Here is a 288,358-nt window from a genome sequence, read left to right on the forward strand (position 1 = left end):
CGAACGTCTTTGATAAACCAAGAAGAACTACAATTGGTCCAATCCCAGCTGAGGGAGACTAATTGGAAAAGGAGAAGGATCTGAGCCTGGCTGAGGGGGATCTGTGGTGAACCGTGAGTCACTTGAGAAAACAAAACGTTCTTTGTAAAAAGTAGGATCTGAGCCTGAAAGACGGGGATCCACAGTCACAATCATAAAATAATAGGGATCTGAGCCTGGCTGAGGGAGATCCAGGGTGAAGAACAGAGTTGAATATATGTGAGAAGAAAATAACTGTGTTTCTTAATTTTTGTACATCAGACCCTCTGAATCAAGAGACTTTGATAAGACAAGACACAGGGGCACAGAAGACACTGATGCTGGAAATAGAACTGTATCCTAGTGTCGAAGAATGCCAGAGTGTGTGCTTGGCTCGAGTGTCACGCTTCACTCACCTGCTGCATATGGTAGCTGGAGCCCAAATGCCTTTAGAACGACAACAAGACCGTTCTACAACAAGTGGAGTCTGTTTTCCAAACTACCCACGAAACACCACTGTATTCCGGCTCCTAAGGTCACATGACCGCTTTAAGCATCACAGTCACGTGCTTCGGTGCCTATTTGGGTCTTTTCCTCTAAGCACCAAGCGCTTCTGATTGTTGCTGTTACCTTGTTACTCGTTGGTGGTCTGATTACGTTTGGACCGTGTCTAGCCTGATTTCCTTGGGCATTCTGGTTCCAATCCATTTCCGGACCATCGTTCATGAGACGGAACTCCAAAGACAATTCCACCTCGCGGAATTCGCCTGCAGTTCTCCGCGTTTCCTTGCGGAGTTGCCTCGCGGAATTTGCCTGCAGTTCTCCGCGTTTGCATGTGGAGTTGCCTCGCGGAAGACGCCTGCAGTTGTCCACGCCCCCTCGCTGAGTTGTGCTACCTATCGGTGGACCGCGAACCCTCGCGGAGGTGTTGTATGTCCGCTCCAATCCAGGGTTGCTTCTATTCAGGACTGGATGGTTAATACAGTAAGCTAAGTACCTAACATAGGTCTGTTCCTGTGTGCTGACGTTACTTTCAAAGCGGAGGAAGTGACTCTATAACTTCCATTATTACTAAACTCTCCAGTTCTATCCCGGTTGGGAATGATTCTTTTCAAGGCACATTAAGGGTGAATGTTATTGACTGTGTGAAGATTGAGAGGCCAGAATCTTTATTTCTAAAAGTTACAAAGGATGTTAACAAACTTTCAATCCAGAAGATTTGCCGACTACCCTTGCTGGAGATGCCAGGATTGTTTTGGGTTTTGTTTTGTGCACAGAACTAAGGACGCTAACCGGAGTGCACCAACCTGGCTCTAGATCGACCCTCGTTCCGTCCGGGATTAGTTTCCTACTAACCTTCCTTTCCTTGTCGCTGTTTTTTATTTTGGAATCATTTTGACCTTCTGTTCGCCTCAACTTTACAAACTACTCCTACAGGTTAGTGTAGCGATAGTGGGATCTTATAGAGGAATTATATCATATAGGTACTTACCTCATTTATTTTTTGTATACAGATTGAAGAGTGTGCCTTGTTACTCACCCTTCCAATTGATTCCTCCCTCTGACTGCGTTTAATTATCAGGCAGTGGGTGAAATCAAGGGAAAGGTTTTTGCCTTGAGGATACTACAGTGAAGGTCAAGAAGAAGAAATCAGAGTCATACTGTATCCTTTCATGCTATTCCACCTGTATCCTTTTTGGTGTATTACTTGGTCAAGTTGATTCAAGGGTAGCATGTCATCGAGTGAGCCACCTTACCCATGCTCAAAACGTGCGGGAGGGAGGCCAACGGCCAGAATGTCCTGACGTATAATTTTGTGAACACTTCTTTCTTCTTCATGAACATTACACCACACTATTTGTAAATTAGCGGCAAGGATTGGCAATAGATTTTTTGATAGAATAGCCCCTTTTATTTTGACAAGACTTCACTAGGACTGCATTATTATTATTGATGGTCGTAGCTTGCTCCCATCTGTAGATTTAGGTTTAGATAGGCGTTTATCACACCTCTGTGAAAGTGCAATAACCACCCTTGAACTGCGGTCACATGTGTCTGTCTTACTGTTGATACCATGCCTTCCTTCCTTGTGGTGTCAGAAGTGGGATATGCCTCAATTGAAACAAATAAGGGAACCCTACAATTTCAGAAGCTTAGTCATAGAGCATCCAACCCTGCTGTTGCCATGAAAGAATCGATAGGTTTTGATATCTGTAGCAGTAGAGAGACTACTATCACGCCTGGGAAAAGAGGAAGGATTCCCACAGACTTCGTTTTGATATCCACTGCGGAGTGTTACATACGATTGGCCCAAAATCTGGCCTGGCTTGGATGTTCAGTATAGACCTTCAAGCAGGTCTCATCAATCCCATCTTCCGGGGAGACAACGTTTCTCTTACAGAACCATGGTGAAATCCCATTTCAAGTACATTTTGGAGACAAAATTGCCCAAGGAATTCCTCATTTTAAATAATGTGAACCAGATGAAATGGAGAGGTACCTTAGGCTTTGGGGAAGCTGATAAGCCATCTAACACCAAAAAGAGAAAGGGAGAAGAGCCTACCATCTATCCCGACCTGCCTTCACCTAGCGAAATGACCCAGTCATTGCGGAAAGCTTTTTACAAGCTATTCCCGAACGAGAAGGTCTAGAGAAGGGAAGTCCTTTTTCTTCTTCTTAAAGCAAGGAACGCTACATAGAAAGGAAAGATCCATAGAAGGCTTAAGTCAAACACAGTTAGTAATCCCCAAAACCCACCAAAAGATCATACTAGAGATTGCACATTGCCATCAGACAGGGGGGCACTTAGGACAATCCAAAACCCACAGACATATCAGAGGGATGTTTTACTGGCCAGTTATCCATGCTGATATAAAAGCCTGTATTGAGATGTGTGAAGTATGTCAGAACACCAGCACTCACATCCCATTGCCTGCCCCTCTGAATCCTTTACCAATCATAGAAGTCCCTTTTTCAAGAATTGGGATGGACATCATTGGACCTACTTAAAATGATCCTAAGAAGGTTGGTAGATAAAGACGGAAAGGGCTGGTACCGTATCATCCCCATGGCACTATTTGCAGTCAGAAAAACCTGTCAGGCACCTACTGGATTCTCTCCTTTTGAACTAAGGAGACCTTTGGACTTTGCGTGTGTCTCCTCAATTTACAGTCTGTTGAAGGCCATCCATGACCACTATCCACCCTCCTACAGATCTTAATCTGTAGGAGGGTGGATTGTGGTCATGGATGGCCATCAACACACGACTGCGAATTTGAACTCTCTAATAGCCACAGGCAAGTGAAAAGAGAAACTGGCTCCCTGTCACAGATCACAAAGCCCATCACACCATTTCATGACATCAGGAATGGACTAGCCTATAGCGAACTCTGGAGATTTTCTGGTAGGCCTCTGCACCCCGGGCATCTTTTGTGAGGTAACCGATTTTATTTCCAGATTTTCTCATAGGAAAAAGGTTGGTCTTGCTGAAAATGTTTAATATGGGGCCACTTTGAAAATTATTTCCATGGCCTCTTTTGGTTCTCAGTCCACCCCTGCTGGACATCTTGGGAAACCCAGGGCTCCACTGCAAGCAGCAGCACTATCACCCCCACAGGAACTCAGCATGTGCGCTAGCCCACAACAAAAGCGGAAATTGTGCAGGACTTCACAGAGGAACAACAGCCACCAAATCTGGTCACTTGCACACTCTTCTGGAAAGTGATGTGCCGAGGGAAGGCAGGTGTCAAATTGGGTCCCACATCTATGAAGTCCCATTTGCGGCAGCACCATGCACAGAAATGGGAAGAAGTCAAATGTTTATTTGTAGCAACCTCCACATATCATCATACCAAGCAGCATACCTCTGCCAGTCGACACTAGGCCAATGTTAGGACTTAAGTTGGGAGTGGGACTCAAAGCTCTACACACTCTACCCCAGGAGCGCATCATAGAGATCCCCGTTGCATCAGCCAGTGTTGCGGAAGCATTTGAGCATGCCCGAAAATATCAACTAGCGTCTGGTGCTCCCCTAACAATTCGATTTCTGCTCGTTTTTGGTTTCACAAATGCATGTACATATTGGTTTAACGCATGCTCACAAAAGTGACATTACTTTTGTGGAATTTGTTGTACAGCAACTGACTTTGTTTGTTTTTTCAATAATTAGCTCCCTACTGGTGCCTTTCACAAGAGTGGGTGTTTTCATCAATTTATCTTTCAGTTGTTGTTTTTTTATTCTGTATATGTAAAACTATATTGTTTGTTTATTGCAATATTAACAAGTGTGTTAACTTTTTGTGATAATTTCCCTTTTGAAACAAAAAAAAATGTTTTTTTCATTATGAAGACATTGAATATTCCTCTTCTTGTGTCACCATTTTGCTTTTCATGAAAATATTGTCAAGTCAATAATTATAGGTACCATGTTCTTACAAATGTGATTCAATCACTGCCAGATGTACTAAGTCAATGTTAAGTTTACTAATTACCTAAATCTTTATATTACACGGGAACACCTTTTGTTATATCAAAAATATCAAAAGCTCATTTACGGACATGCTAGCCTATGCATTAGAATGTTCATAATAGACCCACTGCCCTGCTCTTTTGTGGAAAATCCCGGATTCCGATGGCTTACCGAAAAAGCGACGCGCCTGTGGGAAGTTGCCCGCCAATCGGCTTCCTTTCACAAAGCAATACTGGAATGCTACAATGAGGTCTGATTACAGTGGGGCTGGTCCTACACCAGTTAGTGGGACAAAACCCTCATTTCACCATGGGCATGTAGATCAGTGCACAAAGCATTCACTATATGGTTTCCACAGCATACTGAGTGGGCTTTCGTTCGTCTGCCAGCCAAGAGGGCTACTGGAGCGATTAGGGGGAAGCAGGTGCATGCAATTTGGCCTCAAGCAAGGCCTTAAGGGTAAACGTCACAGGGTAGATGAGATCTGGAAGAGAGTGGAGTAGGTGGAGGCACAGCAGCTAAGGCCTCATAGTTTGCATGTGGGCTTTGTTGCAGCAAACAATGGCTCAAATGTCCTTAGTGTCTTAGGAATATCACAATGCACCTACCCTACTTTGTGCATGTCTTTCTCTTCAAGGTCACATGATTTATCAGACATGGTTGGCCTGTGAAGAAAATGGTCGGTGTGACCTAGAAAATACGTTTCCACTTCAGCCAAGTTCTCCACTCCAGAAATGCACTGCACCAGCTGCAGGAGCACCACAGGTTCCCACAGCACGACCTAATGACCTCAGTGGCTGAACGGTAGAACTATAGTTGGCACATGCTGAGGGTACGTGACCAGTGCAATGACATCGCAGATCACTGCAAGACTCACAGATGGCTCTAGGTGGGACAAATTGAAAGCAGTCAGTGCAAGTTTAGGACTAATCTCTGCTCGGCGCTACAACCTTTTGAGGAAGTCAGAAAGTGGGTTTGACATCGTAATACATCCTTGAGTGATATACCTGCTTGAGCTCATCAACCAGACAAACATGACGATGGCCCGTGCCTTGGCAGGATGATGCTGTGGCACAGCTAGTGAGTGAACCGAATATAACTGCGTGGCGATCCAAGGGTAGTTGGATTGAAAGGTAACCTTAAGCACTTGCTGTTGTCCTGTATGGACCCACATTTCAAAATAAATTGGCTGCTTTTCAGATGTATCTCTCGAGGGAGGAGGACTTGCAGCCTGCCTCATAAAGAGGAGACACACTGCAAATGTGCAAAGATGCCATTCTGCAGAGCTTGCAACATCAATTGGAGAAAGAACACATGTATCAGATAGAACACCAACTAGCCCAAATATTAGCAGCAAGAACACCAACTAGTCCAGCTATTGACGAGTACTAGGCAATGTCAAGCTCAAGACTGATGGCATCGACAGCCAGTACATCACTGACCCGTTTTAAAATCTTTGGAAGCAATGTGGTAAATTGAGGAAACCCATCTCTGGTTCCAGAAGCACCTCAAGACCTTCCTCTTTGCCTCCGCCTTTGCCCCGCTTCTCCTCTGTTGATCTACTTCTTCTCTTGGCATCGTGCACCTGGCCACCCTCTGTCTTGCAGGCCCAGGTACCTGTTCACCCTGCCACCCTCCTGCACTGCCTTAAGGCCACCCTCTGCACTGGTGTTCTGTATCTGTACCTTTACAGTCCCCCTCCCACTTTTCTTCTGCACAGATGTACTTTATCTGACTAAACTTTCACCTGCCACTTGCTGGCTGCACTACCATGGCGTATCGCCTTCATTTATTTATTTTATTTACTATTTATTCTGTTTCTCTCCTCTATTCCGCACTTTCCACCTCCCCCCCTTCCATGCACTGTCCCTTTTCCATGCATTTGTGATTGCTTAAAGTCACTGGGCCTAGTAAGATCGCGGTCTTCTCTTTTGCTCTCCCTTGTTCCCCTCCCTTTTGCCTGGTTGCACTCTGAAACACTTGTGTAGGAGCGCAATATAAATAAAATATAATTTCAATTCAAAAACAGAAAGGCGATGACAAACACAGACAGGGGACCCTCAGCTGCACAGATGCAACTGTACCGGACACTTCACCCTTGGGCAGGGATGACTACCCATTACTGTTCTAGTACTGCACGCAGTCCATCTGGCGGCAGCACTTGTGCGAGTTGCGGTTGATTTGGTAAGCCTTCTCGTGCCCGGTGTTCAGCCCAAGAGTTATTATAGTATGTTAAGACGGATTTCTGAACTCTGTCCTGGTGGCGCAGAAGGCCAACCTAATTACTTGGAACAGGGTAACCTCTGGACGAGCCAGACCAATCAAGGTAGCGATCGCGGCGGTCAAGACTAGGTCTCAAGAGGGGTGAGGGTGACTGAAAGCCCGCAATGAGCACACAAAGCAAGATCACTTACAAACTACTCCAAACAGTTGTTATATCAAAAATATATACACATTTATTTTAAGGCCTTTAAAACAATGACCGTAGCGAGAAAATCATAGTATCACAATATTAAACCAACACATACCATACCAATACAATATATATACAAATACGACAGTCGCAAGCGTTATATGCACGAAATGTGTAGTCCACCTGCAAGGGAAGGAAAACAGGCAGTGCGATACAATGCTTTAGACTCAGTTCGTCTTCAGAGGCACCTAACTAGATGGAAGTCCGAGCCCTGCGAAGAGTGGACCCTTGTGCTCAAAAGTACCTGCACATGCTGGTGCCAACGGGCAAAAGGAGAAGCTCTTCGAAGGAAGTCAGGCAGTTCAGTGTAGTGCTTACAGAAGAAGAACAAGTTCCGCGACTCAAGCGCAGCCTCCACTGTGGGCAGAAGCAGAGCGCGAGTACGGCAAAAGGGTGCTGTTTTACACAGCGGGGAAAAGCAATGGGCTCCTGCAGGAGGGCGACCAGCTCCTAGCTAAACTACTCACCGGTCCCCGATGCAAGCAGACCCAGGCTTCTCCGCGTCAGTTTCAGCAGCTGGCAGGTTCAGAAGAGCAGGGAACGCCTCGTCATCGTGTTGAGTAAAAAGACGTCCCAATCGAAGAAACCTGCACAGTTTTGTCACCACAGCAGGGCAACGGAGCGGCCGTGTGTATCTGAGCCAAATGTACACTACTCACTTCCGACCTGGGAACGCCAAGTGTACGAAGCGTGTGAGAGTGACAAGGACTCGAAATACAACACAACCTGGCGGCGGTTACAGAGCAAGACTCCCTTGTAAGCTGGTCAGTCAACTGGATGGCCCAGAGACGCTTCCGAAGGCTTACTGGCAGGAGATGATGAAGATGCCGAGAATAGCTGTTCCCGCTATTCCAAGGGACGAAGCACCAGTACAGGCCTTCTGGTTCGATCAAAGGTGAAAAGGGTTTCACAAGGCGACAGCAGTGCAGAGGAGGAGTCCTTCAGCGGGTCACCAGCGATTCCTCGGTCCAGCCTCTTGGTTGCAGGATACTTGGCTCCTGTATTCCTTCGTTCGTGAGAACTCAGGAGATCAACATGGTAGTGGTGTTTCCAGCCCCCTCTTATCCACGGTTCCCTTCGCGCCAAAACGGAGGGGAGCCAATGGGAGATCCGCTCATCAACACTCACACCATTCGTGGACCAATCACGGACCACGGTGGTCCCAGGCATTCACACCACCCTAGACTCTCTGGCACCCAGGATGTGTATTGGGACCAGACATCCCAGCCCACACCCTGGAGGCACACAAAAGACATGTAGAAGCCTGCGAAAGCATCCGTGTTTCACGGGAAAGTACATGCCCAAATAAGGAAGGCCCCGGGTCGGCTCGACCTGGGGAAGGTGAAGGGAGCAAGACGGTCAGCGGACAGGACAAAGGAGCCTCGTGGTCTGGCCATTTTGGGAGCCAGGCCACCATTTTGGGTTAAGCGCAGAAAACGTGCTTAGAACGCCAAAAGGAGCTCAAAACACAAAAAAACGATCGCTGCCACCATTCCCGTCCCTGAATCACTTGCACCGACCAAATACAATCCTAAACGAGTATCTAGGGCCTGTAGAAGGCTAGAGACCCAAGAGAGCTGTAACTTAGCTTACAGTGCCCTCTTGTGTCATGTTGCACTAAAGCCGCAACATGATAAAAGAAACTACGGGAAACAGCGTTCCCCGGTACTGACTGTCTTAAGGGCATGTCAGTTTCCCCATAAGAAAAGGAGCGAAAGCCCAGAGGAGTGCAGCAGAAGGCTGCACTTCTCTGGCAAAGTCAAGAACAAGGTGAAAAACAACAGCAAAAAGTTTAGGGGTTGCCACATGGAAGGAAAATTACCTACAATTACGAAATCTTTCCTAACACTCGCCCCTCCCAGACTATGGACAGGGGGAACTAATCCACCCCTGGATGAGTCTCTTGTTCAGGTCGGTTAAACATTCTGGACAACCCATCAGCATTGCTATGTTGGACACCTGGCCTATGCTCAATAGTGAAGTCGAAGCCTTGTAGACTTATGGACCACCTAAGCAACTTTGGATTCTCCCCCTTCATGTTCATTAGCCACTTTAACGGCTTATGGTCAGTTTTCACAGTGAAGTGGGTCCCATAGAGGTAGGGCCTCAGCTTCCTTAGGGCCCACACAACAGAGAAACACTCTTTCTCTACCGTGGACCATCTGAGCTCTCTGTCCTTAAGCTGGCGACTAATAAAACCGATAGGGTGTTCCTTACCCTTCTCATCTACTTGTGATAGTACAGCTCCTATCCCAGTGTCAGAGGCGTCCATCTGCACGATAAAAGGTCTTTGATAATCAGGGGCCCTGAGGACAGGGGCCTGGCACAAGGAGTCTTTTAAGCCATTGAAGGCCTTCTCACACTCGTCGGTCCAAGTTACCTTATTGGGTTTCTTCGGAGTTGTGAGGGCAGTCAGAGGGGAAGCTATGGTGCCATAGTCTGCCACAAAATTGCGGTAATATCCCGTGAGTCCTAAGAAGGCTCTCACTTGGGTTTGCGTAGTGGGGGTAGGCCAGTCTTGTACTGCTTGTACTTTACTGGGTAGAGGCTGTATCCTCCCTCCACCTACTTCATGTCCAAGGGTAAACCACTGAGCCTTGTCCAATCTGGCATTTACTAGCCTTTATGGTCAAGTGGGCTTTCTGAAGAGCCTGGAGCACAATCCCGAGGTGTTTCACATGGTCTTCCCAGGTGGCACTGAAAACTGCTATATCGTCCAGATATGCAAGACAGAATTCGTCCAACCCATTCAACACATGATTCACAAGCCTCTGGAAAGTGGCAGGTGCATTCTTCAACCCGAACAGCATTACCCGGAATTGGTAAAGGCCGTCTGGAGTAGAAAATGCTGTCTTCTCCTTGGCATGTTCTGCTAAAGCTATTTGCCAATAGCCAGCAGTGAGGTCAAACGTGCTGAAGTACTTGGAGGCACCCAAAGTATCCACCAGCTCATCTGTTCGAGGCAAGGGGTGTGCATCTGTCTTGGTGACAGCATTCAGAGCCCTGTAATCCACGCAGAACCTCAATTCAGAAGTGCCTGCTTTTGGGACCAAAACCACAGGGCTGGACCAAGGACTACTAGAGGGTTCAATCACCCCAAGGTCTAACATCTTGTTGACCTCGGTCTTAATATAAGACCGTACTTTGTCTGACATCCTGTATCCCCTACTTTTGGTAGGTACACTGTCTCCTGTGTCAATGTTATGTTTGCACCAAGGTGTCAAACCAGGCGACTGTGAAAACAGGGGGGAAAACTGCCTAAGCAAACTTTTCACCTCAGCCTGCTGATCAGAAGTCAGGTGAGGGGCCACTCGGACACCCTCAAAGGAGCTATCTGAAGGACCGCTTTGGAACAGGTCGGGGAGAGGTTCAGACTCCTCTTCCTCAACGTCTGAAGCCAGTAGCAGTGCTGCGATTTCGACTCTTGGGACGAAAGCCTTCAGCCTATTCACGTGAAACACTTTTGGAGCCTGTCCAGGCCTTCCAAGGTCCACTAAATAGTTAACCTCACCCAGGGGCTCCACCACTGCATAAGGGCCTGACCATTTGTCCTGTAAAGCTCGAGGCCTTATGGGATTCATGATCAGGACTTGCTGACCAGGTGTAAAGTTGATGAGGGAAGCTTTCTGGTCGTACCAATGTTTCACCAGCGCTTGTCCTGCCTTCAATTTATCACTAGCCAAGCCCATCAGAAGTACCATCCGTTTTCTGAGCCCTAGCACATAATCAACTACGTTGGTAGTAACAGGGGGAGTGGGCATCTCCCATCCCTCTTTGACGATTGCTAAGGGTCCCCGTACGGGATGACCGAACAGAAGTTCGAAGGGGCTGAAGCCAACACCCTCCTGTGGTACCTCTCGGTAGGCAAACAGTAAGCATGGTAACAGAAGATCCCATTTTCTTCTCTGAGGCTCCTCCAGAGCCCCAATCATGCTCTTTAACGTTCTGTTGAAACGTTCCACCAGACCATTGGTCTGGGGGTGGTATGCAGAAGAGAACTTGTAGGTGACCCCACATTCTTTCCACATAGCCTGCATATACTTCGACATAAAGTTGCTGCCACGATCTGACACAACTTCTTTAGGGAAGCCAACCCTAGTAAATATGCCAAGTAAAGCTTTTGCAACTGACTTGGCAGATACAGTTTTCAATGGATGGCCTCAGGATATCTGGTTGCATGGTCGACCAGCACCAGGATAAACCTATTGCCTGAGGATGTTTGCGGGTCAAGGGGACCAACGATGTCGATCCCTACCCTTTCAAATGGTACCCCCACAACTGGGAGCGGTACCAACGGAGCTTGGATTGTCGCGCCAACCTTACCAGACAACTGGCAGGAGGCACAACTCCTGCAGTGACTTTCTACTTGCACCCCCATCTTGGGCCAGTAGAAGTGCATGGATAACCTTTGCTTGGTCCTCTTCATACCAAGGTGACCAGCAAGGGGACCTTCATGCGCCAACTGCAGGAGGAAGGGCCTAACAGTAAGGGGAACCACCAACCTCCTATGGTCTCCTTCTGTAGACTCTGTGGGCTCACTATACAGGAGTCCACCTTCCCAATAAATCCTATGCGTCCCAGGAGGTTCACCCTCAAGCTGGGAGCAGGCCTGTCTCCTTAGGCCTTCCAGAGATGGGCACTCACGTTGGCCTTTACTGAATTCGTCCCTATCAGGACCTCCTTCAACTAACAAGTCTTTTAGTTCAGGATGATCGTTGGGGTCGAATACTTCAGGCATCGCCACCTCCTCGTCAGGCCCGGGCGATTGACCAACTTCCTCCACCGCAGTGGTAGGCGAGCTCGGGGGAATATTCTCTTTCCCTCGTCGTGACTTGTCGACTCCTTTCGCCTTGGGTTTCCCCTTCGGCTGGGGCGGCGTATTGGACTTGGCCAATGCTGCCCGTGCTTGAGACCGTGTGTAGGGTCTTTCGGCAGTGTCTCCTACGAGCCCTAAAGCTCTGAGATCATTACCTAACAAGACCTTTCCCGGGACGTTTCTCTGAATGCTCACTGGAATCCTGACTGCTGTACCATTTAAAGTAAGATTTACAGGTATTACTGGAAACATACGGAGGGGGCCGTCAGCCAACTTAGTGGGCATCAGAGTAGCTCTGGCAACTTCCTCTGAGTCTACCAAGGTAGAATCCACTGCAGTGCGACTGCACCCACTATCCCTAAGAGCTGGAGTATCTACTCCATTGATCAGCACACTGTCTTTAAAGTAGTGCTTGGTATTATCCGGAATCCTAGCATAAGCCTCTGCGACTTTAGGCTCCCAGGAACCCAGGGACACTAAAACTACCTCAGCCTCTATCCCGCTGGGAAATGAGTCTGAGGAGAAGGATGCTCCTGTAATCTCTTCTTCCTCGTAGGAGGAGAAGGCCAGATTAGCGGAGTGGACCCCCAAAGGTCTAACCTTACAACGGGGATCCCCCTTCACGTGGTCAGTTGCTCCACAAGTGAAACAAGATCCATTGGGTCTGTTTACATAGGGAGGCTTATTGTAACCAAAGTTCTGTTTCGGAGGCTGTCCTCCACTACCCTGTGAGTTCTCTTGTGTCTTACCCTTATTTTTCTTTTTGTGGCCCTTATGAGAAGATGATTTAGCAGATTCTCCACCCTCCATATCTTTGGACTTTTTCCCCTCCTCCTGCTTACCAGGATGAGTTTTGTCCTTATGGGACACTCGATGTGACACCCATAAATCTGCTGCAATGGCCAGCTTCTTAGGATCTATCTCCTTCGAATCGGCCAAATGCTGCTTAAGCTCCGGGGAAGAAGAAGCAAAAATGTGTTCCAGCATGACAAGATTTAACATGCCTTCGAAGGTAGAAACCTTATAACCTTCGACCCAGCCAGTTAAGTTTTTCAAGGATTCAGTGACATAAGATACCCAAGTACCACCTTCCTTTTTCTTATACTCTCTGAAACGTTTCAAATATTGGGCCGGAGTCTTCCCAAACTTTAAAATGAGAGTTTGCTTTAACATTGCGAAATCAGCTCGCTCAGCCTTCGACATTTCCATAATGGCACTACAGCCAGAATGGGGCAGTCTACTGAGTAACCATGCAATCTTATCAGCATTTTCAACTTGTTGAACTTCGCATGCATACTCAAACGCATTCAGCCAGTCCATAATGTCATTCCTTTCTTCATACACACTGAGCAGATCTTTCGGAAACCGTGGATGAGAGGAGGCCCCAGACCCATGTCCAGGACCCTTGGACCCATTTGCAACCTGAAGCTTGGCCAGTTCCAACTGGTGATCCCTGTCTTTTTGTTTTTCTGCCTGTTCGATTTTTAGTTTGGCTATGCTGAATTCAGGCTCCTGCTGCCTAAACCGCAGCTCTTGCTTCTTGAATTCAAGCATAGCCTCCCCATCAGCACTGGCAGAGGAAACATTAGACATCTCGTCCTCCCTGTCCTCGTGGTCGCGATGGATCAGTGCGGCAGCAGAACCGTCGGTTCTACCAGTGAGAGCAGCCCCACCACCTTCCGCACTGTCCTCAGAAGTTATAGCGTCAAGCTGCGCTTCTTGCCACGCCACGATTCTTTGGATCATTTCCAATTTCGTGCCTTGAGAGGAAACACCTCTCTCTGCACACATCTTCTTCAATGTTTCTGATTTGGAAGCATTTAAAGTTAACAAGGTATTTGTTTCCATACTGTTAGATAGGACTATGGCCTTTTTAAAGTTATACTACAACAATTCACTACGTGTCCTGGTTGGAATAACCTGAAATGCCTTAGTTCGTGCGCAACACTGGATACCTTCAGTCGTATCCCACCGCTGTACACCAATTTGTTAAGACGGATTTCTGAACTCTGTCCTGGTGGCGCAGAAGTTAAGAAGGCCAACCTAATTACTTGGAACAGGGTAACCTCTGGACGAGCCAGACCAATCATGGTAGCGATCGCGGCGGTCAAGACTAGGTCTCAAGAGGGGTGAGGGTGACTGAAAGCCCGCAATGAGCACACAAAGCAAGATCACTTACAAACTACTCCAAACAGTTGTTATATCAAAAATATATACACATTTATTTTAAGGCCTTTAAAACAATGACCGTAGCGAGAAAATCACAGTATCACAATATTAAACCAACACATACCATACCAATACAATATATATACAAATACGACAGTCGCAAGCGTTATATGCACGAAATGTGTAGTCCACCTGCAAGGGAAGGAAAACAGGCAGTGCGATACAATGCTTTAGACTCAGTTCGTCTTCAGAGGCACCTAACTAGATGGAAGTCCGAGCCCTGCGAAGAGTGGAGCCTTGTGCTCAAAAGTACCTGCACATGCTGGTGCCAACAGGCAAAAGGAGAAGCTCTTCGAAGGAAGTCAGGCAGTTCAGTGTAGTGCTTACAGAAGAAGAACAAGTTCCGCGACTCAAGCGCAGCCTCCACTGTGGGCAGAAGCAGAGCGCGAGTACGGCAAAAGGGTGCTGTTTTACACAGCGGGGAAAAGCAATGGGCTCCTGCAGGAGGGCGACCAGATCCTAGCTAAACTACTCACCGGTCCCCGATGCAAGCAGACCCAGGCTTCTCCGCGTCAGTTTCAGCAGCTGGCAGGTTCAGAAGAGCAGGGAACGCCTCGTCGTCGTGTTGAGTAAAAAGACGTCCCAATCGAAGAAACCTGCACAGTTTTGTCACCACAGCAGGGCAACGGAGCGGCCGTGTGTATCTGAGCCAAATGTACACTACTCACTTCTGACCTGGGAACGCCAAGTGTACGAAGCGTGTGAGAGTGACAAGGACTCGAAATACAACACAACCTGGCGGCGGTTACAGAGCAAGACTCCCTTGTAAGCTGGTCAGTCAACTGGATGGCCCAGAGACGCTTCCGAAGGCTTACTGGCAGGAGATGATGAAGATGCCGAGAATAGCTGTTCCCGCTATTCCAAGGGACGAAGCACCAGTACAGGCCTTCTGGTTCGATCAAAGGTGAAAAGGGTTTCACAAGGCGACAGCAGTGCAGAGGAGGAGTCCTTCAGCGGGTCACCAGCGATTCCTCGGTCCAGCCTCTTGGTTGCAGGATACTTGGCTCCTGTATTCCTTCGTTCGTGAGAACTCAGGAGATCGACATGGTAGTGGTGTTTCCAGCCCCCTCTTATCCACAGTTCCCTTCGCGCCAAAACGGAGGGGACCCAATGGGAGATCCGCTCATCAACACTCACACCATTCGTGGACCAATCACGGACCACGGTGGTCCCAGGCATTCACACCACCCTAGACTCTCTGGCACCCAGGATGTGTATTGGGACCAGACATCCCAGCCCACACCCTGGAGGCACACAAAAGACATGTAGAAGCCCGCGAAAGCATCCGTGTTTCGCGGGAAAGTACATGCCCAAATAAGGAAGGCCCCGGGTCGGCTCGACCTGGGGAAGGTGAAGGGAGCAAGACGGTCAGCGGACAGGACAAAGGAGCCTCGTGGTCTGGCCATTTTGGGAGCCAGGCCACCATTTTGGGTTAAGCGCAGAAAACGTGCTTAGAACGCCAAAAGGAGCTCAAAACACAAAAAAACGATCGCTGCCACCATTCCCGTCCCTGAATCACTTGCACCGATCAAATACAATCCTAAACGAGTATCTAGGGCCTGTAGAAGGCTAGAGACCCAAGAGAGCTGTAACTTAGATTACAGTGCCCTCTTGTGTCATGTTGCACTAAAGCCGCAACATGATAAAAGAAACTACGGGAAACAGCGTTCCCCGGTACTGACTGTTTTAAGGGCATGTCAGTTTCCCCGTAAGAAAAGGAGCGAAGGCCCAGAGGAGTGCAGCAGAAGGCTGCACTTCTCTTGCAAAGTCAAGAACAAGGTGAAAAACAACAGCAAAAAGTTTAGGGGTTGCCACATGGAAGGAAAATTACCTACAATTACGAAATCTTTCCTAACACTGTACAGCCGGGAACACTGTCTTACAGCAGAAGAAGCCTTGCAATCCTGCATGTTGAACAAGTGACATTTATAAAAATCAACAACACTCCCTTCCTGGTGGAAGACTATAGCGCAATACCTACCCACAGGCGATCGATCAATTCAGATAAGGACAATGGGCCTCATTACGAGGTTGGAGGTAGCCTTGCCGTTTTACCGTCAAGGCTACCTCCAAACTCGCACCTGGTCCGGCAACCTCGAATGTGCAATTACCGGGCTATTCTGGCCCAGCTGGACCCAGTAATTGCCCTTTTGTGGGTGCCGGGCCCCGTACATCCCCATTCCCATTTGAGCTCCATAGGGCTCAATGATAATGCGGGGGGTGGTAGCACCGGTACCGTTAATAATGGTACTGGTGCTACCATCATGTTCTGCTCGCGGGTGCCGTTACAGCCACCAGGTCAGACTTGGTGGTTGCAAGGGCACCCGCGAGCAGAACTTCAAGTATGGAGGTACGGTAGCAACGGTGCACCGGCGCCGTTGTTGCCTTACCGCCATACTTGTAATGAGGCCCAATGATTTGCTACCTGTTTAATGTCAGATCTGGAAAATGATGCATGTGGTTGGGAAACCGATTGCTTTAGCAGCCAATCAGAGGCCCGGACCACTGGCTGCCTTCCGCAATACCATTGTTTATTGCCTGAGTAACATTGTTAAATCCTTGCATTGTCTCATGATGAGAACACAAATTGCCAAAAGTCATGTTCTCCTAACTGGCACAGCCACCCACAAGGTTGTCGCGTTCTGCCAGAGGGCACATCCAGGTTCTCAGGTTTATTTCCTTCTCACAAGGCACAGAAACCCACTAAAGTTCTTGGGTTAACTGGGGTGGTCCATGCACCCCTCAAGACTCTCAGATTTTTAATAGGGCTCAACTTCGCAATAAGGGTCTCAGGCTGTTTCAAGGTTCACAGCTAGGCACTATGGTTCTCAGAGGGAGCAGCCACCCCATAAGGGTATGGCGTTCTCACAAGGGTCCAGCCACCCACTAAGGTTCTATGGCCCTCCCACGAGTTGCAGCCACCCCTTAAATTGCGGGTTCCTTCACACGGCACAGCACCCACTAGAGCTCTCAGGGTTTTTCTCATGATGCAGAAACCCACTAAGATTATTGCCATTTTTAGTTTTTTACTTTGCTGTTCCCAGGCTCTCTCAGAGGGTGAAGCCACACCGTAAGGCCCTCGGGTTCTCCCGCTTGTTCAGCCATCACGTACTGTTCTCCCACAGTATGAAGCCCTCCACTGGGTTTGTAGTTTTTACCTAGAGGACGCATCCGTTCCTTAGGATTTCAGGCTGTTTTCCACACAGTGCAGCCACACCCTTAAAGTTCCCAGGCTCTTTTACAAGGTGATTCCCTGTACTAACGTGCTCAACTACCCCACAGACTGATTTTCTAACATTCTCCAGTTCTCCCAGAGACCGCCGCCACACTTGCGGTTGGCAATTCTCCTTGCAAGGACAGTCCATCTGCCTCATTGCTTCTCCCCTGCGTAACTACCTACAGGAGGGACGTGTGGTGAAGCGCCATGCGCCTCTTGAAGTTGCCCAAAACTACTATGCGGTCCTGCCTCCCACAGGTAACGGACTGCCTGCAATCAAGGCAGTCCAGCTTGCCTCATAATGCAGCGGAAGGGCTCATGCCCTAACACAGGCGCTGCAAGGGGCGCATTGCCTGCAACAGCTTGTTGGGCAGTGCAGGTGACGGGGGCCTTCTGCTGCACACAGTTGCTGGTGCCACTAGCAAAGATTGGTCAACCTGGACAGGGCAGGGGTTATGGCATATTATGACCTATGTTGCTGCCATGATGCACTATAGCCCTGGGATGGGATAGGACCCTCTCCCTCTCCCTCTTCCTCACCATCACCAGAAGGGAGGATGTTGGCAACTAAGATGCAGATGTACAGGTCTCGTTCATCAGGCACTTTCTTATGCCACCAGCAAACATAGTACCTTGTGGCCCTCGTCCCTATGGGGAGGCTCTTGCCCCTTCCATTCTGCCCCTGCATGACCCTCTACCCACAGCCCTCTGCCACTCAGCAGACCTCAGGCTCTTCCCACAACAAGGTTACCTGCTTACAGGACAAAATCCCATCCCCAGGAGCACATGAGTGGCTTAAGGGAGGGCAGAGGACTCTACTCACTGGGGCTCCTCCTGTGCCTGGTTGCCCCCTCCACCATGGGAGGCACAGGAAGCGTCTCCTCCACCACCTTAATCTCTTCTCCTACCTGCTGCTGCACCACCAGCTAAGGATGGTCCTCCTCCCCGATGGACCTCCACTTCTTCCTCAGTGGCTGGATGGTGGAAGTGGTCTCCCTTCTGGGTGCAGCCAACTTCCTACCTACTCAATAACCTTCATTCAGTCAAGAGCCGCCGCCCCATAATGCCCCTCCAAGATTCTTGCTGTGGCTGATCCCTCCTCTAATATGATGAACCTGCCCTTCTGCTCCACCAGCAGCCATGCCTCTCTGGGGGGCATGCACTAGAGGCCTTGCTACCACAACGGCCTCCACAAGAGGCACGGTCACCCCAGACTCCGTGCTACAAGTCGGGGCCTCCTCCAGTGGCCCTGCCTCCAACCCACTTAGTGATCAATAATGCTGCATTGTCCTTGCCTGTGAACCGGTGCCCAAAAGAGCCTAAGGCTCCCCACTCCTCATCCATCATGGGGAGCGGGGGAACCCCCCCCCCTCCTGCTCGGGGATACAGAGCTCTGCCTCCTCAGTCTCCCCCTAGCAGCGTAGCATGTGCTGCCCTAGAAGAGCCTCAATTGTGAATTTGCAAAGCTGAGTGCAAACCACATGTGACCACTCCCCAAAGAACAAAGGTTTTCAACACCAACCAAATCAGCCCCAAGAATCATAGGCCATACTAGAACAGCCAGCCAAGCATACTTTTATTCGGTTTTGACCTTCAAGTTCCAAATACAGTTAATACATAAAAAAACAGGTACACACATATACTATTTCAGATACAAATCAACAGAGGGTTCCTGTGCAAACATTTTTACATCATGAGAGTGGACAAATACTACACTTAATACATAAAAAGCTCAAATACACGTATACAAACCTCTAATACAAATCGGCGGAATGTTCCTGTGTAAAGCTTACAATTGTTACATCATTGGGGTGGGCAGATATACAAAATAATAAGTCAGCAGGTGCAAATCAACAACATGATTCATACAAGACTCCCAAATTTGGCAGCCCGTAGGCAGAGAGAAGCACAAAATTGCTTAGTATCTGAAAAATACTGAAATTAGAAATAAAACTTAGAGTTCCATGGGGCAGCTCGCGTTTGGTGCCCTTCTGTTAAGTGGTTATAGTATTAAAACAGCAGTGACCAATGAGAGCAATTGCCCGCAGCCTCGGATGCTTATTCACTCTTGGCCACTACCACAGGCAATCTTCAAGGTCTTATTTCTCAGCAGCCGTGGCCTGTGAATAAAGCACCCAGTTCCAAAAACCACATGAGGGAGCAGGCATTCTCATAATTACCTTAAAGCAGGCGTTACATGGCCAATACCAGCATTATTCAAAATAGGTCACAGGTACATACAGCTTAGGGAATGGGTTTTATTGCAAATTAATAAAAAGTGCAAAATATTCTCTATATAGGATCCGCACATTGGGTAGAGGTCAGATTGTGCTCCCTGCCATCTCTAGGTTATACAGGCTACTGGCAAAAACCCGAGCCTGAATCGCACATAATAAGAGGTCTCCCATGACGAAAGAATGGTATCCATGTAAACCTTGAACCCTATTTCCACTGTAGTTTCAAGGTAATCCACACCGGATTTTAACTGTGGCATCAACTATCAGATCTTCTTACAATAGCATTTTGCCCTAGTTTTTGGGGTGTTCAAATCCCATATCTGAGGTACATGGGGCTTCTTCCACAGATCTGGCAGGCCCAGCTGGGAAGACGTGCCTTCACATGCACAAGCCACTTTAAACGTCTCCCCCCTTCAAGGCTCAGATCGTGGGACGGTAGCCCCTCTCCGTTCCATACCCTGGCCCAGGACAGTCTCGGTTTGAGTGAAATCCGAGCCGATACCCTAGTGTTGTCAAGTTTTAAATGGACCAGAGCCAATGTGGCTGATACAGGCAAGAGTAATAGTTTCTTCAAGAATTTGATTTCACATATAGACAGCTCTGAGGTGTCTATATGTCTATAACCCTGCATGACAACCTAGCAGACCAGCAATTATGAAGACAAGACAACACCAACAATCATACAAGTGGAAATGAGAAAGGGCAAACTATTTATTTTTTGGGAGGATGGGGTTAAGGATTGGACACAAAGGGAAAAGAGAGCGAGGAGGAAAGGGCAAGATAGGCTTCTATGTGTGCATGGGGAACTAGCAACATACAATGGATACACTCAACAAACACTAAACGAAAGGGTTACATGCAATTCCTACAAAAAACGAAACACCAAGAAATTAGACAAAAAGCAACACTAAGCAGCTACAATCTCCCCCTAACGTCTGGGAGCCCTGCTCCAAAAACCCTCCAAACAGCAGTGTGAGCCTGCCCTTGGTACTTCTTCCCCAACAGCCATCAAAGCCCACAAATGAACAGGGTCTAAACTGGGCCTTATGTAGGGGTTTAACTTCCGGTAAGAGAGTCTAAGCTCCTGGATGGCTGAAAAAACTCGACAAATTATCCATAGACGGGTCTGATTGGCTGGACGAACTCAACAACTAAACCCGTCATTCGACCGAAGATCCCTAGGTTGTGATTGGACAATGAATTATTCCCAGAGCCTGCTGCAAATTTGCCTGACTGGCCTAGCTTACTGTAGTCCAATGTTGGGCAGTTTGAAGACTTATTGCACTGGGCAGTAAGTAGAGCTCACCAATGTGCTTTAAATGTAAAGGGCACCACGTGTCACAATATTTCACAAAGATGTGCCACGAAGTACATCTTAGTTGATCATTGTGGCTTGCCAATCTGGGCCTCTTTTTAGTTTGGGCTACTAAGTGTCGCACCTATAAGCCAAAACTATTGCATTGGCGCACGGATCGGCAGGAATGACTTATGAGGAGGAACACACAGTCTGTAGGTGTTGCTTGGTTATGTGAGCACCCATTGCCTGCCCATGACCAGGTTAACCCATATGGCCATTCCTACCCATTCCTGCCTCTGCCCGCCCAAAACACCTCATTGTGGGAACTCTTTGTGCTTGCTTTAATCAAGCCTTACCATCAGGCCTTGCTTTCAAATTGCCTGCCAGTGGTTTTTGAAAGCAGTCTTCTGAGAGTTAATGACTTAATTGGAGTTGTAAACACGCTACTGGTGTAATAAAAATGTTTTACCAGGTTTGACTTCTGCCACTCGATCTATAAGCGCTGCATGTCCTCACTGAAATCCTGTTAAAATCAAGCATTGGCAAAGCCACAGAAGCCTTGCCTAAAACAAGCATTAGCAAAGCCAACATTTTGGGATTGTGAAAAGGTGTGCAGCTTTCGCTAGGCACAGCTATTATACGTCCAGATACTTGCACCATTTTTCACCTGCTACCAACAATGGGTAGGTAGTTCATACCACTACGGCTGTGCCTGGCAAGTGCCTTTCCCACGCAAGCACAAAAACCCAATCTGTTGCCATTGCCAGTGCTTGTTTTGTTGGGGTTCTAATTTTCCTTCCAGGCTGATCTTGTTTCAGGAACACCCGGTCAAGGGGTACTCTAAGGTCAGGATTGAAATATGGTTGGCGGGGCTGGCAAGGTCATGTGAACCCACTTGCCAAGAGTCTTCCCTGGCGATGGGTAAACAGGGCAACCACTTCGTTTCCAAGATTTTTTCCATCCGATGGGCGTCACCGAGGCTAATTCCATCGTGACAATCATTGCATAAAAGCACAAGATAACACATGAAAAGGAGGCATCGCGATAACAAACGAGCAAGGCTGTTCCCGGTACCACCTGAGAGTGGTCGGTGCAGTCGCCCCCTCTTATCTCCCCGAAGCTCGCTGCTGCTGCTGCCGCCCCCATCCCCCCCGACTTTGAGCCATAATTAGCCCGGGCCAGTTGCTGTCGAGACTCCAGCTCAGACGTCCCTTTGCCACCCTGCTGCAGATCACCAGAGAAGCCCCTCTCTCTCGGTCCCTTTCCCCCCCAAGCTCTCCCGAGGACGCATGATGGCTGAACAGCAAGGCAACCCCGAACCCCCCAAGAATGGGCAGGACCCCGAAACCGAAAATGCCGAGAAGCCCGAGAAACAGCCGGAAGAGGAGTTGCCCCCCTTCGAAATTGTGACGGGGTAAGTAAGACTCCAACACTGAAAACAAATGCTCATTCTTCAGAATCGCCCCCCTGAAGCCCCTCCTAATTAGTGAGGGGCGTATTTTTCTGCTTGAAAAATAATCTTTTGAGACACTTCTCGTTTCCCCAGTAGTGCAACAGTTTTATTTTAAGTTTTACTTTTGGGGGACTGGTTTATGTGAGGCCATTTTGTCAAACAAGGGTGCCTTGCTACACACGACCAGTTCCACCAAAGAACCCGATGGAACTCAATTCGCTTTTGCACCCCGAAATAAGAAATCATTTTTAAGAACTCGGATTCCATTCGAAATTCACCAAAAGCAACTTATCAGGCGAACACGAGTTTGATTGGTTCTTTGCTGGGAGCTGAATTTACCCACAGAAGCTGTGTGTTGCAATTGGGCATTCACCATTCCCGTAGCGCTAAACTCCTGGCAGGTCGTCAGATTCGATTTTGAAGTGGATGTGTTTTACTATCGATTGTTTAATGTTAGGATTAAAATGATTTCTTAAGGAGTAGCAAAAAAAAGAAAAGTCATTCTCAGCCACAATCGTGGTATTTCTTTGCAGGGTAAACACTAAATTTGAAATCCAAAACAGGAATCTTTGTGCGCAATCCACAGGGACGTCATTTGGGGGTCGCACCTGCGACCCCTGATGTGTCACTTTCTACCCACAAAAAAAAAAAATTCTTTTAAAAAACGTGTCTTTTAAATGTAAGCTTCTGGACTGGCGATGGCCAGTGCCATGTGGCTTTTTGTTTCTGGAGTGGCTGACTTTCCTGTTCAGGCCTCTTAAAAGTAAAATAAATTAAAAAAAACAGGGGGTTGCACTAGTGGAACAGTTTCAGCAGTGGCCCTAAATAAGAAAGAACAGGAATAACAAATAATGTGTCTTTCTGGAATTCTATACAATAATTGCTAGACTCATTAAAGGTTTATTTCAGTCACACTTCAGGGGGTGAGCCCCTGATTTAGTCTGTTCTTAAAACACCTTAACTCAGCCTTTCATCCTTCTGAGGTCTATAAATCAGTACCAACACAGGATGGGTGATATTGGGTGTATATTTTTTCTTTATAAAGCGCTTAAGAGTAAGTGCTATATAATAACACATCATTATCATTTGTTCACGGACGTCGGCTTGCATTCACAGTAATTTGGAAATATGGGCCTATACACACTGATATTAACGATATGCACAGTGATCCATTCTTGTATGAAATGTACATCACATTATAGTGATATCGTAACCATATTTTTCGTTGTGTAATTAGGAACAATGCTATGTGATGCCCCTTCCTGTTTTGTCAAGGGGCGGAAGGTCATGTTCCTTCGCTTCCCGTGATGTCACTTCGGGGTTCGATCAAATGGCATCACTTCCTGTGATGTCATCCAGGGGTCAAGGGTCATGTGATGTCACTTCCACTGCCCCTGGCATTTTGGTGTGGAAAGTTGAGGTTGGGTTAACAGGCCGGGTTGGAGAGGATGCTCGGCAGGGTTCTATGTCTAAACCCTGCCTCCATTGAAGACTGGTTTTTGTAGGCCTTTTAGGAGCGGAGTTCCAAACCTACTTGGATCCGCTGCGGGCCGCACTGGTAACAATCCAGTGTCACATCATCCTGCATCATCTCGCAGGTGCTGGGTTGCTCTTGTTGATTTGTATAGTCTACCTGCGACATAACGCTCATTGCCGAGCAGTCACAAGACCCTGCTAATAACCCATACCTGCCTAGTCTCTGGGTTTATCCCAGAGAATCCACGTTTTTATGCACTTCTCCGGGTCTCTGGGGAAGAGCGTGGAGTCTCCGGGATTACCGGCAATCCAAGGAAGTGCGCCGACGCCTCGATGTGATTGGCTACAAACAAACCGTTTGGACATTCCCATTGAGGTGTGGGCAGAAAGTAAGGATCTGCAGCAGATCGGAAGGCCGGGTTCCCCCGTTAGCAGCACCTCATGCACTGAATAGTGAGCGACACGGCGCAAACACGAACGCGACTCACTTCAGAGAAAAAGGCGGCTTGGAGACCGGCTGCTCCAGTCTGTTCAAAATGGGGAGGAGGGCTCATGTGACAGCATCTGTAACCTTGCTTTTACCATTGGAGTTTTAGTATTTATGAATAGGAATTCAAAGAAAAGAGCATTTTAAATTAACAGCAAATTCTTTGGCAAACAGCACGTGATCTGGGTTTTATCCAAAATTTACCTTGAACTAGTTTTGGAAAAGAGGCTCTCTGCTGTTTAAAAAAAAAAAAAAAGTGGTGGAGTCGGATGGGCGGGGTCTTGGAGAAGGGGGCGGGGCATATGTGATATCATTCTCCGGGTTTTGCATTTGGGGACGTAGGTAGGTATAAATAAATCATGGATTGCTGCAGACACATTGTCTGTACCGATGATGGGCAGGTGGGAAGGGGGGCAGGGGGTCAGGGGATGGCGGACAGGGGTAGGGTGACCAGGTGTCCTGGTTTTCTCGGGACTGTCCCGGAATTGGACCTTTGGTCCCCCCGTCCCGAGAGTTTTTTTTAAGTTAAGAACCCTGTCCTGGTTTTGGAGGGATGGACGATGTTAATCATTGTTTTGGGGAAAGGTATGGTGACAACTTAACTTAATAGGCAATAATAAACATTATTATGCTTTCACAATGTATTACACTTTTACAACTGCCCATCTCGAGAACGGGGTATAATTTTATGGGGTCGGAATTTTTGCACTGCAGAATGGACTGGAAGCCGCAACATTACAGATGCCAGCCACATGCATTACCCGACTGTGCCACATAGACCAGTTTGGAAACGCTAAACGGCAAGTCCTGTAACATCCATCAGAGCAAAAGCTCGATTTTTATTGGCTTTATTCATAGTCAAAACTGCACCAGTAATAGGCAGGCGCAATGCTGGAAATACTGTGGGCTTGAGGGGGAGGGCGGGCTCGGGAGGATATTATGTGGGGGCGCCGTTAGGGGGTAGTGTTTCTTCTAGGTTGTTGGTTGTCCCGGTTTTTCATCTTGAAAATCTGGTCACCCTTGTCAGGGGGTGTGGCTATAGCCCCAGGAGTGTCACTTAAGAGATGAGAAGAGTGGATTATGGGAAGGGGAGGCTGCATGAAGCTGCCTGCTGTGGGGGTCAATGACCAACTAATGGTGTTTATTTCAATGCTTTTTAGCGGAGAAAGGGAAGGCACGGTGTTTGAATTGTGGAGGGTTGAGAATGAAGTGGGAGGGGAGCGCAGAGGGCGGGTTCTGGGGTGGTGAGGTAGTAAAAGGGGGCAGGGCAGGGGGAACATAGTTCCATTACTTTGGCCACTGAGTAGCCGAACAGAAAAAAAATCTCACAACTGGAATGGGAAACCGGGGCGTGCAGGGCAATAGTTAAGGTGGGAAGTTCCAAGAATAAATTCCCTGGTAAGCATTGAGGTGTGCTCACAGACCCATGAAGACGTCATTTAGGGGTTGCCAGGGGTCGCAGTTGCTACCCCTAAAAAAAGTTATTTTTTTTTAAATTGAGGCTCATGGGGTGTGGCCAGCAGCATGTGGCTCTTTGTTTCTGGAGTGGCTGGTTTTCTGATGGCTATAGCCAGTAAGATAGCTCAGCGGGTTGAGTGCTGGCTGCTGCAATGCATGTGTGATTTGCAGGTTCGACTACCGGTAAGGTCAACTCAGCCTTTCATCCTGGAGAGGTTGATAAATGAGTACTAACACAGGTTGTTGGGTGATATTGTATGAATATTTGCTCTATATGAAGCGCTTAAGCGCAAGTGCTATATAATAACACATCAATATCGTTTGTCCTTGGACGTCTGCTTGCATACACAGTCATTTGGTAATATGGGCCTATACGCACTGATCTTAACGATACACATGGTGATCCATTCTTGTATAAATGTATATCACTTTACAGTGATATCTTAAACATATTTTTCGTAGTGTACTTCGAAACAATGCTATGTGATGCCACTTCCTGTTTTGTCAAGGGGTGAAAGGTTGTGTTCCATCGCTTCCCGTGATGTCACTTCGGGATGGGGTCAATTGACATCACTTCCTGTGATGTCATCAGAGCTCAAAGGTCACGTGATGTCACGTCCACTACCCCTGGCATTCTGGTGAAATTACGTCCCTGCCCTGAATGCCACACCAGATCAGAACTGAAATGTCTTGGCAAAACAGAGTTGGGAGAACCAATGCTTCCACTACAGGGTTGCAGAACTGTCATGGAAAAACAAGATTTCCCTTGCACTTAAGCAACTTTACATGCTTCGCTCTCGCCCATTTGAAACAAAAGCATGCGCTCTTCTAATGAGCCAATTGGAATTCTCAAAACGAGGGCACGAACTGGTGGTCTGCATTCCACAAATCTGGGGCATGTGATGTGGCTCCACTAGCCAATCAAATCTGACAGCGTCAGGCGCGGCCATCATAGCACAGGCACTCATTATGACGCCGCATAACGTGTGCATACAAATTGCCGACATTGTAAGGTTGTCCTTTAGGGAACAAACCACCCAGGATGCGACTTTCTAAGTCTGCATAGAGTGCACGGGACTGTCATGCGTGACGCTTCCGTTCAGCACCTCATAGCGCAAATTGTACAACCGAGTCTTCCACGCAAGCCAAGCAGGCGGCGTTTTCAATGGATTCCCATCGAGCCCTCGTGCTTTTAGCAGGTGAATAAAGCAAGCAGATCCCAGTTCAATCAAATCCCTTACTGCCAGCATGAACATATCATGCTGGCAGATTTGCATGGCACAGTGCTCCGGGGTGGCAGAAACAGTAATTGCGCTTGGTGCTCTGTGCCCCCGTTCTGTGGAGTAACTTTGCTGAAAATGTTGGGGGGGGACATGACATCTGAAGAAAAGGTGCCCCAGCCAAATGAATAGGGACAACATGGTGTGCCATGAAAGTTGGGGGGACACACACCCATGTGCCCCCTAAAATTACGCCCATGCTTTCACCACACACATCAATACAAATCTGGATTAGAGCAAAAATGCATGCAGAAAAGTTTTACGTATGCTTTTTACGCACGTTTTTACTCTACTGCATAATGAACACGATGCCTTATTCCATCACATGTTAAACTGAAGCCATGGCAGAGAAGCTGGCACTATAAGGGAGCACGTGCCTACAGCCTTAATGGACATTTTACACGACAATTCCTTTCTCCCTGCCACTGGAGATGCTTAGCTTGGCTGGCGGGCAGTTATCACATAAGGCCCGATACCTTGCAGATCAGTGACAGGGCAAGGTGCTCACTTGATGCCCGGAAGAAGCGGTGACAATGATGGCACAGTACATAGGAGTAACATCACAGGCTACTGACCAATCCCTGGCTGCCTCTAAGGTTCAAACCGGGACCCTGGGACCCCTCCCCCCCACCTCCTCCCACCCCCGCAGGCTTGGTTTTCAGAGAAACAGACGCTCTGAACAAACATACACAGAAGTCCATCACAGAAGACAGGGGACAGGAGAGGTGCCATGGCTTAGAGCAATGGCGCCCAACCCCCTCCATGGCGGTGGCCCCTGCCCTCATCTCTTGCCCAGCTGTCAGGGCAGGCAGGGCGGACATTCTTTCGAGGGTTATTTTTAACGATGTACCGAAGCTTGAATTTACTTTATGTTTATTTAACATTTGAGAGCGGGCAGTGCAGGGGAGGGGTGTGGGGATTCGAGGGGGCCAAAATCAGAGAGGCATACAGGGTCGGCTGGGACATAACATCGGTCCAGACACCAATAAAGAAGTGGCCCAGGATCACACATTACAATTAGTTACTCTCCAGAACAGACTGTCTGGACTACCCAAGGGAGTGCTTCTAGTTAAAATATGTTGCATATTTTCTTAGTAAAATTGGTTAAAACTAGTGTTCTAATTTAAGAAACTGGGCCGCTCTGGCCAAAAAACGTAGTCCATTCTGGCCAAAAAAAAACAGAGCGGTACTAGAGTCCGGGGTTGGCGCTTCGGCGACTACCTCCTTGCCCTATAGACCAGTCCGAATCCAGAGGTAATGTCTGGCCACTTCGATTCAACGAAATGTTGTATTGGGCAATGGGGGTTGGGCGGGGGGGGGGGGTGTTAATTTTTTATTAACTAATAAACATATTCCCAATAAACGCACTTAAACTCTCTACATTTCTTTGCTCCATTCTTTGAAAAGCTTTAGATTGAGAGTAAACATATACTTGCGGTTTTTTGATAAGGGGCAGATTCCCGTATTAATGCAATTTGCTAGTTTAGCTCAACACCCAAATTATCCCACACGAAGCAAATCAATTCAGGTGCTATTTATCTACTGAAAGCTTTAGACTGTGCACCTAAACCTCATAAATGTAATATAGATTCATCAATTCAAATGTTTTTAACTAGATTTAACTTAAGACATTTATCTTCTAAAGCCCTAACCTCAAGAAAGCTCAACGAGTGACTTTTGAATCAAAGCAGAGCCCCAGAAGTTATTTTAATTAGCATAAATGCATGTGAAAAAGGGACTGGCTGTCATGCAACCCCCATGTTGATGGGCCATCCTTGCCCTCCTGTGACAGGTTGGGCCAATTCCTGTTCTGAAAAGAAGCTCAAATGATTGTGAAAAGATCTGCTACCTACAAATGAAAACCAACCCCAAACTGACAATGTTTGACTGCATTATGAAATAGCAAGCCGATAGAATTCAGAATCTGTTCTAACTTATACTTATAGCCTCTTTTCCCCACTATTTTAATCACTTTTTTCCCCTAATTGCACTTATATTTTATTTCCTGCATTTATTGAGAGAGAGAACAAGTCCAATTGGAGAACAGGTGCCCTACATTAGAAGGAATAGTAATGTGGCGTTATGTACCCATTCCACAGGCATCACCGGGGGTAACGTGAAGTTAATGTGAAGTTAACGTGGTTACCGGGCCGTTACCACCTGGTGATGCCCGTGGAATGGGTAGATAAGGCCATTCGCACCCGTCCCATGCACTGGGACGGAGCTAATGTACAGTATTTTCGCTCCCTGAACGGGGCGCCTCTTGGCATGCTGTTCATATAACGAAAAGACTGTTCCAAGATGGCCACCATGGAAAGGGAATGCAGGGCTCTGCATGCAGCTCCGCTTCCAGTTCTATAACGGCCGTCGGGAGCAGACTGGCAGATGCAGCTGTGAGTGTTGATGCAGCCGAAATAAGGTTACTTGGGGGAAGGGGGGGCGAGAGGCCAGCAGCCAGGCGGCATGGAATGCAGGCTTTCACTGCCGGTTCAAGCCCGCGTTCCTAGCCACCTGCTTGGCTGGCTCCCCCGCCAGGTTGCTAATAAGCAATTGACGGCTTGATGTTAATGAATAAAAGATGCACAGACCACGGATGGGTCAAGACACACAAAAGAGAGGCCACATGGACTGGAAATGTACAAAGTCTTAAACACAGTAATGCTCGGGACAATGTGGACCGGGATGGGAGTACACACCCCACAAGCCCAACACCCCATCCCTATTCAAATCTCACATAGCACAGTCATAACACCTTCTGCACTAACTTCAGCACAGACCAAACATGCTGGAATCCAGTCCCAGAGCTAGAGTCTGCATCCAAGAAATTCCCCACACGCTGCATCCACTGCGCTCCAGATGCATCCTCCACCTAAGGGCACATTTTCTTTTCTTCGTCAGAGTTTACCAAATATGCACATGAAGTTCCAGTGGAGGTTCCCTTCCTTTATGTCCCAGTGGTATTCATGGTTGGGGAGGATAAGACTTTTCCTACCGCACACTAATCTCATTAGCAGCAACCGATGAAAAGTGCATGGCTGATGTGGCAGGTGAGGCCGCACCAACAGAGTTTACTTGTGCCTGTCCTAAACATGGCCACCACCACTTTACAGGAGTCTTTGCTAGCGCAGGCGCAATAAGGCAGAACGTGATCAATTTGTGGGGGGTGTTTGCCAGGGCTCAGTCCAGGCACTTATCTTTGAGCACCAGCACTTATTGTCTCAGACTCACTTTAATTATGCAGCGATGTTAGTCAGTGCATCCATTAACCACAATGAGCAGGTGCGCGCTGTAGTGTAATCCCAAATATGACGGCACTGTGGGGAGGAGGTATGGGTGGGGGCAGCAGTGGTGCCCACCAGCAGAGTCAGAGGAGTGTTAGAAAATATTTGGGGCCTGGCCTGGCATTTAAATAAAAATACAAATGAAGTACTGAACCGCTTCCCACAGCAGATTTCAATCCTCCAAGAGTGCCCTTGTGTACTACGTATCGTTGACACCTCCGCAAACAGTCTTGGAGCCACTTTGGGAAGGTGTGCTGGCATGTTCCAGGCCCTCAAGCCATCAGTCCTAGATCGAATAGTTTGAGAATGCCAGACAACTGGCCATATGCATCCATTTATCGTGGCATTGCAGTCACAGTTCCATTGAACCGCTCTGGGCCACCACAAACAACGCTGGCTACCCACTTCCAATTGACAAGGGCAGGTGTACTTGAAAAGCCTATTGGCTGGAAGCTCGCAAGTGCTCGGTGATGTGCTTCCTTGCAGGACAAGACTTGCATCGCTGAGTGATGCTACTTTAAAGCTTTAATCGTGTTGCCCCAGACAGTGGGAGCCTGTGTCAAACTGCACCACCTGGCGGCCATGTACCCACTCTCTCCCGATAGGTGGACTAGATATGGACCAACCAGATGTCCCTGTCAGATGTTTGTAACTGTGGCAGGCTTATGCTTGGTCTCTTCGGCTGGTAAAGCGTGAATCTTGGAGCAAGTCATCCTATCAAGCAGGAGGACATCTACACCTCTCTAGTACAGGGGTCTGCAACCTTTGGCTCTCCAGATGTTTTGGACTACAATTCCCGTGATATCTGGATATAGACTATGCTGGTTAGGGATGATGGGAGGTGTAGTTCAACACATCTGGACCACCAACGGTTGCTGACCCCTGCCTAGGCCTTCAGCGAGTTGTGGTCTGGTTTGCTCTCAGGTTTGGAGTGGTAGCTGCCTTTGAGAGAGCAACATGATCGAGCACCCGATCACTTGCATGCAGGCGGCTTGGTGGGCCAAATGGACATTACTGGAAGATAAGCGAGTGCCGGCCAAAGGAGCATCCACATGACGTCATGTCCGAGGATTGGACTCTGTACAGAGGGCCATTACAACAGAAAAGTATGGGTAGCAGCAACTGCTTTGTCATCAAAGTAGTAGTGCCAAGGAAAACAACAAATGCTGATCCCAATGTAACAATCTGGAGCTCTCTTAAAATGGCAGCTCCGTCTTCAGTTTCGACTATGTGTACCAGCATGTTACATCGCTTCAGACACATTTTGTGGTATGGCTTGGAGTGGCTCGGGGGTGCCTTTCATTAAGGAAGCGGGGGGGGGGGGACTATAGCCCCGGGTCTTTTGGTTGTAGCCCCGGATAGAAGCTCAGGGGTTACAACCAAAAAAGCTAGCTAGCCCCGAGCCCTGACTGTCCCAAAATTAGCGTAGCCCCGGATCTTTTCCAGACCTAGCAACTCCCCTGGCTTTGGGTAACGACAAATAGCAGCCGAGGAGGTGGGAAAGAATTGCTACTTAAGGAACCTGCACACAGAAAGAGGATGAGGATGGAGAGAGGAGATTATGTTCTGGGTGCTTTGCTTGCCATGAGGCTAATTCAGCCATGCTTACTTGTTATACAATAACATTTCTAATGGCACCAACATGCCTCAGAAGCAGCTGCAGGTCCTCCAGTCTATTCCATGCACTTAAAATCAGACTTCTAGCAGAGACGATATACATCTTTTCACCATTTGCAGATGTTCGTAATTGCATTCCTTAGCAACGATTACAGATGTTTAATGCACCCCGCAGAAGATAATGAATGGGTGTCATCGGACACCTAAAGAAGAATGCCTGTAATGAGTCCCTATGGCATGGGTAACAGATCTGCAGTCAACCACCCGTAAAGAGAGGCAATGGGAGAAGGGAAGCAGGAGGGTCTGGGGAACCTTAGCAGCAGAAGGGAAAGAATAGAAGGACATGACCTGGTATACTTAGTGGTCAAGGTGTGATATGGAATCAGCAGAACAAGGAGAACTGGGGGATAGTGGCCTTGATGAACCGATGATGCACAACAGTTTCATAGCTCATTCTGGAAGTCTGGAGACCAACCTTTTCCCTACCACTGAGGCAAGCCATGAGCGCCAACCATAAGGAGTGCCAGAACTAAAGGAATATAGTAATACACATAGGGCTGTTGTGGTTTTCCAAAGGTTCACCAAGGATTCCCTAACCAGACCTACCCCTCTAGCAAAGAAACTATGATCCTGGGCCGGGAGGATAGCTCATGGGAAACATGTTTGTCTTGGAAGCAAGACCAAGCAGAGCAACACTGGTTGATGATCAGTCCCGCTCTTGGAGACTGGTCTCCGGTATTAAGCATGCAACGAAAGATTAATTCATGAAACCTGTTGGGTTTTTTTTTGTAACACTACATACCAAAAACACTGAGCTTTCTGGTTGCCTGCATAGACCCAGGTTTTGGGTCCAATGGAGGTGGCCATTCAAACGGTACCATGGACTGGGAGTGCAGGGGCATGATTAACAATTCTGGCTATGCTAGCGTTAAGAGAGACCGGTTTTGCGGCTCTTTAGGATGTGGCATGTTGCAGCAAGTCTCCTAAATAAATAGCAGTTGCCATTTTCCTCTTTAACTGTGATGTTCCGCCAATCAAATGTTTTTCAAAGATGGGGCCCACGAGAGTCAAATCATATTTCACTGCACAACTTTGATTCCCAATATATATCATATTTCTGCTTCCCCCTTTGTAACACACTTCCCTTTGCTCGGTGTACAATAACAACTCCACACCACATTGCACAATGCCTTCTACACCATGACTTCCATATCCCATTCTACATATTGGCTTTCATTCCAATTTCTACACGGTTACTTCGATCCCTCTTTCTAGACCACCCCTTATCTTCTAGAACTCCATGTAAATCACCTACTTTACTCTACACGCTGCCATCCGTTCTACCACTCAGGCGATCAAAGTTTTGAATCTCAATGTCCAGTGAACAGGCATGTGGGCTTTACTCCAATACATTAGAGTGATATCATACACCAGAACCTTAATCAATTCTACAGATGCAGACGCCCATCCATCTTACAAGAAACAGAGTTTGGGCTGAATTAAGAGATTTTGTATTAAAAAGGATGCAATGGTGAGGTTGTGGTCCTAGTTTCGGGCAAAATAACCAAATATAAATGACCTACACCACCAAAAGTTCGAAAATAGATACTACTACATGACCTACTGACTAAATGTTCGTAGGACATTTTGTAGTATCTATGTGGTGGTGTAGGTAAAAAAAAAAATAAAAAAAGGCTGCGGGGTGTCCCCCGCAACACCCCGCTCACTATACTATAGAGTATAGTGAGCAGGGGACAACCCCACAGCTCGCCCTACCAAAAGTTAAATAAAAAATAAATAATAATAATTTTTAAAAAAGGACCCTGTGGCGTTGGTTCCCGCTCACGGAACTGAAAGGGAACCAGCGTCGCTGGACACAGCGCGTTGGAATGAAAGGTAAGTAGGGGGATGGGGGTGTGTTGGGGGTGTGGGCGGGGGTTAGTGTTTGTATGGATTTGGGGTTGTTTTACAATGGATGTCCGCATGGGAAATGTACAAACAATTTCGTATAACGTATATTTCTCATGCAGTCATTTCCGTTGCAACCTTTTCAGTCACGGTAAAACAAACCCAAATCGTGGTCTTGGACTAAGATGTCCTGGCGAAGTATGTTACTCCGACTGATTCCTCACTCTGGTTACTCCTGATGGACACAAAGTATAGCTTCATGTCACTGGATCAGAATGATTACAGACCTGAGCTTTCCTTGACATATTCTCTGCTAGTTGAGGTCAATTAGGGGTGGGGGGTCTCTAAAGAGTCCCCAGAGTCAGCATGAGATTGAGATACATAGCTCTAGCTGGTTAGATCCATTAACAATGACATTGAAACTACATCATGAGAAAAAGGCATCCTAATTGCACCAAATGGAAGTCACTGGAACAGTTTCTAGTCAAAACTGAAAAGGTCAAAGGGATCACAAGGAATCTGTGTTGTAAAGCATGCATTAAAGAATTCTGTCAAAAGCACCCAAAAATATCTTCACTGATGGCAGACTTGGACTTGCATTACCATGTTCCCCCTAATGTCTTCTTTGTTTTCCCCCAAACATTTAGGAGCCGGTTTCCGTCCTTCTTCTTCAAGTTTCAATTTCGGAATGTGGAATACAGCTCTGGCAGGAACAAGACTTTCTTGTGCTTTGTGATGGACCTCCAAGGCAAGGAGACGGGCACCTTCCGTGGCTACCTTGAAGATGAGCACATCGCAGCCCATGCCGAAGAGGCCTTCTTCAACAACATCCTGCCCGAGTGCAAGGCTGGCGTCAAGTACCAGGTGACCTGGTACGTCTCCTCCAGCCCCTGCGTGGGCTGTGCCGAGCGCATCACTGCAGTGCTGAAAAAGAACAAGAACCTGCGGTTGATGCTGTTAGTGGGACGTCTCTTCATGTGGGAGGAGCCTGAGATCCAGGACAGCCTCCGCAAGATGAAGGCCGCCGGCTGCAAGCTGAAGATCATGGGACCACAGGACTTCGACTTTGTCTGGCAGAATTTCGTCGAGCAGGAGGAAGGGCAGGAGGGGGCTTTCATGCCCTGGGAGGACATTCAGGAGAACTTTCTGTATTATGAGGAGAAGTTGAACGAAATCCTACAATGAAAGCTGCGCCAGGTCAGACTGGAGCTGCATTTTCTCCAAGGTTGGTTGTGCTAGTTTGATTCTGGGTGTGTTGAGGGTTGGGTTTTGTGCCAGACAGAGAAAGCTATGTCCCTAGTCCTTTTGGTCTGAAATTAATTAGATTTTTTATTTCAAATATGATTCCAAAAACAAAGTTATTTATTTTTAAAAAAACACTTTGGTCTGTCGTTCGAACACAAATCCATTGATAGATTGACAAATCCAGTGTGTGTCATACATTCAATGTTACATTCTCAGTGTAGGACAGTCAATTCTCCACTAAAGTACTAATGTGTTTCTTTGTGCAAACAAAAGTTTTTTCTGTCCTATATTGGACACTCGCCGATTTCGCCACACAGTGAAATTGTTATTTAGCCTTGATGCATTGTGATTTTAGGTTTCTCTTTATATTAATTGGCCCTCTACAGCACTAGTTTCCAAATGTTTCCCTTCTCGTTCACCGACAGCTGGGAAAATGAGCATGAACACAGAGTGCATCGATTCCATTAATAGGGCACACAGCTACATATTTGATGGGGAAACTGACGAACAAAAACAATATCAAATGATTAAAGTTAGTTTGACATTTTCCACACAAATGTTGCTTAGTTCAACAGAAGGAATGTGGAAAATAGAAAGGTGAGTGGGTGGATATAGGGGTCCCCCTCTCTCATCTTACGGAAACAAAAAATTAGATGAGGTAGAAGTACATTTTCAGCACACAGGTTGCATTGATAAATGAAATAAGCTCAAGTAGAATATTTTGAGTCCGCAACATCCTACATTGTTGGTACTTAAGGGGATAGCTATCGGACTGCCGGTCCGACAGCACAGCGAGTAGAGCGCTCGCTTTGACATCTGTGCTGAGCCTGCGGACGCAGGTTCGAATCCCGGCAGGGCCAAACTCAGCCTTTCATCCTTCCGAGGTCGATAAATGAGAATCACACACCGTGGGTAATAATAAGCAGCGCTCAGATACCTGAGTGTTCGTTGCGCTATATAAATGCCAAATTATTATTATTATTATTATAGCTATGAAGTAGAAGTTGAGGGTCATGTTCGGCAAGAACACACGTGTGGGCGCGCTGCCGAAGAGGTTGATGGGCAAAGTTTGCTGTATCACCAAGTCCAAAGCTGCAGGGAGATTCTGCCAACACAGCCTCGGTGCTTAGAGCTCACAGAAGATAAGGTTACCGTGCCAGCTGTGTCCGTCTGTCATCTCGGCTTTACTCAAGCATTCAGCATGTACAGTAGATATGAGATTGGCTCTGGGGCGCCAACGTCTCCCTTAAAACACGCATTTGCAATGCCAACAGTTTGGGCTTTTGTGTAGGCATGGAAAAGAAAAGGCATTTGCCAAGCACAGCCATAGTGGTATTAACTGACCATTGATGGTACAAGGGGCAAAGTGGTGCAAGTACCTGGGCATCTGATGCTAGTGCCTTGCAAAAGCGTAATACTTATACACAAGGCAAACCTGTTGGCTTTGCCAATGCTTGTTTTGAACAGGACTTCAGTGAAGGACAGACAGAGTGCTTATAAATTGAATGGATGAAGGAAGGCCTGGTAAGACATTTTTATTACACCAGTAGTGAGTTTACAATTCCAATTAAGTAATTAGCTCTTAGAAGACTGATTTGAAAAAAACAGCGGCAGGCACGTTGAGTGCAAAGTTTGACGGTAAGGCTTCATTAAAGTGAGCTCAAAGAGTTCCCATGAGGTGGTGTTTGGGGCGTGGAGGGGCAGGAATGGGTGGGAAAGGCCAAAGGGATTAACATGGCCATGGACAGTCCATGGGTGAGCAAATAACCAAACAATACCTACAAGCTGTCTCCCTCCTCATATGCCATTTCTCCCCATCTGTACTCTAATGCAATAGTTTCGGCTTATAGGTGTTGCAAGCAACATCTAATAGCCCAAACTAAAAAAGTTTCCAACTCAATTGCATGGGTGGGAAATGGTCTTAGGTGGCAAAAATATCCCCACTTAATTCAATGCTAGAATCACATTTGAATTTATGTATACATTAAGTACATCTTTGCAGCAAACAGTTTTGAAAATGCTGAACCCCGGGACAGCATATATAGTGTTTATTCTTGTCCCACGATTGATTTGAAGAAAGAGGAATATCATAGCTTGCACGAGATACTCTTTCCTTTGAAATACTTTTCCAAGGTGGTTGATCCTCCATTTTGGTCTACCTGTTGAAGTACATCAATTGTGCACACAAAACTTCAAACTTGGTCTTTCACCATCCTTAGGATAGCCAACGTCTTCTACATAGGGTAGCACTCGACCTCAAGGTGGACAGGCTGTGACTTGCCTACTGCAGAGGTGGCATCCACACTGGGCTTCTAGCCAACATTCTCAGGTGTCCACAGCAAAGACAAAACCATGCACTCACCTCATCTTTGCTTAAAGCTTTCGGGATATATCGCCACAGTCAATACCTCGCATTGGCTACCCATCAGTTTCTAGATGATTTGCTCGATGCAATAGGTTTTCTTCCGTCGAGTCTATTAAAACCTTGCAGGGTTTTTCTTATCTGCTAGCCAACTAGAGTGCTAGTAGGGACAGCCTCCTGGAACCTGAACCAGCCGTAATACAAGTATTTTTCCACTGGTAATATCACCAACTGCAGTAGATTGAATGAAATTCAGAAGAGCTCTAAAGACACATTGCTTCCATTCTGCCAGCAGACCCTAGACACTAGAACTTCTTCTAGTATCCAAAGCTTTTTTTTTTTTTTTACCCACCACCCTTAGCTTAGCATACTTCACTTTCTAATATTTTCTATATGCACCCGGGGCGGGGGAGCAGCCAATCATGTTCCTTGTATAGCAGACTCGAACTACTGATCTAAGCCTGCGTTCCATGGAACCTGTTGGCTGCTTCCCCTGCCGTGCCATCTTCGAGGCACCGTGCTTTCACTTCATGTTCAAATGAACCCCAGCCCCACTTACCCGAGAGTGGTGGCAGTGGCGCCACCGCAGCTTTGCTCCCGTCTCCCTTTGCCAGCCACCATGGAAATAGGGAGCCCCACCTTCCAGCTCTATGCCGGCCATCTTATTCAAGTAATTTCTTTACGTGGCATCCCATTCATCAGAAGAAAATACACCGCTCTCAGCACCTCGGGTTACCGGATTGGAAACCCGGGATACTAATACCGTTAACCACCTGTTCCAAGGGCTGGAATGGATGGTAACGTCACGGGTCCTTCATCAAACGCCCTCGTTATGCTTGGGTTTTTAACTCGATGTGTTACCACCCGTTCCAGCCCTTGGTTAATGCTATATTACAAGGTTGCCCTCTAGTAACGTCTTACATGTCTACAGACATTGTTGAACTATTAACAAACATTACCCCTCTCAATTTCACCCTCCCACTAGATCATGTATATGCCTGTCCATCTTCTATTTGGCTCCTCCTTTCTCTTCCTCCGCTCTCTCCCCTTTTCCCTTTCTTTGTAGAATACAGTCTGGAACAGTCTGAAATCCTTTGGAAGAGAATGATATGCCATAATCCAGAGCAGCCTAGGGCTCTGACAATATTATGGCACTGATTTAGCATAGTAAAAAACTTCAAAACATAACCATGTAGCGGTTTTAGTGTACAACAACTTACCATGCCAAAGAAATACGGGGACCCGGATAGGTTACTCCCTCCACTGGGAATCCAAACAGGACGCACAATGCTCCTAACGGGAGTACCCCTTTTGTTTTGTCGTTCTGCTCCCACATTTTACAAACACCACTCTTACCACTGCACCAGTACCTAAGAATATATCATCTTCATTCAACACACATAGAAAAATAGAATTGCAGGTGAAAACAAAACAGAAATTATAAAAACAATTAAAAACACTGTTACTCATATGATGGGGGGTGTATTAAAGTGACTTGATGGGTTCAAACAGTTTACAATCACTGTCAGTTTGTTTTCTTGGGAGATATATCCTGCAATTAAACTATCCAATAGACTGTTACTAAATATTTCCAATGTTCACAGATTGACAAACACATTGGTCTAAGCAGACAAACAGGTGCTTCAAGTATTACTGTCAGGCACAGCTGAGATGGTCTTAAACTCCTAATTCATAAAACAACTAGACTCTCTTTTATAACATAAATATGTCAACACAACCGTGTTTCGGCCATAATGTTGTGGGAGCTGAACACCTATTTGCGTCCCTTTATTGCATCTTCGGCCTTCATCAGGACAAAAATAATTAACATCGGGAACCAATTCGCCCCTGTCATACCATCATTCGCCTACAAATTGAATTTTTTTAAAATGTTCCACTGCCAACCTCTTAGTGGACTGTATCTGATAGAATTTCAAGATACATGTTTGACTGAACCACTTCTTTCAGCTCTTATTCTGTATAGTCATTTGTAATCCGTGAATTCTCATGTTTTCACTCTTAATTAGTAGGTTAGACTTTTGCCACTTCCTTCCGCCAGTCCATTTGATTTCCCATACTGGCTTAGATAAATGACTCATTCTACCAGTGCCTGCACCAGCCTGCTTTGTGCGGTCCGGTGTTCGCTTGTTTCACTAGACCTAGTGAGGCAATTTCACGGAAATAATTAATCTCTTGAATTAAAGCCTCAATTTATATGGAGTTATATTTTAAGGTAGAGGTAATATCTTGGCTCGTTGGGCATGGGTTGTTGTAAGGAAACATTTGTAGCAAACATAATAGCTTGAATTTCAGATAAATACTTTTCCATCTCCAAGAGCAGGTGAACAAACTTTAAATGATAACTATTTGCGAGAATATTTAATTGCAAGTTTTACCCAAAACTTCGCACTACTGTTATCTCGGAGGCACTGCTAACATTCACTGGTCTATGCACCAGCTATACACTGTAGGATTTGCAACCTATCATGCTTCAGAGCCTGACTGAATTGCTTGTGTATATGAACCCATTACAGAGCAGACTTCTCTTCCATGATCAGAACACAGATTGGGGTTGATGGGTTAGCATATAGAGCAGGTAGCAGGCACAAAAGGTCCACCAAAGCCAGAGTGTATTAATGTCTCTAACATTTAATACCCTCCATCAGTGAGTGGTAGGCTTTATCAAGCCCTCCCCACTGAGAAGCCTATTGCGTGAAATAACCCTAATAGATGGTCTACAAGGTGATTGCCCCACATAAGGACATTATATTATACTGGCCTTTCGAAATAAGATTGAAACCGCTCTTTTATATGCCTACCTGCGAAGAGCATTAGTTGCCCATGGGTTGTAGTGCCGCATCAGCATAAATACACAAAGTATTCTCCCCTTTTAGAACAAAACAATGTCTCCAAAGGACATCCACTTACTGAAGTGGACAATTTCCCTTTGCTCAAAATACATTAGGCTGAGGCTCCAGAATAGGAGCCAAAAGCAGATTCCTGAAATGAGGTCTAGTTCAGTGGACTCGGGCCCAGTTTCCATCCTAGCGGCATCGTCTGCTTTTGAAGATGTCTTAGGTAAAACATTTATTCTGAAACCATCGTGAAATCGGTAGGTTTAAATACATCCTTAACTGTATTAATATAGGCTATTCCATTCTTAAAATAAAGTGATCAATTGCTAAAAGTGAGTTAAAGGATCAAGCTTTCTTATTTGGTTTACAATCAATTGCCTCGTGAATGAAGTAAACCAGATTGCAGGAGGGGTGGGGGGGGCTCTTCAAGCTTCTTTCCTTACAGACATTTTGCACCTCCTCTTATTCATAAACACGATTTGTATCCTTCATGGACACTATTTGTCAGTCTTGGCGGATGTGCCTGGCTGGATTCAGAGATGGCAGTACTTGACAGTCATGTGGGTTTTATGCCAACATCCTAAACGCATAATCTGAGAACAACCATCTCTGGTCTATACTCTTATCATGGCACGCTGTGGCCAAGCCTAGGCACTCTGAAACTACTAGAGTGGTGATTTGGCAGAGCATAAAAGCATATTCACATGACATAACCCCATGGTGCATGCTTTGTGATGTTTCAGTCTCTTGTACGCATAGTCAGATGCGTGCACAGTTATGTCTTATCCGGCTGAAACTAGGCAGTTACCAAGCACCACTTCCAGGAGCCCTATTGAAGATGTCAGTGGAAAGCTATCATTGGGCAATAGAAAAAGGACTGGTGCATTATCTGCAAAAATAGTTCTCATTGAAGCCACATGTTCCTGCAGCCAGGGGAGGGTGTGTGCGATGATGTCCAATAGCGACAGAGAATAGGATTAGCACAGAAAATAAAGGCCAGAAAGCATATTCATTCTTCAGATGTTTTATTAACACTGCACTTCTGGGCACTCATTTCTTCCAGATGTGCATGGCGGGTTTCAATACTGCAATAAGGTCTCCAACAATGAGCACACAGTTGAAGGCTACATCCAAGTTAAATAAAGAGTGTGGCATCTTCAATAGACTCTCATAGCACAGGTCCTCAAGATACTCAGGCTTCAAATCCAATCATCCTTAGCCAGCATAGTCAAAGGTGAGGGATCATGGGAGTCATAGTTCAACACATCTGGAGAAACACTATCAAGAATGAGATCCAATGTGCAGCAACACAAGGAATGTATGGGATTCAAGAAAACCCCATCAGTTTCATAAATGGTGCATTGGATAGGGGAAGCACCACTATCAGACCCTACCCCTTATTTCCCCGGGGTGTCCTTCTATGCTTTGGGCTGCTAGAATGCACCCGGTCCATGTGTTAAGCAGCCATGGTTGGCACCGGTACTGGAAGGAGGAGCTGTCGCTCAGATGACAAACTAGGGGCTTTTGTGACCCAGCCCAGCCAGAACACGGATTAACATCGGCAGACAAGACCCCCCGCCTCTTCATTTACATTCCACACATCAGACACTCTAGAGCAGGAACCAAGAAGCAAGGTGAGGGGTGCACACCTTACCACTCCTGTGGCCGCCTCTCCTCCCCACCTCTTCAGCCGGTGCACATGCAGAAGCTGAGGAGCATGGATTCTGGGTAGCATGCTTGGAATTTATTTCCTAGATTCAATGCCTGATCGCTAGGTAAACTGAAGGTTCTCCTCCTGGACATTCACTCTATATTCAGTCAGCATTCGAAACAAAATGCATCAGGCTAGGACAGCTCATGATCACAAAAATGGCCATCGGCAGGCAGTCATGTATGGGTCTATGAGGTTATCCCGAATTTCTTTCACTGAAATACACTCATGGCCACGATGGGGGCAAAGAAGCGACCCGTCAACTGTACACTCTTTGTCCGAATGCCCACCCCTATTCATCGAGAGGAGACCCTTGATTTCCAATCAGATCATGTCCCGAATCACTCCAACCTGGAGATCGCAATCAGTGAATGGGAAGCTGGCAAGAGTTAACAGTCATCGATTAGTGTCTTTTTAGGAAGGGGACAAACAGTTATGTAGCACGAGCGCCCCTTATGTCATTAAGGGTGACCAGCAGTTCACCCACTATGCCAGGAATTCACTGTAAAAGGCCAGCTGCTGTTGCTCAGACGGCGTAGTATCAAATAGCGTCTAGGGAGAGACAGACTGCCCGTCATGGCTGGCATCTCACCAGAAAATCTGAAGGAGGCAGCAGATGTCATCAGGTGTGCAAATCTTCTGCACCAGCAGTTCAAGCTCCTCCTAGACTCAGTTTTTGCAATTCTTTAGTGGTAGTCCACTTCTGACGCAGAGCCTTCCTTAAGGAACTCGACGACCTCCAGCCAGTTTGCCCAGTTCTCAAAGGTACCTTGACTCACTCATACAATAGAAGAGCGGATAACCTACTTTAGATCCGTAAATGGTTTCTAATCAGGAAGATATTTTGATGGAGGCCCCATGGAAACCACTAAACTCAAAATCTCAAATCTACAAACCATGTGCCCGATTGTCAAGCCAATAGTTTTCCCTTGCAGCATTCACACACATTTGGGTATGTTTTTCTTTTCTATTTTTCTATGGCATATGTGAGCAGGCAGCTGTGAGAAGGAATAATCAGGCTTTCGCGAGAACACGCTTGCAATATAACAGGGGGGATGACTTTTAGGAACAACAGTCATGCTTGTGAGATTTTAGAAGAGGCGTATAGGCAAGACTGAAAATGGATATGTAACTTCTAATCAGGGTTAGGATTTCAAAGTTATTAATTAACTCGAACCAAAGAGCCCTATGTGGTCATTAGACATGGCTCAAATACCACTATCACACGGGTAAACAAAAGAATATAAGTTTGTGGCCCATTATTAAGAAAATGAAGCTTAATAAGTGGAGCAAAATAGGATTAGCAAAACAAGTAACAAGGCTAAGTGATGGAAGCCGTTGTGATCAGGAACTATGTGTATGGAATTGAACGAGTAACAGGATTACAATTTCCCACTTTTCATGAAAATGTGTAATGTAATGCAGTCGCCTTATATAGCATGATTGACGTCATTCTGATGGCATCTTGGAGCCTGGCGAGGTGAGGCAGGAGGGTTAGCGGGAGAGGGAGAGGAAAGGTGCAAATCCTCAAGGTGCTGAGGAGTGCAGATCAGGAGAACACTTCCTGGATGCCAGGATGCATCATTGTGGCCCCTGGAGCACTTGGGGTGTTTTTACCCAGACGGACACCCAGATGTCAATATCATGCCCGAGTCCCTGCCAACAATGTTAGCCTAGAATGCGGGAGGGACTTGGGGAGTTTTCTTTGGTGGTCTATAGTGGTGCAGCTATGTAGAGTTTAGGTCTTCTCGGTGGGTGTGCTTGAGAGGTGCTATCCGGCATTACGCTGGCCATCTGTGCACTCGGAAGGTGGAAAGAAATATGGAAAGTAGGTTTGTGGGGAATTGACATTGTTGGTATCCCGACGGGACAGTGGATAATTAAATGATTATAGAGTCCAAGCTGTCCTTGGTTTATTCTAGTGAAAGTAGAGGGGGGTCCTTCAAGTGCATTCTAGTTTTCGTTGGCCGATCCAAGTCTTCTACTCAAGGAAGAGTCTTAGGCCCGAATTCACAGAACGTTTTCCAATGGGGTTTTGCCATTATAAATCACTTCTGTGAATTAATCACTTAGTGTCCTAAGCTACCGTGTTGGGCATGTGGCAGAGACCAACCAGATTGGGTCCAGCTTCCGGAACGAGAGTACCAGCGCTCCTTCCTTTATTGGAACCTGGTAAACAGGCAGGTTTTTTGGCATTTCCTGAAAGGCATTTAGCCTTCCAGTGTGCCGAGCCACCTGGTATAGAGTTCCTTAGGTCGGTTGCTAGGACGGAAGACCTTCCTTGTTGATTGCTAGAGAACCCATGGACTTTATCCAAAACTGCATTGCAGGTTTGAAACTTCCCGTGAGACACATGTAGGAGGAACTATCTATTGTGGTATTGGTTCAAACACTATGGAAGGCTAGTGGGTGAGGCAAAGAGTTTTGAAGTGGATCATGAAATTTCACTGGAAAACAGTAAAGTTTCTGGAGTGCAGTGGGTGGTGTGGCCTCATCTTTTCAGTCTCACCACTGCAGTGGGGACAGGAGGATAGCTAAGGGGCAAGGAGTTTATCTGGGGACGCAAGACAATGCAGAGCAACACAGGTTTGGACCCTGGTCCCGCGATTAGAGACTGGTCGCAGGTATTAAGCGCGTTATAAAAGATTAATGAACTGTGCTCAATTTCATGGACATCCCAGCAGGTAAGGTGGGTGGGCTAGGTAAACATAGCTGATTATGCAGTCTATCTTGTGAGAAATAGAGCAAGGACTGCCAGGTCTGACCAAGAGAACACTGGAGACATATAATAAGGTTCAACACCTTTCTAGACGTCTGTAGATACAGTTTGGGGAAGGGATAATGCAGAGGGTGTTTGCTCAATATAAATGGAGACTTGCCTGACTTGCTAACATAGCAGTGTAGGGGCAGTACCAAAATAAAGGGTCAGTTACACGTTTCTCAGTCGTTAATGAAGCCTTATAGACTGAGGGAGAGTTCATTATTGTGGGATAATAACCCACCACCAAACTACAGCTGAGGCCAAGCCAAGGGTCAAACGTTGGGGAAGGGTCATTATCCCAAGCAACAATTACACCTCACAAGGTCTATAAGCGTATTAGCACATGGTGGTAGTAACAATACACGTTTAAGTTTGGTTGTAAAGTAAAACGTACATTTAAGAGTAAGTAAAGTAAATTGACAAATTCAGTTAGTAAATTAAATGTGGTTTTATATATTATTATTTAAATACTTTGTTTTCATAAGTTGGTTGTCTTCGTAAGTTAAGCATTCTAGTTGCTACTTCATTGAACTGTAACAGGTTTAATATGAGCCTGCATTAGATGTCATGTAAAAGTAAATGTTTTCTCTATAAGAATGGGAAAGCATTTTCAAATGTGTTGGCTTTCTCTTTTGTGTGTTAAACGACATTCTGCAGCCACCCTTCCCCACACCCACCCTAAAAAAAAAAAGGTTCTGCCAGTGTCTTGTTGAAAAGAATTGTGCCTGGAAATTGCATTGTTGTGTCCCCGTCAGCTTCTCAGGACAGCATGCTCACAATGCGGTCAATGCCAGTAGTTATTGACTGCACTGTAAGCATTCTGATTGGCTAAGAGGTCAATAATAATCTCATGTGCTAATAAGACTTAACTCAGCCTTGTGCACCTCCTCTCCACCCCCAACCTCTTCTGAAACACACAACTAATGCCTCACGGCCTAGGGAATGCAGCCAGGACAAAATGGATTGCATGAAAAAAGTGTCCAGTACTATATTTCACATGGCGCAACTCCATGCTAGGATACATATCTTCACTGCCAACAGCCCAGGTATATACCACCTAGCTTGCTCCTTTTTTTGCAGGTTCAGACCCAGAAAGATAGGGGGATAAGCAAGGAGCATGCTCCTTAGTGTAGTTACAGTGTCGGGGTTCTAACATGCAGCTCTCTTGAACACATTGATCATCCCAGGGATAGATCACAGAGAGCACTCGGCTGCTCCATTGCTTCCACTTGCTCCAGAAATCATCCCTACCTGGGACACAGGCAGGGGCGTTGCTAGGGGGGGGCTAAGGGGGCTATAGCCCCTGATCTTTTGGTTGTAGCCCCGGATAGAATCTCAGGACCTACAGCCAAAAGACTAGCTAGCCCCCAGTCCCAACAGTTCAGACATCAGCTTAGCCCCGGGTCTTTTCCAGACCTAGCAACTCCCCTGGACACAGGTCACCTTCCTTGCCAGTAACGCAATCACCTACCGCCCCCCTACACCCCCCTCCCCCCCCAGCCTGAGCACAATACATTCTGCCAGCAATATTGTTATCCCGCTTGCCCGGACCATTGTCTGGATGAAGTGATCACTCACCATCCAAGGGTCCTCCGCCTGTCCTGGAGCATTAGAAGGTTCCCGGCCATTGCCCGGAACACTCCCAGCATAGCTGTGGCAAAGAGATCCTACTGCCTTACGTTGCCCGAGGTCTATGGTATAGCTCTCAGTAGGCTAATCATTTTCCTCTCCCCAGCAGCCGAGTAGTAGCAGGAGGCGCTGCAGTCTTGTTCTTTCTGGTCTCCAAATCGTAGCTCCTCTGCATGGGACAGCTGCTCGGAGCATGCTAAATGCTGTTTTTCCTAGTCCGTCCATTACCTGCTCCTGCACGCAGGGCATCTCCCTGGGCTAGACAGTGGGAATCGGAGCCAAACAGCAGATGAACAGGGAATACCATCTATGTACCAACTCCATAGCTCGAGAGGTTGTTTGGCAGAGAAGATGAGGAAAGGAGACACATCCTTCGGTTAGCGCCACATTGCACATAGTTCTGTGAGGTACAGGATGATCTTATGAAAGAAGCAGTTTCTAACTATTGCTTTAACTTGTAGTTCAGGGTTAGGGACTTACTTACCAATGTGAAATTGGGACAGCCAAGGGCACAGCTTGTCCGGTCAAACTGTCATGCCCCAAGAGTCGTCCGCACCCTGGACTGGAGTAATTGACTCTCTATAGGCCTGCCGGCTTAACTGATCGGTCGCATCCAGACACTGAATAATGTTGCAGCAAGACTGATGACTGGCACGAGAGAAGGGATCACATATGGCCAGTCCTTAGACACCTCTTTTAGCTTCCAGTGAGTAAGATATTTTGTTAACCACAGGGATCTTTGAGACAGTCCCTTGATCTCCTTGGAGAGGCTAAAGCAGGTGTTCCCTCCACATGCTCTAGTTTAGCTCAGCCCGTATGCTCCAGAGTCCTGATATGCCCGGAAGAGAATGTGTGGAAGGCCAATTTCTTTGGCATCTCTTTCCATGTGGAATTCTCTCCAGTTTGCCATTAGAAGTATCGAGTGCCATCTGCAGTTTTACAAGACCCTGGAACATGGCTGTTCTGCTGTTAATTAGCTCCCCCGACAGTCCATTCCTCAGTCTCCAGCAATGTGAGACCTACAAGTATTAGAGCACTTGACAAAACCTCCTTTCAGTTCAAATATTAGTAAGCAAGACGCTGTGTTGGCAGTGTGCAGAAAACGCACACGCGACCATGAGAGACACAATGATGTGGCTGGAAAGATGACCCAAAATCCATGCAAGGCCCAGCTAGATTTGGAGAAGTATTGAGAACCTGGGCCAAGGCTGGCAGGGGCACATCAGATGAAGCCAGGTGGGACTCTAGTCCAGACTGTAAAGGCAGCTGCAAGGTCACCATCCAAAGTTGAAGAATCATGCAAATCTTTACAAACCTGGGGGGCGGGGGGACAAGAACATCCTGCCCATAATTACCATGGGGGTAGTGTGCCTATTTGCAGCAGTCAAGGGAAATTCCTAGGGCAGAAGGGGTACTATACAGGTATTGGCCAAGGAACAGAAGAGACAAGGCCAAGGCAAGAGGGAAAATCATGGTCTTGAACCAGGTAGCATATTCAAGGACATCCCATTATCCAGGGAGTGAGGCAAGTCCAACCCAAAGAAACAGATGACGACCAAGACCTCAAGAGAGGTGCCGAGAAAGGCAAGGGCCTAGACAAAGAAGCAAGCTGGAGCACTATAAACCACTGCGAGACTGACTGGAACGAGATTCTCCTGGGTCCTGAAGCCCAGGTACTTTGGATTTAGATTAGAAATGGACCCTGGTATTTTTGAGCATTTAAAATAGATGTGCACTTTAATTATCCCCTCGCCCTGATGTTTAATATGGAATCTCTCCATTCTGATGTTGGGAATATACCCATTGGGCCCAGTATATGCCCCCCCCATCCTACTCTTAGAGGCAATCCTGTGGAGAAGGGATACACATTTTTGCACTCTTCTGCACTTTTGCGTTCAACTACTATGAGCAACGGGGGTGAGCAAGTGGTTGTACTGAACCTTAAGCCTGGTGCTTTAGAAGTGAAGACCTCCATGGTTAAGAAAAGTTATATAGTCTTCCTTCAGTCAATCATTTAAAGGACGTCATTTTTGTTTGTTAACTTCTGTTGCCTAAACCTCTTCCTTTGGTTACATTCCGAGAAACCCAGCCTCCCCGGCTATCTTCCTGTTTCTTCTTGATAGGGCGGAATTACAAGATGTGTAAGCGCTGGTAAGTTATGTAGGAGGTTTACAGTAGCAACACTTGGGTATATGTATATTCAGAAGGGGAAACTCAGTTTGAATAGCTACAAGGAGAGACGTTGGTCTAGAAGAAAGGTAGGTTATGTGTTAAGAAGTAGATGTTTTGTAGTCATAGATAGTGCACTCATTGGGCTCTACTGTGGTGGTGTGGTTGATAGCGGGCATTAGGCTACAGTGCGCATTGGGATTGGTGTACGTCGTAAAATGTGGGAAGAGGAGAGTACTTTAGTAGGGTGGTATGGAAGGAGTCCTGGACTGGCGTATTTCTTGGTCATGGATAGTTTCCGTATGTTTCCGTTTCCTTCCCACCACCTGGTGACTACTCTTGAGAAGCTCTTGAAGCCCTGTGTCCATGGGTGCTGGGAGAGAAGGGATGATGACAACTCCTGTTTTCGATGAAAAGGGTGCTTGCCAGAGAACTACCAGAATTTGACAAGTATATATTCTATGGCTGCGAGAGGTCTTGCACTCCCATATCCATAATAGTGTGAGAATTGTCTTGGGTAGTGGGTTTCCAATTTGCTGAGTTTTGGTTGCTGTGTTTCTGACTTGACGGCCTGTGTTTAATTAGTGTTAACGGTCAGAATGTCTTTTCGCTCTGTTCCCCATTCTTTGGAGTGGGTAAGGCATGACTGATGTACAACTTCTCCGAATGTTGCTGGCGTCCTAGAGGTATTTAGAGATGTGCATGGTATGTGCTCTGTCAGCATGTCCTGGCTCTCAAGTGTAGATGTTTCTTGTAAATGGGTTGGGCGGCTTCTTCCACAAGGCTCGGTTACTTTTGATTCTACAGTCGGGAAGATTTACTACTCAAGCTTTTCCTGCTGTTCTTTTCTGCCATCTGTACTGGTCCATGCCAGCCTGTGGTTGCTGTTGGTATACTCGGTAGGTAACCAAAAGTATATGGAGGTAAATCTAATTAATCCTGTTGCATAGGGTGCAGTCGAACCTAGGGAACCTCCGGGTGAAGTAAAAATCATTTGATGAACCGAAATTATGCATGGCACTGGGTTATCTCAGACGGCACAGGAAAAAAATCCACGAGTGCAGCCAATGTACGACCTTTGGCAGTCAATCTATTGAAGCAAAACAATCTATAGGTGGTGGCATGCTAGTTTATGGAACAGAACAATTTACAAATGCTTGAAAGCGTAGGAGAAGTTCACTGGGTCTGGGTGGCAAGTTACCACAAATGCATCCTTTGTCTGGATGTTCAGGTGCGGCGTCTGCTAGGTCACACCACCCTGTCCTAAGACTGTTAAAGTAGGAACGTCCTTCCGGAATAAAGTAACATTTTGGCTCTTTCCCCAGTCCAATTAATGACACATCGCATTTTTGACTATTACCTAAACCATGAGACCACAAGGACTATAGTCTAGATATGTAACACTAGGCGACCGTCCCGAAGGTATATCCTCAGAAGTCATTGGCAACAGATAAAAACAATGTATATATATCTGCTGGCTAAATCATACGTTTATTGTAAATATGCGACTTGATCTGCAAGACAAGTCAAGTACCTATACGTTTGGCACTGCACTTTCTCCGCCACCATTTGACTTCACCTGTCCTGGTAATAACAACAACATTACCAGTTTCCTTGCAACAATTGTTGCGCATGCAAGTAAAAGTGCCCAGATACCTCCGGGTTCAGCACGCTATACAAGCAAATAAACTAGGGCCTCTGATCAGCATACGCTGTAGGGTTAATGACTATATCAAACTTAGTGCTTTGGGATCCACACATTAATATGGGGGTAGTGCGGGGGGCGGGGGGGGGGGTTCCCCACAGCAATGAACCCTACCTGGGTCTATTATTCTTAACTGGGTGAGGATTTCTATCGTTAAAGTGCACTGGATGCGATGAATATAAATTCCATAAGAGACTGCTTCAGGAGGACCATTCCTGTATTCGACAAAATACAAGACTAGTGTTGGTTTGCCAGCAAATCTTTTCCAGAAATGCTTTACATGACACTCGGCAAGATCTGGAATGACGCAAGTTTACTTTTCCCGCTGGTCTATTTGCTGCAATTATTATTATTATTTCCGTTAGATACCATAGAAATCGTAAGGTCTTTGCAGATAGCTAGCAGGTGGTCCTGCATCACGTGTAATGCCTTCAGGCAGTTCTGTGTTGCACATTGAATCCTGGAACTTTTAGTTCCATTCCCTCTCCCCCATTAAATGTACGGGTGTACATCTTCTAGTAAGCAATGTATACAGCCAGGACTGGCTCATCACGTACACCCTCTACATAGAATGGTTGTCTTGGTCTTCCAACTTGGCAGAGTGTGCGCTCAGTACATGCGTGGCCCCCTCTCCCATTCTCTCAGCTACAGAAAGATGCTCACCAGCGGAAAGGTGCTGGACTGGAGCTGTAGGGTCACAAAGCCCCACATTCTCAAGAAAGCAGGTCATTTTATAGTTTCCACTGGCAAGCCTCAGGGGCCTTTGCTTTCTGAGAGCCCTGGCACGAATACCCATCATCCCATTCTCATCCACAACATGCCATCAAGTGATCCTACCCAAAGGTAACTCCCATGTGCAGTGCCTCAACATTTCACCACATGCTCGTTCCTGCACCCACCCAGGCACACTAGAAATCCAGGTATCACCCTACTCCAAGCATTCAAAACTCCCTAAATACATTTTTCCACTATTCCTTTCCTCCCTCTCACTCTTGTACCAATACTCCCCTCTTCGGTCCTCTTCCGTCTTCTCTTGTCAATTCCCCTCATGATGTTCTACCTCCTCAATTCTCTGTCTGAATGTCCACCCCATCTCCTTTTCTCTCCTTCCACCCTCATCATTTCCACTCCCTCGCCCCTCCCTTTGCCATCTCCCCTCTCCGCTGGCCAAAACCATCCTATAAACATGCAACAGCTTCTAAATTATTTCCCCCTTGTATAGGTTCCAGGATTCCACCTCTCCCACCCCCCCCCCCTCCGGATCTCTCGGCTCTGGCTACTTCAGAGGCTTTGGCTCCACCCAACCTGGTATCTCAGGGCAAGTTAACTGGAGGTTGCCACATTGGATCAGGCTACTATGCAGGTCTAGACGGACACTTCGGCATAAGAACACTCTCCACTCATCTGCCCACTCACGTGTCTCCTATGGAGAAAGAGCGAGTCCCATCATGCACCGGTTCTGATTTTTGTACATATTTCACTACATTTTAACATTCAAGGACACCATTGTCGTTATCTAGCTTCTCTGGACTACCAAGGCTGGGGCTTTCCCCTTCATAATTTGTTTTTGTGTAGTTTGGACAACCCTGGATTCCAGAGTTTCCAAAGTCAAGGATATCAATATTTTGTGCCTTAATAAGACAAGCCCTCGTCTCCTGGCTAGAGTATGGCAGGATGGCCCAGGGATCCACCCCAGCCTGTCCTTGGTGCCAACCTCACAAGTGGCCACCCCGACCATCACCTCAATGGATAGGCAGGGGACATCATCACAGAACCCACAAAAGTATGGGTGGCTCACATTTCGAGTAAGAATGCCCCATCAGATTCAGCATGACTAAAACACCGATAAGGGTGAAGAAGTAAAACACTGACACGGAGAGGGTCATAGACTTTGCTCCAACCTTTTATTCAAGAGCAAAAACGAAAAGAAATCCCTATCTTGCTCAAACTATGAGATGGGGTTCCCTGACAGAACTGAAATACCTAGTGTGAGAATGTCCTATGCAAATGTTGTGTAAAAAAACTAACTCTGTCCCTTCCACACTAAGCTAACTAAATAAAAAGGATATGTGTCCTTGGTCTTGAGGAATGACATCCTTCCCATGGACAAAAGACAGTTCTCATCTTGGTAAGACATGGGATTAGTTCCTTGTGGTCCCAGACCATAGTTGGCAACGAGGGCTTCCTCTAGCCAAGTACTGCGTTGAATAAGAACAACCTGGATGTTCTTTTCAGAGCTATAATGGGTCCATGACCCTGGGGTGCAGACCTGTTCCTTCGCACCAACAACTGCAACAAAGAGCTGGTTGGATGGGCATTCCAAGACGTAGCGAGTCATACAGACTTGGTTCAGTAACTTACTGTGTGGACTTGCTACTACCTTCCAATGCTCTTTGTTTGCAGAACCGCAATTCTGGCTTTAGCTTTCCCTTCTGTAGACAGAGTATACTATCCTTCCAACCATTAGTACAATTCCATGTATGTTCTTGCTTTCTTCCCACTGTGTTAGAGTCCCAAACTCACCTTTACCAGCCTTGCGACCACCTCCTTGAGCTTTCAGAGCCTTCCATTTCATCTGCATACCTCTGGCCATTTAAACAGCAAACTGTCCATAAAGGCAATAACTAGTGATCCATTGCGGTCATTAAAGTCGTCACACAATTAGTTACTCTTGTGGTAGCTGAAAGGGCTACATCGATAGGCACAGAGAATTGTCCTTGCTGCCTGCATATGCTTACAATCAAGGGGAAGTGAGATTATGCCTTATGGTAGCTGTTCATTACAGGCTTTCAAAGTACCTACATTAAAGGAAAATGTGTACTCCTCTGAGACGGTTAAAGAAGGTTTAACAGCAGACTTTTGAGATGTGACAGAGGAAATTGTGTCTACCCTTATCACTTCAATAGGATACAAGGGACATCACCACTCCCACCTACGATTCAACACCAAACAACAACCAGACCCACCACTAAGGATAGTTGTGACATCACAGACAGCTCACCGAACACATACGTGCCCAAAATGAAAAACCACTAGCCTATAGATCACCACATAACCATCATGCACAAACATTTTAATACACAACAACCAAATACGTAGAAGAACGTCCTCCTCAGGCAACAAAATGCCACACCTCAATGGTCTACATATCAAAACGCCTTGGCGATCGCCGGCAAAGAGAGCCCATTTCTTACTATCTTCATGTAACACCACAATAGCGAAGTAATCTTGCACTGCCCCCTTCACTTCTTCTAACCAAAGTCAACCACTTCTCTTGCACTCCCAAGCGCCAAAAGGCCACTAAAAGGGCAGCAGTTACCCAAATAAAACCCAGTATGGTAACACACATTGATAAATTAAAAAAAACAAACGCTTCATTTTCATCAAGGTTAAACCATATCTGCAAAGAAACACACTATTTTCTTCTCCAGGAAACATTTCTGGAGGGTGTGAGGTGTTCAAGCTCCATGCCCACTGAGATCTAAACCAATACCTTACCATGCCATCAATGCAAGATAATTTCGATCACAAATGACTTACAATAACACATTTAAAGATGGTGAAGAATGCGCAGCCAGGGTGCCTGTACAACAACATAATGCTGAGAACAAGTAGTGTGCCAGTTTGAGGGTGTCAAAAAATTAGGAAATCGCCCACAGACAAAACAAAAAGGTGTGTATATATAGGAAACGGGGTAACTTACAACAGCAGGGTACAACAGCCTAAAGGGCGAGTGCTTCAAATGAAAGAGGAGTATGAATTAAATATCCAGAGTGACATTATTAAGCGTCACTGGGGGTAGCGGTGTGGCCAAGTAAGGAGGATAGGGTAGAGGGCAGGGGGAGCTCCCTCTTTAGCAAGTAAGTGACGTTTAAGCAGAGCTTTAAAGAGATGCACAGATGGGCTGGCTTGGGTGGTTATGGGCAGGAAGTCCAGTAGAGTGGGGTCAGTAGGTAGAAAGAGGGAGAGGAGGCACAGGAAGGGTATGGGATGGCGAGCTTGAGGGCAGAGGAGGACTGGCAGGAATGATAGGTTGAGTAAAATGAGGTATAATTAGACAAGTACTGACAAATCCACTGATAGCTTTGTAGACTAGGAGAAGGAAACAGTTGTGCATGGGGAGCCAACCAGCATGTCGCCAGTAGGTAGAACTGGCGAGGATCTGGGGAGGCTGTAGAGAGTGCGGGTAGCAAAGTTGAGAACCTTGCGTAAAGAGAGGAAGACCAAGGAGTATGCTTGAGCAGTAGCCCAGTTTGCTGAGCACAAGAGTGGAGATTAGAGGTTTGTGTGGGGTGTTTTGTAAGAAAAGGGCATGATGAGGAGATTAATACAAGCAGCAGAGGTAGATACATGGTTGCTATAAAAGTGGACCCCAAGCTTGCAAACCTTGGGTGAGGGAGCAGGAAAGTCAGACAAGATGGAAATAGGAGGAAGCGAGCACAAGGATGGCATTGGAAGCTGGGGGAAGAGGCCTTTGTTTTTGAAGAGTTCTGCATGAGGCAGCAGAGAGCCATCCAGTAACTAATTGCAATGAAACAGTTCGTAATATGTTCTGAGAAGGATGGTATTAAGGCAAAAACCATTTGTGCCTAAGCAAAACAGTGATAGTAAAGCAAAAGGATGTGATAAGTCTTCATTGTACAGAGGTATAGAAGGTGAAGAGCAGAGGTCCAAACACTGATCCTTAGGGGACAACAGGGAGAGGCATTGTCAGAAGATTGCGAAACCAACAGATGTCCATAAACTTATGGAACTATCCCGTCCCCTGCACACCCTTTCTATTGCATACACAATCAATATTAGTTATTTCTACAGTAGTAATTGAAAATAATAACTTGGAAAACCAGTTTTTAGTAAAAAGATTCTGTATTCAAACAAATTGTTACTATAACTCACATTTTTTCATTTGACTTCAGTGTAACAAAACATTCACTTATGTGTTTTAAGCATACTAGAACAAATGCAGCTATCTTATGGCCCTATTGGTCCTTGTGGGTAAACAAAAGTCAGTAACATGAAAACTTTTTCTCGACGCGTTTCGGGGTTTAGATTGATCCCCCTCTTCAGGAGATGTTCACCCACACCCACTTTCGCTGATTCTTTCATTTGATTTTTCTTCAGCAATCACCTATAACATATAATGCTATAATTAGATTATAGATTCTGTATAGATACTACTCTGTCATGTTACCATAATCAACCTCACACTAGTGATCATATGGATATTCACTTATATCAAAAGTTTAATGTTTATTAACAAAGCATGTCAATTATCTTTAATTGGTAAGTCATCTAAAAAATAAGCTAACTGTTTAAAATAAGGAAATGAGTATGTCTCTTATAGCAAGAGACAAGAGGATAGGTTCTATTCATGCATAGTCTGATGGTATTAAAGAAAAATTCAATTACCTTGGAGTCTACAAAGGCTTGCCAGTCCTATTTAAGTAGATGTTATAGTCTAGTTCCAGGTCGGGTGGGTAAGGACTGCAATCACAGACGATCCCCAAATGCTCAGGAGCTGCCCCTATGACGTATATTTACATTTTTAAGTTGTGGCTGTACCCATTAAGTTAGTAAGTTGGGAGTTAAAGTATTAGATGTTAACACTTACCCACTTCCAAATGGGTATGATCAGCGGCTGCTGATGTTCTTAGTTCAAAAAGAGTCACTCCTAGGTGTGTATCTAATGGGGATTAAAAATCCATTTAGGTAGAGTTCTTAAAGTTTTTAATAAACTTCTTAGCTATGGTGCAGCAAGTGGGCCTAAGTAGGTCCTTCCTAACTCACCTCTCCCACTTGATCTTTGTGTATCCTCAGGGGAAGCCGCTCTGCACCTCACGATGCTGGTATTCCGACGGCAAAATGGCTGTTGTTTATATTGTTACGTCATCACGTCATGGCGTGATGACGTCATGGTCTCATAGCGTTCGCGTGTGTCGTAATGACAACCGCGCGTGACGCCTACGTTCCATTATTGGGAAGCCTATGTTGTATGTCCCAGGTTACTCATTAAGCCAACTATGAGAAGAATAGGTAAAATATCAAGTGCTCTTTTTAAAAATTACTGTTTAGGACTCAATTCTAATAGCGTTGTTACGCGAAAAATAGTGGTGTGCAAAATCGTAGTGCTCATCTAATTTGAACAGTCAGGTAGTCTAAGAGAATTCATAATGGAAGCATTTCAATATATTTTGATGATGGTAACATGCTCACATTGTCGGCTTGATGTGGCTATACAATCCTAAGTCTTTTAAGTCACTTTAATTCTCATTTGTGGTGGTAAAAATAGAGGAACAATATCCAAAAAAGTACACAGAATCTTGGCACATCTTATCAATTCATGATGTTCAGAAAGACGAACAGTATCTAAATTTTTTCTCAGAAAGAGTAACAGTATTTAAAGAGGAACAGTATCTAAAGTTTAGTCAAGGGTAAGAGGATTGACTTGTATTGATGATCTCTTACTGAAGATCTAATCCTCATGCTTAATTGACATCCCATTTATGTCTAATTAGTTTGTTGCAATTCTGTTTTGTGTCTGTTTTAAAGAAAGAAGGACAGACTATACTCCTCATTCATTCCATTTGGTACGTGACTGTTCAGTTTGTCGATCCAAAAGATTTCCCTCTGATTCATCAGTTTCCCATGATTGCCTCCTCTCTGTGATTTCTTCACAATTTCGAGTATTATAACTTTTAGTTAGTTGTGCTATGCTTTTTTTTCCATTGCAAAATGTCTAGCAACTGGTGAGTGTACGTTAATTGGTCCTAATGTTGCTCTTGTGTTCTTTCCAGCGTTCTTTCGCCTTTCTTTGGGTTTGTCCCACGTAATAGATCCCACAGGGGCAACTTAGACCGTAGGTGACAGATTTAGTATTGCATGTTGCAAAGTCATGTAATGGAATTTTGTTTCCATTGTTTGGGTGTCTCACATAATTTCCCTTCATTATGTTGTTGCAAGTGCGCCCCACTGAGGCATGCAAAGGTGCCTGCTTTTTTCTTCGTCAAAGTCTGTTGACTGTCCAGTCTGGGTCTTTCTGCTTTCACAAGTTGGTCCCTAAAGTTCCGCCCCCTCTTATAAGCAATTATGGGTTCTTCAGGAAATAATCTTTTTAGTTGTGGGTCTAGTTCAATGATCCTCCAATTTTTCTTAATCATCCGTGTTATGTGATGACTTTGGGCTGAGTATCTTAATGCGTACAGAAATGGAATTTCCTTAGATTTATTTTTAGCAACCAGTAAATGTTTTCTTTCCAGCTTCTGTGTCTTTTCCTCTGCTTTCTTGATGGTGGATTCTGGATAGCCTCTTTCTTTATATTTTTTTGTCATCAAAGCATTTTCCTCTTTCAGGGTTTCCGTGGATGAAATAATCCTTTTAAGTCGAAGAAATTGACTATGCGGTAAATTGTTTCTCAAGTGTTCTGGGTGGTGACTTCGAAAATGTTAAGTATTATTTACATCTGTAGGTTTGTGGTATATACTGCAATTCCTTCTGGTTTGATCTCTATCTCCACATCCAAGAAATGTAATTTGGGTGTTCCTACTTCAATTGTAAATGTTATCCTTGCATGGGCTGAATTGATGTATTTTAGGAATTCATCCAGTTCTGTGCGTTCTCCTCTCCATATTACAAAAACATCATCAATAAACCTTTTCCAAGTTATCAATTTGTCTGTCCATTTGGTGGGTATTAGGATACAATTCTTTTCTAGGTGGAAGATTGATCCTTTGAAATCTATTGGAACTTGCAATCTTCTAGGTAGGAGGTGATTGATCCAGGCAAGAGAAGATTTGCAAGTGGTGAGCATTAGAGAGAATGTTTGAGACATGCATGGGTGGAGGGTTTACTACAGAAGACAGATCAAAGTGGATCTTCAAGGCCACTATTCTCACAGTACTTAGTGATACGGTTGAAGATCACCTGTGAAGAACTTTGGAATAATGAGAAAGGAGAGGAACTGGGGAATAGCTTGCTGGGACCATTGAGTCAGCATGGGGTTTCTTCCAAAGGGCAAGACAGTTACAGATTTGAAGAAGGCATGTTCGAGTACAGGGGAGAGAGCGGTTAAACAGCTCAGAGAGATCATGGGAAGTGATTAAGACTTGGACCATCTGGCCAGCAAAAGGGTCAATAGGAGCACAAGATGTGTTGGCGCTGTGAAGGAAGGGTGCTAAGACGTAGACGAGACAGTCGAGAATAGAAGTGGTGGGGAGAGGTAGTGTACAGAAGGAGGGTTGAAGAGGGATATAGGAGGGCAGAGAAAGTGTCACACATTTTAGAGATTTTAGACAGAAAAGTAATTAGCAAAAAGGGGGAGTGGATGGATATTGGCTTGGGAGGAATTAGCAGAGACTGTAGGGTAGAGGAAGGGTTGTTTGGGTGATAACAAAGGGAGGAAATCAGGTTTGTGAAGTCGGAGGATTTCACAGAGTCCAGTGCCGCAGGAGAATTTTTGGTGTCCACAATTTGCACCAGTCAAAGCATAAGTTTGATTTGAGAGTCTCAATTTCAGTGGTGAACCAAAGTGAACGATGGGAACAGGAAGGTGTGACTGTGCAAGCAGGATAGCGTTGGTCAAATGGAGTCATAAGTGAAAAGTGGAAGACACGGTCAATGGATGAGTCATGAAAGGATGACCTAGACATGAGAGTGGTCCTCGTATCAAAATTTCCTCTTGGTCATCGAAGGGGACTAAGAGGGTTGTTAAAGCAGAGGTCAGAGGAGGAGAGTTAATTAGAGAGAAAGACAGGGTCAATAGAGTAACACATCAGAGTGGGTAGGCTAGTTGTGGAAGGAGGAGGAGGTAGGCCAGATAGAAGATAAAAGAGTAAGGCAGGTGGCTGAAAAGGTATTGGGAGATTAAAGTTCCCCAGCATGACAACAAGGGGTGGGGGGGGGGTTTGAACCCTTCCCCCCCAATCAGAGAACAGGTGAAAGTTTGCTTTTTGTACCCATTGACCTGTTCCCATGGAAGGCAGCCTTCATCTCCAAGTGTGGGCTATAATCTCCACGCTATGTAAACCAATGACATTTCCATATAGAATATTGACATGCAATTAAAGACGAAATGTTGCTGTTGGGGGGGGGGGGGGTGCAGGGTCTAGAAACAATCCCTGTAAAGCCAGAACATGCCTACTACATTGTCAATGGATTTTTAAAAATAAATTCCCTCCGAAGTCAGTCCGATAATTACATTTTTCTTTTTGAAGACTCCATTAACCAAGTCAGCACCAAAGCAGGGACACATGTTGCCTTTAATAATTGTGTAGCATCTGTTATGTTAATCTCCACTTTGCATGTCAATACATCTTGTCTATTTTCTCCTAGGTCTGACACGTGGACAACACGCAAATTGCCCGAAGAAGGGAAGACATGGCATGCACCGATATCTAGACAGGAGCATAGTCTAAGGCAGACACCAGAAAAACAGCAAGCCCACCGGCCTACAAATACCTTTATGCACCTGTAGGTTCATGCAGATTCTGCCATCTGCCCAAGAATGGGGGCGTGAAACCACCCTTGCAGTGCTAAATGCAACACCGCAGAGAAGGAAAACACTTACTGACTCAGCGAGAACATGGGCCCATCCTACTGGTGGCACTGCCAAAGCCTTGTAGATCATAACGCCGCATTAATTATAGAAAAAAAGCCTGCAGTATTTTTACAGAGAAAAAGAAATGCACTGACTATTATTGGATTCCTCCCAATGTCTTTTTTTTGGGAATATCAGTATTGTATGTAAAGCAAATTAGTACAGTTTATTGGTTTATATGCGTGCCTTCAAAATGTCATCTCCAGCTTCCTACATGCACTCAAGACAAGCGTGAAAACCATTGAGATAAACGAATGTGTGTCCAATGTAACAACTGGAGGAGACCTGGACTTGCGACCAAGTCCAGTGCAGAGAGCGAGCATGGCAGCGTATCATCTACTCACCGCTCAGCCTCGATCAGAAATCATCTTGGCATCAACGCCCTGTGTTTAAGCACAAAACAAAAAGAAAAAAACTCTAGTATCACATGCACCGCTAAACTGACATTCCAACTCACATTGCACACTAGAAAAGAGTGTTCAGGGCACTTCCCAGTTTGACAGGTCTTTATTAAAACGCTAGAGCTAAGCACACCCTCATTATAGATCTTGATTTTCATCCTTACGCCATTCTCGGTCTCCTGAAACTCAACCACAGCCATTTGAAACTCACAGTCAGTGTTTACCAAAAGGTTCAAATTGACTGCAATAGAGACACAGAAGCCAAACAAAAGAATTTGAATGTGCTCAAATAAACAGGGGAACGTACACCTTCCAAAAGTCCAATACTGTAAGGTTAAGCCGCCAGAACAGATTCCAAAAATAGGGTTGACTCGAAGAGGTTGCAGCCCATCCTGCACCATGACAAGGAATTCAAAGGCTTTCGACCAGTGCAGCTACACAAGCAAACATTGCAGAGGGTGGGGCTTGGGTGCGGGAGGGCAGAGAATGTACCAGCTGTGTTTGGGGTAGAGTGGAGAGGATGTTCTCCCCATGAAGACTGTAGACTATGTCTAGGGGAGGAGTCCATATCCATTTCATGTATGGAGAAGGCAATTTATACCATCAATGTGGGTAGTTTGAGAGAGCAGGCGGGGGTTGGGGGGGAGGAAGCCTGAAAAGTTTTACAGCATTTGCCGGACATTGACCCTCTGTTCGAACCCCCCGATCTAGACCAGGCACTGCTTCTCTTACGACTGACTCTGGTAAATGACCAGGCAGAGAGTCAATGAACTCAGTGGGCAAGAGGCTGCAGCCCGGTCCCTATTGGGAGAATAGGGCTGGGTTCCTTTTGTGCTAGTCCCCTTCTCACTGTGTTGCAAAGGGAGCTTACTTATTCATACAATTTCTTTTCACCGTTTACCTGCTTTCTCTTCTAACCAAACCCTGCTCTTTGGCCCTTCTATACGGCTCTCTTACCCCTTCACGCTACAAAACGTTGACGCATTAGGCACTATACAAGCTGCCAAGCATAAATGCTCACTGCAAATAATAACATTACAGAACACCCCTTTCCAGTACTGGAATTTACTTTGGTCACTTGCTTTTCAGGTGAATACAAAGAACAAAACACTAGAGCTCCCCGAACACAATTGATGGTAAAAAGAAGCCATGTACCAGGGCATGGTACACCCAAGACACTAAGTACATCCAACAACCACTACTACTACTACTACTAAGCCTTTCTGATATAGAGCAGTCAATCTGGGTTATGCGACAAGCTACATTTCTCATTTAGGCTTCTGCCGGGGGTTAAAGTCCCTCATTGCTAAAACAATGTTCTCCTACACATTATGCCCACCAGTGACCAATCACAACATGCTATGTTAAGACAGGGGTCTGCAACGTGCATCTGTCCGGATATTTTGGACTACAACTCACATGAACCCCTCACTATTGGCTAATCGGGCTGGGGCTGTTGCGAGATACATTTAAAAACATCTGGAGAGCCCAAGGCTGCAGACCCCAGTGTTTAGACATCTGTTTCACACTTGCTTTTTTGGTGGTAGCAACATTCGTGTGGTTTAATATTCAGGACACTATATAAAACTCACTCTTCAGAGGCACGATTTGGCAGAAACCAGTTATGGAAAAATACGTATGGAATCCACAGAAACGACCAAAGGGAGGCAACAGGAGAGCTTTGGGATTAGTTTCCCGGGAAACATTGTAAATTGCACATTGTGCTTACCTTCTGAATAATAGGTCTATGGTTGTATATTCGTGTTCGTAAGGTTACCCATGACGGTCTGCAGAAGCTAACTGTGTCTATAATGACACAGAGCTTACTCTGCAGGAATGGATTCACATGCTCATGAATATTCCCAGTCGTTCGGCTGGGAATCGTCAGTAAAAGAAAAACATTTTCAGTTCAGTTTTTAAACTGCTTTTCTCCTATAAACCAATCACTGAGCTCTCGGTCATACTGCCCCCAGCCAATGACTGCCCTCTACCCAAGCCCCTCCTCTGGCAGCCATCTTCAGATTTGGTAGCATGTAAAGTGGCAGTAAGACCAAGAGAAGAACCGCAGAGGGGCAGGCGGGAGGGTTCGCATGCAAATTCATGGTAGATCCATGATGGAGAACAACAGTTACAGGTAAGTAACTTGTTCGTTCTCCAGCATGGGGTCTGGCATGGATTCACATGCTCATGAATAAAGAATACATAGCAGTACATGCATACACAACCACGGGAGGTGCCAAGGCTCAACAGAAATCTCTTACCTCCTCACCAGGTTCTCCTTCAACCAAACAGGTTGCGCAGCACTGCTTGGCCGACTCTGGACTCCTCCCTGGAATCCCCATCGATGCAGTAGAATTTCATGAATGTGTGCGTCGACCTGCACTAAGAAGCCCTGCAGATGTCCAGCAGGGGCACCTCAGACTGGAACGCCTTTGTAGAAGCGATCGCTCTGGTAGAATGGGCTCTCGAACGACCAGGCAGCGGTCGGTTGGCCAACCGGTGACAGTAGGCGATACGGCCGGACAGCCACCTGGAAACGGAAGCCTTGGACACGCCTTCCCTTGGTTCACAAGACCAAAGTTCACAAAAAGCTGAGAAGTCATCCGGAAACTCTTTGTGCGGGCCACATAAAACTTCAGCGCTCTAGCAACACCCAGTGAGTGCAAAGGCCTTTCAGCCAGCAACAAAGGCATTAGAAAGGTGAAATTCCGACGGCACCCTGGGCATGAAGGAGGGGTGCGTCCACAGCACCACCCTCGTCTCGTAAAAATTAAGTCCACTTGCATGACAGGGCCTGGATCTCACCTACTCGTCTTGCAGAGGTGATGGCCACGAGGAAAGCCACCTTCCAGGACAGAAACTTAAGCGGGGCTCAATGCTTAGATACAAATTGAGCCCCTATGAGCCTAGTCGGCACCACATGAAGCTCCCACGCCAGGGCCTTTACCGGCAGGAACAAGCAGAACAGTCCGTTGATGAACTCCTTGACCAGACAGTGCGACCACAGAGAAGACCGTCCCGGAGATCTGGTGTAGTGGTAAATAGCCGCCATATGAATCTTGATGGAGGTTCGAGCCAGCCCTGATTTAGCCAAAGACAGTAGATACAGCAATACTTGAGGGGCCGTGCCCCTTCTGTGAGCAGCACCAAACAGTAAAGCGCTTCAATTTGTGTCTGTAGCATTTTAAGGTAGATTACGCCCTGGCCTTGGCGAGAATCTCTTTGCAGTCTGCCGGAAGATCGTAGCCACCGAATTCTAATGCTGCAGGAGCCAGGCCTTCAAGTTCAGTGACCTTCCCTGGCGAGATGATCTGCAACCACTGGCAGCTTGACTGGAGGGGACGCCGGCATGCTGAGAAGGTCTGGGTACCAGATCTGCCACAGCCATGCTGGTGCAACAAGGATCATCCTGCATCAGTACCGTCTGAGTTGATTGATGACTCAAAGAAGTAACAGCAACAGAGGGAACACAAAGAAACAGGCCTTCCCAGAGTAATGAGAATGAGTACCCCATGCTCCCAGGATGGGGGAATCTGCTGGTGAACCTCCGGTACTTGGTGTTTGTCGCCGTCACAAACAGATCGAACTGGGGTCTGCCCCTTTGAGGAAAAGGTTGTCCACTTGGTCTTGCCGAAGCTCCCACTCGTGGCAAGAGCACAGCTCCCTGCTGAGAGTCGGCGATGGTGTTCTTTGCTCCTGCCAGGTGAAACTGAGTGAGGAACATCCCCTGAGCGACGCCCCAGGCCATAAGTCCTGCGCCTCTTTGGAGAGCACTGGGGATCTGGTGCCCCCCCCCACCCTGTTTCCAGATGATAAACATTGTGGTGTATGGTCTGTGAAGACTCTCACCACTTTGCCCTTGAGGGAGAGAAGAAACGAGGGCCCAAAACACTGCCCGTAGTTCCAGGACGTTGATGTGCAATGTCCTTCCTCTGGCAGCCACAGACCTCTGGCGCATCCATCGTGACCGTATCCTGGTACGGGGCTCTAGAAATCCACCACACCACCTTATCACCCGACATAACTCCTCGTTGAGTGCGATCCTGTCCTGGAAGCCTCCAGACATCAGGACCCAACTGGCCCTGAGGAACTCCTGTAGAGGGCGCATCCACAACCTGCAGAGCCGAATTAGGTATATATTCATTAATCATCCACAGTAGAGACTTGAGGGTCTTCACTGTGGCGACCCTCAGCGCTAACAGCCATTGCACTTTGCCTAGGATGGCCGATATACTCTCCTTCAACAGTGACGCCAGGCAGGCCACCGTTTTCAGTCTGGATCCCAGAAACAGCACGTCCTGCGATGGAGTCAAACAGGACTTTGCATAATTTACCGAGAACCCCAGTTCCGTCAGCAGGCGGACGGTCTTCGCTATGTGGTGGATGGCGACATCCCTTGATCTTGCTCGGATGAGCCAGTCGTCCAAGTAAGGGTACATGTGGATCCCTTGCAGTCGCAGAGGGACCGCCACCGGCGCCAGGCAGTTGGTGAAGACTCGGGCGCCGACTTCAGTCCGAAGGGAAGAGCCTTGAACTGGTAATGCCTCCCTTGAACGATAAAACTTGCGTTGTCCTTTGTGGATGGGGACGTGGCAGTAAGCGTCCTCTAGGTCCAACAATGACAAAAAGTCTCCCTCCTCCAGAAGGCCCAGCACGTGCTGCAGCGTGACCATCCTGAACTTCTAGGACTTTATATTTGTTCAGTCGTCATGGGCCTCCATCCCCCAGTCTTCTTTCGTAGGAGAAAGTACCCTGAGTAAACTCCAGAGCCACCTTAGAATCCGCTCCGTCGCCCCCTTCTTTAACATGGCCCGAACCTCCAGTAGCAGCTGAGGGATGTGGTTTTCCTGCCAAGCCATCGGCTTTACTTGAGGACACTTTGTTGGAACTCCAGTGTGTGTGTCCATGGGCGAGAGCGTCCAGCAGCGAACGGTCAGTGGAGATGGTCTTCCTCACACCGATGAAGTTCGCCAGCCTGCGTCCCACCGGGTTGCACAGATTTGGGGAGGGGGTCCCATGTCCTGGACGGTTCAATCTTGCTTGGAGAGCAACGGGCCACCTTGCATTCCCCGACGCCGATGGTGTCCGACCCCAAAGGCCTTGGAGCGATCCCGGTTGGCTTCCTGGGTCAAGAAGCGGGAGGGGTGGCAGTAACAGGAGGAGCCCCCACCAAAACCCCTCTAAGATCGGCTAGACGTCTCTCCTGAGGAACAAAAGATTGTCCGTAATAGTTGTAGCGTGCCTACGGCATGTGCTGTCTCTGTGTCCATCTTGATGGCCTGGAGGGATTCATCCACAGCCTTCCAGAACAGGTTGTCCCCGTCAAAGAGCATGTCCAAAACTCTTGGCTGGACCTCCTGCCTAAAGTTGGTGGCCTTGAGCCAGCCTCAAGGGCGAAGGCAGATGTTTCCCATCTGGTGGAACCCCGTGTCCGCAATGTCCGTGGCCACCGTGATGGTGTGATCAGACTCCACCTCGCCTTCTTGAAGAATCTCCAAAGCCTGAACCCGCTTGTCGTCAAGGAGGAAGTCCAGGAGCGGAGCCAGCTTAACCAGAGCTCACGGTTGTATCTGGGCATGATAGCGAGGGCGTTGGCAGCCTTGACCGTCGTCGCCGAAGAGTAGATAACCTTTCAACCCATTGAATCCAATTCTTCCCCTCGTTGTCTGGAGGGGTGGACGACGAAGACGCCTAATTTGACAATTTCTTCCTGGCAGCCGCCGAGACCAGTGACGGTTGAGACCACAAGCACTTGGGTGCAGAGTGCAGCACCCTTTACTTCTTTTCCAGCTGGTCCCTCTTCGCTGGGGATGTAGAGGGGTTCTTAATCGGTGCCAGCCCTTCATCCCAAACATCATCCAGGAGCGGGACTGAAAGGATTGTCTTCCTCTTCATCTCCCAGCGCGGATATAAGAAGCCTTCAGTTCTGATGCTCAGGCAATGATTGCAGGGAAAGATCCTACCTCGACCGGAGGAGAGGCTCTGGGAGGAGGTGACGGGAGGTACCCCATCCAGCCATCGTCATCATCATCCGTTGTCGCTGTGTCTGACTCAGTCTCACTTGGGTTGGGGGTGAGAGAGGGGCAGTGGAGAGCGGAGCGATGGGAGGCATTGAGGCGTAGGGTGCCACCTCCTCCTCCTCCTCCTCCTTGCCAGCGGCTCCCCCGGTGTCAACAGGGCAGCCGGTACTGGTGCCATGGGAGGAGCAAGCGGGGGATGCTGGGATCCTCCTCTGTATCTCAGACACCAGCGTGTGGAGGGTCGAGAGGATGTCCAGTGAAAGGTATCTAGGCGTTGTCTGGAGCATAGGGGCGCTAGGGTCCGGGGCTTCATTGTCCTGAGGCCCCTCGTCATCAGACAGTAACCCTGTCGTTGCCATAGTCATCACCCCCGTTTCCCTTTTAGTCATCGCCCTCCTGGATGGTCTGGACGGAAATGATCTCATCCTCATTACGGAAAGGCTGGGTCCCTTGCCCGGTTTGGCCTTTTCCTTCCTGGCTGTGTCGGACACCTTTTTTCCTGCTTGGCGTACTCCTTCAGGGCCTTGTCAGGTCCTTTGTCTACCTTGGCCCTCTCCGTCATGGGTGGGGCGCCGCACCCTGCCTGGCCTTCTCAGGATTCTCTCTTAGCTTCCCCAGGGTAGCCGACTTCCTCTTGGACGACGATCCAGAGTGCGGGCTGGAGATAGATGCCGATGGGGACGGCGATCGTGCCCTGAACGCCACAGGACCCGCAGCAGCGGCGACTCTGACGGAAGCGTACTTGCAGTGCTTGTCCTTGTGTTGGGCCCCCATGGATGGGGCACCCTCAAAGGAATTGGAAGCCTGCTCAGGTTTCCCAGATCCAGGAGAGGCATGCCCCTGGGTACCACCCAGTGCAGAGGCCTTGGCCTGCAGCCACGTTTCCAACCATTGATGTCGATCCCTCAACACGCACTTCGGGAAGCCACAGCAAAACACACAATCTACCTCCTTATGTGGCGGGTGCAGGTAGTACAGACACTGGGACTGTTTGTCATCCATGTACACATTCCGCAAACCGCAGTCGGAGCAAAGCTTGAAGAGGGAAGCGCCGTCCTTATCGTCCGACATGATCCACGCGGTGTAGGCCTGAAGAATCTTCTGGAAGCCTACAAAAAGAACACTTGACAAAAACAGCCCTTGAGGGGTGCTGAAAAAATGTGAAAAACTGGTCCCTGTTAGTCGGAAGGATGATCGATTGAGCACACAGGCTTGATTGACTGAAAAATATAGTTTCACTCTCAGAAAGGAAAAAACCAAGTCAATAACTCAAGAGCGAAGCACAAGGACTCCCAACACTTGAACGTGCGGTAAAAATCTGAAGATGGCTGCCAGAGGAGGGGCTTAGGTAGAGGGCAGTCATTGGCTGGGGGCAGTATGACCCAGAGCATAGCGATTGGTTTATAGGAGAACGACAGTTTAGAAATGAAACAAACTGGGATTCCCAGCCTGACAGGGAATATTCATGAGCATGTGAATCCATGCCAGACCCGATGCTGGAGAACCTTCCAAATAATGGATGAATAGGAAGTTAGACTCTTAGTAGAATAAGTTTACAATTCAAGTTGGAGGGGGAATAAGTTCTGTACATACGAAAAGAAGTGTATGGTCCCTGAAAGAAAAAGAAAAAAGCTCCCCTCAATACTAATTCAGTGCTCCTGCCCAGTCAAGAGTTCCACCCTTGTACCACAGAGCTCACCAGTCCCAGGGTTTTATTTTTAGGATAATCGGGGATTCACAGTCGCACCAACTATAGTTTCTCCTACATGGTCACACGCCATGTAATCAGCATGGAAGGGTGTTCATTAGCAACCAAGCACTGCCCTGAATAGAAGTCCCAGACCACTGTGCCCATGTGTACTGTCGTATGCTGCTTCTCAGGTCTGGGTGACTGCCGGAACAAACACAAACCATCCATGAAGCTTCCTTCCTCCCAGCAGCAGCGCTAGCCTTGTACATCAATCAACAAAACCAAATCAGTAAGTCACGTGCCCAGATCACAGCTAAAATAAACATGGATTTGATCTTTAACACGGTGTGCTACTTTGTTGCAATACATGACTGTGCTACCAATCACAGGCTCGGCAGCTGGATATAGAGATGTGTTTGTGGTATGCAGTGTCTAGAAACGGGGGCAGAACCACAAATTTGAGGATGCAAGATTGTTTTTTTTGTTTTTTTTACTGGCATGATTTATTGTCAACTTTGTGGAAATGTATGCTTCAAAACTAAGGTGTCAGCATGCAGAAAATTAAATCAGATTCGCAAAAAATGTCATTCCTAGTACTTCAGCCCTAACCCTCCCCTCCATTGACAAACAGATCTTGGCCTACGATTCCTTAAAAAGCTTGTCGGGCAGACGGCACATAAAGTTCACATCTTCAACACAATAATAGTTTCACCAAATGCATACCCGTTCAGTAGAAGACCCCAAACTGTGCGGCTGCACAAGCGTTCCGAATTAAGTCTAGAACTGGGGTCTGACCACAAGCGCGCAAGACCACAAGTATCTAGGCCACATTGCTCTACTATTTTTTGGATTGGTATAACCACATTCTTCAGACATCAGAGCCAAATCAGACAGCTGAACCAAGGCCCACAATTCCCAAAATACATTGCATAACGTTGGGCGGAAGTCACTTCTGATCGGAGAGCAGCACTACACAGACTGTTCATCCAGATGACCTTATTTTGATGACCTCCTCCCCCAATCATTTTAAATGTTCTACCAATTGTTGAAATTTCTTTTCAAACCAGTAACTAGTTGGGAGGGTTAGTCGGTGGGCTGTCATACCTCAACCAATAACGTTTACAAAATCCCCTCCTTGTACGTCATTTACAAAACGAATTTAAATGCAATATGACAAACTAAAAAAAGGAAAAACCGGTGCCCCTGGGTCCCCAGCTACCGCCACAGCTTGCAAACTGTTGCCGTAGGCAGCGCAAGGACTGCACAAACAAGGCTCTGTTAATATACCTGCATGCCTCAAGTGACAAGAACAATCCATTTATACCAAAGTGGTCCATCGGCTTTCTATCCCGAGGTCTACTGTCCTTCTACTGCTAAAAGGGACAAACCATTCCATCCTTCCGCTTTCACTGGAGGAATTATGGGGGTCTTAGCCCTACACAAGTTAGTTATAGGTTTAGGTTTAATCTTTCCATATTCTTAACATGGTAGTTCACTGCAAAAACACCAACTGGTGTGCTATTTGTTCAGGGTTTTCCATTTCTCTCCACGGGCGAGGAGCAGAGTGCCTGAACTGACAATTAATGTCATCTATAAGGAAGCCCAACCCGATGATATGCAGTTTCTAGGTCTAATGGATACTAAACTATGGTGAGCTTGTCACTGTACGAAAGTAGTCTTTCAAGACTACGAAGGAAGTCTAGTTTGTCTATATGGCAGACAAACCAGAGTCCCGATGATGCACTCACGTGGGAAGGAAGAGCTGCATGAGCGCGATACAGGACAAGGAGCGGGGGATGAAGGTTCTATTCACTCCATCGATGTTGAGGCTGCCAAAATGAAAATGTCTTGCACTTGCCGGGCCCCACAGCGCACTGGGCTCTGTGCTGAAATCGCCTTCCAAATACAAGACCCAGAATTTGAACCCAACTCCAAAATGCTTAAGATTAGGGTTTGGCCCAGATGACGGACAAGGTCCAAATTGCATTGTCAAGCTTGAACCCATGTATAAACACTGCCTAAGCTCAGAATTCAAATTAATTATGTTGAGTAACGAATGCAATGTTATGTGAAATGAATTGAGTTATAGGAAATTTGGAAAGGGTTGTTAACTTAATATCGAGTGTTTGTAGCTTGTTTAAGGGCAAAGCGAGAGCGCATGTTTTTTGTCCAAGGGCAACCCAGGATTTCACGATTGTACTTTATAACCTTGTACCAAGGGCTTATTACCATTGTGCTGAGGAATTGAGAGCGATAAAATAGAGCAATAGAAGAATAAGGAGTTTGTGAATAAGCTTTGTCGAATATTGACAAAAGGTGGACCCCACTATTCCACTCCACTATACGCTAAACGCATCAGGTTATTGCGGAAGCAGCTCATGGAATGAAAAGGTAGCCAAATCGCCAAGACCAATAAGATCATGGGCACCCAACCAAAGGATCATTGATGAAGATTAGAAGCAAGGTAGCACACCTAAGGGTAAAAATAAATCCTTGGCCCATGTATGAACAGTCAATTCTATAGCTCAAGAGAACGCTTAGGCTCCATATCCGTATCCAATACGCTCATTCTAAATGGCATATAGGTTACTTTTCCAAAGCCCACTCAATCCTTAACATGTGAACGGGAATCTAAAGAGCTCAATGAATCGCATGCCTTTCGGGGGCTTCCCTCTGGGATTTCAAGCATTTGCTGATCTTACTGGCTCTTTAGTTTAGAAGACAGACATCCGTTCAGATGAGGAACACAGTTCCTCGGGCACATAAGCCAACACTGTGTGGAACTATAGCTCAAGACTGTGGCCATTGACAGTTTTTAAATGCATCTACAGGTTATAGAATAGAGGCACATGGGATACAATTGTTCGCCTACGACCACACTGCGCAGTTCAGTTACGATGCTGGGGTTCACCGCCGAGTTCCTGGTTCCACAGCACACAACTTAAGCAAATTTCATTCACATTATCGCTTTACTGATCATCACAGTTCAATGAAAGGGATAAAGACGAGAATACCCACTGGTCTGGCATGCAGGTTGAAGAAATGTTCATTATGTAACCTTTTGCCCAGTAGAAGGGTTCCCAAACTAACACCTTCCCGCAACATATTGCCCAGTTTCTCCTTTTCTCAAACTTGTTTGTTAAAGCAACATTTACAAAAGAAATATATATAGCAAAGAATCTGTACTTGGTCATATTCCCCAAAGTGCTTTTTCCAAATGCCAAAGACCTTGTAACAATACATTGTACTTTTCCAGCTTTTCTGCTTCATAAAGACCGACATCAGTCGGTTTTCTGGGCTCTGTGTTGGGGGCTGCAGCACGACCTTGCCTACCCCTCCTTCCTGAGATAGCACAATCCCGCTATAAGTGCTCACTGCCAATGCCTCCTATACATCCAGCTTATGTTGCAGAGCCAGAGGTCAGTGAGATTTGCATCCATCCAAACATTTGCTAGTCCTTAGTGGTTGAGGACAGCAAAGATTTCCCTTACAGAAACGCCTCTTAGAGGCTGTACACAGTAATCGTGATGTCTGTAACAGCGAAAACCTTCTCCAGTATCTCAGCAACTTGCTCCCACTGCAGCCGGTCAAGACCACATCCGATTCTATAAGGAAACACAGAAAGAGATTTGCTCATGGACTGTGCATCATTTAAAAGCAGATGTGCAACACATGTATCATGCATGAATGTTTTACCAAAGCAATTGCAATCCACTTAGACAGTGTTCTTAAGTCAAGTACAAACCACACACAGACAAGGTAAGCCTTTACAGAAACAGGTACATTGTGAGAAGCTGAAGCTTTCTAGACTTCGCATAGTTACAAAGCATAGGCAGCAGAAATGCAAATCAAGGCACCAGCCCAACAAGGTGAAAGGTGTTCACCAAACCCTGCAATGCAGAAAAGAGACATGGACTCTGACAAAGTAGAGCACATTCTGTCAACGTACACGATTACCCCACTGAAGCAACCTTAACCAACCCTGCCCACACACAAAAGATAGAGCCCTTGGTCACTAAGAATCCTGCACTGTACAAAAAAGGAAGCTTACACTCCAAAATCCCTGATAAACAATTGTATCATGGCCTCCACTACCAAAATGCAGCCAACGTACTAAGACTATGGCTAGCCCCATCATGTTGGCAACGGGGGAAGGCTACAGATGCTCAGCATATCCACTACGAAGGCAACGAGACCAAAGAATGGAATACAAAAACCAAATATGTTAAAACACCATGAATGAACCAACACTGCCAAGGTGAAGGCTAAAAACCAATCCAAACCTGCCAGTGTACTAGGCAAACAAGGGGTCTGCAGACACCACCATTCTTGCCAAGGTGCAAAACGTAAAAGTCAGATGACATCACCATCCGGAACAGAAATGTATAAAACTTGCCAACATATATAGAAAGAAATGACCCAAGCCTAGCCTAAACCCAGCTTGCCTACAAAAGGTATAGGATAAAAGCAAACGTTCTAAAACGCTACCAAAACACCATGAAGGTTACTACCTCGGACAAGACTGGTTCAGTTACCCACCAGCGAGAATACGTTTCTATTCCAGTGACACAGACCTCGCAAGGTGACTGAAGGGATGTGTAGACTTCACTGTCCAGTACATCAGTTTGGCCTCCGAAAGGAAGACCAAATGGATCACGTAAAGTGGCTAATGCATGGAAGGAACAGTCACTACAACTCCAATAAAGAGGAGCATTTGGATTGTCTCTGGGCTCCTCACAGACAAGGAACACCCGTAGTCTTGAAGGATTGATGGGTACGTACGATAAACAATTAGGAGAGTTCCCATGGGAATTTTTAAGACTTTTCAGAAAAATAAGGTAGAGTTAAAAACATCAGTCACAGGAGGAGACCTCCTCCTTGGAAAGTAGAGTGATGAAGACCATATGGGTTTCCTGAAGTGGTGAAGATGGGACCAATATAACGATTCCTACCATCTTTGTACCAAAATATTGCAGGTCATGAAAGTCTTCTATGGAGGTTTTTCCATGGCTCTGCCGATGTTGTGTAAGGCGACGAATAGCGGTCTGTCCATCAAGTAAGTCCAAACTCACAGAGAACAACTATGGCAAGACATATTACAGTAAGGATTTTGTTTTCTTTAAACACAGAAAAACGTTATTTGGCTTAGAAAGTTGAGAGAAAAATGCTGATGAAACAGGTAAAAAGAGGTAACAATTTGGTATTGGGCCGATGGAGGTCCCAGTCCTTGCCCCAAAAAACAAAAAATAGTTGGATACTGAATAGCAACCCCAAGGCACTATAGCGAATTATAGAATTAACCTACCATCCCAAAAAATACATTACTAATATCTTTCAAAATTACACAAACTGTTTAGGAAACTCTGCAGCCCAAGGGGAAAAAAAAAAAAGTCCAGGGGAATACCGGTTTTAGGTATTTCCAAACACGTTTCCCACTGTTTGACGATTCTCCAGATGATGTCACTTCTCCCCAGTGGGGAATCCCTTTTCCACGAGGTGAAGGAGATGAGGCTGCTAACTGATAGTCCTCCTCTTGGTGGTAAAATGCAGGAGGATCCACTTGAGGGGTCCCCCAAAGGGCGAAGATCTCCAGGAGAATCTCCTGAGCCAACTCCCACTCGTGAGAGATCGCGCTCTGCCTGCTCAGAGCGTCCGCCGTCTCATTTTCGTCTCCTGCCAGATGAACTGCAGAGATCGAAACTTCCTGCTGGATTGCCCAGAACCAGAGCTGCATCGCCCCCCCTGCACAGAGGAAGTGACCCTGCCCCCTTTTTGTTGAGGTAGTGCATGGCCACCGTGTTGTCCATCAGGATCAGGACATTCTTTCCTCGCACAGTCAGCAGAAAATCCTTCAGGGCTAGCCTGACGGCCCTCAGCTCCAAAAGATTGATATGGAGTCTGGACTCTGACGGAGACCAACGACCGCTGACTGTCAACTCGATGGCATGAGCTCCCCATCCCGTGAGGGATGCGTCCAACACGATCGTCACCTCCGGCCAGGGCAGCCAAAATGGAGCCCCCCTCATCAGATTGCCTTCGTCGGCCCACCACAGAAGGTCTCGGACAACCAAAGGCGGCACCTGAACAGGGTCTGACATCCTGCCGGAGGACTGAGACCACTGGAGCTTGAATGCCCACTGCAAAGATCTCATCCGCAACCTAGCCTCTGGCACCAGAAGAATGCAGGATGCCATGAGGCCGAGCAGTCTCAAGAACTCGAACGCTAGGAGTCTCGGCAAGTTGAAACTTGTGCACCATCTGGTGAATGTGATGAACCCTCACCTGGGGAGGAAAACACTGCCCCAGGGACGTGTCGAGCACTGCTCCGATGTACTGGAGCCTCTGCGATGGTGTCAAATGGGACTTCTTGAAGTTGAGGAAGAAGCCCAGCTTGTGGAGGGAGTGGCAGGTGACTGACAGATGATCCAGGACTTGCTCGGGCGAGCGCGCCCTGATCAACCAATCGTCCAGTTAGGGGTAGACGTGAATATCCCTTTCCTGAGGTGCGCTGCCATCACTACCATGAGCTTGGTGAAGACCCTCGGGGCGGAGGTCAATCCGAACGGCAGGACCCGAAACTGAAAGTGCGAGTGGCCAACCGCAAACCTCAGGTACTTGTGCTTCGGATGGATCGGCACATGAAAATAAGCGTCCTTGAGGTCGAGAGACACCAACCAGTCCTGAGGTTGAGGGGCCAGGAGGACTTCAGAAAGAGTAACCATCTTGAACTTGTCCTTCCTGAGGAGTTTGTTCAAACCACGCAAGTCCATGATGGGTCTCAATCCCCCGCCTTTCTTGGAAATCAAAAAATAAGGGGAATACCATCCCTTGTTCCTCTCCGCTACAGGCACCAGTTCTATGGCGCCTTTCTCCAGCAGGGATTGAATTTCCTGCGGAAGGAGCGGATCCGGACTCTTCAAAGAGAGATTTCCCGGTGGATTGTCTTGAGGCCTCTGCCGGAAAGGAAGACAGTAGCCGTGGGTTATGATCTCCAGAACCCACACATCTGAAGGAATGGCACACCAATCTGCAAGATGCTGCGCCAGCCTTCCCCCAACCAGCGAACCATGGGACATGGCCTCATGACTGAGCTGAAGCAGCTGCGGCGTTGCCTGAGGGCAAAGAGGCAACAGCCCGAGCGGCCTTGGCACCTCGAGTACCTTGTTTTCCACCTCTGGCACTCCTACGGTGGCCCCTTTGACTGGCAGCTCCTCTCGCTTTACCAAAGGATGAATAATAACGAAAGGGACCTCCCCTCCATTGCTGTCCCCTAGGACAAAAAGGCAGAGGTTGTCGAACTGCAGCGCCCAACGACTTCGCTCCAGCTTTGGAGGTCTGCAACCTCTCAAGGCTCTGGTCAGCCTTGCTGCCAAAAAGATGTTCCCCGTCAAAGGGCATGTTGAGGAGCCGGGCCTGCACATCAGGAGCAAACCCTGACTTCCGCAACCACGCAAACCTGCGTATCACAGTGCTCGCCGCCATGGACCGGCTGACGCAATCTGCCATGTCCAAACCCGACTGAACGGCCTCACACAGCATTCTTGCCATCCTGAAGCATGGCAAGGAAACCATCCCGTTCATCCCCTTCGGGAATATGTTCAGCCGCCAAGGAAACAGTTCCATAGAGTGTGTGTGTGAAACGAGACAAGGCACAAATGGAGTTGGCCGCCTGAAGCGCCATACCCCCTGCAGAAAACACTTTCTTCGCCCAGCCGTCAAAACGCTTGTCGTCCCTATCAGGAGGGATGGTAGGGTACGATGCCTGCTTTGACGGGGCTGTTGCCGCCTGCACCACCAAACTCTCCGGAGTAGGGTGCTTGGACAAGTAGCAGGGGTCACACTACTGGCTGGGCGGTATTTTAGCAGCAAAGACTTGCTCACTGGCGGGAGACTCTCCGGAGCAGTCCAAGCCGCTGCCACCCTTCTTTGCAGAGCCATATGGAATGGCAGTACCGGGTCAGTTGGCGGACCAATGTCGAGGATATCCATAAGGTCATCCTGAACAAACTCCCCTGGGGAGTAGACCATCCTAAGTACTCGGTGACCTGTGACATAAGTCGCCGGTACGAAGAATCGGCATGAGTGCCAGGCTCAGGCCTACAAAACTCCACCTCCGGAGACGTGTCCAGCCCACTAGCATCATGCAGGGACTGCCTCATGTCCTCAAACTGGCTATGGCCCGAGAGAATCTCGTCAGGCACCGTGTCAGGAACCATGCCATCATCAGAGCCCTCATCCACCTCTGAAATGAATTCCAGATGGCGGTAAGAAGGCACAGAACTGGAACCAAAGCCATGCTTGACCTTGGCCAGAGCCTTCCTAGGTGGTTCCCCCGAGCCATAGGGTACCCCCGTCAACACAGCCCCGAAAGGCATCGAGAGAAGCGGCGTCAATGACAGATGTGGCGCCGACAGCATAGACGGCGTCGACACAGGCCTCGAGGGAGGAGCCCCGAGCGTGTCCTTCGACATCCTGGGCGCCGATGACTACTTCCTCGGAGGCGGGACCTCGAGAGAGTCCGTCGACGACCTCGGCCCCACAGGCATGTCTTCCACGAAGACTTCACAGGCTCACTCGGTCTCGAGCGCGTCGAGGACCGGGACCTGGACCAGGCATGCCAAGAACAATTCCCCTTGTCCGAGCAGGACCTTTCCCATGAATTGTGACAACCACACGAGCCCGAAGGCGTGCGAGCGCCGTCTCTTGGCTGATCACGACCGACTCCACTTGGAGGCGCGGACGGACCAGTGCCCTGCAATTCGAGAATCGCCAACATTTTCTTCCCGAAGAAAGCCCATTCCTCCGGTGTCGCATGCTTGGTGGGGTAAGCGACCTGCCGACGGGCAGAGTCGACGGGGAAGGCGACCGATGACAGTGCTTCGGGGAGTGCCTCGAAGAGGCAGAGGAGTGGCGAGACCGACTCCGGGACCGAGACCCACTGGACTTCTGACGACGACGCAGAGAGTCGCCCCTCCGAGTCGTCCGTCGAAAGCCCTGCAGACCTAGACTTCCGGGGCTTGGACACCTTACCTACCGATAACTTCTTGCGCTCCCGCAAGGCTTTCGACGTGAGCGACTGGCAGTCGACACAGTCATCCATGTCATGGGCCTTCCCGAGACACCAGAGGCAGGCATCGGGCGAGTCCGTGACCGACATCTTGGACCACAGTCCCCGCACTTCTTAAAGCCCGGACGCGGTGTGGAAGATGAGGTAGACATCTTCACGAAGAATAACTTCGCAAACGAACAGGTTCGAAGAACCGAGATGAACAGAAACTCCAAAAAAACGGAACTGAGGCTACGGGCGTCGTGCGTCCTACTTATAACATCCAGAGACGTCGGCCGTCGGAGGAGGTCCTCGAGGGCGGCGTGGCGTATCGATGTAATCGACGCAGGATGCAGACGCCGAAGATTTTCCGAAGCAGCACAGCTGTGGTGATTACTGTCATAGATATGGTATACGTCGGAGGACCCAATCCCGTCAAAGGAGTTTTACTCGAGGCTCTGCAGTAGTAGGCTACAAGTTGCTAGCAAGTAAGGCAGAAAATCCAGTCAAAGAAAGAGCTCAGCAAGGAGAGCATGGAAGCGCCGCTTCAGCGGGCAGCCCTTCTTCACATCAGCCTCTGGAAACTGATCTCCGAAAAAGCAGGGGTTGAAATACTGTTAAGTGTAAGGTTGCAGAATTAAGACTGGCACAGAGGGGTCATGGTGTTGGCGATAAACATTTATTAACACCTGAAAAAAGAAAAGAAACCGCAAATAGCCCTAACTCTAGAGGGTTTCCCTGCCTCAAGGGAATATAACTAGTGTCAGAATGCCTAAAGTAATAGTCCCCCAATAGTGTCAAAATCCTAACTCTGTCCCTTACACATGAAGCTAACTAAACAAGAAAAGGAGGGGGTCTTCTGTATCCAGAGGGGCGTCTCTCTTCACATGGAAAAAAGGCAGTTTGTGTTAAATTCTGTTCATCTACGTTCCAGTCACCCTTTGGTTGTCGGAGAAATTTCGCTTGCCTAGTCTTTTGTAGACTTACAAATTCGCTCTTTGGGTCCCAGACAGTTCTTTCTGGTTGGTAGCTTTGGCTTCTCCTAGCCAGCTACTGTACGGACAAGCTTTTCCTGGATGCGCTCTCCAACCTGGATGGGTGCCCGACCCTTGGGACCATACCTTGTTTCCTCTCACTGAGTGATGCACTCGCTTCGTGTTGCCTGGATGTCCTCTCCAAGCTGTAGACCTGGATCACTCCCCTGCCAAGCCTTCAATTTCCTGTTTGATTTTGGGTGCAAGTCCCAGACTTGCCTTTCCACCTGTATTCTCATTTTCTGCAGGATTAGTTTTTTCATCTGCCAAGCTTTGGTACGGATCCATGTGCTTATAACGACAACAACTTGTCAAAATAAAATGTTCTATACTAATACACATATTGCCAATCCTTACTTCTAAAAACAAATAGTGTGGGAAACAATGTTATGCAAAAGAAAAGGTGTTCAAGAAATGATCTGTCAGGATATTCAAGCTGTTGGCTTCCCTTCCCCCACGTTTTCAGCACAAACAAGGCGCCGCACTCGAGTTTAGCACAGTGTCTGGCTTCATTAGCACAAGAGCCAAAAAAGGGGGGGGTTTCCAACAAACTACCTTATCATATCCTCACCGGAGGTCACGCACCTGGTCTCGCACCAAATTCATGTATTCACAGACCATCAGTCTTTTAACAATAACTCATCAATTTATTATATTTTCTACTAAAAACCAACCGTTTGGTCACATTTGCAAAACTCATTATACATAAAAAACACAAATAAAAGAGACAATTGATCTATAATTTGAATCTTATGTTGCGTTCACACAATGCTTGATAATCAACAGTAGTGGTGTTAGTAACACATGGGTGACTTTAGATTAGCCAGGTCTTATTTTGCTAAACAGTCCCCAAAATCTTCGTGTCGACGTGCACAAATCCGTTTCCAGCCTTAATGTTTTGATCCCAAACCGACTTATCCTTGATTTTTGTTAATTAGTCGTGTATGTAAGGCTTTCTTCAGGACACAATATTCATACGTACAGAATGTCACACAATCTGTGCAATGTCTCGAAGTATTTTTCACTCGCTTGATCGCAACTTCAAACACGTTTTTAAAGGGCTATTTAGGTTTTGTCCTTCAATAGTTTAACTCCAGCAGGGGCAGACGGGCGCAGAGTCCGGACCCTGCGGGTGGTATGGAGGCGCTAGCTATGGAGCCAGTGTTGCCAACTCCTCAGTCCAGAAAGTAGCGAGCGGCATGGAATTTCTCTAGCACAAGGATGCAGTTCAAATCTCAGTATTAGGTCCTTCCGAGTCTCTCTGCCATTCAAAGTCTCTTGCTTGAGAGGGCCTGATACGACAAACAAAAAGTTCCTTTCTGCTCAGGATTCTCATGTAGAACTTCGTGGGTGATTTTCAATTCATCCTGGGTCCCCCCTCCTGCATCAGGCTCAGACTCACTTTAAACAAAAAATTATTGGTCTCCCTCTGCCGGGCTCAGAACAGAATCATGTATTTTTCCAAACGTATTATGATTCATAAAAATAGATGACTTCTGTGCGCAGGATTTTGCTTGACACCTCGCAGGACCACTTCGATTCACATGCATTTGTTCACCTCCCTCCGCCAGGCTCGAATCAAATTGATCTACTTTCGTTACTCCTCAGCTGGATACCTTACAGAGACCTCTGAATGAGCACCCACGCGGTGCCGTCCCACGCTGTCAAAGGTATTGGAGCTTGCTTTAAAGTGCTATCACTCATCAGCAGTTTAACTTCACTCACGTCTCTTATTACATGAGTTTTCACAATGTTCATTCCAGTGCTCGCAATACCACGTTGCTGCTTGAAACCTTGGCTTCAACACAGACCGATCTTGTATTTGTCTCCCCAACTGTGTTAATTTCACTGACGCTGCTTTGCTCTTGGAGCCAAGGACAGTACCACGGTGGCTGGTGATTCTCCCCGCCTTGATTCTTGACGCGGGATCTCCGACACACAATGCAGGATTTTTTCAGCCTGTTTTCCTGGTCTTATATTTTCCAATCTCGAGGACTCATGAAAGCAACGAATCCTTGTCGAAAAGTTCAAGGGTACTTTCCCTCCTTGTGATCCCTTTCTGTTTCGCCGTCTTTCTTCTCTTATTAAACTGCCATCTTGGAACTGCTGTTTATTCTCATGTTTTGCGTCGCACAGAGTGTGCTCTTGTACTCCGCCTTTTATCCATGTGGGGAAGTCAGGTGTGAGTGATTGTTGATAATTGCCCAACCTCACCTGACCATGGTTTTGAACATGTCAGGTTCACAGCTCAGGTGTTGGTCCATTTTTCCCTTAGAGCGGGCGGCCACTGAAAAAGTGTTTGTGTTGTAAAAAAAAAGGGGGTGAGGGTGGCAAGTGGGCAGAGTTCCTAAATACCGTACTGGATAGGATGCAGTAATGTGTTACAATTAAGGGGATACCACGTCTCACATCTGGTGTTCCACTCCTCGAAGAACCCCCCCACCCAGGGGATCCTCCCGCACTGGTCCACCACCAGGAACTGGATCCCAAAGCGATGACCGTGCCCTGGCTACCGGGATGATAAATCCCCAGGAACTAGTGGGCGAGACACCTTCTGGTTTACGCTATACCCTGCTGCGTGGTATACACAAGTGCCGACTCCCTCGAGGCAGCCGGGCTCACTTGTGGTACTCCTGTACCTTTCGGGAGCTTTTCGCACCCCACGGGGCTCTGCAGGTTTCTTCAGTTCGGGACTGGTCCGCCTTTGTGGTTCCCTGCCCACAAGGTTCTTCTGTCCTTGACCATCCCCAGATCCTCTTTACCCTTGCACAGTGTCTCGGTCAGCAGCTGTCTACTGGTCGGGTCCGCCTTCTTTCTTGCGGTTCCTTCTGGGAGGGCTTGACACTTTGCCAAGTCCTCGTTAGTTTTCCACTTGCTTTGGCCATTCCTGAAGCATGAACCACTAGACTGCTGACAGTAGTGCCAACACAGACTTGCTAATGCTTTGCATTCCCTCCTCATCTCAGTCACATGTGGATTCCCTAGTCTTCTTCCTCATCCCAGTAGTAAGAGTATTTAGATGGCAACTCACTAGTCCTCTTTCCTGTTTCAATATTCATTATTGGAGTTGCCTTAGCAAAGTATCAAAGTAGATGGGCTGCGACTAAGTGTGAAGAGGAATGGAGGGAGTGAAAGGTGGGGTAACTTTGGAAAGTGGCATTAGGGTCATGTGTTGGATAGGGATACTGCATTCTCTGCAGATAGTCGTCACTGGTCCCAAATGGGCTCCCCTTCCATGAGTTCCGCCCGCTGAGTACCACCCCCAGGGGGGACTACCGGTAGCAGCCTCACCACCCTGGCCTCATGAGAAGGGGCTCCCCCTTCGGAAGCACTGACAACATCATGGGATTCATCACATAAGCTTTCACAAAGGGGCTGACTAAGCCAATCAAAAAATCTTCCCCAAGGCAGCACAAAGATTTGGAGGCTAGTCCATAATGGTTGCCCAAAAAAATAAACACCAAAGATGTCAATTGGGACATCTCGGTAAAAAACAGTTTACATGGGACACAAACTGAGGATGATTGCGTGGATTTGGGAATGGACTACTACAGTTTATTGCAAAACCTATTTCAGCCTCACTTCATGAGCCACATAGAGCCATAAAATCATATCGCTAGGGTAGGACCTAGCAAAATACATTAACATCCAAGCGGCTACTGTATAGGTGCATTAGGCTACAAATGCAGCAGGATGGCTACAAACCTGGTTTAACCAAAACAATGCAGATGCCACCACCATACTCCAGAAAACATATTGGGAGCAAAATGAGGTTCTTAGAAAGCACCCCTGCCCCAATAGCCAAAAGAACAGCACAATATTTATTATTTTTTTAATTTGTATTTTTAAAGCGCCCACACAGCCCGCCGGCATCGAGGCGCTGTTACTGGAATTGTTTTTTTTTGTTGTCTTAGTTTCTTAGTTGCGTATTTATAACACGCTTAAATACCCAGAGGTTTCTAAGCGCGGACCCGGGGATCGAACCTGTGTTGCTTTGAGTCGTCTTGTTTCCAAGGCGAACACGTTGCCGCTGAGCTATCCTATCCCAATATGAGATGCAGAGGTGGGGGCTACAGTAGAAGTCCCTCATTGGTTTCAAATCTATGATTTCAAGAGCAGGAACTAAAACCAGCTCCTGGATATTTGTCATCAGCTAGCTTTAAAGGTATTTTAGATGTGTGCCAATGCTTCTTTATGCATATTCCCAAACAAAGTTATTGTCACATAGGTATACTTATAGGGAACCAATTCTCCTGGCAAGCCAGAAGTAGCTCCTGTTAGAGTCAAGCTAGCAGGCTCTCCTAGCATAGAAACGGATCCAGAAATAAATAGATAGATAGATAGATAGATAGATAGATAGATAGATAGATAGATAGATAGATAGATAGATAGATAGATAGATAGATAGATAGATAGATAGATAGATAGATAGATAGATAGATAGATAGATAGATAGATAGATAGATAGATAGATAGATAGATAGATAGATAGATAGAAATAGATCCCAGAAATTCGGAATACAGCACAAAAGGAAAATCAGCAATTTAAAAAAAGCCAGCAAAATGCTCAGGGCACTATAAAAGTTAAGGAAAAGTACCACAAAAATGGAATTCTGCCCAAAGTATTTTGAATATACTTGAGGTGGGTTAACACTTTTCTAAGTTGACACCGAATTCAAAATTGATAATAGAGAGTATGATAGTTCAAATATGTCACCACCAAAGAACTGCCATGCGCCAATCCACCGGGAAGACAGAAAACACTACCTTTGCCGGTACAAAGGCATTTTAGATTTTGTGGCCCTACCTTTCAAACTTCAGGGTGTCCGCACAATCCTGCGACACCCGATGGATCATCCCTTAGACCTCCACAAAGAATATGCCAGTACCTAACTGGGTGAAGTAATCATGAAAATAGACTGGGTTGTAACACTCACAAAAGGTGCTTGGGTTAGTCAAGTGTACCCAGACAATATACTCTGCACTACTTGTGATAAAATGTCAAAAAATTGACTTGTATAGTAAGGGGCAAACAAAACCCCCATTGTGGCGGAAGATTTCAGGTATGTTCTAGGATTAAACAGCTACAAATGAAAGTCTATTCATCAGGGTTCTTCCTAAACTGACCAGGAACAGGACAAATCCATTGGGGTGCAATGAACCTCTTGCTGAGGCTTTCTTAGACCCCAAAAAGTATACTGTGAGAGCCACCCTGGTTAATGATCTTGGACTTCAATCAGCCATTTTTCCTCAAAATCCAAGCCTGGTTTTGGAGCAATTCCTTTTCCGCTGACAGAAGCGGGTTGCACGCAAAACCTGATACTCTACCATTAAACAGGAATATTTGGCCCAATACCAGGATTCTCCGATGTCAGTTCACTACAGATTGTATTCGCATTGCTCCTGTAAGCGAGAGGAAGCAATTCATAAAGAACTGACTGACTCAGGATTGCTTCCCAAATGCATTGCCCAAGTCAAATGAGGTCTGGCGCCCCTGGAGGGTTTTGATGCCAACGTGTAGAACCTTCGCTTTGTAATGCCACCAGAGATTCCTATGGAGTGAACATGGCGCCCTTAGGGGCAATGTGACGCTGCAGCATGTGGGTAGCCATTCTAATGCTCGCATAGATCTGCCATTACTAAATGGTGCATGACACCAAGTGTCTTGATTTTATTGACCAATAGTTGAGGTTCTGTAACCATTTCTGGACGCCACTATTTACTGTATAAATAATTGTTGACAATGAACTTGTACAAGGTTGTGTTTGATCTGGGTGGCATCTTTGTGCACTGCAGCAGATGTGGCCACTCGCTTGCCACTGTGGCTCAAGTCATTTGACTAGCACAATCATGTATATGGGAGGTAAGCTTGAGGACCAAGCTATTCAATGAAGGCTCATATCCATCGATTCCAAGTTACATCTTTGACTGTGCCCGCATCTGCCTTGTTCAAGTACTGAAACAGAAGACCACAATATATATTTTTTTATACGGTTTATTCAAACCTTTAAAAAACTGACAACAATCAATTTTGTTCCATCTCTTAGCTGCTCGCCAAATCTCATTAACGTCAGATTGAAAATGCTTGTGAGTATGTTAAGTTTGGTGATCAGATTCTTTTTTGATACACACCATGTAGTTGTTCATCACCAGCTGCTTTGCTTAGTCACAACCCTCAGTATGGTGTAGTGATAGGTCCCTTAAATCGCCCAGGAAGGAGATCAAGGCATAGGTGAGTTTTCTTAAGTGCCCACTGAACATCAGGGACCACCATTCTTCACCGCTCAAGGATGAATGAATTTCAATATTTGTGGCAAAATGTTTAGTTCTCAATCCTCAAAGAGCACTGCAGTACAACACAAGGTGTTTTAGCGATTTCTCTTTTTTCAAGCAGAATCTGCAAGTTAGGTCCTTATTCAGATCTTGTGCCCACACACTTAGTCTTTCCCTGGTTTTTAACAGGTTTAATCGAAAGTTCAGAAACAGGGATCTTAGACCTGGATCAGGAAAGATTTGCACAAACTTTGAGCATTCATTGTAGGATCTCACCTCAAATGGCACATCCTTCATCAATCTTTTCTTGGCTCTTGTATCTTGTTTTGAAATCCAATCGCTTCTCCATAGTTTGATCTTTCCTTCAGTCGGATTGCAGTGTAATGTTGTAATTTCAATTTCTAGATCCATAAGCAAGGCCTCACAACGTTGAGCTCATAAATTTGTGAGGTTTCCTGGTTTATCATTTCCAAGATTCTGTACAATCTTAAATTGAGGAGCTACCACTTCCATAGTTGTTTTGCGATATAGAGCCAACATATTCCAACAAACACGAGCATAAATAGATATGAGCCCTAGCTTATATCTTATGCATACAGTTGGAGTACCTCTGGGGAGCTGAAGCACCCTCAACCAGAACATATTTTCTAATGTGTCCCAGACGTCGTGGGGACATCCCAAGGCGCATTCTGTGCCGAATATCAATGATGGAACTGCTTTTTGGTTATAGAAATTAATCACACGTTTCAATGAGAATTTTCCATATTTCTTGTTGAGAATAGATGCACGACATGCTAATTGACGGCACTTTATTTTCTCCATTTCAACCCAAGGCCTATCATCGATATTCAAATTGATCGTCATTCCTAAATATCTTGCATTAGTCACGATGTTTAGTCTTTCAGTTCCAAGGTGCCATACGAGTTTTTTCCCCCCATTTGTCCTGTTTAAGGTACTTAAATTATGCAAGACTAATACCTCACACTTCTTTTTGTTAAAGTGCAGGCCATTATTCTTCACATAAGTTTCTACTGCATTCAATTTCCACTGAAGTCCAAAAGGAGCAACGTCGAGTAAGATCAAATTGTCAGCATACAGGAGCCAACTTACATGACTCCCGTTGATCTTGGGTGGAAATGACGATGCCTCTTCAATTGTATGGTCAATGTCAGAGATGAACAAGTTGAAGATGATTGATGCTAGCGGGCAACCTTGTTTCACACTGCAAAAGGTGTGAATTGCGGCTGAAAGCCTACCTTCTAGATCTAGTCGAATTCTTATGTTGGTGCCAGTGTGTAGTTCTTTTATTGCTGCCAACAAACCTACCGGGCAATTCCACCGTTTCATTTTTTACCACAGCAGTTCTCTGTTAATACTATCAAATCCATGTGAGAAGTCTATGAAGGCCAGGAAAATTTTGGTTCCCGATCTTATTGCCTTAATTTTGATTACATTTGGTATCATCAAGTTCAGACTACATCCCACGCCTTCCACAAATCCAGATTGTTTAAGATCAATGTGTTTTGAAGCTGTGGTCCACTTAAGAAGATTTTGTTGTAGTAGTGTAGAGTAGACTTTTCCAAGAACATCTAGCAATGCTATTGGCCTATAATCCTTTGGGTTAGCCCAATTACCTTTTTTGAATATAGGCACAATAACTGCACTTTTCCAGGACAAAGGTATAGTACATGTGCTGTTGATTCTTTGGAAGAGTTCTTGGCATAACACTGCCCACTTTTCGGGGATCTCTTTCAAGGTATGATTAGTGAGCCCATCAGGCCCGGAGCTCTGGAAGAGCTTGATTTGTTTATGATTTCAAAAATGTCATTAATTTCAGACTCTATATTCCAGGAGGTTAGGGCGGGTAGGTCTAACTCTTTAACATCACCTTTTTTGCTATATAATTCGCTGTAAAATTTAATCCAGTCTGCTTCATTTACGGAGTTGGTCTGCAAAGCTGTTTGAGAAGCACTTTCCATGTTGATTATCTTCCAGAATTCTCAGGAATTTTTGTCTCAATTTTTGCATCATAAATTCAGAGTCCTTCTGGAGCATTAGGGTTTTATGGGCTTTTACCCAATTCCTGTATTTTTGCTTTGCAACTCTTTTAAGCTCTGCCAACTCGGTTTTATTAGTGCTGCGCTGGTTCCTAATTTCGCCAAGCATTACCCTTTTGCGCTTCAAGACTTCCAGATCAAAGATGTGTCTTGGTGTGAATTTGCAGTGTTTAAGACCTTGATTTTTTTCCATGTATTGCGTTAATAGATGAGCATATTCAACTCCTTTCTGTTCCTCGCAAAATTTTCTTGAAATTGAGTTCACATCATCATCGTTGAGACAAAGCCTTACCTCTACTGGAGTCAACATTTACACTGCAATTCCACCAACTACCCTCTTGTTTTTTGCCCAGGTTGAGAGTTATTTTCAACAGGTTGTGGTCGCTAAGAGGACCGACCACGACCTGCATGTGTGTAACTTGCTCATGTACGATGGCTGAAACAAAGAAATAGTCAAGAACTTAGCTTGTTCTCATGTTGCTCCAAGTGTAATTGGCCGGTATGTCTCCTCTGATATTTCAATTCAACATATGCAGTTTTCGCAAGCTCATTTCAAGATACCATCTAGATGCTGTGTTGAGAGTTTTGCCTAGGTTTAGATTAATGCATTTGATATTTAACTCTCCACAGATTAGAATACATAGGGTCGGCTTCAAGTATGTCATCAATTAGTGCTGATATTTGATCAATAAATGTCAAGGTCCCTGCTAATAGATGGTGCCAATATATATTGATGACATGAATTACACCTTGTTTTGGAGTACTAATCATTGATACCTGTACGTATGATGATGTATTCCAGGTTTGGATTGGCCGCAATCCAGAGTTTTTATCTAATGAGAGTTATCAACCCAGCCATAGGTTGTCCATTTGGATTCTTTATGCCGGGATTAAAAGCAACTTCAAATTCCACAGACAAGGGGTACTCCAGGAGCCATGATTCTTGTATGCACATTAAATCAATACCAGTTAACCAATTAGTCTGAAATAAATGTACAAATCCTCTGGTGTTCCAAGCTGGAGCCACAATAGTATTCTTATTCGGGTCTATCTGGCATTATTTGTTATTGTTTTTCTGGGTATTCATTGAAAGAGCTTCTGCCACCCACTGCCAGTCGTTATTCCATTCATTTGAGCGCTTCAGTTCCTCACAATCTGTTTTGGCTACTTTCCTCTGATTTTCGCATGTAAAGGTTATTTTAATTGGTTGCTTCTTTCACCATTTTGCTAGGGAGTTGTCTGCACAGTGGGTATCTTCACCAGGCTGTTCTTTGCTTGTTTTAAGTGTACAAAACCTCCAGGAGCTTCATCCCTGCAATTTACAACTTTTCTCACATTAAATTCCACGGTTTGTTTAGGTGTTTTTCTGAGTTTAGGAGATTCTTCCAACCCTTTAATATCAAGATCATCTGAAATTTTAAATATGTCGAAACCCAATGACATAAGTGTGGGAGCAGCATCCAACAGAATGTCAAAAATGTCTGAGTTTAAATGCAAGATCACCTTGTCGTTTTGCTTTTCTTCCGCAAACTCTTTTTTAAGTCACTGGATTCGAAAGTTTGCACGCTGGGCACATAATGAAGTAAGCACAACACATTATTTTGATTCAAAATAAAGTTGGCACTACTTTCAATGTGTTCCAATCCAATCTTGAATAAGGCATGTGATCTTTTGTCAAACTTTCCTGTTGCTGATTTGCAGTTCCTTCGCCCCTGTCCTGAGCCTCGTCTCCAGGTGAGGTTTTTCGACATGTTTTATCCTAGCAATTTGAGAGTCGATTGCATGTTGGAGAACGTTATTTCAATTAGTTATTGGGAGAATTTTTTGTTGAAGAAACAACTCCTTTCCTTATAATCATGGTACTGGATTCAAGTGCTAATCATTCCCATCTCTTACTTAGGGGAATAGAAGGCTGAGTAGCATGGACTAGAAGAGCCAGTGCGACTTGGACCGCTGGTTGAAGCAATGTACATGTTCTCGATGAAGGAGCCGATTTGGTCTCAACAGTTCCATCGATTTTTTGAGGCCCTTGGACCTCTGAGTCAACGGGCATGTTCTCCCTAACGGCACCAATTTAGTCTCATGGATTCCATAAATGTTTTGATTCCATTGGACGGCTGGTTGAGTCAATATACATAATGGGAGCCGATTTAGTCTCAACATTTTCATCGCTATTTTGGTCCTTTTGGAGTGACATGTTGGTGTTTATTGGTAAAGCCATTGGCGGACCCAAGTCTGCTTGAGTGTCAGAAGATTAACTTGTTTTTAAGATCACTACGGAATTCCCAACATCAGATCTAGGCACAGGGTCCTAGAAGGAGATAATGGTGCTTAAACGTCTGATGTGTCATTTTCATATATGGAAAGATCCATCAGATCAGTTAGAGCCTCGTTGATGCACACTGTTTCCTTTACAATTTTAGTTTTCGGGCTTTTGTGTTCCTTTGGTGGTTTATTGTCCTTTACAACGTTACTGTTAGTGTTAGCAGTAACGTTAATCATCTTAATGTTACGTAAAGATTTCCTCGATGAGTATGTTGTACGTTGTTTTTTTGAGTTTTGATTTTCCGTTTTTTTGCTTTCCACATGTTTGCCAACCTTCATGTTAGATTTCACAGTATCTTTGTTAAAAATGGAAAATAATTCCAAGTTCATTCCTTTTCTTTTATTGCATTCAATGTTGCTTTCAACAGGTGCTATAGTATCACCTCCCATCAAACCAGATATGGGTGGCTCAGAGGTCTCTTCTTTTAGTTCAGTGCACTCAGTATTGATTTCATCAAGGTTTGTGTTAACATTTCCCACCCTCCTTGAGGTGGCTGGCAACTGGGAGTCCCGACTAGCTGGGTTGGCTTTTCCCAGACTGCTCTTTAGCACGCTTGAAAATGAAGACATCATGGTTAAAGCTTGTATGTCCTTAATTGCGATGACTGCATCTTCAATATTTTCAGTCATGGGTACCCACGATTTTAGTTCAGGTTCTTTCAGAGGTATTTGTGTGAGAGGGGAATGTACCAGCAGATTCCCTTGCCACAGACTTTCCACAGCTTAATGTAGAACTAACCATGGTATTTTCAGCTAGCTGAGAAACTACTGTGTTTAACTCATCAACTGGTTGCTCCATGCGATTCATACCAGTTCACCTGTCAACAAAGGAACCGGTTATTCCGCACGCGTGTGCTTGTGAAGTAAAGGTTAGGCGGCTATCGTGAGAAACTATATCTTTGACACACTCATTTGAGGCTCTCTGCTGATAATCATCCATTGGAGTAGCGTTTTTGTGCATGCTATATCCCGTTTAATCTTTTAGTTTCAATAGAAGTAAAGCTTCCTTCGCCACCTCAGCAAAGAGTTTTTTCTCCATAGTGCCACATTTCTTTTGTTCAGTTAGGAGATTCAGTGATCCCTCTGAAGTGGGAGAATGGAACACAAGGCTCCCACCAATCCCCTCACACCTCTGGCCTAGAGGATCACGGCCCAGGCACCCGCCACGAGAGGAGTTTGCCCATCTACCAGACGACCAAATACCCTGGTACAGGAACATACGGATGTGCCCACCCGCCTCCCCACCAGCCTGCCCTGCCCATGCCGACACCTGCGACATGGATGGACTCGACTGAACCACCCAACGCTAAAATCAACACGTCGTTAGAGATGCCATGACGACCTAGCCAACGGTCAGCACATCCGTGCAACATACACACTGGACACTCCCACACGAAGAACATATTCAGTGCTATGACGTAGGTGACGGACACACCCACTGACGTGCATCTTTATTATTTGTCACATAGGCTTTTTTAAAAAAACGCAGAAACGCAAGACGCACAATGAACTTATCTAAAAAGCTTGCTCACGCTTCTCCTAAACCCATGCGCCATAATGAGAAATATAATGTAAACACGATACTGGGGATAAAAGCAACATGATACCATAACCTAAAGCGCCTGTGTACCAAACGGCTCCACCTCTACACCAGGCCCAAGTAGGCCGCAAGCGAGAGCTTCCATGAACATTGAATGAGCAAGAGTACACTTGCTGACCCTGCAGAATGAGCCTGGCGATAGCAGACAGTCAAGGGCACAATGTTGCAAACTCGTATGCCGCAAGCCGACGCCAAGGTCACACCTGCAAATTAAACCAGACACACAGTGGAAAAAACAATATTAATTGTGCAGAATTCTGCCTCGACCACGGTCCCACCTCACGTGACCGAGCCGAACCTGACAGGGTGCCAGGCCCAGGAGGAGGGAGGCGCCTGGATCCCCCGCTTCAAGACACAGGCAGATACAATTAAATGATTCAATGGACATCTGCGGAGGTGGGAGTAGTCGGCCATCCAGCATATGAATAAATCTTCACATTGTCTGCACATACCCATAGTGAAACATTGTTGCAAATGACAGGTGCACCGCAAGCTGGGAACGACGATGGTCCCAGACTGGGGGGCTCGTGTGTGAACCAATCAGAACATGGGGCTCTTATCACTGACGCCATTAACATTGACCAATCCTCAGGGATCCTCTTGTAACAATTTTCATGTATCAATTTGAAGGGACAACCCAAATATACCACCTGACTAACCCTCAACCACTAACAACGCTCTCTATACGTATGCTATACTAACCCTACCACTCGAGGAGCCAATCCAGAGTGGCGATAGGTTTTTTGCTAAACTTTCCCAGGGGACGTAAGTAGCGCGTCATACTAAGGTAAAAAGGGCCTGCGAGCCCTTCGAGGGAGAGAGAGTGAGGACGGACGCGTACGATCCTTGACCCATCCCTGCCGTTTTGTTTAATAAACAGCAGAATCACCTTGCTTCTTGCGTGTGTCTCATACTCATTTTTTGGGATATACGGGAGGAGTTGGGGCCTCCCTGCCTGGAGGTCCGCGGACGGCCCATCCGACCCCGGGAGAATTTCTCCCCGACAAGTTGGAGGCACTGCTGAGATCTGTTTAAGGTCCACTTTTATTTTATTTTTCCAAGTACTCCCGCTGCGGGGAGGACCGGCGGCGCGGCCCCCTCTGCCGCTTCCCCCTTTTGAGGACTACAGGACCATCGCGGAACTGCGAGAAGACCGGACAGCGCAATCCGGATATTGGCCTTCGGGAGCCGGTTGAGAAGTATCCCGCCCGCGGTTGGCGAGTGTCCAGACATGGTCCAGACGAGGGGAGGTGGCGAGCCGCTTGGAGGGGTGCACGCAGTCGAACGGCCCCGCATCGAGAGAACTTGGTGAGTATACCACGCACAACAAGCAATGTGAAATTGTGAGGGAGGGGGGAGGAATTGAATACGGGAGGCGGGAGGTGTTACACAGGCGCGCGGCGAAGGCTCGATAACTTAGTGTTGACGGTGCAATGAATGGTAGCTGGACAAGTGCGAGAGCAGTCCACTACGTTACGGAAGAGAAAGGGGCGGAGCACAAAAACACCACGTGCGGCCGCTCGTAGACACTGATTGGCCTAGGTCGCGACCACATGTAAGGGTGCGTGTGTATGTGAGGTTTCCTACAACTTGGTAATTTTTGATCAATGAGTAGATGAGGATCCCTATTGGTCGAGCAGGAAACTCGATAGATAGATGACGTTTCCATGTAGGCGGTAGCTAGCTGGTTGCCTAATACGGAAGATAATTGGCTGGTTAAGCCCTCCTGTCGAGGGGCGTATCACACGCGAGGCGACGCAGCGTGCGCAGTCCGATTATATTGTTGATTACCTTGTTCCAGGCGTGACAGGAAGACAGCTGTGGGGTTAACGGGGTTAGATTGCAAGCGTATTTTGAACTTTTAAAAACATATGAAGAACTTACCGGTAATTTGAAGAGATTGGTGACGTCACCAGTAGGGCTTTTTTCATAGGATGATCTCGAACACAAGGCATCTTTCTTTATGAGAGTGGTGGGGAAGAGGATTTTGGTAAGGGAGTGGAAACGGAGGTAAATGGTAACGAGTTGATCGAGGGGAAGGTGAAAAGGGGGACGTGGCTGCGCACGGAGAACGCCGGCAACGGCAAGTGAAGAAAGGGGAGGAGGAGTAAGAGAAAGTGGGACGGCTGCATAAGAACGTCACAAGGGGCACGAAGCCGCAGGGGGCTATGTGCGCTTCGGCCGCAGGGGGCCATAAAGGTGTTCGGTAAAGGAAGAAAAGAAAGAAAAGAATATAAAATGCCAATGCTATATTTTACTAATTTTTCTTAGCGGACTATCGCAAGTCCCCAAACTTACGGGGCCAGGTAAAGATCTAAGGCTGTATAGTGTAAACTGTTAGTAAGATAACCGCTACCAAATAAGGGAAGGATAACAAGTGAAGCGCTACTATGTCATACGGGGCAGGATCGGGAGGGTGGGGAAACACCCTCACTACCCCACTACAGCACATATGTAAAACACTGTCACCCCATAGGGAGAAACTGATCAAGTATAGCATAGAATGGACACCGGGGACGGACAACAAAATGACGACACCATGGCCGCCTAATGGCAGTTTCGATCCATATACCCAACATCCACTATTAAACCATCTGGCGAAGAGCAGATCGCAGGAATAGGACAGGATGAGTGGGTAGCTGCGAAGGTATTATTAAAATTACGAGGTTCATTAACAGAAGAAGAAGAGGAGGTAGTAAGGAAAATGGACGAGGACAACACCAGGAAGAGTGAAAGGAAAGGGGAAGAGGGGAAAAGAAAGGAGGAGTTGTTACGACAGAAGGAAGAGATTTTGGAAGAACGATTAGCAGAATTAAGGGATGAGCAGAATACACTGATCAAGCAACTCGAGAGAGAGGAAAGAGAGCACTGGAAAGGAAAGAAAGCAAGAATGAGTTGGATAAAATGAGGGAACGAACTGAGGAGAAAAAGAGAGAAGCAGAAAGAGTGAAGGCAGTAGCAGAAAGGGTCTCGAGAGCAGCACTGCATGACAAGAAAAGGGAGGAAGAAGAGAAAGAAAAGGAAATGGAAATATGTAGAAGGAGATTATTATCAGAAAACAAAAGGAAATACGAAGAAGGGAGGGTGATAGAGGGTATATTAGAACAGGAAAGAGCGAGATGGGAAAGGAAAAAGGAAGAAGAAAGGATAATGGAAAAAATGAGTATTGAAGTAATGGAGGAATTGAAAAAGAAAAGAGAAGAAATTGGTAGGGAAATAGCGGAGAAAAATGAAGGGGAGAGAGAAGAAAGGAGGGGGGGGATTGAAGTAAGGAGGTATGTATACAGAGACACAGGAGTAGCAACAACATCAGCACAAAGGGGAGCAATTGGCAAGGAAGACAAGGGAGGAACGGACCTAATAGACTTAAAGTCAGTAACGATTATGGGGAAAGAGGCAGACTGGGGGCTACAATTAGTGGAGGACTTTTGCAGTGAAGAAAGAGAAGGAATAGAGAAGTAAGGGAGAGAGAGTGAAAGGGAAAGCCGAGATAAATTATACATCACCCGGACAAATGGAGAATCACCATGGATCTGCAGGAGAAAGGAAGAACTGGAGGGAAGTGAGGGGGAAGAGCAAGGAATAGCGGAAAGGCAGGCACGTGCAGCCACACCGTCACAATCCCTTCCCACATGGTCCACTGCCTCACGCTCAATACGTGCAACATGCCCATCTAAACTCGCGCCCTTCCCACACGAACCGACACCCTTCGCAGGCAGGCTTAGAGACCTCCCTGGATGCAGGCAGGGAGAACGAATACACACGCCCACATTCAATGAGAAAAGAAAGGGGAGAGATGGAGGAGAAACAGTTATGAGCGGGAGAAATATGGACCCCATTGACGTTGTAGAAGACAGGGAAGATGAGGAGGGGTGTACGGATTCGATTGTGTGGGACCCAAAGGGCCACCCAGGACACAACCTAATGCCACTTCTGGAGAGGGGAGGGGTTAGACCACAATAAGTCCCCTGGAAGCATGCAGACAAGCAAAATATAAAATGCAGGCTCCCATCATTAAGTGGAGGTGCGGGAAAATGGATATATGAAATGGAAAAGCACACTGCAGGACAGAAATTGGCAGTGGGGGATGTAAAGGGCCTTTTAATATCAATACTAGGGGATGCAGCAGATGACATTTGGAAGAGAGCAGGCTTCCCCGGGGTCACAATAACAAACACATCGCACGATGGGGCACCATTCGCAAACTGCAGATATGCATTATAGCAGGCACTGAGGGTACAGTACCCAGACACGTCAGACATAGGAGCAATTACCTCACGCAAGATGCGTGAGAACGAAGACCCTGTTGAGTATATCCAGGAAATTCAAGAGAAGTGGCGCATGGAAACTAGAGAACAATGGGACAAGACACCAGCAATATTCTATCATATACTAGTACAAGGGCTCCCAGAGGCAGTTCAGAAACAACTGAAGAAAGTGGTGGGAATGGAAGCAAAAGCTTGGCCAGAGATACAACTGACAATAGTGCATCATTGTAGGACATGGCAAGAAAAAATGAAACAGAAGGAAGAGGATAGAAAAACGGAAGAGGCTAAATTAGTACAGAAAAAACGTACTAAATACACGATGGAAGGTGCACTAATAACTACACCTGCAACATTGACTCAAAGACCCACACAAGTAGTGGCTGCGCAAGATCCCTCCCAAATACAACCATCACAGACTAACACAACAGCTGCTGCCACTCCAACCATACACGACCAACATGGGAGGAGGATACTCAACGCCAGGAGCAGGGTATTATAATTACAACAGGGGAAGGGGAGGAATGATGAGGGGGAGAGGATACGGATATAACACACAACAGCAGGGGGAGGACTCAGAGGTTTCTACCCCACGGGGCAACCAGTATACCAGGATAACCCAGGAAGCTTTCCATGGCAGAACAGGGAAGCACCGGTGTGTTGGATTTGTGGATTGGTAGGACACATGTCACGCACGTGTAGAGTAAGACCAGGCACATCATCATGGAGTGAACAGGGACAACAAGGGCCCGCACAGGACCAGCAGGGCATCCGGCAACAGCAGACATTGCAACAGGGAAATGGGCAGCAACAACTAGTAACACAACAACAGCCACAGACATTTTCACTGCCACAACAACAGGTAGCGATAACACAACAACCCCAAGTGCAGGCAGTACAGCAACCGGCCCAAATCCAAGACCATAACATAACCTCTACCAATACACAACTACAGCAAACACAACTGGGAAGGGCGACGGTCCTGGGACACAACCCGTACACAGGAAGTGGTCAATCATTGTACCCTCAATAGGACAGCCCACAGACGGCCTTGGTGTGTCCCATCCTGTCGGTAACACCTAATAGTGCGGAGGAACCACGCATAGAGGTAACGATAGGTGACAAAGAATTATCATTCCTTGTTGACACCGGGGCGACCTGGTCTTGCATAAGGGAAGGTAAATTTAAAATGTCAGGTGAAGGCATGAACACCCAAGGATTCTCTGGGGCTAGAGGGTTGGTTCCCTTTACTGATAACATTCCCTTATCAATAGGGGATTATGACATGTCGGTGCCACTTTTGTACTACAGGGCCTCACCAGTAAATATACTGGGGAGAGACATAATGAGCAGGTTGAATATGACGATCTCCTTTACGGAGGACGGCATAATTTGCTCCACTACAGGAATTAACATGCTCACTGCACGACAAATTATGCAAGCATACTGTGGACAGACAGTGATTAGGGCTGAGCCAGTAGATGGTGAACTGTTCTAGTACGGGACAGGCATGGCATTTGCATGGATGCCTGGAATAGAAGGAAAGATCTGGAGAAGGCCAGCAGCCTATTTTTTTAGACCAGAAACACCATCCAATGAACCAGAAGGAAAGGTGATTTCAGTGAACATAGAGAGCATTATAGCAACTGCTGATTACATTGCAGTACATGCCCAAGACAGAGAAGGAAGAGCATGGAGGGCAGTGGTAGCACTAACAGAGGGATGTAGACTCACCCAGGTGTCAGATGAGGAGCTCTTCTCCGAAGGAAAGGAAGAAGGTGAAATGGTGTTTATGATGAGTGTAGAAATATGGCTAAGAGTGTCATACAAACAAGTGGCATAGAAAATTGCAATGGCACTTGAAGCACTCACATCCACCCCAGTTCCCTTTTTGAGGAGGATATGGCAAAGGTACCAACATCATTATGGACTACTAGTCCCTATGACGTGGGGTGCATAAAAAGCATAGGGGGAGTAAGAATAAAGTTGAAAAAAGGTGCAATACTCCCCGGAGTGAAGCAGTACCCACTATCAAAAGAGGCAGACGAGGGCATATATGAAACAATAACGGCCCTTATAAATAATGGCATACTGGTACCATCAGAATCACCATGTAACACAGCCGTATACCCAGTGCGCAAGGCTAGAGGGGGGTCTTGGCGCTTCATACAGGACCTCAGGCCCTTGAACAATATAGTGGAAGCAGAATATCCCATAGCAGCAAACCCGGCAACAATATTGTGCGGCATTCCAGCAGAGGCATCACGATTTACAGTGATAGACCTCAAAAATGCCTTTTTCTCAATACCCCTGCACCCAGACTCACAAGATTTGACAAGCTTCACGTACAGAAACACAAAGTGGAAACACACCAGATTGCCACAAGGGTACTGCGAGTCACCCTCAATCTTCAACAGAGTAATACAGATGGACTTGGGCAACATTGAAGTAGAAAACACAGTGTTGCAGTATGTTGATGACATAATAATTTGCAGCACAAACGAAAAAAGATGCAGAGAGGACTCATTGAAGATGATGACAATATTGGCTGAAAAGGGTTACAAGGTAGACAAGGAAAAGTTACAGTACTGTCAGGCACAGGTACTTTACATTGGTCAGCTCATATCCCAATACGGAAGAAAGATTGCACCACAAAGAGCACAGGCCATTTCAAAAACGCCACTGCCCCAAACAGTGCGGGAACTACAACAGTTCCTGGGTCTGTGCAACTACTGTAGAGCTTGGGTGTTTGATTACAGCTCATACATAGGACCCCTACTTGAGGCGTTAAAAGAAGCTAACAAAGGGGACAAAAAGTTGGGGTGGACAATGGAAATGAAAGAGGCTTTTGATGAACTGAAAGATGCAATATCAACTGCTCCGGTACTGGCCACCCCAGATTATGAACAACAATTTTTTATATTTTCACATTGCGACTCAGCAGTAATGAAAGCAGTGTTGGCTCAAAAAACAAGCATGGGCTACAAACCAGTAGCGTTCTACAGCGGCCACTTGGACCCTGTGATGTTAGGACATTTCCCTTGCGAACAAGGTCTCGCCGCAGCTGCCTTTGCGGTAGAGAAAGCATCAGCAATAACTATGGGGTGCCCAACCACACTATTTGTGGAACATGCACTATTTGAAATATTGAACAAACCTAAGTCCACACTAACCACACAGAGGGCGTCAGGTTATGAGATCATCTTATCTAGGCCAGAACTATCAATTGTTAGATGCAGCACGGTTAACCCTGCAAGGTTCATAGCAGAAGTAATTGAGGAAGGAGACTATGCACACGATTGTACGCAGACTACCGAAATGTACGCATGCACTAGAAAGGTTGAAGAGAACGCACTAGAGGGAGGCGAGCTCTTGTTCATTGGTGGGTCATCAACAATTGACCAAAGTGATAGGATAAGGAGAAAGGGGGCAGCAGTGGTGAAAATGACGGAGGTACCGGTGTGTGTGGCGATGAAATGTGTACAATTACCACAGCATTACTCCGCTCAAGCAGCTGAATTAGTTGCACTGATCTTGGCGTTGAAGGAAAGCTTTGACAAACGAGTGACCATATATTCTGACAGCGCATATGTCACGTCTACTGTCCACTCAGGGTTGTCCAAATGGAGGAGAAGAGGGTTTAGGAGAGCTGACGGCACTCCAGTGCAACATGCTCTCTTGTTGGCTGAACTAATTGAAGTAATAAATGACCCCCAAGAATTAGCCTTGGTCAAATGCACCGCACACACTAATGGAGAAGATCATATCTCAAAAGGAAATGCAGCAGCAGACGCACATGCAAAGTATGCTGCATATTTTGGTGAGATATGGAACCCCCCAGAGTCGGAGAGAGGGAGGGGGATAGCTAAAGAGATGTTGATAAGAGAAGGGTACACCCATCTCCCGGCCACACAGATAATGGAGTTATAAGCAGCTGCACCAATGGCAGAAAAAGAAATATGGGTAAAAAGAGGATGTACAATGTCACCAACTGACGCACTATGGCGCCAGGGTAACACTGGAAAGATGGTAATGCCATTGGCACTATTGAACACCGCCCTGAGCCAATTACACCACCCAGCCCATACAGGCAAGGAGGTCATTGCAGCACGCATTAGGGAAGATTGGTTCTGCCCCGAGTTAAATTCCCATGTGACAAATTTTATCGGCAATTGCCTCACATGTCAACAGTTTACGGCTGGTCACATGTATAAGGTGATAAGAGGTGCTATACCCCTGCCAGAGGGACCCTTCCTACACATCCATATTGACTATGTTGATATGATCAACGTATGTCAAGGAAATAGATATATGATTGTAGTAGTATGCCCATTCTCCAGGTGGATTGAAGCAGGACACTGTTCACAGCCAGATGCATTCAGAGCAGCTAAATTTCTAGTGAGGGAGGTCTTCCCCAGGTGGGGAGTCTGCGAGGTACTGCGGTCAGAAAATGGCCCGCATTTCGTCAATGAAATGTTCCAGCACATCACATCCTTACTGAACATCAAACATAAATTTGCATGTGCATATCACCCGCAGGCCAACGGTTTATGCGAACGCCTGAATGGCCTACTAAAAGAGGCAATTGCAAAAATACAGCAATCAACAAAGAAGAGTTGGTTGTATTGCCTTCCACTAGCCCTATTTGAGTTGAGGAATAGGCCAGGCTCCGACCACCACCTCACCCCTCACGAGGTGGTGACCGGACGTCAAATGCGCCTTCCTCCAACGCCAACATCGAGAGCATTCACTGATCATCAAAGCACTGCAACTGTTCTCGGTGAGGAAATGTACCAATATGTGTCTTCTTTGATTACTAGTGTAGTGTTTGTGTCTCAACAGCTCGAGCGCACGCGGGGCGGGTCTAAGAGTGAGCAACAAGAAGACGCAGACAAGAATTGGAAAAAGAAAAACTGTGCAAAATTGCTAAAGGGGACCACGTACTACTGCGCAATTTCAACAGAAAGTGGAACAGCCCCCGTTTCACTGGCCCCCACCTGGTAGAGGAAGTATCAACGAGAGCAGTAAAGCTACAGGACAAACGCGCTTGGAACCACCTACACGACGTAAAGATCTGCAAACTCCAGACCCGCCCTAGCGTCACCAGCAGGGCCATTGGGAGAACTGCAACGGCATTTCCAACGGAAGAAGAGACTTTTACCACAGCCAATGACCCAAGTGTCCCCCTACCATACCACTCCCAAGAGACAACTACTGAAATAGAGAAGGGCAATTCCCATACCGCCCACCCGATGGTCACACGATCAAAGAGTAAAGAGACCTCCACCAGTTGAGCTCTAAACCCTCTGCCTATCGACGTCCTACCTACCGCAGTAACCACTGGACTGAAGGACACTATCTTGCACATCTACACATGTAAACACTTGAATGTTCTCCTTTTTTCTTTTTCGCACATGCAGGTATCGCATATTATTGTACTGCTAAGAAGAAAGATAACTAACGAAGTTCACTGCCCAGGAGTAGATGCTACCCTCAGACGATAACTTCCCTGATCACACCAATTTGTCTATCACATAAAAAGGCCAAAGTACCTGAAAAGAAGGAGGGTACGTGTCTACTACACAGCATTTCTCCTGGCCATAGAACAATCAATGCCCCACCTCCACCCATACTTGCCTGTCCTAAGAGATAGATCGCTTAGATTAGCGTGGGAACAGCTCTTCGCCTGGGCACTGAACGACTACTTGATAGGGAGAGCTTGAAACCAACAACTAACACTAATAACAAGCATATTGAGTATTTTCAGGCGGGCAACTTTAACGTCGCAAGAATTAGCTGCCGGACTGCAGCAAGGAAAGAGCAAAATGCCGGTGAGATTAGCCTCTGTAATAAAGATGATAGGAATTTTTATGATCACCGGGTTCTTGGCTGCCTCAGTATGGCAGAACAGTTATGCTATCAATATTTTGGCTGTACCCAAACCTAATATACCCCCACCCCCGGCTGCAACAGGTGTTACGTCAGGTGGTACTAGTAAAATTCCACACAATGGAAATAGAGTTAAACGCAGCACATACTCAGATAATAAATGTATTGACAACTACATACAAGATTCAGCACACGTCTCGAACAACATGTGGTACAAACACATGACTAAAATAGGTAAGCAGACAACGGAAGACAGCTGCTACGTCTGCTCGTTGATCCCATACGCCATGAGCGCTTCTGGAACTTTGGTTGCCACAGAAATAGATAAAGACAGCACAATGTATAATATACTTGGCACTGTTCCAAACGAAAGGGAGATTTCAAGGGAACACGGTGCACCTGGTATGGAAAACGCGAGACACATATCCATACGAAAACAACTTCCTCAAGAGTTATTTGAGTTACCACAAGACCAGTTTGCATGCCGAAGCGTTCAGATACATAACAAGTGGCCCTGAAAAAGGAGAAACAAAGGAAGTAACACTACAATACCTACCATGTGATTGGTACGCCACTGAAGTTCCTGGTAAACAAGGATGTTGGGAAAGACCGCTGATAACAATAACAGGGAAGGTGTATCTGGATAACAAAATGGGACATAGGAGTGGTTGGCAGCAACATGGTAACGAGAGAGGATACTACTACTATTGCTGAACACAAATACAGATGTTGGACGACTTGGATCAAGTACGTACCCATGCTAACATGGATAGAGAAGGATGAAGACCCAATAACAATACTGCCGCTGCCTGCACCTAAGGTATGCTACCAACATAGAGGAGAAGTGGACGTGGGATACAACACCAACTGTGCAAGCGTGACGGAGTTACCTGAGGGGGGAGCGGGAACAGCAGTATTAATGGACTATTACTGGGCCTGCGGAGACAAGGCATACCACACACTGCCCCCTCTGTGGAATGGTATATGCACGATGGTACATGTTAATGTACCATCACTAGTGGTGCCCCAGAAACATGTTAACGTGGCGAGCCTCCCTAAAATGGATGAAGGAAACAAGAGGAAGAGATCCGTACAACCCCAGAAGGGGCCAGAGAACCAAAACAACGGCGACGACACTGTCCTGAATAGAAAGAAAAGACAAGGAGAACCTCTGACAGGAAATTACCTATGGGGAAGGTCGGAAACAGCACTCACTTCAATCCCACCAGAACACAGACTATTCAGCAGAGCAGCAATGTTTTTCTCCTCAATAATACATCCGGGACTACAGGCTTACGCAAACGCAAAATGGCTCCAGATAACTCGATGGGAATTAATGATGACAATTAATTCCACAGTAAATGGATTTAACGCAATAAAAGCAGTGAGGATGGTAGCACTACAGAACAGATATGTACTGGACCTCCTCATAGCAATGGAAGGAGGAGTTTGCGCAAAGATAGGACAATCATGCTGCACGTTCATTCCTGCTAACGATGCTGACAATGGTACACTGACAGAAGCAGTATCACAATTGGACCAGATGCACTCAAAAATGATGGATGAAAGTAAAGGTGTGAAAAAAGATGACAGCTGGTTTTCGCTATTATGGTCATGGATGCCATTGTGGCTGTCAGACGGACTGAAGATTATAGTGGGATGTACTATTTTGGCTGGAGCTGCACTGATCATAATAAGATTTTGGAAGGCCCGGAAGGCACGCACCACAGACGAAATGATTGAAATGGTTGGTATGCACCCCTTGATGCCAGCAGACGACGGCCAACACACAGGCACAATAATAAAAGAGAGAGAAATTGCGCAACCAGATCATCGCCAACCACCTGGACCCACCATCTGTGAAACTCGAAAACCCAAGAAACCCAAGGAGCTACATAGGGAAATGGGTATACTGCACACCTGGAGGAACCTGTGTATACATGTATTGGTCATTTGAGGACCATGTCAACCACTATGGACATTTGGGAGGAGTAACTAAAATATGGAGAGTGAGAGGAGATAAGGAAAAGGATATGTTTGTGGTCGACAAGTCGACCAGAGGGGGGACTGAAGTGGGAGAATGGAACACAAGGCTCCCACCAATCCCCTCACACCCCTGGCCTAGAGGATCACGGCCCAGGCACCCGCCACGAGAGGAGTTTGCCCATCTACCAGACGACCAAATACCCTGGTACAGGAACATACGGATCTGCCCACCAGCCTGCCCTGCCCATGCCGACACCTGCGACATGGATGGACTCGACTGAACCACCCAACGCTAAAATCAACACGTCGTTAGAGATGCCATGACGACCTAGCCAACGGTCAGCACATCCGTGCAACATACACACTGGACACTCCCACACCAATCCACACGAAGAACATATTCAGTGCTATGACGTAGTTGACGGACACACCCACTGACGCGCATCTTTATTATTTGTCACATAGGCTTTTTTAAAAAAACGCAGAAACGCAAGACGCACAATGAACTTATCTAAAAAGCTTGCTCACGCTTCTCCTAAACCCATGCGCCATAATGAGAAATATAACGTAAACACGATACTGGGGATAAAAGCAACATGATACCATAACCTAAAGCGCCTGTGTACCAAACGGCTCCACCTCTACACCAGGCCCAAGTAGGCCGCAAGCGAGAGCTTCCATGAACATTGAATGAGCAAGAGTACAGTTGCTGACCCTGCAGAATGAGCCTGGCGATAGCAGACAGTCAAGGGCACAATGTTGCAAACTCGTATGCCGCAAGCCGACGCCAAGGTCACACCTGCAAATTAAACCAGACACACAGTGGAAAAAACAATATTAATTGTGCAGAATTCTGCCTCGACCACGGTCCCACCTCACGTGACCGAGCCGAACCTGACAGGGTGCCAGGCCCAGGAGGATGGAGGCGCCTGGATCCCCCGCTTCAAGACACAGGCAGATAGAATTAAATGATTCAATGGACATCTGCGGAGGTGGGAGTAGTCGGCCATCCAGCATATGAAAAAATCTTCACATTGTCTGCACATACCCATAGTGAAACATTGTTGCAAATGACAGGTGCACCACGCGCTGGGAACGACGATGGTCCCAGACTGGGGGGCTCGTGTGTGAACCAATCAGAACATGGGGCTCTTATCACTGACGCCATTAACATTGACCAATCCTCAGGGATCCTCATGTAACAATTTTCATGTATCAATTTGAAGGGACAACCCAAATATACCACCTGACTAACCCTCAACCACTAACAACGCTCTCTATACGTATGCTATACTAACCCTACCACTCGAGGAGCCAATCCAGAGTGGCGATAGGTTTTTTGCTAAACTTTCCCAAGGGACGCAAGTAGCGCGTCATACTAAGGTAAAAAGGGCCTGCGAGCCCTTCGAGGGAGAGAGAGTAAGGACGGACGCGTACGATCCTTGACCCATCCCTGCCGTTTTGTTTAATAAACAGCAGAATCATCTTGCTTCTTGCGTGTGTCTCATACTCATTTTTTGGGATATACGGGAGGAGTTGGGGCCTCCCTGCCCGGAGGTCCGCGGACGGCCCAGCCGACCCCGGGAGAATTTCTCCACGACACCTCAATCCTTTTGTTCATATCATGGTAAGTGTACTTAAACAGATAAATTCAAGACTTTCGAGTTTATTAGGGCAATCAAAGTCGTTAAATCTTTGATGTTCTCGTTAAGTTGTTCATAAAGTTTGATGAAAGGAGAGATGGTAATAGCCATTGAGGATATCAAGATGGGTTTCAAGTCCTTTACAATTTGTTCACTAAGAGCTTTGGAATCGTCTAGATTGGTCAGATTCTGAAACTTAGTTTTTCTAATTTTCGGATATGCACGTTGCATCATTGATGAATCCGTTTATGAGGAATCGGTTGTCACAGTAGATTCCTTATTTGATTTGGTTTGATTATGTTTAGGTGTGATGATGTCATTCTGCACCACTGTCAGTGGTTGTTTTTTTGGAGCTCTTAATTGATAACAGTTTAAGGTAGGTGATTATCTCAAATCAAGCCTTCTTCGTTTGTACTGACCACTTTGCCATATATTTTTCGGCGTGGTGGGTTTAAGAATCTTATCGAGATGGACATTTGGCTCAGAGTCTTTAATGTATTCAGTGACTTTGTTTAGGTTTTTATCTTTCCGTGTTTTATTTAGATGTGAAATGTCAAATAGCAATTTATTTATAATTTCCAATGAATTGCGTCTTTCACACCTTTCTTCCTGTTCTATTTTCGCATCCTGTAGCTCCAACACTCTTAAAAGATTCCAGATGTAGGTGAGGTAAAAGTGCACAAAATACCTCTTTTGGCATGTCTCCTTCTTGTGGGCCAACAACTTGTGATTCATGCATCTTCTGATCATGTGACACAGCTATCCATTCTTTTGATGGGCCTGGCAGTGAGGTTTCCGTATCACTACATGAGTCAAGATTGACCAACAAGTCGCTGTGTAAATCTAAGGTTACAGAAGGTATTGTGACCTTGTCGGGGGCTCTAAAGGACCACTGAGTGCACTGAATGGGCTGTGTGCAACATGAGTTTTGAGTACTAGTGGATACATGGTTTTCACTATTACCAGATAAGTTTGTTTGCACAAACTGCCAAATGGAGAGAGGCTGCCCTAAACGTTGTGTGGCACACCACGCCAGTACGCGAAGAGTTGGAACCTGAGAGGCCGATAACTCCTGAGTCAAACCCCCAGGCTGGGCATCATCAAGACATATGGTTATATGCTGACACTGATCATATGGTTTACTTATTTTGCCCGTGCCATCACTAAGGCCAACCATAACGATGTTTTGCACATTTTGTAAGCTTGAAAAAGCACCACTACAATCACCCTCTGTGTGCAAACCCGAGTGAATTTAAATTAGGAATTTGGTCACCCAGTTTCAGTCGTTCATACAGCCCACATCTTTCTTTACTAGTGCAGCCATTATTAGAAATATCTAGGTTTGGTGTTGGTGTTACCTCCCCTGGTGAGAATCAAAAACACTTGAGCAGCTCATGGTCGTCGGGCGGCCACTTAATTGTGAACTTGTTGATATGAGTTCCGGAAACACCATAGACCCATTTTCCATCAGCTTATCACCAGATTCGGGTTCTGCTTCAGATCTCACTCCCATGAGGTTCCGTCGTATTTGTGCACAGGTCTTTGGTTGGGATGTTTTGCTTCGCTCACAGACATGAAGCATGGTGTTTGCTTGTTTTCCTTTTCTTCTTCCCACAATGTGCTTATGATAGATGGATGAATCCAGCAGTCACGCAGTATCAACGAAGCTCTAGAACTGTGGGGTAAGTGTTCACATCTTGCAGAGAAAGGCGCAACAAAGCAGCAAACAGCCAGAAACTCAGGTTAGCAACTCCTCACCCGTAACTTGCTCGGGTTTCACCACAATATCAGAAATTCCTGCATGTAGGCAAGATTTATAATGGAGCATGGCTTTCCATATTACCAGCAAGTCGATATTTAAAGAAACCATACCAAACCTGTCAACTTCACTGTATGAAGGGACCTTCACCTACAAAATCCTAGATCGGAAAGGCAAATTCCCCAACCTCAGCCTCTTTTCTCCTGTACTAGGTTATAACACACAATGTTCCACAGCAGTGGTAACAAGATCCTGCCGCGTACTATAGAGCTGCACACCCACAGAAGGAAAATTGGCTAATCAGGTGGTTGGAACAGTACCTGAGAACATACATTCGTCGACACCCAAGGAAGCCCTTACTCAGGTGGCGCCATTAATAAATGGGATCCTCCCCATCCCCCCCAAAACAATCCCAACCCCTTCCCACTTACCTGCAGGACTGGAGCTTTATGCTCTGGTACGCTGCACCTGCCACTCTGGTGGTAGCCAAAGTAATGGAAAAGGGTCTTAGTCCCTTTTCCCAATAGTGGCGGCCATCTTGGAGACTTTTTTTGTTTTCCCTTCAGAGATTAGAGTCGCTTACGGCACTCAATCTACAGAGGAAAAAATAGAAAGCCATTTGCAACCCGGACGAACCCCTACAGTGCGACTGGCTTTCACACCCCGGTGGGGGGGAGGCAGACATGGCCAGTAACAGCCCACAGCCCATTCTATCCAAGCATGAAAGCATGGAGAAATGATGGACCTCTGCAACATGTGTTCAAAAAGGACAGAAAATCCAAAACCGTCAACATACCTGGGCATGGAGAGACATTTGACTCCATTTGCCAGACAGTGAGATCGCATTGCTTCCAAGCTCTTGTGTAGACTCTCATAAGTTGGTTTGTCAGATGCCTTTTTCTTGGTAATCTAGAGAAAGAAAAGGGGTTCCAAAGTCAATGGGACTTCTGGGATGGGGTCTTAAACAACATTTTGAAAGTATTTGGGAATCTATACATCATGATAAAGAGGTTCTGAGGGAAAATAATCTATTTATTTTGTGTACAGATTCACACAACCATCACTGTTGATAATTCACCTATAAGATCACTGAAAACTGGGCATGCCAGGATTACATGGTTGGAATGCAATAGATATCCCCAAGGAGACTAAGGCATTATGTATAACATGTGCTTCACACTGACATGTAGCACAAGATGAAAAGGAAGACAGTGGAGGTGATCATTTCTGGATAAGCAGGGCAGAAGTGCCTAACAGAGGAGGACCTTATGGAAACTCTGCTAAAGGAGCAGGATGTATTGTGGACGTGGAAGGCAATTGATCAAAGTATTAGAAACAAGGGATACATTTTCAATAAATTACGAAAGAACACAAAAAAATAAAAGTTTACCAGCCCTTACCAGATAATAGATATACCTGTCGCCATCCTTCAAGAACGCTACCTCCCCAGTCTTCTTATCTAAACACGGAGAAGGATAAATATTTAAGCTTTGCAAACAAGTGCGTTTCTGAACTGCTTTTAGGATGTATTGTCCGTACAGTAATACTGCATGAATTTCTGTAACATTTTAATAACCGGCCACTACTCACTCTGATTCTTCAATTCCTTAATACCACCAAACTTCCTCTTGAAAAGGACAGCAATGCCAGCTCCCATTCGGACATCTTCACTGATGCAGTGTGCCAGGGAGTCTGTGGCTGGGCAGGAGAAGAGGTCCCCTTTCACATCATGGAACTAAAAACATGATAAAGATGTGGGACATCAAGCTCTGCCTCATGAGAAGAAGAAAGAAAAACAGCTCCATTCCAAACAGGTCATTGGTTTCAAATAGGATGGAGGACATCTTCGGACATTCACAGCCTTTAAGGTTCATCATAGCATTGCACTCAACAGTTTCAAAGCGGTAACTATGAATTATGAGGATGAGACTAGCATTCACAATCGCCACTAATGAACACCTCCATGGGGAGTTCTTGGAGTGATGTGCATCCCAAAAACTATATGGACATTCCACGTAGTTCTGATGTAATAAAGGTCACACCTTTGTCCTCTCTGAGAAGCTCTCTTATGAAGACCACCCGTCCCCAGATTCTCCCGTTACAGTACAAAAGATTTAGCCTCACGTTTGCACTCTTATGAGAGTGAAGAAATATTTGACATGACAATTTGTTTTCTGATACACACTACAGTACAGTGATTCTTAAGAGACATTTTTGACATTTCATTTTGTACTAATTGGCCATCAGCACAAATGGACATTTTTCAGCCACACCATTCTTTCCAAAAATTACAGTCTACCAGAGAAGTCAAAAAATGCATGGAGGGCATCTAGTTATATTTCCCAGCTGGGCTTTATCTGCGTCTCCCACACTTTGAACTCAGTTTATTGACTACCAGCAATGCGTTGTATAGCTTCTTCCTTGAACCACTGCCTTTACCAGGGCAGTTTTTAATAGTACCGACTTCTCTATGGAACATTTACTGTGTTCCTCTCTATTCTGTCAAAACTATCCCCCTAAAATCCCACTTGAAAGCAGAACACTTCTCCAAATATTGCAAAACAAGGTCCCGCATCTTAACTGGTGTTCAATACAATCTATGAAGAAAATCTCCTGAAAATAGGTCTCTCAAGGAAAGCTCCACCTCTGTGTGTCCCAGCACTAAAACATCTACTGTGATGAATCGAGGGAATTCATCCCTTCTTCCCAAGGGGGGAGCCAGCCTCCCCCGCCCCCTGGTGAGGCCAGGGAGGAGAGCCCACTCCGCATCACCCTCCCTACGAGGTCAAGGCAAGTGGGACCAAAACGGGAGAGACTCCCCTTACGGGGCAAGGACTCCCGCGAGGAACTCCCTACAGCTGTGCACACCATAGCCTACATGAGATGCTCTACAATATCGGAGACTGTTCAACACCAAGATTGGGATGAAGAAACACTTGATAGACGTCATTATCAGATGGAAAAAGAATATGTCCTTTTAAATGCAAATATCCAATCCACTGGGACGAGTATATTAAGTAGCTTGTACTCAACAAGACCTGTAGAGATAGAAGAGAGCATGCCTAGGCAAGGGAAGACCTCAAGCAGCGTAAAACCTGTGGAGAGGGGAGTGCATTCACAAGCAAGGGAAGGACCTGCGCTGCATAACACCTATGGGGTAAGAGGAATGCAGGGAGAGGGAGAGCCATAACACCTGGAGAAGGCGGTATAAGCCAGAAAGCCTGCAAGTTTCAAACCCACCCGATACTGAAGAGCTGGATGCCAGAGCTACGGTGAGTCGCCAGGAAGACAAGGCGGAAGGACTCGACTACAAAGGATCTGTTGTGGACAGCCAGTCCACAAACCACCATCGATGCCACTATGGGTACATTGCAGCAAGGTGTCCAGTCGAACTAGGAACACAGGCACTGCGAGGAGAAAGGGAAATCAGAGGGAGAAAAAAAAACTGGGGTATGCGGGCGGTGGGCAAGCAGCCCATGACATTGTGAAACCTGAGGGAAGGTCCTGAGGTACAGGGCTTACAGAAACGTTCTCCTCCACAAGCAAAGGTATTGGGGAGAAAAGGAATAACCGGAGGCCAAGATGGACTCATTATACCATGCAAACCACTTCTCAGCGGAATCATGAGGCAAAATTAAATCCAACTGATGAACATAAAATGTTGTGGTAAAAGAGGATTACTCGAGAGTTGAATATTGAGAGAAAGGAACAGTGGATAACAATACCCTGGGAAAAGGGGAAGGAAACTTGACATCCTGTTCAAGTAACACATAGAAAAGAGAGAACATTATGAGACAGAGTTCAAAGAAACTATTAACTGAATCAAATACCAAAGCAAGTAGATCAGAACAAGTGGAACTATAAAATCCCAGGAGGGAAAGCCTATCCAAAGAATAGTGTTTCCCAAGAATATGCTGGAAACAAGGATCCCCAAAAGGGATTTCCAACTAGGAGGGAAAGGGCCTTAATCTTTTTGAAGAGTTAAACAGACTGATCCAAGAAATCACAAGAGACCATTTGAGGATCGTTTATTAATCAAGAATCCTAAAGACCGATACTTGAAGTATTTCCAGGAGAAGGGAGTAATTCTCCCGACTCAAGTTAGTTTTATTGGCAGTAGGGCAAGTTATGTTAGCTTTGGAGAGTGGACTTATACCTTTGGACATTCACATATGACTGACGAGCACCTTAGTAACATAGGCAGGGACCACCAAGAGCGATAGAGAAAGTTAGGCCTTATAACCTTTACTTTAATATAAGATTGTACAAAATGTTCACAGGTAGTCTGTGTCCTTCTAGCACCCCACACTACCCACCGATCATCCAACAGGTTAACCCGTTGGTCATTCTCTCATGCCTACTTAATCTTTGCAAGAACATCTGCTCCCTAATAGATGAATGGGAGAATATTGTGCTTCCAAGCCAGATAGCCTAAGAAGCAGACCCATTCTCAAGGCACAGGATTGCATGCACAGTGTACACAGTCAGTCAATCATCGAGCAAATCCATTAGTAGTGTCACTTGGGGCTGGGTGATGCATCGAGTTTGAGATATATCGATACATTTTCAAAATAGATGTAGGATGAGACAATATTGTTACCATCGAGAGAGAGTGAGATTTTATTTATTATATATACACACACACACTAGAGTTTTGTATTCAAATTTTGATATTTACACAGCTGTGTGCATTCTGAAACAGGAAGAATGCAGCAGAGTGTTTGTGGTGTTCGTGAGGTGAGTGCAACTTAAGGTAAGAACAATGAATCCTTTTGCGACCACCCCCAGCCCTTTAATGCCTCCCCCTCTGCTTTCAGGGAGAGTTGACGACACCTTCCCCTTGTGCTAGCCTGCCGAAGAAAGTTCCTGTGTCATTGGTAGCATTCTCCTATCCGCAGACTCGTTTTCACCATAGACAATGTAATTCGGCTAATGAGCAAGGGAATGCTTACGACCCGTGTGAAACGAGACACGCTCACTCGCTTAAACAAAGTGGGAGATCATCTCATGTTACTCTCAGCCACGGTTCATTACCAAATATTTTGGACACTCACCCGATGGCGCCGGTGACTCTCGATTTGATTGGGGTTCCTGCCTTGAACGCTGCCGTGGATGTGGCTGCTGGACTCCAATTTGATTCGGGCTGCGTTTACGCTGTTCATTCGGTTTCGCGGGATGACGCCTTCCCTGCACGCTCACAGGTGGAGCTTCCTAGGAGTGTCGTAGTGATCGGAGCAATGAAGTGGGTGCTCTGATGCTCGAGTGTGACGCAAGCACAGTATTTGGAGCGAGGTTGTGCTCCGGAGCCGAGTGCCCCTCGCTGGCTCGGGGCTCCACCTGCCCTTTCTTGGAGCCCACTACAGGGGTTCTGAGGGTGGAGCTGATGTGGCGTCGATCTACGAGTCTATGGATATAAGTATTACTGGACGGGCACTAATTGGTAACCAAGATGTTGTCCCCACGTATAATTGTCCACATTTATCTCCAAAAGAAGTTGAAGTAAACTTTGATATAACAATGTCAAACTGTCATAAACCTCCATCTGACAATATAGATCCATTTCTTATGGAGGATTCGAGAAACTCCACAAATCGAAAAGCTTGCTGGCCGTTGCAAATCAACTTCTGCGAGACCTGACGATCCTTAAAGAGAAGATTTTGAAAGCTGGAGCTATTGATACTCAATTAACTGAGACAAGTGCCAACAGTACAAAGACTAACAATCCTAGCCTCCAAAAGTACAGTCAGGATACTGTGAACCCGGATCTGCTCTTGACTGATCAGATAAGGTTTCCGAGGAGAGCATGCAAAAGGAGGCGTTTGGATCTGAGCATACACAGACATACTGAGCTCTCAAAAAAGATTGCATCATGATCATCATAATTTATTTATTTGGATTTGTAGAGCGCACGTCAGCCCTGGGGCATTGTGGTGCTTGTTACAGACATATCTTAGTTGCATATACACAAGTAATACATAATTTACAGGAGCAGGTATGACATTTGTACAAATTTACAGTGCAGTATATTTACATAGGTTAGCAAGTGTCACATATTATTGTGCAAGGAAGGAGGTCTTAAGTTTCCTATGAAAAAATCGGGAGTGATGCTCTAATGTCTGCAGGTAGAGCATTCCAGGACTTGGCAGCAATGTAGGGGAAGCTTAGGCCACCAGCCTTGGCTTTTTTGAAGCATGAGATATGGAGCAAGTTGGTGTATTGCATCCTAGTGGGACGTGAGGAGGAGGGTTTGGAGATGGTCTCTGATAGGTAGGATGGGGTGGAAAGAGGCATTTGTGTGTGAGGGTGAGGATTTTGAGTGTGACCGGGAGCAATTGGGCCGAGTGTCTGGCCTGGGAGATATGCTCTCTTCTTGGGATGCTAAGAGCGGCCCGGAGAGCATTGTTCTGTGTGACTTGTAGTCTGTTAAGGTTTTTTGCCGATGTGCCTGCTAGGATGGCATTGCAATAGTCGAGTTTGGCTCCAATGGTTGCTCTGGCTATTGAAAGGCAGTTAGGTTTTGAGAGGTATGGCTTGATGGCATTTATAAGTTTGGTAGTATGCGCAGATGAGGAAGTGATTGCGCTGACTTGTCTGGTCATTTGATAGTGAGGAGTCTAGGTATACTCCTAGTGTCTTGACAGCTGTGGATATAGGGATGATGGAGAAGTTGGCGTACAGTTTGTACAGTTTGTCTAGGGTGCTCTGTTGACCTAGTATCATAATCCCAGTCTTGTCCCCATTAAGGCAGAGGCCATTAACTGCCATCCAAGCCTGGATGATGGAGTAGATCGTGTGGAGTGCCTTGGCGTCTTCGTGGTATGATCCTGAGAGAGGTAGAAGTACTTGTGTGTCGTCCGCGTAGTTCGTGTAAGCGATACCATGTGAGTCGAGTTTGTCAAAGAGAGGCTTAGTGAACAAGTTGTAAAGTGTGGGTACAGTGCAGGATCCTTGAGGGGCCCCGCAATGGATTGTAGTGGGTGTGGCGTTAGCAGTGTCCAAGAAGACTTTCATGGCTCTTCCCTCAAGGAAGGAGGTGATCCAGAGAACTGATTCTTTAGAGAAATTTGCTGAGTGTGTGAGGTGTGAGGTGAGGGTTTTGTGATCAACCAGGTCGAATGCGGCTGAGCGATCTAGGCGGAGCAATAGGGCTTGCTTGCCCTTATCCATGATTTGGGTGATCTGACTCTTTAGATCCACCAAGGCTGTTTCGGTGCTGTGTCCTTTCCAGAAGCCCGATTGCCTGGTCCCTAGGATGGAGTGGGTTTACAGAAAGTGTTGGATTTGGCAGTGTGCGGCTTTGTCCAATAATTTCAGGAGGAATGGCACTGTAGTTATCGGTCTGTAGTTGTTGGGTTGAAGGGGGTCGAGGGTAGGTTTTTTTTTTTTTGGAGGGGGCGGACTGAGGCCTCTTTGAGGCTAGCTGGGATAATGCCCGATTTAAAGGACGCATTGGTGGAGGCCGTAAAGAGCGGCTCAAAGCAGTATGCTTAGTCTTTGATGAGCTTGGGCGGGCATATTTGGCCTTTACAAGGGGAGCGTTTGATATTTTTATTAAGTTGATAACTTCTGGTTCAGTGACATCCCTGAAGCAGAAGTTAGGTATGGTGGGCTTAGACGAGGCAGGTGTGGAGTTGGTAGGCTTGGTTCCTGTCTGTTGAGGTAATGCTTTGCAATGGTCTTTGATTTTCTTTTGGAGAAGGTCAATTTTGTGTAGCATGGCAGCTTGGATACTAGCACACCAAGCTTCATCTTTGATTATTTCATCAGGTGTATTTTGAGAGGGGTGGGGTGGTTTTAAGATGAGCTCTTTAAAAATGGTGAAGATTTCTTTAGAGTTCAATTTGGCATTAGAGATGTGTGTTGAAGGCGCTGCCTTTGGCAGCGGTGATGGCTGTTTTGTATTGGTGGGAGATTAGTTGAATTTGTTTTTGGCACTGCTGCAGGGGTTGGTTTGCCAATTGTTTAGTGCTTCTCTTTTGCGGGAGCGCATTGAGTGCAGTTCTTCAGTGAACCAAGAGTTGGTGTGTAGTGATTTCTTTTATTTTTTCCCATTCGAGTGGTGCTATTTCATTAATAGCTTTAGTGATGACATCTTTGTAGATGTCTGCTAGGATATTGGGGTCATTAGCGAAAGGGGGTGCTACTTTTGGGGTGTTGGGGTAAGTGCGCAGGTTATCCTCTAAGCTTTTTAGAGCTTCTGACTTGTGCAGCGATAGCAGGGGTCAGAGTTTTGTGGTTTTTAGTGATGGGAACAGAGAATTCGATACAGTTGTGGTCGGTCCAGGGCAGTGTGGTGTTAGAGGTGATAGTAGCGAGGCAATTATGGTCCGCAATACAATCTAGAAAGCGGCCTTTGGAGTGAGTTGGACTTTCTACAATGATCGAGAGAGGGAAGACAACTTGAACCCACGCTCGAATAACAGTAACTTTAATGGAGAAATGGAAAAAGACTCATCGTCCAATGACAATTCGTCACAGTCTTCAATTGTTGAAAGAGCTTTCCCGAAGTTTAGAAGATTAACATTTGGGAAATCGCTCCCACCAAAGTGTGCTACCTTTCCTACAAGCTCTTTAGCTGAAACTGTTTGCTCTGACATGTTACCCAAAATATCATCTGCCATAACTATTGCACCCGCACCATTTGCAATAATGTATCAACACATTAATGACAATTACCGAGATAAACACACTAATAGCTTCATTAAAACATCAAAATGGTAAACATCGAATTGGAAATGTGAGAAATTAAGCTTCAGACTCACAATGATTTACTAGTAATGGAAAAAGCAATTGATCTATTAAAAGGAACAACAACTGAGGTGCACTGCAGAAGACAAAATTACTCGCAGAGGTTGCGCGAGAAGCTCTGCCCATTATTTAAAAAAACATTTAAAAAAAAAATTAAAAACACCATGAGAATTTGTAAATAACGGCATCCCAATATAGTGTTGGAAGAGAATGTGTATGTTCATGCTCTAAAGAAATAGATGATGTACGATAACATCGTAGTGTCAAGGAAGGCGAGAGCCATATAATGGCCCAGAGAAATGAGGAATCAACACGTTCATCAGGATCAATTGACTGCAGGATTGCCACCCCAGAGGAGCCATGGAACTGGCTCCTCGAAGTCCAGAGATGAAAATACATGCATTGGCAGCGATTACGTTTGTACGCCTGGACCTCTACTGAAGAGTGTTGCTCCTTCAAATGGCACTGACCTAAAAGGTACTCCATGTAACACCACTGCGGCAATTAGCAATGATATGGAGAAAATGCAGTGAGGAACAGCCGTCAACTTCCGCTCAACCCTTAATGACACTGGAAATCAGTATTGGAAATGCTTTGACTGTAAAGAGTGCCTCCTCCTACCCAATATCTGTGAGAAAAAAAAAAATACATCCTCCATCTCTGCTGATGCTTGTTCCGCAACCAAAACAAAGGAAGTGTAAGAAGAAAACTAAAAATCTGATCGGCCTTAAATGCCAAAATGGGAATGGATCACAATCATTCTTAAGGAATTTAAAATCCCTAAATCTTACTGTACATACAGCTAGACCTGCAAGTTGCTCTATCATCTCAGCCAGTACAGAGATACTGAAAAGTGTCCAAACTAGAAGTGAAAAAGAGACGAGTCCTAATGCGGTCAAAGAGGATGAAATATCCGACAAATTGTTGAATCTATCAACCTACAAGATAAGCGATGATGAACAAACTGAACCGGATGAAAGGACGGATTCTCAAGAAGAACTCCAGGTGCAGCCTAAAGGTTTAAATCGTGAGAAATCAGCGATGAGTTCTAATCAAAAGAAACCACAAAGAACGTTTGAAATAGAGGCCTCGCCGGAGCCTAAAAAGGCCACCCAAATATGTGACAAGGACATTATTCGAGAAGCCTCCCCAAAATTCTTGACCATGGAAGGTAAGAGAAAAGCACTACAACAAAAAGCCACAATGGTTAGAACATGGATGGAGAAAAAGAGACTCAAGACAATGGAGCTGAACCAGAGTTGGATAGAATTCTTAAACATCTTTTATCTAACCAGTCCAATAACTCCAGGATTACGTAGAACTCATATGACCTATGTGGCAGAGTTGACGCGCGAACGCTAAACTTACAGAAAAAAACAAGATAAACAGCGTAAAAAAAAATAGCTCTAACTACTGTTTTATGTTAGAGGGAAGCCATCACTTTGATGACGGCTTAATTTTAAACAGGAATAACGTGATTGGTCTATTTCACCAGATCACTCAACTGAGGTCAGTTGCATCAAAAGATAAACACTGGAATTTATAAATGAGGCTCAAAAAGATCGAGTCCTACTGCATATCCACTCTGGTGCCATCAAGGACCAGATCCTAGAGGGTGGAAAAGTTTTGAAACAGATTGGATTTAAAGTGGTTGAACGGATAAAGTACAGGTACATCAAACACTGTTGGTATTGATCTTGAAGAAAAACACCCCAGTCAAGAAAATCATCGCAAAAAGATTAACTCTTAACATACCTGGTAACCCACTCCAATGGGATTCATGGGCAAATGGAGGAAAACGATTTGGAAGACGAACCCATGGCAGTACAGAAAAGACAAATTAAAAAAAAAAAAAAAAAAACAATTCCTTTAGGCAACCAGGAGAATGTCAATTCTAACGAAACAACAAAGTATGGAAGTAAGCAGATATCTGAAAATTGGAACTGGTTAGTGGGAGTATTGAATCTAAACAAAACAAGTTAATGCTTAAGGAATGCCTCTTCTGAAGACATAAAAATTGGTTCATGGAGCACAAGGGGACACTACCATCTTTTTTCAAGATCAACCTAAGGAGCTAAATGAAATGGATATCCTGTGTCTGCAGGAAACATGGCTGTCAACACCACCTAATGAGGTGGTTTACAAAATAGCAATGAATCCAGCCCACCTTAGTTAAAAAAAGAAGTGGTTTCCAAATCATTGACTCATGCAATAAATCTACATTTATCCAAACATTAATCATAGCCCTGGATACGATCCAAGCAGGTAATTATCAAAGACTACACATAATAAACATATACTGGCAGCATGAAGCAACTGGGACCTGGGTTTTCAGCGATGCATTATGTGAGCTCATCAATGAAATAATGGCAACTGTCGAGAGACCTAATATCATTATGTGGCATCTGGAACTTGGATTTTGTGAACATGACCTTCAGAACCAAAGGTAATAAAAAAGCAAGGAATCCATCAAGAACATTCAGAGACAATGTCGATTTACTGTCAAAGAATGAGCCTGAGAAAACCAAGAATGCTGAATGGGAATGTTCCTGGTGACATCCCTTCTACGCCAACATGGAAACATGATAAACAACATTCCATGCTGGAAGACTTTTTTGCCTCAAGTTGGATTGCGGATAACACAACATCATTAAAAGTAATAGAAATGAAACAGAGTGATTATAATTTGATAAGCATTATGATGAAAAACTTTACTAACTCAAACACCAAAGATGTGTTTAGATATGGCGTTGAAGTAGAACCTGGTCAGAACAGATTGAGGTTAAATGGCAAAAAAATAGCTGACATTACAAAGAGTGATGAAGAAAATCATGGCATGAATTATGTTCCTATGCTAGAGCAATACAAACAAAGCTTGGCCAATAATGGAAAAAGATACTTCAAACCTTTGCATAGTTTTGACCCTGAAATTGTAAGCAAAAAGCATGATCTACGCCGAAACATTTGCTTCCTGAAATCTTACAATAGCTCATCCATCAAAGATGAGATAAAGAAATTGAAAGTAAAATATAACAACTGGATAAGAGCGCATAAAGCGATCATGTACCACAAAGACGCTGAGATCATGCAACAAAGCATGGCGAACAAAACCGCAAAAGAATTCTGGGCCATAATAAATAACACTGAGGCACAACAACAGGCCTTAACCAGTGTTATGGTCAGGGAAACACAATGGATTCAGCACTATACCAACTGGTTTAAAAAACAAGGTATACATGATGAAGTAAATTTTAATGATCAACTCCCATGGAACATCACCATAACTAGATAAGATATCGTAGAGAACATCAAAAGATTAAACTGGTCTACGGACCCGGGCACTGATGGTCTGACGAACTGTATACTAAAACAGAACCCAGATGAGTGGGCAGGATTTTGTGAGGCATTGTGAATACCAACATCCTGGAAAAGTGCAGTAATAGTTCCCATCTTTAAAAAAGGAATACGCTCCGAACCTAGAACTACACACCAATTGCGCTACTGGATGTAGTCGGTAAGATATTTGCTGCCCAGCTGCAATACAACTGACAGCGTGGATTAATGAGTCAGGCACGTGGATTAATGAGTCAGGCACCTTTGACACCAGACAAACATGGTTCATAAAGGGGGTTGGATGTCGTTTGAATTTATTGATGATTAACATACTCAAAATGGAGGGCATTAAAAAAAGAAAAACCATCTGCTTAGCATTCGTCGACTTAGCCCGCGCCTTCGATGCAATCGATCGGAATTTGCTGTGGAAGCAGCTCAAGGAGCGTAATTGTCCCGAGGGCCTGATTCAGGCAATAAGAGAACGATATTCTAATACCAACATCAAAATCCACCTTGATCGGAATGGCACCCTGTCTGAATCAATAACCAAAGTACGAGGCATCAAACAGGGATGCCCCAAGGTATGCCCCTTGGGAAACATCAGACATGGGCATTGCGTTGAAAGAGGTGATTTAATTTCCTCTGAAAATCAATGGACACCTGATTGATTGGATGCTATATGCTGACAATATAGTCATCTTAGATTTGACTCGGATAGGCCATCAACGAAAACTGATTGCTCTACAAGACTACATCGATAGAAATGGTCTTGAAATAAACACCCAAAAGACTGCGATCCTGGAACTGAAGAATTTGCAGGGCCAAAAAAGATAATTGAAATAAAAATTTCAATGGAAAATTGGCAGCAAGAAACTGAGGAGAGTGAGTCAGACAAGATATTTTGGAACCAGGATAAGCTCAAGTATTAATGATGAACCTATGGTAAAAGCCAACAAATCAAAAAAGTAAGCAACTTACTTCTCAGGGCATAACGTTAAACAACAAGTACAGCACATTCAGGTTAAAGCCAGTCCTCGACTTTTATAAGGCTAAAGTTGTTCCTGCGTTAATTCATAGAGCCGAGGTCTTGTTTGGATGTTCACATAAAGCGTGGGAAGCGTGTGAATACGTGTTCTGGAAAAAGATTCTACACTTACACACCATTGGTGTTCCGTTTGGTATTAGGTTTGAGCTGAGTTTGACATCAATAACACCTAAAATCATGTGGAACTTGCTCTCCCTATACAGAAAGGGATATGGCATGGACAATACATTGCATTTCCAGATACTGAAAATAACCCACGATAATGAGAGAACAATACAAGGCATGTAGGAGAAAAACTTTCTGGACTTAATCCGGACGCTGAACACAATTAAAGAAACGTTATGGGCCAACCCGAATGAGGTAAAGAAAAAACTCTGGCAATGGGATTGGTAGGAAATGATACAGCAAAGAAGCCGCCACAAATGTATGCAGCTGGTACCTTCTGAAGTGAAAGCGTACAATAATCTTCCAAAATATTTGGTCAAATTTCCGAATAAGAGTCTGCATGACGTTTTCTTGAGATTTAAATTAAATTAACATGAAACTAAGGAAATAATAAAACTAATAAAGCTGCTGGGAATGACACCACATGCAGACTCTGTAAAAACTCTGAAGAGAATCTAAAGCAACTGGTGTTATTTTGCCCTACCTTACGAGATCTGCGGACAACTTCACTGGGCTCTGAGACAGAGAAAAAAACCCACTTGGTGTGGTGAAGATTGTTGGGCTGTCATCTTCAAGGGGTCCAATAATAAACTAACATTCGCCCCGATTCATTTACTAAGAAAATTGTTGGAAATATTACAGGCTGGCGGTGGTGATTCTGACCCCTAACAACAGCCCTAACATAGCTAACAGACTCACCAGTGCTAACTGTGGACTTGGCAACATCGGCTCATGTTCTTGATACTATGGCTGTTATAGGGGAACATTTAACTTAAATAATGGGAGGAAAGGAAACAGATGGAAACCTTTTTTTGGGGGGTGGGTGAAAAAAAAAACCCACAAATGATGACGATGTAGGATCGTTCTCTTTTTAATTTTTTGTTTCGTTTTCTTTTTTAAAAGTTTATTACAAACTGTACCAAAAAAAAAAAAAAAACTAAGAAATAGAAAAAACAGAAAATGAACCCTGTATGCACTTTAACCCACATCAACAACATTGAGATATAGATCTTAGGACGCCATTTACCTCAAAAATATCGAGATATGACTTTTGGTGCATATCGCCCAGCCTGGGCCTCACTAGACACTAGGATTCAGTGAGTACCTGACAGGGAGTTCATGCAAACGAGAAATGTGGATCCACAGCAAACATCCTTTACTCTGACAATGCCCAACAGAAGGAACCCACGTCCTCCAAAATAAACTTCTATTGGTCACTTCAACTTTTGACCTTATACAGGTAAATTGACCACTATTTGGTAAAAGGCTTTTTCTAGCAACATCCAAGCGCACATGCCAATTTTGGTGAATTTCAATGAAGTTCAGGAAAAAAAACACAGAGCCTTTATTGGAAGCTGCTGGAGATTCTAGGCACACATCTACCCATGTCTTACGTGGAAATGTTTCATGCCACAAACAGTTCAAAAATCAAATCAGTGAACTTGAGAATTTCTGTTTCCACAATGCAAAAAACAAATGTAAATGCCAGTAGTGTCCAGATAACATCAAAATGTGTGTATTTCCAGATATGCACACACAGAACAGCCGGAAAATATTTGGAAACACAGATACAAAACTGATCACTTCTGAGACAGGACGACTAATACCAGCAAAACACACACAAGCAAACACCTGGAAACTGCCTCTTGATGGTAGCGGTGCATGGTATAAATCAGGGTTCAACATGGAAGTGAGCTGGGAGCTATTTAGCTCCTGCTTGTTGCCTAGTAGAGCCTGGTTAGCTTGATACCAACAGCTACCAGAAGCTACTTTTGGCTCCTTGGGACAACCAATGTCGAACAAACACTCAATATGAATTTAACTCTATGCATTTTGGGCAATCTAAATAAACATTAGGACACATCTATACAACATTCAAAGCATAAGGGGTCATAAATAATGAATGAATGTTTGATGTGCATCTTATTTGGGAGTTAGATATGTGGAGCGCTATGTATTAGCTCCTTGTTCTATCGCACAAGAATACTTTAGAGGGCAAAAAACAAAAACATTGTTGTTACCAATTATCTTGACATTAAATGTGTATGCTGCCAATGTCCCTAGGCAGAAAAACACCCTTTCCCTGTAGGGGGTCCCTGCCCCTGAGTTGGAGGTGGTGCGCCGCCTATCTAATAGGAAAGAAAAGTCTTCCGAGTGGGGGTGTGTTGGCTTTTTTGGATCTCCTGGTGACAAGAGAACGGGGATCCGGCAGTGAACCCCTACATTCGGAAAGCGTCACAAGAAAAGAACCAGCACACATCAGAAAATCTTGTCCAGATGGATTCATCTGGGTATAAGGCTTGATGTGGTTGCAGCGCCACATATGATGAACAAGGCAATCTCACCAAAAGCACTCAATCAACAGGTCCCGAAGAAGAGGACTAGAACCAGCATGTCATTGAAACCGGTCAACCATCTGGAAATAAGATATCCCTGAAGAAATACGGGATACAGGATCAAATTGACCACCTTGCAGCGGAGTATACAGTATCTCCATCTTGTTATTGGCCTCTTTTGCCAAGTTTTATTGGCAGTCTAACACCCCACCACTTCAACTCAAGTAACTTCTAAATTTCTTTAGGTTGGAATCACTATCTTTGCACCGTATATTTATTATCGTTGTATCGAACCACACATTACCATCTGATCTGCTCAACATGCACAAACTCATTGGAAGGTGAATAAAACAATTAGATGGCCTTATGCTCTAAAGGAAATATTGCCCTGGGCATTTCATGGAGGAAGAAGGCAGATTCGGTTCAACCTCTCAACTGTTGAAAAATGCTGTCATTATTAACATTGTAGAATCAGGGACAGCTACCTCTTTTTCTTTCCTATTAGATAGGGAGAGCACCACCTCCAATCCAGGGACAGGGACCCCCCCTACAGGGATAGGGTGTTCTTCCGCCGACGGACATTGGCAGCATAAACATTTACTGAAAAGACAATTAGTACCAAAATTGTTTGTTTTTTACCCTCTAAAGTATTTTTGTGTGATAACAGATAATATACTTAAGGCAATCCTTTTTTCTATAAATCAGGTGCCCCGATTGTTGTCATGTTTAGCTCCTTGTTCTCCAGTTGTAGCTCCTTGTCAGTGGCTAATGCTGGAGATACTTAACTCCGGCTTATACAAATCGTAATTTCGAGCCATGTAAATCAAACAAAATATAACACGAGCGCGCCTCAGAGTGGATAAAGATCAGAAGAAAAAAAACTTGATAAATCCGACATGGACATGAAAATGCAAGGCCGAACAACCATACACAGAGTAACTGAACACACGTCTATTACACACCAGAGAATCCCAGGACAAGATCACGGAACACTCACCAGAGCATCTGGATAGTTGTCAACATGCAATCAGAACACTCAGAGCGAACACACGCACAAGGACCTGGATCCAGACCATATGCATTGTCTCTATGTGTAGACAACGACACATACCAAATACACACTATAGAAAATCATTGATAAATGCACACAAACAGATAGTGACACACGCACAAACGTTAAATCGGTGGACTTTTTATGTTAAGATAAAAACTCTTAACAAATCTATCTCTACAAAAAAGGTAGCAGGCGCTCCGCTCTAGAAAGGACATGGCAGGATAACCTGTTCTGTGGTTTGTCTCACTTTAAGAGTCTGCAGCCAATCTATCTCTAACCCAGCGTCCTTCCCATTACAAGCATAACCTTAACTCCCATTACACCACTGCTTCTAAACACTGCCTTTTTAAATATTAGCTTGCTTACATTTATGCTACGCTGCAGCAGGTTTTGTGAAGTTATGCTCTGGTGTGAGCGATGTGTTCATTCTGTGACAAGATGGAAGTCTTCCATTATGTGGTTTGATTCTTCCTTAGGACATCAAAGACATTGAACAGAGTCTCCCTCTTCCAGCTACCTTTTGTGAGATTGGTAGACTAAATAAAGTAATTTGAAAATAAAAACAGCTCAAGTCCCATATTAAATGAAATCCTGTCTCAGCAGTTCTTTCTTTGCTGCTCAAAGCACGAGAAAAGAACACGTCTATTCGTCCCCTTGTTAAGGAACAGTCTTGAGTGAAATGTATGTGCATATCACGCATCTACTTAGGCTAGAAGCATTTTGTCATTACCCTGTCACCTCATCTGCTATCTTAGTGGGAACCAGCTTCAGTGTGCGATGCCGCCCCCTACACCCAAACCCCATTTATTTGCTTTTTAGTTTTATTTATTATTTATTTATTTTTGCATTTGTAAAGCGCCACGCAGCCCGGAGGCATTGTGGCGCTTTTTCAAGAAAATGACTTAGTTACAGTGCAAGATGCAATGGACAGTAAATGTTACAGAGAGAGTGTGTCGATTACATAGGTTATGCAATTGGCAAGGTGAGCCCTGACAAGTGAGAAATGCTTGGGTTTTACACAAACATGGTTTTTATTGCTTTTCGGAAGCCCAGGTGGGACTCGATGACTCTGGAACCTGTTACCCGCCGCGATCAATCATTTCTCCAATTACTTATTCTTTTCCAATTTATTTCATCACAGTTTTGTTCGAGCTTTATATTTTGCAGGCTGGATCAGCATACACCACAACAAAGGCAACTACTGCAGGGAGTTTAGGAGGAGGCGGGCCAACAGTCATCATTGAGGGTGCGCTTCAATGGAAAAGGATCTTGCGGTGCCTGGTACAAGCAAGGTGTTCAAGCGCGGCAGAGGCAGCTTGGGTGCACTTGCTGTCTGCAACCACGCTCCAGCAGAGGTTACGGAAATAAACGTTTTGTACCGATTCAGGTCCAATAGCGCCAGCGATTTCGGCATGTCCAGCCATCATGGTCATTGCACCAGTAGAGGAGCCCACGATGGACCACTGATTAACTAAATCCATTCATGTACTAAAGCTCCCTCAGCCAAGTACTTCACCTTATGGGCTGTTAACAGAGTGCTAGATGCCAGATGAGGCCCTATCCTTGAAGGCTCTCACAGAGCAGCAAGGTCAGCTTGCTGGAAGGATTGCTCACCAAATGATCTAAGAAATTTTGATATCAATCACAATGTATTCTTCGGAAGGAGTAACCATTCACACAAACCAAGGACAAAGATTGGACTCCGTCTGGTTTTATATTCGGCCTTCCAAGATCATTCTAGGTCACAAGTAATCATGCGCCTCAAAACGTGCAAGGATGCAACAGCTTATCTATTGGCGGCCGGTTACCCCATCAATCTATATAGCTTTAAGAAAGCCACATAAGTTTGTGTCGACAGCCACCCATGCCCGGTGGGTGATAACACCATGCTTGCAATGCATTTTCTCTTGGAGGACAGCTGTAAGGTATCATGAGAGCAGCAGTTAAGTAGGTTTTAGGAGAGCATAAGTGGAGCTTCTGGATTGGTCATAAAAATCAGATTTACAGCCATCGAGTCAGAAAAACCCATTTCTGACACAGAAGAGCATTATCCCACCCTTCATAATGTGCCAAATAGCGAGCATAGCTGTTTTTCTACAGTTGTTGCTCTGGGCTCTTTTGTGTTCAAGCAGCCAAGATACAGCTGTTGAGCTGAAGGCTTTACTCTTGCCCAAATCTCTTGACTCTTGCTTATGTCTTTCAGGACCAGAGTCAAGGTCTAATTGAAGAATGCAGCGGTTCTTTAAAAAAGTCTTTCTAGGAATGTATACAAGTTGTTTGTGCAAAGTTCATTTATTTCAGGATTATGATGCACTTCACTACAAAGAAAAAAAAAAAGTCTTCTCAGAGAACCGATAGAATTTTATATGACACTTGTTCTCAGATTGTCATTTCTCAAATTGTGACTTCATCAGAACTACAATGATCCCCAAAGACACTATGAAAGATCATAGGTTCAGTTTGTTTGCTCCTCGCAGTGAGAAAAAAGGTGGAGAAGCTTAATGCTCACTGAATGTCTTTAAAAGGTCACATTACTATCGACACAATAGTTAGGAAAATCTGAGAAACGACTAGAATGCAATGTTCAAAAATGCAGAAAGATGTTCCGACCACGACGAGTACAGAGACACCAATACGTTTAACAAAACAAAGATCTGTTCAAATCAGTTTTGCCAGAATTCTGAGCCATGAATGACCACTTGGAATAGGCCACCTTTTTGGACTCTCTCTACACCTCGTGCAATAGGTATCGCTTCATTGAGCATCGTTATACTTACAGGAATTTGTTTTTTGAATACCGCTATGCACCAACCAGCTGTCTACCTCCCTTTCACCTTGTTGCTTGCGATGCTTTGTTTGTAAAATAGGATTGTAGGTTATCCGGTAGTGTACCACGTGTGATTGCATTTTTCCTGGACCTCTGGTGCTTTGAAACAAACATAGCTGTAAGCTGGCGAATTACAACAATACAAATAAGAAACTAAAATATAAAAAAACGGACAATATAGACTCTGTGGTTATCTGAAATAAACTTCACCACCATTTGACAAAACTACACACACACACACAAACTGGATGCATTGAAATGTTTTGTCCCGTGGGGCCAAAGTTATACAAAGGGTCCAAAATGTTGCATTTACCACCCAAACTCTGGAACTTTTGTTCTAACTATCAGAATACAATGCTATACAGATGTTCAACCTTATATAAAAATGCTGGAACTTGGGCCAATTTTCAAAACATATGGTTAAGTAGTCTCAAGATACAGTGTTACAAAAACAGATCAATTTCATACTTTGATAAGTGATATCATTGATTATTTTATAACAAATTGAATAAGCTTATCAATGATTTTTCAATTAATCAGCTGGATTTAATATTTTGACCTTAAATCATTAGGAGTGACTGGAGGGTGGGGGTGTCACTTTTGGGGGGAGGAGTTGCAATCCTCTTGGAATTCTGTGGCTGCATGGATTGCGGTTTTTCGAGGCTCTGAGGTTTTACTTATTTGGCACGCAGAGTGGTCTAAAAAAGGCACCATTGTGCGATTTGCATCTTGAGTGCAGAAAAACAAATTGTTTTCTAATAGATTGCTACCTCTACGCCACAGATATTCCCGCTACCAACGTCAGTTCAAAGATAAGTAGACCAGGTAGAAAATAAGGCTCCCCTCCAAATGTCATTGGCACCATGGCATAAGATTACAAACAGCTATCACAGAAATCCTGTTTCCTACAAACTTCCTTGCTTCAGGTAGTGTTTTGAATGCAGATGAACCTGGGGGAGCGGGAATATGATCTTGCTGGAATGACATCCAAACGGCAACAAGAGGACTACGATCATTTAAGGCTTTTGGTTTTTTGGTATTTTCTCTGCCATTTCCGCCTGTATTTGTCCATATTTATTTTTGGGCCTTTTTTTCTTTATCCACATTTATTTTTCTTGTCATATAAAAAGATAATTTGCAACCAGTATTTTTCTGCATTTATTCTAATAAAAACTGCATTTATTAACTCACACATGCAGCCTTATAGGAAACAAAATCATAGCTCAATTATTTCTATAACAAACGGTTGCTCCTCTGACTGAGGCTGCCTGTCAGCAATTTTAAGAACGTTAGTGTTTATTTTTATACAACTTTTACACTCACCTTCTGCCAATATGCAAAATGCGATCGGCCTGCGATGTACGAATGGCATCATAGAGAACCAGGCAGAAAGACCAGTTTTTCCATTTTTATTTTCTTCTCTTTTTATAAATACAGACAGAAAGCAGATTGATTTTGTTTGTATTTATGTGTAAAAATCAGTCAAAACTGAACTGGAAGCCTTAATCATAAGAGACAGGTAGTGTTATTTTATACAGTATACGTGCCAGAGAGTTTGATTACAGTGGCAATGAACAGCAAAATCACTATTTGGCTTTAGGCAATACTTGTCGCGAGAGCTCTCTAAAACTGACACGCGCGGAAAGACTACTGAAACAGCGCTTTGAAAGGCACTTTGGTTCACCAGGTGAAGAGCACCTGGACTTCCATCTTGGATTACGCAGACTTAAACCAGCTTGGACAATGGGACCTTATTCTCGACCGGAAGTGCATCAGGGGGCATTGAACCTACACCCCTCACCTGAGGGGGCACTATACCAGATATCGTCAAACTAGAACAACTGATTCGGGAGAGGCCAAATGAATATGGCATTTATTATGAGGGTCCAGACCGGGAGGGAATAGAAGGTGACGGCGACAAGGAGGCAGGTTGGATTAGTTTAGCAGTGGGCTGCTAAGGTGCTTTTTGTTTGGTTGGATTGCAAACCAGCAATAAACGTGGTCTTGCTTTGTCCATTTCCAATACAACTCCTTTTGTCAGATTTTACATTTTGTGACAAATCATGGGATGCAGTCACTTCTCCCAAGGGGGGGGGTAGGTGGTGGGGGCACCTTCCTGTGATTCAGGAAGTTGAGCCCGCTAGGCAACATTCCCTGTAGGGGTGGGATAAGCGCAACCTCATGGGGAGAGCCTCCCCTCTTAGGAATAAAGACTCCCTTTTCATTATCCTCAAACACCCAGTCGAGCCCCATCAGTTTACAGACAACCAGACTCCTCTTCCATACAGTATTGCACTATAATGACAGAAGAAAAGTATATGCCTGGTACCATGAAGAGCAAGGCAACAAAGGAGAGATAAAGAATGCCTGTGTCAAGCACTGAGATGAAGAAACGTAAGGAACTATGCAGAGTATAACTCCACACAAAGGAAGGACTATCCTCTGAAGGTGGGGAAGCCCCAGTGTTAGTAATAAAAGTGGGAGAAAAAGAGGATGTCAGAACGAGACCCAGGAATTACAAACCAACTGGAGAAGTGAAACTGGTTACTTGGGGAGAATGCTGCTTTACCTGGCTATTGGCAGAGCCAGAGAAGAAACTAGAGGAAGTCAGTTTCACGGTTGTTAGTCCTAGGAGGGACTTCCACGAAAGGCTGAGGAGGAGCTCAAATCTGAAGGTGCTTAACCTAAAGCACACCGATGACAGACATAGGAAGGTCTGTTTACAGACAGAGGAAATAGATGCAAATTAAATAATTGCATGGTGGCATGAGAGGACGGAGAAACCCATATCCTCTACTTGCCGATACCATGATACCACAAAGTCGAGTGTGCAGATCGAACCTGACCTAAAACCGAAAAGAGTCACATGCAGACCCAGTGAAACAGCGTCAGTTCAAGAAAGGCAACAGGAAGAGTGGGAGACCCGGGGTGCAGGTCATGTGTGAAGCATATGTACAAGTACAGAGAAAATACAAAATGATTGGAGCGAGCCTACTCATCCCAGTGAGTGGCAAAATCATAGGAACAAGAAACAAATAAGGACTTCACCTACTCGTTTCAGTAAGAAGCTAAACAACCAAAGGAACGAGTTGTTGTGAGCATATACCTGTTCATGATAATTCATGATAAAGAAGGAATTTGGATTGTGAGGCAGAACACATTTTCAAAGACTCAGTCAAGAATCAAAGAAAGCCCAGAGAGGAGTCAAGAGAAAGAATATAAAAAGGGCCTGGAAAAGCCTCTTAAAAAGGAACTGAAGGGCTTATGAGAGATAGCTGAAGATCTGATATGGAGGAGTACGTTTCTGAAAAGCAATCCAGGGGGAGGGAGCCATTCTCCTGGTCTTTTGGTTGTTTAGTAATAATGGTAGGGTCAGCCTAAGATAGTTTAGGAGGCAGGATAGACCTTTGATTGTGGAATTCACCATTCACAATGAGCACCCTAGTTTAGTTACGTTAGGTGGGGGAACCATTAGGCTACGGTAACCTTTTGAAAATGGCACCTATTAGTCCGTCTCCTCCTTCTGACCTACCATAGTTTATTGTACCCGCAACTAGGACGCGTCACTTAACGCTGCAAACCGCCAGACCCACAAGAACCTCCAGCCGGACACCCCCACCAGCACTCGAAATGAAAAGATAGTAGATCTACTTGAAAATCTCCACAGCTGCCTTCAGGAGGAGATTGGGGCCAGTGAGAGTGCATGCGAAGCTTCACAGGGAAAGGGCATGGACATCGCGGTAGGTGATGTGTTTAGGGAATATGCTTAGATGGGATGGAGATTTTGGGCTAGGTATATAGAGTTGGTAGTAATTTATGCCTGGGATATAACTAAGATTCTTGTAGTCCTGTCTCTTTTATCCAGAGATGAGACTAGCACAATATCAAGGCTGGGGTCCAAGTCCGGTACAATGCACGGGCATGGGTTAGAGCAACGGGCTGTGGACAGGCTAAAGCCTGCAAGTAAATCGGGACGGGGGGTGAGTGTAGGAGAGCCCTTATCCTAGTTAGGGCCAGTCCTGCTCAGAACCCTCCACCCCCTGTCAGTAGCACAAGAGAAAGTATGGAGCCGGGGCGCCTGGGTAACGAGGCAAGTGACCAGTGAACACAGAGTTAAACAGGGAAAGGAAAATGGGCAAAGAAGGGTGCTGGGGGGGCGTGGCTAACCGCCATGTAGAGAGAACGGGTCTCCCGAGAGCTCCGCGCTGATGTGCCATGATAAGCTGTCTTTAAGTGACTTTATAAGTTGCACCATCCGCCGCAGAACCTCCTCGGCAACTTTTTCACCGTCTCCCAAGCGAAGCAGAGATGGCTAACACCTCTATCCGGCGAGCGAAGAAGGTCACCGAGCGGATTCAAAATGGCGGCTCCCGCGCCCTGATCCCTTGAAAGGCCGGTGCGCACTACCATCGCTGGCGAAGCTGCCCGCCGGCAGGAGGAGAGGATCCTGAGCTGCCGACTTGCGCTGGACCCGCAGGAGGGGACCCAACAGCTACACATCGATCGAGAGGACTGATCCGGACATCCTGACCGGACCGCGCCCCGCCCGCAGCACGCGACCGGGCTTAGGTGTGCCCTGGACAGTCGAGAGGGCCCCCGGCGTGAGCGGCGGCCGACCGTTACCGCAGAGGTAAGCGGGGGCGGCGGAGGACCACCCCGGACACCTACATCGGAGGCAGGGTGAGGGGGGCCTATTCTACCCCCTGTGCCTCACTTTGCCGCTGGTGGCAACGCAAGAACTTGGGCTGGCCTCCTCGAGGCGTTGTGACCCCCGCTGTCTTCCTTCGCCCCCCACATGCTGATCCTTCACCGGGGCGAGGCGTGGGCGAAAACACCTGACCCCTGCCTACAGACTGACGCTCCGGCAGACCGCGAGGCCCATTCCTAGGGCCTCCATCAATTCACAGCCGACGGCAGAGGGGGCCGGCCGCGCCTGCCTGACCCGAGATACCTTTTGTTTCCCGAAACCGGCCTGCTACCTCGCTGCTTCTTAACATCGCCCTGTCGGCCCTGCGACGGGAACAAGACCTAGCAGCCTCTCGATTGCGCCCCCGGCATTTTTGGTGCGGGAAGGCCCTGTGTTGACGACATGTCCGGCAGGAGCGGCGGGCCCAAGCAGCAGCGCCAGACCATGATGGACACCTTCGCAGCCTGTGAATCCCCGAATCCTGAGGGCACAAACAAAGCAGCCCCGGACGCTCAATCTATCCCCACGGCGGCCGCGGCTTCAGAGCCTAGCAACACCCAGATACTCGAAGCCATCAAGCTTTTCCAGGCAACAATGGAAAACAAAATAGATGCCGTTGCCACAGACCTGGGCCTCCTGCATCAAGATGTCCGCTCCCTGGCCGGCAGGACTGAGGCGCTTGAAACACAAGTCCAGGAAAACACTGAATCCAAAACTCACCTTCAAGACGTCGACGAGCTTCAGCAAAGGGTCAAAAACTTGGAGGACAGAGCCGAGGAGGCAGAAGGAAGGGCTCGCCAGAACAATATATGCCTTCTCGGTTTGCCAGAGGGTTCCGAAAGCTCCGACCCCACTAACTTCATAGAGAACCTCCTGCTACAAGAGGCGGGAGCTGGCAAACTCTCCCAGGGCTTCACCATCGAGAGGGCCCACAGATCCCTGGCCAAGAAACCACCGCCGGGGGCCCCACCCAGGCCGGTGATAGCAAAAGTTCTCAATTACAGGGACCGCAAGTTCATTCTGGCCTTCTCCCGAGCTGGCGGCCAAATCCAACGGGACTCTGCTAAAATCGCCATATACCCGGATTACACCTTTCAGGTTCAAATGAACAGAGCACAGTTCATACACACCAAGGCCAGATTGAAAGCCGCCGGGCTGCGCTATATGCTCCTGTATCCTTCCAGACTTAAAGTACTGCATAACAACAAGGCGCACTTATTCGACGCCCAGGCCAGGGACTGGATGGACGGATTACAGATCCCCGATATTGAGGAAAGGAAACTGAGACCGAGATAACGATCCTCCTGTCATTCAAGGGGGGGAACTTTATTTGCTTGAACCGTTAAACAGATGAATGGATCCTCCCCGCGGAGACCTGGAGTCCTTGTTCACTCCACCCCGATTGTTTTCCCTTTTTTTTTGGGTACATATACCCGCGGAGCAGAAACGGGACAGTCATTGAGGGTAACCTCGCTGAGCCAGTTCTATGTTTGGAGTTTTTTTTCACAGTTAAGTAGGGAGGGTGGGAATACGGGAGTTTTTGTATACGTTTTTGCACAAGTTGGGGACATGCACTGGGACATATCGAGACCACGGGAACAATTCACATGCAACGCAGCACCTCCTAGATCCCGAGCGCCACCGGCTACACAGAACAAAGCACACCACACCTATGGCTGACACAATGAGGGTCTTTACCTGGAACGTCAGGGGCCTGAACAGCTTTGTTAAACAACGACGGGTCCATACTTACCTGAAAAGATGCAAGGTCGGAATCGCCATGCTACAGGAAACTCACTTAATACCCAAGAAACTGGAAGCCCTGGCAAAAACTTGGCAGGGTTCCCTAATCGGTTCGACCTACTCCTCCTACGCCAGGGGGGTCCTGATTTGGATTGCCCCCACTGTTCCTTTCAAACTCACTAGTACTAAAGCAGACAACGAGGGTAGGATGGTGTTGGTGTGCGGCTCCATAGAGGGCAAAGAGGTTTGCTTGGTCAGTACTTACGCACCCAACCATGACGCGACTGCCTTCTTCCATTCCCTTCATGCGCGACTCAGCCCATATGCGGACAGAATTATGATATGGGGGCGGTGACCACAACTGCACCCTTGATCCTCTACTTGACAGATCTGATAACAAACACGACCGACCCTCCCCCCCAGCCAAAATACTTTCCAAACTAATCCAACACTTGCAACTCAGTGACCTATGGAGGGTCCAGCACCCTGAGCAACGGGAGTACTCCTACTTCCCACCCCACGCTGTACACACCAGGCTGGATTACATCTTTCTCAGCCTAACGCAACAGTCCATATTTGTTGATGCGCGCTACCTGCCTAGGGTGCTGTCGGATCACTCTCCCCTTCTGGTAACTTGGGAGGTGTTTCCGCCCACACCCCCCATACCCACATGGAAGCGGAGGTCTGAGGCCCTACTTGACTCCGCATTCAAGTAACGCATAAAAGATAGCACTGTAGAATATTGGCAAAATAATCTGCATAGCGTTAGACACTTGAGCACAACTTGGGACGCATATAAGGTGGTCATGAGGGGCGAGATGATTGCAGCAGTTGGGGGAGCCCAGAGATCTTGCATCCTCGCTTGAGCGCGCAGAAAGGGACCCGAGTACGCTTGAGGATAGGGCGGATCCATCCCCTGACCACTAAAAAAATGGCTGAACTCAGACAAACCTGCCTAACTCACTGGGAATCCCTTGGTAAACTGAGTTATGCCAAGCACACAGAAAGAATCCATGCCCTGGGAGACAAGCCCGGGAAACTCTTAGCTTGGCTCTATAAAAGGGAGACCCCCAGGCCACCCATCTGCCACATACTCACGGCCGTACATACCCAACAAGAAATCAATTCGGTCTTTACTGACTTCTATCGTACCCTGTACTCCGAAGCCATGCCCCCCTCTGATACCAGGATAGACGACGCCCTTGATCTACCTAAACTAGACTTGCAATTGGCTGAGACCCTTGATGAGCCCGTCACCCCCGACGAGGTCAGGGTGGTAATTAGATTGCTACCACTGGGAAAACCCCAGGTACGGATGGGCTCCCGGGGGAATTCTACAAGACCTATGAGGAAACTCTTGCCCCAATATTGGCCCAGGTCTTTAATGAGGCCTTTGAGTGTGGCATCCTCCCGGACTCCATGAACGAGGCCATGATTATACCCTTGCTTAAACCGGGGAGGGACGGGGCAGATTGTGGTTCTTACAGGCCCCTCTCTATGCTTAATGTTGACTGTAAGATCCTCACCACCCTGCTGGCGAATAGACTGCGCAGAGTTATCCCTCTGTTGATCCATCTGGACCAAACTGGATACGTCCCAGGGCACTCCATCACTGAGAACCTGCGCATGCTGCAACATGTTATCTATAGCACTGAGGGAAGGCCGCAGAAACTTGCAGTGGCATCACTTGACGCAACCAAAGCTTTTGATTCGGTGAGGTGGGACTGGCTGTATGCCACCATGGCTAGAATGGGGATAGGCCCTGTATTCCTTAAGTGGACCCGGCTGGTTTACACCAACCCCACAGCGAGGGTACGTACCAACAAAACCTATTCCGCTAAATGGCCCCTACACAGAGGCACCCACCAGGGGTGCCCTCTGTCCCCCATGTTATACATCCTTGCCGCTGAACCAGTGGCGGCCTACCTGAGGCAGGAATATGGAGAGGGTGGCATTAAGATAGACGGGTGACCCACCTCATCTCTATGTACGCTGACGACACCCTATTGTACCTACGGGACCCTGAGCACATCCTTCCCTACATCTTGGAAACCCTGGACTGTTTCCACAAGCTCACCGGTATCCAGATCAATAGGAGCCAGTCTTGCCTTTATCCCCTCGCAGCACTCTTCACCGATGAATACAGGTCCCTCCCCCCCTGGATCTTGAATGGCAGGCTACTTTCTTCAAATACTTGGGGATAACTATACACCGCAACCAAGCCACCGAACACATCCTTAATACCGTAAGGGTCAAAGACTCTCACGAAATCTATGGAGTTCTGGGGCCAGCTCCCGCTTTCGATGGCCGGGTCTCCTCAAAGTGGTCGCCCTTCCCCGCCTATTACATAACTTCACCAACGTCCCCTTCAACATCCCCCCCTCTTTTTTCAAAGATCTCAATAAACTCTGTAGGGGCTTCCTTTGGCAGGGAGGCAGGCACAGGGTGGCATTGGAGACACTCCAAAGACCGTACGAGAGGGGCGGACTTAAGATCCCCAACTTTGAGCTGTACTTCCTCGCCAGCCAGCTGAGACATGTCACCCAATGGATGGCGGACGAAAGCACGACAGACACTCGCCTCCTTCAGCCGGCCCTTCGCCGGTTGTTACTCGGAGACATACTGTGGGCCAGGGAAGGGTGCTACGAGCCACTGCCTTTACCTCGCCAAGCTCGGGATCCGGCTTTGGAAAAGGGCCTGCAAACTGGTCGGGTCGGACGACCCGTTCTCCCCACAGATCCCTATCGCTGCACTCATGGTCAATCACTCTTGGGGGCATGTCGAAACACGTACACAATGGGAGCCCCTCGGGGTGGCCACCCTGGGGGACTTGATTCAAGAACAGGAAATACTAACTTTTTCGGAACTCTGAGACCACGGGCCTCCCGGCAGGACAGTTCCTGTTGCACAGGGTGGTTGTACAGGCCTTGTGCAGAAGATGGCCGGTCGCAGCTGACCTGACTGAGGAGAACAAATGCATCAAAATGATATTGAACTCCGCTGAGGGGGGCCATGAAACCTCACAAATCTACAAAGCCCTGTCATGGGGTACGACCAGGGGAGACCTCAAATGTAGGAGTAGGTGGGAAACTGATCTGGACCTCGTTTTTTAAGACAAAGATTGGGGTGACATAACCCACTATCATAAGAAGGTCTCCAGGAACGCCCGCTTACAGCTCATTCAACTGTATATCACCAATAGAGCGTACCTCATTCCGGAAGCCATATCGAGATTCACGGGAGCTGGAACCCAGTTATGCCCCAAATGCAGTGAACCCAGAGCGGGAATAACTCACATGTTCTGGGGCTGCCCAGTAATCAGGGAGTTCTGGTCACAAGTGAAGGACAGAGTGGCTGGCACAGACATGGTTGAGGTGGACGAGCCTACGGCCTGCATCCTTGGCAAATACAGGCGAAACAGGAAGAACAAACCCCTATCCAAGCTCACTGACCTTATATACATTACAACCAAAAGACTTATTGCCATGGGGTGGAAAAGCCCCAGAGGTCCACATATGCCCCTATGGTGGGGGTGACCTCACGAAGTGGATCATAGCTGAAAACGCGGCATGGGAAACGGCTATTCATGTGCAAAGACTGGATTCCAGCAAGGAACTACACCGCTGGGTGGCCCCAACGGTTCCCTTGCACCACCCTGAGGCGGATGATACGGAGCGGAGACGAGAGAGTTGCCCGGTTACGGGCACGAACTAGAGAGGAACAGTGAACTGACCGTGGTCTTGGGGGTGGGAGAAGGTGGGGCGGGGTTTTGGGTTGTTTTCTTGACATGCTTAACCAATCGCCAACGATGATTTTCGGTATTCTTTGTTTATTTCTTGTTATGAAACCAATAAAAATATTTTTTTTAAAAAGAAGGGTGCTGGAGAAGGAAGGGACTAAGATACAATCAATACAGTAGAGCGTTCGCCATGTGGCGTGAAGAGACCATAGCTAATCCCAACCAAAGATTCACCCCACATTCCCATGATTCATTTAGATCACAAGTTGCTGCTTGCCAATGTACTTTCCATTGCTTCTTGTACAACAGCGAGGCCCTGACATCAGCCAACGTCAGTCAAGTTTTTCATGGTTAGAACAGTCTGTACAACAGAGTCGTGTTCTCAGGCAACTATATTAGTGCAAGCCAATAGAAATAAGCACTATGTCACAGAAGGGGGTAGCCGCCTAATAAAGTTTCGACATATTATGATTAATATATGTGTTTTAATTCTATTGGAATCGGTGGTGTATTCAAAAGTTCACCCATGATTCATCTTAGTGATGTAAACTAAAACTAAGACCCCCCTGTGGGGTGGGTAAGCTCTATATTATTGCAAGAAACCAGTTATTGGGGAGGTGCAGTTTTTTTTATTATTGCACTCCACTTTCATTATCAAGACAACAGAAACCAAAGTACAATGTCCTGATACAATAAAAAAGAAAAAAAGCAAAGAAAAAGGGTTAAAAAGTTCAAATGTTCAGGCAGTAATTGAACAAAGAGTCTCAGGACGATTCTGTGTGCAGAAGACATACAGTAACCACAAAGCAAAATAACGGGATTATTGTATTTGAACTTTTTACCAAGGCTCTGTATAGCAATATTGTTTCAACGGTAGTTTACCAAAACCAACAGAGATACATTTGCTTCAGTAAACAGAAGAAATTGAACAATTAAATGTTCCCATTCGGGGAGTTCTACAACAAGAATACAGTAAGGCAGATTGGTGAGTGTTAGTACAAGGTGTACATTTACATATAGGTCAGGAACAATTTTCCTAGAGAATATCAATTTTGAGTCCTATACAGATGTACACTGGTACTTAGTTCTACAAGTGACCAATCCTCAGTCGGTCAAATAAGCACATCAGCCAGCTAATAGTAACTACACTGGGGTGAGAGACAGGCATGGTATCGAGAGAGACCGACTCAAAAGCATTTGTTTCAAAACCTTTATTTACTAAGATTCCTGGGTTGGTGGAAGGCTCGAAAGTTCCCTTAACTGATGTTTCTAATGGCGGTCGTCTAATAGTCCAAAATAAAAAAGTCAGTCTGTCTAAACCTATGCTTGCCCTCACACTGTAGAAAAATGGGTAGGAAATCTTTTCAAAAAGGAAAAATGGTGGTTCAAAAAAAAAAATGTTAAGAAAATGGGAAAACCAGAGTTGGTTACGTACAGGTCGTCTTCTCACTAGGTTCCCTTCCCCAAGCTCTGGCCTCTTCCAGCTTTCAAAACGAAATATACAGTCAATTTCCTTTTTGGCTTCAGAGGGCACCTTTCTTCAAGCTTAGGCCCCTCTAGTTCCAATCATCAGTTCAGCTGGTCAGGATGTGCCTCTACTTTACATATAGTCTCTCTTTTACATTGCTTTGTCATGGGGTAGAATCAGAGGCTTTTGAAAATGTCAGGCTCTTTGATTTTCCTTAGCGTAACCATTGACCCTTTTGCCCCTCTCTTGATTGCTTACACTTTATATCTTCCGGTGCTTCCTGCACCATGTTCATACCTCCCTTTCCTTTTGCTGTGCACACTTGCACCGTCCTTTTCATCCTCCCTCTTGGTCGTGGATCATGCATGCATCCCCATGGGCTTCGGGCCCCTTTACCAGTTTATTTTGCTTTTGTGCCTCTCGCACCTTGTTCATGGGCATCTTTGCCTCTTTTTACACTTCCGTTCCTCTTGCACCTTTCGGTGGGCTTCTGGCCCCTTTTACACTTTACACTTCAACGTTTGCTTTTCACATCACACACGCCTGTCTCTCCAGTTTCGTGCTAACACTGTTACTTTCATATCTTTGCAGTCTTCCCTTTAACTTCACTCGAATATTTTAACAAATGTCGTACTCTTTATGACAGGTTTAACATGCCACTTTGTATCAGGCTCTTCACAAACCGGCTCTGCATGCCTTTCAGACTCACCGGGCTGACTGCCGCGTTTCGGTTCCCAAAAGTACTTCGTTCTTAGGTCAGGGACTCACCACCTGCCCCTCGGACACTCCTGGACTGTCTCACCAGCCCAGGGGAATGAGTACTTGCATTCGCAGTTGCTACAGAACACCAGCACGCCCCTTGGCTCCCATCTGCGGACTCTTCTGGGCTCCCGGGAGACGTGGCTCCGTCGCCACGTTTCTGCACTTGCGAACTGCAACTACTCAGCGTTTCGGTCTCTGGCTTCTGGTCCCGGGAAGCTTTGGAGTCTCGGGTCTTCTGCTTGCACTCCTACCCTCATCTTTGTGTGAGACCACACCTTTTATATCAAAAGGACCAGTCAAGTGGACTCTGGTGTGAATAGTTACTAGTGAATGTCTGACCCTGCCTGACTTGATTAGTGGGACAGTTTGGCTTCTTTCTTTGGTAGGTTGCCCTTATTTTCCCCATGTTATTCCTATGGGTAATCTTGACTGATCTTAGTTGCCTCTTCCTCGTCTGACTATTTGTTGGAAATGGGGAAGGTGAGGGATTGACAACACCCAAAAAGGCTGAGGGAGAGTAGGTTTAGGTAGTTTTGGGATTGGGGAAATTGTGGTACAATCCGGTGTCGAATCAGGATAGAACCGGATGAAGATATGTGGTATTAAATGCAACTCTAGCAACAGTTTTCTTTACTGTTCATTTGTCTGCTCTCAATGCAACTACCATTACCCCAAACTGTACCCAGGGGGCAGCCATTCGATTAGCTCAGCAGCAAGAGGAACTGTCAAATGTACGACAGAAAAGGGAAGTATTGGATAAAATGTGGAGTAGGTGCTAATGCTGCACTTGCAACCTGGGGTATATATAAATGACACACATTTGGAGGATCGAATTGACCGACTTGGGAAAAAGCCATGGGGCTTTTGTCTGGGGCAGAGCAGACAGGTAGTAGGCACGAATCAGTAAGCTGCACGTGATCGGGCCCTTGAATCAGCTTACCAAACCGGTCCTGTAGAAACTGAGTTCTGGAAGCCGGAAGAAACCTGAATGGGATATGGCGTGCAAAGAGGTGAAAGATTATCTGAATACCCGACCAATACCTAACAAAGGGGATGTGCAACACAATAGCTGGCCACGGTTATTGAAGAAAGACTCAGGGGTACCTGAACGCCATGGAAAAACTTCTGAAGTATAGTGGTTGGTACAGTGAAGATGGAGAGTGCTCGTTTACAGCACATGGGCCAATAAAAACTCTGGGCGCTGGCCAACAGAATACTGCCCGGACCATGGGTAGGATGCAATTGGTAATGGGGAACGCACCACAAAGTTTGGAAAATCAAACTACCTAACAATGTCTCTAGACACTTGATCTCACCGCTGGCGAGGACACCTGCTCTGTGGTTTAGTATTGGTTCAAATTGGGAGTAATTGCCTTTGGAGCCCTCACTGTTGCAATGCATAAGGACATCGAGTGAGGGTCAAAGTGTTGGTTGGAAATGGAACAGGATATAGTTGGTAGGGAGAAGGTTGTTTCTAGGATACAATTAGTGTGTAGAACTGGTAGCTTCACAGAATCAGATTTTCATTATATATATATATATATACACACACACACATACACCGGTGCCAAGCATTGTACGGTTTTCTGGCCAGTGTGGCGGGTCAGAAGATGTACGCAGACACTTCCAGCAATGGTTTATTACAGAATATGAAAAAGGCCTCTCTCTCCCTGTAGCTATGGGGTGTTCCCTACCTATATAATTAACTAAAAGGTGCTCGTCAGTCGCCCGGAAAGGTCCAAAAATCAAAAGAAAGTCCACTGTTCAACACAAAACTTGACTTTTCAAAACAACCAAGGTCAGGAGAATGACTGCGTTCTCTTGGAGAAGGGTTCCACTTGGCTTTTTTGTTCTGTTAATATCTTATTTTCTAATCTTATCTTCAAATAATCTCTAGCCACATTCTGCATGGATAAAGTCTTTGGCTCTTCCCTTAAAATGTGGGATATTTTCTCGGGGCTCTTTTGTAATGTTTGTTTATACAACCTTGCCTGGTATCTTCCCTTGGCTGGGTTATGCCTTATCGATAATTACAGCTTTCCATTTCGAGTATTGGTTTGTCCTCATGTCAGGGGCTTGAGGGCCGAGACCCTCAAGTGCCCAAAAAACTGGAGGGGAGAAAAGTGCACAAGAGACAGGAGTACTGCAGACAAGAAACGATAGGTAATAACTACAGAGAGGCAACAAGGCAGGGAATAGAAAGTGACAGGGAAACCAAGGACAAACAAGTTAGGTTCCTACTTAAGGTGTACGCAGAATGGGGGGAAGAATTTCGCACAGGATAAGGGTCTTCCGAGCAGGTTACTATTACAGGGCCCCACTTTGAATGCTCATGGAAATGAGAAGCAAGAGCTGGGTGTGTATCTGGACCCTAAGGCACAAACAAGGAAACCATACTCACTAGATTGAAGCCTGTATGCGTCCAACAGGGACTGAACAGTAACTGCCTCATGAAACAGAAACCAGCACACGGTTAACCAAATGGCACGAAGTACAATATTGAAACGTGACAAAGGATAGTGCAGAAATTGCCTGCTGGGAATTTCAGAAGCTAAACTCTGTAAGAAGGTATTACACAAGCACAAGTGAGGACAAGAACTGTAACAGAAATATCCAGGGAAAGACCAGGAAGTCAAGTGAGCAAGGTTCAAGACAGAAAGGAAGGAAAGATGATAAGCAAGAAGACAAGAATCCAAGTACAAGGAAACAGGAGACGGAAACTAAGGACAGGAATCAAGGAAAAGCGAACTGAACTATAGACTGGAAACAAGAGAATTTGGAACCAAACCTCTGGACTGGAACAACAAGGGCAGGACTGCAGACAGATAACAAGGACACTGAGGACTAGAATTTAAAGCCAGGTAACAGACTATGGGTACAGAACAAGGAACTGCAAGCAGGGAACAAGAGAATTGGCTGTAGATAGCAAGGGGCTGCAGGCAGGGAAGAGGACTGCAAACAGGGACGAGGGCTCCAGTGCAGGAATCACAGATGCAGGGCAGAAGGCAGGGGAGTGCAGGTAGAGTAGCAGGGCTGCAAGGTAGGGAACGCCGGGGTCTGGAACAGGAGCAGATTCTGTAAACCGCAGCAACAAGACATAGCAGAAATCCAAGGATCAAAGCACGAGGGGTAGCAAACTAAATGCAAGACCCCTCTGCTCCTACAGGCAGCTGCTTAAATACTGACCAGCCCTATGCTGAAGCAGGTTTATTAGCAGCACCACAGCTGAAGGTAATCTGCCTCCTCCCACTCTGGTCCTGGACAGTGAAAGCAGCACTGACCTCTATGGCTTCTCGGGATTGTAGTTCTAAAACTGCTGCATAGGAATAGCCAACAAATTAGAGCTGTCAAATGGTGCATTATGGGATATGAAGTTTGTGAAATTAAATTATGATTATTAATTAATTGGAGTATTGTTCTGCTTCTGTTAATATTCATTGTGACAAAAATGCAGTCATTTTAACTGTGAATGTATTTGTTGTTTTGCATATTTGAAAGACTTTTTTCAGCTATATCAAATAATAAAATAAAAATTATGAAGTACCAAAGTATTGCAAATGGAAAGTAAAGAGTAAATAGGTATTGTTCGGGACAATTATGGTGATGAATGAGTGACAAATAGTCCAAAATGGGTGCCGATTGATGCTCCAGTGACACAGTCGTGACACCTTGTTAATGAGCATTTGATCCACTTATTTTGAGATTACTGCACAGTATTCTCCCTCTTAATTGTTAATACCCGAATGTGGAGAAAGTCTGCCCACTTGCCCAGGTGGTCTTCCGAGCTTATTCATAGTCTCCCTCTCTAGTTTATATACAATGTTTCTTCTGATATTATTACAGTTCAGATTTACCAGTTCAGATTTTGTAGTGCAAGTTTCAGCTGGGACGGGTTTCTACACTTGTATGACAATTCCCTATTGCCCTCTTGGCTTCCCGGTTCTTCTGTTCTCCCAGTTACCTCTCTTCATGGTGGAGTGGGGGCTGAGGGGGACGGGGCGGTGGGGGGGGGGGGGGGGGGGAGGGGACGTCTCCGGGGCCTGCAATCACTTGGGACCTTCTTTTCTGTTTGGCTTCGCTATCTCGTTTATCTTGTTCATTGGTGTCTCGTCACCAATTTCTCGCATCCCTTTCGTGCTACGGTCCGGCATCTCTCTTTGCAACAGGTGCCATTGTGGATAACTCTGCGAGTGTGTGTCAGCATGGTTGGCTGGACTCCCTGCCCACCACATTGTGGTCACGTAACCAACAGGTTCCAGGTTCTCAGATTCTCAATTTCTCACCACCTCGTACACAGGGCCTCCAAACTCGGGCCCGGGCTCCCTGAATGGGGAATTACCGGACCATTCCGACCTATAAGGGCCCGATATTTCCCCATTCAGGGAACCCGGACCATCCCCACTCCCATTCCCATTCGAGACCCCATAAGGCTCAATGGGGATGATGCTAACAACTTTAGCATGCTGTTCCCCTCAAAGGACCCGCAAAGGACGTCTGACCAGACGTCCAGAGCGGGTCCCGTGAGGGAACCTCGTAATGAGGCGGTATGGGTTTAACGGCACCAGCACCTTTACCGGCGACGTTAAACTCATACCACCAGGGTCATAATGAGGCCCACTGTCTTCTCAGCATCTGTTACTTTAGTTCAGAGTCATTCAGATCTTTGTGGGCTCCAAGGCTCTCGTAGGATCCCTCTTGCATTACGCTACCAGGGTGCCTCCCCTGCTGCCATGTGATGCTCTCTCTCACCAATCTCAGCGTGTCCTACTCCTTAATCTTCCTCATCACAGTGAAGTCTAGCTTTGTCCTTAATGAGACAGCTTCATTTCTTTGATACTCATGGTGCGTGCAACATTGTCTTCAGCCCGTCTTGGTTTTTATCATTAAGCATCTCAGGCAGTCCCATGTATGCCATTACGGGAGAGGGGTTCAGGAGTTTGAGGCATGGGAGTCCTTGTCCCCTAGAGGGTGAATCTCTCCAAGTGAGATCCCACTTGCCCAGACCCCTAGGAAGGATGTTGCAGAGCAGGTTCACCTAGTCTCAAAGGGGGAAGATGGCCCCCTTGGGGAGAAGGGATGGATTCCCTCGATTCGTCACACCAGCTACAGGAGGATGGTAAAGGTGTAGAGTTTTTGAAAGGGTGGCCAAAGTAGCTTGTTGCAGAGATTTAAGGCTTTAGAGAAGTAGAAACTGCAGTAAGATATGTGACCAAGAACTTGCAGCTGTTAGAGACAGTGTATAATAGAGAAGTGTTGGAGGTGACACATCGAACAGGGACAATGTATAGCGAAGGAGGGGTTTAGAAGTGTTTGAACACCCTTACATTACCACCACACTATGTCTGCAGCATTTTCATTTTTATTAGCAGGGGTAATCTGGTGTTGCATGCGGTGTGGTCTCCAGCAGGAGACGTGGTGATACAAAGCCGAACCTCTAGATCGCCTCCTCTTCGGTCTGGTCCCCGACCTCAGTCCCTCTTTCATCCTTCCAGAAATGCAGCAAGAAAGTTAAATGCTGCAGCAGGAGCTGGGGAAATTGTGTGCAAACCCCTCCGAACCAGGAGGGGGATTACGTGCATTGTAAAAGCAAAATGGAAAAGGTAAATAGTTTACTTGCACAAATAAAGCAGTAATGGACCATACTCGGTGTAGATTACAATAGAATTCCCTTTGCAAACAAAAACAGGGGAATATAGCGCAGGGGTATAGAAAGATCAGCTAGATTAGTTGTGAGTAAATGCAAAAAGGGGGAGGTCTAAACGATGATGACCCACGGGTGGAGGTTTGGGTGGGGGGGGGAAATAGGATTCATGCTTTAATGACACCATAAAGGCAATAAGAGGAGTACGATATGTGAGAAACCTGAAGGTAAACTCACAACCACTCCCCAGGAATCTTCTGCTCAGATGGCCAGGGAAGGTCCATCGCTTTTGGATCCCGACCCTAGTGTCGCACAAGTGAGGCAGGATCACCTGCGTGAAGGGGGGGGTTTGGTAAGTGGGCGCCAGACGGGGTGACATGGTATCCCTCCTTCCCTAATATCCCTCTTTCCCTAATACTGACTTACCCTCCCTCCGTCAGCCCTTATGGACTACTTCCATTCATGCCCGGTTTTCCCCATGAATACCGACCAAGTACTGAGAAGAAGCAGCAACTAGGAGTAATGCACGCTTCCTATTACAAACACCACCCTAGTACTGGGACGAAGAAGAGGGGTATGAAGGCATCCAATACTGAAGGTCAGGCATGTCCCATTGTTTGGATTCATTTTGGTCAAGAAAGACAAGCAAACGGCTCACGCTTCTGGCCCCTTAATAGGGCTCCGGTGTATAAGGGAGTAGACGCACACAAGCAGAGAGGAGAGCAATATTGGTGGAACGATCCCCGAGGACCTGCAGGACCCGGAGTGAGCAAGTCGTGTGGTGGTTGCAGGACTGTGAGCCCTCTAAGGCGGGCAGTGGGAGCTGCCTAACAGCTGTGAAGCGCAAGAGTCGCGGTCCACGTCCTTCCAGCACGCCAGCATGTGCAGAGAAGTGCCAGAGTAGGTGAGCAGGAGCAGCAGGAAGCGCCACTGTGGAGACAGGAATGGCTGGTAAGTACCACATGACGCAGGAAGACCGGAGGGCTCCCAAGGGACTGCAGGTAAGTAACAGTGCACGAATATAATCAAAAGTGAACTATATTGAATGCCGAACTGAATGGAAAGTGCTATGTGAATAAAACCAAGGTATAAGAAATACCAAACAAACATTTGAAGTTAAACAGGCATAGTGAATGTCAGACTGTATGTAAGAAGTGCAACGAGCAGTAGATTGAAAATTGAACAAACACCAGAGTTAGAAAATAACCAATGTGCGAAAGAACTATAGGTCTAGGCTGAAACAAAACAAGGATACAGAAGTGTTACACTAACCAAAGAGAACATACATGCACGAAGTTAGAAGCCCGAAGCAAGAGAGCCTGTGGAAGAGTCATACAAGGTCAAGAGGAACTTATGGTTGCGTAACCTATAATGAGTAGACCGTGTGGTCTGACAACTGCGCCTAGACCAGGGAGCCCCAAGTGGCGACAAGCAAAAGACCTTGGGAATAAACCACAGAGGTGAATTGAATATTTTTTTATTAAATTTATTTTTATTATTTAAGATAACAGTATAAGAACAATACATTTTTCAACAAGCATTACTGTAGTATTGTAGTTATCTATCTGCACTGGGTGCACACAGTGCTGCTAGTAGAATACAGCTATGTCATATAGAATGTTATGGGACCTGAGGGTTCCAAGAGCTACAGTTGGGACACATAGGATGGGAGAACCTTACTGAAAGGATGTCATCTATTTAGCTCCCTGCCTTTCTAACTAACTAGCTCTGTAACTAAGAAATAAACGTATTCCTTTTTATATATACAAGTCTCTTTTGCCTTACCTGAATCCTGATGATTTCTCACCATCCTCCTACACTACAATTACTTCAGATGTTTCCGTCATTGTGATGGTTATCGCCATCCCATTGTCCTTCTCATTGTCATGTAATCCGCTCTAGTATCCATATTACGCAAACCGTCCCGTGGTGCCCCATTAGGGGGCTCAGTCTTTATGACCTATCGCTCAACAAGAACCTTCACCCCGACTCCACCCCCATCCTTTACCCTCCCCCCAGTCCCCGAATTACCCCAGTCTCCCCCTCCCAGCCACGAGTGCCTTGTCTTCCAATTGCTTCCCGTAGTACCCCTTCATCTTTTCTTTCTATTTCGAGTTAGGGAACCCCCCCTTTCCCTCTGACCAGGTCTGCACCTTCTCCCCACCTTCTCCCCTCCTTCTCTTAGCCCATCAACCCCTCGTCTGTTCAGGGGCTGGGGGGGGGGGTACATTCTGAGTGGATGCCAGCTCGTTCAGCATCTGCCCCCAGTCTACCACTAGTGTATTTTCCCCTTCTGGATGTCTGTTTATTTAGATATTCCACTTTGGCCAGGGCCCATCTGCTCTCCAGCAGCCACTGTTTCACTGATTGACCTGTTGGCTTCTTCCATTCTAGCCCTGTTAGGGAGAATTCTTAAAAAAATGCCAATTCCTGCCCCCAGCAACTTTGCTAGATTTTGAGGACTTGGTTTTTTTACCTCTAGAGAGTGTGACACCCTTTTTTCCCCACTGTCTCATGTATTTTGGGTTCCATGAAATAATGTCGCCACAAAAAATTTGGCAATACAAAAATATCACCGAAAAATCGCCTTTTTTTGTGGAAACATTATTGCATGGAACATGCGGGTACACCCCCGCAACTTTTTTTTTTCCTTTTAATTTTTTTTCCCCCCGTCCCCATATATATGGTCACCCAAATAATATCGCCACAACATTTTCCCGGCGATATTATTTACCGCGACCATATATATGGCGATATTACCCGATACCGTATTTTGATATGGGTTTTACCTCTGTGTTTTCTTGGTTATGGAGTCCAACCAACTCCATAGGCATCATCTTTTGCAATTGTGTCACACAGCACCCTCAGTGCAGTGACACAGGGAAGCCTTTCAGTCTTTCCCACGGTTTAACTACCTTCTCTTGGATAAACTACTGTTTCCCAGAGTAAGTAAAGTGAAATTGACTTTACTAGTCTTTTAAATTCCTAGACCCAGCAAACCCCATCTTACAATAGAGTGCTGGAGGGGATACTTCTATCACCTGTGTCTAGATACTCATGTAGCAGTCAAATGCTACCCTGGCTGGTGGCAGTGGTTTTACAACGAACAGCCATGATTTTTCCCGACCGCGAACTCTCTGCAGCTCTGTTAAATCGCGGGAGCCATGGTTTTTTCAAGATGGCGTCTGAGCCCCCTTTGTTAAAACAGATCCCGGTCATCTTTTTTCGGCATTTCTTTATGGAAAGGTTCGTTATAGAGTTTTTCTCTGCACGCCAAACCATGTTTGGTCTCTTTGTTCATTTGCCTTTGGCGGGCTTCAGGAGTGAAGACCGCCTCTGGCGCCCGAGTGTCTGGGGTGGGCAGAAAGTGAGGGAGGTGCCCGAAACTCCCTGTGCTTATTCTCCTAGGAGACACAAATGCACTCTGTGGTGATTGGCTGGCTGTCCGGCAAAGACAGCCACCCTGCTGGGTGAGTGACAGCTAGCCTGGAAGTAATGGGAGAAGTGAATAAAAGGCGAGTCTCTTGGCTTGGAAGGCAGAGTCAACCACTGGACGAAGGAACAGAAGAAGAGCTTGAAGAGGACGACTGCTAACTCCTGGACCGTTGGTTTGCCCGGTGAAGCCCTGCTGCAGGTCCGAATCCCCAAGTTCGCATCGACTGGGAAGCCCTACAAAGGCTGACTTCTCCCTTTGAGTTGGTGGAACCAATCAACTCCAAAGTAAGACACCTAGACACTCATTTCAGAACTGGTTGCATTTCCTCATAATTGCTACAGGAAACCATGGAGAGGGACATCAGCTTGTGTGCGTTACTTTCAGCCACCGGAATTGAAGTTTGCCAGTTGCAAGCTTTTCACAGTCCAAGTGCAGGAGTCCCCCCGATGTCCTCCCTCTTATCCCCACAACTGAGGACCAGGAACAGCAGGATCTGTAGGAACTGCCAGGAACACAAGTCATCCGCTACCTTTTTTTCTTCATTGTAAGGTACTGTGAAAGAAGACAGAACTCGCCTCTCGCGGTGAAAGTGCTTGAAACGTTTGCAACTCGCAGGCCTAATCAGCTTGTGACTCAACATAGGATTCTCCTTTTTACAAACTACTTCTGAGAACGTGAGCAGAGACTACTGTTTACTTACCAGAACCGCTTTATCCTATCCAAGACTTTAGCCCATTGACTTTGGCCTAGCCTGTTGAATTGACTCTTCTGGTGAACTCAAAAGTATTTGCAGTGTCTAAGAATAATTATAGTATTTTATGTTCTGATAACCTTTGCCTTTTACTCCTCTTGGAAAGAATTGAAGTATATTTGTGTGTTAGTATACAATTGCCTCCTGCCAAAGAATGTTTTATAACTGACTGATAAATAGTATTTATCTAAGAAACCTTGACTGCAAGAGTTTTTTGAACACCTGTGATTGTAGACCTCTGTGTAACATCATTGCTGCTCACATTCCCCGCTTGAGATAAGACTGGCTGCTCAGCCCGCTACCAAAACTGTAGTACAGACTTATACGAAAGGTTGGTTTGCTTACACCTGTAGTCGTCATAGTTGTGTGTAGTGTTCCATGAGGGTACTGCATACAAATTTTGCCTAACACTAGCTATTCTCTGCTTGGCCAAGGTCAGCAGGAATCGCGCCATTTTATTTCTGTTTTCGTTTCTCTTTGCTCCTGGCAGAAGTCCCCACAGGCACACCTCGTGGGTGCATTCATATCTACTCCCCAGCAGGGCATTCACTCTGTCCACGACCTCTTTCCAGTATTTAGCTTTCATCGGGCATCCCCATACCTATTGCCAGAATCCAGCGTGATCCTCCCTGCACCGTGTGCATGTATGTGGTATCGCATGATTCATCGCATGTAGCTTCTTCGGTGTCAGATACACTTGTGTAGGTAGTAGAATTGAGTGAGCTGGAATCGTGACGTCTTTTTTATATTTGTCAATGATTCAAAATAGAACCTTTACAAATTATCTATAACATATAAACATGATTAGAAAATATTTAATGAGTATTCAGAAATCATACAAATATTCATAAGAAGTTCATAAAAGATTCATAAGCAACACATAAGCAACAAGAGAAACTAAATGTGACAAACATGGGATCACTAGACATAATGTTCTAATTCTTTTTCTATATGTTTACAAAAGTTTACTAAGGCAAACATTAATGGGCTATGATTCCCGTGCATCATTCTTGACCAAAGTGAGTCAAGACAATCTCCATACTCTATATTTACAAATTTCATTAACATATTAGTTCTCTTGATTTTAAAATGAGGACAATATAAAATCAAATGTTTCAGCGTCTCAATTGGTTCTTTACATAAGGCGAACAACATTTTTCATCAATTTAAACATCTTTTGCTTTATTACAATATTTGGTCCTTTCACGCGTGTGGTATAGATTAAATTAAAACCACATGTAGGACTTCCTGAAATAATTACAAGGAAAAGATTCAATGTAATTATATCGAGCTACTCCAGAGTATTCAGTGTACGTTTTGTATTCCTGTATTTGGTTGAGAGTTTTCCACCAATCATACGCAAGAGTTTTTTCTTGGCCTATCCTGGTCTTAAGCACAAGTCGTCTATTGCAAGATTTAGTTCCATCAATGTTGACTGATACCACGCTGATATAGATGAAGAGAGGGTGCGTTATTCAATTGGAGATTACATTTTAGATCAGTGTAAATTGAATTAGACGACGGGGGAACACATTCTCGCATAGTTAAACAATTGTCTCCATTTCCTTCGCACAGCTAAAGAAATAAGGCCCAGTTCATGTCTTATAATGCAGTTGGGCACAGTCGTTGGATAATGCATTGCTGATTTCAACAGGGTACCTTGTGGACGATCTAAGAATGTGTTCATGTCTGAGAGTCAGATGTCCAAAGAATACAATAGTACATTTTCAATCTTGAGAGTGAAGAAATCTATTAGGGGAATCAGTGAGAATTTGCAATATTTTGCATAAATTATTTTTAATTGAGAAAGCAATGGCAGGCTCTTTAGTTGTAATAATGAAACCAAGAATTGATAGAATTATTCTCGGATACATAAAGGCCCAAATAGATTGTGTTTGCCATCAGTGGTATCGGTGTTTTCACAATTTGTCATTGGTACTGTTTGTGCTTGATCCCGAATCGCATTATAGCGGTCTTTATGGGATTCGGGCCAAGTTATGAGCTTTTGCAAATTCTTCAATGAGATATAATTTTGTTTGCAATCCTGTTGGAGTGGGGTCAAATATTATGATATCGTCTGCAAAGGCGAGCCATTGCAGACGTAATATACTGAATTTAACCGAGAATAGATTTCTATCACTCCTAGTACGATCTAAATCCGACATGTACAGGTTAAAAAAATGAGACGGCAAGGTTACATCCTTGCTTCAGTCCCAAGAAGGTCTTAATAGGCTCAGTTACTCTTCCATCCACAGTGATCTTGAATGAGGTGTCCGTGTGGAGTTTAGCAAACCAGTATATTAGTTCTGATGGAATTCCCATTTTTGACATTTTGGCCCAAAGTATGTTATGAACTACACTGTCAAAAGCGGCGGACATGTCAATCAGGGCGATAAACAGGTTAGGAGTTCTTAGGTTGCGCCCCAGCAATAACATGCGCCATGATAGTAGCATTTAGGGCGGTACTCATTGCTTTGCGGAAACCCGTTTGGAATTTAGAGTATAGACCTTGTTCCTCAATAGATAAGATTTTTCCAACTCATACAAAAGTAAAATTGCAAAGAGCTTTGCCTCTGTGTCGATCAGCGAGATAGGCCTGTAGTTTTCTGGTAAGGAAGGATTGCCCTTCTTATAGATTGGTATTATATTCGAGATCAACCAGGAAGGCGGGACCGCCTCAGATTGGATTATATTCTGGAATGTCATTTTTAGAATTGAAGCCCATAGGTCTGGATCACTCTTATAAAACGCATCGGGGAAGCCCATCGGGCCCTGCGGATTTAGAATAAGATAATTGATTGCCCATTTAATGTCATCAATCGAACACTGATGCTGGCGCATCTCGCTGTAACATAGTGAGACATCTGGTTCACTCTTAAATGTAACAGGGAGTTGAAATTTGGTTGTTATATAGCGAAATCAAGTTTCCTCAGGAATACAATTCGGCATATATGGAAGAAACCGATTATCTGCACTTTTTATAGTTTGCCAAATAGTTCTGTCATGTCTGCATATTGCTTTAATTAGAGAACAGTAGATGTTGCAACTCATAATACGTACATGTCTCAACTTATTTTTGTAAGTCAGCAATATGCGTTTACGCAATGTTTGGTAATTAGCAGAATACAATTTTCCGTTTCTTAGTACTTTATTTGTATGCCTTTTTCGGGTCTTGCAGATTGGGTCAAAGGGGTGAAGATCAGTTTTTGAGTTGTACTTAGAACTTAAATGTACAAGTCCAGTTTGTATGATTTTTGAACACATAGCCTCCATGTCAGTGGTCGACTTGACTTTGTCACATGCGAGTTTATGTATGTGTGCTGAAATATATTCGACAAATTCTTTACACAGTCCCACATTCCATCGAAGCGTTGTTAACTGACGATGAACTTCTGGAAAGACTAATGATGGATCAAGACATAATACAGGACACTCCAATTTCAAGGAGATAAATAGCTGAGCATGATCACCACATAATATTGGGCCGATTGTTAATGAAGCAACAATTGGGGTGATAGTATGCGAAAGGAATATGAAATCTATCGTTGATGAATTACCACCACAATTCCATGTGCTTTGGGGGCTAGAATGCCTTGTTTCTGCTATATCCATATCCCAGTCATGAAAATAAGAATTCCAAACCGCCCCGCTCTTTTTCGACAAGACTTTGATATTTTTTTTTTGCATTTTGAAGTTTTTCCGACAATCAGAATTGAAGTAACCTCCAATTATTATTTCACATTGACCTATCTCCTCAACCGAGGTTTCCAAACAGTTGTCAAGTTCATCTAGCATGGCATCAATTAAGATATTAGATGGATTCCAATATAAAGTTACTAGTAGTGATTTGAATTTCCTATTATTCATAGTCAACCATATGCCCAAAAGATTGCAGGACTCCCCCATGAGTTCAGTTTGAATTTTCATGGTATTATTTACTGCTATAGCAAGTCCTCCAGAGGGGCGTTCTAATGATGTTATCTTGACTTGATTCACAGTATGTTGTGTAACCAGTCAATATAGGGGAGTCAAGTTTCATAGTTTCTTGGAGCAATATGATGGATGATCGATCTATGGGAGTCAGCGTCTCATACCATTTTATCAAATTATTGAACCCACATACATTCCAGGAGAAAATCTTTATATCGTTGCTTAGCCATGGCTATGTAGGGCAAATTGGTGTTTTGGCGTTTAGGATTGCTTTTAACATGGGCTCTAACCATGGGATATCTTTACTTTTAGCTACAAGATTCAAAAGATCAGAGGCAAGAATGTTCGTGTTCTTATCCTCTTCAAGGGGTTGGGTGTTGATACCAACATTTGGAACAGCAATCAGGCTGGTGTACAATAGAAAAGCTTGCACAGTATGTTCTTTGGAATAAATGGTTAAAGTGAGCCCATGATCTTTGATTTCTGCTCTACAAAACCAAATGAATTTCATAAATCGATTCTGAAGTGAGATAAGATAATACTCTGTAGTTGTTCTCACTTGCCAGGCGAATTCTCAAAATATCCTCAGATTTCATGATTCTTAGTTGCGGAATCATGGTTAACAGTTCAAGAATAAATTAACGATTAATTCGAGAGTTTCCCAGGGCTTTCGAATCGCCTTCAAGGCCAATAATATAAACCTTGTCAGATATTGACTGACCGGAAGGCGGAAGATTTAGTTCTTTGAGTTCACGAGAGGGTGATGGATGTGAGGTCACTTGGGAGTTTGTTTCTTCACCAGAACTCCCTGTAATAATAATGTCTGTATTAGTTACGGAATTAGCCACCAGATCATTGGAAATGGTTTCTGCAGAGATTATACCTTGGTGAATAGCTTTACTCAAGGCTGACAGTATTGTCAGAATGCCAATGTGTGGGAGCTTCAGAAAGTTCTTTACTAGTCCCTGGCCCATGTAGCAATCTTAACTGAGTGTCCGAATTACAACTGAGCGAGAGAGGGTCATTACCCACAGAACCCATTGGATCACCTTATCTAGAACTGAAATTATGTGTAGATAAGTACTGAGCTTTACCTCTCCCATTCACTACCACAAATTTCTTAGTATCAATTATAGAAAGAGTTCGAAACAAGGGGTACAGTCGGTTGAGGCACTATACAGGCTTCGCTGTATGATTTCCTTACACATGCCAGAGGGGCCTCTAATGTAGGTAAATCACAGATTGTAATCCTTCACAGAGCGGTCAATAGTGGTGCAACTCCTACCGCTGACTAGGAAATCTCTATTAAGATTTGTTTTATGAGAATTTGTAGATGGTACAGGTAATTGAAATTGACTTTCTATTTCAGAGATTTTAAAGGGATCCTTGATATTCTTAATAACCAGCTTGGGAACTTCGCAAGAAGGAATAGGAATAACAGGGATTTTAGAGGAACTCTTGGTATTTTTAATAGCCAGCATGGGAACTTCACAGAAACAGGTGGTAATAGCAGATTTGTTGTTAGCATTTCCTAATGTATTTGATGATGGCACCTGGAGTTTCGAAGAGTTGATGGAGACAGAAGCAGTAATGATATTCTTTGTAATCGGAATTAGAGCAGCTTGACTTTCTTTTGACAATTGTTGGACATCAATAGGGTCTTCATCAGTACTTTCAGATGTCAAACATGACTGCTGTGGATGGCAACTGAGTATTGCAATCTGATGTTGTATTGGTATCGTTCTGTCTTTTTTTGCAATTTATCAGAGCCTCTTTGCGTCTTTTGGCATAGCGTTTGACAGCTCACAAATGAGTTCTTTTGGCAAGACGAGACAGGAAACCAATATTTTCCTGGAGATCAACACTAATGTTATCCTCTTGTTTCAGCTATTCCATCTCATTTAAAAGAACTGGCGGACAATCTGGAGGATCAACATGTTGTGCGAGGTTATTAGAGTGTTGAGTGTTTGATGTCTTCATCTCAATTAATGTTTTATGCCCTTTCATCTCAGCACCTAAGTTGCATATGCACGAATTAGTTTTACCAGAATTAAAATCAGATATAGGAGATAAAGGAATGCCTGTGACAAGAGGTGGAGGAACTTCTGAGGAGAACTGTGTGCTTTTATGATTTGGAGGCAATGAGCAATCAAGAACCCGGGCTTTTGCCAATACATTTTTATGAGTCATTACGGAATCAGAAGCTAAAATAAAGGCTTAGATCCTATCCATTTTAGAACATAAATCAAATTAAGAGTGTCAAACAGCTAGAGATCTGATAAGGGAATCCAGTAAGTTAGAGGGTGAATATCCAGAACCCACAACGGGCACAGTAAACACAAAGTAAAAAGCACTTAACTCCCGTTCTGAGTCCTAGTACAAGACGGCACTGGGAAGACAAGTCAGCTGCGCACCGCCAGATTTCTCCTCGGTTTGCGTGACACAAAAGAAAAGAGTTCAGACCTTGTGCACTAAGGTTGTTGTCTTCGTATGTATGTTAAGAGGGAGCAGTATGAATATGCTGAAACAGCTAATGAGCTGGCGAGCCAGCAAACAGCAAGTACTTATGCGAGTACTTGATGCGCGCGTGCAGATGCGCGCAGCCCATAGATTATAAGGACTTCTGGGCAATTGGGGGCGTGGCCACCTAAATAAATACAAAATATACACTGTAAATATTATATTCGATAAATATAGTAAATAGTAATGTAGGTGTTTCCAAAAAAGTCCAGGTCTAGTCCACAAGGCAATATCCACACAGGGTAATTCATAGAATTTCGCAGAAAAGTGTCGCAAGCGGCTGGCGCAGAGTGTCCGCGTGCGATTGTCTGCGCCAGGCACGTGCGCTAAAACCGATTTCCGCGCACAGCGTATTCATGGATTTTAGGCTCCCAAACCAGCCGTGGCGCAGAGTATCGCAGCGACCCTGCAACAGCGCCAGTAACGCCCCCAAGAACGCCCTCGCGCAAGGAAAAGCCATCAAAATCGCTAAATCATCGCAAAGGGCTGCGCTAACCCTGGACCAGTTTACAGGGCTGCCAAACAAGGAACGCAAAGCGGGTAACGTGCATATCAGGGGTACGCGTGAAGTTATACACGCGATTAGCCAGGGTACGTGTATTACAGGGGTGCGCGGGAACTTTTACACGCGATTTCAGCAGGGTACGTGTATTTCAGGGGTGCGCGGGAAGTTCCACACGCGAATAGCCTGGGCGCGTGTATTTCAGGGGTGCGCGGGAAGTTCCACACGCGAATAGCCTGTGCGCGTGTATTTCAGGGGTGCGCGGGAAGTTCCACACGCGAATAGCCTGGGCGCGTGTATTTCAGGGGTACGCGGGAATTATCACACGCGATTTGGCTGGGTACGTGTATTACAGGGGTACACGGGAAGTTTTACACGCGATTCGGCTGGGTACGTGTATTACAGGGGTGCGCGGGAATTCTCACATGCGATTTGGCCAGGTACGTGTATTACAGGGGTGCGCGGGAATTATCACACGCGATTTGGCTTGGTACGTGTATTACAGGGGTGCGCGGGAAGTTCCACACGCGATTAGGCTGGGTGGGTCTTCACAGGTGTTCCCTGTACACCCTCGACGGCCCCTGCAGGCAGCCCACAAAACAGGGGACTACCCTGCACACCTGCTCATGTCCCCCTGCACCCCCACCCCCCAGCAGTGCAGGGGCAGCCTCCACCAGGCCCCCACCCATGTCTCCCACCACCCTCACCCCCCAGCCACCAGGGGCACCCTCCACCAGGCCCCCACTCATGTCTCCCACCACCCCCACCCCCCAGCAGTGCAGGGGCAGCCTCCACCAGGCCCCCACTCATGTCTAGCACCACCCCCACCCCCCAGCAGTGCAGGGGCACCCTCCACCAGGCCCCCACTCATGTCTACCACCACCCCCACCCCCCAGCAGTGCAGGGGCAGCAGGCAGTCAGGCAGCAGCAGATGGCAGGTGGGAGCGTGCTCGGGGCTCTGGGGGGCAGTAGTTCGGCATTCCGGGCAGGAGCGTGGTATTCCGTGTGCTTACGCGTGGCCAGCTTGGTACGGAGTGATTTGGCACGTGAAAATCCTGCACGTCAGCATGAAAACCGAGGAAAGGCCCTTAGCGCGTAAGTGCGTCAGCACGCATACGCGATTCTATTGGACCAAAGGCCCTCAGCGCGTAAGCGCGTCTGTGACGTGACCCGCACGGGTGTTTCCCACACAGCACGTGATGACAGAGCACACGTGGAAAGACTGCACGTCAGAGTGTAATCGCGTGTGATTGGTGGAAATGGCCCTACACGCAGAAGTGACAAAGCGTGTAATTGGTGGAAATGGCCCTAGCGCATACACGCCGCGTAAGTGACGCAGGACGTGTGGGCCTGTATAAAAGGTACGTGTAGAACACCATTTCCTTGTACGTGCTTTTCGTGGAGAGCGAGTGGGTGAATTCTGTACTTCTTGTCGTTTCACACGCGATTTACTTCACGGCGTTTCAAGTTCGTATTCCCTGTTACCTCTGACAGCTTTTTCTCTTTTACTGGTTTACCTGGGCCTGTTCCCTCAAACAGTGTTCCTTCTACTGTTGTCCTGTCTCCTCAGACAGCGTACAAATCTTCTTTTGGCGGGGGTGTTGCCAACCAAACGCGCTCCTTTTTCACGCTCTTTTACCTGGCAGACGGTGAGTCACGCACGTATCTAACATCTGTGCTTGCCCCGTGTGTAGCCTACCCCTTCAGAGGTCATTCTAGGCTGCGTGTGACACGCATACGTTCATTCTTGTGTTACTGGGTGCCACAGCGTAGTGCAGGTTTTTCTTTCTGCACACGTGGTCTAGGAGGGGTTGCGTGCACGTCATCTCCCTTTTTTGGGGCTCCTGTGCGTAGCGTGACCCGTCATCTTTCCCCAGGGGTTACAATCAGCCTTGCAAGAGCACTAGGGTACAATTACCATCTGGTACCCAACCCCTTTGACCCCCAATTGCCCAGGACAATATTTTACAGCCACCCCCATACGCACATTAACATCAGTGCCATGGCTGGGAGGCGAGGATTCCGTAAGGGTGGTAAAGGTGGAAGAGCCACAAGTGGTGGCCGTGGTGGATCCGGTAGGGGACGTGGTCGTTACTTGCAGGGTGAGCCTGTCCCCCCATGTGTGGAGGACCAGTCAAGGGCACCCATAATCCCCCCCCCCTCCTGTTGAGGCTGATGTGGCTGACACCATCCATGCTCAGCCCTTGTTGGACCAGCCCATTGTGGCACCAGACCTGGCTGACTCCATGGCTGACTTCCAGGTCAGCAGGCCTATGACACGTGCGCTGGTGCACGTTGATGTCACCATGCCACGTGCATCTGGGGCAGCAAGGTCATCTGCTGCACCAAGTAGGCAGGGCGGAGAGGCTGCAGGGGCAGCTGCGGCTCCATCCACCCCAGCCCTCACACACCCAGCCCGGACAGTGTCGGTCCTAGTCCATGCTGCTGACATTTCCCCTGACACCATCACACTAGAGCCAATGCCTGCACCAACTCCCATGCTGAGTGTGCAATCCCACACTCCTGATACAGAGTCCACCAGGGCTCCTGCCCCTAGTGTCCAGAGCGGCGCAGGACACTCAGGATCACCACCACCTTCCAAGCGGAAGAGGAAGAGTGCTCGTCCGGCACAGGCTGATGCCCCAGACACGGCTACACAGTCCGGCCCATCCAGGAAGCCCAGCTTCACGGATGACGAACTGAATGCACTTGTCGAGTATGTGTCCGCACATGACAACGAGATGGTCATTGTTGCAGGATCCAAGACCACACCTGCACAACGCCAGGCACACTGGCAGACCGTTGCGGACATCGTAAGTGCCCTTGGAATCGTGAGGCGCACAGCCAATGATTGCTATAAGCGCTGGAATGATCTAAAGCGCAGGGCAAAGAGTAAGCTGGCCTCAAGTCATGCCGCAACTCTAGTGACTGGAGGTGGGTCTCCAGTAGTAGACATGGAACTCACTCCACATGAGTCAGTCGCTGGGACCTACGTCACGGAGGAACAGATCCAAGGCGTGGGAGATCTGGCTGATTACGAGGCATTGTCCGGTGAGTGCACATGCATGTGTGTGTCATCCATGTGCATGGTGTGTGTGAGGGCTTCTGTTTGTGTGACAGGTGAGAGTGTGTGCGCCTGAGTCGTATGGGTCAGCCATGTGCTTCATGCAATACATCCTGCGCAGCTGCATTTGGCCATAGCAGTATCCCTTCTGCCAACAGTAGACATCTAGCCCAACTGCACGCCAGTTGCCCTTGAAGTGTCACCTTGCCACAACATTGTTGCTTGATTTTTCACTGTTCATTTAGTCAGATTGTTTGCATTCCACCACTATTACTAGGCATGTCGCAGTCCTCTAGTCACATGGCTATGGTAAAGTGGAGTGACTTTGTTACCTGGATATCATTTGTACAAACATGTCCCTGTTCAATTGCACCATTTCGGACTGGCAGCTCCAGGTGAAGAATCTGACCTGTTTGAATTAGAAAAGCTATTACATGCGGGAACTGGACTGAATGAATAGGTGCTGCCCTCCTCTCCATCTTCACTCAATAGCAATGGTACATGCCATCTGTGTGATGGCATGTGTGTTTCACCTGCCAATCACAGGCCAATGTGTGATGCCACTGCCAGGCAGCATGCAGAAAATGTGTTCATCTTCCATCTTGGTGTCATCAGTGTGTGCCATTTGCCTGCCCTTCATACGCAGTGAGGGTGCATGCATGGGAGGGTTTTAGTCATGTGGGATATGTGTCAAACAAGTACTGGTTCTCTTGCTTCTCAGCCCTCATTGTGTGCCATGGTGCTAATGCCTGTTTCCATTTCTTTGTTTTAATGTCTTTGCAGGGGAAGACGCACCTGATACTGCTGGGGTTGTGGAGATGGTGCAGACCCAGGAGGGGTCCGAGGGCCGACCAACCACCAGTGAGGGACGTGGTGTGGTGGTGGGTGAGAACCCACAAGTGCTGCAGGTCCTGCTCTCAAGGGGTGTCTCTGGCTGCACCTCCCCCGAGCTGTACTCAGGTGTTGATTCGGATGAGACCTACGTGCCGTCGCAGGTGAGTGTTCCAGGGAGGGATTCTGTTCTGTCTCACCCACCTGCACCAGGGTCAGAACCCTCAATGGGGATGTCAGTGTTGGCAGCTACGCCTTTGGTGGTTACGGATTCAGGGTCACACTCCGCGACATCTGATCCTGTTCCTGGGCCAGCAGATCAGAGGGGGAATGCAGTCCTGCAGCCTCAGGCAGTGCCGGCACAGCAAGGCGCAGTTCGCCTTGCCCCAGACAGGTGTGGTGCCCGCCGACGTGGTGGCCGTACGCCACCTGGCAATACCGCATGGGAGCAATCCATTTACGGTATGGCAACCCAACAGGCAGCATCATCCGAGATGATGGCTCAGGCCATGGATAGGGTGGCCACTTCCATTGTCCCCCCTGAAAGGCTGATGGAGCGACTAGAGCAGGCAACCGACTCCATCTGCCAGTCACACAGGGAGGACATGTTGGGGTCCAACAGGGACAGGCGGGCGGCACTGGCGACTCTGCAGGAGGCCATCTCCATTGAGTCCCAGGGCCACAGGGAAGCCCTGAGGCAGGAGCTCCTTCACCTCAGGACGACTCTTGTTGAGCTTGAGGCTTCAACACACCAAAGTACAGAACAGCAGCTGAAGCGTCTCACCCGTACGCCCTCAGCTGAGATGCAGGCAACGAGGGCGGAGGTCCGGGCATCCCGTGAGTTGTTGCATGGGGACCTCCGCACACTCATCCTCCAGAACCAGACCTACCACACCCGCATGCTTGCAGCCATGGAGGAGCAGACTAGGGCCTTGCGTGGGCTGCCTCCCATAGTGCAACCACCTCCGGATGCAGCTGCACAGGGTGATAATAGCGACAGCAGTGATACTCCCACAATAGGGTAGCCGTGTGGGCCATGAGCCCATGGAGGTGTTTTTTTTCCCAGGATCCACGCAGGTGGGTTCTGGTGTGCATCCTGTCCTCGGACCTCCGGGGTGGCCTCCCCAACCCCCCCGGGCCCTTCAATGGCCATTTTTTATTTTTATTTATTTTATTCCCTATTTTTTTGGGACGATTTGTTGGCTTCCGTGGTTCCTGTGGGCATACGCTGCATTGTGGCTGGGCACATGCAGGCTTGTAATGTATTTGGTTCAGATGCTTGGGTTTGAGTTACACACACCCCTCCTGCTTCCCGTTTCCATGGGCTTGCAAAGGGTGTGCCCAAGTGACAGTGATTTACACAGTGACGTTGGACTCCCATGAGCTGTGTGGGCAGTCTGTAGTCAATACTGTGTATACATTCCTAGTGCATATTGCTGTTGTGTTGTACACTGCATGTTGCATTGATGTGTAACTCATCTTCTGTGTCTACCTCCCAATTTGCAGGTCCCTTCCTCATGTCTACACAAGGACCTCTAGTCTGGAGATGTGGTCCATGTTGGCAGCAGTGCACCTACAACTCTACATGGCGCCAACACTGCACAGTTGGTAGTGGTGGGAGTGCAGGCATTTCCAGGTGGCGAGACTACTAATATTTAACATTAGTGATGTCATGTTAATGGTAGTACGTGCTCAAGTTTGTTGTTGGTCCGGCATTACTGTGAGCATTTCAGGTGTTGCAAGTATCTAATAGGGACACTGTACATTGTGACACTAGTGTCATGTTGTGTGGATTACTTTGTTTACCTGCAAATAGCATGACATGGCACGGTGTGTGGTGTGGTGGTGCTGGGGTTGGGGTTGGGTTGGCTGACATGGCACTGTCCTCTTGTTGCATTTTGCAAGTGGGCATTCATTTTAGCTGCTTGAATGTGCAACTTCACAAAACTGCATTGGTGGTGTCTGTGTGGGTAGGGATGCACACAATGTGACACTTCCAGGTGAACAATCTCAGGCTGATATGGTTTTCACGGTTCTTTCTCCAGACATTCAGGGTCAGTGTCAGGTTGAGTCATCATTGATTGTCAGATGGAATGTGGCAGGGCAGTGTGCACTCCACAGGGGTGTGATTTCTATGTGAAGTAATTAGCCACTAGCTGTGTACGGGCTGCCTCCCCCCGTGCCCTTTCCCCTCCCATGCGCAGCGGCTGTGCATGTGGTTGGGGATGGCGGGGGCACCACCATGTCCACGGCCAGGCCCCGGCGTGTTGCAACGTTGTGCAGGACACATGCTGCCACTATGATCCTGCACACTACTGGGGGAGCGTACAACAGCTGCCCGCCAGAACGGTCAAGGGAGCAAAAGCGTGACTTCAGCACTCCGAATGTGCGCTCCACTATGCCCCGGGTTGTAATGTGGCCTGCGTTATATCCTACCTGGGGTGGCGTGGTGGGGTTCCGAATTGGCGTCATCATGTGGGGGCTGAGAGGGTAGGCACTGTCCCCTGTGGAGGTGGTGATTGGTATCATTGGTGGGGTTGTGACCTTGCTCAGTATCTGACATGCATGCATGTGCAGTGGCATTCATACTCACCAAGCAGCCATGTATCGCCATGCCGCCCAGCTTCTAGGTCCCGGCTTAGGGTGAACATTCGGTAAATGAAGCTGTCGTGGGTGGACCCGGGATAGTTGGCATATACTGAGGTGATGATTCCCTTGGCATTACATACTACCTGCACGTTGATGGAATGCCAGTGCTTGCGGTTCCTATAGATGTGCTCAGATGCCCTGGGGGGACGTAGAGCCACATGGGTGCAGTCGATGGCACCTAGCACTTTGGGGAATCGTGCCACAGTGTAGAAATCCAGGGCGGCAGCATGCCTTTCTGCAGGGGTTCTGGGCGGGTATATGTGCCTGCGGACTGATGGGCGTGCAGTGATGATGTTCAAGACCTGGTGTGGGCAGCGTGACTGGGTGGCCTGTGATACACCACCCACAATGGCACTTGTCCGCTGAAATGATCCAGTGGCTAAGAAGTGCAGTACATTGAGGACCTTCTCCAGGGGGCTGAGTGCTTGGGAGCACAGGGTGGGTGATGTGAGGTCATCCTCCCACTCACTCACCAGGTCCAGTATGATGTGTGGTGGAAACCTGTATCTCCCATGCACCTGGTCATCAGGCATCCCGAAAAGGCTGGTTCTGGGTGTGAATATTCTGGCCCTGACTATCCTCCTCCTCCTCCTTTGGTAGGCCACGCCCACTGCTGCTAGGAACGGTATGTTCATCCTGGGTCTGAGCTTGTTATTTTTTTTAGCGCGCAAATTAATGTGTTGCGCGTGTTGTAGGCGAGCGTGTGACCCGCGCACCCCTGAAATCCAGTACCCAGTCCAATAGCGTGTGGAAATTCCCGCGCACACCGGGATACAGGTGCGCTGACGTACTTGCGTGTGTAAGTGTCCGCGCACACCTGATATACACGTACATAGGCCAATCGCGTGTACGCGCACTTTTGTCCAATTACACGCGATGACACCCTGACGTGCTGTCCAATTACACGCAATGAGACTCTGCCGTGCTGTCCAATTACACGCGATGACACTCTGACGTGCAGTCTTTCCACGTGTGCTCTGTCATCACGTGCTGTGTGGGAAACACCCGTGCGGGTCACGTCACAGACGCGCTTACGCGCTGAGGGCCTTTGGTCCAATAGATTCGCGTATGCGTGCTGACGCACTTACGCGCTAAGGGCCTTTCCTCGGTTTTCACGCTGACGTGCAGGATTTTCACGTGCCAAATCACTCCGTACCAAGCTGGCCACGCGTAAGCACACGGAAGACCACGCTCCTGCCCAGAAGGCCGGACTACTGCCCCCCCCAGAGCCCCGAGCACGCTCCCACCTGCCATCTGCTGCTGCCTGACTGCCTGCTGCCCACGTGCACTGCCATTTGCTGCCGGCACATCAGCCAGGGGTGCTGTTGCTGTGACCACCCCTGCTGGAACCGAAGACTCCCGACTGGAATTCCATCGCTCCACAGCCCAGCCCCAGGACCCAGTTGCCCACCCACTCCTGCCTCTGGGGTTGTCATGTCGGGGCAAACACCATCTGTGACCACTGACAACCCCCGGCCAGAGAGGCAGAGGGGCACCAGCTTCAGTGCCACCGAAGTTGGTGTCCTGGTGGAGCAAGTCCTGGGGCAGTATGATGCCCTCTTCGGAAGTTCCCGCGCCGACAAGGAAGGACGGACTCGGATCTGGACTGACATCGTGACTGCCATCAACGCGGAGGGGGTGGCAGTCCGGGACTTACAACATGTCAGGAAGCGCTGGGAGGACTTCAGGTCCAGGACCCTGAACAAGGCCCGGCGCCTCTTGAAGGCAGCGGATGCCAAGGGGCGCCGGGGCCACTTGTCGGAAGAACAGATGGGGGTCCTGGAACGCATATCCCCAGCGCTCCACGTCCAGGTCCTAGAGAAGCAGACCCGTCTGGAGTCGAGCGGTGAGTGTACATGCATCCTGATTGTGAGCAGTGCGTGTGGTGATTATTCGGCATTGTGCCGGTTGCACATCTGTTTGTATGGGGTCGAGTATGGGTGGGGGTGTACAGGGCCGTGGGTCTGACACATGCGAGGGCTGTAATGTGTGAGACATGGATGGTGCTTGTGTGTGTGGGCTTGCATGGCAAATGCAGTTGTGCGTGCACACATGTTTGGATGAATGTGTATGTAAGTAGACATGTCCGTGATGTCAGGCATGTATGTTGTTTTCGGCTGCATGTATGAGCACTGTGTACATGTGCATGTGTGTGTATTTGTCAAGGGTGCAACAGTGATGCAACATGGATGCATGTGACAGCGGTATGTGGAAGCCTGATTGGCAGATGTGACATGGATGCCCGTCTGAACAGTGCAACACTTGGCAGAGGTGTAGACATGCATGCAAGTGTGGTGCTGTGTGTACATGTGTGGTGCACTTCCTGTGTTGCATGTGACGTCTGGCTCCCCTTTGGCTGCTGATGCTGTTGTATGTGTAGGGATGGTGGTGGCAGTTGCGATATGGCTGTGGTATGGCTCATGTGTGTGAGTTGCAATGACATGTGTGTTGAGGATTGTGATGACATGTCTGAGGTTTGCCAATGCCACTCATGTGCAACTGTCATGCGTGTATGTGTCCATTGTACAGTGCCCTGATGCCTGTGTTTTGTTTCTCCCTGTCTGCAGCGTCAACTGATGAAGAAGGCGGAGAAGGTGCTGTGGAGCACAGCGCCGGGGATCCGACCGCCAGCCGGAGACGCAAGGCCCGGCTCCCCTCCCGTGTTGTCATCTCGTCGGGGAGTGAGGAGTCCGGTGCCGCGTCCCAGGCCGCAGCTGCCGGGAGGAGGTCCAAGAGGCGGAGGTTGCAGTTGGACTCCTCTGCAGCAGAAGGGGCAGCTGGGACCCCACAGGGCCCAACAGGGGAAGATGGCACGGAGTCATCCAGGTTGGTGGGGGGTTTGGTGGAGGAGGGGGCCGTGCAAGCACCAGAGACGGGGTCTGGAGGTGGGGATCCCACTGGTGCTAGTGGTGCAGTGCAGGACCAGGGACAGGAGGCAGCACAGGCGGCCGCGGAGGTGCCTGTGTGCAATCCTGTCCCCGATACTGTCCCTGCATCATCTTGCACCAGCAGGGATGCCTACGTCCAGACCCGTTTTCAGGCAGGGGATGAGCTGACGTCAACTGGCCTTCCTCTGCCTGCGGACGTGACCATCCAGGTCCGGGTTGAGCCTGTCCTGGCTGGTGTGGCGTTGCGTCAACGGGCCATGCGAGGTGACCTGCAGTCTTTTCATGGAGAGACTGCACGTCATCTCGAATGGCTCGTTGACCACGTCAGCCTGCTGGGACAGGTCACCCAGGCCGGATTCCTCCATCTGATGGGGCTTGCTCCGACCCCCTCCTCAACTGGACCCCCTACGCGCCAGTCGTCCTCTGTGCCATCTTCCCACCCATCAGTCACCTGGGTGCCCTGTGGAGCTGCCTCTGACGGTGCGGCCAGGCTGGTGGAGGAGGCATCCCTGCCACAGTCGCGAGTCGGAGGTCCAGCAGGGGTGGCCACATCAACAAATGCACCCCAGCCGGCGGAGAATGTGCAGGCAGCAGGAGGCAGTGCACGGGCAAAGGAGCAGCAGCAGCAACATGGTGGGAGACATGAAGGCTCGGGGCTTTCGACATCGGAGGGGCAGGCATCGGCCGGAGGGCAGGGGGACCCAGGACAGAGAGTGTCTTCCGTGTGGCAGCGGTTGGGCCACGCCTTAGTGCGGAGCGGCGGCGGGCGGAAGAGGCGCGGCTCACAATGGTCAGGGCGGAGAACTCCATGCGGAGGGCCCTGAGGCGGGCCGAGTGCCTCGAGGCAATCCGCAGGGGGTTTGAGGAGGACACGGCGTCGTCCCTGCGGACCCTCGGGGCCATGGAACTGGACCGCCTCCGGGACATCGAACAGGAGTTCGATGATGCCCTGGCCCGGGACACCACGGAGTGAGCCGCTGGACTTGCCCGCCGCCTTTGTATATAGTTATTTAGTTTTAGGTTTCCATTCTTTCTTATTATGATTTGGAGTCGACGGACACTGCTCCACTTTTTGTATATAGTTGATTTTTAGGTAGGTTTTTTAGTAGGTTTCCTTTGTTCAGTTGGGCTCATGGACCCTTGGTAGTTTTTTACATAGTTCTTTATTGCATGGAGATTTTTTAACTTTTGACTTTGGGCAAATATTTTTTGGATTCTGATTTGCAGTTTTGTGTTTTTATACGGACATGCAGCTTTTTTTTTCTCATTCACATTGTAGTTTGTTTTCTTTCTTTAGCATTCTTTATTTTTTTTCAATACAATTTTGTTTCCATACTTCACTGTGTGGTATCATCTCATTCGTTTCATGCATGTCATGTTGTGTGTTTTCCCATTCAATTGCAACCATTGTGTGTGACGGACATGGGTTCATTAGCTTAATGACCATTGGGGGTGTAACATGTGATTTCCATTTCCATGTGGGTGAATGGGTTACTTGGTAGGGCTTTTTGGCTGTGGAGGCTGTCCATTACGCACAGGATTGGGGATTGTGAGGACCTGGTGGGGGCTGCCCATGGTGGCTGGGGGGTGGGGGTGGTGGGAGACATGAGTGGGGGCCTGGTGGAGGCTGCCCATGGTGGCAGGGGGTGGGGGTGGTGGGAGACATGAGTGGGGGCCTGGTGGAGGCTGCCCATGGTGGCAGGGGGGTGGGGGTGGTGGGAGACATGAGTGGGGGCCTGGTGGAGGGTGACCCTGGATGCTGGGGGGTGGGAGACATGAGTGGGGGCCTGGTGGAGGCTGCCCATGGTGGCAGGGGGTGGTGGGAGACATGAGTGGGGGCCTGGTGGAGGCTGCCCATGGTGGCAGGGGGGTGGTGGGAGACATGGGTGGGGGCCTGGTGGAGGCTGCCCCTGCACTGCTGGGGGTTGGGGGTGGTGGGACACATGGATGGGGGCCTGGTGGAGGGTGCCCCTGGTGGCTGGGGGGTGGGGGTGGTGGGAGACATGGGTGGGGGCCTGGTGGAGGCTGCCCCTGCACTGCTGGGGGGTGGGGGGGTGGGACACATGGATGGGGGCCTGGTGGAGGGTGCCCCTGGTGGCGGGGGGGTGGGGGTGATAGGGGACATGAGTGGGGGCCTGGTGGAGGCTGCCCCTGCACTGCTGGGGGGTGGGGGTGGTGGGAGACATGGGTGGGGGCCTGGTGGAGGGTGCCCATGGTGGCTGGGGGGTGGGGGTGGTGGGAGACATGAGTGGGGGCCTGGTGGGGGCTGCCCCTGCACTGCTGGGGGGTGGGGGTGGTGGGAGACATGAGTGGGGGCCTGGTGGAGGGTGCCCCTGGTGGCGGGGGGGGTGGAGGTGATAGGGGACATGAGTGGGGGCCTGGTGGAGGCTGCCCCTGCACTGCTGGGGGGTGGGGGTGGTGGGAGACATGGGTGGGGGCCTGGTGGAGGCTGCCCCTGGTGGCTGGGGGTGGGAGACATGAGTGGGGGCCTGGTGGAGGGTGCCCCTGGTGGCTGGGGGGTGGGGGTGGTGGGAGACATGGGTGGGGGCCTGGTGGAGGGTGCCCCTGGTGGCTGGGGGTGGTGGGAGACATGGGTGGGGGCCTGGTGGAGGCTGCCCCTGCACTGCTGGGGGGTGGGGGTGGTGGGAGACATGGGTGGGGGCCTTGTGGAGGTTGCCCCTGCACTGCTGGGGGGTGGGAGACATGGGTGGGGGCCTGGTGGAGGGTGCCCATGGTGGCTGGGGGGTGGGGGTGGTGGGAGACATGGGTGGGGGCCTGGTGGAGGGTGCCCCTGGTGGCGGGGGGGTGGGGGTGATAGGGGACATGAGTGGGGGCCTGGTGGAGGCTGCCCCTGCACTGCTGGGGGGTGGGGGTGGTGGGAGACATGGGTGGGGGCCTGGTGGAGGCTGCCCCTGGTGGCTGGGGGGTGGGGGTGGTAGGGAGACATGAGTGGGGGCCTGGTGGAGGGTGCCCCTGGTGGCTGGGGGTGGTGGGAGACATGGGTGGGGGCCTGGTGGAGGGTGCCCCTGGTGGCTGGGGGGTGGGGGTGGTGGGAGACATGGGTGGGGGCCTGGTGGAGGGTGCCCCTGGTGGCTGGGGGTGGTGGGAGACATGGGTGGGGGCCTGGTGGAGGGTGCCCATGGTGGGAGACATGGGTGGGGGCCTGGTGGAGGGTGCCCCTGGTGGCGGGGGGTGGGGGTGATAGGGGACATGAGTGGGGGCCTGGTGGAGGGTGCCCCTGCACTGCTGAGGGGTGGGGGTGGTGGGAGACATGAGTGGGGGCCTGGTGGAGGCTGCCCCTGGTGGCTGGGGGTGGTGGGAGACATGAGTGGGGGCCTGGTGGAGGCTGCCCATGGTGGCAGGGGGGTGGGGGTGGTGGGAGACATGAGTGGGGGCCTGGGGGAGGGTGACCCTGGATGCTGGGGGGTGGGGTGGTGGTAGACATGAGTGGGGGCCTGGTGGAGGCTGCCCCTGCACTGCTGGGGGGTGGGGGTGGTGGGAGACATGAGTGGGGGCCTGGTGGAGGCTGCCCCTGCACTGCTGGGGGGTGGGGGTGGTGGGAGACATGAGTGGGGGCCTGGTGGAGGCTGCCCATGGTGGCAGGGGGGTGGGGGTGTTGGGAGACATGCATTGTTGATCAGTAGTGCAAGGTGACATGTGGGTTGGCTGGGGGGCATGCCCATGGTGGATGGGCTGCCTGCGGGACATGAGCATGGGTGCAGGGTAGTCCCCCGTGGTGTGGGCTGCCTGCAGGGTCCGTGGAGGTTGTGGAGCGTACACCTGGGAGGGCCCACACGGCCAATTCACGTGTGGTACTCCCCAGAACCCCTGAAATACACGTACCCTGATGAAATCGCGTGTGGAACTTCCCGCGCACCCCTGAAATACACGTACGTACCCTGCTGAAATCGCTTGTGGAACTTCCCGCGCACCCCTGAAATACACGTAACCTGCTGAAATCGCGTGTGGAACTTCCCGCGCACCCCTGATATACACGTACCCTGCTGAAATCGCGTGTGGAAATTCCCGCACACCCCTGAAATACACGTACCCTGCTCGCACTGGGCCAATCGCGTGTGGAACTTCCCGCGCACCCCTGAAATACACGTACCCTGATGAAATCGCGTGTGGAACTTCCCGCGCACCCCTGAAATACACGTACCCTGCTGAAATCGCGTGTGGAAATTCCCGCGCACCCCTGAAATACACGTACCCTGCTCGCACTGGGCCAATCGCGTGTGGAACTTCCCGCGCACCCCTGAAATACACGTACCCTGATGAAATCGCGTGTGGAACTTCCCGCGCACCCCTGAAATACACGTACCCTGCTGAAATCACGTGTGGAACTTCCCGCGCACCCCTGAAATACACGTACCCTGCTGTAATCGCATGTGGAAATTCCCGCGCACCCCTGAAATACACGTACCCTGCTCGCACTGGCCAATCGCGTGTGGAACTTCCCGCGCACCCCTGAAATACACGTACCCTGATGAAATCGCGTGTGGAACTTCCCGCGCACCCCTGAAATACACGTACCCTGCTGAAATCGCGTGTGGAACTTCCCGCGCACCCCTGAAATACACGTACCCTGCTGTAATCGCGTGTGGAAATTCCCGCGCACCCCTGAAATACACGTACCCTGCTCGCACTGGGCCAATCGCGTGTGGAAATTCCCGCGCACCCCTGAAATACACGTACCCTGCTGAAATCGCGTGTGGAACTTCCCGCGCACCCCGGAAATACACGTACCCTGCTGAAATCGCGTGTGGAAATTCCTGCGCACCCCTGAAATACACGTACCCTGCTCGCACTGGGCCAATCGCGTGTGGAACTTCCCGCGCACCCCTGAAATACACGTACCCTGCTCGCACTGGGCCAATCGCGTGTGGAACTTCCCGCGCACCCCTGAAATACACGTACCCTGCTGAAATCGCGTGTGGAACTTCCCGCGCACCCCTGAAATACACGTACCCTGCTGAAATCGCGTGTGGAAATTCCCGCGCACCCCTGAAATACACGTACCCTGCTCGCACTGGGCCAATCGCGTGTGGAACTTCCCGCGCATCCCTGAAATACACGTACCCTGCTGAAATCGCGTGTGGAACTTCCCGCGCACCCCTGAAATCCACGTATCCGGCCAAATCGCGTGTGAGACTTCCCGCGCACCCCGGTATACTCGCACACGTATTTTTTGTCTGCGGGTGTCCGTGTTTGTGGGTACCCCTTTGCAGGTCATTTGTCCTGGAGGGCCACAGTATAGGACATTCATCATGGCAGTATATAGGTGCTATTTGTTGGCGCACCTTTTGGCGCACATTTCTTCCAGGCGCAGAGACGCTACCGCCTGCTTTCTTGTGGCGGTCGTGTTTGTGCCTGTGCGCTGGTTTGAGCGTGCGCTTTTTTGCCCTATTCTATTCCATGAAAATGTGTTGTAGGCGAGCGTGTGGGCGTTCCGCGCACTTGTGCCCTTTACTTCCCCCGTGACGCCCACGTTTTGGCAAGTTGTTCCCCATTCCGAGTGTTACGCCCGTGTTCCGCCTACTTTTGTTGCGTGCGCCGCGCTATGTGCGAATTTCGCTGTGGCCTGTGCGATTTTCGCTGTGACCTGGCGCACGCTGTTAGATGGCCTGTGCGCCAACGTGCGCCGCGCACTTTTTTATCGCACATCCGCTGGTTTTCTCACGCACGGACTTCCATGAATCGACGTGCGCTGCTTTTCGTGCGATTTTCGCACTTGCACTGCGATTTTCGCTATTCCACTGCGATTGGCACGTTTTTGCCCACTTGCGCCGCGCTAATTATTCCATGAATCGGCTTGACAGTGTTTCACAGGATCCAGGAGAGAGCGTGGTACCAGCAAACAGCGAGTACTTATGAGAGTACTTGATGCACTCCTAGACGACTTTAACTTGTTCCCATATCTGGACCCACTCCTTTTTCGGGATGCGGCTCCCGAGTCCCTCTCCCACTTGCTCTCAACTGCTAGGTCTTTGTCCTCCCTCGCTGTCTGTAGTGCTCCATACATCCTGGAGACTCTACCCCCCACCTTCCCCTAGTTCCAATAGCGTCTGCATCAATGGATGCTCCTCTGGCTCGCCCGGGATACCGTCCCAACTTGCCGCCACCCGTCTCACCACCTTGGTGTACGTGAGGAAAATGCCCACTTGTCACCTGATACGTTTGTCTCCATTCCTCGAATGTCAACAATTTTCCGTCTCTGAAGAGATCCCATAATGTAGTGCATTGGCTTTCCCTCAGTGTTTTGAGGCAAACCCAATTGGCAATCCCCTTCTATATAAAGCTCTTAAGCCAGCTTTTTAAAATAAAAAATATATATATATATATATATATAGTTTCCCCTATACTGTTCATACCACTTAAAAGACCACTGTATTCCCTTTACCAACTATGGTTCCCCACAGTAGCTCCACTCCCCGTCTCTCTGGCGGGATTTCCCCCCCAGCGATCCGGTCAGCTCTCCTCCCAGGTCAGTTTGCCAGCATGCCACAGTCTGCAATTGTGCCGCCATAAAATAAAGTCTGGCATTGAGCGCTCCATCCTCTCACCTGCGACGCAGTGTTTGCATGGCCACCCTGGTACGCCCTGTATGCCACAACAGTTCCCCCAGCATTTTGGCCAAAATCTTGAAGAATACCTTCTTAGCCATCTATGGGACATTTGTAAAATACAAAAGATGCAGGAGGACCACCATTTCGCACAGTGCAATTCTTCCCATCATAGATAATGGTCGCTTTTTCCAGATTTTTACTGCATCCCATAATCGTGAAATCGCCCCTCCCGTGCCACGTTGTGGCAAATTTGAATCCCCAGGTATTTGTAAGATTCCCACTCCCACCAAAGCACCCCATTCCTCCCCCATCCGTTCACTGAGGCCCGCCAATGGGAATACCAAAGATTTTTCATTGTTAACCTATAACCCCGATATTTTTGGGAAAGTTGCCCAGCACTTCCAATATCACTGGGTAGTTTTCCAGTGGGTTGTCCACATACAACACATCGTCCGCGTAGAGCAAGATACTGTGCATCACTACCCCTGCTTCAATACCCATTTCTATAATGCATGTCCTGAAGTATATTGCCAGTGGTTCCAGCGTGTGGGATATTTTGACCCACTCAGATGTGCCTCACTACATCACTTTACTGCAATGGTGAAAGAAACAGCCCAAAAGGACTGCGCTGACTCTTTTGCGCGCCAATATCTTCAAAACTGCGTTTGTGTCACAACCAGAAAATGGCTACACACACACCACACACCACACACCACACACCACACACCACACACCACACACACACACACACGGGTTATGGAGCAAAGTGAATGAAGCAGCATCACTGTGCTGAAAAACCCCAAAATGCCTTTTAAATTGACACTTTCCCAATTTTAAAAAGTGCTGCTTGGCGCTGAATCCATTAATTTCTCATAAACCCCTATGAACAGAAAGGGCCCTGCAATACCCATGATTCGTCATTGTGGCTCAGAGGAACCGGGCCTCATTGAATGAGTTCCCGGCAACAGTATCCTTTGAAAAGCAAACCAGGGACTGCATTTTTCATTTTCCATGGGGAAACTCGGCTAAAACTTGCAACAAGTATCAAGAAGCAGCTGTGCAGAGAGAGAGACTCTAAACAAATGTCTAATACATGTATCCATGCTGCAAAACAATTCTAACACTCCAGACAAGAACTATAAGCTGCACAAAGTGTATATTTGCTGAGAGGTAAAATGGGCTTGTTCTTGACTGAAGGGGGGAAAAAATTGCCCATTTCAAAAGTACATTGTTGTGTCAAGGCTTAAGTACTTAAGAAATGTAAAAGGTTTTGTAATGGTAAAGACACCCTTGTACCGTTTTAATTCTATAGGTTTAAAGTTAATATTCCAAAGTATAAATCAAAGCTCAACCCAGTCTGAATGGCAAACTATATTTGAAAGAAGAGAAAAAACTTGCTCCGTCAGTGCTGACCCTGAGAAAGGATGACACCTCAACTGCTTGAACAGGAAAAGGCTACTTGCTGGCTGGAGGCTTGGAATCCCCAGGACAATCGTGCCTTTCAAGTCACATTAGACATTCGTCAGGCCAAGACAATAGCAGGCTGTGAAAAGTGCATAATTCTAAATCTAAATGTATGCTATTCATTTGAAAAACTTGGTAGAGCTTCTTACTGTGTAAGGAACAGAAGTTATAAAGAAGGACCGATTGCGCGAAAAGTATTAATGTTGCAAACATAACATTGTGTACACATATTCCAATTGGGAAATGTTGCTAGGCCAAACCTTTCATGGTTAACATTGCCAAAATGCAGCAGAAAGGCAAAACCAGGTCTCACGGATTGAAATGTGACCCACGGGATATGTAACATATGCATCTGAAATTCTCAGGAGGTCATAATGCATAAATATGCATTTGTGGGAAAGCTAGATTTTGGTCCCAATAGCTATGAGAGGTTTCCAGACATTGTGAAGATCATCTCATAAAACATGACATCCCTTTCTGTCATCCAATCAGCGAAAAGCAAGGCATAGATTATGCTTTTGCCCAATCCTAGTAGTAGGGGTGTGGACAGTAAGGCTTGCCCCTGCCTTATAATTTAGTGATGTTATTTGGCATGATAAATAAGGGAACCTCACAGCACACATTCCTGACTTCATCCTAATTTCTGCGTGGCGCCCTGTTCCTGAATTCTCCATCCTTGTTCCTGATTTCGTTACAAAGCCAAGGCCTAAGCATTGCGGACTCCTTTTTCAGCTAGGCCTCAAAATTCTGAAACAAATCCCAAAACCCAAGAGAAGAAATTTGATCCAGTCTGGCTTGTTACTACTAAATGCTTGCCTGCTGCAAACTCGCCATCACATTGATCTCCCGCCTCCAGCAACCGGTGCAGTCTCCAGTCCAAGCAGTCCAGCGACCAGAACCGCCCAACTGACCCTATCCCGCCAGACGTGCCCTGCTGTCCTTGGTTAGACATGATACATGTGATGACCAGAACCCTCGACGGTCCAAAATCCTAAATAAAAGTGAACTATAAGTATTAATAGGAAGCATAGAAAATCAAAGCATACCTTGCCTTGTTCCATCCCAATCTCTAAATCATTCTTTCCTTACCTTAAGAACTTGTAATATCGTCAGAACCATTCTTGAAACTTTAACTCGATTCTTTGCGCTAGTGCTAAACTAAGTAAAATAATTTTGCCTTGTGAAATCCCAAACCTTTAAATCCTCCCTCGGGTAATCGGACTGAGTCAGCCAGGGCGGACACGGAGGTTCTGGGATTGGTACCACGGATCAACTATAGAGCTTACTGTGTTTCAATCTGGTAACGTAGCCTGAATGCCCTAGTGTAGAATAAAAACGAACCTAGTAAAGATTGATTTGGTTTTCTTTTTCACGCTTTATTTTCCAAAAACGCCTCTCATTCCACATTGCATAACTCACTCAATTTCATAGCTAAAGACTTAATTTCAACTCTAGAGTATACCTAAGACCCATAGCTACACCGCAACCTAGATTTCATCAGTTTTTCTTAAAAACCGTTTGGTCAATTTTAGGCGGGAATCCGCATTTCTGCAAAAAGTTTTACACGTGTAATTTTTGTTTTCAATTATTTTCAAACTTCCATTAAGATTCAAAGTATTTAATTTGCTCAAACCATAGTTCACGATTGTTGGCATATTTCCAGTGTTGCTCTCACAGAAATTTGTAATGATTTAAGGATTTTTACACACATTCATTGTTTTACACAGCCATTTTTGAATGTCATTTTAAAAAGTGTAAAATTGCAACCCCGTTTTTCTCTCTTGTTTGGAGCGGGAAGGTGGTATTTAAATTCTGCCACTGTTCTTTATTCCTGAATATCTGCTGCTTCCTTACATCTATTAAAATTGCTTATTTGTGGGTTGAGGAATATTGCAGGGGGGAATTCCTAACCCAAGTTCTATCTTTTTCAAACAAGCCAAAAGTGTTAGTTTCTCTGATGTTTTATATTCTGTGTTGCTAAACTGCCTTATATACCTTAACTGTTATTGTCACCACATTGGGGATTGCTGTTCCATATATTAAGAAGTATATGTTTAATTGGAGTTTTAAATAACCAAATAAATATTACCTTTACCAACTAGCCCGATTCCTGGTCTATTGCGACCTGGGGGTATTTTGAGAAGGGGTGTGATATGAGTGGTATATCACTCAGAATATTGAACCTGCAGACATAATAAAATAAGTATTTCATTTGTGCGCTGCATACTAGGCTGAGACCAGGGTGTATCGCCTGATTGAAATACTTAACAAGCGCTAGGGCAAACAAAATGGGGGAAACCGGACATCCATAATGCATTCCTCGCTCTAAACACCATCCCTGCGATACCCATCCCACTGTTTTTACCCGCGCCGTGGGGTATTGGATAGCAGTCGCAGCCACCTCTGCATTCCCTCGCCTAGCCTGCAGGACTCCAATACCTTGAATAGCCATGGCCACTCCTGTGAATCTAAGGATTTGACTGTGTCTATTGCTACCAGAGCCATTTCCCCTCAGTGAATCCTTAACTAGGTCCATAACGTGATGCAATCTACATAAATTCATGCGCGTGTCCCGACACCCTACGAATCCGAATTGATCTGGATGTATTAAACCAGGAGCCACTCTTGCTAGTCTAGTCGACAGTACCTTCCCCAGAATCTTTGCGTCCACATTCAATAAAGAAATGTGACTGTAGGAGGCAGCAACCCCTTCTAGACCGCATGATCATAGAATCTCTTCAACTGGGGGACCAAGACGTCTGCAAACGTCCTGTAAAATTCCACTTGGAAGCCATCGTTACCAGCGCCTTTTTAGCCTGCATTGTCTTTATTGCCCCCAATATTTCCGCCTCCTCTATGGACAGATCCAGCCTTTCCCAGTCCTCTCTGTCTAGTATGGAGATTTGTACCACGTTCTCCAAGCCTGAGGCCTCTTGGTCCGAATAAATCCCTTCTGTTGAGTAGAACTGCTTGGAATACTTATGGAAGACCCCATTTATATCCTGTTGGGATGATACCAGGCTTCCCGTCGGATCCTGAATCTTGGTAATCGCCCACCCCACCCACTGGACTTTCTTGCTTTATCAGCCATGCTAAAAGCCGCCCTGCCTGGTCACCCTCCCCATGGATTCTCGCTGTGGACAGCCCCTTGTTGAATTGCTCTAGAGAGTCTAGGGAGCTCAGTTTATCTGCCAATGTTTCTCCTGCTTGTTGCCCCCCCCACCTCCAGATCGATTTCCAGCTGCTGTTTTTCACCCTCTAGTCTTTTTATACCATCGTCCAGTGTTCGCCTGACCCCTGTCACCTGGGCCATGCACACTCCCCCACAGTGTCACCTTAAATGCCTCCCACATCGCTCATGACCCCTCGAGTTTAAAAAAGGAGGTAATGCCTCCCTCAGGGTCTGTGAATTGGCCCATCTTCTAGCAGTCACTGTCTCATTCACAATAGCTTCATATCTGACCGATTGCGTGCACCCTTTAACCCGGTGACCAGTGGGGGGTGATCAGATAGAGCTCTATTTAATATTGTGGGTCATGAAATCGGAAGCCCTCTCTTCCTACAAATAGGTAGTCCAGTCTTGAAAACGACCTGTGCACCCCCGAGTGAAAGGAGACCCCCCTCTCTAATCCATGCGTTTCCCTCCAGAGCTCCACTAAGGCCATTCTCTCCACCACTAGTCACAGCACCTCCTGCGCCAGTGGCTTTTTGTCAAGCCCCCTCTCCCTGTGCTGTCCAATTCTGGGTCCAGGACGCAATTAAAATCTCCACCCATACATATATATATATATATATATATATATATATATCCCTGTGCGCTGGTCGCCTGTCAATTACATTACTGAGGTGAAATAGGTCTTGTCGTCCACATTCGGAGCGTAGGAGTTCACCACACAGATGTCCTGTCCCTCCCATTGCCCCACTCCCTTCAACCTGCTCCAATCAGGATAAGCCTCCAGATTGCATCTGCTGTCCGGCGCGTTAGGTGGGTCCCGGTTTTGGGGTTAGCTGGGTCCTCTCCTGCTCCAGCCACATTTTGCATTGCACCATCACCGTTTCCTCACAGTGAGCTTCCCATCCACCCAACCCCCCCCCCCGGCCCTCAGATTGGTAGTCTTTTGTCAGGCATCTTCCAGGTCATTTCACCATCCCGATTGTCGGTTTTATTCTCGTTCCTTCTGTTGTCAGTCTTCCGGTCCCTGAGCCGCTTTCTTCGGTTATCAGCCATCCAGCCAGCCCCAAGCATCTTTCGGGGAAGTGAACATGAAGGATCGTCCCCCATCCATTCCGTTCAGTGTTGCCGGGACAATTGTCATGTAGCGCAAGTTCAGCTCACGAAGTCTATGGCAAGCAGAGTCAAGGAGCTCCTTTTCTTCTGGACCTGCTGTGTAAAATCTGGGAAGATCAGAATTCTGGCATCCTCTACTTCGATGTATCCGGTTTTATGCACCACTTGCAATATTGTGTCCCGGTCTCTGAAATGTATTAGTTTGGCTATTATCACTCTGGGCTGGCCCCCTGGAGGTGGTGGTCTGCCCGGTACCCGATGGGCTCTCTATTGTGAAGAGCTTCGATAAGCCTTTCAGACGTAGAGTCGCCAGGACCAATTCATCCACGTACAGTTCCGTGCTAGGTGCTTCCTGGCCCTCCAGAACCACCACCAGGCGTATGTTGTTACGAGGGAAGCGACCTTCAGAGTCCTCCGCCCTCATCGCCAGTCCCTGTGTTGCTCAGATTAGTCCTCGTACTTGATTCTTGAGTGTGGTTAGGTCGTCGTCCATCGTGCTTACGCATTGCTCCACTCCTGTCACCCTTTCGCAGGTCAGCTCGTAGCAGATACACATCCGTCCCAACCTCCAGTACTTTTCCTTCCAGGGATGCTGTAGATTCCCAAATAGCCGGCAACATTCCTTCCAATGCGACTCCCTCGCCTTTCTCCGCTCCCAAGGCATCGTTCCCTCCTTCCTGGTCCTTAGTAAGTTCTGCTTGGGGGCAGCATAGTGGTCGAAGTTTTGCTGGCTTTTCACCACTATGCAAGCGTTGCTTGCCCATTCCAGATTGTGTGGGGTAGGTTGTCCGCGGTGTTCGCCGTTTCCAGGGAAGGATTTAGCGTCCTTTGCGCTTTTCCTGCTGGGGTCTGTATGCACAGAGGGCAGCACCCCAGCTCATCTCAGTATCCGCCAGGGGTTTCCTAGTGGTTCACTGGTGTCTTCCTCCACATATTCTGTGTGATGGGTGCTGTGGCACCGTGCTCCCCTTGTGCAGGTTTACTCTTAGCTTTCCTCCTCCTGTGTTTGCCTGCTTAGGTCACCCCCGATTCAATCCTGCGTTCTCTGGGCAGTCTTTTGCGGCCCCCTCTGCAACCATCAGTCTTTTGGAGTTGCCCCGTGAGGGCCCGACCTTCTGGCAGCTGCCCCCCACCCAAGAGGGTCAGTGGGCTACTATGCCTCGTTGTTAGGGTTCTTTATACCCAGATCGTTGCATCTCGCTGGTGCCCGTTGATTGTCCCGGACTCCTGTCCCTTCTATGGAGTCAGGACTGCCTGTGCCTTGGTGTGGCTGCTCTAGTGCACCCACTATGTCCACCTCTTCAGTGGGGGGGGGCTTTTCCCTCTGCATCGGGTTGTTCGCTAGTTAGTCTCCCTTCGGTATGCCTGCGCACCCCTCGCTTCCCCCCGGGATCACGGGGGGGGGATGGGGGGGTGGGGAGTATTGGGTGGTTGTTCCCCACTGTTCTCCCACGGGATTGTAGTCTTCTTTCTTACTGAGCCCCACCACCACACAGTGTCACTGATCTCCAGTCTGCCGCAGCCCTGGGTGTCTGCCCCCACACTGCTCCTCACTTTGGTGCTGGGAAGTCTTCTCTGACGTCTCTGCCTGAGGGTTACCGTTTCATTCCCTTAGCGATCTGCGTGTCTGCTGACTCTGGGTGCCTCTCCTCCCCCGCGGCACTTCTCTCCCTCCATGACCGCAGGGGGATGGGTGTAGCTCCGGAGAAGTCCTCTCCTCCGCTTCTCATGCCGCAGCCAGTCCGCGCTGCAGGGTACTCCCTTGTGTGTCTCAAGTATCCTTGTGTCATCTCTCTTCCCAACACCTCACCCGGGTGTTCGGAGAGTAACAGTCTCTGCCCGTCGAGTTCACTGGCTCCCGCTGGCAGCAGCCAACTTGCAATCTCCCACTCCGGCGCCTTCCCTCGCTGCGTTTGTCCTTGCACCAGCTCAGATAGCTCTGACTCGGCCATTCGACTCCTGGGATGTTCTGACATGCTATTCCACCCACTCGTTTACAGGGTGTATGGTAGTAGGATTTATGGCGGATGTTCGTTTGGCCTTGAACAGGAGCTTCACCTCTGCATCGGTTGCTCGCTAGCCATGCCACCTTGAATTTAATACTTAAGCAAGCCTGAAGGTGGGTCAAGAGGGCCTTTTGCTTTCTTGTACGAATTGTATTGAATATTTGAAATGGGTAGAAGTGCTACAGTGAAATCTTTGGGGAAGGGAACCCTGAGTCAAAGGAACAGAGAAATGCTGTCTTGGGGAAGGTAACCTCAAGACCTTCCTTTTTGTGTGAACTGCGATATATTGAACTCGGGGAAGGAACCTCAAGCACTGGCAGAACATTAATAAGGCAAGCAACTATTGGTACAGAGTTAAACCTGGGATAGGGAGCCCAAGAAGAACTTTGAGCTACATCTTTACTTTTGAACACTATTTTTTGATTAAGAAGAACCCCACACAGGTTTATTTCTAGATTTGAGGGCAAGCATAACTTTCGACACAAACAGTCGTTTGATTTGGACTTAGACACAGACTTCCCTTAGTTATCTAGGGAAATCGTCACCACAGTGATAGGGCAAGTAGGCATTACACCATCCTGATACTTAATATTCTACTGTTGAATTGAAAATCTGTGTGTCATCTCTTGATACATGCCTGTCTCACAGATCATAAAGGAGATGGGTAGTGTTATTTCTTACGGTATATGTGCCCGAGCGTTTGTTATTTTATAGAGGACAATGGACAGGTAAATCACCACAATTTGGCTTTAGGCAATGCTTGCCCCGAAAGCTCCCTAAAACAGACATGGGCGGAAAGACTGCTGACAGCACTTTAGAAGGCTTGCAGGTGCACTGGGTAAACGCCGCCTGGGCCTCCATCTTGGATTACGCCGGCTTAAACCAGCTTGGACAATGGGACCTGGGGGGCCAACACCCCAGACGCACTTCTCAACCGGAAGTGCGTCTGGGGTGTTGGCCCCCACATCCCTCACCTGAGGAGGACTATGAAAGATATTGTCAGACTAGAGCAACTGACCTGGCAGCGTAGCATCACGTGACAACGGGAAACAGACAGACAGGAAAGAGAAGACGGACTATGGATATATATAATGTACAGTATTGTATAACATGATAGGGCTAGGGCAAACAGATAGGACATGTATTATGAGGGTCCAGACCGGGAGGGAATATAAGTAGAAGGTAACTTTGATTGGGGTTGGGCTAGTTTGGGGGGTGGGCTGATAGGGTGCTTTTTGTGTGGATGGTTTGCAAACCAGCAATACAAGTTGTCTTGCTTTGTCCAATTCAACTCCCGAGTCCTTTTGTCTGATTTTACATTCAGAGTCAACAGGTGCTCTCCTTGCTGGAAGAAGGGCATATCTGCTACTCTAAATCAACAAAATCCAAATTACTTTTCTGCATAACTCGCCATTTTCACCAAACGGAGAGCTGCGAGGAGCTGCAGTCTGGCAGTCGACCCCGAACTTTTTTCTACCTGCTTCAGAAGTCTTTTTTCACTTTCTACAGAAAAACAGGGTTTAAAACCCATTTTGGCCGCGGAGCGGCCACGGAGAGTTGCGAGAAGGTGCAGTCTGGCAGTCCGGCTGCCGGCGCACTGCGTGACTGCTCACGACAACGTACATCAAGCCAAAGGCTTGTGAAAACAGGCTGTTTACAGAACCCTGTTTAAAAAACTGTGAGCCCCTACCATATCATAACTATTTCAACATCTCAAAACATCTCAACTGCCGGTGAACCCGGTATTATGGAAGGCGCCCCAGGGGTAGGAAACCCTCAGTCAAATGATCACGAGGAAACGGGCCGCGTGCTAAGAAGCGGCGTTCAAACAACAAAAACGCTGGCGACGACTCAAGCACGTACAAAATCAGTAACTATACCAACTGAGACTTCGAACTTGGGAAATTTCAATTCCTCGCCTCCAATTCCCCCCCTTAGATCTCCCCCACCAGCACGACTTACCTTGGAGGGAAGCCACAAGCTTGGAGCTTGAATCCGCCGGCGTTGAGCCGCCGCGGATCCCTGAGGAGCACGCGCCCTTTGATGGGTATGCCTCGCCTCGGTCTCCCCGGCGCGGGGCTGGTGGTGGAGGGGGGGGGGAATTGTATCTGGAGAAGTTGGGGCTGGGTCTGCAGTCTTCCGCGGGGCCAGACTCGGTTGGGGGCGCCGGTGGCGTCCGAGCGGAGGATCCCCGTGGGGAGGAGGAGGAGGCTGGAGTGACGAGGGCGGACCCCGCGCGAATACATCCGGGGCTGAGCTTGGAGCTCCAGGGGAGAGGAGCGCGAGGGCTCGACACAGTGCAAGGAGATGAACCGCCCCCTGGTGGTACAACAGAAACGTCTGATAAAACGTTCAACAAAGTCAATGAAAACTAACAAAATCAAATTACTAAAAACGGGAATCATCACAAAAACCTGAAAGTGACCTCCACCCAGTGACAGTTCGAGCTGATCTACCAAGCCCGGACTGGAACCTAACAGAGATTAGAGACACTACCTGTCAGAATACAACTTTATCATACCTTGATGAACTAGAAGTGGGAGAAACAGAGGAAATAAACATTCTGAGAGAACACAACTGGGTAAAAATACACACTTACTCACAAGCAGAAAATCAAGATGAAGAGTTCCATCAAACAGAAGTAAACCACCTATTTGATGATCAAAAAAACGACAAAGGAGAACAAATCATTCTCGGACATAAACCAAATGAACTTCTAACTGACCAACAAACAAAAAGACAAGGAGTCAAAAAACATAACCCAACTGGCTCATCGACCCCCAACAACAGATTACCATCAAAATTACAGATGAAAAAAACGGGCAAACCGATACTTCCGTCTAACAACCCGATTGGAAGATTCTTTGAAAAATTAGGGAAGACTTCCACAGTAAACCGCTTTGAACTTTCTGATCTAGAAATTCTGGAAGGAATCCCACCATCTCCCCAAAGAAACCTAGCCAACACGACGAAGCCAGAAAAGCCTACTGAAAGTGGCGGTTTGCTACCGCATATACGCTGGCACTTTAGCCAACCTTCCCCGCACCAAAAGCCAGAAACAATTAAAACTGGTATAGACAGCAGAACTACAGAGCATAGACCACAAGGCTATGACGGAGAGAAGGACAAACCAACACAGAAAACAGTAACACTAGTAGAGGATAATGGAAAAAAAACAAGAAAGTAAACCAAAGTCTGACCTGATTGACGGAAAAACTAATAAAGAAACAACAAAGGCAGAAGACAATGTAAATCAAAAATCACCACCCACACAACCAGACATGTCGGATGAAAAAAACACTGATACTTCATTTAACGAAAGCAAAATTATGAAGGAGAAAAAAAGAGAAGACAGCTTAATGAAGTCTCGAACAAGTCATCAGTGGAACCAAGAAGAAATAAAACTGGCAGAGGCAATATTGAACTATAAAAACATGCTAAAACACAGAGAGAATACCCCGGGGTAGAAACCTTTCGCCACAACAAAAGAAGCCTGATGTCTTGGTGGATGCCTTACGGCTACTTTTTGCTACGCCAAACAAAGCAAAAGCGGAAAGCGAAACTCAAAAGAAAAAATAAAAAAAAAATAAACTCACCTATTAAAAATGTGGATATACTACCTGTCATGTCAGCCGTGACCATCGCACTGGCACCATTTGTGAAATTATACGAAACGATTAACGAAACATTAAAGGACCACACCTCATTACTAGCAGCCTGCAATTCGAAGCTAACCCATTTGGAAGGGTACATAACAGCCTTCGAGGCATGGAAGGCATCCACAACAGAGCAAGGCACCATGACGGATATAGCTGAGGCGTTTCAGTTTTTTTAAAAAAAGCAGTGTCCAGTAGTTCCCAGACCGAGCGGACTGAGAACAAGGAAAACATATGTAGATGATCAACTAGCGACCCCAGCAGAAATTAATCCGAAACCGACATCATTTAAAGTTAAAGCAGAACACGTAGGACACGCGCGACAACCTGGTACAACAAAAACTTCAAAAGCAAATTTAAGTGAAACTAAAAAGAACTCAAAGGCGAAACCGAAGAAAAGCAGTCGATCTGGAACAATAACGAGAATAATCACCAACTCCAGAGAAAAAAGATCACAAAAAATAGTTCAATACTGAAAAAACAACCAAGCTTAAGAGAATTAACCGTACAGAACAAACAGCGTACTGAAAGAAACGCAAACCTGTTCATGACTAAATGGATAACTGGGATCGACCAAAAAACAAAAGCTTCAGAGAGTGACTCCCAAGAGATAAACACAATAAAAGCGGTACATAAAGGTGCGAAGGACAGCTCGCTCAACCTATCTGACTTAAGCACATATTCGATCGAAATCTCGGAGTCGGAAATACCTCGACCGAGTGCAAAGAAAAGAAAGAAGTCTTTTGCAGAGAGTAATTCCCCAAAGACAGACCTAAGGGATAAACATTATCAGAACCAAACAAATATTTCGGAAAAAGAGAAAGGCAAAGTAGACGATCTAAGCTACAGAAGAAGTCGGATAACTCCAGAAAGGAAAACGTTGTTCCGACTGGCCAACATAAGGATAAACAAAACTGAATCCAAATACGAAGGCAACAAAGATCGCCATCCACAAAGTGCAAAGGAAACACCTGAGGTCGAAAGGCTTGAAAATACACCGAACAGCGAAATCCGTCACAGACAAAACCATCAGTGCAGCCAAAGAGCAAGGCAAAACAAATCAGAAACAACATCACACAGAAAAAAGTTAGACACATCAGCCCAAAGAAAAAACAACCAAAAGGTTGGAAAAAAACAGATCAAGTGATAAATAATCAGAAAAAAGAACTAGATCAAACCGAAGACCTTCGGACTCTTTCACACAGCTAAACCCCACTCGGACATCTGCAATCTTCACTCACAAGAGCAATTCATCACGCACTTTGAAACAAGAAAAAAGTGACAAAAAGGGAGAAAAGATTATACTTTACAGAAGAGCAACTATGAGGCTTCTACAAAAAGTCCACAAAGGAGACCAAATTAGAAGTGTGGACTTAAACATAGTGGAGTTCGCACATAAAGCTCGGACGGACAGTGTCTATCTGCACATTACATCTCAAACTGTGAAAAAACTTTTGTTGTCAGCGGCAGGAGAACTGTCAAAAAGAGGGTACACCTTGAGAGAAAAACACCAGAGGAAAGAGGGCACAGAAGAGACAATTCATATATAACAAGACAAAAAAGTAATTATGAGATAAATGAAAAAGAAGAAAGGAAAAGTTCACAGAACCTGAAACCAAAAAAATCAACTAGAGTGAAGAGAAAATTCAATCTAATATCAGAGAAAGATGCTCGAAAAGAAGAAGACGAATGACGAAAACCACGAGAAACGATTGCCTCAAGCTGGTCAAACACGTAAAGCGACAGCGAAAGAGTAAAGGCAAGAGAAAATCTTTCCACTCAAGACAGCTGGATACAAAATGATAAGGAATCACAAAGAATGTCTCCTAGAAATCCAAAAGGTCCATTTCCTACGCAGCCCATCAGAGAAAAGGAAAGTCGTACCAAGTTTGGAAACCCTTCGATTCAGAACCAGGCTAAAAAAAATGAAAAGGATCCCAAAAAATGGGCATGGATCCCTTCGGCTCTGACACGATATGTCAGGAAATAGCAACTAAATCGTCCAGCTGACAATTTAGAAAGGGAGACGTTAAAGGAGCAACTCGGGACCCAAAAGCCAGAGCAAAACATCATCTTTGGATCATGGAACACAAGAGGCCATACTCACCTGACACAACCAGGAGAGGTGAGCCTTGGCCTATTTGAAGTCTGCAAGAGACTTGGTTGCTATTTCCGCCGAGCCTGGACGGCTTTGAGGTATTCTGCTCAAAAAGATGAAAGAGGTCGCCCCCACTTCAGGCCTTTTAACAGCAGTACGGACTGGTGGAGCCCTTTGCATAGTTCGTAACCTGATCATCTCTGGCAATTCAGGCAATATTGCTAGAATGGAACAAAGAAGACTCATTACAGAAAAAGTCCAGTCAGGATCTTATCCTACTACTAAACATCTACTGGAATCCAACGGTAATTAAAACTAACATATTCCTAAACAACGTGGAAAAAATCCTGACAGACGTCACAGGAGTGTACGACGTGGATCACATCTTGATATGCGGCGACTTGAACGCTACCTGTCCTGCTTTTGAGATGGAAACGACACCTCAAAATATTGGCAGCTCACAATCAATAGCAAGAGGTTTAGCATGGGCAAAGCTGATGAAATCCCGTGACTTGTACAACTTAAATTCTTTACAATCCGCCAAATCCAGAACTCCAACATGGGAAAGTGGTGGCAGACAAAGTACAATTGACTACATCTTCGCTTCAAAAGACCTATACCTAATAACCAAGAGTTTGAAGGTAGTGAAAACCATCGTTAGTGACCACAACTTACTAACTGCAACGTGGCCAGCAAAAAAAAAAAAGACGCTGGTGAGGATGCCGCATAACTTAGAAATAAACCAACAAGGAAACCGACTGAAAATCACAACAGAAGCCTTAATTTCCATCACAGCATCATACAATAGACAAACAAACTTACTTCCAAAGAAAAATTGGACTACCGTCCTCTTCTCATTCCCTATCTACATCCAGGACATAAAAGAACACAGGACAAAACTCACCTGCATAATCACAATGAAGAACTGAAGACAAAAATCAGACCTAAGAAAGGTTACACGGCTTGCACGAACAAATCCAACACAAATAAATCTTGACTTGGCAATCAAAAAAAAAAAAAACTGTACAAATCGTGGCTACAATCAATACGATGGAAACTGTATCAAGCCGATGCAGAGACTATGCTGAGAGCAGTGTGTAAAAATAATTCACAGGATTTCTGGACAATAAAGCACAAACTTCCACTCACGGATATGAGAACCATAAACAGTTTCTCAGAAGGAAAATGGAGCGAACACTTTACCGATCTATACAAAGATCCAACTCCATTGGAAGCAATAGTGATCATCAAGACTCTTCCAAATGGATAGTGTGCTCAGAGGAGAACATTTTGGAAAAGATCAAGATACTAAACAACTCTCGCACCCCAGGCCCAGATGGAATCTCCAACATCCACCTAAAACAGGACGCAGAAACCTGGGCTCTGCTAATAACAGAAATCTTTAGACGATCCAGGATTTCGAGAACTATTCCTGACACGTGAAAAACAGCAAACATTGTCCCAATCTATAAGAAGGGCCCGAGGGACGATCCGAGAAACTATAGGCCGATCGCACTACTTGATGTGCTTGGCAAACTTTTCGGATCTTTGCTGTTGGACGAATTCATGGCAGAAAGAGGCAAAAACAACGGACCCATTTCAATCAGGGTTCGAAAAGAACTTGGGGACGTCGGTTAACATCATGATGATCAGTATTCTAAAATCAAAAGTCTTTGAGGGGCATCCATCAATATTCATCGCCTCGATTGATCTGGTCCAAGCTTTTGACCGTGTGAATAGAGAGAAATTGTGGAGAAAATTGGAGAAACAAAAATGCCCACCATCCATTCTTGAACCAGTGAAAGCCCTGTATAGCGAAACGCCCATCAGAATCTGGCTTAACGAAGCAGGCTTGATGTCCAAAACCATAAAAACGGCCAGAGGGGTAAAACAAGGCTGCCCCCTGGCGCCGGCGCTGTACAAGGCATACATGGTAGATATAGCAGACCTGGAAAACGACACTCGCTCATTTCCTCCACAAATAGGCGAATCAAAAGTGACAAGACTGCTGTACACAGAGGATATTCTATTGCTAGACCAAACAGCAATTGGACTTCAGAGACAAATAGACAGCCTCACAACCTATCTAAAGAAAAATGATTTGGAGCTTAACACCTTAAAAACGAAAATCATGATCTTGGAAAAACCATCGAGACCAAGCAAAAGATCGCAGTGGTTCGCAAACTCTGAAAAACTGGATATAGTCAAAAGCTGCACATAGTTAGGGGTGAAACTCTCAAAATCGACAATACGATGCAGGAGCATCTTTTTTCCAAGCCTAAAACATTAGCAGCTCAGGCATGGTCTTTGGATAGGAAATTCGGGAAATTTCAATCCTACCGCTAATAAACTTCTATAAAGCAAAGGTCACTCCAACTCTGACCTATGGAGCGGACGTTGTGTGCTAAATTGAAAGGCACATTTTGGCGCAGAGTGCTACGACTGCCGAACTCCACGCCCATAGCAATCATTCGACGCAAATTGAGTCTGCAATCACTGGAATCTGTGGTCACGAGAAATAGCCTATTATTTTTAGGTAAAATCATAAGGCAACCTCGACCAAAAATTTTGGACATCATTCTCCAAGAGATGAAGAGTGAAAAAAATCCAATGATAACAACTTGGTACATCAGACTACTGGAACAAGCTGATAAAATTGTATGCGCAGAATGGGACATAGAACGGATCCCGGGAAAAAATAAAGAAAAAAAACTTAAAATACAAGATTGGAGCGAGACCTTAGACAAAGCGGAAGACCTCACAGTCTCCACACATCACACATCGAACACCCAAAAAATAGATGAAGTAAGAAATTATTTTTAAAAGTTTCCAGATAAACGACTGAGAACAACCTTTCTAAGAGCACGGTTAAACATACTGAAAACCAATGAAATCCTGTTCCATAGAAAGCAGTCGACCAACAAAAATTGTCGTTACTGTAAGAATTTGGAAACTGAAACATTACGTCATCTACTCCTTCACTGTTCAGGAACGGAAAACCTTCGAAAAACATACCTCAATTCACACAGACTCTTGAACTTGACCGCAAATGAAGAAACTTGGTGGAATAAGCTGTGTGGCGATTCAACAACCCTGACGGTAGCCACAGCGAAATTACTGGAAAGTCTGAAGTTGGAGGAAATCAACTCTTGAGAAAAAAACAAATAGAAAACCGCACAACGACTACAAAGGAAAAAAGGAAATATGCCTGAAGATATGGACAGATATTTGTAAAAATTGTAAATACAATTAAACACAAAAAAAAGAGCAAATTACATTATTAGTGTGGATGGTTACAAGGATGCAACACATTTCCCCCAGTATATACCCAGCAGAGGAAGCAGACTTGTTGGTTTAACAGAAACCCTACACACTTGCCTCAGAAGAATGCTGACAAATGTTCACTTGACAAAAACTTGGTTGGGTGCACCACCCATTGTTGCACCTGGTCTGCAAAGTACAATGACTATTACAGACATGGCGTGCAACACAAATTGATGGATTAATCGCTGCAAAATGAGCAGAAATTAATATCCGATTCCAAAAGAGATTGACTGGCCTCAGTATGTGGGGTTTGGAGGGGTGGTAACTGGCTCTTTTCAGTCACCTTTCATTGGAAAAAAACAAATAGCATGGAGCTCTGAGAACACCTTAATATTTGCTCGTTTAGTATTTCGAAACATCAGACTATCAGACTTTAGAGAGGCCAGAAAAATGGAGGTCTTACACACCTGCGTCTTTGATGTTTTAGAAGGGCTGCATGCCATTTTAAACGTTCACTCAAGTCTTGAATACTCCAGCTGCAAAGTGAAATAAAGTGAATGAGAAAGTGTCACATATTTAGAAATGCAACAAACACACTAACCAACACTCCAACCCACTTCTCATGGTTATGTAGGGAGCGACAGTGTCTCCAGGCAATATTCATAAGGTGCAACACACGTCACAGCATATTCACAATTCTTTGTCACCTACACGCACACAAAGCATTGTTTCTCCAATCCGTCTCCCTTGCTACCCATCCAACCAATCTATTATCGTAGAGCGGATCTTAAAAGGTTGTAGACAACACAAAGCGGTCATGCAAAAGCTATGCTATGCAAGACCCAATAACATAACGTCAGAGTAAATTCCGAGTGCTCCTGAAATGTAATGGATTGGGGGTAAACGTTAGCCAACTCTCAGCACGTTGAACCTACAGCCCAAAAGTCTAAAAATAAAATTAGAAAACCAAGAAAAAAAACACAGTAAACGAAAAGATAAGTCGCTGCACACTTAACCATGAAATCGAGTTTATTATTATTTTTTTTAAATGCGGGTGACTCAGTGAGGCACTTACCCGTCTGAGTATACTTGAACCTAAAGTCTTCTTAGTGCCGACAGTGATTGGCCGCGGCATCTCCCACAGGAGCGTGCATATTAAAAAGGAGTTTACGTTTTGATTATTTTTTTTTAGAATGCTGCACTGTACTCACTTACCACGCTTCTTATTACAGACGGTCATCTAGGGATGTCGCTGCATTTTTTGTTGTTGTCTGGGCTAGAACCCGAAACTATTGCATTAGAGTACATATAAGGAGAAATGGCATTTGAGGAAGGACACACAGCTTGTATGTGATGTTTGACTATTTGCCCACCCATTGACAGCCCATCACTATGCTAATTCCTATGACCATTCCCACCCAGTTCCTGCCCCTCCCCGCCCAAAACATCTCATGGAAACTCTTGGCACTCGCTTTAAATCAAGCCGTACCATCAATTTTTGCACACAAAGAGCCTGCCAGTGTTTTTTTTTCTCCAAAGTAGTCTTCGACTCAATTGGAGCTGAAAACTAGCTACATGGTATAATAGAAACATCGTATTCAGGTCTGACTTCGGCCACTTCATTTATAAGCACTATGCGTGTACCTCACTGAAGTACAGTTAAAAGAAAAAAAAGCACTGGCAAGGCCAACAGTTTTGGCCTGTATAAAATGATAGTCATTTGCCAGGCCCCGCTATTAGATGTCCAGATACTCACACTGACCTGCTACCATCAATGGACAGTAAATACCAATAAGGTAGTGCCTTCCCCATAAGTCCAAACTGTTGGCATTGCCAATGCTGGTTTCCAATGGTATAATAACCTCACGTCAACACTTTCGGAGATATTTTTCCACAACAGCTTTGCATTGCTGTAAATAGCAGATGCTCCTTTTCACGAACTCAATTTAGTAGTTTCATGAAGCTTAAGAGGATGAACTAGACCAAGAAAACCAAAAGGTTCATGTACACAGTTTCCTTAGGAGGTGTTTCAACACATTCTGCTAAGTACTTGCGAGGCACGTGATACAGAGCAAATGATTTCCTTAAGAACATTTTCTTTTGGCATACTCACTATGGTTTCCCCGCTGACAGGCTATCAGGTGGAATATCTCCTCCAATGGAAAGGATTCAACTATAGCACTACAGTGGCAGCTTCCATCAAACAGTGCCGCATGATGCAAAGAAAAGCTCAGAATATAATGTTTGCCCAAGATCACAAAGTGCAAAAAATGCATACACCATATCACCATCACATTATGCTAGATTTAAAATGCAACAACAAAAATCTATTCGAAAAAACATTAGTTACGAGAGGTATTCTACTGCTGCCTAGTTTTAATATTTGAGTTTTCTCAAATGGTGTATTGATCCACTTAGCATATTGACTTAAACAGTAGCCTGTTGCAGGTCAACTTTTTGTTAAACAGGATCAGAATTCTATGTTAAGACAGAGGGGAGCATAACTTCCTTTAATACTGCAACTCACAGCGTCTCACATTTTTAAACTTTTTACTCTTTGATTTCGTCAATCAAATCAAACAAAAAAGGTTTAAGAGTTCTGATAAACTACAAGTCCCCATAAGCCTCTATAACAATGTAGTCCTGAGGCTCTCTGTCCACCCATCAGTGCCTGGGACCCTCTATATGCCACTTCCTGCCTGGGTCCCTTCCCCTTTCTTTTTGCTGAAGCTCACGAGATAAGAACAGGAGAATTCCTCTGTGCATATTTACATCCACACGATTTTATTGTGTGAAGATGACTTCATAATAGTACATTCATTCAAGATTATTGTGAAATGTTACCACAGAATAGAACAAATTCTGACTTTTAAAAAAGGTGTTATACTGCTCTTCTGCCGGTCAAACTCGCCAGCTTTCTACATAAGCCGGTGGCTCCCAGAGCCACGGCACGCATTCCATAAAGTAGTATTAGCGCGCACCGTATCACTATTACAGAAGGTCGGGACCGGAGCCGTGAGGGAACGTGCCCAAATTGGCGGCCAGGCCCGAGTTCATATTGCTCACACGGCAGGCAGCGAAGCTAGGACCCAGCGAAGCATCGACAGAGGTAAATCGCATCACTTCCAGCATTCCAGAGTCACTCCTCCCTCTAACGCTCCTATTGAGCACGTACTTATCCGCAACTAAAAAGAGTGATATGGAAGTATTGAGCAATTTACGGTGGTGATCCCATCGCAGAGTACACGACAGACAACAGAGGCTCACAGCAGCCACATGAAGAAAAAAAAAGAAAAATTGAACATAAAGTCGAACGAAATTCAGTGCACTCGCTGATGTTCCAATATCAGCTTGCTTTTGTACAAGCAGCCCAGCCACCAGATTTCTGAAAACAAGTGCACTATGGCCTCACAAAGCACCTCCCCAAAATGTAGGGAGTAGAGGAGCCCACAGTAGGATTCAGATGAGTGGCTCATACAGCAGCGATTCGGAAACCATTAACCGAATATATAAGGCCATACAAGATTGGATGGCTTGCAATTCTCTTGCTCTTAAAGATAAAGACTGAACTCCTTATTGTGGCATCAAAAAACATCCGGGCAAAACTTGATCCTGACTACGCCTCTTTCCATATTGCCAATAACACCATCATAGTTCAAAAGAAAGTCAAAACCTTAGGAGTAGTACTTGATGAAGAACTCTCCATGAAATCCCATATTTCATGCATTAAATCTAGTTGTGGCGATATAAACAAGAGAATTAGATATATTCGACCATTCATATCGGAAGAGAACTGTGCTCTATTGTCCACTGCATTGATAAATTCAAGGTTGGACTATTGTAACAGCCTCCTGATGGGCACCGCAGCCTCTAACATCCAATCCTTACAAGTGGCACAGAACAATGCCGTGCGTAATATTTTCAATCAGTCACGTCGCACACACATCTCGACTTTTAGGAAAAAACTCCACTGGCTACCCGTCAAACACAGCATAACGCATAAGATGCTTACTACGACCCATAAATGCCTAAGTCTCAGCGGCCCAACCTATCTGTCATCCCGTATAGGCATCAAACCTAACGTGAGGAACCTTCGCTCTTCTTCTGCGGTCACTCTCAATTATCCTAAATTTAGGACAGCCAAATTTGGGAGGTACTACATTGGATGCTCAGGGTCCCCTTTTATGGGACACACTTCCAGCTGGTATACAGAGCTATACAGCGTTCAAACGTGCCGTAAAGACTCACTTATTTAACCTGGAATAATCTCCTGACTCGCTTCTCGATCTGCCTCTTATGCTTGTTTGTCTTTGTCTTGTTCTTGTTCTTTGTGCGCCCTGAGGCCCACGGGCATGTTGTCGCGTTACAAAAATTTAAATAAATAAATAAATAAAATAAAACATGGACGCTTGGCATGGTCAAGCAATTTTCAGATACACTCCACAATTGGTGATAGAATCGGACGCAAGTAGAGCCGGCTGGGGAGCAAGGTGCAGAGAGATAGAGATAGGAGGGAAGTGGTCCGTAAGAACTATGGTTGCACATAAATTGTCTAGAGCTCCTAGAAGGATCCTTTGCAGTGCGCATTTTTACCCAAGGCAAGGCCCATTGTTGTATCCTACTCAAGATGGACGGTACATAAACAAGCTAGGGATGGGGTGGGGGGCCGGGCTGGTTTACCAGGTCAAAAATGCTAGCAAAATTACTTTTGACACCACTGCCTCCAATGACACAACAGTATTGGCGGAAAACTTGGCAGGGGAACAGAACATAATAGACTGGAACTCACAAGACTCCTAGATTACAGCGATTGGAAGGTACACCCAAGAATATTTGCTCGATTACAAGAAATTTGGGGTCTATTAGACATCCATCTCTTCACGTCCAGATTGAATACACAAACTCGCAGATACTGCAGGTGTAAAATATACCTGGGTGCAGTGGGGACATATGCATTCCCGCATCACTGGACCGGAGCAGTCCATTATGCCTTCCCACCGTTCATCATGCTGACAATACTTTTAGCGAAGGTTAGTGAAATAGTCCCATTGTAGAAGACCCAGGCCTGGTTTCCAGTAATGATGGACATTTCTTTGGATTTTAAGAGGAGGATCCCTCTGTTGGGAACTCCTGCTCAGCCCGAACGGCCAAACACACCCCCTGATCGAGGAGGGGAGTCCACATCAGATAGCATGCAGGGTTTCAGGAAGAGATGGGAACTACCAGGCATTTCGCAGCTCACTGCCAATGCATAGGCACCTTCCACCCTTCGCAGCTATTGGGCTGCATAGGACCGCTGGCCTACTTGGTGAAGAAAACAGGGTGTTCATCCCGTTTCGGCACCTTTAGTAAAGATTCTCAATTTCCTGGCCGATCGGTTTCACGACGGGTTTGCCTACAGAACACTCTGAATTTACAAATAAGCGATATCAACAGGGCACGACAGTAGAGGGCAAGCCCTTGGTAGAACATCCAGCTGTAGCACACCTGCTTAAAGGAGTTAGATTGCGTAAACCTCCCAAATACGTGGTTCTTTGGGACGTAAAAGATGTTTCTCTGCTGTTTCTCAACTGGCCCAACAGAGACCCTTCATTGTCCCGACTGTCAGGGAAGCTAGCGATGCTGCTCTGCCTAGTGGCCTGTAGTAGAGTATCAGATGTTAGAGCTTTAGAAGTAGATGAGAAAGTTTTCTACCCGGAGGAAATAGCTTTCAGTATCGCTAAGAGGATAAAGTGCGATTCAAGAATAATCTCTTTCCCCCATTTTCCGAATAATGCAAAGTTGTGTAGCACGATGAGTACAAAGGGCCTACGGCCACTGTTAGTGTCCCAGCTTCTCATAGCGTGTAGAAAGCCATACCATGCAGTAGCCACAGACACAATAGCCAGATGAGTCAGAGAAGTTATGCATTTACAATTGGGCAAGTATTGTATATAATTTGGCACGCATTCTACGAGAGGAGCAATGGCATCGAGACCGTTTGCAGCAGAGGTTATGAAGTCAGCCGACTGGTTGGGAGAGTCTACCTTCAAAACCTTTTATTTTAAACCCATCTCTCAGGTGGCTAATGTTGTGTTAGACAGCTTTTAACAAGCACAATGCTTGCCTCCTGTCTCCACATAGAATGAAGATTGCCCATGCTTACAGCGCAGGGTAGTCTTGATTCTATTAAAGACATAGAGGCAAGCATTATATCCCGCCCAGACTACACGGAAAAAAATTGATGATTGAAAGGAATGTTCTACTTTAGGGTGCACGGAGGCGTATTCTCACAGTTTCGTTCTCATAAGAGACGAACAGAAGACGACATGAGATGCAAGGAGAAGACCTAGCAAACTTGTTACTTCAGGACTAGCCTATCTTTACAGGGTCATTGCCCTTCCAGATAGGGAAGATAGAGCTGGTATTTCACAAGAGTGTTTGAAGTTTAAGTTATTACGTTAGAGAATTCGTGTAGAGGGTTCACTGCCAAAAGAAAGAGGAAGGGACCCAGGCAGGAAGCTGCATATAGAGGGTCCCAGGCACTGATAGGTGGACAGAGAGCCTTGGGACTACACTGAACTAGAGGCTGATGGGGACATGTCGTTTTATCAGAACTCTTAAACATTTTTGTTTGATTTGATTGACGAAAACAAAGTCAAACTAAAACGTTGAGTTCAAAGTAAAAAAATGTGAAATGCTGCGAGTTGCAGTATTAAAGAGGTTAATCATAATGCTCCCCTTTGTGTCTTTAATAGAATCAAGACTAGCCTGCGCTGTAAGCATGGGCAATCTTAATTACAAACCCAAAAAAGAAATCAATGTTAATATTCAGTAATTGTTCATAATTACTGGTAATTTCAATTATGAAACCGACAGTTTATTTTCAACTAGCTCCTAACCACTTGGTGCTTACTTTTTACCCAATTTCGAGATCGGCTTCACAACACTGGTCCCCACAAACCGGGACCGTACCAGTAGCACATTAAGGTGGACCAAGTCGCATTTGGTGCTGTAAATAAACTCCACAAAGAAGAGATGTCTGGTTTTCAAAGTTACCCAGTAAAGACCACAGATTTCTGAAGGCTTTATTTTACAAATGCTTGTATCATATTATCAAGCATAACATCAAAAAAGTAGAAAGGAGAGTCTAAAAGCCATTGTAACCAACTCTAAATCCTGGAATGTTATAAAAGTGCCCGATGCCATAGTACACAGTATATTTATGTATTAATCCAAAGTAGAAAACGTCACTGTGTGCTTGTGTTTTTCTTTCCAATGATAGCTAGCAGCTGCCACTGATGTTCATTACATCTCACTTTGCGATGGCCCAGAAAAGTGGTCTTTCCTGTGGAACCGGTGTGGTTAACCTTCTGCAGTAATTGAACACTGCTGATAAGACTGTTCCATGTTATTTCACAGGAAGAGAACATGTGGTAAACAGTATGATCAAATAAAGGTTACTGTTAGAAATAAATAGTGCCTACATTGTTTTAATACCGGCATACCTTAAAAACCCTAACCTAACCCCTAAAAACGGAGTGGAGCCAGGAAGTGATAGTTGCCTTTCTGCTGCGCGGGTGAAGATTATGTGCTATAAAAGGTTCAGATGGTGCACCCCTCACACTTCCCAAGAGTGCCCATACGTTTTACGTGCTTCCATGGCAGGGCCAAGACCAAGAACTGCCTGAAGTATGGAAGTCGCAGTTATTTCGCCACGACGGCTGTAATTTAACAAGCATAGAGTGCCCAATGTGTATGTTTCACTTTGAAAAACCTGTACATACAGGTCCTTCACCATTCCAGACTCTCCAAGTCACCTTTGCCTGGCGATATGTCACACTTGACTATTCCACCTATGACTTAATTGCTCTCACTCTATGGTGTTCACTAACCATTCGCAAAGACTCAAGCACCTTCCATGCAATCAGACAGCAATAGAAGGAGATCACAAGGCGAAAGAAGCATGCTGCTCAGATATTCCTAAAGTCTTATTTTCATACGGCAGTGGTCTACAACCTTCGGCGCTGCAGATTTTGCACTACATCCACCACCTGAAGCCTGTCGTCTATGCTGACGGAGCATAGAAATCTTATTCCAAAACATCCAGACAGACGCAGAATGCAGACCCATGTCCTAAGAGGACCCTTTCATAGTGCTTGCTGAGCAAAAGGAAAGTTGAAGTTGACAAAAGCTCATGGGAGGATTTAAATCAGAAAAGAGTAGTGCGTGTGATAACATAAGTACAAAAGTTGATGCTGAACAATGAAACCAATGTAGAAAGACCACAGTAGGCTGGAGGATGCTGTAGTCAGGTGGATGAGCAGGAGGAGAGTCGAGTGGATTACTGTGAATTGATCAGAGAAAAAAAAAATTGATTTACTGGTGAACGGATCACATTTTGTTATATATTTTTTTTTTAAAGAATGAGTGCTAGGAAACAGGGCCGAAACCTACAATTTTAAATGGAGAAACGTTCGAATCTTATTCTGAAGCAGAGATTGTTAACCTCAGATATTAGAACCTTGGGCTGGCCATTCCAAGGGAGATAGATTTCTGCAATATCCAGGTTACCTCTGTTTTTTTCCCTGAAGGGTGCCTCAACAAGAGACAGGAGGCAAATGGTTCACGCCATCCTTTCCGCTCTTCAAAAAGTGAATGATTTCTATTTTAAAAGTGAATGATTTCTATTTTTTGAGGCATTTAAAACACAAGCCATCATCGATATTCCAGTCTTGAATTTTTAGTAGACAGAGGGCGAGGTCAGTGAAGTCCAGACAATGTCCTAAGAAAGGGCAATCCACATAGGATTAAAACATGATTGTAAAGGTAAAACACACAGTAGTATCAAGAAGACATTAAGAAGCTAAAAGGTGGTGGTGTGGGGGGGGGGGTCGATGGAGCAGCCTGTACCCCTGAGAAAAGGACCAACAAAGAATCAAGATACACTGCGAGAAATTAGGCAATCCAGTTAGAGGAGACTCCATCAATACTGCATGCATTATATAGGAGCCCGTGGTTAACCCTGTTGAAGGCTGCCGACAGGTCTAGGTAGATACAGACGTTTTTGTGTAGAGCCATAGTGCACACTCCATTAATAAACCCAGAAATTCAATACATCTCAAGGGGCAGAAGCCAGCATAGTGCTCATGAAGACTATAGAAATATCATTACCAAAACTTATAAACTCTACTAGGATAGGAATGTTGGTGCACAGGCAATACTTACTTAGGTCATCATTAGGTTTAAGGCTCCTCCAGAATGGAGTGGAGGGAGCTTGACGAAGGAGCAACACAAGGTTAACCAGTGGCGAGTGCAAAAGTGATGGTAGAACGGTGCTCTTTGATGGTTTAGCAGGACTTGGGTGTGCAGGCCCTGGTGAAGCTTACCTTTTTTGTCATCTGGATTATATCAAGCTGCGACACAGACTTTAAGGATAGAAGGGATTGTGAATCTAGCTCAAGCATATGAGCGATTACTTAAATGAACATGTAGTTATTTCAGCGTGTCGCGGGGAAACAGGAATGCACTCTGTGGGCCAATTTGGTTGTCTAGCTCGCCTATGCACATTCCAAACTCAAGCGACAAACAATCGTTTGCTAAGAGTATGTCTTGTGCATATTATGTTTACTGTGCTCCTTTTTATGGTAACCAAGTGTCATGTAATCCTGCTGGTCAAGGTGTATAATATAAAGACTTTGTGACAAAAGGCAGAGGTATGGGCGAAGCATTTGCTGTCGGTTTGGTCTCCTTTTAACGCATTCTGAATTAATAAACCATTGACTGCCAAACAGCACTGTGCCGGTATCTCATTCTCTTGGCGTGCGTCCACAAGTGGGCATTATTTCCCACAGGATACATCGCTTTGGTTGTGAACGTGGAGGGTGGGGCAATCTGGCTTGTGATGGAGGTGTATGCCATTGATCCTTCCACTGAAGAAGATCGAGTTGGAGCAAGAGGGGAGAGCACTGTGGGGAAGACTGAGGTTCAGTATAAATCCTGAAAAGCTCAGGGGAAGGCTGGTCAGCCTGGGAGATGCAACAGGCTTTTTTCTTGTTGAGGATTGTTGCACAGTAACTTTTCAAATAGCAGAGACAATCTGTGTTGTCCTGCGGTTTTTTGGTTTTCCATAGCACCTTTCAAAAATGTGGTTTCCCCTTCTCAGTGGGGACAATTCGGTGTGAAACCAGAAATTGATCTTGGTCAGTGGTAGAATTGTTATTATTTATTTTTTTTTTTCCAACGGATGTCAGGCACTAGGGGATGCAAAGTTCATCACACAAGGAGGTGAAAAGTTCTCCGGCTTATTGCTGGGGCAAGCCGAGTAAGTAAAGAATTGACAATACAGTATCAATTCTTCCCCCTTTTGCTCTTTTACCCAGGAATGTCAAAAATTCCTCAATACCTTTATCAGTTTCCAAGAGGGTTAACTAGGCATAACCCTGATAAAAGCAGGGAGAGGAGAAAAAAAAAAAAGGAGAAGTAGATAAACGAGGACTTCAACTAGTCTTGTGCGGTGGCTATCCCTCACACGTGAGGTTATCTGCAAGTCGAAGGCGTACAGTGTGGAGTTACTGAAATCCACTCTCCCTCCCAATGGATCCCCACCAATGACAAATACCTTATCAGAGGTACTGGAAGGGGATTAATCTAATTTGCTGTCATTACAGCGGTTGACAGCAGAATGATGGGCTTAAGTCCCCAAAGTGTGCATGTTGCCTCGGAGTCTAAAGTGCTGAATAATGCTTGATTGAGGCAGTCTTAAAATTCTTACGCATGCACAACCCCTCCCTGCCCCCCCTCTGCAGTGTCTGGACCAGTGTAAAAAGTGATTACACAAAGTTCTGGTGCAAACTCTCCAGTTAGGCGTAACTCTCATCTGCTTTTATTCGGAAACAAGTTTATTCTAGGATTGTCAAACACTGATATTCGCATCAGCAAAACAATATATAAAACAAACTTGAGCATGGGGCGCCAGTTTCAGGAAAAGACTCATGGCAAGCTCGAGGCTATGGCAAACATCATAGCTCTCTCTCTCTCTCTCCAGTAGAACTACAAAGTATTACTGCGCCTATTATAGAACTTTAAGTTTCCATCTCACCAAGACCACCTTATTTTGTTGTACAAATGGCAAATAAGAGTACTTCTTTACTGCAGTATAGAAAACACAATTATCAGTCTTTTCATTGCCGAGGCTTTATGTATAGTCACGGGTAGTATAAACAAATTAAATTTGACATAAAGCTGTTCAGACCCATCATTTTATATCCAATTTAGATATGTGGTTATGTGTGTCACTGTGAGCAACAGAGTGATGTCATGGAGAATGGCATGGTCGGTCTGTGTGAAGGTTCTTACAACGGCAGTTGGATCAGGGTGCTGGCTAGAGTTGGATGTGCCAGTGTGTCAGGATATTGACTTGGAATAAACATACCTGAAGAAGCCTTGGGTCTGCAGCTTCATTACCCACGTGGCTACCACAGTTTCCTTTCTTTCCTACAGCTCTGTATTACATCATGAAGTACCCGCATGGAGTAAGCTGCCTCTAGCATTGAGAGGCCTTTGCTACCCAGTAAATCTGGCTTTTAATTTAGGGGAATTCAAATCAAAAAAAGGTGGTAAATATCGGTTTCATAAGTGCAATTCGTTTAATCTAACTGCCTACCCAGCTGGGCAACACGCCTCTGAAATAATTTCTGTATGGAGTTAATGTGTGCATTTGTCACAATAAACCAGCAGAAGGCTAGCAATATCCATGTTCTAATTTAACTCTTGACTCGGTGTTCTGAAAGGAAGGGGGGGTGGGGACATGTGTTAAAGAAAATGTTTCCACAGCAGTCCACAACTAGCATGAAAAGCACTGTCCGTGCCCAACCATTTTCAGTTTTGAAATTACTCACAATCACTTTGTTTCAGAATGAAGGAAGGTGCTTCGTCACTATGGAAATGTTTTGATCTGGTTGCTTTATTGCATACAGGTGTTCCAGTTTTTTCGTAGTATTATCCACCACGGTTTCCTGCAGCCCATTAGTGTTTTCGTAGCATTATCCACCTGGATTTCCTGCAGCCCATTAGTGTTTTCGTAGCATTATCCACCTGGGTTTCCCGCAGCCTATTAGTGGTGGTGCTTGTGCACGGGAAGGAGGTCACACACTGCAGCTCTCACATACTTACTTGCTGGATTTTCCTAATGGGTGGAAGAATGAATTCCGGATGATCTGCTGGACAGCAGAGGGCAAAGCCAGTTTGTTAGTTGTCTCTCTAATGCTGAACCAAGGTCTCTGGAGGGAAGAGCACAGCCAAACTGTGAAGCCACAGATAGCGAAGCCTGGAAAAAAGGAACGTTGAGCGATGGCGACAGTGGAAATCCAAAAGGACCCTTTCATTACAAGATAAAAAGGATGTGCAGGCAGTTGATCAAATTGAAATGCGTGTACATAGTATTGTTAAGTTTTCTTCCATTTCTTAAACCTGCTTGGCCACTTCACTATTTTCACCATCATCGGTCCAAAGAAAGCAGGGCTAGAAGTAGCAATGCCAGTGATCTATGATCTCCAGTTTAATTGGTTGAACTTTAATAAGCGCAGGTCAGCACCAAGAAAGGGACGAATCCTTCTCAACATTGGTAGATTAGTCAGGAGTTATTGGAAGTCAGTCCAAGATAATGAAGCTACTCTGATAGAGGATAAAACGTGGAAAGGGGAAACAGTGCTAAAGTGCGTCCAGCCATGTGCATGCCACACGTCTGCCACACATTTAGAGCCAGAGAATCACAGGGTGTAAGGAAGTCATAAGGGTTATTTAAAAGAAGCTGGCTCCAAGAAGAAATGTCAGCAGGTGTCCGCAGGGGAAGACAGAGGCCAGCCGTCAACCATCAACTACAGGGACCAGTAAGGTAAGAGTGGCCCAGGGTTAGGAGCAAAGCAACCACTCTACCCTAGACTTCAACAACTTTTTATTTTATCAGTGTTAATACTGTATTAATCTTATCTGCTAGGCATAAACCTCCACCTCTATACAGGTCTCTCAAGTTTAGCATTGTATGATATTCAGATTGCAGTAATAGGCCTCTCTCCCACTATACAGGTCTCTCACGTTGAGCGGGGGTTCTGCCCCCAAAATTGCATTGTAAGGATTACTGTGGAGTAACACTACGATTAGGGGCTCACGCCTCATAAAACACAGCGAGTCCTAGCTGCGGCCTCAAAGTCACTTAGATAACTAGATTTCCTTAAACCCACATAGCTAGCTCACCACAGGAAACTGCATCCAGGAAGACGGGCAGTAAGGACAGACACCGAAAACACCCAACCTCACACTTCTAACCACCTCCATTACCCCTCTCAAGACAGCGACTCAACGAGTCTGCAACACCGGCCGGATAGACCAACTACAGTTAAATCCCAAACCGGTACCGGGCAACCCCCCCACACCCAGTAGACTCACAAGACAACCAGACCAAAGCAAAACCAACTCAGCATCAACAAACAAATAAAGGAATAACAGCTCTCAATCTTAAAAATGCTGCTCAAACGACCCATACCGAGGGACAGGAAAAGAACAAACACTACGGAACAATAAAGAACCACACTACAGAACACACCCCCAGGAACACAAATCGAACCAACATTGTGAGAAGGGACACATCCCTCTACTTAACTCCATACCTCGCCGACAACTGGTCATCAGAACAAACCAACCCAATGCTAGAACTAGCAACATCAACCAAACACAACCATGCAGAAGAAGGATGAACACCAGAAACAACAAAAGCACGATTGATGCAATAACACCATACATCACCAAAACAAGAGGAACTTCCAATCGACACCCACAACTCCTGGAAGACGAACCCGATGAAAACAAAAATCCAAGACAGAACCTAGAAGAACTCTTCAACGACACTGACACTCCAGCACCAAGACCTCAACCAGAAAGGAAACCTCAAAACCGACCAGAGGACGACCCCGACAAGAAAGTCCAAACCAAACTACACCTCCAAAATCCACTGCAATCTAATAAAACGCAAGATCCATGTCAAAACACTAAATTGAGATCTTCGACGACAATAGCATTGACATCCTAGTCATCACAGAAACATGTCTGGACGACAACTACAAAAATCACACTCCAAAGCTGTCTACCAACCAACTTCAAATGCCGTCAAATAAACAGGAAAAACAAAAAAGGAGGAGGAATCGCAATAGCATTCAAAGAACACCCGGAAATAAAAACAGACGAAACGCTCAACATCATCAACTGTGAAACCATGGTTATACACCTAACAACAAGCCCAAAGACCAACATCACATTCATCCTGGGGTACAGACCTCCGACATACGATGCAACCTTCGTCGACTTCATAGAAGCCATCACCAACATAGCCATCGACCACGAACATCTAATCATCCTGGGGGATTTCATCATCTGGTTTGAAGACAGTCATGCCAACTCCCCAAACTCACTGATTGGACAACTCACTACCATGAAACTACGACAAGGGGCAACACACTCGACGCAATCTTCGCCAAGGAAAAAAACTCCTCACCACGGCACCACCAATACAAATACTGTGGCGCGACCATCTCATCATCCCATTCGTGATCACTCCGCCAACTCCATCCATCACAAAAAGAAACTGGAAACACGTCAAAGAAAGCAACTTATTCGAACAACTGGAGATGACCAAACCCTCAACTACAGAACTAGAGCTAGCTGACCTAGAAGGGAAAGCGGAGCTACTACACAAATGGATTGCAGACACAAATCGACAAGATCGCTCTGGAAAAACCACTCACCCCATCAAAAAAAAAAAAAAAGTGCAACAGCAAAATGGTTCACCCCACTACTAAGCTCCATGAAAAAAGAAAACAATGATGGAACTGGAATGGAGGAAAGAATACAACTCAGAAAAAAATATTTTAAAAAAAAACAACTCTTCCAGAAACAAATCCGCGCATACTAAAAGGAAATTCAAAAGGCGAAGAGAAGGCATTATGATGACAGAATCACCAATGCCACCAACACACAAAAAGAAATGTTCATCATTACAGAGATGAGAAACCCACCAGGCTGCGACAACACCCCAACCCCCTCAAAGAAACTATGCAACGACCTGGTAGACCACTTCACGAAAAGAATCTACGACATCCGACAAACCATACAAAATAGACCAACCAATCACAATACACAACTAAACGAACCTAACACAGACCACAGCACAAACTCCCAAACGTTCCTGAAATATCGGCAGAGGCATTCGCCTTGTTGGTAAAAACACAGCAAGAATGCAGGATCACTGATGGACCCCTGTCCCCCGAACATCTTCAAATCAATCCTCACACAAGGAACGCCAGCAGAATATTACAGAAACCTTCTAAATCTATCACTAGCAACGGGAACGGTACCCAACGACCTTCAAATCAGCATATATCAAACCACTTGTAAAAAACAAGTGGTGACCTAGAAGACCTCTCCAACTACAGGACGATTTCAAACATTCCCTACCTAGCAAAACTCCTAGAAACCTACGTATACAAACTAACCCAAGACCACGTAGAAAAACACCACATCCTAGATCAAGCCCAAGTCGGCTTCAGACCCGCAAGAGGAACAGAAACCACACTACTATCCATCTGGGACAACCTAAAAACGAACGCAGACTCAAACACAACCTCAGCCCTTATTCTGCTCAACCACTCTGCAGCCTTCGGCATAACAGACACAGCACTACTCTGAACTAAATCATTCCGAACAGACAGAACAGAAACCATATGGATAAAACCCTTCCAATCCACCCCACAAGCTAACGACTGGAGTGCCACAAGGATCCTCACCATCACCACTGTACTTCAACATCTACCAGACTCCAGTTATCAGAATCTTCAAAAAATCCAACATTGCATGCTACAACTATGCAGACGATACTCAAATCATCTACAAAATCGAAGACACCCAAGGCGACCACTCAACCCTACTCGAGTGTCTAAAAGAAGTCTTCAACAGGATGAATGCCAACAACCTGAAATTCAACCCAGGAAAGACAGAAATCATGATCATATCCGAAGACCAAGAGAACGAAACCGCCATCCCATGGCCAACGGAATTGGGAACCGCACCATCGCCATCTAAGGTAGTAAAAAATCTGGGAGTCCTGATGGACAACACCCCAACCTTAGAACCACAAATAAATGCAACAGTCAAGAAATGTTTTTTCCTCCTCCACACGGCAAGAAGAATCCTACCTTTCCTCTCCTTCAGGCACAAAACACTCACAATCGTCGCCCTCCTCATGTCAAGAATCGACTATGCAAACAGCCTCTACCTCGGAATACCAGAATACCTCCTGAAGAAACTACAACAGATCCAAATCTCTACTGCCCTAAAAACACTACACTGGCTCCCAGTCAAACATTGCATCACCTTCAAAACAATGTGCATAACGCACAGGGTAATCAGTGGACAAGAAGCAGAATTCCTACAAAAAGAATTATCTACAAGCCAACGACACTCAGGTCAAGCAACGAAATCCGTAACCAAAACCATACCTTAAGAAAAAACTTGGAGGCACCTCCTTCTACCACTTAGCCACAAAAACCTGGAACAACATCCCAAAAGAAAAAAGAAACACCAAAGATCACCTAAAATTCAGGAAATTACCAAAAACCTGGCTCTTCAACACCACGGACACAAACTGAAAACCCAAACAATGGAAAGAAAAAAGAATGACTAAACTTAGGAGGACACTGACAACACCCAGAAGGGACTAAGAAACTCCCACCACAACTAGACAGGCAAAGGCCAAATCAAATAAAACAGAAGAGACACCTATTAAGACAGAATCAAGAACCCCAACCAACTCGCTCCAACTTCATCATGCACCCATAATTGCCACCAAACTCCACACTCTGTTAAAGAGTTTCTATATGTTAGCAATCAATACACTCTAACTGGGCTGTGGACTTTAGCAGGTACAACGGCCGTACGAGTAGAAAAGGATGTCAGGTAAGGTTCATGTTTATGAAGTAAGTTGATGGAATGGGAGGTCAGATATGTACAGGACAGTATGAATACCGGACAAGCCCAGATCAGGACAGAGGCGCAGAAATGCCCCCACGCCCCACCTAATGCGATTACACAAACCCAGCGCCTGACTTCGAGAAAGAAATGCCAACTAACCATTCCACTAACAATTTCCTCCTCTGCTTACACCTCTCAAACCCCCAAACCAAATACAACCACAAACCTACAGCACAACAAACCGCACAAACTTCACTACATTGCAACAACAAAACAAAAACACACAGACGCACAACAGTACACGACGACTACCGGCAGCAAACACCCCAGGCCCAGCCAACTGACCCACCGGGCTGAGGCTGCCAACAGCACATCCCTGCTCTCTTGCACTTATCCAGCTTCCTCCCACTAACTCACCCTCCCTTCCCACTCTTTCAGAGCCGCCAGAGCGCCAGGGGACCACTCCGGTGGTGATAGTGCGCGGTACAAATGTCCTTTAACATTATGGATCAGTGGAAGAATGCAGATGTAGTCAAGCCCACTCAGACATGAATATGGCTTGGTCACCTCTTGGTATGTAAATTGGAATTATAGTACGGCATGTGCTGGGTCCAAGGGTGCATTTTGTAGAAATGTTTAGTATATCATTTATAGACTTGGCTCACACAGAAGTAGAATGCCGATATATTGCCATTTATACAACCCCAAACCACAATTCTGGGCACAAAATAGGCAGTGTGGTATTGATATTCAGAACTAGAACATTTAAAAGAATAATGCAACTTCAATGCAGCTGGTGTCCAGCTTTACACAATGGAGAACACCACAAAGATAGGAACATCAGAAAAACAATGATTTTTCAAAAAAACTGGATTACCTGCCTGACTAGTATCCGTCCATACAAGTATTCATTCAAACAGTCTTCATATAGGCATATAGATAAATTGTAAGATACTAGGCACCTCACATTCCTCCTTTATATTGGTTTCTCTAGACAACACCAAGTATATGAAAGATAACGTTACAATATAAGTCAAGTGTGTTTAAAACATTTGATCTTCTCCACCTTCAAGACAATTCAAAGAAATACTTCAATGGATGTGTCCTCTCTACTCTGAACCCACATGCATACAGTGTTCTGGCAATATGTGGTTTTGGTGCTCTAACAGGCATTTGTGGCGTTCACCATATAGGAGTGTGCTACTGGAGTCTATAATCGGTAGGTGTTGCGACCAAGTGGCACCAAAATGCCTTCAGTTTTACATTTTCTTTCTCAATACAAAGTACATTGGGGTTTTAAAGAACTCATTTTCTATCCCATATAGATGGGGGAAAAACAGGGCATTGAGATATTGGCACGTATGTTACGGTTTTCAATTTGCATCCCTCCCCTTCCCCCCCCCCATCTTTCTCTTCTGTGACAAACCAGGGGATGTAGTCCCTTCTCTGCTAGGGGTGGTTGGGGGGAGGGGGTTGTTATCCTTTCACATGGTGCCATGGCGGCATGTCCACAGTACAATAGTGCCCCTAGGGGTAGTGCACTAGGGGAGTATCACATGGGAGATGAACCCCCTTATGGGATTGGGGACGGCCATTCCCAGAGAACGCAGTATTCCTCTGATTTATTAGATCCCCCATCCTTCCCCAAGCCAAACTGTCCTTTTCTTGTGCCCAATCAGTGGCAATATATTTTATTGTGAGGTCAAAAAACCTGCTAGGTTACCTAACTAGATGCCCTTAAAACACTCTTTCCGATATAACTCCAATTCAAGTACTGTGAAGAAGATGACCAGGAGTACGATTTTGACTCCAGAGAACCAGAGGGAGTGGTCTAGTCTTGATTGGTCAAGGGAAATACAAATCTGTAGAGGGAAACCAATTTGTAGAGGGAAACCAACACAGAGAGAGCCATCCTCACAAGGAGGAAAACTGGGAGAAGCCTAAATGCAAGTTGACCAGCGAGGACACAGACAACCTCAGAACGGCCGAACGCTGCTGGTGCCTCAGAAGGAAGCACTGCTGCTCGGATGACGTGAACCACAGCTACAGGTATGCGTGCAGAGAGGTGCTGGAGTTCTGTGCGGAATCCGGGAACGGCTGCAGAACACGAGATAAAAGCATCTGGGACCCGCACCCATCTAAGAGGGAATAAGAGGGTCTGGGACCCTGGAAGAAGCAGAGACAGTGCAGAATGGCAGGAGAGTAAACCAAGTATTGCAACAGAGCACTGAGAGAGTCTGGGACCCACACCCATATGATAGCCAAAGAAGTGAGTCTGGGACCCTGAGAGAAACAAAGACAGTTTACAAGAAGGCATATGCTTGGCATGAGAGTAAACCAAGCTATCCACACATTTCGAGTCTGGGACTCGCACCCACATGAGAATTGAGAATAAGAGGGTCTGGGACTCAGAGCAAAATAGACAGATCAGAAGAAAGCCATGCTTGGCAGGAGAATACACCAAGTTGTTATAATACATTACTGTGCATCTGAGACTCGCATCCACAAGAAATTGTAAGAGTACAGTGAAGTGCATCCAAGAAGATACAGGGTCTGGGACCGAAGGACATGATGACATGATAGGTTATTTATAACACGCTTAATACCCAGAGGATTCTAAGCGCGGACCCGGGGATCGAACCTGTGTTGCTCCGTGTCGTCCTGCTTCCAAGGCGAGCACGTTGGCGCTGAGCTATCCTCCTGAGACGAGGAGGAAATAAAGAAAGGAAAGTTAGAACCAGGAGGAATCTAGGGAAAAGGCGCAAACCCCCAAATCATTGGAGTAAAACACTGTAATCTACCGAAATCAGTGTGGGGTCCATGTCATGTGCATCGATCAAAGCCATTAGGTCCAGTGTTTTGCAGACATTGTCGGCGCCCTGTCTTTCTTTAACGTACTCCATTTGGTCATTATGGACCAACTGGGGGAGGACCTCACTCAGTCTATTGGCTAGGATGCTTGCGTATATTTTCGCATGGGCTTCCCCGAGGAGTTTTATTCTCTTCACCGAGGCTCCCTGTGCTATTAGCAAGCCCCTCATCGTTGCTTTTGCCGCTTCCCATATCGTGGTGTGGGGGATTTCCCCTGTCGTTTCTTTTAAAGAAGTCTTGTACTTCCTCATTTAGCGATTCCCTGAAGAGCTCGTCTTTAAAGAGCGTATCATTGCACATTCCCCGTGATCTAGAAGCCTACGCGGGCCCAGGTCGAGGTCTATGGTGACCATGTCATGGTCAGACCACCCCACCACCTCTATTGTGGCATCTTTCATCAGATGTTCCAGGTCCCCTTCTAGGAAGAAATAGTCAAATAGTCTATACGGTAATAGGTTAGGTGTGTGGAGGGAGGGGGGAAAAAAAAAAAAATCGAACGTGTATGTTTTGTTTATCGGGTGCTGGGTCCTCCATGTGTCAATTAACAAATGCTCTGTGAAAGGATTTCCTATCTGTCAGGGGTAGGGCTCCCTCTCTGTAGGATCTCCAGTCCAGGTCTGGGTTCATAATAAGGTTGAAGTCGCCACCACAGATCAGTGAGCCCGTTCTTTCTAGTTGCAAGAACAGATCTCTGCAAAAAGCTAGCTGCTGGAAATGTGGGGGTATGTGGATCACAAGGTTACTGTTTTGGGCCTAATGGATCCCTGCACTATAAGGAACCTCCCCCCCGGGTTTCTGTGCATTTGCGATATTTGAAGCTCGGGGGAGAAGTGATATAAAATACCCACCCCAACCTTCTTTTCCGGCCTTGAGGCCCAAAAGGCTCCTCCTAAGTTTCTTCCTCAGAGTGAATTCCTCTTTGTGCCTAAATTTGATTTCCTACAAAAAAAGGATGTCCAATTTGGCCTTTTGGAATGCCCCGACCAGCATGGATGTTTTCTGTCGCGAGTTAATCCCTTGACGTTCAAGGTCCCCATGCAAACAGTGTCACCTGCCATCGGAGTTGTGCGAAATATGCGCTCTCAGAGGCCAGGTCTGCTGTGTCCTACCCAATGGTTGTTGGTTCTCATTTCTTAGGTGTGCATTTGGCTCAAGATAGTGTGCTTTCGGTATCAGCGTGTGTCCCATGCCCGCTTGAAATGTGGACTGCGTAGATTGGTCTCTCGCTCTTTCGGTTTCCCCTCGTCCCCCCCAGTACACTGAATCCCTTGTGTACCCCCCTAACCCCCCAAAAGGAAGAAAAGAAAGGTAGAAGAAGGCAGCTTTCTCCCAACATTGGAGACGCCCTAGGTGTCAACATAGGGCCACACAACACGTGGAGCCCCAAGAACCCTTTGTTCATACATTGTTTTCTGCCACTTAGGATTAGCCCGAGCTTGTAATGGTAGCATATTTGTATGCCCAGCCCAGTTTACTGCATGCAATGGGGCCTTGGGTGTGCAGGGGGGCGGGGAGTAGCCCCCACCATGGCAGCAGGGGGTTCTTTCTTTCTGAGATAAGTGCTCAAGCTCTGTCCCTTTCATTTCTCGTTATGAGCTCAGTTGCCCCCTCCAAGGCCCGGTGGCTTTACATTCCTTGCAAACTCACGTCTCCCGTTTAGGGGGTCTCATGAATTTCCTCTTGCCCTTTGAACGGCCTCTCTGTGGCCAAGGTCCGGTTAGCTTCCTAACTGGTTCTGATGAGGATGGCATTTATTCTCTTCCCGTTGGGCTTTACTTGTCTTGCAGACCTCTTAATACACTGGTCGCCTCCTCTCCCGAGACCACTCTATATTCCTCCTCCACGTAGGAGAACCTGAGTGCAAAGGGAAAGCACCATCTATATCTCGTGTTGCGCTGTCGCAGCCAGGATGTCAGTGGTCGGCAAGCTCTTCTCCGGGCCAAAGTCTCGGCTGATGGGTCCTGGTACATTTTTACCCTTGTGTCTTCAAAGTCGATGAACTCTTTCCCTGGCATATTTAACAATCTCCACTTTGTGCCTCGAATGGTGGCACTTTGCCAGAACTGATTGCGGGCCACCTGGGAGGCCCCCTGCTCGGTGCACCCTTTCAAATTCCAGTTCTAGGGTTAAAGGAGAGGGAAGGACGGCGGCTATCAGTGCTTTGATCTTTCTTTCTAGGTTTGCTGGAGTCTCGTTGGGAGTTTCTTTGAGGCCCTGAATTCCAATGTTCTTTCTCCTCTCCCTGTTTTCAAAGTCATCAATTTTTGCCTATAGGTCTTGGTTCCCCTACTCCAAATCTTGGAATCGGCCTTCGGTTTTCAGTTCCGCAATATCTGCTAATTGCTGGTAGTTCTCCAGTGCTGCAATTTTATCTTCAATCCTATGCACTTTCTCCTGGGGAGCAGAGACCGTCGTGGTCATGCTGTTCCTGAACGAGGAAATATCATCAAGCAGTAGGCACATATCCGCTTTAGTAGACTTTTCTTGGTCTCCCCCCATGATGGGGGAGGGGTGGGTGAAATCTTGTGGGATTGGGAGGTAGCCATTGCGTGGTCCCGTCAAAATTCCTGTAGTCTCTGAGCTGTAGAGGGGTAAATCACACATGTGCTTTCACTATTTCTGCACTCCCAAAGGGTTGTAACTGTCGTTTTGCTGGTTACGTTGCAGGGGTGCTGCGATACGGTGTTTTGAGCGGTGCTGTGTATGCCTGTGGTACTTCTTGCAGGCACTCTCACAAGGGAAGGGGAGTATGGCCGGTCCGCCTGCGCACCCCTAATGTGTTATTTCCATCAGTAATTGTGTGCGGCCCCTGGGCGCCTCAGCAGGACCGGGGTGGACAGCTGATGGGCAAGGTATTCAGCCTTGGGGGGACACTTCCTTGGGTGAGCCTTCTTGTAGACCGACTACCCTCTTTGCTGAGAACCTGCCCGTGGTTCTGAGCGGAGGTTTGGCAATGGCACAGTATTTTGGACTTTTTGCGGCGCGAAACTGCTTCCGGTCAGGGCCATACTCTCCCAGGAAAGTCTTGGGGCTGTGGTTCTAACTGTTATTGGTGGAGCGAAATAGCTCTATGCTAGTGTGGAGGGAAGCCGAGTTTGCCATGTTAGTTGACCGTGGAGGAGGAGTTCCTCCCTCCCCGCTGAGGAGATTGAGGTTGCGTGCTTCCCAACCGTACTGCCGTAGGTTCAGGCAATTGCTTATGGAGTTGCGGGTCTCTTGAATGCGCTTCCGTGTCTGGCGCTGCGTCTGCGCCAAGCCCAGGCCCGATTCTATTCAGGCTTCCCCAGGCCTCTCCTCCAGCCCCATAGTTGTTCGCAATGGGCAGGGGGCCTCAATTGGGGTCCACTAAATGCCTACTGGGAGGCTGACCATCCCTCTTTGGGCTCCCCACCACTGGTTGCCCAGTTCTATGGCCCACGCGCCTGGCGGGCTCCGACGGCACCTCTGCTCTGACCGGATTGTCAGTGGGCGAGAGGTCGGTGTTTTCAGCAGCACTACTTTGATGGTGGCAATGTTTGCGCTGGGACGGGCCGCTTGTTCTGCAGCGGTAGCCGGTGTGTGTTTCGTGCTGCGCTCCGCGGGCCAAGTCCTATTTGTTCACTGCTCTGGCTGACCGAGTCTTGCAGTGGCGCAGCTCAGGGCACTTCTAGTATGGGGCTGATCCACCGCGGGCAACTTCGATGCTCCTCCTCTTTAGCTCGGCACCCTAATGGGCTATTTCGCTCGGATCTCACCGTCTTCACAGGGCAGCTGGGGTCCTGCGTAGCCGATTCAGTTTCGGGTGCAATAACAGTTGCATGGTTTTCACCCAGTTCTCAGCCACCTACGCGCCCATGTGGCTGGTCCTGGCAATAGCTTTGCCGTTGTGTGTGAGCTCCGCGGGCCAGGGGCCTCTGCTTCACTTGATCCATTTGTGGTGAAGCAGGGTCAGATTCTTCCCAGGAATTGGTGCACTTGTGGATGGCTCCTTCTCGCTCGTTGGGACTGTTTGAGGGCTGGGCTAGCTTTGATTCCGTGCTATAATCCGAGTGTTCCGATGGAGCTGAGCGCTCAGGTGACTATTTCATCTGCACCCCCTGGTGGTCTCCCGCAAAACAGTTCTTTAAGGCCACTATGTGGGAGTGTAGGATTTACAGGAATGCTGGTCCCCAAAAATCTGATTGGACTAGGATCACACAGTTTGTCCAAGTAAATGAGCTAAAATTAAAACGCAGCTCATGTAGTTGCACTTTAGCCACTAGACGGACTAATACTTTGGGTTGGCAATAGGAAACGCTCCGAAATTCAAAACAAAAAAAAAAAAGGAGATGCAACACACATTTTCAGGTCCTGCAGTAAGATTGCGGGTGGTCAGAATGGACCACCCCTGGTCTAAAAGGATGAAACCATCCAGGTGTCATCTGATGATCATCTAATTACACTAGAAGTCATTCCCACATCATCTGACATCATCACACCGTTAAAGTCATCAGCAAATGGTGGGTGATAATTTGGGGATATCATCCCCATTTTGGAAAACTTTGTTCCATACGACACCGTGGTACACAAACCCGGCACAGCAACAATGAACCACAAGACCCAACCAGGACACTAAACTGAGGACACTAAACTGAACGCAACAACTAATAAAACGCAACAACTATTAAACCATCCGAACCCAGTATCCACCATGGACAATATTCCAACCAGAACAAGGGACAAAATGGAATCCATCACACTCTACACCCCCTTTGTCACCAAGGCTGGAACAACAGAGGGGTAGCTACCCATTTACCACCCGGAACGAACCAATCCCGCCATAAACCGGATCAGTCTACTCGACAAAGGGACTGACCAACAAAGAACCACCCCACTCAAAAGACTCAACCGGGAAAAACAACACGAAAGGGAAATCAAGCAAACTACACTGCAGGCTCCTCAACGTTAGATCCATGGCAAAACATTCAACAGAAATCCATGACCTCCTAAACGAAGGAGGCCCAGACGTGCTCTTCCTTACAGAAACCTGGCTATCAGACAACTATAAAGCCATCGCGAATTAAGCAATACCCGACAATTATAAATTAATACATGCAAACAGAGAAAACCAACGATAAGGCGAAATCGCAAGTATACACAAAAAACACCGGAGCATCTCGAATCATCACAACCCATGCAGAAATACTATGAATCCCTCCTAATCAAGCGAGAACTCAACAACCAATCCAACATAGTATTCCGCCTGATCTACAGACCACCTTCTAACACCACCAATTTTGCAACAAAACTAGCGGACAAGGTCGCCATGCTATCAACCCACCGCGACAACCTAGTCATACTGGGAAGATTTCAACATATGGTTCAAAAAAAATGTGCACACAACAAACTTACTTTGCGCACTCCTGGAAGCCTTGCAGTTCAAACAAATAGTAAATGGATACACCCACAACGCCGGACACACTCCAAATGCAATTTTCTGCAGGTAAGAACTATGTGCATCACCGCCACGTACACCAATGGTGAAGAGTGACCACTACTGGATACCATTCTACACACCCCAAACCAGCCTACTGGCAAGGAAGGAAATACTCCACAACAGCAAGAAAGGAAACTGTAAGAATTTGGACCTAGAGGCCCTAACAAACCTGGAAGCAACCGTTGCAAGCTAAAGACATCCCACTGATACAAACATAGATACAACAGAAGACACACTCAACAATTGGATCACCGAGGCCCTTGACCAATTAGCACCAGATAAAACATTCAAAGCAACACCAAAAAAACTGGCAGCAAAATGGTTGACAGAAAAACTGAAAAAACAACTGCAAAATGGAGAGAACAATACACCAGACAAGATCAAATAAAATACCAAACTGTACAAAGCAGTAGTCCTCAAAGCAGCAAAAAAACGGACTATGCCACAAGAATGGAAGCGGCAAACAAATTAAGGAATCCCGAGTTCACACTGGGTATGGAAAGGGGTGCCTTTCGGGGGTGGCAGGGTGCTGCAAACTACATGGCATGTTGTTGGGTCAGGACATTAAATCCTTTGCACAGTGCAAGCAGGACTCTGGGCTAGATAAGAGGGAGAGGTATCACTACTCAACTGAGGCACTGGCTTACTAACCCAATGGTCTGGTCAGCGGCCACCAGGGATCTCACGCCAGTGGTTCTTAACGATAGACACAGGGACAGACATATGGTAAGAGCGTTATATGGAATTACAGCAGAAGGGGCAAGGAGCCAGGTATGGCACTATATGGAGCAGTGGGAAACTGCAATGGGGTAGCTGCAGGAGGGGGAACTTTAGACTCAGTTATGGGCAGATATCCCCAAGCTCATGCAGGCCATGCAGATTCAGGAGATGTGGGTTAAGATAAAAGGTCCAATGGCATATCACCACAGAAAAACTCCATACATTCTAAACAACTGCGTCAGCGCTCTGCTGGAGGGGATGTGGGGAACTGGGATTGCGGAAACATATCTGGTGCGAATGCCCAGTCAGACAGCCTTACTGGGACATGACCTGTGCAGCAATGAAAAATATTTTTGGAAGTCCGATGCCAGACAACACAAGGATGGCCATCTTGGGAATGGGCAGGGTTCTGGAAAATCTACCCTCGAAAGCACAAAAAAAGACATACACCATCCTGATAGTGGAGGCAACGCTTGTGGTGGCACTCAAATGGAGTCAAAAAGCAGACCCACAGAACACGAATGGGTTAGTAAAATCTGGAACTTTGGGGCACTGGAGTGGGTGACCTATTCGATTCAAGGGGATCATCAAAGGTTTCTCTCAGACTGGGACTGTCCTGCATCACCTGCAGTGGGACTTGCGGGCCTCATGGTGCCTGAGGAAAATGAGATTGCTAGGGCTGGTGGGAGTACTCGCTCTACTTGGGGAGGGCACCTCGACAGGAAGCTGGGAGGAGATATGGCTGAAGTTTCTAGGGGATAGGAGGACGGTGGGGGGCAGTTTCTAAAACAGTGCAAGGGCCCAAACAATGGCTGGCGAGAGAACTGGCCACTCACAGGAACTTGGGAGTCATCTACTTAGTTTATGGACTCAGGGGTGCGGGGGGGGGGGGGACAGGGCTAAGTGCGTTGTTGGTTACATGTGTTGGGATCAAGGGGGGGCAGAGGGGAGAATGTGGGGGCAAGAAGGGGTTACATGTGTCCTTACTGTTGAAAATACCAATAAAATACACTTTAAATCAAAAACTAAAAGTATTGTTACTGTGCTACCCTCCAAAACCAGCTCCATGGCCCAGCTCGAACACACCCACATTATTTGACTCAATATTCACTCGCTTATTCACACACAGTATTCACTCAGTCATTGCATGAGTGGATAAGTGACCTACCATACATTTTATATCCCCTGCACCTGTTCCAAATAGCACACAGAAAAAAAATAATGTTTCCCAGTGCTTTGAAAAGTGCACCTCTTGAAAATGCCTAAATCCCCCTTTCCACCCTCTCCCTTGCGTAGTTGTGCATTTGGTGGGAAAAGATCACCTCAATGTTCACAACTATGATGCACACATTTAAATGTGCTTTGTGCATGGTTCACCACCTTTTTGGCGCAAGTGTAGTGAATGAACATCCCATCAGTTGCACTAAACACGTTTTGAAAATCGTGGCATGATGGTTTATCCCTACTGATCACTTCTTTACGCTGAACGTTCATTGCAGAGAGTGTGGTTCGGGGTGTCACGAGGTGAATTAGGAATGGGAAAGGACACAAGAGAAGGAAAGGGTGTATGGGGTTTTTACTGTTTCTGCAGTCATTAAACCCAGATTTGCTCATCAGCAGGTATTATGTGAAATACCATTAGATCCAGACCAGATAATGTGACTGGAATCTTTGGCTCCAGATTACGTATTGTATTGTGTCCGTAGTTATAAGGCCCTGGACAGGTATTCTGTCACAGTAACGGATTCGAAGGTACTGTGTCTGTCATTGGTATCCCAGATCCAGTTCTGGGTCTGTAATTATTTACCCGAGGGAAGGTATTGATGTAGCTGATGAGAAGGTACGTGAAGTCTTTAGCTCCAGAGCAGGTATTGTGTTTGCACTCATTCGCTCCAGCCAGAGGATGTGATGGGCCTTTACCATCAGCGTCAGAGAAGGTAGTATCTGCCGATATTCCTTGGGTGTTTCTGTGTCTGCAGGCATTAGACCTAGAACAGACACTGTGCCTGCAGTTATTATCCACAGAAGGGTCATTAGACCCAGGGAAAGTACCCGATCTACAGCCATTAGCCCTGGGGAACATTACTTTCAGAGCAGGCAAAGCAACTGGAGACAGTAGCACGTCTACAATCATTAGTTGGCGCAGGTATTAAATATATAGGGCCTCATTATGACCCTGGCGCTAATGGGTTAACGGCGCCGTAAAAGGCTGCGGCGCCGTTAACCCATTAACGCCTGATTATGAGGTCCCTTTGTGGGACCCGACCTTAACGGCTGGTCCACACCAGCCGTTAAAGTAGGGACCTGCAAAGGGACCTTGGTACTAAGTACAGTACCGCAATTTGCGGTACCGTACTTCGTGCTTTCCCCCTTCCGATTGAGCCCTATGGGGCAAAAATGGGAATGGGGAAGGGCCATGGAGGAAGGGGGAATTACCGCCCCACCAACATTGTAATGGGGTGGTAATTCCCCCTTTCTCCATGGCGGAGTCGGTAAGTTACCGGCATGGACCATGGTGCTATTAGCACCATGGTTTTCCGCCTGGGTCGTAATAAGGCCCATAGTCACTTACACCAGACCACGGTCTGTGTAGTAGCTGCACAACAGTTACTGCGTCCACGAACATTGCAGAGCCTGAATGCGCGTCAGAGCAACTACTGTCGTCAATACCAATAACAACACAGGCGTCACTGTGTCATTTCAAAGCCGCATGTTTAGAAAGTCACGTACTTACAATGTTTAATTTCAACATGTGATAAGTACAATACAACGAATTCAAGCTTCAACGTGCATTTCCACAGGTAGCAAAAGAGCTCCTCTTACAACGTAACAAATGGATAGGTTAATAGATGCTAAAAGAAACGCATAAAAAATACACTACAAGAGCTGGATTGCCTTCGCTCACCTGATGCTACCTGGAGTCAGGAGGTGGGCGTTTTGTAAACGGAAGCCTTATATTGCTTTCATTATCAATCATCATGTAAAGTCCCTGTGAAACCCGATTGCCTTGTGTGTTTGTTTAAAAGTTTGCCGACCCTTTTGGAAATACCTTTAAACGTCATGACGTTTACGTATTTCTGTTAAGTCGCCGTGACGTGCATAGGAAGAGAATCACGGAGGAAGGAGCACTCCTGGATGGTGTCTAGTTCCCATCAGAGAAACGGTCCATAGCAACGGCCGGCCCGCCTACTTTTCCTCACGTGACTTCCGACTTCATCATTGTGATTTTCGGGAGCAATTGTAGTGAGCAGGAAGTCTCTTAGTGCCAGTGCAAGTGCAAGTGCAACCGGAATCTGCGTGCTTTGGATTGCAGTAGTTGCAGCGTTTAAGGTGGTCATTTTAACATCGTATGAAACGGTGTTGGAACTCGAGGATGCTCTGCCTGCTAGGCTGTAAGAGCAGCAGGAATTGCAGGAACGCTTTGGCTGCTGGTGCAAGTGCAACCAGAATCTCTGTGCTTTTGGCTTGCAGCGGTTAAAGTGTGCATTTTCTTTGGGATACCGGGAATGTTTCTGCAAGACCCCTGATGGAGCAACTTCCTCTTGTCCCTCACCGTCATTTTTCTGATGGTTCCCGGAAGGCTCTGGCTGCCAGGCTGCAATAGCAGCAGCAATCTTTGTGCTCTTGGCTGACTGAGAATACAATTTGCATTTTGTTTGGGATACTGTGAACGTTCCTGCAAGACACCAGATTGAGACAGAGGGGCGGAAAATTACATTTACTTTACAAATCATGTTGATCTATTCAATGTGAAAGGCATGGAGGGCTAAGAATGGGAACAGGGAAAGTGGATGGTGGTGTTTAACTGATCAAAGGGGGCGAATAGAGTAATTTAATGTTTGATGAGGGTGTGTTTAGGATGGGTGGTTTTACAGGGTGTCGACTGGGGCTATCTGCGTGTGGTTCAGGAGAGGCACATGGGCTTCTTGGTGTGGGCCTGCAAGGGAGAAGGGGCATCTTGCTATGTGGAGGGAGGAAGGGGCATTGTGGTATTGGTCTAGAGCAGAGGTCTTCAAACTTTGGGGCGCCCCCACCCCAAGGGGGGTGCGAGAGCCTAGCATGAAATGTAAAAAAAAAAAAAAAAGAAAATCTTTTTTTAATTTTTTTAGATTGGAGGAAATGGCCAGGGGCGGCTCACATGGTTGGACTGGACCATAATACTGTCTCGGGCACCAATGAAAAAGCACCCCGCAGTTGCAAATAGATATTCATTCATTTAGTCACAGGCTGTTTGAATAGTTCCCATGTGGGTGTTTTTTGTTAAAATGTAAGCAAATTGTGATATTTAAAGAATAGTCATTCAGCAAAAATGGTCAAAGCTACTAGCTGCATAGCCTGGCGGCTCATCCATAATGGGCGAAGGGGCATCCACCCAGTGGGATGCATCTTGCTTTGTGGATGGAGGGATGTGGCATCTTGGTGAGGTCTGCAATGGATGGGGGCATATTGATGTCAGTCTGTAACAGGTATGGGGCATCTGTTGGGCTGGAGGGTGGGATGAGGCATCCTGGTTTAGGGTGGAGGGTGGGATGAGGCATCCTGGTTTGGGGTGGATGGGGACATCGGCGTGGGTCGGGAGGGAGGGGATGAGGGCATCTGGGGGGTCTGCAATGGATGAGGGCACATTAGTGTCGGTCTGGAACAGGAATGGGGCATCTGTTCTGGGGGTGGCATCGGTCATCTAGATGTTGAGAGGGTGGGATGGGGCATCTTGGTGTGGGTCTGGAGGGAGGAATGGAGGTATCTTGGTGGGGGTCTGGGAGGTATGGGGCACATTGGTTTGGGTCTGAAGGGTGGGCTTGGGCAGCTTGGTGTGTGGATATGGATATCTTGGTTTGACTCTACAGGGCAGGATGGGGGCATCTTCCTGTGTGAAAGGAGGATAGGGCATCATGGTATGGGTCTTGAGGGGGGATTGGTAGCATCTTGGTGGGGTCTTGTATGGAGGGCTGGTGGCATCTTGGTGTGGGCCTGAGAGGGAGGGATGGGGCATATTGGTGTGGGTCTGAGAGGAAGGGATTGGTCACATGTGTCAGTTTGATGGGAGGGATGGGGCACATTGGTGTGGATCTGGGGAGGGACGGGGCACATTGGTGTGGGTCTGCAGGGAGGGGATGGGGGCACATTGGTGTGTGTTTGATGGGAGGTACATGCACATTGGTCTGGGGATGGGATAGGGGCACATTGGTGTGTGTATGGGAAGGGAGAGAGGGCATATTGGTGTGGCTCTGGAGGGAGGGATGGTGGCATTTTAGGGTCAACAATGGATGGGTGCACATTGGTGTTGGTCTGAAACAGGTATGGGGTATCAGTTGATCTGGAGGGTGGCATGGATCGTCAAGATGTCGGCTGGGAGGTTGAGATGGGGCATCTTGGTGTGGGTGTCGAGGGAGGGGATGGGGCCCATTGGTGTGGGTTTGATGGGGGACATTGGTCTGTGTATGGGGGAGGGATGGTTCATCTAGGTGTGGGTCTGGAGGAAGTGATGGGATGCATCTTGTTTTGTGGATAGAGGGATGTGGCATCTCGGTGAGGTCTGCAATGGATGGGGGCACATTGGTGTCAGTCTGGAACAGGTATGGGGCATCTGTTGGGCTGGAGGGTGGGATGAGGCATCCTGGTTTAGGGTGGATGGGGACATTGGCTTGGGTCTGGAGGGAGGGGATGGGGGCATCTTAGGTGGGTCTGCAATGGATGAGGGAACATTAGTGTTGGTCTGCAACAGGAATAGGGCATCTGTTCTGGAGGGTGGCATGGGTCATCTAGATGTTGAGAGGGTGGGCGTGGGCTTGGGCTTCTTGGTGTGGGGTGATGGATATCTTGGTTTGAGTCTGCAGGGCAGGATGGGGGCATCTTCCTGCGTGAAAGGTGTATAGGGCATCATGGTATGGTTCTTGAGGGGGGGGATTGGTGGCATGTTGGTGGGGTCTGGCATGGAGGGTTGGTGGCATCTTGGTGTGGGCCTGAGAGGGAGGGGCGGGGCATATTGGTGTGGGTCTGAGAGGAAGGGAATAGTTACACGTGTGGGTCTGGAGGGAGGGATGGGGACATTGTGGGTGTGAAGGGAGGCATGGGACACATTAGTGTGGGTCTGGAGGGAGGGATGGGGTACATTGGTGTGTCTGGGTGGAGGGATGGGGCACATTGGTGTGTGTCTGGGTGGAGGGATGGGGCATCTTGGTGGAGTCCGTATCAGAGGGGGGCATTTTTGATCTGGAATGGAGGGACAGGGCATATGATGGAGCATGTGGGTCTGAGTTTGGGCTGGAGCATTCTGGTTGGAAGGAAGGGGGGCATCTGGGTGTGATTGTAGGGATGGGGTAGGTATGTTTGGAGAGAAGGATGTTAGTCTATGGGAGGGGTGGGAGCATGCGTATGTCGAAGGGATGGCGTTATCCCGGTGTGGGTATAGAACCATTTGAGTGTGAGTCCGGAGGTAGAGGTAAAGCATATGGGTGTGGCTATGGAGAGGGTTGGAGCATCTTGGTCTAGTTATGGAGGGACGGATGTTGGTGTCTTTGTGTGGGTTCGGAGGGATGGATGGTGGCATGTGGTCCCGGAGGGAGGTGGCATTTGAATCTGGAACGTGTGTTTGGAAGAAGAAATGGGACATTTTGAATTGGGACATGCAGGGCTGGGGTATCTGCTTTTGAGTGGGGGCATGAAGGATCATTAACAGCAGAGCAAGCCGGTGGCAGAGCCGCAGACCAACCTCGGTTGTGTCCCAGATGCGCACTCCCACAGCTCGGGGCACCCCTCACGCTATGTTCTGGCTAGCAGAGCGGTCCGGGGTACATGGGCAACCAGCGCCGGGGAGCAGGATTCCCTTCCACCAGTGGGACCCTGCAGATGGATGGGGACCCCTGGCAGGGTTGGGTTAACCTGCTGCTGATGACCCCAACCATGCACTGGAGATGTACCACCGCACAGCCTCTCCTCACCGAGCCGGCTGTGGGAGCACGCTCCTCTCTCTGACCATCCAGCGGGCGGGCATTGGCACAGAGTGCATTTCCTCTGTGGCAGTGCACCGTGACCGGCTCCGGGTCAGCTGGGATAGCCCCAGGGGGCACTCTGCTCTGGCAGAGTGTGTTACAGCCCCCTGACCGCAGTTTTGTTGTGTCCGCGGGGCCGAGGGAGACCACTGCTGTGTCATTCTCTGGGAACCGACCCAGCCCCTCTTAGAGGTTGCCGGGGCAGCGACAGGAGACCGGTGGACTGCCCTCAGTGCGCCCTGACGCAGCGGGCGGGGAGGCCCACAGAGGGAGCCAGAGGTCTGAGGTGATGTTGGTTATCCACCCAACCCATCTTGAAACACGGACCAAGGAGTTAACACTTGCATGAGTCGGAGGGCCGAACTAAACGCTCTGGTGCAATGAAGGTGAGGGCCGGTGCGCACCAGCTGGGATGGGATCCCGTCGAGGTGGGGGTGCCACTGGCCCGTCTCACCTGCTCTGTCAGGGCTGTAGAGCATGAGCGTGAGTGACGGGACCAGAACGATGTTGAACTAGGCCTATGCAGGCCTAGGCAGGGTGAAGCCAGACGAAACTCTGGTGGAAGTCCGTAGCGGTCATGATGTGCAAATCGGTCTTCCGTCCTGGGTATAGGGACAAAAGACTAATCGAACCATCTAGTAGCTGGTTCCCTCCAAAGTTTCTCTCAGGATAGCTTATACACGGAAACCCCAGTTTTATCTGGTAAAGCGAATGATTAGAGGACTTGGGGCTGAAATGATCTCAACCTCTTCTCAAATTTTAAATGGGTAAGAAGCCTGGCTAGCTGGCGTTGAGCTGGGCACCGAATGCAATTGCCTAGTGGGCCAGTTTTGGTAAGCAGAACTGACGCTGTGGGATGAACCGAACACTGGGTTAATGCGCCCGATGCCGACACTCATCAGACCACAGAAAAGGTGTTGGTTGATATAGACAGGACGGTGGCCATGGAAGTCCGAATCCGCTGGCGAGTGTGTAACAACTCACCTGCTGAATCAACCAACCTTGAAAATGGATGGTGCTGGAGCGTCTGGCCCAAACACGGCCAACGCTGAGAGCCTGGGGCTTAACCGCAATGAGTAGGAGGGCTGCTGTTGGGTGCACGGAAGCCCAGGGCGAGGGCCCAGGTGGAGCCGCCGGAGTGGTAGTAGCAAATATTCAAATGAGAACTTTGGAGTCCGAAGTGGAGAAGGGTTCCATGTGGAGAGCAGTTGAACATGCGTCAGCCGGTCCTAAGTAATTGCTGAAAGCTTTTCAAAAGGGATGGGCGATGGCCTCTGTTGCCCTCATCCGATCGAGGGTTCAGATCCCCGAATCCTGAGTGCTGGGGACAGGGTGCATCCAGTAACGTAATGCAAATGATCCCAGCGAAGCTGGTGGGATCCCTGGGGAGAGTTCTATTTTCTTTGTGTACGACAGGGCACCCTGGAATGGGTTCGCCCTGAGTGAACATGGGTCAGTCGGTCCTAAGAAATGGTTGAGCGCCGTTCAGAAGGGATGGGTTATGGCCTCTGTGCCCTCAGCCAATAGAAAGGGAGTCGAGTTCAGATCCCCAAACCCCGAGTGGTGGGGACAGGCGGCATCCAGTGCGGTAAGGCAAATGATCCCTGAGAAGCTGGTGGGATGCCCAGGGAGAGTTCTATTTTCTTTGTGCACGGCACCCAGGAATGGGTTCGCCGTGAGAGAGTGGCCCGAGTCTTGGAAAGTGTTGCGGTTCCGGCGCGTCCGGTGAGCTCTCGCTGGTCTTTGAAAATCCGGTGGAGATGATGTAAATCTCGCACCAGGCCGCACCCATCTGCAGCAGTTCTCCAAGGTGAACAGCCTCTGGCATGTTGTAACAATGTAGGTAAGGGAAGTCGGCAAGCTGGATCCGTAACTCCAGGAAGGGCTGGGTTGGACAGTCAGGCTGGCGTGCGAAGCGGGGCCGCCAGCACGCCACGGCTGGACGAGGTGCCCCCGACTCTGGATGTGAGCTGGGCCCTTCCTCTGGTTCGCCCCAGCTGCGTTGGTCACCTCTCCATTCTCCTCCTGGGGTTCGGGGCTGGCGTTCTGCCTCGGCTGACGCCTAGCAGCTGACTAGGATTCCCCTGGTCCGCACCAGTTCCGACTGTTAAATTAAAACAAAGCATCGCATAAGGCTCACCGTGGGTGTTGACGCGATGTGATTTCTGCCTAGTGCTCTAATTGTCAAAGTTAAGAAATTCAATTAAGCGCGGGTAAACAGTGTTATGTACTCATGTTTTAGCTTCATTGGAAGACAGGGTGGGCCATCCAGACCTTACTGTCCTGATGTGTTGAATTAATTGAATATTGATCAACAAAATATGGCTATCAAAGAATTAACAATCAAATCTTGGTTTACTCTAATATTCTTGGGTGAAAATGTGATTGACACATTCCATAACGCTGTCACCAGAGGCATTCATGCAATTGCAGTCAAAAGAATTTCTAAAAATCTTTTTAATCTATCAATTTCTGAATCCAAAGCTCTTAAACAACTTTCTTAAAACACTACCCTTTTCATTAAGGAAACCAGTACAGGTGGTAATGATGTTATTCTAGATAAGCCGGGTTATATGCGCATGTTGTTGTATCATCTTAACACTCTTGGCTGTTAAACGTTTTTACCATCTAACCCCACAAGTATTATTGTTACACTGGTAAGTCAGTGGATCCCAAAATGGCACAAAAAGAGACTACGAACTGATGTCGAAAGGCAATTTTTTGGTGGTATCACCTCCAACCATTACAACTATTTTTATTTTCTTCCAAAAATTCATAAAGACTATGATCGAATTCTGGAAGCCCATAATGAGTGGAAAGGGCTGGTTAACTGAACCTTTAAGCATTATACATTAATGAATGTTTGATTACAGAAGTTCAACTTTTACCTCCATATATAGGGGACACCATGCATGTTCTTAAAATATCCAATGAATTGCAAATGGTTGACAACCACTGTTTGGTCACACTGGACGTTAAATCCTTACATACTTCCATCCAACATGATTTAGCAGTAGACAGTGTGAATTATATATTCAGGGAAAAGTCTTTATCTTTTTATGAACATCTCGAGATGGTGATGGAATTACTTATATTCTTGTTAGCTAACAGTGTGTTCTTAGTTTACGGATCATACTATGAATAGAAGATGGGTATTGCAATGTGAGCTAGCTACACTCCAGCTTTGGCTAATATATTCATGCACCAATTTGAACAGGAATATGCATTGATTAACCCTGTATTTCGGTCTCACATACGCATATGGAGGCGTTATATTGAAGATGTCCTCATGGTGTGGTCGGGGACAGAAAGAAAGCTCACAGAATGTGTTACATATCTGAATTCAAACAATTGGGTTATTGCCTTTAGCCACACATTAAGCACATCTAGTATAGACGTATTGGAGCTCAGAATCACAATTACTCCTTCTGGCTTTATGACACACACTTTCAGAAAACCTACATCAGTAAATTCATTATTGCATGCTACCAGCTGTCACAAAAAAACGGTTTTTAAAAACATACCAAAAGGAGAATACATAAGAGCTAAACATAACTGTAATCGGGAATGTGATTATCACACTGAATGTAGAAACATTAGGCACAGATTTCTGGCAATAGGCTATTGAGCTTCAGCATTAGACAAAGCACAACATGAGGTCAATCTGTTAGAGAGGATGTCCTTGCTTACTCCAAAATCTAAAGAGCATGCTATGAGTGCCAGAACAATCAGGTTAATTATCAAATACAACTCAGACAGCCAGCTTTTGCTCTATATTCTTAAAAAACCTGGCATCTCCTAAGATTGGATAAAGATTTGCTGGAATACCTTGACACCAAACCACATATCGCATACAGTAAAGCTCCTACATTGAGGAGCTTACTATGCCCGTCATTTATGAGAGATACACCTCAGAATGAAGACTGGTTGCATAAAATATGCAAGGGTGGCTTCTATAAATGTGGAGGCTGCTCAATGTGCCCATATGCTTTTGAAAAAAATTAGATCAATTTTGGAAATTTATGTACTCATAAAGTAGCAAGATTCATTAAGTGCAATCGAAAATGTGTCATGTATTGCATTATTTGTATTCGCAGTTCCCATTATATTAGCAGCACAAAACATGCTTTAAAAATCAGGATCCAGAACATATGAGTTCGATCTCTAGTCAAGACACCAAATATCCATTGGTTATGCATTACCAAAGGTACCATCAATTGGACAACACCAAGGATTTGCGATTTGTAGGAATGATACAAGCACTCTCACCGCCTAGGGGTGGCAACCGTGAACTGATGTTGAAGCAATTGGAGTCTCACCTCATCTGTAAATACAGGACAGTACATTTTGGTCTTAAGACAGACCCCAAGTTTGCTGTGTTTTGTGATTGTGCAATTACACATACCAACCTAGATATAGAGGTGTATCAAGAATGGAAATTAACAAGTGACACTTTGTTCAATAGAATTGTAATCTAAAGGGCCCGCACAATTGTTTTTTAAACAACTCATCGATTCTTAAATGTCAATTTGCCCTATTGTGTAATTACACATATAAACCTGTAAATATGTGTAATTACACATATAAACCTTGATATTGAGGTGTATCCAGATAATTTGCTGAAGTCACTTTGTTCAATACAACTGTAACCTAACAATGCCCTCACAATTAGTTATCAAACGGTGCATTTTGCCTCAAATGTCAAAAGTCTGCTCCTGTTTTCACTATTTCTCCTGTGCCAATTAAGGTTGTATGTATTACGACTTCTATGCATATCCATGCGGGTCGCAATGTACTATGTTGTAAATTACACACATTGAAATCCTGGATTCACAGTTTATTAATGCATGTCCCCTAACACCTATCTGGGGAACATCAGAGCCAAGGCTTGGGTTTGTGACCTATATTCCCAATAATGGGACACTTTGCACAAGCAAACACTTGTGTCAGGTTAGTGGTCTGAGACATGTCCCTTTCCCTATGAAAGATTGTGGGCTCATGCAGCCCAAGCTATTAATTTCTCCTAGCATAGCATTGATAGTTTAATGGTTGGAGAAAAGGTGAGAGCACCGGAACATTTGGCTACCTCGCTGAACTTGTCCAAATCAGAGTTTTACGTAAAAGCAGCCAGTTGCAGGAATGCGATTGGGCACTGCTCATATGCCCCGGGAGAGGGATTAGAGAGTTTGTGTTGGAATTCCATGATATTGGCACTGCACACACAGTTTATAAAAAAATTTCTGAGGTTCATACGAATTGTTTGATCACAATTTGTTGAATAAGGAGCACACTTGCTCTAATGTTGTGCCATTAGGTCTTTATTGTCACTGAGGGTGCCGACACGTGTTTCAACCACACAAGGGTCTTTATCAAGGCAAGTTTGGATGTTCTGAGAGGTTGGAATGATGAGGCGTGATGCCCGGAATTATTCTTGTTAAGGTGCACTTAATAGTGCTTTTGAGGTGGCAGAGTGCAACAGCTGTAATTTTTCTTCCTGGTCGGTGATCACCAATTATCCATCCCTTCACAAGCATTTAGTGTCCATTGCATGATTAAGCATGCCGTAGGATGCACTTGGCTCTGGTGTCACCCATTGTGGTTTTGCAAGTATGGTGAAATTCCTAGAAATGGGTTATTGTGAACACAGGGAATTTCTATTGAATTAGCTTCTACGGTGGAGGCCCCGCCAACATTAGTTGTTTTTAGTCAGATAGACTTAAATGGTTAATTTTATAATTGATAATAGATTATTTGCGTTCTCACTATGTGCTATATGTCCTTTTGCTTCCCTACTATGGATTGTTAGTGATCTTGGCGACCTTGTTGACATCAACCCTTGAATGGTAAAATTGTTTCATTGCAAAATTGTCAATCCAATATTTGGTCTATCCGATAACTGTTCCTGCACCTATATGCCCCGATTCTTGCTTCTGATGCACTTCACTATATTCATTGTGCATGTTCATTGTCTGTGATAATGCATATACATATAACTGTCTGGAAGAAGACCTTGTGGTCGAAACACAATCTTCATTTGCATTAAACATCCTACCTAATCCAATTCCATGTGTATGCGCTGTGTGGTTGTGAAAAATCTTTGTACTTTTTAATTTTTTATTTTATTTTAAATGTATTTTATTATTTTTAAAATAACACAAAGCAACATACAAACATTTTGCAGCATTTCCACTGTTACATCGACTCATTGCCTGTACCAACCCCCCGAGCCTAGTCCACTTAACTGTGTCTACCCATGATCTGTATTATTCAACTTTAACTTTGCACCTTATCTCTATCCAGGGGTGTTACTAGATCTGGGGCTGGGCCCATGTCAGGACTGTTGGGACTTGGGGCTAGCTAGCCTTTTAGTTGCAGCTCCTCAGCTTTTATCCGGGGCTACAGCCAAAAGATTTGGGGCTGTAGCCCCCTCTGCTCCTCCCACCCCCCAGCAACACCTCTGTCTCTATCCCACTAGGTGTAATGATGTATCTGAGCTTGGGTAGCCTCCTGTGTCGGTGAAGTCGATTCCAATACTATTTGTTTCCAGACCGTTAAATCTATAACTGCTCCTCTTGGCCAGGGCGGGGTGCCTCCTGCCATACTGCAATTTCTACCAGTGCTCATTTCTGGAGGTCTCTCAGCCACACGCCTAACACTGAACTATGTCAAACCTTCCACCCTGCGCTTTGCTAGGATGTATGCTAGATCCCTCAGTTTGCTCACATGTCTAACTTGCTTTGGTCTCAGAAAAATTCCCAACAAGCACGTCTTGGGGGTGACCTTAGTTAGGGTCTGTGCCACTCCCTCCCAATATTGGTGTATCTCCACACATGCCCAGAACATATGTATCATGTCAGCGTTAAACTGGCCACATTTAAGGTAGGCTTGTTCCTTTGCATTACCAAATTTTGCAATCTTCTCCGGAGTTAAGTATGCTCTGTGAGTGACATATAACTGAATCAACTGTAATTTTCCGTTTGTGGACACTTTCTTGTGGTGCCCCATAGTCCTACTCCAGGCCGCATCTGACAGCTGTTCTTGTAAGTCTTTTTATCAACATTCCTGCGTCTGTGATAGGTTGCTATCCGGACGCAACCTCTGTGTCTCATATAATCTCGACACTGCATGTCCACCCAGCGAGATATCACAGAGCGTTTCATCTTGTACCCATGTACCTTCCGATCTCGGCCACTTCAGATTTATCCTATGGAGAATAGCAGCATAAGTTATGTGTTGCCCTTTTCGTACTCCTGTTTCCAAAATGACCTCACTAAAGGTCATCAGGCGTCCCTCTTTCATTATATCTCCCATTGTCTCCACCCCTCTGGTCTCCCAGTATTTCTAAACACTTAGCCTAAGCTGCTCATCCTCTCTCTTCAGTGTTACCAATGGGATCTGGGGTGAGAAGAGTGTAACTCTACCCAGAAACCGGCAGGCTCTTTGCCACATCGTCATGCCTCGCTTCAGCAGCGGGGGGGGGGGTGGTTTGTGATCCCCCGGTATTGTGGTCCACACTATTTCTTTTAAAAAGAATGGGGTGCATGCCTGTTGTAGTAACCCTGTATCTTGGGTCTGTTCATCTGACAGCCAGTACACGACAAACTGCAATTGACACTCTACAAAGTATCCCTAAAAGTCTGACACTTGTATCCTTCCCTGTTCATATGGTTTCTGTAATTTCTCCAGCAACATCCTACTTCTCGAGTTATGCCACAGGACGCCCCAGCAGATAGTGTTCAATGTCTTGAAGGCTTTGGGCACATTATATGGAACATTCGTAAAATAATGTAGCAGCCTTGGAAGCACTAACATTTTCAACAATGCGGCTTTCTCCATCAATGAAAGCGGCAGCCTGGCCCAAAATGTCATAGAGTTCTCTATTTTATATGCAGCCTTGAGCGTGTTCTGCATATGTTTTATCTTGGGGTTGTGGTAAATGTTTACTCAGAGGTATCTGAATGTATCAATTTCCCATTTAATCTGTACATTTGGGAACCCACCCTCGGTCCTGCCTCTGTACCAAGCCAAGGGGAACAAGCTTGACTTCTCTGCATTTATTGTAATGCCGGACAAGTCAGCATAACGTTTGAATACTTCTAATATGTATTCCAAATTGGTCTCTGTCTGTTGTAGGTAAAGGAGCATATCATCTGCATAAAGGGTGATCAAGTGCGTGCCACCCAGTGTTCCTATGCCGGCAGCCTGGTATTCCTTCCCTAGATGTACCGTCAGCAGCTCCATAGCCAATATGAATAACATGGGAGACCAGAGGCAGCCTTACCTCATGCCTTTGCTCAACCTCCATTGCTCTGATATCGTGGATCCTGTCCTGACTCTCACCATTGGGTTGCTAAATAATAGCTTAACCCATCTGATATATGTGGGGCCTATATCGAAACCTTTCAATACTGCTAGTAGCCAGGGCCATCGATCCAAGTCAAATGCATTGACTGCATCCAGCGAGGTCACTGCTAGAAGCTGGGAGCTGTCTTGGATCAATGACATGATGCAGACGTCTTAGATTGCACATAATATTTCTATTTGGGACATAACCTGATTGATCTGGGTGTACAAGTTTATGAATTACTTGTTTCAGCCTGTTGGCCATCAGAGCCATAAGAATCTTCCTGTCTTGGTTGAGCACCGAGAGGGGTCTGTCGGAGCCGCAATCGGTATCTGGTTTGTTGGGCTTCAATAATGTAACTATGATTGATTATTTTTTGCCTTTTATCTAGTGCTTCATTCAGCATCACCAACAACAAGGGTGTGACCTCTGCCATGAACTCCTTGTAGAACTCACTAGGCAAGCCATCTACTCCTGGAGCCTTCCCTGATGACAACCCTCTTATGGTGTATCCCAACTCTTCTTGGGTTATGGGGACCTTGAGCCTATCTGCCTCTTCTGCATCTAACTGTGGCAGGTCTATCAATGCTAAGGCTTCTTCTATTTCCGTTTCCTGGGTTTCTGATGTCTCCTCGCATAAGGTCTTATAGAAATCATAAAAACATTTGTTTATGTCCTGCTGCATTTCACAGATCGCCCCACCCTCAGATGTGATCGCCCGAATTGCGCTCCTCGCCATTTCATTGTTATACAACCAGGCTAACAAGCGTCCCCGTTTGTCCCCCTCCATGTGTTGTCTTTCCACATACTTCCTATAACTCAGTTTTCCCCATCTGTACCAATGTATTAAGCACTCCTGCTGGGGGGGCAACCCTGCCGTGGGCACTCCCGATGTGTAAATTCTGTTGACCGTCTATGGCTTCTAATGTTATTTCAGCCCTAGGTAAATCATTCTCTATTGTGGCCTGGACCCCCCCCACTCTCTTTAGCAATTGCCCCCCCCTGATTACTACCTTGAAAGCCTCCCATAGTGTGCATGCTGATTCTACACTTCCAGTGTTATTTATAAAATACTCCCGCACCCCTTCCCTCAACTGTTCCCGGAATGCTGTGTCACTCGGCTTCACTTTTGAGTCTCCATGTAGGGATGCATGCTCTCAGGGAAGGTGGGAGGTGGGGGGATCATGCCACTTGGCCATCAATGGGGCATGATCTGATAGCACTCGTGCTTTATATTCCTCCTCCTTGAATTCCATCAGAGTCTCCTTCCCTGTGAAAAAAATCTTTGTACTTAGTTTTATAATTACAAATGTAGACAGCTATTTTCAGGTTTTTTCTGCTGCGTTCAAAAAGCAGTGCTTGCATACATAAAATAAAAGCTCAAGGGTCTGCTAAAGTGAACGATATGTTTCAATGTCATTAGATAACAAAGTTTTGAACTGCAACACTAAAAGGGTGTTTGGAGCTCATTGTGGAAAAGCTTTTATGGCAGGGAAAGAGTTACTATGAAATGTGCTTGTGTTTATGTTTTTAGCCTGAAGAGTAGAATCTGTTTTTATTGCAAAAGGGAAACAAGAAGAATAACACTAAGAAAGAGGAAGGTTCAAGATAGCACAAGAAACAAATACCACCTTGTGGCGGTAAGTCCGCCCCTAACCAAGTATAAGTGACGTTCCCAAGAGATGGACAAAGGACTTTATAGTGACGGTTCCGATACATGTTGTTTCCCTTTTAGTGTTCCCAAGATTAAGATGGGTGTATAAAGAAAAAAGAGACGCTCTCCCCAATTCAGAAGATGGAGATTGAGACAAACAATATATTATGTCTTTTTTAGATGAATGTCTTTTTTAGATGAATGTTGAACCTTGACTAAATTTGTATTTGTATTTATTTTATTTGTAAAGCGCTCCTGGCCCTGGGGCATAAAGAAGTCAGGGATAGTCCTGAAGAAAGCGGTCTACTATATGTACCCCGCTGAAACTAATTGACTAATAAGTTCAGGGTGATAACCTGACCTCCGAGACAGCCCAATATGTGGCTAGCTCAGACAAATAACATCATTTTAGGTAACTGAAGTAATCTGTTGAAAATAAGGTGTCAAGAACAGATGCACTTTCAGGAAGACTAGTATTTCCAATCTTCAAGGAAAATCATTGTAATTAAAAAAATTCTAGTTCATAAGACACACTATGAGGAAGTCATTAAAATATGAGATGTCTACTTCCACAAGTGTGCACCTCCACAGTTTTTAGAAGTTAGCAAAAGTAATGAGAGTGGGTAGGGTGAGTCTCTCTATCTATCCACCAACCTAGATACGCGGCGCAGTAGCACACACTAGGGAGAGCATATCCAAATGATGGGTAGTTCGTCTCTTTGCAGGGAGATTTAGGAAGAAGTAGGGACTTAGATGTAGAAGCTACAAACAAATAACTCGAACATTGTCTGTCTGTTTTGCAGATTTTGCTGCTTGCCAATATACTTTCGTGGTATCATAATCCCAATATAAGAATAACACTGGGTAGTCCTGTGGCTCTGGGATAAGCAGAATACCCTAACAGCTACAATTACATGGCTGGGTATCCAACCACTGTTTATTTTGATCTGCGGTTTAAAACGCACATTGCTATTCCCAGTTGACTATTTGCCACATTAACATATGTGTTTTGCTGAACCATACATTTAAACTCATAATTCTTAACTGAATGTTGCAGAGGCTTTCACACAGGCTCCTACGGAATAGCTTTTTCATAAGTGTACATCGTTCTGCCCATTCTTGTGTTCTAAGCTCATTCTCTTTCATACTGCTCTGTGTATTACTACATCTATGCAGGGAAAATAACACTACACATGCATTACAGGAAGTCAGAAGGACCTAAGCTAAAATCAAGGACACGCAAACCATTCTTTGAGGACACTGTGTAAATTATCAAGTGTTGATGTCGGGTGAGAAAAGTGGAAAGTTGATTATCATTATTGTTAGAGCTGATTGAATTGAGTATTACCTCTTGGCAGTTACTTCCGATGCTTCTATAAATCTGTGTGGCAGAAGAGAAAATGTGCTTTACTCCAATTAAAGTACATTTATACCAAGGGGCCAGGAATACCCCCATTTATGAGAATAAACTGGGATTCCTTTGCTGTGATGTCACTTCCCCTGACACATCCTGTGGCGTTGCACATTCCTAAAGCTAATTAGTTAATTATTCCCCCATTGCAGTGTGTTTGGAGCTCATTGCGGAAAAGCTTTTATCGCGGGGAAAGAGTTACTATGACATGTGCTTCTTGTTATGTTTTAGCCTGAAGAGTAGAATCTGTTATCACTGCAAAGGGGAAACAAGAATAAGGTAAGAATTGTACAAGCCTTGAAAAACTATGTACACTACATAGTAGTCTAGCTTGTCCACGGGCTACTGATCCCTGTAGATATGCTTTGTATTTCCCATTTGGGGCAGGAAACCCTGCGGTGAAGCTTTTCTTCAAAGTTCCTACATGAGGGTCCCACTCCATGCATGGAATCTATCCAGGATGGGACTCCATGGAGTAATTCAGCATAGATGCATGCGCCGTTTATCTAGTGACGGTTCTGTCCTAGGTACAATTACATCACTGTTGGACCAATTATATCCATCTTTGTTAGAATATACTTAGCTGAGTGTCTTTCACTTATTGGTCAACAGCTACATCTCTTTCCATAAAGCATTATCTAAAATGTCAGCGTTTCCCAAATGTAATGGGAAAACAGTTTATAATAGAAATTGGAAGTCTTTCATTGATTGTTCTTAATGCAGCTAAATGTTCTCTATTTTGCCTCAATATCTTTTATTAATATGAATTGTCTTTCCATTGTTTTCTTAACTGTGTGAATTAAAATGGTGAATTAATTGTGCCTATCCATCACCTTTGAAGCTATGCTTTGACCTCAAATAGCTGCGAAATCAGAGAGCTAGTGATACCTTCTGTCAACACATGCTCCCTTGTTGCGCCAGAGCGACGAAGCTGGAATTAGTGGGACATTGGTGCTCACCCGATCCTTGCCCAAATCTACCATAAACTGAAGCACCAAAAGCATCATTGCACCTTTTTTTTTTAAATATCAATGTAGGGCAAAGAATTGCCATGATATTTTTGGGGTATTGGATTGGAAAAACTGAAGATGTTGCTTGCTGGGATTAAATACCGGCCCAAGTTGGAATGTGAGTCCTGAAATATCTGGTGGTATGGCAGTTGGGGGTGCAAAAGAAGGAAGAGTCAGGATGCTGAGAGACAAGGTACCACGAGAATAAGGCTTGCAGAGACTAGTGGTTGTATGCTAGACACTAAGCTACAGAGTCTTATATGAGGAGCGCAGCTTCAGAGCCAGATACGAGAAGGAGATTGAGGGCTGTAGTAGTCCAGTAGGGGAGAGCTGCTCAACCGAGGTCTTGGAGTCCGCTACAGTCTGTTGTTAAGAAGGCGGAGGAAAGTCCCAACTTGCCCAGAACTTATGGAGTCAGTCCAAACCAGACTCAATGAGGAAGTCGACAAAGTGCAAGGCAACATCCAGCTTTATTATCTTCCAAATAAAGCAGGGACAGCATACAAGTATTCAAATCACGAAGCTCCCATAGTCCTGATGATTACACGCTGTTTTTTTTTATTACACAACTGTGTCATCCATATCGTCACTTTACATTATCATATTACAAAACCTACTGGATGCGGCGATTGGTTAGTGGTGGTGGCTAAATATACATTCTATAGGGGTTAGGATTTTAACTGGGCTATGCACGTCTGATCGCTCCTCCTGAGAGACCACCCCTACATTGATCAAATGAAAATGTCATCTATAAGGCAAGGAGTTGGTTTGCACATAACTTGATGGGCAGTATAACAACAAGGATTCTGATTGGTTGGCTTTTTGCTTACCAACCTTGAACAATGGACAGGTTCTAGGCCATGAGCCCGTGTGATCTCTTTGCATTTAGCCTTGTGCAACGTCTCATGCTGGTATATGTGTAAGGAGTACAGCAGGTCTCCTATCTGTGTTAGTTTCTAATGAATGGCAAGTGTTTTCCATCTCTGAGTCACATGCTACAAGACTGTGCTTGGAATTATTTTACCCTACATTTGTATGGATTTTAGCTAATATTGATGCAAGTGTTATATTTGTTGTTACCACTGGGGACACACTTGAGTTATTCTTCATGGGGGTATATGGCTTGTAGTTCGACTCCACCTGGCAAGCAAAGGTTGCTTGTGCTCTTATAAGCTTTAATTAATCTGGGAGTATACTTCTTTCATCCTCGGATGCACTAGGTTGTGTTTTCGCTCCAGCGTTCTAACCCTCAATTAATTTGCAGTAACCTTGGCTTTGGTTGCCAGCTAGTGTCTGATATCTGCATGGATGTGTATGTATTTTTGTTGTTTCAGCATTTTGAGTTATTTTAAAGCCTTGAGGCCTTTGTCTATTTAAAAGGTATGATATGGCTTCCATTTTGGATAAAATGGTTACCTGTTACACTCTTGCTTCTATGTTAGTGAGTTATATTCGTGTGTTGTTCATGTTGCATTCAAATCATACATTGCTTATGTTACTATTTTTCATGTCTTATGGATGCGTTGTTCATATTTGTCATGTATAAATGCATATATGACCTAGTGTACTTGTTCTTCATGTGGAGCGCACATTTGCTTCATGTCTAGTGCATGCACATGTACTGTCACATCGTTAGTTTGACTACTCTTGCCATCTTCAGCTTACATTGTGTCCATATCCTGCTGTACCTGCCTGGGATAAGAGCGTGCGGTTGTCTCAGTGAGTAACGTTACTCATCTGTGTGGCATTGTGCTGAGGGAGGGCAGAAGCTATGGATGACATATTCATCTGCCTCCCAACACTGTGGACACGGGGGCAGCGAAGCATGTTCTCGCTGTCACAAGAGCTGAGGAAGGATCATAGAAACATTGTGGGCCTCTGAAGGGAGACACGCAATGCTGGATCAAGTGCACAATGGACAGGAGGGGTTAGCAGGAGCTTTCGAAAATGAAATACTGAGAGAGGACCTGGGAAAAGGGAGTGAGCAATTGACATGAAGGTGTAGGAGGGAGACACCTAAACCTGAGGAAGGACGCACATACTGGAGAGGGCAAATTAACGGGAACATTGACGAGTGGCCTGTACAGGGGACCCTGACGGATGAGTGCTAGAGAGAAAGAAGAGAGCCACAAATGAACAATGAAAAGGAGGAACACTAAGTTGTGAGAGAAAGAGTCGACTTCACTGACTCAAGAAGATCAAAAGAAGAGATGTTTTCACCACAGTCTTCTGGTGGGAATCCAGTGGAAGAGAGCTGGACAGTAAAATGTTGCAATTCGGGAGAGTGAGAGGCAAATCCCCAAGCGTCAAAAAACCAAGATAGAGATTTCTTTACCCACAAACCTCTGGTGGACAGAAAGAGTTCAACGGGAGTGAGCACAAGGGTAAGATTCTGAAGTCTTGGAGAAAGGGGCACATCCTTAAGTGCCGGAAGAAGAGAATGTAGGTAATTGTACTCTGGTGAAAAGACCCCACTCTACGAAACCAGAGATGAAGAATCCAAGAAAAGACCACTATAAGTCACTCTACTCTCATGGAGAGAAAGTCGACTGCGAGAGTGCATGGGGGGATTCTGGGAGGCTGAGGCAAATCCCTAATCATCAGAACTTTGAATCTCTGTTCCCTGGTAGTGTGAAACCGTGGGGAAAAAAACAAAACCCAGAGTAAAGAGGGACGGGGGAAGTGCCCCATAACATAATCAATATTTGAGCTTTCTTTTGCAGTTGAGTGCAGTTCTTGGAACACCCTGTCGCAGTACTAACTGCACAATGAATGTGGTTAGTCTGCAGAGGCGTGTCAGTTCCAATAATGTATACACAAGGATGGAAGAAGCTCTGGATTAAGTTGTGGGTTAATACAAAAAGATATTGGTAGTGTGTACGGCACCAAGTACACGAAACAACTCCAATGATGGTTGGGATTGGGCTAGCATGCATTGGATTTGGGTATGTGGGGTCTTCCTACTTGAATAGTTTGGGTTCAGCAGGTCAAAATGGAGGTGCAATGGTGGAGTCTTTGGGCCTGATTCACCACAGAGCGTTTTCCTATGGGATTGTGCCATTATAAAACACTTCTGCGAATCAGGCGCTTTGTGTCTTTAATCAGAGACGGCGCGGGAAAGGTGCACTGTCAGGGCTGTTTGTGGAGACCCATCCTGAAACAACAATGTGGGAGTGGGCCGCTCTGCATTGTCATTGCTTATATGGGATCTCTGGAAGGGAATACTAGAGGTACTGCAAGATTCGGGTGAATTGGAACACCAGTCTTGTTTATCCAATCCTTTCTATAGACACCAGGTGAGGGGACCATTTCATACCCCAAGTGCATCCAAGGTACTGTTTACTTGTACCTCCCAGGGTGCTTGGCTGTCACCAGACCATTTGCTACAAAACACTCTATTTCTTGGACACCGAGTCCCTGAGACCAGTTTAACCTCAGCAGAGGCAGGACGGGTCATGCCTTTTCAGACTAGGGAGACCATTAGAAGAGTATGCCAAGGTTACAAGTACGAGGTGTTACGCACAGCGACCAGGATTAATGAGATCTCCAGGGCCCGGAAATTAACATGCCAAACACACTCTCTCTGCCCGACTTCATTACTTCCCACCCAAGGGGCAGCATCGTGGACATGCCATGGCAAGATGTTTTGCCACGCTTGCGTTTTATAGAAATTGTGTGACCATTTGATAAAAGTGTGTGACCATTTGATAAAAGTTAATATGAATGTTATTTTTTTTAATATGAAAAACGATAAAAAATTATATGTAACGACCAATCCAATGTATTACCCACATAACATCCCCAATTTTCAAGCTGCAGTCTACCAATAGATTTTGAAAAAAAGAATCCATAGGATTCCTGTTTTTTGTTGGAAACTCTCCTAAAACATGTTTCTCCATCTATAACATGTTGCAGTTACATTGACTGGCGATTGGATCAGTGCTGTTGCATTGCATAGCTTCATGCTTTGCAATCTAACACATGCCGTATCAATGTTCAGATTGCTCTTTGAAGAAGTGGGGTCTCGGCGGAAGGGTAAAGAAAAAGGCTGTCCCAAATGGGAGAAAACCGAGGGTGTTCTCACAGATAGAGCCTGAGGATCTTTAGTTCATGTGGCCATGGCACGGCCATCGCCTTTGTTATGTTAGTCGCATTTTTAAAGCACACATTCGCCGAAGCACTAAAATGGCGCTAAAATGATCCAGGATTTTTTAAAGACTAACTTCCACGACTGTTCAAAACAAATATGTTTTCAGAAGTCGACGAAAGGCTAGAAGATTGTTAGTAGCATGAAGTGTCACAGGCAGAGAGTTCCAGCGAATGAAAAGGAATGGCCACGCACCCGCTCAAAATGGTAGTGGGGATAGCAAGAAGACAGGAATCTTTAGAACAAAGTGCACAAGAAGGCACGTATGGCCGGAACTTCTCCTGCAGATACTCAAATCCAGATCCATAAAAAGCCTGATGAACTAACACCAATGACTTAAAGTGAACCCGTTGAGGGACGGGAAGCCAGTGTAAGGAACGGAGAACCAGACACTGGGGGTGGACCCTTGGGGGAGGATCACCTGGACAAAGATTCCTTGGGGACTGCGGGAGGAATGCCCTCGGGAGAGACACTGTGTCCCCCTCTTCTCAACACACCCCTACCCAACACTTCCTCCACTTTTATAGTTTGTAAGTGTTGTTCCTTTGCCCCCTACCCAATTCCAACAGGTACCCACATTAAAGGGAGGCGTAGGAGAACAAACACAACACCCTATATCTCACAACAACAAAATCGTTCCCCTTTTTCTGACGATATTTTTACCACCTCTCGAAAAAACGACAACTCACACAATTCCTACTTCCACTCTAGAAATCGCATTTACCAAACCACTTGGATGAAGAAGTGGTGAGAGGGAGCTATGAAGTCTTTAAGGTTCCATGTAATAATGTTGCCACAAAAATCTCGCCATGCAAAAATATCACTGAAAAATGGCTGTTTTTTGTGGCGACATTATTGCATGGAACATGCGGGGGACACCTCCGCAACCCCCAAACTTTTTTTTTCTTTAACATTTTTTTTCTTTTTTTGCCCCTGTCCCCATTGGTCACCCATATAATATCGCCGCGACCTTTACCTAATATTACCTGATACCTTCTTTAAATCAGTTTGTTGTAGTGTCTCATTGTTATGCAGTTATTTTGTTACCACTCTGTGATGAATATGGGCAATTTGTACCTTCTTCCCAGGGGGAAGCCACCCCCTTTGAGCCTAGGGAGCTGAGCCTGCTAAGTGACACTCTCCCTAAGGTTTGGTAAAGTGGGACCTCACTGGGAGTGACTTCCCTCTAGGGGACAAGGACTCCCATTCCTACAAAGTATTCCCTGCAAAGAACAGTGTGTCTGCCGACATCAGAAAAGAAAATACTGGTCTTAATGCTGTGGATTGGAATACCCAACATAATGACATTATTCCCATATCGTTGGCTAAAGGCAATGCTGGTACTGTTGGGAAGGAGAGATGGTCTTCACACCACCTTAGGCAATACCAAACAAGAACTAAACGCTAATAGAGCACATCCAAGGACAAGGGGGAGCGGGTGAACATAAAGGAGGGTGAGCTATCACCTCAGTGCATGGATTACAAGCCATATGACCGATGTAGGCATGAGTGCCATCTTGGCGAACTGCAGCCATCTTAAGATGTAGGCACAAGTGCGGCAAACAGCATTTTGTGTGTTAGTATTGGATCCCCTGCATGAGCGCGAATACCACCCCCAGCCCTGCCATGTCTCACAAAGTCTAAAAGATTTTACATTGTCCCAGAAGTTTCAGGCCCTCGCGCCCTGGGAACAATATGCCCTGCAAGGTCATGAGAAGGGAGAAGAGTACCTCTTGGCAGTACCATACCATGGAACATCTAGCACGGCCCTCATGCCCCCAATGATCCCCCACAAGCAATACAGCTTTGCAATGCTTTTATCCTGATACCCCTGCATGCCACAGGACCACCAAAACCCAGACCATCAACCACAAAACATTTATACCCCAAGATCGATCACTAAGATCAGAAGGCAAGGCTATCGCACATTCATAAATGGGTCACTTGATTAGTGCAAGGAGGTAACAAATTATAGCCAAAAACAAAGGAGGAAGACCTTAGAAGTTGCTAATCTCTCTGAGAGTGAGTGAAGCATGTGAGTTAGTGTGACCGCGACTCTCCCAACGAGCCCATCCCTGTATCCACCAGGTGCTTGTAACAACAATAAAATAACATTGTTTGTGTTAGTAGCCAATTAAATGTTAGGCCAACTACACCTCGGATGACGTACCCAACAGTGCCCAACGTGGAAAGAGATGGATAGATGAAGACGGACCAACAGCCTGGCATCCCATATGGAATGGGCCCTACATGTATAGGTCGCCTCCAATCCATATTGTAGAATTGTACTATATGCCATTAGTGACATCTTTTGTGCTTATAATGTGCTGCACGTCCCAATGGAACACAGAACTTTCGGTGGCATCAGAGATCTTTGCTGATGCATTTATATTTTGTAGAAATAAATACTTTTTTATCCTTGCGGTCTGTATTCTTTCTGGTGTGAGGGTGCAGGGCGTGCCTTTAGTACCCTCATGAATGCAACAGCTGATGAAGATCAATATGCTCTGAGGAGATATGGCGGCGAGGATAAAGGGACGAGGAGGCTGGAATGGAGGAGTAAAATCCCTACGTAGTGGTGAGCCTATGACATCTGAACATCCTGGAGGGGCAGAGCCACGACTGCAGAGACAGCACTAGCGTGGAGAGAGAACAAAGTGAGATGCTAGAAGGCCAGCGTTCTGAAGGGTGACAACACTGAAACAGAGACAGGGACGGGGCTGACAGAGAGACTGTCTTGCCTGGTGGCGCGCCCAGAGAGCAGTCGTGGTGTGCCAGGGGCCCGTTAACTGATGACATACCAGGCTGAAACCAAATCCCTGATCTGCATACATGAAGAGTAGAACTGTTGAGCTGAGCAGGCAAAGGGAAACAAGTGCTCCCAAGAAGGTAAAGCCTAAGAGAGGGACCGACGGTTACGTACCTGAGTTAGGAAAGCTCAAAAGCAAAGGGGGGTTAACGAAAGAGAGCGAGACAAGAAGCTGGAGAAACAAAAGGTTTATAGGAGCCTGAGAAACCCAATTGCCGGATCTGGGCAGATGCCCAAGAGAAGCCCTGCTGAGTTAAGTGAATCAGTGGGTCAGGTGGCTTTGGTGAGCCCTAGAACAATAAGTAACACTTGTTCGACAGTTGGAGAACAGGGAACTTGGAGGGTTCTAGTACTCTATCCTAAATAAACGGGAGAAGCCAAAAGAGTTACGGGAGCCCAAGAAACCTGATTACTGGATACGGGTAGCTGCCCAAGAGAGCCCCTGTTTAGTTGAGTGAAACAGAAGGCCTGAAGGCTTAAGGGAGCCCTAGAAAAATAAGTAAAAACAATTTTCAACACTTGGGAAAGAGGGAACCTGGAGGGTTCCATTACTCAATCCTAAACTAAAGCTAAAGAAGCCAAAAGGATTACGGCAGCCTGAGTAACCCGAATGCTGGGCACGGGCAGATGGCCAAGAGAGACCCTTTTGAGCTGTGTGAATCAGAGGGCCAAAAAGGCTTTGGAGAGAACTAGGAACATTTGTAAAATTATTTCACACCTGGAAAACAGGGAACCTGGAGGGTTCAATTATTAAATCCTAAATCAAGAACAAATTGCAAAGCAATGGCCAAGTTGATGGAATCGGACATGTGGCATAGTGGTTGCTATAGACTTTTAAACAGAAACCTCTTTTCATAAAGAGAAAACCTAACTTTTCCTGTCTCTAGGTGGGGTAAACCTGCCTCAACTTAAGTGCTTAAGTACTTCACTGATGAGGCCCGACTAGGCTGAAACACGTGTCTGGGGTTGCTGTTGGCACTCTTGTTCAATTTGCCAGGCATTTCGGTGCTGGACTGCACTTGTGGGCAGAACAAAGACAAATATGCAAATGGACATTCATCCTTTTTGAAAAGTACAGTGAGCAAAAGCGATGGCTGCGGAATCTCAAAGTGGGTAAAAACCACTGAACAGGTTATCATGCCTTGCTCATTCTAGAGAGGGGCGCCTGCTACCTTTGTTTGTATTAAGTGCTAATGGGTCTGTCAGAATGCCCTTGTAAATTGTAAGATTTCACTGTCATGTGTCAAAAAGTCAAATACAGGTAAAGTAGATCTTCTTGGTCCAGAAGCATGACTCCCTTCTTCTGGACTATTGATAAAAGTTAACTTACGTGCTTTGACTTTTTCTTAGGGGAATGATTCCCTTCCCTGGGTCAAAATTATCCTCCAACACAAAAGACAAAGTTCCAGCACTTCCCTTTGGCAGACACACGGTTTATATTTTGACACTCGGTATCAGAAAGTCCTTTCAGTTTTGGTTACTAGGAGAATGACCCCGTCTCCTGTTATCTGGATTTTACAGTTTTACAGTTCAACGCAACCAGGGGCAATGACTCCCTTCCCCTGGTCTCTTTTCACTGGGTTTTTCAAGGGCACCAGGGGAATGACTCCATTCCACTGGTCTTTCTTTCACTATGGTTTGACAGTTTAACACTTTCAGTCTTTCACATTGAGGGTTCCAGACCCAGACCTCGCCGTCTCCAGACCTGGGCAGACTTGATTCTCTCTCCTGCCAAGTACTACCATGAGGAAAATGACTCGTATTACTCTTTTCCTTTGGGTTTGGGTCCCAGACTATTGGGATCTGGCAGACATGGTTCAATCTCCTGCCAGGTCCTGTCACAAAGAAGATGACATGTCTTATATTATTGGGGTACCAGGCCCTTGCCTGGAGGACAATAGGGGCTTCTGTGATGAGGAGGAGCATGTGTGTATGCTTCCTTCTCCTGTTACACCCTGGTGTCATATTGAAGAAGGTTTTTAGAGGCAACAATCTGTGCCTGACTATTGCGGGCCCTGCTTCCCCTCTGGACCTCCCGTGTCACCCTTTACCCGGTCTGTGGTTTCAGCACACCACAGGGCTTCCTGGGATGATGGGCACTCTGTTAGGCTGTCTCAGTGGTCTGCTTCCAGCGTGGCTGAGGGATATTGTTCCCAGCTGCCATTCACCTTCCCACTACTTCTCGGCATGGCTATGGTCCCACAAGTGCTCTGTCAGGCGAATGCAGCCGACCGCCAGCATTCCTAGAGCTTCGTGTTCTCTGCTTGCCAAGGCAGCTCTGAACCTCCTGTTAATGGGAAATTGCACACCTACAGACACTCGCGGCTACCTGTGATTCTCTCTCTGGAGTTAGTCCATTGTTACTTTTTATACAATGTTGCTGCCCCACCTGGCTTCACAGTCCTTTGTTCCTTTCCGCTGCCTTGTCTTACTCACTCCTCAGGGCCTATCATCTCAGTAATTAGATGACTCATAGTCTGGTTGATCTTCGTCACAGTTCTTGGGTCTCATGAATTGTCCACTGGACTGGTGGTCCTATACACATGCATAGGGTGGCGAGGTGTTTGGCTGGACTGGTTAATGTGCGGGGGCTAGGAGGAGTAGATTAGAGGTGATCATACTGCCTTCTCCCAAGATGTCTGTCTTTGTCCCCTAAGGGGGAGCTCCTCCCCATGAGATCGTCCCACTGTGCACCGCCCTAGGGGAATTATCGGCTAGCAGCCTGACCTTCCTTGCCTCATAGGAAGGAGCTCCCCCATTGGGAGAATTAATGACATCTCAGGATTTGTCACACCTGTCATCTGGAACCTAAAGAGAGGACTGAAAACATTACTTTGATAAACTATTGAAAACCCACGTTACAATGATGAACAATATTTGGGAGCAACCCAAGTACTCTTGGCCAAAAGAAGCCTGAGTATAAGGGCTGCAACTCTGGCTTATTGTCATGTTAAGTTCGTTTCTAAAAGTGGTAGGGCCAGATAGGAATTAAGTTTCGGAATGAGGACTAATTTTGATTTGAACAACTGATGAGCACCCTTACTTTAGGTTGTTTAGGCAAGGAAAATCCCTCATAGTAATAGGGACAGGTACACTTTTTTTCTTATTTAAAAACAATTTGAATGACTAGTCTGACTTCTTCTTCTGGTTCACCACAACTCTCTATTCCCCAAACGTCAGCTAACAATCTAACTCTACCCAGCTATAAGGCAAGAAAGAACAGAAAACTTAAATTTTGCATCAACACCAGCACCCAAAACTCCAACCCCTGTCCTCACCACTTATCATTTTCCAAGATGCGTACTCTTCAGATCTACCCAAACTTTGGGGCAGGACAGACTGGGATTATATATGTTCTTCCAGCACATTCCCCAAGTCCTCCAACCCCATCTAATCTCCTTCCTTGCCAATGCTATGCAACAGATACGTTGTGTACCACCGTCTGGAGGATACTGTGATGAATCAGAGGTGCTCATGCCAGAAACCCTGGCCTGGGCCCCTTCTCATGTGGCCAGGGAAAGGCAGCCGCTACCGAATCCTGACCCTGGGGGTGGTATAAAGTGGGAAGATCACATTGGGGGAGGTTCAAGTCAGGCAGAATGGGAGAATACCATAAATAACCTCCCTAGTGATCATACCCTAATGATGGTGTTGGGACAAACTCCCAGGTATGCCAGATGGCCACTAGGAGTTTGCGGACTCTCGGAAGGCCTGACACCTTCCACAGGACAAACAGAGGACTCAGTCAAACAGCTTGTTCAAACTCCGGTTTATTACAAGCAAAACCAACAGGTATCAGCACAGGGACAGAAGAAATCTGTGGACATCTCAACTTCTCCTGGCTTGCAGGCTAGTTTTGTACACCAATTATGTCAGAGTGACGTCACTACCTGGGCCCTTCTCCAGAAAACCTATCGGACCACTGGATTGGGTACTGATTAATATACCACTTATAGTGAACATTATACATGTTATTCTACATCGAGGGCATGTCAGGTGGCTGGCCTGGTTCATCTCCAAGTCACTATCTATAACAATGTTGCAGTGTGAGGGTCTTGCCATTGTTTCTTGCCCGTTGCTATCCACCCCTTGGATAGTAAACTGTGGTTGGCTAGAGCTAAAGTCCCCAGGCCTAGGATCTGCAAAGAATCTCAGCTCTTGGTGTTCCTTTTCAAGGTAATAAGAATGACTATTTGTCTGCATTGTAACTTATGTGGTCCATCTCAGTCTATGAGAGTGCTCTTTTTGCTCTGTGTAACACTTGTCTCACATTTTAACATCTTTGTTGCAGCCTTCTGTCTGGTAGCGTGAGATCGGCTCCCTTTCCCAGCGCCGGCTGCTGTCCATTGTCTACGCCGGATGGATCACGTGTTCGGAGACCATGATTTGGGGCTGTGCAGCTCTGAATTATGAGGAATCATTTGTATTTACTGCAGCTGGTACTACTGTTCAGGGTGAACCCCTAGACCTGGGGTCCTTTAAGACGAGTCAGCAATACTTAGAGATGGATGGGGATGAAGATCTTACTCATACATCAATAATCAAACTGACTCAGGAAATTGGCAAAAAAGTAGTTTTATTAACAATGATCTAAAACAGAGTTACAGCGGACATCAATGGACGCCGCAGAGCATAACCTTGCGTTCTCGAGAACTCAACTCGTTAGAGGAAAAAAACACACATTTATAGTAAAAACTTGTCATCATTGATGTCACACTATGTGGCAAACCAAGAAAACTTACTTGGGGATGTGAAAGGTTTAATGGGAACATCTAGGTATACGTTCCATACTGATGGGGGTTGTGATTGGGTCTCTAACATCAGGTGGACAACTAAGCCCATCCCAAGTGCAAGTTATTTTCTGTGTCATACTAATACTCAACACTTTATTGGTTATACAAACTATATGGCTTTGATACATGGCCCTCTATAATTGGTTGGCACTCTTGTACCCTTCTGGAATATTCCTTTTGCTAGCAGCATGTAAGCTGGTTACCCCAGGTGGTTGCAGGGTCGGCATGGTCTTGCATCCCCACCCAATTAGCTCAACATCTATCATCACTTCTGCGGTCTGCCATTCAATTGGGCTTTGAACTCAGCCTGGTAGAAGCTCACTGTGCCTGAGAATAACAGGGAGTGTGCCATGGTCTTATCTTCTGGTTTCAGTGTAGCTCGACCCAAAGTCTATTTTCATCTGATCATGTGACTGGAGACCACGTTTGAGCTTTTTGTTGCATAAAACACTATTAAATTATGAACTCTTGATGCAATCAGTGTTTTTTCATTCCACCTCATACAGAGGTTTGTTTCTTTCTCGCATTATTGTCTTGACAGACAACCAGGCTCACAGTGGCCTCCACTCTTGGTGCTGGGCCAGCCAGCCTTTCTCAAATTCTCCCTCGCCATCAGCTATTTTCCAACTGCGCCACACTTCAAGCCCTTTCTATTCACTGGGTTCAGGTTTGCTAAAGTGCATTGTGGAAAATCAGATTCTATATAATCCTATGTATATACATTGGCATATCGCCGCAATTCTATTCACTACGTAGCCAGCCTCAGCATTACTTTGTCTGCTTGCGATACAGCATCTGTACAAGTATAAAATGACTTTGCATGTTCAGTGTTTCTTCGCACAAGCATCTTCATTTCGATCCCCAAACGTTGCTTAACTTTGACACCTCCTCTTCAGATCTTATAGAATGTTTATGTTCCTTCTTCATTTGTGTTTTTCTAGGTGCATCATTTCTCCTTCACGTGACGTCGCCAGTCTGTTTTCTCATTCATTTTCATACTTCTTCCGGGACTCTCTCCAGAAGACCATTACTTCTTTGTGAATGCATATAAGGTTTTCTCAGTGGATACCTTGTCTAAAGAATTCCTCGCAGTATAGGCATCCTCACTGGTACTGCACATGTTGCAATTTCTGCTTCCCAACATAGAGGCAACATGGGGGTGGAGCTTCTGGTAGGGGTGTTTGGCTCCTCCTCTACAAGGTAATGGAATGTCATCCGTATCTTGTGGCCTTGGCAGCTGGTGCTGTTTCACACATTTTGCTCTTTTTCCATCCTGAATTCAGCTCAGCTCGGCTCTTGCTGAGAGGTCTGTGGCCTGCTGTAATTTTACTAAAACATTATAATGCAGTTTCTATAGTGTTCGTGCAATACTATATTCCCCATAGGTTAGGTTAGTCACACTTGATTCTGTCAGGTCCCATAGGTGCTCCTGCAGTTCCATAAGTTTATTTGCATGCAAGCATTTGAAAGCTTTGCTCAGGGTCTCTTGCTTCTTGCGGTTTCTGCCTTGTTGCATTTGACTAATGATAAAACTAATAAACGTAATGACAGTATGTATATGTGTCCGTCCTCTAACTATAGAACTGTATATGCTCATTTTCTTCATGTATTCGAGTGTGTGTTATATGCACTTATTACCTTAAATAAAGACACTATAATCCTGATTGCTGCAATAATAGAACCATTTGATCTGCCTATCATGTTATCTATACACAGTTGAGGGGGAGGGGTTGGCACCCCCTATACAAGATACTAAAGGTTTCTAACTCTTCCTCAGCTTCCTTCCACTTTTCTCCCTTTAAACAGCCTATCTCCATAGTCTATTCCTTTATGTCCATGGGACAGTGTCTAGCCAGATGTCTAATTTCTCTACAAAAAAAAACAGACCAGAGGGGAAGGTTTACTTCATTTTACTTCTTCTCTTCTACTTTCCTCTTTGGGCTTTGGGTCAATTTTCCTAATTTCTATTTTTTCTCTCTGTGCCCCTTCCTTGCTCTTGTAAAACCCCCTTTATTTGTTTATTCCTTGGGGTTGAGGTCGATGGATGGGTTATGATCTCTTTGATCCTCCCACTGATGGGCTAGCTGAAAATGTTTAGCCGCATCCGAGTCGTGTTGCACCATCTCAATGGCCGTGGCTAGGGTAGGCTGATTTAGTTGAAGGACAGCTTTTTGCAAAAAAGGGGCTAAGCAGTTGGTAAATTGTTCTAGGGTGATCATCTCCATCAGTTCATCTAGAGTCCTATTGCTAGTCTTAGGGATACAGTGTTTTTAATTAATTTGCCCATTTTTAAAGTTATTTCTCCCGGGTTTAATCTGTTGGCTCATAATTTCTGCCAATAAAAATTGCAGGTTTGCCCTACTTTTTTCAATAAGCCTTCTTTAATGGATAGGAAGGAAGACTTTGTGCAAGGTTGAGTAATTGATAGGAAGTTTGGAGTTCTCCTTTTGGTAGAGGTCCCAAATAACATCTGTTAAGGTTCTCTTCCCAACCCAATTGGTCAGCTAAGCGCTCGAAGATTAGAAAAGAAAATCGCAAATCTTTGTCTTCAAGATAGGGTTGAAGGATGCCCTGGGGTAGGGAAGGTCTTGCCTATAACTCAATTAGTTTGGTTAAAGTCTCTTGGAGTCTGTTTTCAGCCTGTATCTGGTGGGCTGCTAGTTGGGCAATGATATTGGTTAGATCAGCCATTTCCTCAGAAGGTGAAAAGGTTTCCCCTGATCTGTTTGAATCAGAGAAGAAACAACTCTCTATGCTCTCAGGCTAGGTCTCAAAAGCTTCAGAGTCCTCTGATTCTGAGTGTGCCGTAGCAGTGAACCAGGATAAACTAGTTTGTAACGCTGAGGGTCCCGCCACTGATGAAAACTGACTACTCTGAAAAAGAAAGGGTTCAGAGGGAGGGGGATTCAAGGCCCACGGTCTAATAAAAGATAAAAGCGGTCAAACTCTGAGAATTATCTGGTCCCAAGGTTGTAGGTTATAATGAGAGAGAGGAAGGGTATCTAGTACGAATTGAGTCTTGAAGAATAGATCAAATGGATTGGCCAGATGGAATGTTTAACTGAAAGGATAACACCTCTTTCAACATGGACACGCAGTCCGATTCTAGGAGATCGACTATCCTATTTTCCCCTTCTGGTGGCACCACAATTATTAACATGGATTTTCAATCTTTGTCAGTTGAATCATATCCCACTCCTGACACCATATGTGAGGAACTCATGATGACAACAAGTAAGACAGACACAAGTGATCACAGTTCAAGGGTGTTTATGAACAATGAATTCTGTATGCAGGTTGGAAAAATGCCTAATCTATACCTAAATCTAAGATGAGAACACGCATCAGCAATCAAATGAAAAATACAGCAGTCATAGTGGTGTTGTGTCAAATCAAAAGTCCTATACTATGAAACCTATTGCAACACCTAACAACTAATACAAAAGGGATGTGGGATAGTTCTCAAGCAAAGAAAGAAGTGTTCTCAAATAATATGTCACGATGCGGTAGCCTGAGCCTTCCTTCCCCACATTTTGGAAAGGACACAGGGTAAGATGGGAGCTTGAAGCACAGCATAACATTAGACTCTAATGGTATGCTGCCAGGTGCTAGAGTCTACTTGGTTGGCTTCTTACTAATCAACCTTGGACAACTGAGAGGTTGTCAAGACATGAGCCAGACAGGAGTATGGGGAGAGAGGTCCATGGACTGATTTCCTTTCAATTAAAGAAGATACCATCCTTCAATTCTAGGCCATGTGCCACGTTGATCTCTTTGTATTTGGCCTTGTGTGGCATCTCGTGTCTGGGGATATGTGTAAGGAGTAAGGCTGGTGTCTTATCTGTGTTCATTGCTAATGAATAGATAGTGTTCTTCAATTGTGGGTCACGTGTGATGGGAAACCCACATTCTGAAACCTTGTGTATTCGTGTGTGTTAGATTCTTCACAATGCAGATTGTAATGGCACTCTAGTGAGTAATTGAATTCAATTCACTCACTCTATATCTTAGACCTACATTCTTTTTATTATTACATAAACACAGACCCACTCATAAAATCACACATTCCTTGTGTTCACAAATATCAAAGTGCACACAAAAGGTGACTAGTGCTTGCTAAAGCTTTATACAAAAATATCATTTATAATACTAAAATTCATCAAAATCAACACCAAGAAGTATTATATCTTAAATCTGATTGCCTCTAGATGAATACTATTCCAGACAACAATTAGCTCTTAGAATAGCCATACATTGAACCTCCTAAATAGTGAGGATGTAGATCTTAACCCAACATTTTTTGTTCCTTCTCAGAAATTAATTACTAATATTAGGAACTTCTTCAGGGGATTTGGTCTTTTCTGTTGTCTTCTTTCTTGTGTAGAAAATTCAATCTCTGTGCTTTCAATATTCATTCATCTAAGAACTTCTCATATGTCTACGTTCAGAATCCTTCCTTGTTTCTGATGGTCACATTGCTACCTGCATTGCAAACACACACACATTTTTAATTATTTAATTTGCAAATGAGGTCGAAAGACAAGAGTGTTTCTTCTTATTGGTGTCCTCTGGCGCTTATCCTTATATTTTGTCCTTGGATTGGTCCATATTAGTTCAGCCAAAGGTCTGCAATAGCTTAATTATATTTGTTGATGCAGTTGTTAATGTATAGACCTGCTAATCTTGTTTAGAGCTGTAAAAGCAGTTTCCAATTCCGTCGAACTGCAAATTTCTCTTGCGTTCCCCAACTGCAGTCATCGACTCGTTTCCCACTGATGACGCTCATGTGTAGAGACACCATCATCACATGTGATGGGACCATGTTTGAAATTATTTCACCCTGCATTTATTAGGATATTAGCTAATATGTATTTGAGTGTAATGATTTCCTTTATCACTGGGGACTAAGTTATTCTTCATGGAGTGTTTTAGCTTATGATTGTCGTGCACCTGGCTTACAAAGACGGATTGTTCTCTTAATTGATCTGAGAACATATGGATTGCATCTAGGGAATCATTATCTTGTGTGTTCTCTCTGCCATTCCTATCCTCCCTTATTTCAATGGTAACATTAGCTTGCTTTGCTAGCTACTGTCTGAGTTCTGCATGGATCTGTATTTTGTTATTTCAGAATTTTGAGTTCTCGTGAAGCCTTTTGTTTACCTAAAATCTTGTTGTGACTTCCATTTTGGAAAAGGTGGCTGCCCATTACTGTTGCATTTATATGTTAGTGAGCTACATTCGCGTGTCATTCATGTTGCATTCATCTTATACTTTGCTTATGTTAGATATCCTTCATGTTTTATGGATGTCATGTTAACATTCTCCATGTATAAATGCACATGTGTTACCTAGTATTCACGTTCTTCATGTTGAGTGCATATTTGCTTTGGGTCTAAAGACTGCACATGCATTCGTACAATATTAGTTTGGTTATTTGTGCCATCTTAAGTTTTAGATCGTGTCTATCTCCTGCTGTACCTGCCTGGGATAAGATTGGTACGGTTGTCTTAGTGAGTAATGTTTCCCACCTGTGCAATATTGAACTCTACACTTTCTTCAACTCCCTTCCCCCAAATAGGGCTTTTAGGTTACCAAATCTTAGTCACCCTATCAAGCAGCCTGTATGTCTAACATGTTTGTCCACACTCCAGGTCATAGAGCAGCATTCCCTGTTGGAGTCACAATATACTCCGTGCTTGAAGAAATTGTGAGGGTCCTGTGGACAAATACATTTTGATCCTAAAGTGACTATACGGCTTTCCATTCCTTGGGCATGGTGGAGGCCATCTGTTTGGGTATACTTGTGTATGTGAGTATCCAAGTTTATTACTATTTTCATTCCTACTGCCTTTTCTTAGAACACAGAACCCAAATAATACTAGCAGTAAAATGGCCATTTGTATTTTGAATGCATTAGCCAACCAGGAGGGGATCCATGAGAACATGGAATTAAACCAGTCATCATCAGCAATATCGTCTACCTCCTCCACCATCCTTGTGTGTATTTCTGTTAAGGTGACTATGGCCTCTGTGAGGGTTCTATTCTCCTTATTGTGGGTGGTTGTATATGCAGCGAGAAGGCCCAATCTTTGCTCACACGGCCCCTCCATGGCCATTATCAGACCAAAACTGTACCTGTTCTGGAGGTTGTGAGTCTTATTGCCCTCAGCTCTTCTTTTTATGGCAATTTAGCTGTTATGCTTATTGTCTGCAACAGCTCCCAGCGGTTTCTCTGCAGCCAATTTGGATTTGTTGGATTTGTGTTGCTTTCAACCTGACAGTAAAGAGAGATGCAAAGAACATATCAGTTCTACCAAACAATTTATGTTCATCTGGTATGGCATCATATGCATCTTCATCTTCATTGAAGCGAAGTTGCTCCTTTTCATGTGTGCAAGTGTGAGGGCCTTCTTATGTCTTATGTGTGTGTTCATTTTGGGAAAAGCACCAATCTGCACTTCAGTCTGGGGTACTACCAAAGCTGGTGCACTTATAATTACCAGGGAGCACATTGCTCCCCAATTTGAGGGAAGTTACATGTAGGTTTTGTAACCACAAGCCCAATAGTGGTCCATCATCACGGCTGTTCCTACTTTCATGCCTGGTATGTCGAAAATGCACTTACACTTTGGGTTTGTTCCAACACGTACTGTGCCATTATTCCTGAAGCACTTGGCGGCATATTTCATGGGTATTATGAGTACTGGTCCTCCTTCATCTTCTACCCAGGGAGGCAATTTGTTATATTTCGGCCATTCCTCGAGGCATACTTTATTAGTATTTTGCACAACTTCTTCAGCCTGCTCTAGGAGTGCTAATGCTTTGCAACCTACTAATCCTTCCTTCCATCCTTCTGCTGTAAGTATGTGTCGTTTTATTTGTTACTGTCCACTGTTCCAACTCCTAGGCATTTCTTTTCCTTGTGCATCATTACACTGCAGCATTTTATGTTCTTCTATTTTAATCCCTCCCCCGTTCATGTTGTGAGAAACCTGAGGGTATCTCACTTACTAGACTCGGGGATCTGTCGTCCAGGTTGCCAGGAGATGGCCATCACTATTGGATCCAGTTCCTGGTGGTTGAACCAGTGGGGGAGGATCACCTGGGCAAGCAGTCTTCGGGGAGTGGAAGTGGAACACAGAGGGTTGAGATGCAGTATCCCCTTCCCTGTAACACCTTTTCCCCATCCTACCCTGTCAGATATTTAGAAGCTCTACCCCATCCCCTTTCCCACACAAACACTTTCTTACATGGTAACAGACAATGGACTAACACCAGAGCTGTTTACCTGACACATCCCAACACTCGGGGTAGGCAGAGCCAGGCAATTGACAATAACCATACACACTTGACCACCCTTTACCTTCCCCACATGGATAAAAGGTGGAGCACAAAAGGACACTTCAAGCAAGGATGAACGCACGACGAGACAGCTGCAACAAACCGGTGTGATGCTGGAAATGCATCAGGGGTACAGGGCCTCTGAATCCTTGTCCTTTACTGCCTTTTATCGTGTGTTCTGTCATGTTTTCTGCCCATGAGTCCATTTGGGACTCCTGGCAGTGCAGCTCTCTCTTTTGGTTTGGTGAACAGACCCATGGGATACCCTTATGGCACCCACGGGTAGGGGTACAACCCTGTGCCCCTAGTGTATGTTTTTGGGCACCTGTGGGTGGCCCACAGAGCAGGGTATGGGCTGGTGGCAGCTCCATGCTGAATTTGACAGGTGCTCTGGGTGTCCTCCATTTTGGGATACCCAGGCCCTGCCATTGGAATCAGTTGATTCCTGATAGGAAACAAGATGGCCCCTGTGGCCTCTTGCTTTCTATTGCCTGTTATCTTGTTTTTCCCAAAGTCCTGGGAAGCCCTGACTCTGTCCCTTCCCCCTGGCTGGCTGTTGGGTGGAAGTTCCATATATGGTGTTGTTGTGAAGGCCCAGCTAGACTGACTGGAGCCTTCCCAGTGACTGTATGTTGTGGGTACCTCCTGTGGGTGGGACCTGGGTGAATGGAGTGTGTGACCAATATACACTCCTTGTTGTGGTTGTCTGGTTTCTGGCATGAGAGACAAAGACTGAGACAGCCCTGCCCGAAACTGGCCTGAATGCAGTGTGTAGTGTTGAATGGCTGGGTACTTGTCCCAATCCACATTCCTTGTTGTGAGTGTCTGAAAGGGAGGAGTGTGGCCTGAATGCACTGTGTGCCTGATTGGCTGACTGACTGCATGAATGCCCCTCTGTATGATTGGCTGCTGAGTGTAGGCCAGCAGTGTGGATGAGAGACAGAATAGTATATCTGGGGACCTCTCACCATTGGAAATTGTTCAGAAGCGTTCAGAAGCTGAGTCTCCACTCAAGAGTAACTGGAACTGCTGATCCTCGACGTCCAGCTGGAAGAAGAAGACTTACTGCTGCATTTGCTTCGACAGATCTGAAGGTTGCCGAATTCGTCGAGGACTGACCCGAGAGAGGACCTGGTAAGGCGCCCTCTTCCCGTGCTCCGAGGGATCATCGAGCACCGCTACATCTTCGCCGAAGCGCCCTGGAAGTCAGACCCTCGAAAGGCTGCCGACCCGAGACGGGACCGCCTAGGAGATCGAAGTGAAGCACCCGGACATCGACGCCGTCGAAGTCCATTGCCGTCGACCAGGGTTCGCAGGTTTGTGTAACCGCTGGAGGCCCGTCGAAGTTGTGTTGCCCAGCCGTGGGAACCACTTGACGCCGTGCCGCCGACGACCGGAGCCGTCCGCTCCTTTGCCTAAGAACATTCAATCGAAGGACTCCCTCGACCGCATCGTCGACCGCTTATCCTGCCGGAGAAAGTCGAGGACGACCAACGCACCGAGGAGAAACCTGCCAACGACCTCAAAGACTCGGACGACCCGACGCCCTTGCTGGGCTTCCGTCTCTACAATCTTTGCGGTCCAGAACTATTGTCATCGAGGTGCCCCGCACACCTCCGCCTTGCAGGACGCCGACGCCCCGACGCCGACGAGCACCGCTCGGACGAAGCTGCCGCCTCTTTGACATCGTTCTACCTCGTTTGTCGACGGACGTTCGACGCCCCGTGCCTCCCGCTTGAAAGGGAAGGCATTCAAGAAGGGCCGTCGATTCCCCGTCGCCGAACCCCGAGGTCTTCGACGTTTCTCGACGCCTCTCGACGATCCGTGACTCCCGCTTGAAAGGGGGTCGCTCAAGAAGGATCCGTCGACGCCTCTTCGAAGGACTCGACTCCACCAGGTACATTGGGGGGGGTAAAAACATTGTAGGAGAGAATAAGACTATTGAACAACATATGGACTGGGCTTGTGTTAGATCTCTTTCTTTTACAGGTTGCCCAGGTGGGGGGATCTCCACACAGAACTGTGTCTAGTGTTAGGGGCCAGTATTTTGCCTATTGTTCAACCACCTTATTTTCTCTCTTCTCTCTATTGCTGGTTTCACTTATTGATCTGTGTGACATTTTTGTGGATGCACTTTAATGAGGTCTAATATTAGTGGTACCACTTTAGAATTGTAGATATTTACCATTATTGATTTTCCTGAGCACAAGGTGCGTTATTGTGATAAGTGTACATAACCTTTGAATTAATTATATAAAGACTGTGTTTTCAGTAATACAGTGTGTGGACATTCCTTTGTGGGGGCTTGGGGAATACACTGTACTTAAGAACCAGCCTGCATCACCTCCTGAGAAGCTAGGCCTTGATTGCTCGTCCATTGCTACCGTAATAGAGAATCTTGGCTGGGGTCTTCTGTGCCTCTCTTCTACCATATAGGGAGCAGAGGTACAGACACCCCCTACCGGTCTTTACAGCTGGTGGCAGCGGTGGGATGCTTATGGTTTTAAGACTCAGTGTATAACCGTGCCACTTACAAAATATCCGCACTTTATTAGATTAAGGTTTGGGTGTGTACCAAATAACTGCATTACAAGCAATGGAGCCCATTGCAAATGGTAAATTGACTCGGATGAGCTTAGAGGCTCTCCAGAGTGCTTGTGAAGCCAGGGAGCTAGACTTTGTGGATAAGTCTAGGGCTGAGCTGATAGCTGCCCTGGTGGACTACCAGACGGATGGTGAAACTCTTGATGAAGGGGGGGATGCAACCAATGAGGACTCTGCCCCTGGGGTTGTCGCTGAATCTGTTACTGGGAATGCCACCCTTCCTGCTGCCTCTGTTCCAAACCCCAGCAATTCCATGGAACTTGAGTTATTAAGGATGAAATTGGCCTTTGAATATCGCAAGTTGGAAATAGAAGCTGAGCTTAAGAAAGAGGAGCTGGCACAGCAAGTGCAACTCAAGAATAGGGATCTTGCGCTCAAAGACAAGGACACTGAATGTCAGAGGATCCAGCTAGAGAAAGCTAGAGTGGAGATGTCAGCTAGACCAATTGAGAATGGCAGGTCCCCAGCCACCAAGTTTATGAAAGATTTGGTTGGTGTGTTTGTGGAGGGTTCAGATATCCTCCAATGGATTGAAGCGTTTGAAATGGCCTGTGCAATTCATGATGTAGATAAAAGAGATTGGGCTAAGTGTTTGTTAAGCAGAGTGCCTCAAACTGGATATGACTGTATTCTGATGCTAGGTGTGGAAGAAAGGGGTCAGTATGAGTGTATGAAGGCTGCTTTGATTGCCAAGTTTGGCAAGACACCTACCCAATATCTTAAAAGGTTCAGGGATTTTAAGAAAAGAGAGAATGTGTCTTGGATTGACTGGGTGAGTACTGCGCACATGAACATGATGGGGTGGATTGAAGGTTACAAGGTGAAAACTTTTGTTGAGTTGTCCCACCTCTTGTTTTTTGAGCATTTTTCTGAAGCCTGTTCACCGGAGCTGCGTCAGTATGTGGCTGACCAGAACATTTTGGACCCCTTTAAGCTGGCTAGGTTGGCTGACAAGTGGGTCTCCCACCGGGTGTCCCCTAAGGACTCCAGTGGGAAGGACAAGGACAAAGAAAAGGGGGCCTCTCCAAAAGCTGAGGAGTCCCACAAGCAGTCACAGTCGGGCAAACCTAAACCTTCCTCTCCCAAGACCCAAAAATCTAGTGGGGATAAGTCCTCTGTGGGTGGGAATAAGAGTAGTGGTCCACCTGCTGCAAAGCAGGCTCCCAGTGGTTCCAGTACCGTACCCCGCACTCCTGGCACTTGTTGGGATTGTGGGGCTCTTGACCACAAAAGGGGTGACTCCAGGTGTAAAGGTAAGGCACTTGGAGTACAGGCTGTCAGCCTGACCTACCCTTACCCCGTGTCTGAGGTGGAGGCCACTGTCCTCCCCTCCTCTACCGGGATCACATTTGGTGCTCCGGTAGAGATTTCCCTAGTGTCCCTTGGGGCCTGGGACCAGTACGCGGAAGTACTGGCGACTATCCCACAGAACACCCGTAGGTTTTTGAGAAGTGTCCTCTTGAATGGCCAGCCTTCTACTGGCTTGAGAGACACTGGGGCAAGCATGACAGTGGTGGACAGGACCCTGCTCAAGCCAGAGGACTATGTAGGTGCTCCTCTGAGAACCACCAGGTTAGCTGGTGGGCCTCCCAAATTATCGCCTGTAGCCTTAGTCACACTCATGATTGGAGACAAGACAGCGAAGCTTCCTGTCCTGGTTCAGGACAATGTCCCTGCTAACATTTTGTTAGGGAATGATCTAGTAGAGTTGGGGTTGATCTCGGATGGTCTTCCCATGACTGCTGCTGCAGTCACTAGGTCACAGGTGACACCGGGTCTGGCTGTGGGTCAGATACCCGAGCCAAAGGCGAGGCCTAAGGCAAGAAGGCGGAAGACCAAGAAGGCCACCTCTGTGGAGGGAGCACCTTCTCTTCCTGCTGCACCCATTGGGATCCATGCTCCGGACGGGCTCGGTCCAGTGGAAAACCCAAACTCAACTCCTTTGGGAGAAGAGGCAGAAGACTCTCCTGTGGGAGAGGTTCTCAACCCGGAGGATTATCCCGACCTTCAATGCTTGTTAGCTGAAGGGGGACCCTCCCGGGCAGACTTCTGTAGGGGACAGAGGGAGTGCCACTCTCTCGAGGGTCTGAGGAAACAGGCCCTGTCCCAGGCACAAGGAGAAGTGCCTAGGAATTTCCGGATTTATTGGGAGGGTGAGCTCCTTGTTAGTGAGCCCACTAAGCCTGAACCTGGTGCCCGCAAGAGGTTGGTGGTACCCCAGGTTTACAGGCCCTTCCTTCTGCAGTTGGCGCATGAGGTGCCCTTGGCTGGTCATCTTGGGACCAAGAAGACTAAGCAGAGGCTCTCTGCCCATTTCTACTGGCCACGGATGGGAGTAGAGGTGGAGTCCCACTGCAGGACCTGCCCCACTTGTCAGTTGTCTGGCAAGACTGGAGGCAGGGTCATTGCCCCACTGCAGCCATTACCAGTGGTTGGCACACCATTTGAGAGGGTGGGCATCGACATCGTCGGTCCCCTTGACCCTCCCACTTCAGGTGGACATCGGTTCATCCTGGTCTTGGTAGATCATGCCACCAGGTACCCTGAGGCAATACCCCTTCAGACTGTTACTGCCAAGGTGGTTGCCAGGGCTCTCCTGGGCATTTTCACCCGTGTTGGATTCCCCAAGGAGGTTGTCTCTGACAGAGGATCCAACTTCATGTCTAGTTACATGAAAACCATGTGGAAAGAGTGCGGGGTAACCTACAAGTTCTCCACCTCTTACCACCCCCAGACCAATGGTCTGGTTGAGAGATTTAATAAAACTCTCAAGGGCATGCTAGGGGCTCTGGAAGAACCCCTAAGGAGGAAATGGGATCTCCTCCTGCCATGCCTGCTGTTTGCTTACAGAGAGGTACCTCAAGAGGGTGTTGGTTTCAGCCCCTTTGAGTTACTCTTTGGACATCCCGTGAGGGGGCCCCTCGCCTTGATCCGAGAAGGCTTGGAAGCCACCCCTCCCGGTCCCGCCAAGCAAGTGGGGGACTATGTGTTAGGCCTCAGGCGGAGGATGACACAAATGATGGGTCAGGCAACAGCAAATCTCAAGGCCAGCCAGGAATTGAATAAGTATTGGCATGACCTTAAAGCTTCGCAAGTGGATTGGACTCCGGGACAGGAAATCCTTGTGATGGAGCCTACCAAGCCTAGAGCTTTGGCAGACAAGTGGACTGGACCCTTCAGGATCATCTCCAAGATGGGCGAAGTCAATTATCTGGTTGACATGGGAGCCTCTGGGGTAGCCCCCCAGGTATTCCATGTCAACAGGCTCAAGCCTTTCCACAGGCGAGCAGAGGTCTCATGTCTCTTGCTAGCTTCAGGGCAAGAAGAGGATGAGAGTGAGCCCCTTCCTGATTTGCTGCATAGCAACCCTCAGGATGGCTCAGTGGAGGGAGTACATCTCTCTCCAGATTTGACAACAGAGCAGCAGAGGGCCTGCAGGGCTTTGCTCCAGCAGTATGCCTCTCTGTTTTCACTGACACCAGGCCTTACACCGTGGTGTAAGCACGAAATTGACACTGGTGACAGTGTGCCTGTCAAAAGCAGGTGCTACCGTATGTCAGATACCGTCAAGAACCACATCCAGGCTGAGGTCGCCAAGATGTTGGATCTGGGTGTTATTGAGCCCTCAACCAGTCCCTGGTCCAGTCCAGTGGTCCTTGTCCCCAAGGCAAGTTCCCAGGCGGGTACCAAGGATTGGAGGTTCTGTGTGGACTACCGAGGAGTCAATGCCGTCACCAAAACTGACGCGCACCCATTGCCCAGGGCTGATGAGCTCGTGGACACCATAGATGCTGCCAAGTTTGTGAGCACCTTTGACCTTACCTCAGGCTATTGGCAAATAGCTCTGACGGACCATGCCAAGGAAAAGACGGCTTTCTCAACACCTGAGGGACTCTACCAGTTTAGGGTCATGCCTTTTGGGTTGAATAATGCCCCTGCCACCTTCCAGAGATTGGTCAACCATGCGCTCAGTGGGCTGGAAGCCTTTTGTGTGGCTTACTTAGACGACATTGCCGTCTACAGTTCCACCTGGGAAGAGCATTTGACACATCTGGATAAGGTGTTGCAGGCCTTGAAAAGGGCTAACCTCACTATCAAGGCCACCAAGTGCCAGATAGCTCAGGGGAAAGTTACCTATCTTGGTCATGAGGTAGGAGGGGGTCAAATCCAACCTCTCTCCAGTAAAGCACAGGATGTACAGAACTGGGAGACTCCCACTACTCAAACCCAGGTGAGAGCCTTTTTGGGCCTCACTGGGTACTATCGCAATTTCATGGCAGACTATGGAACCATAGCTGCACCCCTGACAGCTCTAACTTCACCCAAACAGCCTAGGAAGGTTAATTGGACCGAAGACTGTCAGAGGGCCTTTGATGGCTTGAAAGAAAGTCTGTGTAGGGCACCTGTGTTGTGTGCGCCTGACTACAGCCGACCCTTTATCGTCCAGACGGATGCCTGCGACACCGGAATTGGAGCTGTCTTGTCCCAGTTAAATGACAAAGGGAGAGAACATCCTATCATATTCATCAGTAGACAACTCAAGGGTAGAGAACTTAGGTGGGCTACTGTTGAAAAGGAGTGTTTTAGCATAGTTTGGAGCCTTAGGCGTTTTAGGCCCTACCTTACGGGGTCTACCTTCAAGGTCCAAACAGATCATAAGCCCCTGAAGTGGCTTATGCAGATGAAGGGTGAGAATCCGAAATTGCTCAGGTGGTCCATTAGCCTGCAAGGGCTAGACTTCACCATAGAGCACAGACCAGGGAAGAGTCACGATAATGCAGATGGCCTTTCCAGAAGGTATGTTGACCATCTGGATGAGGGTGTCTATCCCGTAGGAGATTAGACACCCTCCACCTCAGTCTGGGGGGGGCGACTGTGATGCTGGAAATGCATCAGGGGGACAGGGCCTCTGAATCCTTGTCCTTTACTGCCTTTTATCGTGTGTTCTGTCATGTTTTCTGCCCATGAGTCCATTTGGGACTCCTGGCAGTGCAGCTCTCTCTTTTTGTTTGGTGAACAGACCCATGGGATACCCTTATGGCACCCATGGGTAGGGGTACAACCCTGTGCCCCTAGTGTATGTTTTTGGGCACCTGTGGGTGGCCCACAGAGCAGGGTATGGGCTGGTGGCAGCTCCATGCTGAATTTGACAGGTGCTCTGGGTGTCCTCCATTTTGGGATACCCAGGCCCTGCCATTGGAATCAGTTGATTCCTGATAGGAAACAAGATGGCCCCTGTGGCCTCTTGCTTTCTATTGCCTGTTATCTTGTTTTTCCCAAAGTCCTGGGAAGCCCTGACTCTGTCCCTTCCCCCTGGCTGGCTGTTGGGTGGAAGTTCCATATATGGTGTTGTTGTGAAGGCCCAGCTAGACTGACTGGAGCCTTCCCAGTGACTGTATGTTGTGGGTACCTCCTGTGGGTGGGACCTGGGTGAATGGAGTGTGTGACCAATATACACTCCTTGTTGTGGTTGTCTGGTTTCTGGCATGAGAGACAAAGACTGAGACAGCCCTGCCCGAAACTGGCCTGAATGCAGTGTGTAGTGTTGAATGGCTGGGTACTTGTCCCAATCCACATTCCTTGTTGTGAGTGTCTGAAAGGGAGGAGTGTGGCCTGAATGCACTGTGTGCCTGATTGGCTGACTGACTGCATGAATGCCCCTCTGTATGATTGGCTGCTGAGTGTAGGCCAGCAGTGTGGATGAGAGACAGAATAGTATATCTGGGGACCTCTCACCATTGGAAATTGTTCAGAAGCGTTCAGAAGCTGAGTCTCCACTCAAGAGTAACTGGAACTGCTGATCCTCGACGTCCAGCTGGAAGAAGAAGACTTGCTGCTGCATTTGCTTCGACAGATCTGAAGGTTGCCGAATTCGTCGAGGACTGACCCGAGAGAGGACCTGGTAAGGCGCCCTCTTCCCGTGCTCCGAGGGATCATCGAGCACCGCTACATCTTCGCCGAAGCGCCCTGGAAGTCAGACCCTCGAAAGGCTGCCGACCCGAGACGGGACCGCCTAGGAGATCGAAGTGAAGCACCCGGACATCGACGCCGTCGAAGTCCATTGCCGTCGACCAGGGTTCGCAGGTTTGTGTAACCGCTGGAGGCCCATCGAAGTTGTGTTGCCCAGCCGTGGGAACCACTTGACGCCGTGCCGCAGACGACCGGAGCCGTCCGCTCCTTTGCCTAAGAACATTCAATCGAAGGACTCCCTCGACCGCATCGTCGACCGCTTATCCTGCCGGAGAAAGTCGAGGACGACCAACGCGCCGAGGAGAAACCTGCCGGTGGGTTTCCCGCCACCCAACGACCTCAAAGACTCGGACGACCCGACGCCCTTGCTGGGCTTCCGTCTCTACAATCTTTGCGGTCCAGAACTATTGTCATCGAGGTGCCCCGCACACCTCCGCCTTGCAGGACCCCGACGCCGACGAGCACCGCTCGGACGAAGCTGCCGCCTCTTCGACATCGTTCTACCTCGTTTGTCGACGGACGTTCGACGCCCCGTGCCTCCCGCTTGAAAGGGAAGGCATTCAAGAAGGGCCGTCGATTCCCCGTCGCCGAACCCCGAGGTCTTCGACGTTTCTCGATGCCTCTCGACGATCCGTGACTCCCGCTTGAAAGGGGGTCGCTCAAGAAGGATCCGTCGACGCCTCTCCGAAGGACTCGACTCCACCAGGTACATTGGGGGGTAAAAACATTGTAGGAGAGAATAAGACTATTGAACAACATATGGACTGGGCTTGTGTTAGATCTCTTTCTTTTACAGGTTGCCCAGGTGGGGGGATCTCCACACAGAACTGTGTCTAGTGTTAGGGGCCAGTATTTTGCCTATTGTTCAACCACCTTATTTTCTCTCTTCTCTCTATTGCTGGTTTCACTTATTGATCTGTGTGACATTTTTGTGGATGCACTTTAATGAGGTCTAATATTAGTGGTACCACTTTAGAATTGTAGATATTTACCATTATTGATTTTCCTGAGCACAAGGTGCGTTATTGTGATAAGTGTACATAACCTTTGAATTAATTATATAAAGACTGTGTTTTCAGTAATACAGTGTGTGGACATTCCTTTGTGGGGGCTTGGGGAATACACTGTACTTAAGAACCAGCCTGCATCACCTCCTGAGAAGCTAGGCCTTGATTGCTCGTCCATTGCTACCGTAATAGAGAATCTTGGCTGGGGTCTTCTGTGCCTCTATTCTACCATATAGGGAGCAGAGGTACAGACACCCCCTACCGGTCTTTACAACCGGCAGCACAAAGGGAGAGGAAAAGCGGTGAGACCTGGAATGAGGACAAAGAGGGAATCGCCCTTGCCCTTTTCAATTCAGACCCGTGAAGCCACCAGAAGGGAAGTCGTAAGACTGGGAGTTACAGCTGGTGTGCGGAGCAACAGAGGTCAATGGTACATGGGGCCTCCCGCTTTGATAACGCAGGTCGGAGTGGCAAGCTGCCTACCGTGGTACTATCCTTGACTCCACAGAACAAATAAGCCAACGGGTTCAGTACAGCTGTTGAGTCGTAGGAAGATGATATCAAACCAAACTGTGTTAAGCCCAAGGTTGAGAGTAGCAGCATTTTGAATGCAAGAAGAAAAAACTTGTTTGTATGATTGAACTTTAAAGAAAGCCCAGTGGAGGTCCATTTGCAGAGCGGTCCAGCGCCATGTGGGTGCTCATTCGAAAAGGCTTTGACTAGGACCTATTTTAGTTGACAACTACAGGTGCTATAATGCCCTAGGAAAGGATGGCATAAGGCATCAGAGTGAACCTATAAGGGTCACTTCAAATCCCATTGAAAGTCTCTGACACCTTTCCAGAGGAAAGCTAGGAGAAGGGACCCCACTTTCCACTACAAATTGTGAACTGTGATAACTGGCAAGTGTGAACCCGACAGAGGGATGCCGAAAGAAAGCTCAAGAGAAAGAGACCCGGCTTTCTGATAAAACTGAGCAATACATGAACTATATTAGGAATACATGAACTGTGTTGAAAAAAGGCTGCAGTGAACCCGAAAGAGGGAGGTCCATTTTTGTAAGGCGGATCCGAACCCGGCAGAGGGAGATCCCAAGGGTGAAGAGCAGTCGCCAAAAGAACTTTTGTTTGTTTATTTGTTTTCCATACTACAACAAAGGAGTGAAAAATAATACACCTGAGAACAGTGTATCAACGTGAGTGTCCCCTTGTTGTTTGTCTAAGCAGACATTAATTATGAGCGATATCTGAGAGGCCGTAGTGAACCCGATGGAGGGAGACACATTTTTGTAAAGAGGATCCGAGCCCAGCAGAGGGAGATCCCAGGGGCAGAGAGCAATCGCCCAGAGAACTTTTGTTTGTTTGTCATTGTGAAATCCGAATAATTGCCCAAGGTGCAAGATCACTGAATTAACTTTTGTTTGTTACTTTGAATCAGCAAACCTTCTAAGGCAAGGGACTTTTAGAAAAAAGAGACTTAGCCTCGGAAGGGGTTTTGATATTGTGGAGCTGAACTGTGAACCTAGTGCTGTCGAGGCCCAGGAATGCACTGTGCTCGAGAGTCTCCCCTTATCCCATGCCTCAAACGTGGGAAAGGGAGACCCATCCATACCATCTTGACCTATCATTTTGTGAACACATTTCTTTTCTGGTGAACATTATCCCACACTCTTTTTGTAACTATTAGTAAGAATTGGCAATAGTTCTTTTTTTAGTATAGGCCCTTTTTATTTGACAAGATGCCACTAGGACTGCCGTATCATTATTTGATGGTGTAGCTTGCTCCCATCTTAGATTTAGGTTTAAAATGGGTGTTCATCACACCCATTATAAGGTTCAATAAAAACCCTTGAACTGTGATCACTTGTGTCTGGTTTACTGTTGCTAACATGAGTTCCTTACAATGTCCACTGGTAGGTATTTTACTACCTTGTGTTTTGTATCAGCTGTTATCGTGATGTTCTTTTGTTTTATATAACTATCCTTCCGTGGAGACTTTGCTTTTGTAACCCAGTTTGCACTGTCTGCCTCTGGAATTGTCCTCGGGTCAAACATAGTCCAAGGTGTGTGATGCAATTTACTGTATTCGCGGGTACTTCTGTGGCTATAAACATGCTGGAGGCACTCATGGAGTAGGGGATGAGGGAACCCACAAAACAACTCTCATCACATGTCAATGTAGAGGAGATGATGTCATCTCTAGTTCCCCCCCCCACCACGTCCGTCATACTGGAAGCAAAGCAGGCAGACTCTGTCCATGGCACCAGGTATCATCCCAATACCACACCAAAGATATGAGAGATATTGTGCACTCAGACAACCATATCGAATGTACCCTCGCATGGATGTGGTGGACGGATGTCATCATACACCATTGGACATAGAAGAACTGTAAATGAAGTCATACCAGAGTATAGTGACGTCATGAAGAGAAAATACTAAGATGTACTGAAACGATATGCAAATGATTAAAGACTGATAATGTAACTGAAGTAACAAGAGCAACATGTATGCAGAGAGGAAGAAACCATATATACAAAGAAGATAGTTAACCAGATGAGTAGTGAATAATTATACGCAGAAACACATATAGATAAGATAAATAGAAGCTTGCAGCAGTAGAACCTATAATGTGAGGAAAGCTGCCATGATGGAAAGATGGACGTCGGATTGTGTCAAAACTATCTGAGACAAACCAGGGCCACAGATCAGAAACGCTACAGAAAACAGCTTCATGCAAGAAATAAAGAATATCTGTTTTGCTTAGACTAAGTAAGACACAGCAATACATAATTAGAAGGTACAAAGGGAGTTAACTAGGATAAGCTATGAACTAAGGGCACACTTCTCTTAGATTAAGCAGAAACGAAAACATTTGCAATTGCCAAGTATTGGACAATCAAGGGTGAGAAAAACACATTTAAGACGGAGAAACCAAGTCGCCAGGGACCAAGAGGAGTAACAGCACCCAGCATAATCAAAGCAAATGTCAGTAAATAACTGGTCAAAATGGACAAATTCGTGGACTACTGACATGTGGCGCAAGACTCGAAAAAAAGGTCTATTCATAAAGCCTCAGACAAAGATAGTGGTTTACCCTGCCTCCCTTAGATATCCCAGAGAAAAATTTAGCAGCATGCTCAACTACAAAGTGGAAGCCGTGGCTCATGGTCTGACTGATGAGAGATGGTAGGCTAATTGACCAAAGTGGGCAGTGGTCTGACAGTGTTCTCTGCACCTGGGTTTCATTCTGTTCACGTGCTGCTAGTAAGCAGAATGTTCAAGTTTGGGAGAGTATGCCAACCAATCAGGAGTGGCTATGTAGCGGCCAGCTATACAATGTTGCAGAGGCCAATCCGCTGTCATTATTTTTCTATAATCAGTATTATACGTATTTGGAGGTAGTTCGAGGCGTGTCTACCAGATAAGGGGCAGCCAATGATGTACTAACACTTATGGATAATATAGGTATTTATGTTCCCCTAATCTATCCCTCCCCTTGATAGGTTTTGCTGTTTGCCACGTAGGATGACATCTACATCGAAGTATAAAGCCTTTTTGTAATCAAAACTTAGATGAGCGTGAGTGAGCTGCATTTTGTATGGTCACCCTATTTCCCTACTTTATTTGAGCTGACAATAAAGTAGTAATTTTCCATATTCTTTGAGTCTGTCCGGTTATTTGTGTTTGAGGTCTTTAATTATGGTAATTCCATTCTGCTCATGAGATACACTCCAAGGTGCTGCTGCACATTTTAGTAATTGTAATTGTAATGGGTTATTTATAACGTGCTTAATACCCAGTGGTTTCTAAGAGCTGACCTGAGGATCGTACCTGTGTTGCACCGCGTCATCATGTTTCCAAGACAAACACGTTGCCCATGAGGATGGTTCAAGATCCAGCTACCTAGGCCCAGATCTAGACTCTCAGATGATTGACGACTTTTGCCATTAGCCAGAAGAGCGTGAGCTTCCTGTTGAGAGCGTTGTACAATACACACGTGTGGAAAGAATCGGTCAGTAGGTGCCCCTTTGAAGATATTCCTGTCCAGTCCCCACAGTTGCCCTGCGGACTGAAGGAGAACAGGGGAAGAGTCGATGCAGAGGGACTCGAGCTGCGCCACGGATGTAAGTAGAGCATTGAAAGTGGCAAATAAAGGGGAGTGGCTATAGCCTAAGTATAAATATATGATAACCGGATTTATGTTTACACAGAGAGACACTTCAATTTCGGGTTCCAAGGGGACCAAAGAATATGCATTAAACTCTAAGTAGAGTATATGATAGGAATTCCTGAGGCAAGTGCCAATTAAGAAGAATGCGTATTACGCTCCAAAATGGAGTAAATAGAGGGATGAAATACAATTACTAAAAGAAAGTAAAGGAAGGTGATCACAGAAAAAGAAAAGTGCACCTTTATTCGGGGTTATAAATATGTCAGTGTGACACTTTTATTGTGTATGAACTAAGAAATATAAAACAATAGTAATACAATTAGTTGAATACCAGGCTTTAAAATCAAGCAATTGACCTCAATCAGAGAAGGATAAAAGCTGAGGAAAAGTAGTAAAGTTACATAAAGGATCTTGCAGTGGCAATAATAGAACAATAGGCCACCAAGTGTTGATAGAACTATAAACAAAGAAATAAAGAGAACGGATATCGAAGACATTTTAAAAATAGTTTAAAGGATTTCTTTTTTGTGGTTAAGGGCGGTGATTGATGGTGCTTGCCCATATCAATTTTTGTATTGTGGATGATTTAAGAAACCTCTGGGTGTTTAAGTGCGTTATAAATACGCAACTAAGATAAAAACAATTGCACAACTTAAAAAAAAAACAATTCCTGTAACAGCCACTCGATGCCGCAGGCTTTGTGAGTGCTTTAAAAATGCAAATAAATAAGAACCCGGTAAGTATTGGCAGTCGAAATTGACTTGGCATCATGGCGGACACTACCCTTTATATCTATGCAGAACATTACCAGGATACACACCTAAAATAAGGCAGCATCATACGGAGTTGGTGAAGGGCACGACTAATAAAACTCTCATGCCATGACCTCAAGAAGGCTTGTTGTAAAAAAACAGTAATGCGACATATGACAACGTATTTGTATGCTGCATAAATGGGAAAGAAGCAGCAAAAAGGATGAGCTATTCTAGAATTATGGAATTATAGAATCAAAATGCGAAAGAAGACACGCATGAGAACGAGTGGATGCTAAATCAGCATAATGAGGAGGACATAATGCCCTCAGCTCCTCTTAGTCCTCCCAAAAATGATAGCACAACGGAAGATAAACAGGGAATGTATCCTTTAGAGAAATTAAAGGCAGCAGCGGGGTATGCTAATCCAACATACACACCTCCCGCTTATAACAGTGAGGACAACATGGAAGAAAGTAAGATTAAGTAACAAAATAATATATCGACATGCAATTAATATAAGGAGCATCAGGAAAGAAGTAGGCAGATAGAAAAAGAGGAGGAATTCAAGAGACAAAAAGAGAAGGACAGAGCCAAGGTAAGGATTATAGTCAAAACGAATGGATGGGAGGATAGTTATTGCTCAAATTAGATGGAAAATGTATCAATGGTGTTCGAGAGGGAACAAAGAGAAGAACGGGAGGAGAAAGAAAAGGAACGGGAAAGAGCAGACTGAGAAGGAGGGGAAACCAAAGGAAGAACGAATAAGGTATGAGGAACAAAAGAAAGAGAGAATAGAGGAGAAGAAATGCAGCGAAATAGAAGCCCAGAGAATGAAAGAACATAAGTTGCAAAGAAGGCGAGAGGAAGAAGAGAACAAGGAGATGAGCAGAACGGAGGAACAATTTGAGAAGGAGTAGGGAGCAAAAGGATGATTAAATAGATTACCTGGTTAACAGATGCATATTCCAGTTGAAGCACGAGAACGGTGGGAAGAAGAGAGAGAATCAGAACAGCCCCATAGAGAACTGCAGGGAATGCCGAGAATACAGACTTGGGCTGAGGAGTAGGAAGCAGAAGGCATAGGGGAAATAATTATGATCTATATAGACAAATAAGAGAAAAGGATGGCTATGAAACTAAAGGGAACAATGAGGAATATTTATCAGAAGGAATAGGAAGTAGATTGGGTGACATAATGGCAGACAAAAATATAGCACTGTCCATAAGTGGGTTAGACCTTAATGACGAGGACATGGATGATAGCCATACAAGCTGGGTATAATGATGTCAGATGAGGAAAGGGAATAAAATGAGAAGTCAGAGAGAGCGGGTGCATGTGTTTTTTACAATAGATGTGAATATAGAAAAGGGGGTAAAATGGTTAGAGTTACAAAACCCAAAAGAGAAAACATTGGAACCAACACCATATTCTGAACCAACACCAGTAAGATCACAAAGTGCATGGGATAAATCCCTGTAATATGTGAGCAGATTAAGGTCGCAGCCAGGACGAAGTTAGATGGGCGAAACTTGCCCTACCTGAAAAACAAGAAGTGGAAGTGGGTATGATCATGGGCAATGGTTTATGCTATTCCCATTATTAGAGAAAAGGGGTGGACAACCTCAATATATATCATGGCCACAGATGTGTAAAGATAACGTGAAATGTAAACTGCTTAGTTTGACTGCAGGTGTGGGAAAATGGATCTATGAGTTCGAAAGGATGACAGGAGGAATGATGTTAGCAGTGTGTGACTTAAAGGGCCTGCCAGTAACCATGCTAGGAGAGAGCTGATGACATTTTGAGAGGAGCAGGGTATGTGAGTGTAACAGCGCAAAACACAACACTTGGAGGAGTGCAATTTAATAATTGCAGAGCAGATGTATGGAGAGCACTTAGAGTACAGTACCACAATACATGAGACATGGTGAAATTATGACAGGAAATTGGGGGATGATGAAGATCCTTTGCCTTTATTCAAGAGAATCAAGAGAGCCGGAGCCCGAGACGAGAGAACCATGTGATAAAACAATGGCATTATTTTAAAATATTTTGTGTCAGGGACTTCCCGAGCCAGTACAACGGCAGATGAAGAAACACTTAGGAATGGAAGCAAAGCCCTAACCATAAATACAGTTGACTATTTACATCATTGTCGATTGTTGCAAGAGAAGAACAAGAAAAAAGCAGAGGGCAGAAAGCAAGAGGAAGCAAAGGTAGTACAGAAACAATTGTCAAAGTTTGTTATAGAAGCAGCAGTACTGACTAGTGGTGAAGGTGGGGTAACAAAAGGAGGACAGTCAGTGAAGCCAAGCAGTGTGGGGTATCCAGCAGATCAAGTTGGATGCAATTTTTGGCCATGAGTCAGAGGGACTACGCCTAGAGGAGGACGAGAAGGCTTTACTGAAGGACAGCTGCAGCAATGTTAGAATTGTGGGCGAATGGGACACATAGCCCAAATGTGCAGGAGTAGAGGGGGCATGCAGCAGAACTGGCAGGCTCTAAGAGGGGGGATGGGCTATTCTCTGCAGTATAATACAGAACCACAGGAGTATTATGCCCAAGATCACACACACAATCAGACACATGCGCCGCAAATACAGTAGGCACAACAGAGCCCAGCACAAGTACAGATGCCACAAGGGTATCTACAGCAAACGCCTATACAAGCACTGCAAGTACCGACACAAAAAGCAGCAGCACCGCAATAAAACATGAATGCAGGGGTCCCATAAACAACTACACGTAGGATAGGGAGTGTGACTGTGGTAGGAAGAAATCCTTTCATGGGTGCCGGGATGAATTTATATCCACAATACGACAGCCCAAAGAGCGATCTAATGTGTTCAGTATTATCAGTGCCACCAGACCCCCAAGTGGAACCAAAGGTCAGGGTAACGATAGGAGGCAAGACAATTTTGGTTTCTTGTAGACACTGGAGCAACTTGTTTCTGTGTTGGAGAGGGAAAATACCCAACATCTGGCAGTGCCATGAATGCTGAGGGTGTCTCTGGGGCAGTGAGTTTAGTTTCTTTTACTGACGAATTACCAATTTCCAAAGGAGAACATGATGAGTCTATACCACTATTGTTTTCTCGTCAGACACCACTTAATATATTAGGACGTGATTTGATGACAAAATTAAACATGACAATATCTTTTACTGACAAAGGGATTGTGTGGTCCACTCCGGGAATATATCTTTTAAATGTAAGCGAGTTAATATTGGCATTTGCAGGCCAGAAGGTAATACGAGAGGTTCTTCTAGACCCAGAAGTATTCTTGTATGGAGAGACTATTTTGTTAACATGTCTTACCAGATTAGTAGATAAAATACTGAGAATAACTGATGAATTTTTGTTTAGACCAGAAATACCTATGGATGGTGAAGATGATGGATGGTGAAGATGGACAGATATTTCCCATAGAGTTAGAAGCAGCAGCAGTTGGAGAAGAAATGGTGGTTGTCCATGGAACAGGTAATGAGGGAAGAGGATGGAGAGCAGTGATAGCCCTTGGTGAAGGATATAGACTGACAGATTTGACAGACAAGGAGTGTTTAGATATACCTACAGCCAACCCCATCCCACATTTTCATCTTTTCCTCTTTTTTCCCCTGATGAGTTCTCGAGACAAGTCTGATCGATGAAAGTCTTGTCAAAACAGGTTCTTCCTTGTTACTCCAAAACCATCAAGGACCACATTGCCACCCTCACTCCTGCCCTGGCAGATTTTTGCAACTCCTTCTTTGCCACAGGAGCCTGCCCCTTCCCTCTGAAGCACTCACTCTGCACCATCTTCTCAAAAACCTCACAAATGACCCTTCTTGCCTGGCTAACTATCGCCCAATCTCCATCACTCCATTTCTGGGAAAACTTCTTGAAAAGCTGGCCATCTCGCAGCTCAACCTTCAATCAGATTCTGTTGGTTGTCTCCAGGACCATAAGTCTGGCTTTAGTCTGGCTTTAGAGTGGCCAGAATCACAGAAACTGCTCTCCTGATCATCCGTGAAGATTTTCCCTCCAACCTTGACTCTAAGATCCCCTCTGTCCTCATCCTACTCAATCTCTCGTCTCCCTTCGACACGGTCAACCATACCATCCTGCTCAACCATCTCCGTGACAACCTGGGCATCACGGATCATGCTCTGGTGTGGCTGACCTCTTTCCTCTCTGACCAACCCTTCCAGGTCCAACTTGGGTCCTTCATGTCCTCTATCTCCCTTTCTACCTGTGGTGTTCCCCAGGGGTCTTACCTCTTACCCTGAATTTTCAAACAATACCTGGCAACTCTTGCCCGCCGCATTGCCATTTTCTGCTCAAATTTCCAGTGCTAAGCGGATGATACTGAACTAATTTTCAGGCTTCCTTCGGCCACCTCTTCTCCTTCTCTCATCTCCGACAACCTATCTGCCATTCAGGATTGGTGTGCCGCCAATGATCACTGCCTGAATGCCGGCACACCTTCACCCTCTTTTCCTCTCACTCTTTGGCTGGCCTCCCTTGGCCCCCATCCTATCCCCACCTGTGAGGCTAAGAACCTCAGGGTCATCTTTGACTCCACACTTTCCTTCTCTGCCCACATCTCTGATGTCTCTAAAACATCTAACTTCCTACTGCACCTCCTCAGAGGTATTCTACCTTTCCTCTACTTTCCCCAGAAGCTCACTGTCTCTTGGACCCTGGTTCTCTCCAGGTTGGACTATTGCAACAGCCTCTTTCGAAATCTACCTGCTTCTATTCTTTGCCCTTTGCAACGTATCCAAAACAGAACTGCAAGATTTTTCCTTGGCCTCAAGCCCTGGGATTGTGTCTCTCCAGCCCTGAAATTTCTCCATTGGCTTCCAGTGGCTGCAAGGATTAACTTCAAGACCATTTGCATTGTCCACAAGGCTTTCTGGGGCTTGGGCCCAAATTACCTGCAGATCTCCACCCGTAAATACCCTCCCTCCCGAGCTTTTCTCTCCTCCACCTCTAACTCCCTCAGGGTCAGTCGTTTTTTAAAGAAATGAGCTGGGGAGCTGTCTTCGGCTGGGCCCTAACTCTGGAACAGCCTCCTGCCACTCTTAAACTTGCGGAGAACCATCTCTGGTTCCGGAAGCACCTCAAGACCTTCCTCTTTTCTTCTGTCTTCTCTCCTCCTCTCTCCTGCTGATCTGTTCTGTCTCGGCATTGTGCATCTTGTCACCTTATGACTTTCAGGGCCCAGGTACCTGCTCACACTGCCACCCACCCGCACTACCTCCTGGCAATCCCTTGCACTGGAGTCTGTTTCTGTACACTACAGTCCCCCCACCACCTGTTTTTCTGCACTTATCTGGCACACCCTGCCTGCTGCCTTATACCTAGCACATGCCACTTGCTGGCTGCACTACCATTGTTTATTGCTCTTACTTATTTATTATACATTTGTGTTCTATTTATTTTTCTGCTTGATCAGCACTTTCCCCCCACTGCCCATGCACTTTCCCCCTTCTTCCTCTCCCGTGCAATTGCGCATTCTCAATGTCACTGGGCCTAGTAAGATCGTTGTTTTTGTTCTCCATTGTTCCCCTCCCTTGCCTTGTCGTGCTCTGAAACATTTGTGTATGAGCACAATACAAATAAAATATATATATCAATACCTGTTCAGACAATGAATTAGTATTCTTAATAAGTCTTACTTACTGGATTAAAATAGAGAACAAAGATATACCACAGAGAATGGTATTAGTTAGTGAGAAAGAAACGGTCATTTTTTCAGGAAGATTTAGAAAAGGTGCCAAGCATCTTGTGGACTAGTAGTACTTATGATGTAGGTCTATTGAGAGGAGTAGGAGCAGTTAAAATTAAGCTCAAGCCTGGACCTTTCTTGTGTAGGGGAGGCATGGTTTCATAAGTATGGCACTGACACAAAAGATACAATTTCTAAAACCTTTATTACCTGTGTGGGATTTGGAAAAACTCCTACTTTGCCCTATAACTAGGATGGGAGTCGTCTCGACCATCAAATAATAAAGAAAACAGTCTTAGTCGTGTCTGTCAATTACAAATGGCCTATGCTAAAAAAAACTAATGCCTGCCCTATTGCTTGTAAAAAATTAGTGTATAAAGGAGGTATGTATATAAAAGGAAAATCAGTATTTGACAAAGAAAAAATGTGGCTGAATCGGCTCTCCTCCCCACGTTTAGACAGCATGGAATACGGCAGTCTCTAGATGCAGGATGACACACTCTGGCTCGGGATTTAACACTGTAACAGTTCTGAACGTGGATCGAGGCCCACCTGGCCTACAACGTTAAAAGGCTCTGGTTCCAGTCTTCCCCAAATAACTAAACAAAGCGTTCACACCGGTCCCCCTCTGTCAGGCTCAGACCTGTTCAAAAGAAACAAAAGTTCAATATTGGTCCCCCTCTGCCACGCTCAGACCATTCACAGTTCAATGTTGGTCCCCCTCTGCCGAGCTCAGACCTTTCTCAGTTCAACAACATTTGCCGGGGGTCCCTTCCCCAAGCTTTTTACATGTCGGTTCTCCCTCAGTCAGGCTCAGACTGCTTTTCAGATGTCGAAAACGTTCAAATGTGTGGGCTTTCTTTACAGACCACGGCAGGACCACTTTGACTCAGAACTCAATGTTCAGCTTTTCCTCTCCCCTTCTCTCTGTGTTAACTTTGTTCACTTTTTTTGCTTTCACAATTCATTCACTTTTATCACCTCAAAAAATGCACCTTTCACAGAGACATTCGAGTGGGCTAGTCCTTTTTCGCCAGACCACTCAGTTACTCAGTATCACTGATCCCACAGCTGTCTTTATCTGCTTTTCCTCACGTTGTCATGTCTCATCCACAAGCGTGCAGCCTTCACTTGTGATATATTGTTGTTAACCTCAATCTTTCTTAGAACACACCGGTCTCTCAGGTTGATTGCCAACTCACCGGCTGTGTGCGGTTCTTTTCTTGCTTTTCAAATTTCCAATTCACGAGTCAAGGTTAGTTTTACAGGCTTGGCCTCACCTCCCAACTCTGCCATTCACACGGGAGGGTTGCTGGCATCCTTGAAACACAATGCAGTCTTTGATATTGGGATCTGGGCTTCTCCACATGTCTTTCATGCCTTGTGGAGGCAATTACCTCCAGCAAGGAACTCAGAGTTTTCGACCTACTGCTCTCGTCCCTTGGTCCGTCACTCTGCTCCAGTAGGTTTGCCTTCGCACAGAAGTTCTGCTCGTACTCGTGTTCCACCTTGCTCAGAGTGCGTCTCTAGGTTCTGCCTTTTATGCGTGTGAGGAGAGCTATATGGAATCAGGTATATGTACTTGAAGTCAAGTACCTGACTTTGCCTGACCCGATTAATGGGACATGTCCATTACAATGTATAAGAGTTAGTCATATTACTCTCAGTCTCCCCCTTCCTCTGAATACTGTTTGTGCAAAAAAGGAAGGGTGGAAGGGTTGGGACATTGGATCATAAAAGATAGGAGGGTTTGGATGTACAAAAAGGGGGTATTACCACATCTCACTGTCGGCTGCTGCACCTCTACTTCCCGGAGACCCCTCACCCAAGTGATCTTCCCACACTGGTCCACCCCCAGGGTCTGGATCCAAAGGTGATGGCTGTGCCCCGGCCACCTGAAAGAGATATCCCCGGGGACTAGCGTGTGAGACACCCTCTGGTTTCTCACACCTGCCACAAGCAAAACAGAACTCCATGTGTAGAGAAACAGATGAGGGTATATTTTAAACCATTTCTGCATCAATGCAGCAAGGGATATTAGTGCCATCAGATTCCAATTGCAACATGGCTGTGTACCCCGTGACAAAATCAAATGGTGGTCATGGAGATTTATTCAGGATCTCCACCCCCTCAATAATATTGTTGAAGAAGAGTTTACTTTAGTTCCAAATCCAGCTATGATATATGCAATATTCCAGCCACAGCTAAATATCTTACAGTCATAGATTTAAAAAAAAAACATTCTTCTCAATTCCACTTCATGAGGACTCACAAGATTTGACATATGTGTTTGCCTCAAGGGTTCTGTGAGTCCCCTTCAATCTTTAACATGGTCCTCCAGATGTACCTAGGTAATGTACAGCTTGAGAGTGCAATAATTCAGTATGTAGATGACATATTAGTGTGTAGCGAGACATAAGAAAGATGCAGAGAAGACTTGGTTTGACTCATGACCATACTGGCAGAGAAAGAATTCAAGGTAGACAAGGAGAAGCTACAATATTGTCAGTAAGAGGTCCTGTACATAGGACAGTTGTTCTCTCAAGATGGAAGGAACGTGACACCTGAGAGAGCAGAGGCAATTCAAAACACTCCTGAATCACAGACAGTAAGGGAGATGTAGCAATTCTTAGGCCTATGTAATTACTGTAGGGCCTGGGTTTTTGATTACAGTGCATACATTCAATAACTTTTAAAAGGACTGAAAGAAACACAGGTTGGCAAGAATAAAATAACATAGACAACGGAAATGACTGCGGGAAATGAAGAATGAAAAAGTGCAATTTGCACAGCCCCTGTGTTAGGAATTCCAGATTACACCGAAGAATTGTATTTGTTTTCACATTCAAATGGAGAGGTAATGACAGCAGTTCTCACACAGAAAACGACTTTAGGACATGTGCACCAACCATTAACTTATTATAGTGTGATTGTGGACCCAGTAATGAAAGAACATTATCCTTGCAAACAAGCTTTAGCTGCTGCCGCTTTTGAAATTGAAAAAGCTGCAAGCATTACAATGGGGTGCTCAATGACGATATTTGTTGAGCACTCCTTATTTGCTATCCTAGTGAAAACCAAAAGCAAGTTGACTACACAAAGCACATCAGGATATGAGGTGATTATTTCAAATCCAACAATCAAAATTGTTAAATGTAGAACAATGAATTCAGCGATATCTCTAGCAGAATTAGTAGGGAAAGAGGACAATGGACATAGTTAATATTAATACATTTTATAATTCTGTTTACATATATAATATATTATATTATAATATATATATAAATATTGACTGAATTTCAGTATTGAAGGTGTGAAGGGGACTCTTCTCTCCTTTCATATTATTTCTCTATCTTGTGCCAGTGTAGACTCACTCTCCCCCGCACGCTAACAGGGGCGTCATTTCACCAAAATGCTTGGGGTGGTGGAAGTGACATCACACCACCCTTGACCCCTGATGACATCACAGGAAGTGATGTAATTTGACCCTACCCTCAAGGGACATCACAGGAAGTGAAGGCAAATGAACGTCAGATTTTTAGATGCATCTAACACTGTGTTTCCAGGTGCACTCATTTCAGCCAGATATAAGAACTGAGGCACAGAGGGAGGCATGATTTGTCTACGATTACACATTTGGGGAATGCCTTTTTCCAGATTCGACATGGGGTCTATATGCAAAACATACATAATGCATTATTTCTAAGAGGGTAACCAAAATCTGTAATGCAGGCTAAGATAGTCTATGAAACATCTATTGATCAATGGACACAAAAGTATGTGTTATCTGTGGCGTTGCTGTGTTACACAAGCCAAAAGAGCACTGACCTGGGGAGGCATGCGCTGCTGTTTATTCAGGAGAAAAATGCTGCACGAGCAAGGCCTGAAAATTAAATCATTGGCCAGAATTTAGTATCAACAGAATTCCCTTGTTATAAATGTATATATGATTCAGCTACCACTACGATAGAAGAAACCTATTAGACTGGTCTGTGTGCACAGAGGGGAGTGCACCTGATAATGTTATCTTTGCTGGAGTATGGGAAAGTTTCTTTCAATATACCCAAGGACCCCCCCATAGATTATATTATCCAAGCATAATACTGGGTACCAGAGGACTTTTTTAAAATAAAAAAACACCTTTTAATGTAATATCATTGCTGCACACATAAATTCATAGCACCACACATTTATTTAAAATTGAAAACACCCACGAGTTCAAGGCGCACACTGCACACTACCCGTTTGTAAAACCCAGTGGTGTCCAATAGCGTAGCACAGAATTTGGCAGCTCCACTGTGAGCCACGCTGTGGGGCCCGCCATCAAGCTGCTTAACAAAGCACAGGGCACACCTCACCCCGGGCCGGACCAGACCACCATGTGTGTGGAAATGTCCATGATAATTATGCTGCTGCAGGGGCATGCACTCCTGCAAGTGAAAGAAGTAAATATGTTTTTCAATCAAAGCTTAAATCTTTAACGTAACATAGAGAGAACGGGTGGTGCCTGGTCCACAAATATACCAGCCCCCAGTTGTTTTTTTGGAGGGTGTAAATATTTACCACAAGTCTGTGATTGAGACTGAGCATAGCGAGGGAGCCTGAACTAACAAAAATGGGTTGGGGGGGGAGGGAGGCATTCGGATTCTTCTCCTTCCCCAGAGTAAATGTTTTGACTAATTGCTTAAAATGGTGGATTACAAAGCACACTTTTGGGGGAAATGTGGGCAAAAAGCCAACAATGTGAGTAAAAGGCCAACTATCGGTTTTGTAGGGTGTAGGGTAAATCACGAAAAAAAAGTGTAATAGATGCAAGTCACCAAAAGTGTGCAGGGCATTTCCCAATTAATTATCATGCCAGTCCCTGCAATATATGCCAGTATAAAGAACATTTGTATGCTGGCTGTGCCCATACATTTCCTTGCTGGCTCCACCAACATATGCTAGTATTTCCATATAAGACCTTACTTATGTTCGCTTTAAGATGTTTTTCAATAGTATCATTACTGGCACTGAGCACAAAACTGGCTCTGCCAATATATGCCAGTTCTCCTATGTAAGTACGTACTCCTGTTGATTTGGCCATTACAATAGACATGCCACAATAGGAAAACTTGTCCAAACTTGTTCCAATGTAAGACAGTCTAGAGCCATAAGAACACTTATCTTGCTTGATTCATCATATATGCTCAGTTAATAAAATGTCATGCTACAGTGAAGAATATAAAGGCTGCTACGCCAAAACATCAGTCTAGTGAGGTAACACTACTTATCATGATTGCTTTTTTAAAGATGCAGAGTAATAAATGTCATGCCATATTAAGCAATGGCTAGACTGACTGCACCAAAATACCAGTCTAGCCAGGGAATAGCACACATGAACTTGCCTTTGCCCAAAAATACTGGTAAAACATGCAAAGTCAATAAAGGATGTGGCAACAATGCTCCAGTGATCCCCAGTCTCCTAGGGCCTTACACACATATTCATTCCCCTTTGACCTACTGGTTACTCATCCATACATCTCCTCTCGCACTAGCTCACACTGGATTCACCACACAGGCACAAACCAAACTCCACCAAGAACATTCAAACACAAACTGCCACATGGAGGCTCATTCACTCACACCTTCTCTTACATGCACTCATTGCATTCTCTACACAGGCACACACCCACCAACCCACCCAGAACATTCAAAAACACACCATCACATTCATACTCATTAAGTACTTGTCACTCAAACACACATTCCCTTACATCCACTCATTGCATTGTGTACACTCGCACACACCCCGACCCAGAACATTCAAAAACACATGTCACGTCACTTCTCATTCAACCACCGGTCACTCACACTTTCTCTTGGATCCACTCATTACATACTCTGCACACAGGCACACACCCACCCATCCACCCACCCAGAACATTCAAAAACACACATAACATCACTTCTCATTCGCCCACTAGTCACTCACACCTTCTCTTACATCCACTCTTTAAATTGGCTACACAGGCACACACCCACACACCCAGATCATTCAAAAACACACATCACATCACTTCTCATTAACCCACCAGTCACTCACACTTTCTCTTACATCCACTCATTACATACTCTGCACACAGGCACACAATCAACCCACCGACCCAGAACATTCAGAAACACACATCACATCACTTCTCATTCATCCACCAGTCACTCACACTTTCTCTTACATCCACTCATTGCATTCTCTACACATGCACACACCCACCCACCCAGAACATTCAAAAACACAAATCACATCACATCACATCACTTCTCATTTACCCACCCACTAGTCACTCTCACCTTCTCTTACATCCACACATTGCATTGGCTACACAGGCACACCTACACCCACCCACCCAGAACATTCAAAAACACACATCACATCACTTCTCACTCACCCACGATGCACCTACATACATCTGACATGCACTTCACACTTGCAAAACAAACATCATTTTACACAAAAAAACATTCATACCTTTTTCTTGCAGCTTCGTTCCATCTTTTCAAGGCTCCCTCGGCTCCTGCGTGCTGCTCACAAACAGTAACCAGGAAGTTGCGAGAGCTTTCTGGTTCCTGCATTTGAGCTGCAAAGAAGCCGAGAGAGAAGGGGCTTGAACTGAACATAGCATGTGACATGTGACACATGTCACGGTCAGCTCCAACCCCTAGTGAGTGCCTTAGAGGCAGAGCCTTCACCCAGATGGGTGAGGACTGGGCCAGGGACCCACCAGACCTGGTGTGGCAGGTCCCCCTGCGCCACGGTAGGGTCCGCTACACCAGGAGCACCCATTTTCTTTTTGGCAACATTTCTTTTTTTTTAAGTTGTGGTCACACAGGAGTCCCAGGGGTTGCAACGGTGGACCCCAGGGGTCGCAGTTGTGACCACTGGCAACCCACAAATGACATCCCTGCACCCTAAGTTACGATAACAGATCGGAAGATCTGTAAGTAATTATATCAAATTCAGGAGTGCACAATTGGTGGACTTTCTATTTCAGAGTACAAGAGGTACCATGCCAGTGAGAAGACCAATAAGTTCATTTGGATTAATGCTTATATTGTCATTCTGTACAATGATTTGCCTTTTCTTTCTCACTATTACAGGTTTTCAACAGTGGATTCTTAATAATACAGATGAAATAATAAGTAATGATCAATCTGTAACTATCCCTAACAAAGGTACAATGTTTTTTTCTAATATTTCTAAACACATTGTATGGGCAAAAAGATGCGGAAGGCGATAATGAGGACATACACAAATATCTTGATAGTTCTGCCTATTTAAAGAATAATATGTGGTGGAGGTAAAGGTGGTGGGGAGGAGAGCATCAGAGGAAAGCTGCTACATGTGTTCGCTCATCACTTATGCTATGAGCACAGCCAGAACATGTATTGCTAGATAAATTCATTTACATGATGCAAAGTGTCGAAGCCATCTAACAGCCTGCACAAAGAGAAGCCAATTCGAGGGAAAATGGGCAACCCTAAGATGGAGGTCAAGAAAGACATTCCCATATGAAGATGAAATTGTGAAGACACAGAAGATGGAAAGGGATCCAGCTTAGATAAGCCTAATGCTCTTGTATGCACACAGTGGCATGTCTTGAGATCAGATGAGGATAGTTGAGCAGAAACGATTGAACTGTGTAGATAATTGGGTAATGCCAGGATGTTGGGAAAGACCTGAGATGTTGGTATATGGACGAGTGGCAACCAGTAGAGGATGGTAAGTTGGAATGTTAGCTTGCAGTGCACATTTACTGATGACAGCACCAGTGCAGATTGCAATGTAAAGGAGGTCCCAAGCACGACCCGCACTCAACCGTTCATTTTGAAGTACCAGAAACTTTCACGCTGAAATATGTGACATATGATGAGCAAATAAACCAGCAGAGAGCCGCAGTGGGACTCTGTCCAGTACCTATCAAAAGAACAGCACCTGTTGAAGTACCGGCACCTAAGAAACCCTGGACAGTAAGGTATCCATTGAGAAAGCCACATCGACAAATGAAACAAAATGAAGAATGTCTGAGCACAGTCACTGAAGAAGCTAAAAAGATACTGAAGGAAGACGAATGGTGACGTCACAAGAACCCGGACTGATTCACATATAGAAGATATGATGATCTGCGAATGACGAAAAGAGATGAAACACCATGGATAAGGGACATCATGAACCTAAAGTGAAATTACAATGTCAAAATGTTAGAAGCTTATGCCATGAGCACAATGAACATATTCAGTTAGTTTACACATGTACATATGTATGGAACCACAAGAAGTAAAAAGAATTGTGAGGCTTGCTTATGCTAAGTAGTGAGATAGATTGCGGCAAGTACCACCTATACATATCTACCTCAAAAAGGAGCACTTTATATAAGTATACTTCCACTATGCACAAGAGCAGAATCAACCAAAGGTTACTAGAGCCCCCAGCAAGCAAATTGAAAACTAAAGGCAGAAAGAAACTCAGACGCATGCAAATCGTGCCAAGAAGCCAAGGTCGTATCGGCTGAAATAGACCAACAGTAGATATAATTAATGAAGCAAAGAAGAGTATCCTGTTCAGAAAGGTCAAGATAAGCCACAGAAGGCAGGTGGTGGGCAAAGCTAAATCAAATACACAAATTGCATGGAGAATGAGACGATTTCACGGTGTCTGAATCACGTAATCAGCCAAGCGAGAAGAGATGAAACTTTCACACCTACGCGTGGCCTTGTACCATGCACAGATATCTGAACTTTTCCAGATAGAGATACAGGGCCTCATTACACGGAAGGCGGTGAGCCATGGCGTGTAAAATACCGGCACCGCCTTGGCGGAAAGGGGATTTACCACCCCATTCCAAGGTTGGTGGGGCGGTAAATCCCCCTTCCGCCATTGCCCTTCCCCATTCCCATTTCTGCCTCATAGGGCTCTATGGGAATGGGGAAGGCGCTAATTACGGCACCGCAATTTTGCGGTGCCGTAATTAGCTCCGAGGTCCCTTAGCGGGTTGGTTTTTAACGCCTGCAAAAAGCAGGCGTTGAAGCACCAACCCGCTAAGGGACCTCGTAGTAAGGCGGTAGGGATTTACCGGTACCGGTATTTTACCGGTACCGGTAAATCCCTACCGCCATCCGTGTAATGAGGCCCACAGTCTCGAGGCCAACCACAAAGAAATAATTGTCACATGACCACTGTGGTGATGATTGATTGTAGCAATAATTGGAGGAAGGCTGGGGGAGCACACGAGCATCCTGCGCCTGGCCAGCTATTCTGCGTGCTGCTAAGCTAGTGGAAAAGTATGAGTGGGGTTGGTGCCAACCCAATCATAATGGACCATGTAAACTAGGGTCCTACAGTTAGTAGAACCAATGAGACTTTGTACTTTTAGTGACTTCTAGAGTAGCCATTTTGAAGGTAGTGCTTAGATGCCCCACCTGACAGTGTTTGTCCAATCTCCTCACTCCATTACCATATACAGATATAGCACCTATATTAAAGTTACCTTCCTATAACCAATAGAATTGCATGCAACATTTTAAGCATTACACGTCAGTGATGACACGTTTTTAGTATAAAAGATGTGTTTTTTTATGAAGTTCATTGGAGTTGTTGAAGCGAGAAGGAAGATCAAGCAATAGCTGATGTTCATGAACTCTCTGTTTTTTGCACTTGTCATTAAACAGACTCCCTTTTCCAAAAGATTGAGTTGTCATTAGTGATTTGATGCTAGAGTATTAATCTGCATCCCCATCCATCTCACAGGTGCTGCTACCTCATCTTAAAGTGCTATTGGGCAACCCCCCGCTTTATGGGCTGGTTGGGGTCCTAGTGCGCACTTGGTAACAGGGAGAGGATGGTTTATTGGTTATCGATTAGATAAGACACCCATTGACCGTCAACATAAAGTAACTCTAGGTCCTCGGCAATATCACAAGTCCTTTGCCATCCGGCTAAGTAGACTGAGAAGCTCCCCGTAGATAGTGGATAGATTCAATTGTAAAACCTGCAGGTTGAGGGCTGAACGAACCTGTGTTTCAACCACAAACCCCTTCCCACTTCTATGAGCAGCCGATTGAGCGAAAAGCAGAAGAGGCGGAGACGAAGGCGGTGATCCCGAGGATCCAGAGAGGAAAAAATGTGAACTGTGAGTGAAAAAGACTGAACGCTTTGGCAACAAGTTGCATGCCTTAGAACAAGTAAGTGAAGGTAACGGAGGGAGGCGGGACAGAAATAAAGTTAGAGGTAGAGTTGAATGTATATATATATTAGGGGAAGGAAATAGTGACTCGAGGGTGACCGAGCAATACATAGAGGATACCGTGAGGATACCTGATCAGAGAGAGGATGCACCCAAATACCTACGCTTTAATATAGCAGTTGGAAGAAGCCTGTATTCAAAGTCCTGAAAAAATAGGGTGCAGTAGAAAACCAGAACCGATGAAAGAAGCGATCTGAAAGGGATGGGCTTACATTACATGTCAAAATAATAATAGGGGCAGGAGATTTGTGTAGCCAGGCGGACTCTCTCTAGTCTGTCACGTCTGTCTTATTTTTTTTCCTTTTTTCTGATGTCATAGAATAAGAGTTTTTTTGGAGGAATTAGCACAAAAAGTACGCGATTGTTTAGCTAAGATATTGTATAATATGAATTGAGTATTGTTGTTTGAAAAAGAAAAAATATTGTTGTGAAAAAGCGGATTGGAGCTTGAGACGAATGGTGCTCACTCATATTGTTGTAGTTGGTTAGGAAGCGTAAAAGCATAACAAAGTTTTATATAAAGAGAAGGTGAACAGATTTAAGCATGGAAGACGTTACACCATTAATACATTTGTGCAAACAGTTTCCAAAAAATGCTTCTAAGCTGAAAAAGTACAGTGCAGAATGGGTTAAAGGAACCACCTAGAAAAAATGTTTATGCCATCGCCCCAAGGAGGATCGCTATCTAAAATGGACCTGCAACACATGACAACATATTTGTCATACACGGGCCAAAAGTTAGACAAATGCGTAGCTAGTTTAGAGTGTTGTAAGATGTACCAAGAGGATAAGGAGGAGGAGCCACCCTTAGATTGGATACTTAATGTATGGACAGAGGGGGGTGAGATGCCTTCTGCGCCACCTGCCCCGCCTGAAACAAGAACTAAAGCCAGTAAAGACAAAGGATTATACCCGCTGAGGGAACTTAAAGTAGCCACAGGATATAGAAACCCGACATATGAGTCACCTACGCAAAGTAGTGATGAAAACCATGACAAAGATAGAGATAGAGATATCACCTCCAAAGTCCCGAGGGACAAGGAGAGGCGCGAGAAAGAGAAAGGAGACCAGGCACAAGCAAGTACATCTTTACATACCGAGAGAGAGGGCAAGAGATGGAAAGGAGACGAGGATAGAACTGATGAGATAGCATTCACACAAAACGGATGGATGAGAGGTCAGATTCTGTTGAAACTCGATGATAAAGGCACTGAGGACGTAAGACAAAAGGGAGAGCCAGACGATTTACAAAGAAAACAGAAGGAAAAGGAAAAAGGATTGAGAGATGCAAGGATCAGGAAAAAAGATAGGCAGAGATGAGAGCAGTTGTATCGCGAGGAGCAAGAAAGGAGACACGATCATAAGCAGAGAGCAGCTAACGATCAGAGCAAGCAGGAACAGCGGAGACTAGAAGAAGAACAAAAGATAAGGGAGAAGAGAATAAAAAGATGAAGGGACGAGGAAATCTGAAGGGCAAATGAACGTGGAGATGCAAAGAAATGGGAAGAAGATAGGGTCAGAGAGGAAGTGAGGAAGCGCAGAGAATTTGATGATGACATAGAATGCAAGCGAAGACAGAGAGCACATAATCTTGAATATCTGGAAAGAGAGGTTAAATAACCAGATCCAGTAGTAGATTGGGAAGACATAGACAAATTCTTTCCTGAGTATGATTCAGTACCAGGCACGTCTAGGGCAAATATCAAAGATGACTTTGACACCAGAAGCATCGGAGAAACGATCGATAGGATATATGATGAAATGGTGTTAGAACAAGTGCTCCAAGGGAGAGGAGAAGATGAGAGGCTTCAGAGCACTCAGCTGTACAATACTGATGATGCCTCTCGAAGTAGCAGAAGCAGAGAACTGTCCTTAGATAGGCTGATGCTAAACAGGAATAAGGAAGATGAGAAAAGTTGTACGAGTTGGGCACAGACGATATCAAACGCAGAAAGAGAGGACTATGAGGAAAAGGAAGAAGAGAGAAGACGCAAAAAATGCTGCTCTGGAGGAAAAGGAATAAGATGGTCAAATTCGACGGAGTCTGCACCTAAGGCATCAGAGTCAGCCACACAGTCAGACCGACACTAAGGAGCATTTTATGGTCAGAGGGGGGTGTCTCCACCACCCTATGTGACTAAGGACATTGCCAGGTAGACGGCGATGCAGGACTATCACCCCTGCAGTGGATAGAAAAATTATGAGAGAGGAAAAGGAGTGCCATGTATTACAATTCCCGTTGCTCGAGAAAGGGAGGAACGAGGCCACAGTATATTCCATGGCCACACATTGATCGAGACAATCTGAAAAATAAGCTTCCAATATTAACATCGGGAGCCAGAAAATGGATACATGAACTGGAAAAAATGACGGAGGGAACACGTTGGCTATTGGGGATATTAAGAGTCTTTTAATCGCCATACTTGGTTATCAAGCTGATGATGTGTGGACACGTGCAGGTTATTCTGGCGTGACTTCAATTAATACTGCACATGATGGAGCTCCATTTAACAATTGCAGAGCCGCGGTATGGAAAGCATTACGAATGCTATACCCAGATACATCTGACATGGGAGCTATAATGACACGAAAAATGAAGGAGTTAGAGGATCCTTTGCTTTACATTCAGAATTTCCAAGATGCTTGGTTATTGGAAATGTGTGAATCTTATGGGAAATCTATGCCTGTGTTTTACCATATATTATGCCAAGGGCTGCCAGATCAGCTACAGAAGCAGCTGAAGAAGTTGGTAGGAATCAAGGTCAAGCCGTGGTCTGAAATACATTTGACCATAGCTCACTATTGTATATTGCTGCAGGTTAAGAATCACAAAAAAGAGGCTGCATGAAAAGCCGAAGAGGAAAAATGAGTGCAGAAAAAAATGTTAAAGTATGCCATTGAAGGGGCAATGATAACTAGCACAGACGGATCAAACATACAGCGGTCATAATCAACAGCAGGTGAATCAGGGCAGTAATAGGTTTCACCCCAGAGGGAGAGGCTTTCGAGGCAGAGGATGGCAGAGTAATCAGGGAGGTTTTCAAAATAATCAGGGAGGTTTTCAAAACATGCTAAATGGCAATCAGGATTTGTGAAATGGGCAAATAATCAGACCACCGCCAATATGTTGGACATGTGGGATGACAGGGCATCTAGCACACACATCCAGAGGTCAAGGCATGGTGCAAAATAACCAAGGAAGAAGAGTAGGGATGGTGAATCCACCTCTGTTTCTATCGCAGGGTGGAAATGGAGTTGCACAAAATCACACAGTGCAGCAGCAAGCGCCGGGAGCACAACAAAGCTTGCAACCCCAGAATCTGACAGATTTTTCCACAAGGACAGTCTCAGCAGTCACCTATGCAACTGTCACAGACAACAAGTGCAGGACAGGTACAGGTGATATGAATGTACCACTGCTATATTTGAGATAAACCCCAGTAAATATATTGGGACGGGACTTAATGACGAAGTTCAACATGACAATCTCGTTCACGGAGAAGGGCATAGTATGTTCAACTCCAGGAATGCATTATTTTAATGAATGCAAAATGATTAGACCATATGCGGGACAAACAGCTATGAGAGCGATCCCATTGGAGCCAGAAATATTTGCATATGGAGTATGCGTGTTAATTGCATGGCTACCAGGCCTTGCAGGCAAAACCATGAGAACCCCTGATGACTTTCTATTCAGACCAAGAATACCTGTGCATGAGGAAAAGGGACCAGTATTTCTCTTGGCGATACACACAGCCCTAGTGCGAGGAAAGATGCCGTTGGTCGATGGTTGTGATGATGAAGGCAGACAATGGTGCACAGTAATCACCATTGAGGAAGGGTACAGATTGAGTGACATCACTGATGACGATCTGTTTGACGAACAAACAGATGTTGAAGAAAGAACTGTTGAGGTAAATCTAATTTTTTGAGTCAGAATGATCAAAATAGAGGTGCCCCAGAGAATGATGCTGGCACAGAACCGTCCTGAATATTTTGATGGCGACATGGCCCAGGTGCCTGACTCAGTGTGGACCACATGCCCCTATGACGTAGGCTTATTGAAATGAGTCGGAGAAGTGAGGATTAAATTGAAGCCAGGAGCAATTTTGCCAAAGGCATGACAATATCCCATGTCTAGGAAAGCAGACGAAGGGATTTTCAAGACAATTTCTGCTATGATGGAACAGGGCATCTTAGTGATGTCAGAGTTGTCATGTAACACCACCGTTTATCTGATTAAAAAATCAAAGGGAGGATCGTGGAGACTAATTCAAGATTTACGCCCAATAAATGATATTGTAGAGGCCGAGTTCCCTCTAGTCCCATTCACTGACAGAGAGCCAATCCATGACTGCGCAAACTATGAAGAATTCTATGATGAAATTCCCAGAGTGAAAGAAAATGCATTGGTAGAAGGAGAAATTGTCTTCGTTGATGGTTCCTCAAGAATCGATCAAAATGATGGACAAAGATACACAGGCACTGCTGTGGAAAAGCACACAGTAAATGGAGAATTTCGAGTACTCATTATTACACGATTACCATCTCACTATTCAGCACAGGCTTCAAAATTATTGGCATTGATACTCACCATCGAGAATCACACAGACCAGGAAGTGAAGGTGTACAGTGACTCCGCCTATGTGACGTCTACAGTGCACGTAGGCCTAGCCCGCTGGAAAAGGAGGGGCTACCGCTGAGCGGATGGCATGCCAGTGCAGCACGCAGCCTTATTGGATAGGCTCATTAAGGCACTACAGCTCCCAAAGGGCACAGCAGTCATGAAATGCACCACCCACATGAAGGGGACAGATTTTATCTCACGAGGAAATCAAGCAGCAGACACGGAGGCCAAGCGTATGGCGTCCAAGGGCAAAACCATAATGAATGTGAAAATAACTGATGCAAATGAAAAAATGATTGTTGCACAAAGTGAACCTGAGGGTTATAGTAACATGGGGCAACCCCAGTTAATGGAACTCCAAGGGGAAGCACCACAAGAGGAAAAGAACCTCTGGAAGCGGTGAGAGTGTTCTTTATACCCCTCAGAAAGCTTGTGGCGACAGGACAGCATTGGTACACCAGTGATGCATATAGCCCTGTTAGAATTAACATTGGAACGATTGCATTATCCAGCGCATATGTCAAAAGATAATCTAGCAGCAACGATCGCTGAAGACTGGTTTATACCAAACTTAGCGGAACACGTTGCATTTTTTAAAGGTGAACTGCATAATCTGCCAACAGTTCACGGCTGGGCATACACTGAGAGTAATTAGAGGAGTCATCCCAAGGCCCAATGGACCTTTTCAGCACTTGCATGTCGATTATGTCGATATGATTCAAGTATGTAATGGGTACAGGTATCTAATTGTTGTGGTGTGTCCATTCTCAAGATGGATGGAAGCAGGTCCATGTGCACACCCAGACTCTACCTGTGAGACCAAATCTCTGGTGAGAGAGGTATTTCCCAGGTGGGGAGTATGTGAGGTCATGAGGTCATATAATGGTCCTCACATTGTTAATGCAGTATTTCAGGACAGCTGCAGCGACGACAAAAAGGGTGCAGGGCAGCACAGAAAACAGAAGGAGATACTACTGCAAACTCAATTCAGAGTTTATGTATACCATCAATCTTCCCTGGAGACACAGGCCTGGTGAAGAATCACACGAGAAAAAAGTGGGACGAGCCAAGGTTCAACTGATCCTTCACAGCGAAAGACATCACTCCCTCTGTAGTCCAGCTAGAAGGAAGAAGAGCTTGGATCTTCCTGGGTGACATCAAGCCAAACATCAGAGAAAGCGCCCTGCCCGCACGTAGAGACTACAGACAATGGGGAAGAACCGCGGCACGTGCAGACTAGATCCATGACGAGGAAGAAGGACGCATGACCAGTAAAGCAAAGGCAAATAACTTTTGTGCAAGGTTGTGGCTTCATTTTGGACATTTCCTCTATGCAAAAAAGGGGATAAGGACATAAAAAATGGATACTGTGTGCATACTAGTTGCAGGGTGAAGAAGAGAATTGCATACATAAGCCACAACACAGGTTATTAACTTTGAACTTTGGACTGAGGCACATTGAAGCCTTGATACGAAAAGGATATG

General features: G+C 46.3%; 2 protein-coding genes across 4 annotated transcripts; one reads left to right on the plus strand and one right to left on the minus strand.

The window, feature by feature from the left end:
* The first annotated feature begins 21,780 nt into the window (after positions 1–21,780).
* Positions 21,781–68,196, plus strand: APOBEC2 (apolipoprotein B mRNA editing enzyme catalytic subunit 2). The gene is made up of 3 exons (XM_069633527.1): positions 21,781–22,169; positions 34,363–34,940; positions 59,480–68,196. The coding sequence occupies exons 1-2, from the start codon at positions 22,045–22,047 to the stop codon at positions 34,898–34,900; spliced, it is 663 nt and encodes a 220-aa protein (XP_069489628.1). The 5' UTR covers positions 21,781–22,044; the 3' UTR covers positions 34,901–34,940; positions 59,480–68,196.
* Positions 68,197–68,327: 131 nt separating this feature from the next.
* On the minus strand, positions 68,328–216,265 carry OARD1 (O-acyl-ADP-ribose deacylase 1). Of its 3 annotated transcripts, XM_069633529.1 has the most exons (7): positions 216,146–216,173; positions 189,310–189,389; positions 187,664–187,732; positions 107,323–107,467; positions 107,133–107,191; positions 106,529–106,641; positions 68,328–71,460 (listed from the first exon to the last, which is right to left on the minus strand). In XM_069633529.1, exons 3-7 carry the CDS (start codon positions 187,697–187,699, stop codon positions 71,358–71,360), a joined length of 456 nt encoding a protein of 151 aa, XP_069489630.1. In that variant the 5' UTR covers positions 187,700–187,732; positions 189,310–189,389; positions 216,146–216,173; the 3' UTR covers positions 68,328–71,357. The 3 variants fall into 3 exon arrangements, with proteins under 3 accessions (XP_069489630.1, XP_069489629.1, XP_069489631.1); XM_069633528.1 differs by lacking the exon at positions 189,310–189,389 and having other exon boundaries at positions 216,146–216,265; XM_069633530.1 differs by lacking the exons at positions 189,310–189,389; positions 216,146–216,173 and adding an exon at positions 199,350–199,463.
* Between the last annotated feature and the right edge of the window lie 72,093 nt (positions 216,266–288,358).

Source organism: Ambystoma mexicanum, chromosome 13 (genome assembly GCF_040938575.1).
Source record: "Ambystoma mexicanum isolate Mex_15411 chromosome 13, UKY_AmexF1_1, whole genome shotgun sequence".
In the NCBI taxonomy this organism is placed as follows: domain Eukaryota; kingdom Metazoa; phylum Chordata; class Amphibia; order Caudata; family Ambystomatidae; genus Ambystoma; species Ambystoma mexicanum.

What these genes read in the sequence shown, in the direction of transcription:
- APOBEC2 (XM_069633527.1), top strand. Translation starts at nt 22,045, where the DNA reads ATGATGGCTGAACAGCAAGGCAACCCCGAACCCCCCAAGAATGGGCAG. An exon ending in CCCTTCGAAATTGTGACGGG is followed by an intron (nt 22,170 to 34,362) that starts GTAAGTAAGACT and finishes CCAAACATTTAG; the next exon opens with GAGCCGGTTTCCGTCCTTCT.
- OARD1 (XM_069633528.1), bottom strand. Translation starts at nt 187,699, where the DNA reads ATGGCATGCAGCCCTTCTAAAACATCAAAGACGCAG. An exon ending in CTAAAACATCAAAGACGCAG is followed by an intron (nt 107,468 to 187,663) that starts GTGTGTAAGACC and finishes TCATGTTTTTAG; the next exon opens with TTCCATGATGTGAAAGGGGA. An exon ending in TAAGGAATTGAAGAATCAGA is followed by an intron (nt 107,192 to 107,322) that starts GTGAGTAGTGGC and finishes CTCCGTGTTTAG; the next exon opens with ATAAGAAGACTGGGGAGGTA.